Genomic DNA, 282,814 nt, shown 5'->3' on the forward strand with positions numbered 1-282,814 from the left:
CGCCATCTGGCATGGTGGAAAGGGCGTGCTGGACCCACAGGCCTGGGGTCAGTCTCAGCTCCACGACTTCGTGGGACTTTGGAATCTTCGAGCCTCAGTTTCCTCCTCTGTCCGTTGGAAGGACAGCACCTCCTTCCACGCCGAAACAAGGTGGTTAATGAGGAGTGACACCAGTGCTGACATGCAGGCGGCTGCAGGGTCTGGGCAGTGTCCTTCTGGCAGCTGCTCGTGGCAGTTAAGGGCTCCTGGGCTGCCACCGCCACCGTGGCCTGCCTTCCATTTCTCCAGGAAGTTGTTTGGGTCAGGCCTGGTAGCAGGAAGCCCTGCATCTCCCCCAAAATTATCAGATGGGGAGAACCGCTCAGCCCTCCCCCACTGTCCTGCCACTCCCAGGGTCCCCTGCAGCCACCACAGCGCCCTGCTCAGTCCCTCCCCATCCTTCAAGGCACTGCATGGGGCCACATCCAGAACAGATGCCATCGGTCCCCACGTGTGGCCCACTGAGCAGGGAGGAGTGGACCTAGGAGCAGCACCCCAGGGTCCTCCCTCAGGGTCTCAGGGCCTCTCCTGAGGGTCCCTTGCCAGCACAGCACCAGCCCTGCCCTCTCTGCGGGCCCACACCACCCCTGCCGTGCCCTGGCTGGTGGCAGTAGTGGGGCGCTGGAATCCTGGGACTGGCAGCCTCCACCCCACACACGATGGGGAGCCTGTGGTACCTTGGCTCCCGGGAGCTGCCCCAGGACACAGCCTTGCCGGTCCTTCCGTCTGGGGGATCCCAAATCCTCACACCCCTGTGGTGGGGGCCTGCGCTCCATCCATCTCCCTGGGCGCTCAAGCCCAGGGTCCTGCCGCAGCCTTGAGGACACCGGGACACCTATGGAGACCAGGCAGTGTGCAGTTGTCACCGCTGACCGCAAGTGTGAGCTGGGCCGGGGGTGGGATGGCGAGGACAGCCAGCGCGATGTGCCGACGAATGGGGAATGTCAGCTGGAGGCTTGAGGGATTGCAGAAACTGGATTCCTTTTTTTTTTTTTTTTTTTTGGAGACGGAGTTTCGCTCGTTGCCCAGGCTGGAGTGCAGTGGCGCAATCTCGGCTCACCACAACCTCTGCCTCCTGGGTTCCAGCAACTCTCCTGCCTCAGCCTCCCGAGTAGCTGGGATTACAGGCACCCGCCACCATGCCTGGCCAATTTTTTGTACTTTTAGTAGAGACGGGGTTTCTACCTGTTGGTCAAACTCCCGAACACAGGTGATCCGCGTGCCTTGGCCTCCCTTTTTTTTTTTTTTTTTGAGCTGGGGTCTCTCTCTGTCACCCAGGTTGGAGTGCAGTGGTGTGATCTCAGCTCACTGCAGCCTCAACCTCTCAGGCTCAAGTGATCCTCCCACCTCAGTCTCCTGAGTTGCTGGGACCACAGGCGCATGCCACCATGCCAGGCTAATTTTTGTATTTTTAATAGAGACGGTTTCGCCGTGTTGCCCGGGGTGGTCCGGAACTCCTGAGCTCAAGTGATCCCCCCGCCTCGGTCTCCCAAAGTGCTGGGATTACAGGCGTGAGCCACCCCCGGCCTGGATTCTTGCACCCTTCTGGGAGTCCTACAGGAGAGGAGATGGGCGGCAAACCCCAAGACCTGCTGGACTGGCCTGGGCTGAGGGTGCTGGTGGGGACATCTGCAGAGCTGGCCTCAGATCATGCAGCAAGAAACGGCGGGGGGGGAGGAAGGGGAGCTTCTGAGCTGCTCCCCCCAGGGCATTGGGCAGGGACTCCCTGCCCCCAGCCTGACGTCCAGACCTCAAGGGGGTTGGAGGGACTGAGTCCAGCCCTCAGGTGCACACCAGGCCATCACCTGGCTCCGTCCTGCTGTGGGGCAGCCCAGATCTTGCAGGGAATTGGGAACCAGGGGTGTCACAGTCTAGGCCTAGGGAAGGAGGAGGCTGTGGCCCTCGCCTGCCTCCCCTCAGCTCAGGGGGCTGCTCTGTTCTGGCCCAGATGAGTGATGCCGGAAGGGGAGCGGTGCAGAGCAGGGAGGCACACGCTCAGAGCCCTCCGTGGCCCTGACTCTGCACTGCAGCAGCCCCCACACCCAAGAGTCAACCCAGCATCCAAACCAGGGAAGAGTCTGGACTGAAAGCGCAACCGTACTTGGTGAGAGGCCGGTAATCTCGAGTTCTGGTAAGGAAAGCAAGGCCTGGGGCGGAGGCCGGGGCTCGGCTGCTGGGCTGGATCAGGCGGCACACCCGGCTCACACTGCCCTGCAGTCCTGTGGGAGACAGCGGCACTCGGACCCGCTCACAAGCCCTGCAGGACACCAGTGGAACCACATGGGTGGAAGCCTAGAAATCAGATTCTGAATTGAAGTCCAGGGGGTTTTCTGTTTTCTGAAAATGAGTAGTTGCATAATCTAACCCTAAAATCAACCATTTCTTGTTAAAAGACCAGAAGAACCAAAGTGCTGTGCAGGGGAGGTGTCCGCGCCGCCTATGCTTTTTGTGTTAGTGTTTTAATTTTCAAGGTCATCCTTAAAGCCTCTGCCTTGACCCTGCAGCCACAGGTGACTTGGAGGCTGGAGGCCAGGCCTGGGGTCTGTGTCCTTCAAATAAATGCCTCAGTGCCGCTTGGGGGACTCGGTCCTGTGCCGGAGTTACTCGATTAGAAGTTAAAGGTGGAGGGGAAAGACACCTGTGGGGCCGTCCCAACCCACTTCCTCCACTCAGACCACAGCTTTGAGTGGGCTCAGTCCCCAGGGACCCCCAGGCCCCAGGGTCAGCCTCGCAGGGCAGAGCTCAGAACCCCCTGCCCAGACCCCAGGGAGCCAAAGGGGCCCAGATCTGGGCACAGGGCAGGAAGAGGGCTGGCACCTGCTGGGAGGGGTCTAGGAGCCAGGGGCACAGCTCACATGAGTGCATACCCAGCACCTCTGCTTCATGTCAAAGGGAGATGATGTTGGCATCCACCCGAGAGGCCACATGGAAAGCACTCGACATGGACAGGACATCGCCCACAGGAAAAACCCCTGCAAGGGACCTTGGACCTTGGGGAAGGCGGCTGTGCCCTCCCGGGCTGGGCCTTGCACCCTGGCCTGCAGCCATTCAGCTCGGAGGACTCCCGGCACCCACAGGCACTTGGCTCCTGCCACTTCCCTGGCCCCTGTGGCACTTGGGGCTCCACAGCTCTCCGACTCCCTGCTGAGGTTGAGCCGTTTGCAAGCATGTGTCCCCATGTGTGCTTGAGGGCCGGGGGCACCTGTGCATATGGTCAAGGGCCTTCTGTGCACACATGGCACCTGCAGTGTGGTCCCAGCCGTTCCTCAGCACCCGTGGGCCCAGCTCCATCTCGGGCGGCCTGCTTGGCGCAGCTCTCGCTGGTCACCTCATGCCAGGTAACTGCTCTCCACCAGCCGTGCCCGGGCTCCACATACATAGCCCGGGTCACATCCACTCATGTCCTGGTCCAGCCAGCCTTGCGGGGACTCTGCCCAAGGAGGGACAGTAAGGGTTTTTGAGTACCAAGTCAGTGACCCTGACTGCCAGCAGCGGCTCCTCTTGACCCGGAGGCCGGTGAACACCTGACATCATTCCCTTCCATACAGCGCAGGGGCAGGGGCAGATTAACCCTCCGTGCGGAAGGAGGAGTGGAGGTGGGGGCGGGACAGTGGCTGGCCCCTGGTCCAGGTCTTGCAGAGCCCTCCCCATCTGGGGTGGGGTTGAAGCAAGTCACTCAGGGGCAGCTTCCCAGCTGGTGCTCCCGAGACCCTCAGCTCCCCAACACCCTGATGTCCTCCTCCTTCCTCCCATTGTCCATGGATGGAGAAGGGACCAACGGTTCCTCCGGGGCTGAGCTCTCGTCTCCTGGTGCTCCTGCTCCCCTACCCCCCCACCCCCAGGCCAGGGCTGCAGCCTGAAGGGGCACTGGGCCCCTGCGCCCTGTGAGATGGGCGCTGCCACCCTTGCTCTGCAGGTGACGAATGGAGGCGAAGTGAATTGCAGTGTCATACGGCATTTGAGTCCTGGACAGCGCCCAGGACTGGTCCGACCACCGCTAGATGCCACCAGGGGGGCTCTGCCTGTCCCCCACCCCAGCAGACAGGCAGCAGGCCCAGCCCCATCCAAGCTAGGTGGAGACCCCTGGTCCATACCCTCCTGGGCTTCCCTCTGAGTTGTATCCAACCCACCCAGCAACAGCTGCTCTCAGTAAGCCTCCTGGCCTCACCTGCACTCTCTTCCCTCCTCTCCTGCCTCTTGCCTTCCTTTTTTTGTGAGACAGATCTTGCTCTCTCGCCCAGGCTGGAGTGCTGTGGCGCAAGCTCAGCTCCCTGCAACCTCTGCCTCCTGGGTTCCAACAAATCTCCTGCCTCAGCCTCCCAAGTAGCTGGGATTACAGGCACCCATCACCACGCCCAGCTAATTTTTATATTTTTAGTAGAGATGGGGTTTCACCATATTGGCCAGGCTGATCTCGAACTCCTGACCTCAGGTGATCTGCCTGCCTTGGCCTCCCAAAGTGCTGGGATTACAGGTGTGAGCCACTGTGCCCAGCCACCTTCCTTTAAAAAACAAAAAACAAAAAAACCCCAAAAACCTGAAGTCTTGCTCTGAGGCCCAGGTTGGGGTAATCGCAGTTCACTGCAGCTTCAACCTCCTGGGCTCAAGCAATTCTTCCTCAGCCTCTGGGGCGCCGGGACCACAGGCATGAGCCACTGCACCGGGTGTTCTCGGCTCCCTTGAAGCATCCCTCATGTTCCCGTCTCAAGGCCTTGGCGGGCTCTTTCCCTGTCTTGCTGATGTCCCAGGCCCACCCCACCTTTTCCCTGGCCCTGCCATGTGCAGGAGGCAGGGCTGTCACTCTTGCTGCCTCCACACCTCAGGGGAGGCTGTGAGCCAGGGTGGCCAATCAGAGCACAGCAACCTCGGGCTACAGGAACTGGTGCAGAGTTGGAGACAGGAACCAATCAGAGACCTCACTGAGACCCTCCTGCCATGGCCTGGTCAAGGAGGTGGTGAGTCTCACTCTCCCAAGACACCTTCCCTGCCATGTGGAGAAGGCTGTGCACACACGGAAACCAACACAGGAGGGCCGCCAGCCATAGCGGAGACAGACACAGGGACCAAGAGACTGAGACAGCCTCTAGATGCTGAAGCCTGCGCTGAAGCAGTTGGGCCGTGAGAGATTCTTCTTACTGGAGGAAACTCCGGGGCTTGCATTTCTCCACCTCCCTGCTGAGGTTCTGAGCCATTTGCAAGTTTGTGCCCCCATGTGTGCCTGAGGGCCGGGGGCACCTGTGCATATGCTCAAGGGCTTTCTGTGCACACATGGCACCTGCAGTGCGGTCCCAGCCATTCCTCAGCTCACATCTTTGCATGTGAGTGGTTCTGGTACCGCTTGTCTGCCCAGCGCCCTGGTGCCTATCTGCTGCCTCATGTGAGCTCGCTGGGCCACCCTCTGACTGCTGGACCCACCTCCAGAGGCCACTCAGGGCAAGAGAGATGGATCCCAATACCCCACCCAGCCAGCCCCAGCCCCCTATGGTCTGCCACCTTCAATTCAACCTCCTCACTGTGGCTGCAGCTATGATCTCATCCTTCCTGTCTCATTTTAATGCCACCTTTTTCAGGAAGCCTCCCCTGACCAGGAAGCCAAGTGGCCTCACTACCCTCTCCACACAGCACAATCTAGGAATGGCCTGCCCAGGTGGAGCAGCAGTAGTCAAAGAGGCTCCATTGCTGCCCCAAGTCCTGGCTGTCCAGCACTCTGGACTCCCCTGAGGCCCCACCATCAGGAGAGGGAGCCCCAGCCTCTGGGCCCTTTCAGTCCTGGCTGTGGCCCTGAGCACCAGGGGTGAAGTTTGCTGAGCCTCACCTGGCTCTCTGCATTTATGGTGGAGGTGGGGATGGGGGGTAGAGCCAGACACTCAGGGGTGAAGCCCAACGCAGCCCTATCAGTCAAACTGCCTCCTTCCCACTGAGAAGCAAGACAAGGGGCAAAACAGTTGTGACCCCCAAGTATCCCGTTTGTTCCTGGTTGAGGACATGTGAGTCCAGCAAGGGGCAGCCAAACTCCAGGACCGTGAGGACCCACCCTCCCCGTCCTAGGCTGGGCCAGCACCACAGAGCCACTGAGCGCAGGGACCTCTGCTCAAGGCGATCCCTCCAAGGTAAGGGGCAATGCTGGTGGTATCAGAGATGTCGAGGCAAGGCGCCCACCTGGGACACAAAAAGAGGCAGAGCTCCCCCCAGTGGCGGCTCCTTCCTCCCCGGATGCAGCATATCACTCATGAAAGAAGCAAATACCAGGCCAAGCAAAGGGGTGCTCATGGCAGAGTCTGCAGGTGAGGGTGGGGGTGCAGGAAACAGCAGGATGGCCTGGAGGGTGGAAGGCCCCAGAAGTCTCCAAGACTGAGTAGTTTCCCTTTCACCCTCAGTCCTCTGCCTACATACCCACCTCCACCATCCTTCCTGCACCCTTCCCTAGTCACTCATCCACGATCCTGCCATTGGAACCCAGTGTAACCATCCACCATTCTCCCCCTTCCATCAGCTACAACCAGTGTCTCCCCAATCCACAAGGCACACCATCCATCTCTCCACCAGTAATCCCCTAATGACCAATTCACCACCCTCCCAGAAACTCATCTCCCCATCATCAAATCATCCAAACATCATGCACAATCCATTTGCTGTTCATCTTTCTACCTCTCTGCTTCCCAACACCCACAAATCCATCCTCCATTCACTCACCACCCAGCCATTCCAACGTGCATGATGCAGATCCAAGCATGCACTGCAGACCCATTCCCCCAACCCCCATCAATCATCCATCCATCACCTAGCGCACATTCATTCACAATTTATCCACCATGCTCTGTCCACCCACCCATTGATTTATATCCAGTAACTCCTGTACTCTTATCCATCTACCTACTGTCTCTCTACCTACTACTATCCATTCACACATCATCTAAAATTCATTCACCATTATTCATCCACCATCAATCCATCCCTCCACCATTTGGTCTTGTCCACCATCCATCTACATCCAAAATCCACAACTTTTTCTCACCCACCGTGCATTGCAACAAACTATCCATACATACACATCTGTTCAACAGCTACGATTTCTCTTTCACCCATCAACCATCCACTATGCAACCATGATTCATTTTGCCACCGTCCGCCCTTTCCCTCGTTCTCCTTTATTCAACTACCATCTACCATCCATCAACCATCCTTCCATAATCACTCTTCTATCCATCCATCCACCAATAACATTCACCATCTGTGAGCTGCCATCCATACACTTACCCATTCACCATCCACAATCAACTATCTACTTTTTTTTTTTTTTTTTTTTTTTAACAGAGTCTCACTCTGTCGCCCAGGCTGGAGTGGAGTGGCACAATCTCGGCTCACTGCAACCTCTGCCTCCCAGGTTGAAGCAATTCGGCCCCAGCCTCCCGAGTAGTTGGGATTACAAGTGTGCACCATCACATTCGGCTCATTTTTGTATTTTTAGTAGAGACAAGGTTTCACCATGTTGTCCATGCTGGTCTTGAACTCCTGACCTCAAGTGATACTCCATCCTCAGCCTCCCAAAGTGCTGGGGTTACAGGCATGAGCCACCGCGCCCAGCCAACTATCTGCTTTCATCTACCATCCGTCATCTGTCTGTTGATCAACTGTCCTTCTACAAAATACTATCCTCTATCAACCCACCACCCATCATCCACCATTCGTAACGCACCACCCATCTATCCCCATTCACCATCCACCATCACCTTCCATCTACCTACCATCCACCATCCACCATTCATAACGCACCACCCATCTATCCCCGTTCACCACCCACCATCACCTTCCATCTACCTACCATCCACCATCCACCACCCATCATCCCCATTCACCATCCATCACCTTCCATCCATCTACCATCCATCATCCACCATTCATAACGCACCACCCATCATCCCCATTCACCATCCACCATCACCTTCCATCCATCTACCATCTATCATCCACCACCCATCTATCCCCATTCACCATCCACCATCACCTTCCATCCATCTACCATCTATCATCCACCACCCATCTATCCCCATTCACCATCCACCATCACCTTCCATCCACCATCCATCATCCAACACCCATCTATCCTCATTCACCATCCACCATCACCTTCCATCCATCTACCATCCATCATCCACCATCCATCTATCCCCATTCACCATCCACCATCACCTTCCATCCATCCACCATCCATCATCCAACATCCATCTATCCCCATTCACCATCCACCATCACCTTCCATCCATCCACCATCCATCATCCACCATTCATAACGCACCACCCATCTATCCCAATTCACCATCCACCATCACCTTCCATCCACCACTCATTCATTCACCATTCATTTATCCACCGTCCATTCATGCATACATCCACCATCCATCTATCCACCATTCATCCATCCACCATCCACTCCCACTATCCATCCATCCACCATCTATCCATCCACACATTCACCATCCACCCATCCACAACCTACCATCCATTCATCCACCATTCACTCATCCACCATCCATTCTCCACCGTCCATCTACCCATCCATCCCTCTACCCATTCACATATCCACCATCCACTCATCCATCATCCACAATTCACTCATCCACTGTCCATTCATCCATCCACCCATTCACACATCCACCATCTACCATCCACCATCCCTTCATCCACCATCCACCCATCATTCACTCACCCACCATCCACCATCCATCCATCCACCCATCTATATGTCCATTCACCCATTCGCCATCCACTCATCCACCACCCACCATTCATCTATCATCCCTCATCCACTGTCTACCATCCACCATTCATCCATCCACCCATTCACCCATCCACCATCCATCCATCCACCATCCACTTATCCACAATCTGCCATCCACCATTCGCCATTCATCCATCCATTCATCCACCACCCATCACCATTCACATCCACCATCCGCCATTCACCATCCACCGTCCACCATCCACCTATTCACCATCCACCATTCACTCATTCACCACCCATCCTTCCATCCACCCACCATCCACCACCCACCATCCACCAACCACTATTCATCTTACCATCCACCATCCACCATCTATCATCCACTATCTACCATCTGCCACCCATCCATCCACTTAATATTCACCATCTACTCATCACCATTCACTTGTCCATTATCCACCACCCACCAACCATCATCCACCTACCATCCATCATCCACCATTTATCCATTATCTACTTATCTACCATCCATTACCCATCCATTTATCATCCTATCCACCATCTACTATCCACCCATTATCCACTATCCACTATCTATTCACTATCCACCGTCCATCTCCATCCACAATTCACCATTTATGCAACCATCATCCACCATCTATCCATTTACCATCTATCTATTTACTATCCACCATCCATCCATTTAGCATTCATCACTCACCAAACATCCACCATTTAACACCCACTTTTTTTTTTTTTGAGATGGGGTTTCACTCTTGTTGCCCAGGCTGGAGCACAATGGCGCGATCTCCGCTCACCACAACCTCTGCCTTCCAGGTTCAAGCGATTCTCCTGCCTTAGCCTCCCAAGTAGCTGGGATTACAGGCATGTGCCACCATGCCTATCTAATTTTGTATTTTTAGTAGAGATGGGGTTTCTCCATGTTGGTCAGGCTGGTCTCGAACTCCCGACCTCAGGTGATCTGCCCGCCTTGGCCTACCAAAGTGCTGCGGTTACAGGCGTGAGCCACCGTGCCCGGCCAACACCCACTCTTTATGATCTACCTGTCGGCCATATATCCATTTATGCCATTATCCATCCACCACTCCCTGATTACCATCCATTCCTTTTCCTTTTTTTTTTTTTGAGACAGAGTCTCGCTCTGTCGCTCAGGCTGGAGTGCAGTGCGCGATCTTGGCTCACTGCAAGCTCCACCTCCCGGGTTCACGCCGTTCTCCTGCCTCAGCCCCCCAAGTAGCTGGGACTACAGGCGTCTTCTACCATGCCCGGTTAATTTTTTTGTATATGTTTAGTATAGACGGGGTTTCACCGCGTTAGCCAGGATGGTCTTGATCTCCTGACCTCGCGATCCGCCTGCCTCACCCTCCCAAAGTGCTGGGATTACAGGCATGAGCCACCACGCCCGGCCATTCATTCATTTTTCACTCACCATCCTCATCCATCCATTCATCACCCATCCACCCTCTATCACTCACCATCCACCCCGTCAACCATTTACCATTCATCTGCCATGCGTCCATACGCCATACACCATGCACCATCAATGTTGCTGTCCATCAGCTGTCCCCTACTCACCATCCACTACTCTCCACCATCATCCACAATCCACCCTCCTATACCATCCACATACCATGTTCCATCCAGTATCTTCCTTCTATCATCCAACCACCACCCACAACCCATGGGACAGGGGCACTGCGTGGAGAAGTGGACACCCAGTTCCAATGGTGAGCAGACTAGCTCAGCCCTAGCAGCACACAGGACAGAGAAAGGGGTGAATTCAAAGGTCGTTTATTCCCCCTCCCGGCAAGACACCCATTTTACAGGGTAGGTCAGTCTCGCCAAGCCCTTCTTCTTTGCCCTTCTTCCTGAGAACCTAAGGTGTTCAGGCCCTGCAGGGGCGGGTAAGGGGAGGCTGAGAAGGTGCCTCCCAGGGGCCTGAAGAGTCGGCCCTGGGCGGGTCTGGAGGTAAATGTGTAACGGACCCTGGTGCCCCCACCCGACCTGCCTGGTCACGTGGGTCCAGTGGGGCAAAGTCTCCTGGTCAGGTGCAAGGAGCAGAGGCGAGATGGGCGTCCTGGGCCGGGTCCTGCTGTGGCTGCAGCTCTGCGGTGAGCCGGGACCACACCGGTGCGGGCCCGGACGGCAGCGGTCTGTCAGGACCCAGGGCCGAGGTCGCTCTAGACCTGGAGGGTGAAGATCTTCCGAGGAGTGGGCAGCGAGGGCTTTGGAGGGTTGGGGGCGTGAAACTCGGCCTTGCCTCCCTCGTCTGGCGAGTGCGCAGCCCGGGAGTGCGCGGCCAGTGCATCGGGCGGTGCGGGAGAGGAGAGGAGGGGGTCCGGGAACCTCGGCCAGCCCCGGCCTCCGGCGGCTCCTGCCCTCGCGGTTTTTCCGTCTGCGAAATGGGCGCGGTCCCCAGAACCTGCCGAGAGCAGCGAGTGTGCGCCTGCGGGGCTTGGCAGACTGCCTCAGTTTCCCGGTCCCCAAGGGAGCACTGAGCCCTCCTCCGCCTTCACACCAGGCCGGCGCGTGTCCCTGGCGCCCCCTTCCCTAAACCCCTCGCGGCTCCCTCAGGACAACCCCACCCACCACATTCAGGGCCGGCCTGACCTGGTCCTGCCGCCCCCAGCCCCTTCTTACTTCTCATACCGGGTTGCGCTCTGTCGCAGCTCTTCCCGGCCCAGGTAGGACTCCTCCGGGAAGCCTTCCTGATTCCAAGGCCGAGAAGAGGTCTGTGCTGCCCCATCCTCCTCCATGCCCCAGTTGTCACTGTCCTTAACAACGCTGTCCTCTGCTCCAGCGCCAGGCAAACTGGGGGCAGTGCCGGGAGGCTATCTAGGCAGGCGTCCTGTAGGGCGCGTTTGAGCGGGCTCTGCAGGTATCAGTAGAAGTCCGTTGGAGAGCGCCCGGGCAGGGCGCCCACAGTCTGGCCGGGAGGGACCAGGGCCTGGGTCTGGGCCCCCGGGGATGGGGTTCCTATGCGTCCCGGGTGATCCGCGCGGACCTTCCGCACTTCTCTGGGTGGGTGGCCTTCCCTGAGAAGGGAGCATCCCGGAGAGAACGGCGGGCACTCAGTCGCCTCCTCCCCAGCACTGACCCAGGCGGTCTCCAAACTCTGGGTCCCCAACACGGACTTCGACGTCGCAGCCAACTGGAGCCAGAACCGGACCCCGTGCGCCGGCGGCGCCGTTGAGTTCCCGGCGGACAAGGTGCCTGGGAGCGCCGGCGGGGTCGGTGATGGGCCTGGACCCCTGAGACCGTGTGGCCCCGGTGGGGGTTGCTCCCGGCTCGGCTGAGGCAGCTTCTTCCTGCAGATGGTGTCAGTCCTGGTGCAAGAAGGTCACGCCGTCTCAGACATGGTAAGGCCGGGCTGCTACTGCCACCGGGCTGGGGGTTCACAGAGTCTCTGAAGCGCCTTCAGGGACTGCTGTGCCTTGAGGGCGGACCCCACCGGCATGGAGGCACTGCAGGACTGGGACTTTGGCCTCTGGAGAATATTCTAGGAGGCAGGGAGTGGGGGGGAACCTAGGGGAGCTTGGTCCCACGGTCCCAGCCAGGCTGTGTCCTGGGAGGGATGGGAGGCGCCCCTGTCCCCACAGCCCTCGTGATGCCCAGCAGTGGGTGGTCTTCCCAGGAAGCGCCTGCTCCACGCCCTTCCCCCAAAGCCTTGCCTTGTCCTGGTGCCTAAAGCTCCACCTTTAGAACACTAGGGAAAGGGTCCCCAACACCCCCCCTCTACCCACCATCCGGGTCCCTGGCCTGTTAGGAAGCAGCCGCCCAGGAAGAGGCGAGCCCACTCCTGCCTGGCTCTGCCTCCCTTCAGATCAGATCAGATTCTCCTAGGGACCCCTATTGTCACTGCGCCAGCGAGGGGCCTGGGTGGGTGTGCACTCCTTAAGTGGCTGACATCTGAGATGGGACAGCTTAATCCTGAAACCTTCCCCACCTCCATCAGTCCATGGAAGAACTGTCTTCCACAAAACTGGTCCCTGATGCCAAAAAGGTTGGGGACTGCTGCCCTAGGGGACCTTTTTCTCAAACTGCTTCACACAACGCTCCAAGAACATGATGGGAACTGGGAGGAAAGCGGGTTCCATGAGTAGGTAAGTTTGGGAAATGCTGCAGCCTGCACTTTCCTGGAGCTTCATCACGTATTAAAGGCTCTGATAAGGCCCCAGAGAAAGAAGCGAATTTCCTTGTTTAAGGTGGAGTTCAGCAAGCTACAGGCCAAATGCAGCCCCTACGGGTGGAGCAAGGAACGGTTTTTACACTTTGTAATCGTTGGGGAAAAAAAGAACAATCTTTTGTGGCACCTGAAAAATATATGACATTCACACCTCAGCGACAGTAAATACAGCTTCACTGGCACACAGCCTGCCCGCTTGGTTGAGTATCCTCGGTGGCCACTGTCCCATTGCATCGGCAGCCCACCAGCTTCCAGGGTGACTGTGGGGCCTGCAGGCCAAGCCTCTGGGCAAAAGCTTCCTTCCAGCCCCTTCACAGCCACTCCTGGGCTGCGTCATCCTGTCACCTGCACACCTGCCAGCTCAGTCACTCCTGAGTGAGGGTCACTGGTGAGCTGGGTCGGGGTGTCGGCTCCAGATGTGGGGTCCAGGCCTGGGGCCCCCGCGTGTGCGGGTGGCGAGGATGGCTCAATGGGCTTGGCCTGGCCCCCTCCTGCCCCATGCGGGGTCAGGGACCCTGGGCCTCATTTCCATCCCAGGGCCGCTTGGTTCATTCCCTCAGGTTTTCCAAAGCTGCCTTAACCCAAAAGCTGCCACGCACTGGGGAGGGCACCCACAGCAAGATGGCGACGCTCCCACCCGGGAAACGGGAGGAGGGGGGAGAGGGAGGCGGTTGCCCCTTGTGGCCCGGCCCCCAGAACCCACGCATAACCTTGACAACCAGGCAGCCCGAGTGAGGGGGGCACTGGGAGCTGATGGGGGACCTGTGAGCAGAGGAGTCAGGCTGGGGTGGGGGTTCCAGGGCATGAATTTCCCCCTACTCCCCTCCCCTGCTGGCCTCCTTACTTTCATGATCTCCTTTGGAAGCACTTGGGCTCTGAAAGGAGGCAATACGCCATTCATTCATCTCTTCAATAATTCATTCATTGATCATCCATTGGCTGGTGGGAACAGCGCAGGGGCAGGGGACAGTGGCCCCGGGGTCCCAGCCTGCAGAGGCCGAATTCACCCAGAGCCGCCCAAGCACCCCCATCCCCTGCCCGCGTCGGCTATGTTGCCCTCCACACCCCCGGCTCCCAGCTTCATCCATCTGCCTAGATGGGGCCCGAGTAACAGGCCGTGCACATCAGTGCCTTACTTTGTAATTCTGTGGTTGGGAGCGTCCCTCCCTGCGATTTTCCTTTTCCTTGCCCTTCCTCCCATTTCTACCTTTTGCCTGCTTCCTTGTTGGGGGAGTCTCCTGTCTTTCACCCATCCCCCTGCCTTGGCTGGAGGCTTTGCAAGTCTGCTCACTGTGGACTTGCCTGCAGTGTCCTGTGCTGAACAGAAACCTTCATTTTAATCGACCTAATGCAAAACGCCTTACCTTAGAACTGTGTTTTTTCTGTTTCCTTTGAGAACCGCGTCTGCTCCTCAGTCACAATGGTAATGGACTGTGTACCTATGGGGCACGTGCACCAGCGAGGGCTCCTGCTCTGTTTCTCTCCTTAGAGTGAACCCAGCTTCCAGCATCCTCTGCCTTGCCCTTTTGTTCTAGCACTGCTGGAATCCGTCGTGTGCCTGGGTGTTGTGGGTCTCTCTGAGCCCTGTCTTCAAGTCCACAGGCCGCTTTGCCGATCCTACACTATCCACACCGTGGCTCTGCAGGATGGCTTAATATCCATCCCCTTCACTCCTGCTCCAAGGTTCTTTGTGGATCTCATTGTTGCAGATAAATTGTAGAATAGGTTTGCCAGGTAACAACTACCACCACCACCACCAAAAAAACCCTGGATTTTTTTTTTTTTTTTTTTTTTGAGATGGAGTCTTGCTCTGCCACCCAGGCTGGAGTGCAGTGGTGTGATCTCGGCTCAGTGCAACCTCTGCCTCCCGGGCTCAAGCGATTCTCCTGCCTGAGCCTCCCAAGTAGCTGAGACTACAGGAATTTTGATTGGGATAAATAACAGCCTTATGCTGTCAAGCCATCCATTCAAGAGCATGGACGGACTCTCTAAATATTTCAGGTCATCCATGGCCTCTTTAGCATCTTAAAGTTTTCCCTGTAGAGGTCTTATATTGTATTGGTTAATTCATCAATACTTTGTTAAGTTTGTTTTTTTGAGACAGGGTCTCACTCTGTTGCCCAGGCTGGAGTGCAATGGCGTGATCACGGCTCACTGCAGCCTTGACCTCCCTGGGCGCAAACAATCCTCCCACCTCAGCCTCCCGAGTAGCTGGGACTACAGGCTTGTGCCACCACGCCCAGCTAATTTTTGTAGTTTTTGTAGAGATGGGGGTCTCACTATGTTGGCCAGGCTGGTCTCGAACTCCTGGGCTCGAGTGATATGCCCGCTTCGGCCTTCCAAAGTGTTGGGATTACAGGCATGAGCCACCGCTCCTGGCCTTAAGTTTGGTTTCTATTATAAATGTTGCCCTATATTTAAAAATTATATCCTCTTTTTATTTTTAAATTTTTTGTAGAGATGGAGTCTCACTATGTTTCTCACCAGGCTGATCTCAAACTCCTGGCCTTACCTACCGTGCTCGTCTGTTCAACTATTATGTTACGTTTCTATTTTTCCCCTTCAATCTTTAAAAAACGGTGTTCTTGGTATGCTTCTTCCTGGGAACCCCTCCCTGTTCCTGAGGCGCTTTGAGCTATGACACATTCCGTCCCCACGGCTCCACCTCTGCACCTGTGGGGGGACTTGCCCTGCTGGCAGTGCCACACCCTCAGGTGTGCACGGAACTGAAGTGTGACCTCACGTCGCTGGGGGTGTTGGCCTCTTGCTCAGGTGCAGTGCCCTCCTGGAAGGGCCGAAGAGTGGGTCCTGCCTCGGGTGGGCGCGCCCTGCTGTGCTGAGCCCCTCACAACCTGGCAGCAAGGGTTGCCCTGGCCCAGCGCTCACCCTCAGCCCCTGAGGGAGAAGTGCAGAAGCAAGAAGGCAGGAGGCTGAGGTCCTGGCCCTTGGAGGAGAGGGGGAGTGAGGGGCGGCCAGTCAGACCCCCCATATTTCTGCTGACACCCGAGACCTGGGCTGTGGCCCCACTTCTGTGGTGCGGGAGCTGCAAGGCCCAGCCCAGGCCTATAGGAAACAGCAGGGGCAACTCCACCTCCCCGCTACACTCCCTGCCTCCTCCTGCACCCCTGGCCCCCAGATGCAGCCTCTCCCTCCCTCCCTCACACACCAAGAGCGCGGCCTCAGACTCCCCAGGGGCCGGGCAACTTTCGAAACTAGTTCCTGGAACCTGGGAGCCCTGGGCCTGTGCACGTTCTCAAGGGGCTATGGGGGGAGGCGACAGGCCCTGGCCAGAGTCACCTCCGCCCCAGACTCCCCACGGCTCCGTCTCGCTCCCCGGCTCGGGCTCTGCCCCTGGCCTGTGAGACCTCCAGCTCAGGGACAGGACACTGGGCTGTGCCCGCTTCGGGGCCTTGCCCACGCGGCCCCATCTTTCCCAGGCCAGATCCGCTTCCTCAGCCAGCCTCAGCCAGGCCGAGGACCCCGGGCCTGAGCTCGCCCGGGCTCCTTCCGTGCACAGGGTCTCGGCTTCTCGTCCCAGGGGACTGGGGGCGGGGTGGGCGCGGAGCAGGCCCGGACCCCCGCGTGGCGCCGCCTCAGCCCGTGCCTCTTGCAGCTCCTGCCGCTGGATGGGGAACTCGTCCTGGCTTCAGGAGCCGGATTCGGCGTCTCAGACGTGGGCTCGCACCTGGACTGTGGCGCGGGTGAGGCGGTCGGGCAGGGGCGGGGCTCTGGAAAGGCAGGTGCAGGGGCGGGGACTGGTGGGAAGGCGCGTCCGGGGGCTGGCCCGGAGGGAGGGAGGACTGGAGGGAGGGCGCCTCCGGGGGCGTGGTTTAGGGAGTGGCGGAAGTGTCCCGAAGCGGGGCGTGGGAGGTCGCGCTCAGACGCGTGGCGTGGCGTGGCGTGGCGTGGCGTGGTGTGGGGCGGCGCTTGTTCCGTGGAGCTCAGGGATGTGCTCCGGCTCAGGCGAACCTGCCGTCTTCCGCGACTCTGACCGCTTCTCCTGGCATGACCCGCACCTGTGGCGCTCTGGGGACGAGGCACCTGGCCTCTTCTTCGTGGACGCCGAGCGCGTGCCCTGCCGCCACGACGACGTCTTCTTTCCGCCTAGTGCCTCCTTCCGCGTGGGGCTCGGCCCTGGCGCTAGCCCCGTGCGTGTCCGCAGCATCTCGGCTCTGGGCCGGGTGAGCACTGAGGGGAGGGAGGCTCGGGTCCCCTCTCCCCACCTCGGCCCGACCCCGCCCCTCCTGGTCTGCGCACGTTGGGTCTGAGCACTCAGGTGAAGTCTCTTCCTCGGGCTGGCTCCGGTGGGGACCCGGCTGCCCGCAGACGTTCACGCGCGACGAGGACCTGGCTGTTTTCCTGGCGTCCCGCGCGGGCCGCCTACGCTTCCACGGGCCGGGCGCGCTGAGCGTGGGCCCCGAGGACTGCGCGGACCCGTCGGGCTGCGTGTGCGGCAACGCGGAGGTGAGCGAGGCCGCAGTGGAGTCGCGGGGGCCGCGCGAGGGTCGGGACTGTGCCCGGGACAGGGCCGCCGCGCTCCCACGGTCTCTCGCCGGCTTGCTTCTCGGACGCATCGCCCTTCTCGCTGCGGTCCGCTCTGGCCCTCCGCGCTGACCACCGCCCCTCGCACCAGGCGCAGCCGTGGATCTGCGCGGCCCTGCTCCAGCCCCTGGGCGGCCGCTGCCCCCAGGCCGCCTGCCACAGCGCCCTCCGGCCCCAGGGGCAGTGCTGTGACCTCTGTGGTAAGCGCCCCCGCCGGGCCCTGCTTGCTGGGAAGGCCTGGAGGACCAGGTTCGTCCCCCGCCTCAGTTTCCTGCCGGGCCCGGATCCACGGCGCTGACCCCTGCCCTCCCGCCGCAGGAGCCGTTGTGTTGCTGACCCACGGCCCCGCATTTGACCTGGAGCGGTACCGGGCGCGGATACTGGACACCTTCCTGGGTCTGGTAATGGGGCCGCGCGGGCAGCTGAGGGGAGTCCCGACCCCAGCCCTACCGCCTCCGCCTAGGACGCCCCTTCTGCAGGGTCCCTGCGGCTGCTCACTTGCCCACTATCTGCCTCTGCCCATAGCGTCCCCATAGGCTCGGGGAGGGCGGGGGGCTGAGTCAAACCAACCCCGTCCCCCTCCCCAGCCTCAGTACCAGGGGCTGCAGGTGGCCGTGTCCAAGGTGCCACGCTCGTCCCGGCTCCGTGAGGCCGCTACGGAGATCCAGGTGGTGCTGGTGGAGAATGGGCCCGAGACAGGCGGAGCGGGGCGGCTGGCCCGGGCCCTCCTGGCGGACGTCGCCGAGAACGGTAACCGCGCCCGTCCCATCCCGCCCCGCCGCGCCTCGCCCCGCCGCGGGGAAGACTGAGCCGGCCCCTCCGTCACAGGCGAGGCCCTCGGCGTCCTGGAGGCGACCATGCGGGAGTCGGGCGCACACGTCTGGGGCAGCTCCGCGGCTGGGCTGGCGGGCGGCGTGGCGGCTGCCGTGCTGCTGGCGCTGTTGGTCCTGCTGGTGGCGCCGCCGCTGCTGCGCCGCGCAGGGAGGCTCAGGTACGCGGGGCGGGGGCGCGGAGGTGGGGCTGGGGGTTGCTCCGAGGGGCTCACGCTGCGTCCCCGCTACGCCCTCAGGTGGAGGAGGCACGAGGCGGCGGCCCCGGCTGGAGCGCCCCTCGGCTTCCACAACCCGGTGTTCGACGTGACGGCCTCCGAGGAGCTGGTGAGGGGGCTGGAGGGGGGACCGGGGCCTCCTCGGGGCCGGGACTCGGCGCCGACCGCCGCCTGACCCTGTCACCCCGCAGCCCCTGCCGCGGCCGCTCAGCCTGGTTCCGAAGGCGGCCGCAGACAGCACCAGCCACAGTTACTTCGTCAACCCTCTGTTCGCCGGGGCCGAGGCCGAGGCCTGAGCGGCCGCCTGACCGTCGACCTTGGGGCTCTCCACCCCCTCTGGCCCCAGAACCTCCCTGACCCCAGTCGAACTGGGGGCTAGCCACCTCCTCGTCCAGCCCCCAAACCTCCCCTTCCTTTCCCCCTCCTCCGGGGGCCAAGGACAGAGTGGCCTTACTCAGTAAAGGTGTTTCCTGCACCTGCTGTCAGCCTGGATGTGCCGCCACCGGCCCCGCCCATGAGGACTAGGAGCCCAGCCTTGCGCCCCATTCGCACTGGGGGACGTGGGAGGGGTCTAGCTGGCCACTGCTGGAGGCAGCGCTGGTCGTCACCTGGGCGGCCAGAGGCTGGGATCTGCGAAGTTGAACCCAGAACTAGGAGTGGGGCTTCCCCCGCCTTCCGGTGAGGGGAGGGTGAGGAGCTGGAGGGAGGGGTGGGAGAGAGGCAAGGGGTGGACGGAGCCAAAGGCCGTGCCTGGTGGGGCGGACGGAAAAGGGGTGGGCATCCCTCCTGGTACCAAGCTGCTGGGTGCGAAGGCAGATCATATGGGGTCACCCATGTGCAAGCGTGCGCCACTGCACCGACACAGACAAGGGTCCAGCCCTGTGTGTGCAGCTGCAACTGTGGCAGTGACCACTTCTGTGAAACCAGCATCTGGGGCTGGAGATGTCACCGGCATCCCCAGTCATGGCCTGGCCCCCATTTGGAATCTCCTGCCCAGGGGCCCAGCTTAGCCGCCAGGACACGTGCTGTAACCCAGATCAGGGCCCCGTGCTTCGAGGTGCGTCTGTGTTGTGGTTGGAATGAGTCACTCTCAGTGCTGTGCAGTGTCCCGTTGAGTGACCGCCACAGTTCACGTGTGTGCTCCAACAGCTACCATAGCTCGCATTTTTAAAAGTGGCCGATACTCCCACACGCACTTTTTAGCCACGATTTTCTTTAGTGTCAGGTGCAAACTGGAGAGCAAGCCTGAGCTGACCAGACACCACCTGCCGCCCACTGCTCACCCGTCACAGATGATGGACTGTGCTGGCAGGGACCTGCCTCTGGTGTGGGCTGTGGAAGGAGAGCTGCTCTGGGCTTCCAGGGGAGCCGCCTGCTGCAGCAGCAGCCCAGGCCATGCTGCCTGGCACAGAGCTCAAGGTCCCAAGTGCCCCCGCTGGGTGCTGGGCTGCCTGCCCTGGCTTGCAGTCTTCTCCCAGGTCCGCACTCTTCTGCAGGGGCCATCACTGCCCTTGTCCTACCAAGGACAACTAGGTCTCAGTGAGTGGCAAATAGAAGCCAACTGCCTGCATAACTCAGGAAACTGACTCCGAGCATTCCCTCAACCAGGGACCACTCACCCTGGCCCAGACCTCCCCGAGAGCTCCTGCCTCTTCCTGGGGCCTCAGGCCTACCCCATCCTGTCCCTTGGGGCTGCTGGCGGGGTTGGCGTGTATGGGTGTGGACAGGCAGACCCTCCCGGGCAGCCTGCTCCTGGGGCCCTGGCACTGCCTGGCTGGGGCTCACAGGCACGCTGCCCTCCTCCCTTCACTCCTGCCCTCTGTTCAGGCTGAACACCCCAACAGCAGCCTTTTGTGTGACCTCCGAGTGAGTTACCCAGAATAGCTTCTGCTGGCGAATAGCATCTTCTGCAAGGTGGCTCCTTCACTGCCTTTTGGAGCTCAGGCACTTCTGGGGCCCAGACACACGGGTGACATGTTATCACATCCAAACGGACCACTGGGAACTTTAAAACTGCCGTCTTCTGCTTTATTGACAGGTAAATTGTTCAAAAATGTTCTCACAATTCAATAATTACAAAGACTGAGACTTACATTAAAAAAGTAAAAACCAGAACCCCCCCAGGTGCCCATCCAGCAGAAGGCCCAGGAGGGCAGTGGGGTGGCAGGGCTAGGCGGTGCTGGGCCACTCAGTGCCGACTTGGGGAAGTGCACGTCCTGAACAGCCTTGCCAAGCAGCCGACCGGTGGGAGGACAGGGGAAGCCTGGCCCAAGCTGTGGACAAGCTGTGTCTGCCGCCACAGTTAATCACAAGCCTCTGACGACACAGGGCCACAGAGCTGGTCACTCAACATCTGGTACAAAGAAGGGTGAGGTGAAATCCACACGCAGGGGATTGCCGCGCCGTGGGCCGGGGCCAGTGTGCAGGAGTGTGTTGGGTGGGTCTACGTGATCATACGGGCTACTAATCACGGGGGCTCCATGCGGGGGCAGGACTGGTGGGGGGGGGCGGGCAGGGCGGGGTGGGGTGGGGTATCCCAGTGGCTGCTTCGTGGCGCCCTGGGGCTCTGACTTCCCTCAGCCCAGCAGGCCACAGGGCCTGCCTGCACCACGACACTCGCTGGTTTTATGGCAGGAGGCAGAAGCCGTGGAAGCGAATAGAAAACAGCACAGCTGACTTCACAGTAGTAGATACTGGTGACACTTCATGGCTGCGACCCAGAATGAACTTAACGCACACAGGGACGCAGGGTGTCACTGGTCCTGGGCCTTTGTCCATGACTAGGTGGTCAGCAGGACTTCTGCAGCTGACTATGCAATGGCTAAATGAAAAAAAGGCCACAGACTAACCTCCACTTTCCTGTCTTCAAAATTCTAGTGACACTGGGAATGCTATAGGACCCCCTACTATTCTCCTAAGGTCCTAGGAAAGTTTCAGGAACTAGGGAAAAGACTGGGTACTGAGGCTGTGTCCCCAGATGTCTGCTTCCGAAGCAGCCGCGTCATGACGGGTTTCTGCTGAGGAAGTGGCGTTGGCAGGGCCCCATATGCCCTCTCGGGTTGTCAGGGGTGGGAGACAGGCTGTATGGGGGTCCTTCATGTGCAGATGGAACAGCGTCGCCTCACAGCTGTGCAGACGAACAGATGTGGTCTACTGCCACGAACAATGCGGCATAAAACTGATCAATATTATAATAAAGATTTGTCTTCTTCATCTCCATATCTACAAAGTGATTCTACATTTCCTTGGACAACACTGGAGGGCCCGCTCAGTCTTGGCACTGACGCTGGAGGCCATCCCCAGCTCCCTGGCCCCTGTGGCGAGCTGGCGGCTTCAGGTGTCACAGGCCGGCTGCTCCAGGCCTTCGAGGGGGAGCTGGCTCCTGTGGGGGGAGTTGGGGCTCGGTGGGCCGCTGGGGTTGGAGCTATTCGATGGAGTTGAGTGTTTGGTGGAGTCCGAATCAGGCTGTGAACAGGAAGAGGGCAGGGTGAGCACCTGCTGCCCTAGCCTGGGGAGGCACGCGTGCCCAGCTGGATGCAAATGTTTGCTCAGGGACAACTGTCGCAACTGCTCTTCTCCCTTCGTGTTATGAAAACACACACGCTCTACACCAGCGATTCGTGGGGCCTTTAGGCGTGCTGGTGAGAGTCACAAATTGATGTCTAATCCCACTCAAAAATAACATGGTAATTATCATTACAAAAGACAGCAACTCTGTAGTGAAGAAATCAGATGGGGCCGGAGGCAGTGGCTCCTGCCTGTAATCCCAGCACTTTGGGAGGCCAAGGTGGGTGGATCACACTTGAGGTCAGGAGTTTGAGACCAGCCTGGCCAACGTGGTAAAACCCCATCTCTACTGAAAATACAAAAATCAGGCCGGGCGTGGTGGCTTACGCCTGTAATCCCAGCACTTTGGGAGGCCAAGGCAGGTGGATCACAAAGTCAGGAGATTGAGACCATCCTGGCTAACATGGTGAAACCCCGTCTCTACTAAAAATACAAAAAATTAGCCGGGCGTGGCAGCATGCACCTGTAGTCCCAGCTGCTGGGGAGGCTGAGGCAGGAGAATGGCGTGAACCCGGGAGGCGGAGCTTGCAGTGAGCCGGGACTGCACCACTGCACTCCAGCCTGGGCGACAGAGCGAGACTCCGTCACAAAACAAAACAAAACAAAACAAAACAAAACAGAAAAAACAAAAATCAGCCAGGCACAGTGGCGCGCACCTGCAACCAAGCAGTCAAAGTCACAAACGCGACACTCTTTCCTGAGAAAAGCACTAGGAATAGAAGGGAACCTCCTCAACACAATAAAACAGCTAACCATACCCGATGGTGAGAGACAAAATTTTCCCCTACGATCAGCCACGGGCCGGGTGTGGTGGCTCACACCTGTAATCCCAGCACTTTGGGAGGCCAAGGTGGGCAGATCACGAGGTCAGGAGATCGAGACCATCCTAACACAGTGAAACCCTGTCTCTACTAAAAATACAAAAAAAAATTAGCCTGGCGTGGTGGCGGGCACCTGTAGTCCCAGCTACTCGGGAGGCTGAGGCAGGAGAATGGCGTGAACCCAGGAGGCGGAGTTTGCAGTGAGCCGAGATCGCATCACTGCATTCCAGCCTGGGCTACATGTAAAGTGAGACTCTGTCTCAAAAAAAAAAAAAAAAAAGAAAAAGAAAAAAGATCAGCAACAAGGCAAGGATGCCTGCTTTCACCACTGCTATTCAACGTGGGGCTAGAGGTTCTAGGCAGAGCGATCAGGGAAGAAAAAGAAATGAAAAGGATTCCAAGTTAGAAAGGAAGTAAAGCTATCTCTCTTTGCAGATGACATGATTATACACGTAGAAAATCCCAAAGAAAAGAATCCACAAAAAACTAATAAATTCAGCAAAGTTATAGGGTATAAGATCAACACACACAAGTCAGTTGTGTTTCTATACACCAGAAATGAACACACTGAAAAGGAAACTGAAAAAAAAAATTCAATTTACAACAGCATCCAAAAGAATAGCTAGGAATAGTTTAACCAGAGAAGGGAAAAATGTGTACACTATAAATTACAAAACATTGCTGAAAAAATAGCTTAAATAAATGGAACACATCTCATGTTCGTGGAGTAAAAATATTGTTAAGATGGCTGTACTAGGCCGGGTACAGTGCCTCACGCCTGTAATCCCAGCACTTTGGGAGGCCAAGGCGGGCAGATCACTTGAGGTCAGGAGTTTGAGACCAGCCTGGCCAACATGGTGAAACCCCGCCTCTACTAAAAATACAAAAATCAGCCAGGTATGGTGGCGGGCACCTGTAGTCCCAGCTACTTGGGAGTCTGAGGCATGAGAATCACTTGATCCCAGGAAACAAAGGTTGCAGTGAGGCAAGATCGTGCCACTGCACTCTGTCTCAAAAAAAAAAAAAGACATTAATTATGAGGAATGTAAATAACGACAACCCATAGAACAAGAGAAGACATCTGCACATCACATCTCTCACAAGAGCCTGGTACTCAGAACATGCCAGGAGCTCCTACAACCCAGCCACAAAAGGACAAACCACCCATTTCAAAAATGGGCAAAGGCCTTGAGTAGACATTTCTCTCAAGAAGGTACGGAAATGGCCAACAAGCATATGAAAAGATGCTAAACATAAGTCTTTAGAGAATGCAAATCAAAACCACAATCAGGTACTACTTCATAGCCACCAGGACGACTATTAAAAAGAAGAAAAACAAGAACAAGTATTGGTGAGGATGTGGAGAAATGAGAACCCTCACATTACTGGTGGAATATAGAATGGTACAACTGCTGCAGAAAACAATTTGGTGGTTCCTCAAAAAGTTAAACATAGAATTACCACATAAATCCAGCAATCCCACTCACAGGCATAAACCCGAATGTGAAAACAGGCACTCAAACACATATGTGCACACACGTGTTCACAGCAGCACCACTCACAACAGCTGAAGGACAGAAACAGCCCAAATGTGCCTCAGGGGAAGAATGGGAAAACAAACTGTGGTCTAGCCATACAAGAGAATATTATTTAGCAATAGAAACGCCAGCACTGATACATGCTACAACGGGGGTGAGCCACAAAACAGTATGCCAGGTGAAAGCTAGGCACAAAAGGTCAAACACATTGCCATACGAGAGGCTGGGCATTCCATTTCCACGAAATGTCCAGACAGGGAAATCACAGGAAACTACTGGCTGCCCAGGTGCTGAGGGGAGGGAGGGACGGGGAGAGAGTGCTTAAAGGGCAGGGGGTTTATTTTGAAATGATGAAAATGTCTTTTTTATTATGTTTTAGAGACAAGATCTCACTACACTGCCCAGGCTGGCCTTGAACTCCTCAGGCCATCCTTCCACCTCAGCTTCACTAGTAGCTGGTACTACACACGTGAACCGTGGTGCCCAGCTAGACTGGAAATGTTTCTGAATGAGAAAGAGGTGGTGACTGCATCTCTGTGGATGTACCAAATGTCACTGAGTAGTTTAAACTTTAAAGTAACTTTAAAGTAGTTATTTTGGGCCCGGTGTGCTGGCTCACGCCTGTAATCTGAGCACTTTGGGAGGCCAAGGTAGGAGGACAGCTTGAGCCCAGGAGTTGGGAGACCAGCCTGGGCAACAAAGTGAGACCCTGCCTCTATATTATTATGAAAATAAAAAAAACAAAAAAATTGTTGTTTTGTGAATTTCACTTAAATTTAAAAGAACAAACAAGGTCATGCAGACGAGACAGGCACTGGCTGCCTCAGGACACAGTACCCTAAGAGGGACACCATGTCCTCTGTATAATGTGACAGCCTAAGACACACTTCAAATCCCATGACCAGGAAACAGCGGACAAACTCAAACTCAGGAGCGTTCTGTAAAGTAACAGCAGTGCTTGCTACAAAAATGTGACTGTCCCACCAGACAAAGACAGGCTGGGGGCCTGCTGCAGAATAAAGGGTGGAAGAGTAGGATGGACAAAGGACGGAAAAGACAAAGGACTTCCAGAGGAAGAGACGCTGACCTTGGCAGAACCAGCAACATGTGCAAGGCATCTGCCCGTCCGTTCGGCAGCTGATGTTAAAACATCTCAGTGCTGGGGCTGAGATGTGTGGTGGAGAGATGAGCATGGCCCCTCCGCCTGCATCCCTCCCTCCTTCCCTCCAAGGATGGCGCCGGGGGCTAAGCCCTCAGCTCACTCCTCAGCCCTCAGCACTGCAGCTCCCCGCCTCCCTCGACTGCATTCTCATCCCCATTCCGCACAGGGGAAACTGAGGCCAGAGCAGTGTGGCTGAGCTGCGCACAAGAGTGGCGCTTGTCCTGGAGGTGGTCCTCACACTCTGACACCAAGCGCCATCCCAAGGGAGGGGCAGACAGACCGACCAATGTGGAAGGTCAGCCCAGACCAAAGAGACTGCTGATGTATCACATTGAAGTACATAAAACAACACAGGGAGTCCAGAGGAAGGAGGCAGGTTGGCGGGAAAGCTTCCATTCCTCCTGGGGCAGTGTGACAGCCCTGTCTCTAGTCAGCGTTCCCAAAGGAGCTTGGGGTCTGACCAAGAGACTGCTGCACGAGCCTCCTGGGGGAGGGGACAGCCACCCCGACCCCTGCCCCCGTCACCCTCACACCACAAGTGGGGTGCTCCAAAAGGGCTGTGACACCACCCAGGGCCCCAGATCTTCGGGCTGCTTTTCCTCCTGCAGTGGAGGCTCATAGCCTCAGCACTGGACCTGGGCAAGTCTCACCTCTTTGTCAAAGTCCTGGTCTGGATCAGACATACTTCTCAGAGGCACAGTCACGCCAGGCTCCGATCCACCTACAGAACAAGGACAGCTTTCCTCTTAGGGAGAAAGTCAAGAACGGAATCAAATGCCTGGGGTCTCCCCATTCCAGCACCCCCTACCCCCCACCTCCCCCAGGGCTGCAGGGGCCACGCTTCCTCTGTACCTGATGAGGGCCACGAGATGTAGGGCTTGTTCCTGGATGGAGGCTGGCGAGCCAGGTTGGTGGGAGCGGGGCCCGGCCTTTCCTCCTGGGAGGGGGGCACAGCACTCTGGGCAGAAATAGCAACACATGAGCATGCTTGGTTGACACCCGGCAGGGCCGGCTGCGAAGTTTGTGCAACCTACGGTGGCTGTGGCCTCGTGACCTTGATGAGCAAAATGGGGGCCAAGAGGGCTCTCTGGATTGGACAAGGGTTCTGGACAGTCGGGAACTAAGAACTGGCAATAGCAACTTCAGGGCAGGTCAAATCCTATAAAAAGCATACTTTTTTTGTTTGTTTGTTTGAGACTGAGTCTTGCTCTGTCCCCCAGGCTGGAGTGCAATGACGTGATCTCGGCTCACTGCAACCTCTGCCTCCTGGGTTCAAGCAATTCTCCTGCCTCAGCCTCCTGAGTAGGTGGGATTACAGATGCCCACCATCACACCCAGCTTATTTTTGTAGTTTAGTAGAGACAGGGTTTCTCCATGTTGGCCAGGCTGGTCTCAAACTCCTGACCTCAGGTGATCCACTCACTGTGGCCTCCCAAAGTGCTGGAATTAAGAGGCATGAGCCACCACACCCAGCCTAAAATACATAATTTTTTTTTTTTTTTTGAGACGGAGTCTTGCTCTGTCACCCAGGCTGGAGTGCAGTGGTGCAATCTCGGCTCACTGCAAGCTCCGCCTCCTGGGTTCATGCCATTCTCCTGCCTCAGCCTCCCCAGTAGCTGGGACTACAGGCACCTGCCGCCACACCCAGCTAATTTCTTTTTGTATTTTTAGTAGAGACAGGGTTTCACCGTGTTAGCCAGGATGGTCTTGATCTCCTGACCTCGTGATCCGCCCACCTCGGCCTCCCAAAGTGCTGGGATTACAGGCATGAGCCACCACGCCCAGCCAAAAACATACTTCTTAAGTAAAAAAGAGAAAGTATGCTGTTGGTACGAAGGTGTTACTGAGAAATCACCACCTGATGGCAAACGTCCTTAGGAAGCCCTCACAGGCCGAAACGTGGTGGACTCTCACAAGTACCTGCAGCATCACCGCCCAGGGCGGCCCGAGGCCTGTGCACAAGGCCTTGTGACAGGGTAAGTGCTCGTGAACAGAGCTTCAGCGGAGATGGGCTTGTGTGACAGGAGCGCCAGGTCAGAGCACAGCACCAGCCTCGCGGGCACTGCCTTTGGGACGGTCTCAGCCAGCATGGCTGCCCGAGCGGGGAGGAGGAGATGGGGTGCCCTGCCCGCCCTATCCCGGCCGTGCACGCACCAGAGGCAGGTCCATGAGCACCTGCATGCCGTCGCCTGGGCCCATGTGGGCCACGTGGTTGAAGTTGGTTGGGTTGGATATCATTTTGGATCTCAATTCTGGGTCTCTAAGCATCTCTCTGGGGAAAGGACACACTTTTGAGATTCATGGATATGTGAGAATCCTCTTGGCCCCCTCCCTAGAGCGAGGCCCGGCAGGCCCCGTGAGGCCCCGCTCCTACCGCCTCTGCTGCAGTCTCTCTTCCTCTGGGACTTTGAAGACGAACCGCCTTTTGCTCCTGGTGCGCAGCATCTGCTTCTTGCTGTTGTCGGAGGTGTCCGGCACGTTGAGAACCGCTCCTGCAGAAGCAGAGCGTGCGGTGACGGTGCTGCGGCACCAGGGACACACGCCCCTCCGACTTCCCTTCCCTCCACTCCCGGTGCAGAGGAAGGCTCACCCGAGAACTTGCTCTTGAAGTAGATCAAGCGTGGAGGCTCGCAGTTGAGGAGGTTGAGGGTGCCTTCAGAGTTCAGGGGCCTTATCTGGATTGGAAACCAGGGAGGGACAGTAAGCGCGGCCACGCACAGACTGCACTGGGAGAAGCCCGCCCGCACCGGGAGAAGCCCGCCCGCACAGGAGGGCGCCGAGGCCGCCTTACCCTCCGCAGGCCGATGGTCTGCACCCACTCCATGGTGCGCACATCAAAGACGTCCACGCCATACTCGCTGTACACCGTGACGTGGGTGGGGCTGCAACCTAGCGCAGACGGAGCAGGGCGGGGTGAGCCACAGTGGCTCAGGAACTCACCTGCCCTCGGGCCGGAGGCCAAGCCCTGGCACTTGAACAAGTGCAGAGGCGGCAGCACTGCCCTCAGCTGGTTCACGTCACCAAAGACTTCATGTTCCCACTCTGGAATTCATCTTCATTTCAAAGTTTAAACAAACACAATCGAATGTTTAAATGCTCCACAATCACTTCCGTAACTAATATTTTGAATACTACAGTACAGATGTTGAAGGTGACTTTTAAAAAGTCTGGTTTTTCATTTAGCTCTCATGAGATGTGATTATCCTGAAAGCTACTAATTCAGGCTCAACACTTTGGAAATTCAGGTAGGGGCTGACTGTTCAGTATGGTGAGGCTAATTCTTCCGTAGGAGATGGCAAGTCCGGTTTCCAGGTAGGTATTAAAAACCACACAGAAACCACTGCTGACCTCTGGGCAACAACCCTGCCTGTCTGCCCTCCACACTAATGACCCTAGACCCCCTAGGAACCCGTGCTATGGGGGCGTGGGAAGCCCCTCTGCAGCCTGGTCTGAGGGCATATGCAAGCGAGGCTAAGGGCATCCTGCAGGGAGCTCTGGGGTCCGCGCTGTGCTCCTCACCTGCTCATCTGTTGGCTTACAGAAGCAACTCCACCCAAGGTGCCACGGATGTGAGACCAAGGACTGCGAAGCCTTTGGCCATTTGGAGTTTAAGGGGCTTTCTCCACGTTTAGAAGAGCAGTGACACAGCTGTGCCACACGACGGGGGAGCGGGGTGCGTCTTCCGCTCAGTCCCTCTGCGTGGGTGGCACGCTCACTGCCCCCACAGCCCCTCAGCGTGGCTTGGCTCCTGGCCATCAGCTTGCAGAAACGCAGAGCTGGGAGGCGGCAAGCCCCAAATGCAAGAGAGCTCCAGCTCAGTGCTCCTTCCTGGCTCTTCTGCCTCCGGAGTTCAAGATTAATCCTGCATCAGGACACACCTCACTGTCTGAAGATGCATTTTAAAAGCCTTCTGCTCTGTTTCTATCACAGACTCCAAACAGGCTACAAGATCAGGACTTTTCTTCTGAATACAAAAAGGGAAATCAAACAGGGTTTGCAAAAAAGACAAAAGATACTGGCCTGGTCACCAAACTGTCTCAGAAGGAGCATTTCAGATGCACCTGTGAGGCCTCTGAGAACCAAGTCAAAAGCAGCCCCAGAAACTGCCCTTCAGGGAACCACTCTCCACACGGGCTTCTGGGAAGGCCCTTGCCTGCCGAGTATGTGGGGATTCGCTTGCAAGGAAGCAGGAAGAAGTCTAGTTTGCTGACTCAGTGATAAACAGATGCCCAGTGCAAAGATTCTAGTGAAACAGATTCTAGTGAAAAGAACATGGGCTCTGGAGCCTGACAGATGTGACATGTGACTGATACAGAGCACGCGGCCCCTGTGGCCTTCAGCTGCCTCCTCTCCAACAGGGCTGATAACACCTGCCCTAAGGGATGGGGAGGGGCAGGGGAGGCCACCCACACAGGGCGCTAGCAAAGGGTGCAGAATGAGCAGTTCTGCATCCTACAGGTGATGGAATTACTTTTGACCAGCTCTGAAACTCATCTGCATCTGCACTGTGCCCGCAGGAGAGAAGACCCACCAAGGCGGAGAACCCGGGAACTTCAGGTGTCTACGCCAGACACGTGTGGCCAGGATTATAAACACATTGCACTAAGTGACCTGGGCCCTCTTCAACGTTATGCTTTGCAAAAATGTAAATCCTGTGTGGTTTTAAACCCTGTGCTGGCTGCCTATGAAGAGGACAGGGTGTTGGGGGGTAAGAGTCCAGGACAAGGGGTGCTGAGGCAGCGGGACTGGCCCCTTCCTGCACCTCACTGCAGGCCCACGGCCCAGCCCCACTGCCCACACACGTCTGCTGTGGTGTGGCCATCGGGATGGAGCCGGGACACACTGCAGTAAGCCCGTGGGTGGAGCTGGCCGTGCACCTCACAGGCCTGGTGTCTAGCCACGACGCCCTGGGTATGATGCCGTCTCAGCAAGGCTGACAATGGGGCAGACAAAGGGGTTTAGCTTCAGGTAACTGAGGGAGAATGTAATTCCCCAACTCTTGGCCCGTGACCCCCATATGCGCGGCTCGTCTTCCTCCCGGCCTCCTCTTGATCTGTGGATTTGATGGTGCAGGCCACTCTGATAGATCAGAGGGATTCTGAGGTTTAAGGTTTCCTTTCTGTTTTAAGAGACAGGGTCTCACTCTGTCTCCCAGGCTAGAGTGCAGTGGTGTGATCATGGCTCACTGCAGCCTCCATCTTCTGGGCTCAAGCAATCCTCCTGTCTCAGCCTCCCAAGTAGCTGGGACTACAGGCATGTGGCACCGTGCTTGGCTAGTTTGTTTGTTTGAGATGGAGTCCTGCTCTGTTGCCCAGGCTAGAGTGCAGTGGCGCGATCTTGGCTCACTACAACCTCTGCGTCCCGGGTTCAAGCAATCCTCCTGTCTCAGCCTCCTGAGTAGCTGGGACTACAGGCATGTGGCACCGTGCCTGGCTAGTTTGTTTGTTTGTTTAAGACAGAGTCTCGCTCTGTTGTCCAGGCTAGAGTGCAGTGGTGCGATCTCAGCTCACTGCAACCTCTGTGTCCTGGGTTCAAGCGATTCTCCTGCCTCAGCCTCCTGAGTAGCTGGGATTACAGGCGCCTGCCACCACACCCAGCTAATTTTTTTTTGTATTTTTAGTAGAGATGGGGTTTCACCCTATTAGCCAGGATGGTCTCGATCTCCTAACCTCGTGATCCGCCCTGCCTTGGGCTCCCAAAGTGCTGGGATTACAGGTGTGAGCCATATTTTGTTATTTAGTAGAGATGAGGCTGGTATTGAACTTCTGAGCTCAAGTGAGCCTCCTGCCTCAGTCTCGCACAGTGCTGGGATTACAGGTGTGAGCCACCGCTCTCCACCCGGTTTAAGGTTTTAAAAGCAATCGGACAGCGGGCCAGTCGGGAAGTGTCCACTGGTCCTACTTGTTCCCCAGTGCCACCATTCATAGAGAAAGTCATGCCAACTAGGCGAATTCAGTGACCCAACTGTTTGAAAAACAGCCCCTACCACTTTCAGAAAATACTTGTCCTTAGAGGGACTGTAACTTAAGACACCAGAGGTGAATTATTTTCTGGCCACCAAAACCCCTCAAGCTTGTCTTTACTACTGTGTAAGTTTCCGTATTATCACGAGGAAGGCCTTTTAAATGAGAGATGAATGCCACGCCCCGTTCTCGGTTCGCCGAGCCCTTCTGCCCAGGGGCCTATGCCCGCCGACGGGGTCCTCTGCTGAGGCCTCTGGAAGAACCGGCCCCATGTGCTCAGGGAGAGAGGTTGCTGAGCCCGCCTACTGCTGGTCTGAGACGTGAGATCTGAACCATGCTCTCTGCTGCGGGCTGGCACGGGGCCCACCTCTCCCGATGCTCTGTGACTACTCAACTAAGGGACTGGAAGACAAACCAAAGCAAAATCGAACACATGCTGACTGTCGGTGGGAAAAGCAGCAACAGGGATATGCAACAGAAAACATATACATACTACAGGCGACAGGAGCCGCAGGCCACATGAGCTCCTGCGCGCGTGCCCTCCGGCCTTGCGGGTCCACGTACAGTCCCATGTGGCTGAAGCAAAGCAGGTACTCCTCGCTTTCGAGCTCCACAGCACAAAGGGCATCAAAAGACTGTTGTGAGAGGAACGCAAGCGAGGGGTCATTGGGATTTACCAGGTTTAGAGGCTGCCCGTCCCCCTGGATGCTCAGCAGGCAGAACCCAGAAGGGTAGCCCACACAGAGCCTGTCCCTGAGCACCGCCAGGCACTGCACGCTGCCGGGAGCCACAATCTCATTGAACTTTCTGTGGAATGGCTTCGTTCTCTGGATCTCATAGCAAAGGATCAGCCGTTTCACGGCCACAAACAGGCAGGTGCCAGAGTTCCTCTTGAGTGTGGCCGTGGCCATGAGCTGGCAGCCTTTGGTTTCCGGAAGCTTGATGTCAAAGCTGCCTTCCGCTCCATCAAGGGACGACCACGGATAGAGGTGCACATGGTGGTTCCGGCCACAGAGGAGGATTACGATCTTCTCCCTGGGAGCAAGCTCGATCTGGTGTACCTTCTTACAGTCAGCGGCACGGACGATCACTGTGGCAAGGAGGACAAGAGCGTGAGGCCGACGGGAGAGCCAGCAGCTCCCAGGGGCTGACGGCCTTGGCTAAAGACTTGCCTGGAACACTCTGGGGCCCTCCCCTGGGCTCCCTTCCTGTGTGCACAGCCTGAGCCCGGCCCTGAGCCTGTCTCTGCCCACAGAGCCAGTGGCTTGAGCGCCCCCCGGAGAAGCTGCCCCACATCCACAGCGCGCTCCTGGGGCAGCCTCGGGGGCTGGTCCGAAGGCTCCTCTGCTCTGCTGCTGTGCACACCCCTCAGTGCACCAGGGCTCCAGCTGGGCAGCGCTTCCACCTGGGTCCTCGCGCAGCAAGGCCCTGGGGTGATCTGGGCCTCCTTCCAGCTCATCCCCAAACCAGAGGGCCCCTCACGCTGCACATGAGGGACAAAGAGCTGTCCCCAACCCGCTGGGACCCTGAGACAAATCCTCTGAAGACGCTGCCCTCACACGGCCCCCAGTGAAGACACTGCCCTCACACTCACACGGCCCCCAGTGAAGACGCCGCCCTCACACGGCCCCCAGGCTAACCCAAGCCCCTCGCTTGCTCAGATCTCCCCACAGAGCTGCCAGGGTACGGCCTCGCCCAGAGGCTGCCCCGCCCTTCTGGCTCCACGGCCATCACATGCAGAGATGCTGGGTCTGTCGGGAAAGGACTACGGCTCACATGAAATGTCGCTGGATTCCTTGAGGGATGCTCCCCCGGCCCCTGCCCCCTGCCCATGGCCAGTTCCAGTCTCCTGACGTTTCTGCTCCTAGACCCAGGGCTGTGGAGCGGGTGCATGCCAGGATACCTTTGCCCTTCCTCGCTGGGAAGACTGAAGTGTCAAAATTGGAAGCAAAGAAACTAAAGCTTCTCAAGTGAAGCCTCAGCACATGTGGGAAAGCTGCAGCTGTTCCTCCTCCCAGGGGGCTTTCCTTGACCCCCCACCCCCGCTCAGTGCTCCCCTTGAAGAACTCGATGGATGTGATACGCAACTTAGCGCCGCGTCGCCATGCACTCGATGCTGGTCTTCATGGCACGCTGGCCCCTCCGGTGCCTTCATCAAGCGCATTTGTCTTAACCCTTAGGAGCTACTGACCCTGTGCTGTCTGCAGAGGCCAGGCTGGGCCTGTGACATCCCAGGCTGGAAACGCCCTGCTCACTCACCATCTCGGGTGACCTCTATTACATAGAGCCCTTCTTCTAGGCCGACTGCAATCCTGTCTGCATCTGTGGAGGGGTAAGTAACATACACAAAGTCAGTACAGCTGACCGTGAACAATATGGGCTTGAATGCGTGGGTGGGCTCATTCACAGATACTTTTCAACCATATGTGGATGAGAATACAGCATTCCAGGGATGTGACACTTCAGTATCGGGGGTGACTTTCTGTCTACACGAACTCCACAGGGCCGGCTGACTGTGGGATTGAGTCCGCAAGGATTTGGGTGTGTGTGGGGCTCCTGGAGCTGACCCTCAGGCTTAGCCGGGGCCGACTGTACTGTCCGCACAGGTCATCTGCTTTTTTTTTGAGATGGAGTCTCGGTCTGTCGCCCAGGCTGGAGTGCAGTGGTGTGATCTCGGCTCACTGTAAGCTCTGCCTCCTGGGTTCATGCTATTCTCCTGCCTCAGTCTCCCAAGTAGCTGGGACTACAGGTGCCCGCCACCACGCCCAGCTAATTTTTTGTATTTTCTTTTTTCTTTTTTTTTTTTTTTTTTTAGCAGAGACAGGGTTTCACTGTGTTAGCCAGGATGGTCTCAACCTCCTGATCTTGTGATCCGCCCGCCTCGGCCTCCCAGAGTGCTGGGATTACAGGCGTGAGCCACCATGCCCGGCCTCGTCTGCTTCTTAACATGCATGGAGAAACTGTCTACAAACCCAAATGGACCTGTGACCTTCATCTGATTTTCAGATGGGCACTGCAGCGCTGCCAGAAGTGCTGTTGCTTCAGACACCTGAAGGACACAGCCTTTGGGACGTACCCACGATGGCAGCTGTCAGGATGGCCTTGATGAGAGGCAGCGAGCTGTCGTAGGCTTCCAAGGGAACATGCACGACCTGATTCCTCAGCCGGTTTTTATGAAGGATGGACTGGAGTCCTTCTAGAATCCCAACCCACTTCCTCTTTTCATTCTCATTTTCTGTCAGAATGAGCAGCGAGCTGGTCTTAGAAGGTGCACCTAAGAGAGAGGCCGTCACCTTCATGACAGGAAACAGAAGAGAAGAGAGAAGTCATCAAACGCCAAAGCCGCACACAGCTACCACAGCCCTGCTGGAGCCACGCACCCCAGGAGCAAAGGGGGCTGATGTGCTTCCCAGGCAGGGACCCCTGACTCCACCTCGCTGGGCGCCTTGCAGAGGCTCCTGCGGCAGGACACGGAAGGGGCGGGGTTCTAAACAGCCCCGTGAGATCGCTTCCTGGTCCCATTTTCGTTAATTCTGCTTTTGTCAAAACTACGAGTAGCTGCCTACTTTAAATCTGCTTTCTTGAATAATCATTATAAAAGTAGATTCTGAAAATGTGTCCAAGAAAAGCAGATCTCAAAAACACTGGCCCAAATCATGCCTCCCTGTGAGCAGCCTCTGAGCACGCATGCTACCAAATGACCATCGTTCCAGTAACAATGATGGCAATTTCCTGTACTGTGTATGACAGGTTGTTTCTGAATAGAGCTGTGATTTAGTAAAAGCTAATTTACAGACTTAGTTTTGTTATCAAAATTTTGCTGTTTATAAGAAAATTCCCAGTGGAGGGGGCTGAAGGGTTTCTTTCCCCAATTCAGTCTTCTAGGAACGTCCTAATGCTACAATGTCTAACACTAACTCAGTGAGGGAGCACTCACTCAGTCAACAAAAACGCTGGCTCCAATTGGCTGGGGGGCACTGGAGCGGCACCTTCATGCCTAACCCGCCACAGCGCCCGCCTGGCAGTGCACACGCTGTGAGGACAGTGGCCGGGACGTGGACTGAGTGGAAGAGGAGTTTCAGATGTAGGAGAAGGGAGGGTCAGTGAAGAGGGGTGTCTGGGAAGAAGCCAGCCAGGAGGCTCCCCGAGACGGGCACAGGCTGCTACTTGGCCAGGACGGGACGCACAAGGACCTGGAGCCAGACTGGAGGCTGAGACCCGAGGGCCACACTGGAGGTGCGCTGATGGCTGCCGCAGCACAATGACATGCCTGGAACAATCAGTTTTAACCATGTGCTTTGTTAAAAAGATTAATGAAAAATTCATACCCTGAATATACATGGAATATCTCGGCGTGTAGCATGAATGACATCTGAGGCCAGGACTGAGCTCACGGAAAACTCGTCATCTCTGGTAAGAAAGAAACATTGACCCCGCTGGGAGACACGCGCACAGGACCCAAGGCCCTCCCACGCCCTGCCCTGCCCTGCCATGTCCTTCCACCACCGTGTTCTGCAGTGGAGGGCGGGTCCCCAGATGTAAGAAACACGGGCAGGGCCAACAAACAACTCAAGACTCTGGCAGGTGTTTCAGGGCTTAGGTATGCCGCAAGGGAAGCCCCGGAGCCTCATCCCCACTGTGCTGGTGCCTCCAGACTATGCCAGTTACAGACGACTCGGTTTGCACTTGGCACAGCCAGGCAGTCCCTCCACAGTCAAGTGCAGAGGACAAGTGGGGTGAGGGGTGTGGAAGTGAGGGGGGAGTGGGAGGGAGTGGGGGGTGGGCGTGGAGGTGACAGGAGAGTGGGGGGTGGGTGTGGAGGTGGAGGGGAGTCGGGGGTGGGGTGGGGGTGGAGGTGAGGGGGAAGTAGGGGGGTGGGTGTGGAGGTGAGACAGGGAGTAGGGGGTGGAGGGTGTAGGTGATGGGGGAGTAGGGGGTGGGGTGGGTTTGGAGGTGAGGGGGGGAGTGTGGGGTGGGTGGAGAGGTGACGGGGAGGGTGGGGGGTGGGTTTGGAGGGAGGTGAGGGGCAGTGGGGGGTGGGCTTGGAAGTGAGAGGGGAGTGGTGGGTGTGGAGGTGAGAGGGAGTGGGGTGGGTGTAGAGATGAGGGGGAGTGGGGGCTAGGTGTGGAGGTGAGGGGGTGGGGTGGGTGCGGAGGTGGGTGCAGAGGTAGGAGGGGTGGGTGTGGAGAGGGGGAGTGGCGGTGGGTTTGGAGGTGGGGGGGTGAGGGAGTGGGGGTGGGTGTGGAGGTGAGAGGGGGAGCAGGCGGTGGGTTTGGAGGTGGGGGGGTGGGGTGGGTGTGGAGGTGAGGGGAGGGTGGGGGGTGGGCTTGGAGGTGAGAGGGGGAGTGGGGGGTGGGTTTGGAGGTGGGGGGGTGGGGTGGGTGTGGAGGTGAGAGGGGGAGCGGGGTATGGGATCAGTGTGGAAGTGCTGTTCTGAAGAGGTTCCCTAAAGAGTGCTGAGCCCTCCGATGGGGCCCCTGACTTGGGCTCATGCCAACTTTTCGTCCACCAGTGGCCCTTCATCACCAGGCCAGGGGCACACCTGTGCACAGCCAGGGACTGGCGGGTGCCCCGGGGGGAGGGACATGGAAAGTGGAGTATGCTGCCAGGTGATGCCGACTCACCCTCGCTGTCCTCAGGGTACCCACCCAGCAGCCCTGTCCCCAAGAACCAATGCTACAGATGGAGTACCCAGCCCCGGCCTGAGCCCAGAGCAGTCCCGTGTGCACCACACAAGAGACGGTGCATGGGCACAGCACAGAGATGACACAAAGGCAGTAGCATGGCTCCGTGTGCAGGCCCCGGGCTGAGCTAGGCCTCTTAGTGATGCGTTTACCTTCACAACAACATTCCACATGCCAGTAACATGACCACTGTCCTCTTCTCACTAACAGATGAGCCACAGATGTCAACTCTAAGAGGAAGTGGGAAGGAGGCCCCGCCTGCTCCTGCAGCTGACACTGGGTGGCACTGAGACAGGGTCACATAGCAAACGCTACGGCCACGCACACCCACATGGCCCACGGCTCCAGACTTCTTCCACACGCCAGCACCTGCTGCGGTCTCTAAAACGCACAGACGGCTGTGGGCCGCGTGGCTTTTCTCTGGGATATCTTCTGCTTGTTCTTGGGCATGTGGTTTTCTTATGTTAAATTAATTCCCCTGTGGCAAACTTCTCAACGCAAACACATGCGAGGCAGGAAGCGTCTACAGCGCTCCCGTTCCTGCGCACGTAGGCCCGTATGCATGTCTGTTCATACGCATGTGAGCGCCTGAAGTCATGACTAAGCTGTACCCATTTTTGCAACCATACAATAATGAAGCAGGTGAAGTACAAATGAGGTGAAAGACTACTAAGGAACACACCATCCTTTTGGCTAAAGATAGCTGAGGAAGATTCACAGAGCAAGGACAGTGCTGCCCAAACGCAGACCTGAGATCCAAGACTTGGCTTGCAATGACACCAGGCTGGGTGGATTTTCCTTCAGGCAGATCATACAGGAAGAGCTTGCAGTCACAGACGACCGCATATGCGCGCTGCCATCCCTTCTTCACCCCCGTGGGCTTTGGGACCTATGAATAAAAACAAACAGTGGCCACGTTCCACCAGGCCAGGCAGGCCGCCAGGCCCCATTACACTCGTTCACAATCTCCTTCCAGCTGCCAGGCTGGCGGCAGAGCTGTTTGGACAGAGGGATGTTTGCCCAAGAAGGCTCAAGGCGTTGCTGGGGAGGGGTCCATGCGTGGCAGCAGACGGTGCCAGGGAAAGCTGGCAGCTCAGCCAACGCTGTGTCCACCCCATGCAGGGTGCTGTGGTATACACAGCCTGACAGTCTCATAGAGGTGGGCCTGGCACAGTGGCTTTCAGACTGAGCTTCTGCCCATTGGCTGGACACTCAGCCCAGGATGGACTCTGAGTGAGCGTCTGCGTGGAGGCCTCAGGATGCCCAGGCCATTCAGAACAGCGGCTGCGCCGACCTGATGGCCTCAGTGCCCAGGAGGGTAAGCCCCCTAGGACTGGCACCAGGGCCACCTGCCACAGCAAGGGGCTGCTTTCAAGAGTGGCTGGGCATGGCTATTGGTCACTGCACCTCACAGGCACCGAGGGCTGAGGGTGGAGATGAAGCCGCCTACCTTGACATGGCCTTTGTAGGCTGTTCCGATGCCTCGCTGCACGTCCACGCCCAGAGGCCTCTTGGACTGCTCGGGAGGTATTGGGCACACCTGGGGGGCACTGTCTTTGCAGGACACGTGGCAAGCAAAGGAACACACTGGAAGAGAGCAAGAACACTGCCTTCAAAGCTTGCTGCCTACAGAGAAGTCACTGCAGAACCTATGCCCTGAGGAGGCAATTTAATAATTACCAGGTCTCGCCTGGAATCCCAGCACTTTCGGAGGCCGAGGTGGGCAGACCACTTGAGGTCAGGAGTTTGAGACCAGCCTGGCCAACATGGTGAAATCCCGCCTTTATTAAAAATACAAAAATTAGCCAGGCGTGGTGAAGCACACCTGTAATCCCAGCTACTCGGGAGGCTGAGGCAGAAGAATCGCTTGAGCCTGGGAGGCGGAGGTTGCAGTGAGCTGAGACCACACTATTGCACTCCAGCCTGGGCCACAGAGCGAGACTCCATCTCAAAAAAACAAAATAAAACAAAACAAACAAAAAATAATGATCAAGTCTCACATCAAGTCCAGACACCCAAAAAGGTAAGAACAGTTGCAAGGCAGAATCCACACAAAAGCTCAGGGTTTCTGGCATGAATGCGTCTTCAGCATGCGCACAGGGAAAGGGCCCATGGCAGAAGCCTGCTTCCATGCTGTCCCTGCCAGCCCGGGCCGCCTCCCACACGGGGGAGTTTCTACACAGCAATTCAGGCCAGCGGTCATGGGGACGTGGGGTCTTGGCAGCCAATCAAAACGTGCATGAGTTGAAATAACAAAAAACAATGCTTCTGCTATAATGTAGAATGAAGGGCATCTCTGTTCACAGACCCATGGTCAGGAAGGCGTGAGTGCTCAGAGCCAGTGCGAGCCTGGGCTCCAGGACCCTCCCACAGCACTGGGTGGCTTGGGGTGGTTGCTCATCTGTGAAATGGGGCAATCACTGAGGGGGTAAGAGCATGTCGAATCCCAGCACAGCGCAAGAGCACAAGATACAGCCTTAAAAATATGATGGGCTGGGCGCAGTGGCTCACACCTGTAATCCCAGCACTTTGGGAGGCCGAGGCAGGTGGATCACTTGAGGTCAGGAGTTCGAGACCAGCCTGGCCAACATGGCGAAACCCCATCTCTACTAAGAACACAAAAATTAGCCAGGCATGGTGGCGTGGGCCTGTCCCCAGCTACTTGGGCGGATGAGGCAGGAGAATCACTTGAATCTGGGAGGCAGCGGTTGCAGTAAGCTGAAATTGAGCCACTGCACTCTAGCCTGGGCAACAGAGTCAAACTCTTGTCTCGAAAAAGAAATAGAAAAAAAGAAAAAAAATACGAATGATGACCAGAAGCAGAGACAAATAATTGTGGTTATCTTTAGATAATTTGACAGTGGAAGGTTTTACACAATTACTTTTCCTCTCTGATTTTCTAGAACAGCTGCAGATGATCTACTTCGTAATAATTCTCAGTAGATGAGCTGAGTCACCACAGAGGCGCACAGCACAATGGAGCCCCCAGCACAGCAGGGATCCACAGTTCCACAGACCTTTACTGAGGATTTGTAAAAATAAACCTGCCAGGCTGGGTGCAGTGGCTCATGCCTGTAATTCCAGCACTTCGGGAGGCTAAGGCGGGAGATCACTTGAGTCCCAGAGTTCGAGACCAGTCTGGGAAACAAAGTGAGATCCCCCAACTCTCTACAAAAAAAATTTAAAAATAGCCAGGCATGGCGGTGGTGTGTGTGTCTGTGGTCCCAACTACTTGAGAGGCTGAGACAAGGGAATCGCTTGAGCTGACCTGTGATTGCACCACTGCACTGAAGTCTGAGTGACAGAGTGAGACCCTATCCCCCAACTCCCCCTAAAAAAAACCCTGTCCTCAAATCATGCCAATGACATTTCACTTTAGTTTGGTTTGCTTGCATCAGGGCTGCCCTGGAGCCGGCTGGTGCCCTTAGCTGCAGGGGTGTGGGGCTGTGCACGCTGACCCCAGGAGCTGCAACGACACTCACCCTCGCAGGCGTAGCCCTGCCGGATCAGCCCAACCATCAGGGAGGTGCAGTGGCTGCACTGAGTAGGGCTGGAGAAGGACTTGATGCTGAACTGGTGAGCTTTTGGCTGGAAGGAGAAAATCAAGAACACTGAGGTGAACCATGGACTCTTGAGAAGAGTCAGATCCATCTGCCTGTGATCCAGTTTATACACAGCTTGGGCATTATCCTGAAAAGGTGGAAATGTGCAAGTTCTGGTCTTGGTCTACGTGTTCCCTAACAGGGCTCATCAAATAGTGGTGAAAACCACCTACGAGCCTGAGCCAGAGAGAGGCCAACAAATACTTCCTTCAGTGGGAGAGCACTGCTACCAAAAAGCGAGGTCAGCTGGGCCAGAGGGCCGAGGTGGCATGGCCAGTGCTCTTTCTGGCTCACGCTCCTGGCCTCCTGGAGACCAGCACCAACTGGCTCTTGGGGGCCGACCTGGGGCCACATTTGGGTTGGGCTGCACACAGGCCTTGCATGTGTCCAAGAGACACCCAAGAATCACCTACAGGAGGACAGTTCATAACAGCAAACGCCTGGAAAGGCTCACGGTCCCTCATCAGGAGTGGACACATTGTGAACCCAGCGGCAACTGCAGCCCCAAAGCTGAACAGAGGGTCGTGGTGCAGGCCATGCGGGACCGCCTGTTTACCAAGCTCAGGCGCAGCAGAGACCAATACGATCCTCAGCAGGAAACAGATGTGGGTGAGACCACTTGCAAGAAGTAGGGGAGTGACCGACACAAACTCCAGAGAGCTGCGGGGGAAGAGGCTGGCTGAGGTGGGCAGGGAGGCCCCGTGGGGCGGTGGCCGGGCCATCAGGACTAGGAGTGACACACCAGCACTCTGCAGAGTTGCTATCAAATATGGTAACCAAATAAACGACCTCGCGACTTGGTCCCTGACTCTGCAAGAGTCTTAGTCCAAAAGCCAAACCCTTAGGTAGCCTCATAGAAGTTTGGCTTCTTACGTCCAGCCGGCATAGCTGCCTGTGGCAGGAAGCACAGGCAGAGGCCGTGTCTACATTAACAACAAAAAAAACCACCTTAGGCCACAGGGCTACGTACTCGCAATGCTTGGAACTCAGGGGCCTGTCACCCTGGAGACTTTCTGATCTGCGTTGATGTTTATACAAAAGAAAAGGGGATGTTACAGAAGAAGCCGAGGCCAGGACAGGGGAGCAGGGGCCCAGTGGGGCCGCTGTGCGGGCTCTCCAGGATGCACTTGTGGAAAGGATGAGGCTCAGAACCGCACATGCACTGCAGGGCCGTTTATGCTGGGAGTCATTCTCACCCACCAGCCACATGGTTCTGTAAGGTTCTCTAAGTGCAGGGAGACAAATGAAAATCAATGTGGAGAAGCTAGCTGCCTACCTGTGGAGAGGGGAATATGGCTTGGGGAATGAGAGAAGGAGAGTGGGGAGACTGAATGCTGAACTTTTCCAATTAAAATATATTTGTGTAGCACTGGTATCATTAAGAAAACACAGGGTCCTGACAGCTTCCTGAATTACACACCATTCTCAACAACTTTCCTACAGAACATGAGGGTCGCTACTGTGTGTATGCAAAAATGACTATGTTTTATTTATACAAAACTTATTTTCTAAATAACTGAGAATAAATAAATAACTAAATAACTAAGAAGGCGCCCCGGGTGAAAGCAAGGCCCCTACCTTCGGTCCAGCCAGAGCCAGGGCCTGCGTGGTGGGCAACGGCACAGCGGATGGCCTCTGCGGGGGCCGAGCCATGTCCTGGGAGACAAGCAGGACAGGTGAGTGTCGGCCCAGCTCAGCACGGCTGAGACACCTGGCCCCACGGGGTGCACTTCTCTCAAGAATGTGTTAACAGTGAACAGTTCTGCATTTTTAATTTGCTACAATGTTGAGACATCTGCGGAAGCCTCCCTCATCTAGGGGAGGGACTGACAGTTAATTCTCAAAATGAAAGGTGGGCTTGAGCACCTGGGCAGAGGCCCTCGCTGCAAACTGTTATGCAGGGGCCAGGTGAGCAGCATCTGGTCACCTGGACACGAGAGCAGACCCCAGGTGGGAGCATCACCAGGGCAACGCTGTCTCACCTCCTGCTGCTCAGATGCAGCCACAGACATCGACGGGGACGCTTCTGGCTTTGGAGCTTGTGTTTCTTGCTCACTAGCTGAGCTGGTCTGTGAGAACCAAGAAAGAAAGAGTGGGGTGAAAGGACATATTCCACATGATCCAGACTCTACTTACAAGTTCTTTACTAATAAAAGCACATTCTGTCTGGCCCAGAAGTCCCAGCGGTTCTTACTCCTGGATCCTATCACCCCTTGGGTCTCCTCACAGACCCCTGCTCCACTCCCAGCTGGCCGGCCTGCCCTGAGGACCCCTGCACTTGGCTTCCTCAGCTGAGTGGTGATTGCGTGGGCAGGTGGAGTCTGACAAGTCACAGTCACCCCGCTGAGGTGAGAATTTGCCTGGAGACACCTCTAATGCACAGCCCTGAGCATACCCGCCCCCTCCTGCAGCCTCCTTGCCCTGGTCACTGAAAGGGCAAGACCTGGAAATGCTGATCCTTCCTGACCTTTATTCATAAGTAATGTTATCTAAGCCTAGCAGCCTTAAGATCAATTAGCCAGGCCAGGCACGGTGGCTCACGCCTGTAATCCCAGCAATTTGGGAGGCTGAGGGGGGCAGACCACCTGAAGTCAGGATTTTGAGACCAGCCTGGCCAACATGGCGAAACCCCGTCTCTACTAAAAATACAAAAATTAGCCGGGTGTGCTAGCACACACCCATAATCCCAGCTACTCTGGAGGCTGAGGCACGACAATCGCTTGAACCCAGGAGAAGGTTGCAGTGAGCCGAGATCAAGTCATTGCACTCCAGCCTGGGCAACAAATCAAGACTGTCTCAAAAGAAAAAGAGAAAGAAGAAAAGATCAAATAGCCAAATGCTTCTTAACCTCATTTCAAGGATCAAGAAGAAATTCGAACATCAACAGAGGTCGGTGGGCCCATGAGTAGATTTAAGAATTTCCTTGAAAATTTTATGACACAGGGAAGCAATGTTTTGTTTTAACAAATTAAGAGTTCTAATTTCACAGTGATTTATTTGAAGCTAAAGCTACACTCTGAAACCACTTAAAAACAACTCTATTTCAACAAGTATTCCTGAAACTAACAGTTTATCATCACAGGCCACTGCTGTTTACAGACGCACATATAGGTATGCTGAGTAGCAAGTGTTAGCACCAGCAAGCAGTGTGATGGGACACAGACATGGCTGGGAAGGCGCCTAAAGCATTGACAGCTGTATTTTGTGTTCCACATCAGAATCCCAATGAACCAAATCAGATAAACACTTTCCAACAGTTGCAATTAATTAGGCCACTGAGGAAGGAGCCAAATTCAGATGGGATGGCAGCATACACACATAAAACACACACACAACTGTGTACTGCAAATTCACAAGGGAAAGTCTAGCTCGACTGGCTAATTACCAAAGCTCAAAAATGTAAGCAAATCTGCCCCATAAACAAGGTATGTTAAGTGTTACGGTTCCATCTTTAGATAAATGAGAAAAAGAATATTAATTTTAGGCATGTAAAAGCCCCACTCGTTTCATTTAGTTGGTTAATTAATCAAAGGGATGCAGATTCAGGAACAGGAGCATTGAGGAGGCTGTGCACTAACAGGAGTGAAAGCTGCGGGAAGCCAGCGCTGGCAGCCACTTACTTCTTCCCAAAAGGCTAGCAGGGAAGATGCAGACGAGGAGGAGAGAGAGTCCTTGGAGGTAACAGACAGGAGGAACAAACATCATTTCCCACCCAGTCAACACTGGCATGAAGATATACTGACTTAATCTTGGTGACGAACTGTTTCTAGTAAAAACCAACATGTTTCATGCAGGCAGCGTGGGATAAGAAGTTTCTCAAAGACAATTTTCAAAAGAGTCTGGAAGCTCTAACAGACTCAGCCCCTGATGGAGGGTTTTTTCTGTTCAACAATAAATGCCTTCCCATTTAAATCACAGAGGGATTAGCGGCCAGGCACGGTGGCTCATGCCTATAATCCCAGCACTTTGGGAGGCCAAGGCGGGCAGATCACCTGAGGTTAGGAGTTTGAGACCGGTCTGGGCAATATAGCAAGAATCCATCTCTACAAAAATTTAAAAATTAGCTGGGCGCGGTGGCGAGCACCTGTAGTGCCAGCTACTCAGGAGGCTGAGGCAGGAGAATCGCTTGAGCCCAGGAGTTTGAGGTTGCAGTGAGCTATGATGGTGGCACTGCACTCCAGCCTGGGCAGCAGAAGGAAGCCCTGACTCTAAAAAATGGTTAAGATGGTAAGTTTTATGTTATGTGTGCTTATATCACAATTTATAAATCAATTATGGGCCAGGCATGGTGGCTCACACCTGTAATCCCAGCACTTTGGGAGGCTGAGGTGGGTGGATCACCTGAGGTCAGAAGTTCAAGACCATCCTGGGCGACATGGTGAAACCCCATCTCTACTAAAAATACAAAAAAAAAAAAAAAAAAAAAAAAAAATTAGCCGGGCATAGTGGCGCGTGCCTGTAGTCCCAGCTACTTGGGAGGCTGAGGCACAAGAATCGCTTGAACCTGGGAGGTGGAGGTTGTGGTGAGCTGAAACTGCACCACTGCACTCCAGCCTGGGTGACAGAGTAAGACTGTCTCAAAAAAAAAAAAAAAAAAAAAAAGGGAGGGATGAGGGATTAGCAAGGGCAGGCGTGCTGGCTGTAGAGAATGAGGCATGAAGATGCCGCCTCTGTCTCCATCTCTGCTGCCCACTCTCCACAGCTGTGACTCACACACTCATGGACAGTACTGGCTGTAAACTCACCTGCTACTGGGCCCTCTACTCTGTTAATGTTACAGAAAGCTACCGCTTTCCTGGCCGCCTCCATTCAGTGATCAAGCACCAGAGATCAAGAACCAGAGATCTCTGGTTCTCTGGAATCCACTTATTCCTCCCCACAGCGGTGCCTGGCTCCGCAGCAATGAGAGAGGCAATGACTTGTGCAGAAACAGGCTTATCAAAGATCTGGCGGGCACTTACCAGTTAAATAGATTTGCTTCTTCAAAACTGTGGATTTCAGGGAAAAGACAAGCATTGCCAGTTTGATAAAACAAACAAACATTTTGACAGGTGAAGGTGAACAGGTGTGCGTCCAGAGTGGCTGTGAGCAATGCAAGCCTGCTTGGGTGTTGTAATGACAGACACAGGCCAGGATGCTAAGAGCCCACCCCAAGGGAGGCTGCTACGGGCAGATGCCCACGTGGGCACCTGCTGACTGCCCCCTACTCACACAGGCAGCAACCCTAGCCAACCCCACCTCAACCCAACGATCAGACTTGGCATCACCCACCCTGGGCAGGCCGGCCTCTGTGCGTGGAAAGGGCACAGCTCCTCCTGAGGAGAGTTTGTGCCAAAGGTTCAACCCACAACTGATGAAGATGAAACATCAGACAAACCCAGAGTGGACATTCTGCAGGACAACTGGCCTGGGTAACACCAAAATATCATTGTCATAAAAGGGAACAGATGGGGAACTGTTCCAGATTAAAGGAAACAAAAGACTAAATGCGATTCATGACCTCCAGATGGATCCAGAACTAGGAGGAAAAGCCAGCAGGAAAGGGCATTCCTGGGACGACAAGGGACACATGGATATGGGCTGTCCCACGGCATCAGCACAGAATGCCTGATGACAGTGACACTGTGGTTATGTGAGAGAATGCCCCAATCGTAGGAAATAACTGCTGAAGTATGTTGGGGTCGCTGATACCTTCAAGTCGCTTTCAAATACTTCAGAGGAAGAAAGTCTCTTATGTTGAGAGAGAGAAAGCAGATGTAGCAAAACCCCAGGTGAGGGACATGTACACATGCACCCTATTCTTCCCACTCGCCTGCAGGGCTGGAGTTTTCTAAATCAAAGGCTGGAACCACCTTCCCCACCCTGCACCCCATCAGGAGTTCCATTAGTGAGCTCCACTCTCCCTGCTCCAATGTGCTTCGCGTGCTGCTATCAAGGGTGCATCCCTACAGGTTTCGAAGAGGAGGAAAGGCTGTCCTACCTCCATGGAATGCCACCAAGAACCTGCGGCCCATGGAGGGAGGCAGTGGGGTCTGCTCCTCACTCGACAGCTAATTCCCAAGTAGATGACCAGCGGCTCCGGCTGCCTGAGGGGGTTGGCCTCCTTGTGAGGGTCTCGGCAAGGCACCTGGTGCCAGACTGTTCCCATCAACCACCTTTCCCATCGATCCCCAATGCCGAACTCTACAGCTACACAGATGGAAACACAACTAAGGTATTTTTATTCGCTCTAGTGTGGGATTTTTTTTTTTTAAGAGATAGGGTCTCGCTATATTGCCCAGGCTGGTCTTGAACTCCTGGGCTCAAGTGATCCTCCCACTTCAGCCTCCCAAAGTGCTGGGATTACAGGCGTGAGCCACTGCACCCATCCCAGTGTGAGAATTTGTATTAAAGTATTTTCTTGAAATAATCGCTACAGGCTGGGCGTGGTGGCTCACGCCTGTAATCCCAGCACTCTGGGAGGCCAAGGTGGGTGGATCACCTGAGGTCAGGAGTTCGAGACCAGCCTCGCCAATATGGTGAAACCCTGTCTCTACTAAAAATACAAAAATTAGCCGGGCGTGGTGGTGGGTGCCTGTAGTCCCAGCTACTTGGGAGGCTGAGGCAGGAGAATCACTTGAACCCGGGAGGCGGAAGTTGCAGTGAGCCAAGATCATGCCACTGCACTCCAGCCTGGGTGACAGAGCAAGACTCCGTCTCAAAAAAAAAAAAAAAAAAAAAATACTCACTACACAGCTGAGGCCAGTGCAGATTTCTCCCTGAAGAGGCTGAGCACTTTCTTAATCTCATCTCTACTTAATCTGAGTTGAGAAAGCTTCTCTGGGAGCACCTCAAATACCCTAAATGTCTGTCACCTGATGCGTTTAATGTGGGTTGATTACATGTGGGTCAATTACACAGTTAGCACAACGCTGAGATAAACACTGAATGTATATTTACTGGTGTGTTTGTGGCCCCATGAGTGGTAAAATCATATATGACACTATTTCTAACTTATCATAAACTCATCTGTCACTTAAAAAAAAAACAATGACTTACTCTAAATGTCAGGTCATGTGCAAGAGGAGCAGTGTTGAAATACTCAAAAATGGAATCCTGAAAATCTGGAAGTTTGAGCCCTGCAAAAAGAAACAAAGAATAGTCAAGGCAAAAAAACTAAAGTCTACATATTATTTTCAGACAGAGTCAGTGTCTTCAAGATGTCAATTCTTCTTGAGTAACTGATACATCTGACATGATCACAATTAAAAAAAAAAAAAAAAGGTCAAGCTTTTCCCCAGAGAGTAACAAGAATCAAAAAGTTCACTTGAAAAAGTAACCAAGGGACTGGGTGCGGTGGCTCACGCCTGTAATCCCAACACTTTGGGAGGCCGAGGTGGGCGGATCACCTGAGGTCAGGAGTTAAAGACCAGCCTGGCCAACATGGTGAAATCCCATCTCTGCTAAAAATACAAAAATTAGCTGTGCATGGTGGTATGTGCCTGAAATCCCAGCTACTCGGGAGGCTGAGGCAGGAGAATCTCGAGCCCAGGAGGTAGAGGTTGTGGTAAGCCAAGATCACGCCACTGTACTCCAGCCTGGGCGACAGAGCAAGACTCTGTCTCAAAAAAAAACACAAAAACAAAAAACAAAACCCCTCAAAACCACAGGGGCAGCTGGGCTGGGCGTAGGTGGAGGAGGAGCAGATCTACCAGATATTAAAGCAGATTCACTAAGGCCTCTACAATAAGAATCATGGCCAGGCACAGTGGTTCACACCTGTCATCCCAGCACTTTGGGAGGCCAAGGTCGGAGGACTGCTTGAGGCCATGAGTTTGAGACCAGCCTGGGCAACACAGAGAGACCCCATCTCCATAAAAATTAAATAAATAAAATTAGCTGTGCATGGTGGCATGTGCCTGTGGTCCTAGCTACTTGGGAGACAGAGACAGGAGGATCACTTGAGCTGGGGAGATTGAGGCTGCACGTGCCACTGCATTCCTGCCTGGGTGACAGAGTGAGACCCTGTCACACACACAAAAAAACACATATCAAAAAACAAGAATCAAGTGGTTCTTGCCCATGAACAATGGAACAGGGGAGAAGATCCAGAAACAGACCCAAGCCCATGGTGATCCTGTACATGACAACAGTCATATATAAAACCAGCAGGAAAAATAGCTTAATAACTGGTATTGGACAACCAGCTAGCCATTAGCAAAAGATAAAACTGGATACACTCCTCGAACCATATGTCAGAGCAAATTTCAAATGGATCAGTATTCTAATTTTAAAAATGAGGCTGGGCACGGTGGCTCACGCCTGTAATCCTAGCACTTTGGGAGACACGGCAGTCAGATTGCTTGAGTCCAGAAGTTCAAGACCAGCCTGGGAAATACGGCACAACCCCATCTCTAAAAATAAATAAATAAATAAATAAATAAATAGCCAGGTGTGGTGGCACATGCCTGTAGTCCCAGCTACTCAGGGGGCTGAGGTGGGAGGATCACTTGAGCCCAGAAAGTTGAGGCTGCAGTGAGCCCTGATCGTGCTACTGCACTCCAGCCTGGGCAACAGAGCAAGACCCTGAATCAATCAATCAATCAATCAATCAATCAATCATGAAGCCACACAAGTATGAGAAGCATGGGGGAATCCCTCCAACAACTGGGAGTTAGGTGTATTTTCCTATTTATGACTCAAAAAAGGAAGAAGACTGAAAACTTGACACACAAAAAATTTTGAAAACCACCTTTTTTTTTTTTTCTTGACAGACGGAATCTGGCTCTGTCACCCAGGCTGGAGTGCAGTGGCGAGATCTCAGCTCACTGCAACCTCTGCCTCCCAGGTTCAAGCGATTCTCCTGCCTCAGCCTCCTGAGTAGCTGGGACTATAGGCATGCCCCACCACGCCCAGCTAATTTTTGTATTTTTAGTAGAGATGGCAAACCCCCCCCCCACTTTTTTTTAAGACAGCGTTTTGCTCTTGTTGCCCAAGCTGGAGTGCAATGGTGCAATCTTGGCTCACTGCAACCTCTGCCTCCCGGGTTCAGGTTCAAGTTCAAACAATTCTCCTGCCTCAGCCTCCTGAGTAGCTGGGATTACAGGCATGCACCACCACGCCCGGCTAATTTTGTATTTTTACAAGAGATAGGGTTTCTCCATGTTGGTCAGGCTGGTCTCGAACTCCAGACCTCAGGTGATCCGCCCACCTCAGCCTCCCAAAGTGTTGGGATTACAGGCGTGAGCCACCGCACCGGCTGCAAAACCACTTTTATTTGGCAAAAAAATAAATAAATGATAAGCAAAGACAAACTAGGAAAAATACTTGCAACTTACATCACAAACAAAAGGCACTAATCCCCAAAATGCAAAAGGCTTTTAGAAATCCGCAAGACTAACAACCTGAATTTTTAAAAGCGGGCAAACAATAAAAACATATAATGCACAAAATACAAAAGTCCCTCAAACATATAAAAAGATGCTCAATCTTACTTATGAGAAATATGCAAGTTAAACGTCTACGGAGATGCTATTTCTCACCTATTCAGAGCGGCAAAAATCCAAGAGTCTGAAATCCTACTTTGTGGGTAGGCTGTGGGGCAGAAACCCCTCATGCAAAGTGGGAGGAACGTCACTGCACAGCCTCTGGAGGCCTGTCCGTCAGCATGCAGCAAGAGTGTACAGGCATGTTTGCCCTTTGCCCTGGCAATCCCACTTCTAGAACTCTATCCCGAAATACACCGACAAAAACAGGAAACGTTCCATCCATACAGCCACTCCTGGCAGCACTTTCTGTGACAGCAAATGCCAGGGAATAAACCATCCCAGTGGCTGGCCAGCCCACGGCAGTGCACAGTGCAGCTGCAGAGGAGGCCGGGGTGGCCCCTCCAGCACAAAATGATGCCTTTTGTGTTATCAGGGGATACAAATGTGTGCCTAGATTTGTGTGGATTTGCCATATGCTTTCAAGATGAAAGGAAGGATAGGCTGGGCACAGTGGCTCACACCTGTAATTCCAGCACTTTGGGAGGCTGAGGTGGGTGGATTGCCTGAGGTCAGGAGTTGCAGACCAGCCTGGCCAACGTGGCAAAACCCCATCTCTACTAAAAATACAAAAATTAGCCAGGGGTGGTGGTGGTGTGCACCTGCAAGCCCAGCTACTTGGGAGGCTGAGGCGGGAGAATCCTTGAACCCAGGATGCAGAGGTTGCAGTGAGCCGAGATTGTGCCACTGCACTCCAGCCTGGGTGACACAGCGAGACTGTCTCAAAAAAAAAGGAAGGATAAACCAAAAACAATGGCTACCTTTGGGGAAAATATATTTGAAGATGTTGTTTGAAAATGCTGATTTTGGAAAATACTGAATTTGGAATTCTGTAGGTGTTTCTAAAGTAACTATTAAGTCGAAAAGAAAATAAAACCATTCATTTGAAAAATACTTATATTCAAATAATGCAGAATCGCACGACATTAATTTACCAGTATCTGCTCTGAATTTTTCTTCCATCTTTTTCTTCAAAATTTCCATTTCTTCTAATAATTCTCTGTTTTTGGCTTCGGAATCCTTTAGTTTGCTAAAATAAAAAATAAATGGCTTTAAGTGCACTGAGAAGAGGTTGTCTGTGAGCTGGTATGGGGCAGGTCAGGATGAGAGAGCCGGGGTTTCTCCCCAGCACCCAGGACTGTCCAGAACACGGTAGCTCATGCGGGCCTTTCTACTGCAAACACCATGAACAGTACGAATATTTCAAATATAAACATTCAAACAGGAATTTAAAAAGTCATGGCTTAGGAAGGCGTGTCTCATGAAGGCCTAATGGAGCTCTTGACCTTCCTAATCTCGTTCCCAGGCGAGTCCTCTGTTCTCCAGGGACACAGGGCCCAGGCCGCTCAGCCGTCAGCCCCGTCAATATCTTTCCCATAACTGGCAAGATGGTGGCTGCACCAAGAAGCACCAGCACCACCCGCACGGGTAGCCTTGCAATTCCAGCAACTTCGTGGAGGGGACAGAGAAAGTCAGGCTGCCACAGGGAACACCTGGCCGGGAGGGATGCAGTTTGTGGGGGCTGTTCCACTCATCAGTGGGGTGAGAGTGGGCAAATCACCTGCAGAGTGTGTGTAAGTGGGAGTAACAAGACTGCCTACCCTGTTGGGCTGTGGGAGGGTCACAGGATTTAACAACAGAACAGTCTTACAGCAATTCCCAGAATAAAGAAAGTCAATTTAACTGAAACCTATTACCATTAATTTTTTTAGCCCCAAACTAACAGGATTTGGGACTTGGTAATTCTGTTAGAGACACTGTCCCTTCCAGGTCCTCGCCTGCCTCATGGCACAGCAGAGCTGGCCTGGTTTTTATGAAACTGACGTTCATTATCGTATCCTGGTAAAACCAGATCTGCAAAGAGGAGACTCTCAGCAAATACTGACTGAACTCACTGCTGTGTGAAAATGGCGTTCTCGTTACTGCTTGGAGTTAGGGAAAAATTTCAAGTGAGAATGCCATCTTCAACCTCTGTTTTAAAATATTCACGTTAGCTTGAAAGGAACAATCTTGAATTAGTGAATGGAGCGGCACGGAGGTGACTAAGCAGTGAGAGGGGCTCCTGTCAGACAGCGGTGTGAGTCTCGCTACCCAACGTGGGGGCACAAGCACCCGCTGCCGTCAAAACACGGCTCGCACCGCATCACACACCCCCGCGGCAGGCAAGGCCCTACACCCTCGTGGCCACCTCCTCAGTGCCAGAACGGCCTGCTATTCGGGGCTCCTGCAGGTGAACCCGACGTGCTGCCTCCTAAGGCTCCAGCAAACGCCGTGGCCCCGATTTTCCAGGCGAGGAGCATCAGAGCCCGTGAGGCTCAGGGCTGGCTCAAGGCCACACAGCCACTGCTCCTACTTGGAGTCAGACCCTGGCACCAAGTACCTTTCCAAGGTGAGGTTGGCATCCTTGACCTTCCTGAGCTCCTCCTGGACAAGCTGCTTGGCCCGGATCTCCGCCTCCAGGGCCGACTGCAGCTCCAGCCGCGCGGACATGTCCAGCTTCTGGCTGCGGCGCACCTTCCACAGCGGGTCCTTGAGACATGGTCACGGTGTTAAAAATGCATTTTCAGTTATCCGCTTGTTAAACTAATGTTAACAAATAAGTTATCTTTGTCTAACCTTAAGCCATTACGGTCTCATTTAGATATTAATTCTAAATTATGGAGGTGCCTCAGGAGTTTTAGTTTTGATATTTTATGACTTTTTTTACTCTTCCTCAGAAATCTTCTAAAAAATAACTAAATAATTTACTTTATCTTTTAGAAGAATAAAAGTGATTCTGTAGTGCAATTTCTTTTCTTTTCTTTTTTTTTTTGTTTGAGATGTAGTTTCGCTCTTGTTGCCTAGGCTGGAGTGCAATGGCGTGATCTCGGCTTACCGCGACCTCCGCCTCCTGGGTTCAAGCGATTTTCCTGTCTCAGCCTCTCCAGTAGCCAGTAGCTGGGATTACAGGTGCCGCACCACCATGCCTGCCTAATTTTTGTATTTTTAGTAGAGACAGGGTTTCACCATGTTGGCCAGGCTAGTCTCGAACTCCTGCTCTCGTGATCCACCCACTTTGGCCTCCCAAAGTGCTGGGATTACAGGCATGAGCCGCTGCGCCTGGCCTCTGTAATGCAATTTCTATATGGGTCCACTGGACCCTGGACCCTTTTACAAACCTAAGGTACATTATAGGGTTCGGTTATCTTTTTCTCATAACTTGAAACGTTTTGCTATTTCACCATCCTGGGAATTATGTCATTACTCATTCCTACCTGTGATAAAAAAAAAAAAAAAAAAGACTAAAATAATAAGGGAAGAATGACGGAGTGACCTAGGATGAAGCAACAGTGGAATAAGCCAGTTCACTAACATCATCCTCCTGTTTTCTTACTGAGTTGCCCAATGTATGACATCAACTTTCGAGAGGTATCAAAGAAGTCCAGAGATGCCATCTTGCTGTTTTTTCTTTTTTAAAACAAACTAAAAACCTTTCATTGAACACAATTGAGAATGCTTCATTTTCCATCTATAACAGTAAAGAGAAGAAAATGGACAGAGGAAGGCCAGGTGTGGGGGCTCATGCCTGTAATCCCAGCACTTTGGGAGGCCGAAGCGGGCAGATCACCTGAGGTCGGGGGTTTGAGACCAGCCTGGCCAACATGGTGGAAACCCGTCTCTACTAAAATACAAAAATTAGCCAGGTGTAGCGGCACACGCCTGTAATCCCGGCTACTCGGGGGGCTGAGGCAGGAGAATCACTTGAAGCCGGGAGGCGGAGGTTGCAGTAAGCCGAGATCACGCCACTGCACTCTAGCCTGGGCGACAGAGTGAGACTGTCGCGAGAGGAAAAAAATAAAATACACAGATCACTAAATGAACCAATGAAATTAATAAAAGCAAGCTCTCTGAGGGCAGAATCCAGTCTTAACTTGACACCACGGAGCTCAGTGCTCAGTAATTATTTGCTAAACGAATGAATGCTGTCAAGAGAAGCCATGATGATCTGAGAGCTGGCAAATGTTGGCGTTCCTTAAATTGGGGAACTGGTTGCACAGAAGTCTCTTGCATCACTGTAATTCCCTAAATAGTACTTAAATGTCACATTTATACTTAAAACCATTAATGAATTATTCAGTAATAGAAATGCAGGCATTACACAAAACCTACCAGTGTTCTTGACCCCAGACTAGAACTCCTCAAAGCCTCGAGCTCTTCGGTCATCTTGGAAGCAAGAGCTTGAAGGTAACCCCGGGCATCTTTCTCGTCACTGACCCTGGAGGAGGGAACAGATGTTCTATCTCACGAAGCATGGCTATCAGTGAGAAGCCAAACAAGAAGGGGACGTTCCCGCCTTCCTCGGCACACAGTGACACAGTGTCACGTCAGCCAGAGTGCCCGCAGTGTACCCGTTGTATACACGGGATCTCATTGATGGATGCGTCGTTACATGGCACATGACTGCAGTTTAAAAAGACACCAAACTTCCAAGACTCAAGAATGAAAAAATTCTATTACTCCATAAATACATATACCTACTACGCACCTACAAAAATTAAAAATAAAAACTCTTTTTTTAATTACAACTTCACACCTTAGGAGCGGAGGGCCAGGTCCCAGCTCGCTCCAAGTCTCCCCCTGCTGCTTCTGCAGCCGCTTTGGGAGGGCTCTGCCTCCCCTGTCTCTGAGAACGCAAGGGGTGTGAACGGTTTGCCCCAAGTCCTTCAGTGGGTTGGTGGGGGCGTATCTCCACCTCTATTCCAACAGAACCACTGCCCCAGACATGAGAAGTTCTGGGGAACAGCAGTGAGACCTGCACCCCAGCCTGAGAGGCACGGCCTGGCGTGGAGCACAGGATCAGGCAGAAGAGGCGGGGCAGACCCCATGGACTGAGCAGGTAGCGGATTCACGGCCGCTAATGGGGCCGCGCACGTACCACTGAATGATTTCCGCAATCTGAGCTTCCCAGTGGGCCACTGACTCCTTCTTGGCTGCCAGATCCTGCAGCTCATCCTCCAGCTGTCTATTTTGAGCTGTGAGTTTATCCACAAAGGAACAGAGCTGAAATGAAACAATTTCACCACAGAACTTGTTAATCGGGCATCCTTTAAGTATGCTGGATTTAACACTGGAAGTTCTTTTGAAGACTCTGAAAGTTTTCTTTAATCGTCATGAGATTTTTCCAAACTAAGTTCATGATATGGATTTTTTTCACTGTATCTAGCTTAAGTCACATTTCAATTCAAATCTAAACCTAAACTGATGGAGCTGGAGCTAGTGACTTCAGGCAATTGGCATCTTTTCGCTGAATACAAACATCCTATTTAAAAGACCAAACACATGACTCCATTCAAAAATTAAAACAGTCACGTGCAGTGAAACAGCAAGAACACGGTCTGAGAAACGTGTCCTTGCACACACAGCGTGAATGCACTCACGCAAGCCTAGACGGTGCGGCTGCCGCACACCAGGCCCTGTGGTACAGCCTGTCAATTCCAGGCCCCAAGCCTGCATACCATGTTGCTGTGCGGGACGCTGCCGGCGGCTGTAGCACAATGCTAAGTATCTGTGTATCTCAACACAGAAGAGGTAGAGTACAGTACAGTATTATGATCGTACGGGACGCCTGTTGTACACACAGTCTATCATTGATGAAGCATCGTTATATGGCACATTACTGCACTGTAAAAAGACACCAAACGTCGGCCGGCGCAGTGGCTCATGCCTGTAATCCCAGCACTTTGGGAGGCTGAGGCGGGTGGATCATGAGGTCAGGAGATCGAGACCATCCTGGCTAACACGGCGAAAACCCGTCTCTACTAAAAATACAAAAAATTAGCCAGACGTGGTGGCAGACGCCTGTAGTCCCAGCCACTTGGGAGGCTGGGGCGGGAGAATGGCATGAACCTGGGAGGCAGAGGTTGCAGTGAGCCAAGATCGCGTCACTGCACTCCAGCCTGAGCGACAGAGCGAGACTCCATCTCAAAAAAACCCCCAAACTTCCAAGACTCAAGAATGACGACATTCTATTCCCCCATAAATATATATACCTACTACGTACCCACACAAATTAAAAATAAATTTTTTTTTAATTACAACTTCCACACAAAGTGCTAACTCAGGTACTTTGAATTAATTACCTTTTCATTTTCAGCAGTTAGCTTCTTGTTTTCATCAAACAGCATCGCTCTTTCTCGTTCGTATTTATCTTTTATTGTACCTACTGCCTCCTCCATCTCGTTATGCCTGCCAAGGTGAGCGAGAAACAGTTTTAAAAGCTCGTAACTTCGCTGATATTCGTATCTATGGCGTGGGTATCAGCTTGCATCTTCTGAACTGAGAAGCTCATGAAAACCTACCGTTCTCGCTTTGACTTTTCTAACTTATCTTTTAACATCAAGATTTCTTTCTGCAGGGCCAGCTGGTGGCTTTCCGAATCATGCACCTCCTTCTTCACATTTTTCACTTCTAGCACATGGGAGGCCTCACGTCTGACCAATTCCTCTTCATAAAATAAGACTTTCTTCTCCAGCTCGGATTTGATTTTGGAAATCTCTTGCTGGTGCTCTAAGGTGGCACCCGCTCCCCGGCCTCCTTGCTTCACCTGAAGACAAAGGTTAACATAAATTGACAAACCTCTGTGTCCTCAAGGGTCACACTGTCCTTTCAACCCCTTTCATCCCAAGCAAGTGCAGACACCTTCCCAAGGACTGTGTGTGCCTGGTCTACACCAGATGACGTAGCTGACCTGGCTAACGTGATCCAGGTTCTAGGGGGTCACAGCAGGAGACAGCCTTGCAGGGGGATGTGCCCAGGTCTGCCTGGGACCCCCGAAGCTCTGCCCCACACCCTGTTCATTCATGCTTGCAGCATTCTTCTGAGGGCTGACTCTGTGCTGGGCCCCCTCCTTGTGACTGGGGTGACACTGAGGTCTCTGCTCTCTTGGAGCTGGCGGGAACTGACAGCAAACCAGTAAAGGGGCGGAGGGGCTGTGCACCCCAGCCAGGTTGTAGGGAGTGGAGGGCGTGCCAGGATGGCTGGGGCGGCTTCTGTAAGGTGCTGGCCTATTAAGTGAGGTGTCAGGCTAGGGGCAAAGAACAAGGGCACAGGCTGGAGTGAGGTGGGACGTGTTGGCAGTGTTTGCAGCATGCAGAGAGGCCAGTGTGTCTGGTGTGGCAGGGCAAGGAGGGGCAGGAGAGGCACTGCTGGGCTGGAGCAGGCAGGAGGGTAGCTGCTGGACAGCTGCAGAGCCACGGAGGCCCTGGCCGCACAGGAATGTGATCCGGCCTTGGTCTGCCAAGCTCACTCTGCCTGCTGTGCAGAGAGGAGACTCAAGGGCTGAGAAAGGGGCAGGAGCCTCGGGCACCACATGCCGAGGTCCAGCCAAGCCCGCTGCCAGGGAGGAACAGCATCTCAGGCCCACGTCCCAGAGGAAGAGTTGCCAGATCACCGAGGCGAAGGGAGAGGGCAGACCCATCGCACGCGGCTCACACATGAGGAGACCCAGGCCACGCCATACTGCCAAGGAGATCCACCTCCGACCCCTTGCCCACTTGGCCACTGTGGCCTTCCCCACTCCCGCCCTCCGCGGCCTCCCTGCTACCCTCCAGCCCCACCAGTGGGCCCCGACTGATGGCCAGCCTGTCTCTTCCCCAGTCAGCAGCAGGCTACGGGCTTTAAGGAGCTTTTCCAAAACTCAACTGCACCGAATTTAGAATACCACGATGTGAAGAAGGCTATGAATTGATGGGGCTGGAGTAGGAAATGAGCCGATTAGATATTCATTTCCTAGGACTTACTGTGAATTGCCTGAAACTTTTATATAACAAAGGAAAAACATGAACTTGGCCTTTAAAAATGAAAGCAGTCACGAAGGCAGGGGTCACACCCCCCACCTCTCCACATGTGGGTCTTGTCTGAACAGCCTCGGGTGACACTCGGCCCGGACCACACATTACACAAGGTGACTTCCATGTGGTGGCGTCAGCAAAGATAAGCATCCCTCTCAGTTAAGGGCAGAGACCCCCGCCCAGCACTACCTTGAGGGCCTCCAGCTCGCTTTCCATTTGCTTGCAGAAGTTCTCGCTGTGCTCACGAAGCTTGCGCTCCTTGGAGGCCTCAGCAACAGCATCATCAAGCTGAGCTTCCAGCTACAAAAGGAAGATCCAGTTTCTATTAACACAAAGCGAGCCCTGCTTCACCAGTTACAGCAGCACCCACGGGACCTCCACAAGAACAAGACCTCGAAGGAGCTCTGCGCGTGTTCACCCTTCATCAAATCTTATCACAAATTAAAGTTTGAGAAATACACTTCTGGGTTCAACTGGGATGGTTGGTTAGTAATAAAACAAGGTTCAATTCTAGCTTAAATTGACACTTAAATTTCAAGAAAGGATAAATTTCTTGAAATTTAAATTTCACTGATTCGTGAAAACAAGTACTTTTGTTATCTGTAGAACTTGAATTCATTTATTAAATGGGCCATTTCAAACACGCACACGAAGAACGAGCAGAATAGCGAACACGCGTGCCGGCACCCAGCTTCAACAGTGAGCTCCCGAGCCAAGCCCGCTTCATCTCTGCCTGTGCCCAAACCACTCGAGGTCAATCCCAGGCACTGTTATCACTTCCCCCATATGTGGAATGCTAATTCCTCATTAGGGGTATCACTAACTTCAGTTTTAACTGCCTGTAACTACAAATATATTTGGGTTGCAAAATAGACTAAGAAGAAAACAAACAGGTCCTCTGTGGCTAAAGAACAAAGAGCCCTGAACTTGAAAGGAACAGGAGCATGTGCTTCCAGGCCTTCTCATTTATGGGATTTATCCAGGAAATTTTAATAGAGTTCTAAACTAAGCATCGCTTACAATATGTCAACCATTCACAGCAGAACACTCAGAACACCCAGGGCGGCACAGGGCTGAAAACCCTGGGGTCCTGAGACATCAGGGGTGTGCAGGGCCCTTCCTTTCCTAATTAGCTATCTGTGGGGGCCAGGATTTCTTCATGTACTTTATCCAGAACGGCGTAGCAAAACAGATTGAAGAAACAGCCATGAGAACTCAACTGTTTTCTATTCAGCCAGATATTAAAGAACAGCTAACAAAATGTAAAAAATGCCATTCTTCCTGCCAAATTTTTAAAGAAATAGTTACTTTTCATTAAACATGTTACTTATGTTAACATGAAATGGGTTTTCATTGTATTAACAAGATTTTGTTTTAATTTCTGCCATGGTGCATGTTGAGAGCTGTAGCCTACATAAGAAAGCTCTTTGGGGTTGTAATCATTCCAACAGTGTCGAATGGTGCTGAGCCAAGACACTTCAGAAGCACTCACCTAAGCGGCGGCCTGAAGTGTGCTGAGGGGTTTTGCCATGTTACTCAGGCTGGTCTCAAACTCCTAAACTCAACGATCCAGCTATCTTGGCGCCTCCCACAGTGTTGGGATTCCAGGCGTGAGCCCCGTGCCCGGCCCGTGATTTGCCTTTCTACTGCCACCTGCCCTGTGTGGACTGCAGGTGTCTTATTCACATAAGCCAGGCTGTATCACAGCACAGCATAAACACCCTCTATTTACTTAAAAGGGAATTAAAGAAAATCAGCACCACAAGAACCTTATTGTAATTTCACCAATATTGAGGAATGAGAACAACAAAATAAATGCTCAGCCGATCAACTTACTTGGCTCCACAGAAAATTTCTGACCCCTTTTACAGTAATGCAGCCCAAGATTTCAAACACGCTTTATAAAAGTCACACAAATGTCCAGTCGATACCATCCCTGAACCATCTCCACAGCTACCTCTTTCCTGAGCTTCTCAGCTCTCCGCATTTCCTGCCGCATGGCGTCCACCTTCTGCGTGGCCACCTCCATCTCCTCCTCCTTGTCTCGCAGCTGCCGGGACACCTTCTGCTTCTGGGCGCGGAGCTCTGCCATGCGCTCGTTCAGCTCTGAGAACTCCTGCAGGGCCAGCTTTCGCTGCTGATGGGCATCTTTGAGTTCCTTGGCCTGGGATTTCAACCGCTCTGAGGCTTCAACCAGTTGCTGAACAAAAACAATTATAGATGTTTTACGTTTGCCTAACAAAGGCTTGGAAGGCTGGAGGTTCGGTCTTCCATGATATTGAGGAGTTAAAAGCGACAGCCAATGCTGGTTACAGATTAGAGCCACAGATCTGAGCTGCTTGGAAAAAGACCTGTGCTCTGTCTCGTGCCAGCCACACAGGCAAGGGGAAGGCCGCCTGGGCTCAGGTGCTGAGACCAACTGCACACCAAGAAAGGCCCCACAGGCCGGGCACAGTGGCTCACACCTGTAACCCCAGCACTTTTGGAGGCCAAGGTGGGCGGGTCACCTGAGGTCAGGAGATCGAGACCATCCTGGCTAACACAGTGAAACCCCGTCTCTACTAAAAATACAAAAAAATTAGCTGGGCGTGGTGGTGGGTGCCTGTAGTCCCAGCTACTTGGGAGGCTGAGGCAGGAGAATGGTGTGAACCTGGGAGGCAGAGGTTGCAGTGAGCCGAGATTGTGCCACTGCACTCCAGCCTGGGCGACAGAGCAAGACTCTGCCTCAAAAAAAAAAAAAAAAAAAAAAAAGCCCCACAACCACATGGGGGCAGCGTGCTTACAGGAGGACGCTCCGTAATGTCAGCCTCTGCCCAGTGTCACCTGCACAGCCGCAAAGCTGAATGAAGCATTTGGGCACTCAATCTAGTTACTTAAACATAAGCAAAATCAAAAAGAACACATAGACACAAAGTGCTGAAGGTGAAGTCACAGTGAAGAACTGTATAAAAACAATCGCTGGACAGCCTGCCCTTCAATGCAGACTGATGTGCGGATACTGGCTGTCACTCTGCACTCACCACGCCGATGACCGATGACCCTGACCTCCCTGCAGCCAATCTGGTCAACTATCTGGCAGTTCAGTCACTGTCACACCTGCTGGTCTGAGATGGAAGTGACAAGACCCTGAGCAAGCTGGCAGGGCAGCTCCCACACGTGAAGGGGAGGCCTCCCCAGGCCTCTCTGGGCCCGCTGGGAGGTACTATGACCCTGTCAAGCAATGAGATGCCATGTGCCCCACACTGCACTTCTAGACAAATCACTCACGTGGATGACCCACAGATTATCTTAAGAAACAATCTGGGTTTGATACCTGGCACATTTTAGAGAACAGATCACAAACTACAGGTTCAAGAATAACATGTATCAATGAATGTATTTTAGAAAACACGCATATAATTGTGTTAGTAACATGCTGACACCTGAGCATAAAAGTTTCCCATATATTACTAAAAATGAAATTTATAAACGAATTATGGGGGGAAATCACCCAGATTTTAACACAGGGTCTCTGCTGCAGTTCCCTGTCATTACTAAGGGTCCCCTTCTAAGAGCAGAGGCCTGGTGGAGAGAAGGGGAGGGCCTGGCTCGGGACGCAGCATGTGTTGCCACAGCCACCATGCCCTATGCACAGCCACCATGCCCTGTGGACGGCCACCATGCCCTGTGCACGGCCACCATGCCCTGTGCACGGCCACCATGCCCTATCGACATCTTTCCTCGCTTTAGAATGCAGTGGGGTGCTGCTTTCTCTGTGGGTCTGAAGTGGAGACTGGAGAGGCTGATTGCGAGGTGGATAACCGCTGGGGGCAAGGGAGTGGAAGGCACCTGCCACTGGGAGCCAAGCTCTGCCAGCCGACGCGGGGGCTGTGCAGCAGGCAGGAGTGGCAGGGGCCCCGGGGCCAGGCTTGGCCCTGGCGTCCTGCATGCAGCAGGGACAGCCTATGGGCAGGAGTCCCAAGAGGTCTTCCATCATCTGCATGAACGTGACCTTACAGAACTCTGCAAAGTCCCGTAAGCCTTTCTCACCCCAAACTGAGCCACCTACCTTGTGCAGCTCCTCCTTCTCCTGCCGGACCACGCGGTGCTGCTTCTCCAGCCCCCGCAGCCGCTGCGTGGAGTCCTCACGCTCTTGGCGAAGCGCCACTGTGTCCTCAAGCTGTCGCTCGAGCCTGTTTGAATCTGGACAAAAGAGGAAATAAACTCTGTTCCTTTATGTGCAATGACTATATGTAAACTTTATGTTAGCTGACTTACTGATAGGAAATTATTTAATAATTCACAACACTTTTTCATTCAGAGGTTTTTTTACTTACACACACACACATGCACACACACACACACACACAGTGTCATAGGCACAGCTACCTGCACGCCTGTGCTGAACAGGCTCCCTAGACTTTACTCTGATCTGACAGCGATCTCCCCTGAGCACTGGGAGCCCTTGGGTGGTGCACACACTCGTCTGCTCAGTCCCTCTAACCTGTGTCACCCAGCACAGTGCCTGGCCCTTGTCCTTTCTCAGCGTGCAAGAAAGGTTTTAGTTAGTAAGTGACTCAATCAAAGAAGTCTGTTTTTGGATCAGGACAGTGGGGTTCCTGATAGGAAATGCAGAGAAGGTGAGATTCAAAGTGTGCTTTGGAGGTGAAGGTCAACTGCAGAGCCAACCTGTGTGAGGTTAAGGCTTAAAAGTGATTGGAGCCAGGCCAGGCGCAGCGGCTCACGCCTGTAATCCTAGCACTTCGGGAGGCCAAGGCAGGCGGATCACGAGGTCAGGAGATCGAGACCATCCTGGCTAACACAGTGAAATCCTGTCTCTATTTTGTAAAAATACAAAAAATTAGCCAGGCGTGGTGGGGGGCTACTTGGGAGGCTGAGGCAGGAGAATGGCGTGAACCCAGGAGGCGGAGCTTGCAGTGAGCCGAGATCATGCCACTGCACTCCAGCCTGGGTGACAGAGTGAGACTCCATCTCAAAAAAAAAAAAAAAAACAAAACAAAAAAAACAAAAACTGATTGGAGCTTTTAGGGAACTTTGATAACCTAGGAACCACCAAAAGAAAGTGGTGACAGCAGGTCTAGCACCTACAACGCCAAGGAGCAGGCAGAGTCACTGATTAAGCTTTAGGAGGAAAGCAGCTCTAGGAACTGTCTGAAAGCCACAAAAAGGAAAACTGTAACAGAGAAGCAGAAAATAGCCAGAGAACGTACAGATAAAATATCAGGAACTGATTCTAGCTGGTGACTATAAAATAATATCATTAGAACTAAGCCAACTGGGGCTGGGCGCAGTGGCTCATGCTTGTAATTCCAGCACTTTGGGAGGCCAAGGCAGGCAGATCACCTGAGGTCAGGAGTTCGAGACCAGCCTGGCCAACATGGTGAAACCCTGTCTCTACTAAAAATACAAAATTAGCCGGGTGTGGTGGCGCATGCCTGTAATCCCAGCTACTTGGGAGGCTGAGGCAAGAGAATCGCTTGAACCCAGGAGGTGGAGGTTTCAGTGAGCTGAGATCGCACCACTGCACTCCAGCCTGGGTGACAAAAGTGAAACTCCGTCTAAAAAAAAAGAACTGACCAAAATTTGAGAATTCTAAATAAGCTTGCTAAAGCCTAAGCTTTTTTTCTGCTTTCCCACTTTATGAAAAGGACTCTGAAATTCCCTTTTAAGACAGTAATGACCAAAAATAGAGACTAAGAAGTCACACTTTTAAACACATACCTGCTATTTTATTCTTCAAGCGTTCGATTTCTTCATTTAGCTTTTTGATTTCTTTATCTCGGTTTGAATTGCTGAGGGCCCGAGATGAGCCGTGGAGGGACTGCACAGTCTGGGTGGACTCTGAGGGACGGAGAGACAGCGTGAGGTGCAGCCTGGCCGCAGCGCCCCCGCCTGGCCCCGGAGCCGGCGCTGCCCTCACCTTGCAGCTTCCTGCTCAGCTCCAGCTTCTCCTGTTCCAGCCTCCGAATCCTCCTCTCGTAAGCTTCCATCTGCAGGCTGTGCTCCAGGTCCCGCTGCACATCCTCATCTTTGGTTAATGTGTTGGACTGCATTATGCTCTTCAGAGAGCCTCGATCAGAAAAACAGCTGGGAAACCAAGCAACAGGTTTTTTTGATCTACTGAAAATTTAGCGATTTCATTAGCATTTTCAATCTTCCTGAGGTGAAAGATAGTCTTTTTAAATCGGCAAACAAAAACACCTGAGATAAGACTTTATTGTTTATGGAACCAAAGTTAGACAAGTGACCGGATGGTCAAGGAGACACTGACAAGGGCCCTCCCCACTGCTGGTCAAGAAAGCGCCTCTGCAAAGGAGGGGAAATAGCATTTCTAAATCATCCCCCACACTTAACTATAAATGCAAAACCAGAAGGCATGGATTTTGCGTAAAGCAAGGCTTAGGGGGCAGCCCCAGCTCGTCTGCAGGTCAGCGGTATGCATGGACCACTGAAAGCTTCCTGGTTTGGCCACCAACTGGCCAAGCAATCCAGGACAGCTCTTTCAACCCTTCTTCCCCTGCAGGCTAAGCCACCAATTCTAGCACTGACCAGCACACTAAGCCCCCTACCAAGGACCAGACCACTCGATGACGCACACAGCCGAGGCACAGGCTGAAGCCCAGGATGGCTCTCATTTAATAGCTTAATTCTTGGGCTGCTTTAGGAGTTACTTAGTTCTGCTTAGCTCTTTATGTGACAATGAAGTCAGGGAAATTTTGAGCTCCTATGCTGAGTTCCATAAAGGCACCCAGCCCCCTTTAGAGAAGACCTGGTCAGAGTTTCTCCACAGGTGGTCTGAGGGTGCTGGGCTGCTCCAGCCCTGCGGGATCTGTCAAGAGGAGAGCTCTAGGCCTATCTGGCCAAACTACAGCCATGGGCTTGGGACCTGCAAGTGTGACAAGCATTTGGTGAGCTGGGATGTATTAGAAAGGTCAAGAACCTCTGCACTGGGGGCTGGTAAATCAATATGCCCACCCAGAAAGCCTCCTGTGGGCTGGAAGACAGCAGCTGCCACTTCGGCTTATGGGCTGTTTAACCCTGGCCTCACACCAAAAGAGATTTCTTCCAAGCTCGAGCAGAAGTATGGGGATATCAGCCGGGCGCGGTGGCTCATGCCTGTAATCCTGACACTTTGGGAGGCCGAGGCGGGGAGATCACGAGGTCAGGAGATCGAGACCATCTGGCCAATATGGTGAAACCCTGTCTCTACTAAAATAAAAAAAATTAGTCGGGTATGGTGGCGGGCGCCTGTAGTCCCGGCTACTCAGGAGGCTGCGGCAGGGGAATCGCTTGAACCCGGGAGGCAGAAGTTGCAGTAAGCTGAGATCGTGCCTCTGCACTCCAGCCTGGGCGACAGAGCAAGACTCCGTCTCAAAAAAAAAAAAAAAAAAAAAAAGAAGCATGGGGATATCTCCCTCCCAAGACATTTTCAACTGTGGTTCCAGCTGCCAGAGGACGCCAGGAATCAGATTCTGTGGCACAGTGGGAGCTTCCATTGTCTCATTTCACCTCCCTTTCTTCCTAACCCCTCTCCTCTTGGCCCCAGTTTCCTTTTAAAATCGAGGTGGACCATCTCAGGCGACACAACTTTGCAAAGAGGCCCATTTGGGACAGGGGCCCACAACACACAATCCTTACAGAAGCCAGCAGAGTGCTCTGATGGAAGCCAGCTCTCAGCTGAGTGCGCATGGCAACTGCTCTGCTTGCTGTGGCCACCGACTGGATCAGAGCTAACCCTGCCAATGCTGGTGGCCTATTGGTCAGGGGTTGGCAAACTACCGCCTCTGGGAGAAATCTGGGAGAAATCTCGCCCCCCTGGCCTCTGGGAGAAATCCTGCCCGAGGCCTGTTTCTGCACCATCACAAGCATGAATGGTTTCAACATTTTTAAAGGGTTGTAAAAAGAAGAACATACAACAAAGGCCATGAAACCTGAATTCTTTACGACCTGGATATCTGTAGAGAAAAAGCCTGCAACCTTGCTATGGTATCTCCTGTAGTCATCAGGTGTGCATATTTTAAGACCAAAAACCCATCTCCATCTCCCTTAAGTAATGGCCTCCCAGCGCACACACCACCCACTAGCCCGCCCCCGGGGACAGACTGTGGTGTCTGACTGTTCATCTACCACAGGGGAAGTGTCTCCCTGGGGAATGATAAATCCAGACATACCTTTCCGTTGTGAATGTAAAACCAATGAATGGCAAATGTAATCCAGAAAAGCCTGTGTGAGAACCAGGAGGTAATATTTCCTGCATAAGAACATATACAACACAAATGAAATCTACATTCAAACAAACAGGTAAAAAGAGGAAAGATGGTTACAGTCATGGTGACAGGAGGCACTGGGCAGAACATGTGGCCTTGGAGAATGCGGATTCCATGGTGTCCTCTGCAGGGGAGACGAGTATGGCAGATCTGTCTTTCTCAAGCCTGGCCCTGTACGCTGTATGTACAATAAAGCTCACAGGAGACATGCACTGATTTCGATGATGACAGTGGCACAGGCCGTTACCAGGTTAGTGATTTTCAAAGACTTCTTAAAGCCACAGAATTCACTGCTTAACACAACTGTGTGCAGAGTCCAACAGTGTGAACAGGTATGGTCCCTCTGAGGACACCGGACAGAGCCTGGGGACTCTCAGGTTCTTGACCTAAGACAAGAGGCCCCAAGGCAAAAAGGAACCCAAAGGTAGATTATTTTAGATAAGTTTATTATAACTCTATTTTTCATTCTGAGGATCTTTCTTTATTAAAAACTATAACCAGGGGCCAGGCACAGTGGCTCACGCCTGTAGTCCCAGCAATTTGGGAGGCTGAGGTGGGTGGATTGCTTGAGACCAGGAGTTCAAGATCAGCCTAGGCCAACATGGTGAAACCCCGTCTCTACTAAAAATACAAAAATTAGCTGGATGTGGCAGCACGTGCCTGTAATCCCAGCTACTCAAGAGGCCAAGGCACGAGACTTGATTGAATATGGGAGGCTGAGGTTGCAGTGAGCTGAGGTTGTATCACTGTATTCCAGCCTGGGTGACAGAAGGAGATCAGTCTCAAAAAACAAAAAATATAAGCAAAGTTCTTTATCTGGGAAATTTCAGTGTGGAAGGAGTTGGAGTCTGGAGTCAGAGTCTAGGACAACAATCCTTTCAACAATGACAATACCTTTCTCAGCATTTTCTCCATGTGGTCTGAAGTTCAGCCTTTATTTTGAATGTGAAGCCATCAAAGCAAGTATTCGGTGCAAATAGATTTAACTTTTCTTGTTTTTTTTTTTTGAGATGGACTCTCGCTCAGTCACCCAGGCCGGAGTGCAGTGGCGTATTCTCGGGCACTGCAACTTCCACCTCTTGGGTTCAAGTGATTCTCCTGCCTCAGCCTCCCAAGTAGCTGGATTACAGGCACCCGCTATCATGCCTGGCTAATTTTTGTATTTTTAGTAGAGACGGGGTTTCACCATGTTGGCTAGGCTGGTCTCGAAATCCTGATCTCAGGTGATCCGCCCACCTCAGCCTCCCAAAGTTCTGGGACTACAGGGGTGACTCGCCGCACCCGGCCCAGATTTACCTTTTCCATGACCCTACAAGGGGTACTTCATAGTTTCTAAGAACCTCTGCTCCTCCCACTAAACTACTAGGAGTTTCCCCAGGTTCATGGTCATTCATTTCCAGAGGTCCTGGGGATGAAACATACAGTGAATGATGATGCTTCGGTGTAAGAAACTCTCTAAATTAATAAGCAACAAAGAAGATTTTCCTTTTATTTGGTTAAACCTCAGCTTGTCTATCCCCAAACGAAGTCACACATGTATGGGTTTGATGAGAACAAAAGAATTTTACGAGATATGAGCAAAATTCTCCAGGACCAAAGGTACTGGCTAGTGCGTCAAAGAGGCCCTGTCAGAGCCGACTGGAACACCAAACAAGTCCCACAGCCGGAACCCAACTCGGAAAATCCTGATCTTAAACATCAGTGCGGAGACTCAAAATCTGCTATTATCATCTTTGTTCTGAACTCTTGCTGTATAAAGAAACACCAATGCAGACACAAAGCGCTGTAATGTTAGAAAGATTTAACGTGCTCTCACATGTAGGGAAAAGACCAGTAACTGAGAGGCCGCCACACTGCCTATGGGACTGTAGGCTAAGCCCATGTCTTGGTGTCTTTCAACCTAAAAAACCTAAAATGTGGTGACAGGGTCACAGTGAAGCTCTAATACAATGACGTATGTGACACTGCTTTGAAAAGTATCAAGTAGGCTGGGCGCGAGGGCTCACGCCTATAATCCCAGCACTTTGGGAGGCAGAGGTGGGCGGATCATGTGGTCAGGAGATCGAGACTATCCTGGCCAACATGGTGAAACTCCGTCTCTACTGTAAATACAAAAATTAGCTGGGCATGGTGGCGCATGCCTGTAATCTCAGCTACTCAGGAGGCTGAGGCAGGAGAATGGCTTGAAACAGGGAGTCAGAGGTTGCAGCGAGCTGAGATTGCACCACTGCACTCCAGCCTGGCGACAGAGCAAGACTGTCTCAAAAAAAAAAAAAAGTATCAAGTACTGTGAAAATAAAAGCAAAAGTATTTCTGTTGAGTTCCAAAACAAATGAGCTGTTTAACTGAATTTTACTCAAATTGAGTCATCCATCATTTTTTAAAGGAATATTGAGGACCCAGCTGAAGGCTGGAATAAAAAGCACACTGTCTTAAGTGCCAAATTTCACAGCTTTATGGTGTACTGACTTGATAAGCAACGCCCTCAACACAGCACTGCATGTCAGACCCACAGCCAGCAACCCTGAGAACGGTGCTTTCACACTCACCGTGTTTCTCAGCACGTCGTCATCCACGTCGAAGTTGGATGTGTCAGAGGGACTGCTCACATCAGGAATATAAGGTGCTTCTAGGTTTCGTATATTTTCCCAATTTAGACCTTCAAAAAACGCATGCTTTTTGAAATCCTCTATTCCATTCTGCCCCAGCCGGCGCTCTCTACTGCAGATCAGTCTCTGGATGAGGTCCTTCGCTTCTTCAGATACATCCGTGACATGAGATGGGAACTGGAATCGCTCCTGCAAGGGGTGGCAAAAACACCGGTGGACAGGTGGACGCATTCAGAGAGTTTAAGGTGTAAAGATATGATAGGAAACAAAGTAGAAATGGTAGCTTCAAAGCAGGTCACTTCATGGGAACTAAATGCAATCCAAAGCTAATAAATTTCCATTCCCAAAAGGCAAACAAGAAAACCAGTGGTCCTTCTGGTTTTACTCATTGTAGACTTGTGACTACACTGCATGTAAATGACACATTTTACCTATGGAGGTGGCAAAGAATGTGGGAAACGTGCCGTGCGCGGGAAGAGGGACAGGCACAGCCCCGTCAGAATGCACAGTGCACGCGTCACGGCAGCTCCGCTTCTGGAAACTCACACTAAAAAAGCAGTTACTAAGAGGAAACACAACATGCTCAGGACTGCACTGTATTTTGACCAAGAAAACTGCAAATTACCTACATGCCCATCAAAAAAGAGACTCGTTAAAAAAGATACCGGCTGGGCACAGTGACTCACGCCTGTAATCCCAGCACTTTGGGAGGCCGAGGTGGGCAGATCACCTGAGGTCAGGAGTTCCAGACCAGCCTGACCAACAAGGTGAAACCCTGTCTCTACTAAAAATACAAAAATTACCGGGCGTGGTGGCGGCCTGTAATCCCAGCTACCTGGGAGGCTGAGGCACGAGAATCACTTAAACTCGGGAGGTGCAAGTTGCAGTGAGCCAAGATCGCGCCACTGCACTCCAGCCTGGGTGACAAGAGCGAGATTCCAGCTCAAAACAAAAAAGATGGGGCACAAAGAAAAAGAAACATGTCTGTGTGCTGCTATAGAAAGACACCACAGATACAATGACAACAAACTGTTGACATGTAACATGATGCCACGCATCTAAACACACACATGTGCACGCACACACACGAGCTGAGGTCTGGCTATAGAAAGACACCACAGATACAATGACAACAAACTGTTGATATGTAACATGATGCCACGTATCTAAACACACACATGCGCACGCACACACACGAGCTGAGGTCTGGCTATAGAAAGACACCACAGATACAATGACAACAAACTGTTGATATGTAACATGATGCCACGTATCTAAACACACACATGCGCACGCACACACACGAGCTGAGGTAAACTGTTGATATGTAACATGATGCCACGTATCTAAACACACACATGCGCACGCACACACACGAGCTGAGGTAAACTGTTGATATGTAACATGATGCCACGTATCTAAACACACACATGTGCACGCACACACACGAGCTGAGGTCTGGCTATAGAAAGACACCACAGATACAATGACAACAAACTGTTGATATGTAACATGATGCCACGTATCTAAACACACACATGCGCACACACACGAGCTGAGGTAAACTGTTGATATGTAACATGATGCCACGTATCTAAACACACACATGTGCACGCACACACACGAGCTGAGGTCTGGCTATAGAAAGACACCACAGATACAATGACAACAAACTGTTGATATGTAACATGATGCCACGTATCTAAACACACACATGCGCACGCACACACACGAGCTGAGGTCTGGCTATAGAAAGACACCACAGATACAATGACAACAAACTGTTGATATGTAACATGATGCCACGTATCTAAACACACACATGCGCACGCACACACACGAGCTGAGGTAAACTGTTGATATGTAACATGATGCCACGTATCTAAACACACACATGCGCACGCACACACACGAGCTGAGGTCTGCCGAGGCCACACACCCTCATGGTAGAGTGGGCTGAGAGCTGAGCCACCACCTCTGTCATCTACAGAAAGGAAGAACAATGTCACCTGCTTCACGGAGTGCCTGACCCAAGAGCCCACAGGTGGTCGGCACTCAGTGACTGCTGGCAGGCTCTTAGTAATAACGAAGTCCCAGTTGTTACTTTAACAGAATTTGTCACTAAGAAGTGGATGAGACAATTTTCATTATCTACAATATGCATTTTTGCATTGTCTGAAGTTTTTATAGGGGGTATATATTAATTTACAAATAAAAATATGCTTCTACTTTGGGAAAAACGTTTTTTAAAACTGTAACTTTTGCTTTGCTTTGGAGTTAAATGGAAAACCAGTTCCCGCTTCAGTGTTAATCTGCTCCCTGTGAGAGCGAACTGTGGGAGGCCCTGGCTGGAGGACAGGCCAGCACTCAATCAGGATCATTCTGGGATCTGCGCATGTGCACAGGAGACAGCGGGGAGGGAAATGCTATGAGCACGCTGGTAGAGAGGGTGAAATCGGCATTAGGAAGACACATGACTGACCGGGCGCGATGGCTCACGCCTGTAATCCCAGCACTTTGGGAGGCCAAGGTGGGTGGATTGCCTGAAGTCAGGAGTTTGAGACCAGCTTTGCTAACATGGTGAAACCCTGTCTCTACTACTAATACAAAAAAATTAGCCAGGTGTGGTGGCAGGCACCTATAATCCCAGCTACACAGGAAACTGAGGCAGGAGAACCTGGGAGGCATAGCTGAGACTGCACCATTGCACTCCAGCCTGGGCGACAAGAGCGAAACTCCGTCTCAAAAAAAAAGATAAAAAGACAGGCAGGAGAATCGCTTGAACTCGGGAGGCAGAGGTTGCAGTGAGCCGAGACTGTGCCACTGTACTCCAGCCTGGGCGACAGAGTGAGACTCCATCTCAAAAAAGAAAGACACATGACTAAGGAAAATTTTTAAAAAGAAATAAAAAATATCAGACAGAAGAGAAAATGATAAAAAGGAAAACAAAGGAGGTGGAGAGAGGTGACATGGAAGTGAGAAAGTGAACAGTTCGGAAAGGGAAGGAGGAAAAGAGGAAACAGGATGGGGAGGATGAAGGGCTCCACCATCTGGAGACACGTGATCATTTACAGGGACTGATTTCTGGGGAACAGACTTGAGAATCAAAGTTGGCACCTAACCAGTGAATCTAGAGCCACAGGTCAAAGGGCCCACCTGGACCTCCCCACTGGCCACCCCTGGGCGCCTCACTCCATGCGCCTGTGCAGACGACGCGTCTGTCTACAGAAACCTGCCTTCCCTCCAGGAAGCCAGCTTGGAGCAGGCCAGCGTCCTTCCCCTGAGAGTGGGGGTGGGGGTCACCCTCAGAACCTCCTTCCCCTTCCTCTGGCGCCCACATCTCCTGGTGCCGACCCCGCCTCTGGATGCCCTCTCCAATGTCTACTCCAATCTGCCTGTCCCCAGTTTGGTCCAAACCCCGTCACCTCTTCCTCAACTACTCGCGTTGCTTCCTAACGGATCTTCCTGAACTAGCTGTGCTCTCTGTACTTTAGGCCTGAGCCAGGTACCAAAAAAAAAATGCAACGTCTTACTTCATGGTTCATGATCTTCCCATAGGTCTCCACGAGTGACTCCGCATAAAACGGCGTTTCTCCATAGAGCATCTCATACATGCAGACACCCAAAGACCACCAGTCACACTCAGGCCCGTATTTGCCCATGCCGTCCTCCATCGCCTGCAGGATCTCCGGCGAGATGTAGTCAGGTGTGCCCACGGCCACGGAGGACTGCACCTTAGGGGAGAAGGAGGTGCTGAAGGAAACCCTAGGGCATCTCCAATCACATATTTCCAACTACTTTCTCTAAAATATAGCGGAGGCAGAAAATGAAATAATCATAGAATAAAACTGATGAATGATCGTGTTTTTTAAACCCAGTAATTCAAGCTGAGTATAGTGCCTCGAGCCTGTAGCCTCAGCTACTTGGGAGGCTGAGGCAGGAGAACCGCTTGAGCCCAGGAGCTCAAGGCCAACACGGGCAACATGGTCCCCAACCCTGTCTCTAACGAAACAAAATGGAATTTAAAAACCTCAATAATGCAAAATTCAATGCAAATAAATATTCTTTTGAAGCACTAAACATTATGCGGCTCCCAGAATGCATGAAACTCTTGTACACATGGTCTGTCAATACCCAAATACCAGCCACAGCCCCAAACAGTGCCTCTCCAATCCCCCAGGGTTGGCATTTCCCACTCTCTGTCACTGCTCCCAGTGTGATGCGGGGGCCACATGTGCACGGGCCAGCCTTTCTGATTTTCACGTGCAGCACGCAGGGACTCTTGTGTAGGGTCTGTTTTTAGAACAGAGACTCCGGTGGGGCACAAGAGGCTGCCTTTCTAATAAGCTTCTGGGGGTACTAAGGCTGCTCACCTGCAGCCGACCCTGTGGTCTTCCTCATGGGAACATGCAGAAGTTGGTCCAGGCATTAGCTGGGTGCTCAGGCATTCCCTGGACAGGGCACCAGGAGGCTAAGACCGCTCCTACCCCCGCAAGGGAGAAAACAGCTCCCCTGCTATCTACATCAGCAGGCAGGTGCCAGAGTACAGTGACACCTCTGCAGAAAGCTGCGAGGGCACGGGCCACCTCAGAGCAAGCAGGAGGAGCCTGGTGAAGCTGAGAAATCATCCAAGCAGAGAGAACGATGGAGAGTATAGGGCCATCCTGACGGGCTGAGTCTCTAAGACTGAGGCTCAGGCAGGAACTGGAGACAACAACCACAGGCCTGTCTGGGGAAGGCCAGGCTCTCCCGAGGGTCCCCTCTGGGAAGAGAGACACAGGGTCCAAGCAGCACCCCAGAGCCAGTGGTGTGAGAACTGCTCAGGCTGAATGATCAGCAGAGAACTCCACCTCTATCACTTCCCTGCACGAGTGCGTGGCCAGCCCACAGGAGCTCCTACAGACAGCGGGACCACTGGGGTGCTGGGCGGTGACTCCACGATGAACAACTACTGTGACGGGGTGGTGTGGAGGTCAGGAGGGTAACCCATGCTCTGGTTATACCGTGACAGGGTGGTGTGGAGGTGAGGAGGGTAACCCATGCTCTGGTTATACCATGACGGGGTGGTGTGGAGGTGAGGAGGGTAACCCATGCTCTGGTTAAACCATGACGGGGTGGTGTGGAGGTGAGGAGGGTAACCCATGCTCTGGTTATACCGTGACAGGGTGGTGTGGAGGTGAGGAGGGTAACCCATGCTCTGGTTATACCATGACAAGGTGGTGTGGAGGTGAGGAGGGTAACCCATGCTCTGGTTATACCGTGACAGGGTGCAGTGGAGGTGAGGAGGGTAACCCATGCTCTGGTTATACCGTGACAGGGTGGTGTGGAGGTGAGGAGGGTAACCCATGCTCTTGTTATACCGTGACAGGGTGGTGTGGAGGTGAGGAGGGTAACCCATGCTCTGGTTATACCGTGACAGGGTGCAGTGGAGGTGAGGAGGGTAACCCATGCTCTGGTTATACCGTGACAGGGTGGTGTGGAGGTGAGGAGGGTAACCCATGCTCTGGTTATACCATGATGGGGTGGAGTGGAGGTGAGGAGGGTAACCCATGCTCTGGTTATACCGTGACAGGGTGGTGTGGAGGTCAGGAGGGTAACCCATGCTCTGGTTATACCGTGACAGGGTGGTGTGGAGGTGAGGAGGGTAACCCATGCTCTGGTTATACCGTGACAGGGTGGTGTGGAGGTCAGGAGGGTAACCCATGTTCTGGTTATACCGTGACGGGGTGCAGTGGAGGTGAGGAGGGTAACCCATGCTCTGGTTATACCGTGACAGGGTGCAGTGGAGGTGAGGAGGGTAACCCATGCTCTTGTTATACCGTGACGGGGTGGTGTGGAGGTGAGGAGGGTAACCCATGCTCTTGTTATACCGTGACGGGGTGGTGTGGAGGTGAGGAGGGTAACCCATGCTCTTGTTATACCGTGACAGGGTGGTGTGGAGGTGAGGAGGGTAACCCATGCTCTGGTTATACCATGACGGGGTGGTGTGGAGGTGAGGAGGGTAACCCATGCTCTGGTTATACCGTGACAGGGTGCAGTGGAGGTGAGGAGGGTAACCCATGCTCTTGTTATACCGTGACGGGGTGGTGTGGAGGTGAGGAGGGTAACCCATGCTCTTGTTATACCGTGACGGCGTGGTGTGGAGGTGAGGAGGGTAACCCATGCTCTGGTTATACCGTGACAGGGTGGTGTGGAGGTGAGGAGGGTAACCCATGCTCTTGTTATACCGTGACAGGGTGGTGTGGAGGTGAGGAGGGTAACCCATGCTCTTGTTATACCGTGACAGGGTGCAGTGGAGGTGAGGAGGGTAACCCATGCTCTGGTTATACCGTGACAGGGTGGTGTGGAGGTGAGGAGGGTAACCCATGCTCTGGTTATACCGTGACAGGGTGGTGTGGAGGTCAGGAGGGTAACCCATGCTCTGGTTATACCATGACGGGGTGGAGTGGAGGTGAGGAGGGTAACGCATGCTCTGGTTATACCGTGACAGGGTGGTGTGGAGGTCAGGAGGGTAACCCATGCTCTGGTTATACCGTGACAGGGTGGTGTGGAGGTGAGGAGGGTAACCCATGCTCTGGTTATACCGTGACAAGGTGGTGTGGAGGTGAGGAGGGTAACCCATGCTCTGGTTATACCGTGACAGGGTGGTGTGGAGGTGAGGAGGGTAACCCATGTTCTGGTTATACCGTGACGGGGTGCAGTGGAGGTGAGGAGGGTAACCCATGCTCTGGTTATACCGTGACGGGGTGGTGTGGAGGTGAGGAGGGTAACCCATGCTCTGGTTATACCGTGACAGGGTGGTGTGGAGGTGAGGAGGGTAACCCATGTTCTGGTTATACCGTGACAGGGTGGTGTGGAGGTCAGGAGGATAACCCATGCTCTGGTTATACCGTGACAGGGTGGTGTGGAGGTGAGGAGGGTAACCCATGCTCTGGTTATACCGTGACAGGGTGGTGTGGAGGTGAGGAGGGTAACCCATGCTCTGGTTATACCGTGACAGGGTGGTGTGGAGGTGAGGAGGGTAACCCATGCTCTGGTTATACTGTGACAGGGTGGTGTGGAGGTGAGGAGGGTAACCCATGCTCTGGTTATACCGTGACAGGGTGGTGTGGAGGTGAGGAGGGTAACCCATGCTCTGGTTATACCGTGACAGGGTGGTGTGGAGGTGAGGAGGGTAACCCATGCTCTGGTTATACCGTGACAGGGTGGTGTGGAGGTGAGGAGGGTAACCCATGTTCTGGTTATACCGTGACGGGGTGCAGTGGAGGTGAGGAGGGTAACCCATGCTCTGGTTATACCATGACGGGGTGGTGTGGAGGTGAGGAGGGTAACCCATGCTCTGGTTATACCGTGACGGGGTGGTGTGGAGGTGAGGAGGGTAACCCATGTTCTGGTTATACTGTGACAGGGTGGTGTGGAGGTCAGGAGGGTAACCCATGCTCTGGTTATACCGTGACAGGGTGGTGTGGAGGTGAGGAGGGTAACCCATGCTCTGGTTATACCGTGACAGGGTGGTGTGGAGGTGAGGAGGGTAACCCATGCTCTGGTTATACCGTGACAGGGTGGTGTGGAGGTGTGGAGGGTAACCCATGTTCTGGTTCAGACCTGTTCTAGTCACTGGAAGACTGGAGTGGAGGACAGCACCCACCTACCAATTAATCAATATGTGGTCAAGACTATTAAAAACAAGAGACTGGCTTTGTGGAATGAAAATGAGCAAACTGCTTTATTTCTTATAAAACGCTGTCAGCTGAAGCCAGTCACATGGGTGCTTCCACTACTGCTTGAAAATCCGCCAGTAGGCAAGAAAGGGATTGCTCTCTCGGAAAACTATTTGATGTTAGACCTTATGATAAGTGTAGGTTTCAAAAAAGAAAAGACTCCAAACATGTAAGAACAAAACTGCAACAGTGGCCACAGACGCAGTGAAAGCAGTTTGCTGCAAGCAGCTGCCAACAGGGTGTGAGCAGAGCTGGGACTGCCCCCATCAGGCTACTCAGCCATGACGCTGGTCTGACTGCGGGGTGGAGACCACAGGGCCTGTGGCCTGAGCCTGGGTCTCCTGGTGATAGCCGATCCGGGGGCAACCTCCTGTTCTTTCCCTGCTGGCGGGAGTGTCAGCTGGCCCCGTAACACTGAGCACCTAGGACTCTATTTCTAGGTCTACAACACCCATAGAGAGGAAACCCCTAGCAGGAAGTTACCTGCCCCAACACAAGTGAGAAAGTACAGTTACATGGTTAATGCCTGCCCCCCCGACCAGCCTGGACAGGGCCCTTTAAGGAAGAAGCAGGGAGCGCCCTCGATCTGCTACAGGGCTGGCATGCTTTTAGCCACCTTGGGATTGAGGAAACCTGACAACTCCCATTCTGGAAGGCACACATATTACTTTTGTAAACATAAAAAGCAATAAAGATGCTTTCCAACTTAATTTTTATTTGGGAAACAAAACTCCCCAAACAGAAAATTTCAACTATCTCCAAAATGGATTCATTTTCTGAATTAATATACTTGGTTTCTTAATTGTACCTCAAATTGAAAACTTCCCTTCTGACTATATGCCAAACCCAAAACCAAATGGAAAATCTCCAACAAAAATACCTACAGTGCCATCATCATTCATCTTCAAACATGATCCAAAGTCAGCCAGGCGGATATGACCATTCACGTCCAAAAGGACATTGTCAGGTTTAATGTCTCTGTTAGTAAAATAAACACACAAATTAACCATCTCCATGCAACACATTAGGTAGATCAAAGCCCTTAACTAGTGGTGATCAGATGAATAAATGCTAATATCCTCTTGTGAACAGCTGTCACCATCCAGTACAAATGCCTCTGTGTGACATTCAGCTGGCATGGTGGCAGCCGAAGTCATATCACTGCCCCTCGTTTAGTCCCCAGTTACCCTGGCGAGGCCCTGTGACGATTCCTACTCGTCTGCCCACCCAGCTAACGAGCCCCTCCTGAGCATCTCCTTGGTGCCAGGCACTGCTCTCCAGCCCACCCACCTATGCACGTGACAACGCTGCCCCTGCCTTCATGAAGCCTGCACACGAGCTGAGGTCTTGCAAACACAAACAGGCACTGCTGTCTCAGGCAGGCTCACACGGTGCAAGCTCTGTGCTGAGTACCACGGAAAACAGGAATGGGACAAAGGGACAGAGGGACACGTGTGGAGGAAGCTGGCTGGGGGCTGCCACACAGAGAGACGGCAGTGGCCAGACGAGGTCCAGGAGGCAGGTGGCGATCTGGAGGAAGACTGCTGCAAACCGCCCCATACCCCCAAAACTGCACTTTATAGATGAAGACATGGAAGCTGAGCCAACTGCCCACAGTTACAGAGCAGCACGTGCTGGAGCAGGAACATAAACACAGGTCTGTCCCACTAATGCCTGTTTCTAAACTACTCTCTGTGCGCTCTCAAACACATGTGCGGGTGCAGGGCACCTCAGAGCATGAATGCTTTTTTCTGGCACAATAAGCTTACGTGACTCAACAGTATGAATGCAAACAAACTTTAAAAACAAAGACAGACATTCAGCAAAAGACAAGTACAAGCATGTTCCCAGCGGCACCACTTCTAACAGCCAAAAGGCAGAAACAATCTAAATCTCTGCCTCCAAGAGAATGGGTGAGTAAGCTGGGCTATACTCGTGTGATAGACACCACACCCCAGTGAAAACAGACGGGTACCAACTCCCACAGCCACATGAATCAATCTCACACAAACATGGGCAGATGATAATTCCTACCTCAAAACCAGAAACAAAACACAAAACCAGAAACAAAAACACAAGGCAAAAGAAACTCTAGCATGTAACACTCCAAACTGAAATAAAATATCCTCAAATAAACATTCAGGAATACGAAAAAGAAAACAAAATCCCACAATCACACCCACACCCACACCCACCCACACACACACACACACACACACACACATGGCCAGGTGCAGTGGCTCACAAACTATAATCCCAGCACTTTGGGAGGCTGAGGCAAGAGAATTGCTTGAACCTTGGGAGGCAGAGGCTGTAGTGAGCTGTGATTGTGCCACTGCACTCCAGCCTGCGCGACAGAGCAAGACCCTGTCTCAAAACACAAAAACACACATACACACACAAACACACACGCACGCACTAGACAAAAGCATGCAGAAAAGAAGAGCTGATTTAACTCAGGGAAGAAATAGAAGAAACAGATAAAATCTTATCAGAAATGAAATTATAAGAGGACCAAACAAGAACAAATTGAAACAAAAATCTAATGAAAAATTGAAGAAAGGGAAGAAAAGATCTAGAAGAATAAAATGAGGTAAAGAAACAAGGAAAAGCAGTCAGATAGGAAGCAGCCAGAAGCTAAAGTGGGAGACAGGCAAAGAAGGCCCAACAGATGCATAACTGGAGTCTCTGAAAGAAATCAAAACAAAACATGACTAACATTTGACTACAATCCAACAGAACTTTCCAGAAATTAAAAAAAAAAAAAAAAACCTGAATCTAGAATGAGAGGGCCCATAAGATTAAAAAAAAGAAAATATCAATGTCCTCTTTTTTGAAGCCAGCCAAGTTGATATTGATGTTCATATGAAAAGAAAAGCCAGAAAAACCCTGAAGAGTGAGCTGTGATGGGGATCAGGCCCAGATGATTTCAAAACACACTACACAGCCTCCCTAATTAAAGCAGTGTGGTGCTAGTGTGTGCAGAGGCAGACAGAAAATGGAATAGAGTAGAATGTCTAGAAACAAACCAACTACATAAAGAAATCAAGTACAGGACAAAGATAATACAAATCACTGGGGCAAAGATAGACTTAAATAAATTGGTGTTGTGACAACTGGAGAGCCATTTAAAGATAAAATTAGAACTCTTCCTTGTGCCGTATATAAGAATAAACCTGAAATGGACCCAAGATCCACATGGAACAGATGAACCTATATGAATGAAAAAGTAAAAATACTAAAAAACAAAACAAAACAACCCCCCCTTCCAAAAAAAAAAACAAAAAAAACAAACCAACACGTGGGTTTTCTTTTTCTGGGAGTAAGGATTTCTCATTCGATTATGTACAAAAATGTTTAAAAATCTGTGTGGCAAAAAACCACAATGAACCACATCAAAAAACAAATGGCAAATTGGGGAAAAATATTTGTAATATATATTACAGATAAAAGGCAAATACTTCTTTAAGAATTGGGGGGAAAAAGCCAGAAATCCATAATAAAAGGGTAAAACCCATGAAAAAACTCACATACGCACACACAAAAATACAAACATGATGGTCAACATCACGAGAAAGGTGAAAAAGAAAACTACAATTGTGTACCACCTCTCACCCATCAGAGGGCAAAAATACAAAAGTCTGAAAATGCACGGTTGGCAAAGCTGCAAGGAAACAGGCACTTTCATCCACTGCTGGTGGGAATACAAATTGGTAATGTCTATGGAGGGAAACTTACAACATCAAATAAACCTACGTATGTATTTTATTTCTCTCTTGATCCAGCAACCCCACTTGTAGAGATTTACCCTGAAGGCACACCACCAAAACAAAAACCACCTTGCACAAGGGTATTTATTTCTACATTTATAATTGCAAAATATTGGAAACTATCTAAATGTCCACTCTTAGGAGACTACTTGAATAAACTATGGTAGTTACCTATGGTAGTTCGCAGTATCATGCAAACATAAAAAAGAATGAAGAGCAGGCCGGGTGCGATGGCTCACGCCTGTAATCCCAGCACTTTGGGAGGCTGAGGCGGAAGGATCGCCTGAGGTTGGGAGTTTGAGACCAGCCTCACCAACATGGAGTACCCTGTCTTTATTAAAAATACAAAATTAGCTGGGCGTGGTGGCGGGCGGCTACTCAGGAGGCTGAGGCAGGAGAATCACTTGAACCCAGGAGGCAGAGGTTGCAGTGAGCCGAGATCGCACCACTGCGCGCCAGGCTGGGCAACAAAAGCGAAACTCTGTTTCAAAAGAAAAAAGAAAAAAAAAGAATGAAGAGCTCCATGAATTGATATGGAATGATTTACAGGATACATCACTAAAGTTTTTAAAGGTATCACCTTTTGCTTAACAAAGGATAAACAAGAAAATGCGTGCATGGACGATAGCAGGAGACAGCAGACTGGCTACGGATCCTGGGTTGCCAGCGGAGGTGGGCAGGATAAAGAAGGGGCGACGCTTCTGAGTACAACTTCATGCAGTTTTGGTGTTTTGGAAGCACGCTAACGTCCTACGTACTCAAAGAATAAAACTCAATCAACAAAGGCGGAAGGGAAGTCTAAAATGGAAAACTGATTCAAACCAATGAATCCAACTCTATTTCAAATAAGTAACAACACTGAAGGGGGAGATGGGGTTAAAACAAAACAAAACAAAACAAAACAAATCCAAGTGACTTATGAACACAGAACTTGAATTACTGCAGGTGAGGGGTGCAGTCCCAATGAGATGGGGGAGAACCGCAAACAAACCCGGAACACTTTCCGGCAGGTTTGCTTCTGTGGTGTCCTGGGCAGAGCAATTCTAAAGCTTTTTTAGACACATCTCAGGACTGAGTGAGTGCACGTACTAACGGTGCTGGGAGTCACAGTTTCAGTAGGAGGAAGACAAAAGTCTGGAAAGGGAGGAAGTCAGGAAGTTAACTCATGATTCCTGAGTATGCACAGGTAGGCGTGTGTGTCCATGAGTGTGTCTATACCTCTGTTACTACCTCTGTGCACTGAGGGGCCTAGAAGCAGGCAACCCCATAGTAATGCGCACGCCCAGCACCCAGAACTTGGTCTTCAAAGCCGCTCCCCACTAAAGGGCCTTGAGCTCTTCTGAGAAACAACGGAGTGGGGACAGAGAAGGTATAGGATGAGCCAGAAACTAAGGGCATCCTCAAAAAGTGAAGAGGCACAGCGCAAACACAGGAGTCAGCTAGAATGCCAAATATGGGCCAATTTCAGCACAAAAATAACTAAGATAGTGAATTAAAAACCACTGGGAGAAAGAAGGATCCATGTAGCCACACTGATCACAAACAGACCAATACACAGGGAGAAAGGAGTTGCTTCCTTAGAGGAGAAAGCCGGATGACGACTGGTCAGCGTGGGGGGTCTGGAGTTGGTGAGTCAATCTGCAACCATGCAAAGACTGGTCCAGGCAAAATTCGTTAATGGGTACTAAATCTCTGGAGGAAATTTTAAAGAGGAAGAGGATATTTGCATGGTCTTAAAAGTATCTCCCCACAGGGAAAAAACTATATAGCAGAAAAATCTAACAAAATCTTAACTGCGTGATGGGTTTATCACCACCAAGGGGCTGATGGATATTGTATGCCTGTGGATATGACACCCTGAGAAGGACACAATATAGCTATACACACACATTCCAAGAGGAAGGAACACATCATCTCAATCTATCAGAAGGAAACATCAGACCAAACCAAAGAAGTCTTCTACTGAAAAAGCAAGGGACACTGTATTCGCCAAACACATCAATGTTCTTCCAACATGCCAATGTCACAACAAAGGAAGGATGAGAAACTATTCTAGATTAAAAGAGATTAAAGAAGACATGACAATAAATGCAACATGTGATCCTGGACTGGATTCTGTACTGGAGGGAAGAAAATACTGTAAGAGACGCTCCTGGGTCAACTGCTAAAATCTGAATAAAGAGGGTATGATTAAGCATGAGTAGTGTAAGTAAGAATTTAGGGGTAAATGCTCTTGGTACATGCAGCTTATTCTTAGATGGGTGAGGAAAAATCTGTGCGTGTGTGTACACATGTGGAGAGGGAGGGGGATGTATATAATAGGAGCCAAAATATTTACGTGAATCTGATTAAAGGTATACAGGTGCTTTTTGTACCGTTCTTGCAACCCTTGTATAAGACTGAAATTTTTTAAGTTTGAAATTATTTGAAACATTATTTAAAAAGAAAACTTTTAAAAGAATGCACATGTAATATGATTCCATATATATAGTATTTTAAAACAGGCAAAGCTGATTTACGCTTTCAGAGCCTCACTGTCTAACATGGTAGCCCCTAGCCACAGAGGGCTATTCAAACTCAAATTAATGTAAATTACATAAAATGAAGAATTCGGTTCTTTTGTTGCACCAGCCACGTTTTGAGTGCTCATGAGCCACATGTGGCTGGGGCTACCGTATTGAGGAGTGCACATCTGGAACATTCTGTCACTGTGGAAAGTTCTGCATAGCACTGTGGGGGGGATGAGGGGTGGTGACCCCTGGGGAGGGAGTGATGGGGGAGCCCCAAGGGGGTTTATCTGGGTGCTGCTGTGAGCGTGCAGTTTCGAACAATCCACTGAGTTGCACCCCTCGGTTTGGGAGCTTTACTGAATACCTGTGACATACCTCAGTAAGATTTACATAAAGAAGTCAACTGAAATGGACTTTAAAGTTACAAAAAGCCCTCCTATCCCAACTACAGATAACAGTGATTTAAAGGATGTTTTTGCTGGGACCCAGAAATAAAACAGCCGCCAGTTATAAATGGCAGACACAGTACCTGCCATGCATAAATTGTCACAATTGACCCTCAGGCCAGCCAGTGTGGTGGGGTAGAGACGGTGCTCCTCTCGTTACGGAAGAGGCAGCTGAGGAGCAGTGACTGCTGCCGCCTCCCAGCCTGCGCTGACAGCACAGTGACATCACGAATGCCAGCACCTGTGCTCAGGTCACACGCTGCAATAACCTAAGAATCCACTCACCGCCTCACCAACTGTTTCAGCACATCAGAATTCAAAAACAATTTTTGTCTCACATTACTTTAGCAGCTTTGACACAAAATCTTTAAGTCTGAAAGAAAAAAATCAAAAGGAAAACATCTGCTGAATATATATATATTCAAAAATATATATATTCAAAAATATATATTAAAAATATATATATTCAAAAATATATATTAAAAATATATATATTCAAAAAATATATTAAAAATATATATTTAATTAATTAATTAATTTATTTTTGAGACAGAGTCTCACTCTGTCACCCAGGCTGGAGTGCAGTGACACAATCTCAGCTCACTGCAACCTCTTGACTCCCTGGGTTCAAGCGATTCTCATACCTCAGCCTCCCAAGTAGCCGGGATTACAGGCGTGCACTACCACGCCCAGCTAGTTTTTTGTATTTTTAGTAGAGACAGGGTTTTGCCATGTTGGCCAGGCTGGTCTTGAACTTGTGAGCTCAAGCAATCCACACACCTCGGCCTCCCAAAGTGTTGGGATTACAGGCGTGAGCCACTGCACCTGGCCCATCTGCTGAATATATTATTTTCACTAATAAAAATCCTCTTTTCTTGGAAGTGTCTACTATACATATTTAAATACATCTCAATTAAATTTGCTTCAGAGGAACAAATTCTTCTTCATACGTTATATATACTATGTTCACTTCCCAACAGACTCCACCAGTGTTGGGAAGAAACGCAGGTATCTGCAACTCTGAAGGCTGCGTGCAGAGGGCATGCCGCAGGTGGGTTCTCAATGAGCCGCTCCACATGGGATGCGAGGCTTCTGGCCAAGAGCACGTCTATTAACAGCACTTTTGGGGACGTCTAACAGACTCTCCCACGTCCACCAGTTTTTCTGCATTCTTTTCTCATGAAAAAAGAGTGAAAAGCAGAAAGAGAGAGGGAGAGTTGGAAGGATGAGAGGATGGAAGGATGGAGGGAAAGAGGGAGGGAGGGAGGGGAAATGAAGACCAACACTCCTGGAAGCAGAAGCAGACCCAGCCCCTCCCCTCCCCTCCCCATGACCAGGGCACTCAGAGGCGCTCACTCGACCTCACAAACTTTTCACCATGGCTTCCGGCCTCCACTCCCTTCTGTGAGTCACCCATGTAAATAAAAGATGACCAGTTTTATGACAAGGAAGACTTGAAGCAATGCATACAGGACAAATGTATGAAGAGAAGCTCAAGGAGGTTGCGTAACAAGCTCTGTACCTGGCTGCCGGGAAGAAATGCATTAAAGACAAGGATAATGAGACCACTTTATTTAGACTGGAACAAACTGGTTCTTCTCCCCAAAAATCTCATCATTTAGGCTGAACTTTTTTGGTTTGGGAATGGAAGGCAGGGCAATTCAGAGAAATGGAGAAATGATTATATAGGAAAATGTTTAAGGCAAATAACCATAATTTCACATACACAAGAAAAATGTCCCAAGTGGCCTGAGACAGGCTAGGAAGACACAGAAGAGAGTAAGGAGGCGCCGAGACACGCCACAACAGGTGTTCTATGGACCGAGTTAGCAGGAATGCAACGACCAGAGTCCAGGCTAAACAGGACCTGGTTGCCAGGAATTCCCTACAAAACAGGGATGTTTTTCCAGGGGCCACCCCAGGACCACCAACACCAGTACACTCTGAGAAGACAGGCCGAGGAGGGGTCTCCGGAAGGCCATCTTCCTTGTATACCTTCCAGGGGCCATTTGCACGCACTGAGGGTCATCTGCGCAGTATAATTCTGTATTTAAAACATGTGGTGGTGGTTGATTTTTTTTTTTTTTTTAAGTGAACTTGCTGTTTGTGTGAGGAAAGCTCTCCTGACAGAAGAGCACTGGAGGTTCAGGGCAAGGGCTGACTTATGGCTCCCAACTGCCGAGGCCTTTAGATGGGCAGATGCCCAGGCCAACTGAGAGAGCTGACGGTCCCCATGGGCCACTGTGCTGGGACTGCCTATGTCCATTCTCCTCTAATGGCACAGCGGGGAGCAGCGGCATCTTCAGGGGAGAGTCAGGCACAGCGCTGAGAAGCAGCTCTAGGCTCCCCCAAGTGCCTTTTCTCCCAGCTGCTGAGATTCTGGCTAAAATCAGTGGCATCCAGCAGGTGGGGGTGAAAGAGCCATGGTGAATTGCAGGCTTTATGTCTCCCTTCCAGCTCTTCCTCTGACACTGAAAAGGGAGGCTGCTTCTGTCCCTCACCGTACCATTTCTGAGTGATGTCAACTCCCACTTCCATCCGTTCCCCTTGTGGAGCTTCCTGCTGCAAAACCAGCAGAGGTCTGATTCCCACAGCAGGTGTGCCTCAGCCTCCAGAGCACAGTCCACCACCTGGGGTGTGGCTCCAGAGCCACTCTGACCGCCAGATCTTCTCTCCGAGGTTTTCTTTTCTTTTTTTTCTTTTTGTCAGATTTCCTCTACTTCATCTTCTGCCTCTTCTACTCAACTTTCTACTTTAGCTTTTATTTTCCAAGACTTTTTGTTTTCTACATATTCTTTTTCTTAAAATTTGTACTCTGTTCTTATTTTGTTCATACACTATACTCTCTGCTCTCTCTTTAGGGATGTGATGTTCTCTCTCTCTTTTTTTTTTTGAGACAGAGTTTCGCTCTTGTTCTCCAGGCTGGAGTGCAATGGCGCGATCTCGGCTCACTGCAACCTCCACTTCACGGGTTCAAGCGGTCCTCCTGCCCCAGCCTCCCGAGCAGCTGGGAGTACAGGTGCTCATCACTAAGCCTGGCTAATTTTTTGTATTTTTAGTAGAGACGGGGTTTTACCATGTTGGCCAGGCAGGTCTCAAACTCCTGACCTCAGGTGATCCACCTGCCTCGGCCTCCCAAAGTGCTGGGATTACAGGCGTGAGCCACTGTGGCCGATGTTCTCTCTCTGAAACCCTTTGTGTCATTCATGATCTCTGCCTTTCCGGATATCATCAGGGGCTGACCTCTCAGGAAGGAGCTGTACCCACCTGTGAGGGGCACCCACAGGGTCCTGGTCTCCCACTGATTTCCTCATCCAGAAGGCTTTTGGGGTCCAGCTGCGGAAGCCAGGCAGCAGCTGTGAAACCTGCATACACCCGCCTGCGGGGTGGGATCCCCACAGCACCCGACTAACCCCAGGAAGGGGCCCAAGCGGCAGCACAGTGGCACGGGCTCCAAACCATGCTGTAACGTCGGCCACGCCGTAAAGTCGGCCACACCGTAACATCGGCCAGCGGCACCACTCTGGCGCCAATGACATTTCTTTCTGACCCTACCAAATGTTCACAATGCCCCCACCTGAGACTGGGGTAAGACAGGCCTCCTAGAAAAATCTCTGTTCTATTTTTAGATTGCATCTGGGCACTCAGTCTGAATAATGAGTTAATTTGGGGGGAAAAATAAAGTTTTAAAATTACATATTTTGATGTCTACTATGCCCGGACATCAAACGACTGAGCAAAGCTTCTACACAGCCAATTAAGAGAATGAGGATGGCTCACGCCTGTAATCCCAGCACTTTGGGAGGCCGAGGCGGGCGGATCACGAGGTCAGGAGATCAAGACCATTCTGGCTAACACGGTGAAACCCCGTCTCTACTAAAAATACAAAAAAATTATCTGGGCGTGGTGGTGGGCACCTGTAGTCCCAGCTACTCGGGAGGCTGAGGCAGGAGAATGGCGTGAACCCGGGAGGCGGAGCTTGCAGTGAGCTGAGATGATGCCACTGCACTCCAGCCTGGGCGACAGAGCAAGACTCCGTCTCAAAAAAGAAAAGAGAGAGAATGAGGAGAACGCTTTCTATTTAGGGGGAGAAAAACAATTAAAAAGGTGGTCAAACTAATTTCCCTGGAGATCTGTGATAAATACAAAGACATTTATTTCTCTATTGTGAATTAAGTTCTACCAAGAAGACAGTATAAAATCTAAATGTTAAAATCTATACTAACTTATGGGCCGGGGGAGGTGGCTCATGCCTGTAATTCCAGAACTTTGGGAGGCTGAGGTGGGTGGATCACCTGAGGTCAGGAGTTCTAGACCAGCCTGACCAACATGGAGAAACCCCATCTCTACTAAAAACACAAAATTAGTTGGGTGTGATGGTGCATGCCTGTAATCCTAGCTACTCGGGAGGCTGAGAAGAGAATTGCTTGAACCTGGAAGGTGGAGATTATAGTGAGCTGAGATCGCGCCATTGTACTCCAGCCTAGGCAACAAGAGTGAGACTCCATCTCAAAAAAAAAAAAACAACCTATACTAACTTATAAAAGCAAGCATAACTATGTTAAGAAATGTATTTTTTAAAAAGAAAGAAAGAGAAAGCAATGTCCACAACCTCATCGCACTAAATGAGTGTCTGTTCTTTCGGGACAGCTCCCTGTGTGCTGGGAGGTGCGAGCCATCAGCAATGAGGCTAAGGAAAGGCGCCCACCTCTCTAGCCTCAACTTCCTCCTCTAGCAACGAAGCAGCACTCCAGCAAGACGGAAGAGCTATAACTCAGCGGCGCCCTCGCTCCCCACACAGGAGGGGCTGTGTCTGCTTGGGAAAGCCTCCTGATCACCACGGAGGGGGCCCGAGCACAGGCCTACAGCTCAGAACACAAAGCCATGGAGACCACAATGGCCTCACACCTCTCGAGAGCAGCCTCAAGGTGGAAGACACAGACACATGTGATGCCTGCAAAGTCCCAAGGGGAAAGTGGTTTCCAACTAAAATCTCCACACTGGATAAAGCACCAGTCACAGACACACATGGAATAAAGGCACTGATCTCAAAAAACTCTCTCATATACCCCCCGTTCCAGCCACCACTGGAGGACACGCGCTACCAAGCCAAACTAAAAAGCCAAGAAAAAGAAAAATGAACGGCTCGGAAAAGCAGGGAGCCAGTCCCAGAAAGGGAGAGGGGATCTCTGCACTTGAAAAGCCATCTCAGAATGAGTGCAGCACAGGACAAATGAGGAACCAACGTGGAAGAGAGGAGGGGAACGATGGAAGGGACAGCGCCAAGGAAAACCAGATCGAGACTACCCGATGCGTGTCCGGTACGAGCTTCATAACGTGGCCACAATATCTGGGGACAAATTACTGACAGCTACAAAGAAAAGCTAATAAAAAGCAAGGCAATTATCAACTCCAGAGAAAGCAGAAGTTTATATAAGTGTAGTTCTCAACTACAAGGCTGCTGTCACAGTTACGCAGTCATAGTATTATCAACACCAAATGCTGACTGCACCATAGCTGAAAGGATGGATTTTAACCATTCTAATCAGGATGACGTGGAGCCGGGCGCGGTGGCTCACGCCTGTAATCCCAGCACTTTGGGAGGCCGAGACGGGCGGATCACTTGAGGTCAAGAGTTCAAGACCAGCCTGGCCAACATGGCGAAATCCCATCTCTACTAAAAATACAAAAAAATTAGCTGGGCGTAATGGCTACTCAGGAGCCTGAGGCAGGAGAATCTCTTGAACCCAGGAGGCAGAGGCTATAGTGAGTGAAATCACGCCACTGCACTCCAGCCTGGGTGGCAGAGCGAGACTCCATCCTAAAAAATATATCAAAATAAAAATAAAAAGGATGATGTGGGAGAAAGGAAGAGAGTTTGGAAGTATATGTGAGAGAGATGGGTGACAGAGAGAAAGAGGTAATTATGTAAAAGAGTTAAAATTTCAATTTCATAGATGTGATCTAAAGCCAAAAAAGAAAAGAAAGAAATTAGCAATATAAACCTGTGACTTAAGACACATGAAGGCAGATGCTGGAAAAATAATTTTACAAGTTTACAATAGTTACCTGACCAAGTGTAATCAGCGGGGCCAGGGCTGGGCTTGGTTTTGGTTGGAGGCCCTATAGAACTGTTTGACTTTTTAAACCTATTACCATAAAATTATCTTGTAATAAAAATACAAGTAAAACTAGTTTTTAAAAACAACGAAAACCAAAACAAACCACAGGACTGAATCTTTGAGTCTCAGGACAAGAGGGATGTGAAGATGTGGACTCAGTGGCTGAGTCACTGGGGAGCTGCCCTCCCAGCCGAGAAGGCAGAGGGGGCCCCTGAGAGCAGGAGAGGGAGCTGCTTCAGGCCTCTGCCCCACACGCTCTCTCAGCTCAACTCCTGCAAGTCGTAGTGATGGAAGCCTCTTCCTCAAGCCCTATTTCCTTTGTGAGTGTCCTGGGGCCCTTCAGGGGTCAGCACGGCACAGAGAAGACCAGAGTTGAGAAAGAATGTGGGGACAGAGGGCCCCAGGCCCCACACGAGACATTTCAGGGTGGTAAGGACAGAGGACCCTGAGCCCCACGTGAGCCCCAGGGAGAACAGGCATTTTAGGGAGGGGGTCTTGGGCGGTAGAGACAGAGGACCCCGGGGCCCACGTGAGCCCCAGGGAGCACAGGCATTTTAGCGAGGGGGTCTCAGACGGGGAGAAGTTGAGTCAATGTCAAATAAATATCAAAAGACACAGTGGCTTCGGCTGACAGCAGACCATGACAACTGCAACAATGAGAGCTGGGATCCACCGGCTGCTGGGGCTGGAAGACGGTGATGTGGGCAAATCAGTCTGTGCTGCGGCAGCTCAAAGTGGGGACTCGCTACCTACATGGCTTCTTGGGACGGCCTGGACTTGGGAGCTCTGAAAGGAGTCTTTTAACAATTAAACGTGGTTTCCATAAAATATATCAGAAGCCGGTTACCTGTGCACGTAATGAAGCTGATGGATGGAGTCAATGGCCAGCACCATTTCACCAATGTAGAACCTCGCCATATCTTCCGGAAGCTTGTCTTCAAATTTGCTGAGCAGGGTCAGTAAATCACCACCCACATAGTAATCCATGACTAAGTACTACAAATTGGAAAGAGAAGGGGAGAGAATACCACATTTAGTCACCACTAAACCTGACAGTTACAGGCCAGCCTTCCATGGCGAGGTTCTCAGGCTCCAGGTCTGGCTCGTGGCATCTCAGCTGCTCTTCTGTCACCCAAGACCCTCCTTCTGGAACGTGCGCCCCGATGCGTCCACGACGCCGCCATCTTCAGGGGTGCATATGGCAGAGAGTGGACTTCAGTAAGTGATGTATTTAATCAATGGGAGGAATGATGAAAGGGCTTGAGGTTGGAGAGGGCGCTCTAAAAGCTAGTGACCCAAAGCAGAAGCACAGTTAATAGCCCATCAATCCTATGGGTTTAAAAATAATTCTCCAGGCCCTCATGTTATGTGAGGACGACACCAGACCAGAGAAGGGAGGCGAAGTATCTAACATCACACATGGTATCAGCAGTTCTTATTGGAAAGATTATATCATAAAAGAGCCGAAAGATAATTACTTATAGGTTCACTCCAACAGAAACCTCAGAAAAGCTCCTACTTAAGTAGAAATTGGAGTAATGGGAGAAAAAACATCTGCTAACAGGGCTGAGCCCGTCACTTCCCCGCGAGTTCCCTCGCCACCGGGCCAGCCGTGTGCTGGGAGTGGGCGACCCCGAGGTGAGCCTGCGTAGAGCTCTGCCTGAGGACAGCCTGTCTCTTGCAGCACTCAGAAAGCTCAGGCCACAAAGCCCACAGTCTGTGGAGGCCCCAGTGGGGAGATCTCACAGGTCAGAGAGGCCCAGGACAGGCAAGACCATCAAGCCAGAGTCAGGGTGGCAGCCAACACCTCCATCTCTGGGGCCGCTGTGCCTCAGCGACTGCTGGGGAAGCACATGGCCTGAACCTCACAGGAGCCGCCTTCCTTGGTGCAAATTTCCTGTGAAGAGATGGATGCTGTGGTCTGGACAGCTAGCTTTTAACCAACCCACACAGGGAGTAAACGCCCTGTTTATCAGCCGGGGCAGGGACCCTGTAATATTTATGGAGAACCTAATCATATCAGCTGCTGTCACCATGAAGGCCCACGCTCGGGCCCAGGCTGTGAGACACAGGCCAGTGCTGTCCTGTTCACGCTCCCACCTGCCCCTGCCTCTGGCACCAAGACCCCATCGACACGGGAGGCTTGGGGATGGGCCCAGGGTCTCCCAGCAAGCAAGGACAGAGCAAAGACCTGGGCCCAACAGTCAGACTCCACACCCATCACATTCAACCAGACTGCGGTGTCTCCAAAGGAAGGGAAGCACCACACCGGTGGGCTTGTCTGAGGAAGGGAGCGGCCCAGCTAATCAGAGGAAATGACAGAAGCCTTCATTTTAGGTCCCTGCTCTCAACAGAATCTTTACCAGCAAACTCTCATCCCTTCCAAGCCTCTCCACAGCTGTCCCACCCTGTGGAGTCTTCCTCAAGCCTCCCTGCCACCGCCAAGGGCAGCCTCAGCCTCCCCGCCCTGGCTCAGGCACTGCCTGTCCTTCCCTGCCGAGTTTTTCAATTTGTTCATTTGCTCGTGCACCCTCACCGTGGCCCTGTCAGCCCCTCTGGCAACAGGGGTGCTGGCATGCACAAGACAGCAAGGTCCCTGGCTCAGCAGAGCTCACACTGGGGGCGGGAGAGACCGTGGCCAGCATGGAGAGCAGGCAGTGGTGAGCGCCAGCTGACCACAGGCCGCCTGGTGAGGTGCCCAGGCCAGAGGTTGCCAAGCAGAGGCCTGAGGGGAGCCGCGGTCGTGCTCCAGATGAAGGGGTGCGTGCAAAGCGGCTAGGAGGAAAGTGGCAGCGGCACCCTGGAGCCTGCCAAAAGGGGAGGGCCGGCCACAGTGGGGGCTGCAGCCCCACACTCAGAGCAGTGAGTGGGTGATGTTCCCCAGCTACGTTCAGAAGCCCAGGCACCGAGGTGCCACTGCGTGTGGAGGGCAATGGAGAGGGGGCGGTGGATGCACACTGCAGACATTCCAGAGGGAGAGGCCCCGGCAGCTGACGGACACACACGGGGCCAGGGGAGATGCGGTGAACGAACGGCCAGGCCCTCAGGCCCCTAAAGAAGGCCGTGGGGTTGAGTCAAGCCCTTACTAGCTGAGCCCCAGCCGCGTCCACGACTGCCGAGAACTCTAAGAGGAGCAGCTTCCTACAGCAGCACTGGGTCTGATCAACGGTCTCCTGGAACATGGTCTCTGAGGAAAGCGAACGCGGGAGCTCGTGAGGCAGACGGCGGAGGCCCACTCCAGAATGAGAACCAGACCTAGTCTGTCCTGTCACAGAACGCGGGGTGCTGAGTTAAGCCAGTAAGTTTTAGTTAGCAGTCAAACAGGTTTAATTTTGATAAAACTCTGTGAGATAGCTCCAATAGAAACTGTAGCAGAACCCGCTCTGTGGGTGGTCAGAGGAACCCACGTTTCCATATCGCTATGAGAGGCACCTGACACCAGCCTGCACTCGGGCCAGCCTCACAACCATAGGAAGAGGAACTGGCCTAACCCTCAACGCCCCCGCTCAAGGCGGCAGGTGTGCACCGCAGAAGCCGGCCCCGCAGTCACGGGCCAGAAAGCTTCCAAGGCCTCGCCTTTGTTTTCTCATCCTTAATTTTCATGGTACGTCTACCTGGGCAACTCCAAAACCTCAAGAACATGGAATCTTCACAGGGGCTCCTAACTGACATGTGTTAACTTAGAATAAACCTGGCAACACCTAACATTTCAGATGGCAGCACGCTATGCTAATTTAAAAAAATATTAGAAACAAAACAAGCATCATCATCTTCCTTTGTACAGATCCCAGTTGCCTGTACTCCCTGGAAACTTCACTCAGTTCTTATCGAAAGTGGAAATGAACTGGAGACAGTCCACCGGGGTCCTGGGAGCAGGGACACTGAGCAGGAAGCGGGGGGGGGGGGGGTTTATGTGGAGGTGGCCCCAGAGCAGGGGATCCGGAACCTGCTCGCCAGGCTGGGGCTGGGTCTTGGTCACAGGTGCTGTCATCCATGTGGTCATTTTGGGCAAGTGACTTCGCCTCTCTCTGCCCCAGACACCCCCTTATGAAACAGTGGAATCACTGGGTCGTTGGGAAGACGGACGGGGACCCCTGTGGGCCTGAAATGTCCTAAGTGCTCAACAAACACCAGCTGCCCCCTCTGCTGGGCAAACACATATATATAAAGTCTACATAAGTACACCTTTTTCCCTAATCCTGGGTGTTCAAATCTCAGGGCTTTCTCTGATGCTTCAAGGGCTCCTTTAGGGTGAATGAAAGGATCCCACACTACTCCATCTGCTGTGAACCAATGGAGCGCACAACCCAGGAGCTTCAGGTGGACACACACGTTGGCTGCCAAGGAAAAGGAAGCCTCGGGTCCCTGCTCTGAGGCTTGGTGACCACAGCGACCACGCCCCTCTCGCCACCACTGCAGAAACAGTGCCATTGGGAATGAGTTGGGCTCAGACCTGCTTCTCTGAGGTCTGCCCGTGTCACGTCCACCCAGAGCTCCAGCAGTGGACACTTTTAGGTTCAGGCAAACCTAGAGAGTCACTCTAGGAATAAAAAGTCCTGAACAAGGCGGTCTGTGGGTCACTCAGCGGCCGAGACCAAGGGCTGGTTTCCCCTTCACTGCTAAGTCAGCTGCCTTAGAGTGCCGTGGAGGCGAACACGCTTGACAATGCACATGCATGTGCGTCAAGAGGCTGGTCCATGGGTCACTCAGCGGCCGAGACCAAGGGCTGGTTTCCCCTTCACTGCTAAGTCAGCTGCCTTAGAGTGCCGTGGAGGCGAACACGCTTGACAATGCACATGCATGTGCGTCACGAGGCTGGTCCATCTGTCCTGAAAGCAAGCCCTGTTTAAATCGGAAAAATACACAGGCAGCGTGGAGACTAAGAGTCACCTAAAACCTGTCAAAAGGGCCTGGGGCACCCCCTCCACCGCGGGAAGACAGGAGGACTGCAGGCCCGCGAGAGGCACTCCCGGACTCAGCCCTAGATGAGATGGAGGCAAAAACATCCACGTGGCTTAATCCCCACTGCGGTTCCTTATTCTCAATAATCCAAGATTGAAAGTGTTTCAAACTCCCAGCTGATTTAAATGTAATAAACCCAGCAAACAAACGAATCAGCTTCTCTAGTGATTAGAAAAAAACAAAGTCCTTACTTTCACATGTTTATTTTAAAGAAGTTCTACCTGACAATTACTGCATGAAAACAAGCCCCTCCGTTTTATCGAGTCCAATACACATTTTTTAAATGTCAGTTCCACATTGTCTGACTGAATCTTTAGTGACAGCATAAAGGAATAAAGCCGGAGCGAATGCCCTGACCGAGTCTCTGGCTGTGCGACCTACCAGGTGGTTCTCGTCCTGAAAGGCGTAGTGCAGCGCGGTGATCCACTGGCAGTCGCCGTTCACCAGCACATCGCGCTCCTCTCGGAAGCACGCGGTCTGCAAAGCAATGAGGGGTGTCAGTCTGTGTTCACTGGGAAGTAGGCCAGAGAGCGTACTGCCGGTCTCGGGGTCCCTCCTGGGACAGTGGCTCCAGCCACGGTGTCCCTGCCTTCCGGGCTCCTCCTCGTGCACCACCCCGAGGCTGCTGAGGCTGAGCCATCCCTCATCCCTTCCTCTCCCAAGCCCCGTGCAAGTGCCAAGGGCTGCTGAGGAGGCACTTGCACCCTGCTGTCCCACGGGCACCATTTCTGTGGCTGACACTTAGATTCACCCCACCCTTATGTGGATTCCTGACTGGGCTCCTCCCACCTGGCACCTCCTGACTTCTCTACCAGATCAACCTCTGCCAAGTATCGATGGCATGGGCAGCCCCACGTGTCTGCCCTCTCCGTCCTATACCCACTGTTGAGCTGCTGTGCAGCTGGCAGGAGAAGGCGCACACGTTTGCTGAAATCACAGTATAGTGATGACACAATTGTCACAGATTCCACTAGGGAGGCCTACAGCCAGCAGCACAGGGCAAGAGGCTGCCCTCTACCCTGCTACGTCTTCTAAAAGAGTTTTAATGCCCAGGTGGCATCTCCGTTTAAAAGTCACCAGGCCTGACCGAGCACGGTGGCTCACACCTGAGGTCAGGAGTTCAAGACCAGCCTGGCCAACATGATGAAACCCCGTCTCTACTAAAAACTAGAAAAACTAGCCAGGTGTGGTGGCAGGTGCCTGTAATCCCAGCTACATGGGAGGCTGAGGGGGGAGAACTGCTTGAGCCCAGGAAGCGGAGGTTGCGGTGAGCCAAAATTGCATCACCGTACTCCAGCCTGGACGACAGAGCCAGACTCCATCTCAAAAAGAAAAAAAAAATGGCTGGTCACGGTGGCCCACACCTGTAGTCCCAGCAGTTTGGGAGGCCGAGGTGGGTGGATCACGAGGTCAGGAGATCAAGACCATCCTGGCTAACACCATGAAACCCCGTCTCTATTAAAAATACAAAAAATTTAGCTGGGTGTGGTGGTGGGCACCTGTAGTCCCAGCTACTCGGGAGGCTGAGGCAGGAGAATGGCGTGAACCCAGGAGGCGGAGCTTGCAGTGAGCCGAGATCATGCCACTGCACTCCAGCCTGGGTGACAAAGCGAGACTCTGTCTCAAAAAAAAAAAAAAAAGTCAACAGGCCTTTGGCATAATTTTAACATGATTTCCTCTTTATTGAGCACAGAACAAGATTCAAACTGTCTTACATTTGAACTTGTCAAGCTTAACAAAAATATAAGTACATTATGGAGAGCTTGCTATGTGAGGCACGAGGGCACAGTTCTGACTGGCTCTCAGCTGAGTCTCACAGTGACCTCTGAAACTTATTTCTTCTACAAGGTTTTCTTTTCTAAACTTTAAAAAGTTTTCCTTTCAGGCTGGCCATGGTGGCTCACGCTGTAATCCCAGCACCTTGGGAGGCCAAGGCAGGAGGATCACTTGAGCCTAGGAGTTTGAGACCAGCCTGGGCAACATAGTGAGACTCCGTCTCTACAAAAGAATCTTAAAAATTAGCCGGGTGTGGTGTCACCCGTCTGCAGTCCCAGCTACTCAAGAGGCTGAGGTGGGAGGATCGATGAGCCCAGCTGAGATCATGCCACTGTACTCCAGCCTGTACAACAGAGTAACAGAGTGAGACCCTGTCTCTAAAACAAGAAAAAAAAAGTTTTTCTTTCAAAATGAAATGGTTGGCTGCACACAGTGGCTCACGCGTGTAATCCCAGCACTTTGGGAGGCTGAGGCAGACGGATCGCGAGGTCAGGAGTTCGAGACCAGCTTGGCCAACATGGTGAAACCCCGTCTCTACTAAAAGTACAAAAATTAGCTAGGCGTGGTGGCGGGTGCCTGTAATCCCAGCTACTCGGGAGGCTGAGGCAGAGAATCGTTTGAACGCAGGAGACCAAGGTCGCAGTGAGCCAAGATCGCGCCATTGCACTCCAGCCTGGGCGACAGGGAGAGACTCCGTCTCAAAAAAAAAAAAAAAAAAAAGATGGCTGTTGCAGCTGTGTCCCAGTTCTACTAATGACAACATGACAAGCGGTCAACATTCAGCTTGCTAATGTCCAGACATGCAGAGACCAGCAATTCTGGAATCATCACGACCCCTCTGCCAACGGCCACCTCAGCCACAAGGGCCTGGTGAAGGGACAACTAAAGAAAACCTGAGCCTCAGTGTGCCTGACCTCCTGTCTTCCAGAATGCGCCCCCAAAAAGAAATGGTGATGGAGTGCTGAGTCCCAGGTGAGGTGAGACCGTGGGCTCAGGAGGCCGGGGCTGCCCTGAGGATCTGCGGCACCTGTGCCAACGCCTCCAGGAGACGCTCCCTGAAGCTCTGCCTGGCAGCTAGCTGCCCAGAGCATTTAGGAAAAACCCATTCTTAAACTGGGGACTGCCTGCAAGGTGACCTGCTGACAGGAAACTTATGTATTATCCTGCAGTTTTGTCTAAGGAGCAGAGAGAGAAACTTTTAGTATTTTTTAACCAAGTAAGATGAAATAAAGACCTTGCCTGGTGGAAAAATTATAAACTACACTGCTTAGCAACTCTTCTACTGACCAACCTCTTAATTCATGCTTTTAAGAAAATTTTTTATAAATCAGTATTATAAAATTTAATGCTTAAAATAAGTCTATGATATAAAAAAAGATAAATTATTTGCAACTAGCACCATATTTATTTTTATATCTCTTACACACATATACTCTAGTATAATCACCGCGACTGGCAAACATTCTTGAGCTTTTCTGAGCATGCCAATTAAACTGGATCTGTGTCACCAGATTCAAATTAAATCAGCAATATTTACTCTTTTTAAATGTGCTCATCCACCATTTAGGTAAATACCAAACACCTGATACCTCTCTACACTTTCATGTAACAGTAGCTACTTTTTCCCCTAAAAATTTGCTCCAATAACATTCCCGTGTTTGCCACTGTTTGGGGCGGGGAAAGGGCTGCTGGGGCTGAGGGCAGGCCCAGCGGAAGCACACAGTGAGATGACTGAGTGAAGATGGAGGGAAAGAGAGCAAAGGCTTCTCCCAAAGAAGGAAGGGAGACCGTGTACATCCCAGAAGCTGGGAGACCCAGGGGGCCGAAGCAATCACAGGCCACCGACATTTTGAGACCAGGGTGACTACAAAATGGTGCTCTGTCAACCAACACGCGTTCAGTGAGCAACAAATGGTTGTGAGACCTTGTGCTGGGTGCCATAGCAGGGAAAGGGGAAATGGGTGCAGAGCGGGGGAGGGAAAAGCCAGAATGACTGAGTCACGAGGAACCGATAACACCCACCAAGTTAATAAAACCCAGGGCCCCGGAGAGATCTGGCCCGAATCGATGGTTGTACTGTTGTCGGCCCAAGGTGGCAACCATCATGAGCAGCACAGGCACAAATTCCAGGACCAAAGAGGAAAGCGTCACCTCAAATTACTAGAAGGGTGAGAGGAGTATGAGGAGAGGGTCTAGAAACCCAAGAAGGACTTCCCAAAATGAGGAGGTGGCCACGTCGAGAGGTTCAACTCCAGAAGCAAGCGCTGACCGCAGGGCTGAGCAGCCTAGAGCCACCGCAGCGCTGCCAGGCACAGGCCTCGCTCAGGGCGGGTCAGAGACACACGGGGCCACAGCAAACCATTGTGATGAATGGCAGCCTGCAAGGAGGGGACTGCCGAGTGCCTTCTGGCAGAGGCGGGAGTCACGGGAGAGGATGGAGCATGATGGACGGAGCAGATCTGAAGCAGGAAGCAGCAGGTCAACTGGCCAGGAAGGGCCTGGGCTCTGAGTGCAGGGGAGGGGGAGACAACAGGGCGGGTGAGGACAGGAACTCAAGATGGCCAGAGAGGAAAAGCGTGGGCTCCCCAGCAGGCCTGGCCTGCCTTAGGCAGGCAGGAGGGAGACCAGGGGCAGAGCACGCGGCTGTAGAGGTGGGGTCAGGGGCATGGAATGGCCACCAAGAAGACTGACACCGAACTAAGAAAAAGGAGCTGATCAAAGCCTGCTGGGCAGTGGTCCACTTTCATTTCTAATCGTGAGGCTCTCCTAGGTGGGAATCTAAAGACCTATTCTGTATGTGAGCAGGGTCCAAACGTGTTCATTCCTTTTGCGTATGGAGCAGAACTGCAATCAATGCTGAAACTCTCCCGATGCTTTTTATTTGCCTTTACAGTAAACAAGACCCACCAACATTCTCGAGGGTGCACTCTCAGGAACAGTGTCCAGCAAGCGAGTGGTCACTGAGGCGGGGAGCAGCAGGCGCCAGGGAGGAGACTGAGACCTCCTCAAAAGAGAGTGCTCGCTCTGTCCGGGGGGCAGGGAGGCCCAGGGCTGTGGGGTGACTGCAGCTTTTCCCCAGCTGGCTTCACAGTCACTTTCTGCTCACCCCAAGCCCCATTTGTATGGCTTTTCAAGCTCCATACTTACCTCTGCTCTTTTCAGCATCTCCCACTTGTTGAGGATTTTCATTGCATAAATTCGTTCAGTATTCTTCATTTTGACAACAGCAACCTGCAATGCAAATGTGAGTTGAACAAAGATGCGGTTCTGGAACAAAAGGCTAGCACGCTGGAGCTAAACTGTAGTGAAATCTTAACAGCCCAGGAGCCTGTGAAACCAGCAGTGACTGAAAGCCAAGTTTCCCACCTAGCATGTGCCAGTTGCTGCATCAAGAACCTTTTCTTCACAGAGGCAGGGACTGGCCACGTGGGCTCCGGAGTTTCACTCTTGCAAATTCACCCCTTTGTGGCTCAGGTTCCACCACTACAGGAGGTTAATGGCAGGACCGGACTCCTGAGACACCTATGAGGACCCATGAGCCCTGACAGTTAATGTGCCCAGCACACTGTGGGGCACAGTCAGCACTCAGCGCGCGGCCACCAGCCACATTCTTTAAAGAACAATTCAAGTGCCACCTCCTTCAGGAAGTCCTCTTGGACTTTCCAGTTTCTACCAAATCTTGAATAAGCTCTGCCATCACTACCAACACCCGTCAAGATGTCTGCACCATTGTCTGGCGCATTCCACCCTACGTAAGTCACTCACACACGGGCCCAAGTCTCCAACTCAGCACTTCCTGTAAGCTACTCACTGGCAGTGACAGCGGCTTCCATACCTTCTGGCTGCCAATGGCAAGCAGCCAGCATGTCCCTGTGCCTGCAGCAGCCATGGCCTGAAGAGGTCTTAAATGGCAGCATCATCTACCTGCCTGTTTCTAACATCAAATACCACACAGTCACATCGTAGAGTCACTGTGAGAGCTGCCATTCACCAGGCACGTTCTGCGTGCCAGAGACGGTGTTGAGCCGCGCATCCGCACCCCCACTTCACCCTCACAGCGACCCCAGCTGCGGGGGATTTCTAAAATCCATCTTGCACAGATATGGACTCTGAGGCTCCAAGGGAACAAGACCAAGGAGGGAATCCAAGAAGCAAAGGCCGCATGGAAAGGACAGGCTCCCTTCAATCAGGAGGAGCTCAAAAAGCGATCAATGTTATCTTCTTTGAAACTCACACAAAACTGAGTTTTGCATTAAGTTTTTGGCAAAAAAGAGTACTAAAAATAACTGTAAACCATTCTGTTAAAACAATTTTCTCTCTCATTCCTTCATTTCCCTTGGTCGTCTCTCTGCCCTGGTGTGCCTCTCCCTCCCTCCTAAATGCATTCTGGAAAGTCCAGCCATGGCTGAAGGGCTCTGTGTGGCCTGGGCCCTGCTCACCTCCAAAGCCCCCATGCCTGGCACAGCTCAATGCTTGGTAGCAGACGGACAGGCAATCACTTAATGCAATCTGTTTTTACTTTTAAAAGGCTTTCTCAACCAGGTACAGTGGCTCATGCCTATAATCCCAGCACTCTTGAAGGTGGAGGCAGGACAATCACTTGTGCCCAGGAGTTTGAGACTAGCCTGGGCAACATAGCAAGATCCCTGTCTCTACTAAAAAGAAAAAAGAAAACAACTAGCCAGGTATGGTGGTGCATGCCTGTGGTCCCAGCTACTTGGGAGGCTGGGGCGGGAGGGTTGCTTGAGCCGAGGAGTTCAAGATCAGTCTGGGCAACATAGTGACACCCCATTTCTACAAATAATAAAAAAATTAGCCGGGCGTGGTGGCACATGCCTGTAGTCACAACTACTCAGGAGGCTGAGGAAGAAGGGTCACCTGAGCCTGGGTGGTGGAGGCTGCAGTGAGCTGTGATCATGCCAGCACACTCCAGCCTGGGCGACAGAGCAAGACCCTGTCTCAAACAAAATAAACAAACTCTCTGTCCCATCCTGGCCTGTGGTAAATTGACTTTGGCTGGTGAGGCCTGGATCCAGGGTCTGTACTGAGATAAACTGGGAGCTCCGGTCACGATGGGACGAGCCTTGCAGGGGCTGCTCTCCTCCCCTATCCCTCTGGTGAGACTCACTCATGGGGATGGTGCTGCGAGAGGGGGGCTATTTCCCTAAAGTACTGATTTGCCTTCTTTCACGTCTGCACACTGGAAAATGCACGCCCTGCACAGCAAAGGCCATCTCGCTTTGTAGTCGTGTCCAGTAGGTTTGCTGTGGGCAGAGCACACCTGCTGCTGGGATGTGACACAGGGCGTTTTCTTGTTTGATTTTTCCTCAGTGAACCAAAAGGCACAGTTCCCCCGCCAAGGAGAGCTTAGATCAAACCTCAGCATAGGTGCTAAGGCACTGCACAGTTTAAGAAGCAAAACTTGGCCAGGCGCGGTGGCTCACGCCTGTAATCCCAGCACTTTGGGAGGCTGAGATGGGCGGATCACGAGGTCAGGAGATCAAGACCGTCCTGGCTAACACGGTGAAACCCCATTTCTACTAAAAATACAAAAAATTAGCTGGCCTGGTGGCGGGCACCTGTGGTCCCAGCTACTCGGGAGGCTGAGGCAGGAGAATGGCATGAAGCCAGGAGGCAGAGCTTGCAGTGAGCGGAGATCGCACCACTGCACTCCAGCCTGGGTGACACAACGAGACTCCATCTCAAAAAAACAAAAAAAGCAGCAGCAAAGCTCTTCCGGTGACTCACTGTCAAACCACCCGAGGCGGTACCGCGGCCGCTGAGGGAGCCTGACCTCTCCCTTGGTCTTGGCAGAACTGTTCTGTAAGGCCGAGGCAGGTCTGTAGAGATGGCCTGGAAGGCGAGGCCACACCGTGCCACGGGCCTCCTGGGGCAGGGCTCCCAGCCCCATACAAGGGACCTGGTGAGCCTCTCCAGCTGCACCTGCATGACTGGCCCTCCTCCCCTAGGCAAAGCCAACCGGACCCAGAGCCACACCGGGTGTGTCAACAGCAAGCAAGTACAGAGCATGAAAACAGCTGCTATTCGACTCTCTCTGTGTTTTTTAGAAAATGCCAAGAAGTCAAAATTCAATTAACAAATGGAGTTTTAGAAACTACGTCAGAAGGCCGGGCGTGGTGACTCACACCTGTAATCCCAGCACTTTGGGAGGCTGGGCGGGGCATCTGGGCAGGTGGATCACTTGAGGCCAGGAGTTGGAGACCAGCCTGGCCAACATGGCAAAACCTCATCTCTACAAAAAATACAAAAATTAGCTAGGCATGGTGTCAGCACCTGTAGTCCCAGCTACTCGGAAGGCTGAGGCATGAGGATAGCTTGAACCCAGAAGGCAAAGGTTGCCATTAGCCAAGATCGCGCCACTGCACTCCAGCCTGGGTGACAGTGCAAGACGTCCATCTCAAAAACAAAAACAAAAAAAACTACATCTGAAGAAACTATTTTTGGTCCCAACAATCTCCCAGGTCAGTCAGAAGCTTTCAAGTCTCCTTTCTCTTCATTCTATATCTTTCAGATTTTCTCCCCAGCTCCTCGGGAGGCCGAGGCGGGGAGATCACTTGAGCCCAGGAGTTCAAGGCCAGCCTGGGCAACATGGTGAGACCTCATCTTAGAAAGAGAGAGAGGAAAAAACAAACTCTCCAAATAATACTAATTACCTCATCCCCAAACCAATGTATAGGTGCACAAAAAGGTGGAATGGAAGCTGCTGATGTTTTGGCAATTTAGGCAAAGTTAACAAAGTGAAGTTTATCTTACCTCACCAAAAGCACCTCTTCCAATTACTTTAATTATTTCAAAGTCTTCTCGATGAAGCTGCATTTCTTTCACCAGCTGTGTAAATGGTTTAGCTACAAGTAAAACAGTAAAACCAACAATTTAGTCTAATCAGTTCATACTATATAAAAATTTAATTGAGTGGGGTGTTGCACTAAGTTATACTTTTAAAAAAGTTTGTTTGAAAATATTTAATATCTGACACGTTTTGGAAAGTGAGCACTTATACCAATGGACACAGATGTGGATCCTGAGCAACTGCAGCCACGCACTGGGTAACACTGTTGCAGCCACGCACTGGGTAACACTGTTTCAGCCACGCACTGGGTAACACTGTTGCAGCCAACGACGGACCACATACAGAACAGTGATCCCACAAGATTATACTACTGTATTTTTACCAAATCTTTCCTATGTTTAGATACATAAATATGGCCAGGCGCGGTGGCTCATGCCTGTAATCCCAGCACCTTAGGAGGCTGAGGCAGGAGGATCACCTGAGGTCAAGAGTTCGAAACCAGTCAGACCAACATGGTGAAATCTCGTCTCTACTAAAAATACAAAAATTAGCCAGATGTTGTGGCGGGTGACTGTAATCTCAGCTACTCAGGAGGCTGACACAAAAGAATCGTTTGAACCTAGGAGCCGGAGGTTACAATGAGCCAAGATCATGCCACTGCACTCCAGTCTGGGCAACAAAGCAAGACTCCATCTCAGAAAAATAAATAAATAAAAATAGACACACAAAAACCACTGTGCTACAGCTGCCTACAGTGTTCGGAACTGTCGCACGCTGCACAGGTGTGTAACCCAGGAGCAGTAGGTTGTGCCACATGGCCTAGGTGTGGAGTAGGTTTTGCCATCTGAGTCTGTGACGTGCTGTTGTCATGTTCGCACAATGACAAAAACCACCTAACCATGCATTTCTCAGGAGGTATCCCCATCGTTATGCAACACACAACAGTATACTTCAGTATCTATCATAGCAAACATCATCACCACAAAAGTCTCCTAGTCAAAGCCAATAGGTGAACACCTATCGAGAGAGCAACTGATGGGTGCCCAAAGCCCACGTACAGGACACAAGTGCGTGAGGTGAGTGAGAGCTGAGCTCCACCTGCCTGCACGCAGGAGCCACGGGGCAGCTCAGGGAACACAAGACATTCTCCAAGGCAACACAAGTGCTGGAGTCTCCCTGGACACCCATGGCGGTCCCGAATAGGTCCTGTGGCGTCTGTAACAGTAATGTCCACCAGTCAGGCACCTTACACTGCTCTTCCCGGCCTCCTCATGCGGACTCTCTGAGACTAATTCTGTTATTATCCACACTTCACAGATGAGAAAACTCAGCCAGGTTTCTGTGGGCACTGTACTGGGCTGGATAGTGTCCCCAGCAAAACTCATGTCTGCTCAGAACCTGTGACTGTAACCTCATTTGGAAACGGTCCTTACAGACGTAACCAAGTGAAAATAACGGCACCTGCTGGAATAGGGTAGGCCCTAAGTCCAACAAGACTGGTGTCCTTCTAAAAGGAGAGAAGTCAGACTCAGACAGAGGTAAAAAGAGCCAAGTGGGGATGGAGGCAGAGGCGGGAGTGATGCGGCCGCACACAAGGAGCGCCAAGCATTGCCAGCACCCCCAGAAGCTGAGGGTTCCCCGGAGCCTGCGAGGGACATGGCCTGGCTGACGCCCTGCCTCTGGACTTCTGGCCTCCAGAGCTGTGAGAGAAATATCTGTTGTTTAAGCCCCCCACTTTGTGGCAACTGGTTACATCCCCCACAAGAAGCTCCTAGAGGCCAGGCGCAGTGGCTCACACCTGTAATCCCAGCACTTTGGGAGGCCGAGGCGGGCGGATCACGAGGTCAGGAGATCAAGACCATCCTGGCTAACATGGTGAAACCCCGTCTCTACTAAAAATACAAAAAATTTAGCTGGGCGTGGTGGCGGGCGCCTGCGGTCCCAGTTACTCGCGAGGCTGAGGCAGGAGAATGGCGTGAACCTGGGAGGTGGAGCTTGCAGTGAGCCGAGATCGCGCCACTGCACTCTAGCCTGGGCGACACAGCGAGACTCTGTCTCAAAAAAAAAAAAAAAAAAAAAAGCTCCTAGAGAGAGGTCAGGTCAACTCTTCCCAGGAACACAGAGCACAAGGCAAGGCCAGGACTGGAGCCCACACTGTCTGACTCCAGACCAGCTCGTGCCCGCCATGTATCCTGCCAGTCTGGCATCCGTGCAGTCAATTGTCTCTCTTGCACCTGTCTCTATTTTCACCTTCAAGCCCAAATCTGCATGTTTTATGCTAGGTTTTTTTTTGTTCTATCTGGCTCTTTTTCAAATTCTCTATCACTACAGTTTTATGAAAGGTGCCTCTGGGGGAACTGAGTGAAGTGCACAGGGCCCTCTCTGTCCTATTTCTTACCACTGCAGGAGTGGCTACAATTAGCTCCAAAACACATGCGATCTGACACTTCCTGGGCTTCTGACTGAGTTCCATATTATTAATCTGACTAATCCTGTGGGTTTTTTCTCCTTTAATAGTTGCTCAACACCACTGAGGTTCGCTCACCACAACTGCAAGAGCCACAGAAGGTTCCAGGGGCCTGGGAGACAGTGAGTTATGAACAATGGCCCCCATCACAGCAAATACACATCATCAGAGATCAGGAAACAGAACAAATGAGTCCTGAGTTATTAAAAAAGAAAGAAAGGCCAGGCTGAAGAAAACCCTTGAGCTGCACTCCAGCCTGGGCGACAGAGTGACACTCTATCTGAAAAACAAAACAAAACAAAAAACAGTGAAGACAAAGGCAGATGAGACGCAGGAAGCAGCTCGCACCAAGGCTGTGCCCGGACGTCCTCTCTTTTCTTTCCACATTAATTACTCTCAAGTCACCTGGGCTTCCTTGTCAAGTTTCCCCCTACTCTTTTGATAAAACACATTTTGTTAATTACGTAGTTTAATAGTTGTGTACACATTTCCCTAAAGCAGGCAGACACAGATGATGGTGGCCAGGCTGGAAGTGGGAGGAACTTCGAGGCAAGCCTGGGGTGAAGGCTTGGAGAGGCAAAACCACAAAAGCAAAGCAGCAGGGGACCTGTGTGCAGGCAGGAGCAAGTTCCCAAATCAGAGGGCAAAGGAGAAAAGGGCCCAGAAGGAAAAGCCTAAGAAAAACATTATTTCTCAGAAATACCAAATATTTTCAAACTGCTCCGAGAACACTAACAATTTTGTACTGGTGTATAAAAATAATTAGGCTGGGCATGGTGACATGCGGCTGTAATCCCAGCTACTCAGGAGGCTGAGGCAGGAGAATCGCTTGAACCCTGGAGGCAGAGGCTGCAGTGAGCCAAGATCTCGCCACTGCACTCCAGCCTGGGCAACAAGAGCAAAACTCCGTTTCAAAAACAGAAACAATAAACATAATTAAGACCGCATTAGCTACAACTAGAAAGGAAAGCCGCATCACAGTGGCAGAGCACCCTGCTAACCACACAGGTACTGAGAGCAGGGGACAGAACATTTAACATGAATAACCGCCAACTGGGTTACTAAGATGGAAATACCACATGGAGATGGCAAATGCAGGAAGCACCTTCTGCCATTAGGATCAGGAAATTAAAGAAGAGGCTGGAATTTTTATTTGAGACGGAGTCTAGCTTTGTTGCCAGGCTGGAGTGCAGTAACAATCTCAGCTCACTGCAACCTCCGCCTCCTGGGTTCAAGCGATTCTCCTGCTTCAGCCTCCCGAGTAGCCGGTATTACAGGCACGTGCCACCACACACAGCTAATTTTTGTATTTTTTTTTTTTAGTAGAGACAGGGTTTCACTATGTTACCCAGGATGGTCTCGATCTCCTGACCTCGTGATCCGCCCACCTCGACCTCCCAAAGTGCTGGGATTACAGGCGTGAGTCACTGCGCCCGGCCGAGGCTGGAATTTTTAAAACTTAGAAACCTGGACAAAGGGCCCTGTAAAGCTGAAACTCAGACCCCTGAGGATGGGGTGCTGCTGGCCGGCACTGGGTCTCTGAGCTCAAAGGCAGCCCCACAGGCTGGGTCCCCAGTGACTGGAAGGAGTGCAGCCAGCTGACGCTGGGCTCTCTGAGGTGACTGTGGCAGGGCTGTTCTGCTGGTGTGGGGAAAACTCCAAACTGGCACCAGTGGCCGACTGCCAGAAGGAACTTTGCTGCCAGGATGATGCTGCTAGGGTGTCACTCTAGGAGGGAGCGGGCAGGAAGCTGCAAGTCGTCCTCCTGCCTCCCAGCCTTGTAGTCTCCCTCCAGCACCTGCTTCAGGCAGAGCTCAACAGGGAGTGGGGGGGTCAGAGCTCCCCAGGCTTGGCTGGGGTGTGGGGTGGAGTGAGGAGGACATCAGTGCCGGTGAAGCAGGTGAGGGGAGGGAACCAGGTGAGGGGAGGGAACTAGGTGAGGGGAGGGAACCAGGTGAGGGGAGGGTGGCCCTCTTGTTACCTACAGGAGGACTGATCAGATAAGCAACATTCAGGATGATGGGGCTGGGTTCCTCACTGTCAAAGTGAGGAGTTATAGATAAGGAAGACAACGAGAATAAACCGTACAGCACTGGGATAGAATTGGGTTATTGGTATGAACTCGCAGCTTCAATATAGACAGACAGATACAGGGATAAACGCAGCCATATATGGGTGTGAACATACAGAGTCCTAGCTCTGTCTACCGAGAGTATCCGGGAGCAGCAGCAGTTCAGCTACAAGCACACCCAGTGTGGACCATGGTCTCTAAAGACCATTCTCCAACATAGGACAGGGCTCCTCAGGCAGCTCCAGAGCTGGGTCAGGAAACCGCAAGGTGAGCCTGCAGCAGCTGGTGCCCAGAAGTGAGAGTGTGCTCAAAATGAACACAAGCAGTCACAGATCATAATCTATTCAATAAAACAGGGCTGGGTCGGTGGCTCATGCCTGGAATCCCAGCACTTTGGGAGGCTGAGGCAAGAGGACTGCTTGAGCCCAGGAGTTCAAGACCAGCCTGGGCAACATGACAAGACTCTATCTCTACAAAAAATAAAATCATGAACCAGGGTGTAGCGGCACACACCTGTGGTTCTAGCTCCTCTCAAGGCGGAGGCGAGAGATCGCTGGAGCCCGGGAGGTGGAGGCTGCAGTGAGCTGTGTTTGCACCACTGCACTCCAGGCTGGACAACAGTGAGACCTTGTCTCAAAACAAAAACAAAAAACACCAGGAAATCAGGAGTCCACACTGATATTAACATATAAAATTTAAAAATCTGATGAAAAATGGGATATTTATATAGTTTCAAAGTACATCCAAACAAAATACCTATCAATTACTCAGGGAAAATGGTGACTTTACAGTGAAGTCAGGCAGACACCACCTGAAATCAAGCAATCAGAGCGGCCAGCATCAGTTACGTGACGAGGCGAAACCGCACATCCCACAGGACACGAGGGGGAAACCATAGCCTCACTTCTGTGATTTTCCTGCAAAGATCCACAACCCAAATCCAACCACCGGGAAACACCAGGCAAACCTAAACTGAAGAACAGTCTCCAAACTGTCAGCCTGAAACCTTCAGCAGTGTCCAGGTCATGAAAGTCAAGGAAAGACAGAGAACTGATCACACAGAAAGGAACAAGGTCATGGTGTGTGTGGCTCTGCAGCAGACCCTTCTGCTACAGAGCAGAGTACCAGAAAATCCGCAATGCTTCAGTGGAATCTGAAGGTTAGATACAGCAATGTATCAATGCTACATTCCTGATTGTGTTGGTTACACCGTGGTTATGTAGAATATCCCTGTCTGCAGGAAATACATGCTAAAGCAGTGGTCCCAACCTTTTTGGCACCAGGGGCCACTTTCATGGAAGACAATTTTTCCACAGACCGGTAGGGGGGTGGAGGAGGTGAGGTGATGGTTTTGGGATGAAACTGTCCCACCCTGGATCATCAGGCACTGGACTCTCATAAGCAGCATGCAACACAGATCCCTCAAATACACAGTTCACAATAGGGTTCGTGCTCCTATGAGAATCTAATGCCACGCTGATCTGACTGGAGGTAGAGCTCAGGTGGGAATGCTCACTCATCTCCTGCCGTGGAGTCTGGTTCCTAACAGACCATGGAGCTGTCCGTGGCCTGGGGGTTGGGGATCCCTGTGGTAAAGTATTCAATGGCAAACAGTTGGGGGAGGAGAGTTCTTTCTTCTGTTATTTGCAACTTCTCTAAAGTTTCAAACTATTTCAAAAATGTTTTAAAAATACTTTTAGAAGTTCATTTGTTGCTATTTGGAAAACTTAGAGGGGCAAGGAGGGAGGGCCCACTGGATACAGCCGCCACCACCCCATTAAGATAACAATGGTGGCTTAGAAACGAATGGGACAGTGGCCCTGGAACAGAGGAGGAAGTCGCATCGATAGTGTTGGAACTAGAGTGGATTGTGGCATGGGATGAGCAAAGAAGATTCCAGGATGTGCACTAGGTTTCTAGCCACAGCAGCTTGATGAATGGGGTGCTACACACCAAAGCAGGAGAGGCCAGGAGAGCAGCAGGTTGGGGTGAGGAGGGGAGTAGGGCCTGGGGCAACGGAATCCAATTACATCACGTAGTTAGTGCTACAGTCTGAAATCGTGAAGAGACCATCTCAAAAAATTGATTTTTCTTACAGGACCCTACTGCTGTTTTTATATTTTCAAAAAGTGATCACTTCGAAACCACCAGCTTCCATGGGGATGGGGAGAGGTGAGGGGTGAGAAGTGGGAGAACCAGCCTGTTGTGAGGCAACTAGAGACAGACACAGCTTCCAGGGAGGATGCAGGCCATTTGGTTTTTTGGTTTGTTTGTTTTTGAGACAGGGTTTTGCTCTGTCGACCAGGCTGGAGTGCAGTGGAGTGATCACAGCTCACTGCAGCCTCCACTTCCCAGGCTCAGGGGATCTTCCCACCTTGGCCTCCCCAGTAGCTGGGACCACAGGCATGCTCCCATGCCAGCTAATTCTTTTTTAGAGACGGGGTCTTGCTGTATTGTCCAGGCTGGTCTAGAACTCCTGGGCTCAAGTGATCCTCCCGCCTTGGCCTCCCAAAGTGATGGAATTACAGGGGTGGGCTACCACACCTGGCCATCCTGAAATATGCTAAGGCCCTAGAGACACGGCCGCCCTGCAGCTCAGAAGCTGGGCCAGGCTAACCAGCCAGCACTCACGAGGCTCCAAGTTGCAGCAACTGGGAGGCTACTGTCCACCACGCCTTGCATCGCCCACACCATCACCCACAGCGTCAGCCATGGCACCTGGGCATCATCTCAGACTTCTCCTGAAGAGCCCGTAGCCCTCACCCAGCACAAAGCCACCTCTTCCTGCCCGTCTTCCTCACCAGGCTCTAAGGCAGGGTTGATCGCTGCTCCCCTGGACCTGCCATGCTGACAGGACTCCTTCAGCACAGCTGCCTGTGTCTATGGCATGTGGCAACTGACATTCACGAGGAGTCATCACCAAAGGGCGGCCTTCTCTATACAGAGGGTTCACATCCCTCCTAAGATAAGGACATTCAACATCTTGGGAGATTTTCCATCCAAAAGGCTGAATAAAGCTTTAGCCTTTAGACAGCTTAACTTTTACTGGAGAAATTTTCTCATCAATCTCTTCATTCCTCCTACCCCGAACTGTCCCCTAAAGAACTTCTCTTGATGCTCTAGAAAACAATGGATTAATCAATCAAGTGTAACCACTGACAAATATGACATCTAAACTGTAAGGCAAAATGGAGCCCAGTGCTCCCTTTAAATAGGAAAAGCTTTGCCAAGAAGAACTGCAGGCAGAGGGAGGATCTTTGTCTAAAACTGACAGAAAACTATTGTGAAATCAAACAAGATGAGACCAGCTGGAAGGAGTGCCCAGGGTGGGAGGGTCTGAGGAAAGAGGACGGTGTCAAGAGCTGAAGCCTGAGGCAGGCGGGCAGGAAGTCCTGCTTTCCCCTGTCCGGCAGAAGCTCTCCGCCTCCCCCTGGATGGTTCTGTTCATCCGTGCCACCCTGACCGTTTGGGCCTCAGCTGCTTTGTGGCCACAATCAATACATTTGGAATTGGAAACAGTCTGACAGGTTATCCATTACGAATAATACCTTTTACCTATGAAGGTGAACAGGGCCCCAATGGCCAAGCGACATGCAGAGGACACAAGGCACAGACGTCTCGCCCCCGAGTCGTCAACTCCACCCACAGTGTGGTTCTCTCCTGAGGTCCTCTCCTTGTAACCGCCAGCTACCACTCCGTGCCTTCAAGAGATGGCAGGACCCACACCTGCCTGGAGCAGCACCTCCACAGCTGCTGGAGTGCGGGGGCAGCTGCAGGGGAGGCACCTACCGACGGCCCAGCAAGACCTACGCGGAGGCCAAGGGCCAGAGGCCAGGCTAGAGAGGGTATGGATGTGTGCGAGGGCCCAGGCACACTGACGCGCTATGCATCCGGTCCTCCTGCAGAGAGAGAAGGGGCCAGAGCAGCACCCCAGGGACCAAGGAGTGCAGCCACAGTGGACGGGGCACATGCTGAACCCCCGTGAGATAGAGCGCACAGGGCGTGTGCCAGGAGTCGGCGCCTTGGCCCGCACGTGGCAGGGAATGCAGGCGCTTTCACAGGACCACCCTGGAGAGAGTTCACAGCTCCAAAGGCTTGGAATTTATTCTTACGGTTCAGACGGCTGACGCAGCTACGGAAGATTAGTACCTATCACAAAGTTTTAGAAAGATGTGTTCAAATTACACAAAATGTGTTTTCTTTGTTTCACAATAACTAAGCTCTTTTGTAAGATGTCAGAATACTGCCTTTGCAAGGAGCCAGCCACAGACCCCTCTCATCAGGAATCACGAGTCTGAGAAAAGTGACTCTTCCCACAAGCCCTCTTAACCCCAAATACAGTTCTCTAAATAGGAGCTCTAGCTGATATAGGAGCACAGGCTGATAACCAGGAAGTATAACGCTGTAAAAAGAACAACCATTAAATTTTAACTTAATGCAACTTGAGACTTTAGAGGATTAAAAAGGGAGCCCTTTAAGAACACGTGGATGTGGCCGAGTGCAGTGGCTCACACCTGTAATCCCAGCACTTTGGGAGGCCAAGGCGGGCGGATCACGAGGTTAAGAGATCGAGCCAGGCATGGTGGCTCATCCCTGTAATCCCAGCACTTTGGGAGGCTGAGGCGGGTGGATCACGAGGTCAGGAGATCGAGACCACCCTGGCTAACACAGTGAAACCCCGTCTCTACTAAAAATATTTTTTAAAAAAATTAGCCAGGCGTGGTGGCGGGCACCTGTAGTCCCAGCTACTTGGGAGGCTGAGGCAGGAGAATGGCGTGAACCTGGGAGGCGGAGCTTGCAGTGAGCTGAGATCGCACCACTGCACTCCAGCCTGGGTGACAGAGTGAGACTGTCTCAAAAAAAAAAAAAAAAAAAAGACATCAAGACCATCCTGGCCAACATAGTGAAACCCCATCTCTGCTAAAAATACAAAAATTAGCTGGGCATGGTGGCGCATGCCTGCAGTCCCAGCTACTTGGGAGGCTGAGGCAGAATCGCTTGAATCCAGGAGGCAGAGGTTGCAGTGACCCGAGATCGTGCCACTGCACTCCAGCCTGGGCAACAAAGCAAGACCTAGTCTCAAAAAAAAAAAAAAAAAAAAAAGAACATTCAGATGCAAAAGACAGGAAGACAAGTGAGACCACAGATTGAGTCTGAGAGAACCTGAGGAGCGGGGTGGGCCAGAGCAGGGTTCGTGTGGTACAGGCGGGGGTCATGTGGTGCAGGCGATAGCAGTCTGGTCAGAAGCAGCGGTGAGATCCTGGCTGTTCCTGAAAGTGAGACGAGCGGATTTCCTGCTGGATGGGGCGTGCAGGTTGACACTCGCACAGAGCACTGGCCAAGCACTAGGACGCTGGAGTTGCCTGCATGGGAAGGCTGACAGAGGCTGGTGGGCTGAGTGGCAGAGAAGCAGCTGGACAGGTGATGCAGTTCCAGAGAGAAGCCCAAGGTGCCCAGTGTACAGCTGGTATCGGATGAGATCACCAGGAAGTCAGCAGAGAGAGGGGAGGGGCCAAGGATAGAACCCTGGGGGGCTTCGACATGAGGTGGCTGCGGAGAAGAGAAGCCAGCAGGGTGCAGAGAAAGCCAGGACTTCCATCCTGGAAGGTGGATGACAACCAGGAATTACCTATTGGCTTTTGCCACGTGGAGACCACAGGTGGCCTTGACAAAAGCAGCAGTTTTGAGGGAGGCAGGGGACAGAAGTCTGATTGGCCTTTTGAGAATGAGAGAGGTGGGGTGGAGACAGAAGAGAGAACCCTGAAGAGTTCTTGTTGCTGTTGTTTTTGAGACAGGGTTTCACTCTGTCGGCAGCCTGGAGCACAGTGATGCCATCACGGCTCACTGCAGCCTCCACCTCCTGGGCTCAACGGATCCTCCCAGTCTCCCAAGCAGCTGGGACTACAGGCACATGCCACCATGCCTGGGAGATGTTTGAAATCATTTTCACCAAAGTGTTTTGTTTAAAAAACAAAACAAACAAAAACACCACTCATCTTGGCATAGACGGAAAGCTGGCCCATTCCCCACGGGTGCTCACATCACACTCGTCAACTGATCCAGCTGTTAGGGGGCAGGGTATCACCCAGAGATCACAGAGGCTGGCGACAAGTTCATTCTCACTGGCTTAAGTGTTAACAATAAACCATAAATTAAATTCTAGGGTGACAAAATAAATGCCCCAAGCTTCAATAAGCAATTGCAAGAACACAGCCAATTCCTTGAAACGAACATTATTGGTGCTTGCTGCATCTGTGCCTCCACCCAGTCAGTAGGGGGTGTTTCTTTGGAATGGGCTCACCCACCCCCCTCAGGCTCCCACCGCACCAGTCCACACCCGTTCTCTTAAGAACTGTTCATTTACACACCATGAAAAAAGCAGCAACCCACAGATATAGCTATTTTTTTTCTTTTCTTTTCCTTTTCTTTTTTTTTTGAGGCAGGGTCCCCCAGGCTGGAGAGCAGCAGTGGCGTGATCACGGCTCACTCAACTGCAGCCTTGATCTCCTGGGCTCAAGTGATTCTCCCCTCAGTCTCCCGAGTAGCAGACTACAGGTGCGCATTATCATGTGGCTAATTTTTTTTTTTTTTTTGAGATGGAGTCTCACTCCATCACCCAGGCTGGAGTGCACTGGCGCGATCTCGGCTCACTGCAACCTCTGCCTCTCGGGTTCAAGCATTTCTCCTGTCTCAGCCTCCCGAGTAGCTGGGATTACAGGTGCCTGCCACCATGCCTGGCTACTTTTTCTATTTTTAGTAGAGATGGGTTTCACCTTCTTGGTCAGGCTGGTCTCGAACTCCTCACCTCAGGTGATCCACCTGCCTTGGCCTCCCAAAGTGCTGGGATTACAGGGATGAGCCACCATGCCTGGCAGTGGCTAATTTTTTATTTTTTGTAGACACGGGGTCTTGCTATGTTGCCCAGACTGGTTTCAAACTCCTGGGCTACAGTAATCTTCCCACCTTGGCCTTCCAAAGTGTTGGAATTACAGGCACGAACCACTATACCTGATCCTAATTGTTTTTTCTTTGGTAGAAATTAATAATTTTACTCACTGGTTTTTCTTAATTTTGTCCTTTTTTTAACTGATTTTCGAGTAAAAACTTTAGTTTTGACAAAGAAAATATATTCATAAACATATACACTTTTATTAAGTCAACTACTGGTATTATATTAAATATATATCTTCTAATATGCAGAATATGTATATTCTAATATGCAGATTTTGCAGCTCGCCAAACAGAGGTATTTAAGATCACGCACAGATCAATTTTCAAAGACAAAAGGCAGCACACAGTGCAGGGAAATCTAGTCCCAGAAGGAGCCCCCATGTCAGCTGGGCAGGACCCTTCACACCAGCAGCACTGATGGGGGGGTGCCCACCCCGGCCCCAGGAACAGGATCACAGGAAATGAGCTCAGCTGCTGCACTGGAGCAGGATGAGAAATCGAGAATGAATCCTCACTCCTTCCTAGTACAATGCCAGAGTAGTCCTAAATATATACAGAGACGCTCTCCCACACACTCCAAACTGGGCTGGGACCGCCAGGACAGGAAGGACGACGTGACAGCCAGGAAGAGAACTGTCTACGCATCTTCCTCCTGGAAGGCCTCGGACTTGTCTCTGTTTAACTGAGGCGGAAGGACAGAAAGGAGCCCCATTGCTCTGGCCTCTAGAGCTCTGTAACAGAGTCCGTCCTAACTTACTCTTCCTGGCTCTCTAACCCTTGAGACTGAGACTTGCTAATACACTTCTAGAAGACAGTGGGCACAGCACTCATAACAAAGTACAGTGATTAAACGGTATCTACAGTGATTAAATGCTTCCTACCCCACATTAAGAAGCAGGGAGGAAGAGTTTTGAATGTAAGAAAGTAAAAAGTTTGCAAAGCATCAGTAAATAAGGTTCAAAGGAGAGCAACTTAACTTCAGTAATTAGTAATTTGGGGAATTTTTAGCAACTATTCGTAATATCCACCAAACTCTTAGGATTAATTCAAGCTTATAACATGGTCCTTCCTATTTGACAGACTTGAGAAGGCAGGATCTTTTAATACTTTCAATTTGCTTTTTATTCTCTTATACCCTAAATATTTGATGAAATATTCAACCCACCCATTGCTAATGGCAGCTTCCACTTTCTGAACATCTACATATGGGTCAGGGATGTTATATAATAATATCTCTACAGGCATATGGTCTCAAAACTCCTGGGCTCAAGTGATCTGCCCACCTCGGCCTTCCAAGGTGCTGGGATTACAGGCGTGAGCCACTGGGTCCAGTCTAAATGTTTGGTATTTTTAATCCCTTGTTATTTGTCTTTACTCCCCACATAAGACTTTTTACATGTCGGTTTTAAAATTCAGAGGCAAAAATTAACTCCACTCATTTTTCTTGTTGCTCTTAACTTAATCTAGTAGACAGTGTATTTTGAAATTTCTTTGTGCCACTGCTGTGAATTCAGAAAAGTCTGGTTTTCTTTCTGCACAGTAAAATACCAGCTGCTCCCAATGTCATGATTAGTACCATCTTCTGAAGAATTGACAGTCCATGCAGCAAGTATCATTTTAGTTTAAGGTGAACTGTGTCTTTCAAATTACTTGAGAACTGGTAATTCAAGTAAGCAATTCTTTCACTCTCCTGTAAGCAAGCACACTGTCCGATGTGCCACCCCTCTCCCCCACCAATTGCACTTGTATCGCTTAGGCTAACATATGTGTACCCTACGGCACAGAAATTCCCTCCCAGGTAAACACCCAAGAGAAGTGAGCAGGTATGTCTACCAAAAAGACACACACAAGAATGTTCAAAGCAGCTTTACTCATAATTATCAAAAACTGTAAACTACCCAAATGTCCACTCACAGAAGAGTGGATAACCTGTAGTATTCATGTAATGAACTAGTACACATTAAAAAAAAAAAAAAAAGAAAAAAAAAAGGAGGAGCCAGGCGTGGTGGCTCATGCCTGTAATCCCAGCACTTTGGGAAGCCAAGGCGGGTGGATCACCTGAGGTCAGACGTTCAAGACTAGCCTGGCCAACATGGTGTAACCCTGTCTCTACTAAAAATACAAAAATTAGCCAGGCGTGGTGGCACATGCCTATAGTCCCAGCTACTAGGGAGGCTGAGGCAGGAGAATCGCTTGAACCCAGGAGGCAGAGGTTGTAGCGAGCCACTGCACTCCAGCCTGGGTGACAGAGCGAGACTCTGTCTCAAAAAAAAAAAAAAAAGGATGAACTCCTGTCATACACAACACTGATGAATCACATGGATGTATGTGAAGCTAAAAAAAACCAGACACAAAATACTGCAGGATTCCATTACATGAGACTCAGAAACAGACACAACCCCAAGATCATGCAATGGGGGAAAACAGCATCTTCAAATGGTACTGGGGTGGCTGGACAACCACATGCTGAAGAATAAATGTGCGCCCCTACCTCACACCATATACAAAAAAATTAACTCAAAATGAATTGAAGGCCTACATGTAAGAACTCAAACTACGAAACACTTAAAACACAGCTGGGCGTGGTGGCTCACACCTATAATCCCAGCACTTCGGGAGGCCGAGGCGAGCGGATCATGAGGTCAAAAGATCAAGACCATCCTGGCCAACGTGGTGAAACCCCGTCTCTACTAACAAAAATTAGCTCGGCATGGTGGCACATGCCTGTAGTCCCAGCTACTCAGGAGACTGAGGCAGGAGAATCGCGTGAACCTGGGAGGCAGAGGTTGCAGTGAGCCGAGATCACGCCATTGCATTCCAGCCTGGTGACAGAGTGAGGTTCCGTCTCAAAAACAAAACAAAACAAAACAAAAAACCACATGTAAATCTTTGTGGCCTTGGATTAGGCAATGGATTCTTACAGGTAAAACAGACCATCCTGGCTAACACAGTGAAACCCCGTCTCTACTAAAAATATTTTTAAAAAAATTAGCCAGGCGTGGTGGCGGATGCCTGTAGTCCCAGCTACTCAGGAGGCTGAGGCAGAATGGTGTGAACCCGGGAGGCGGAGCTTGCAGTGAGCTGAGATCGCGCCACTGCACTCCAGCCTGGGCGACAGAGTGAGACTCCGTCTCGTTAAAAAAAAAAAAAAAGTGAGAAGACAAACAACAGAAGCATAGGAAATATCTGAAATCACATATCTGATAAGGGACTTACATCCAGAATACACAAAAAGCTCTCCCAACTCACTCATAAAGACAAATATCCCAATTTAAAAATGGGCAAAGGATCTGAATCATCATTTCTCCAAAGAAGATATATTAATACAAATGCCCAATATGCACAGGAAAAGATGCTCAAAGTCATTCGCAATCAGGGTAATGCAAATCAAAACTGTAACCAGACCTCACTTCACACCCACTAGGGTAGCTACAATAAAAAAGACAAATCCTAACAAGTGTTGGCCATGAGGTGGAGAGATGAATTCTTACACACTGCTAGTGAGATTGTAAAATGATGTAGCCTGGCAGTTCCTCAAAGTGCTAAACACGGTTACTACGTGACCCGTCATTCCACCCCTAGGTATATAAACAGGAGAAATCAAAGCATGTCTGCACCAAAACTTGCACACTGCATGTTTACTAAGAACCAGGTTTTAAAAATTTTAATATAAAAAAAATTTGTACATGAATATTCACAGCAGCATCATTCGTAATAGTCAAAAAGTGAAAACCGAAATGTCCATCAACTGATAGCTAAATAAACAGAATGTGGTCTACCTAGACAATGGAATACTACTATTCAGCCAGAGAAAGTAATTAAATAACAATACAACATGGATGAACCTTGAAAACATTATGCTAAATGAAAGAAGCCAGCTACAAAAGACCATGTATAGTATGATTCCATTTATATAAAATGTCCAGAATAGGCAAATCCATGGAGACAAAAAGTATATTAGTGGTTGCCAGGGGCTGGGGAGAGGGAATGCTAAGTACTGCTAATGGGTACAAGGCTCAGGGGCAATGAAAATGCTCTAGAATTAGACAGCGGTGAGAGTTGCACAAATGTGTGAATAGAGTAAGAACCAATAAATCATACACTTAAATCAACAGGCCAGGCGTGGTGGATCACGCCTGTAATCCCAGCACTTTGGGAGGCCAAAGCAGGTGGATCACTTGAGGTCAGGAGTTCCAGGCCAGCCTGGCCAACATAGTGAAACCCCATCTCTACTAAAAATACAAAAATTAGCCAGGCATGGTGGTGCGCACCTGTAGTCCCAGCTGCTTGGGAGGCTGAGGCAGGAGAATTGCTTGAACCTGGGAGGCAGAGGTTGTGATATGCCGAGATTGTGCCACTGCACTCCAGCCTGGGTGACAGAGCAAGACTCCTTCTCAAAAATAAGTAAATAAAACAATAATAAAAAACCAAGCACAACGAATCTGTGATATGGGTCACAACAGCGTGTACCACACACAAGGGGGTCACAACAGAGACTACTTGGGTGCACGATTCATTAATTTATTCAAAAAGTATTAAAGATACTTAAAAATATTCCTGAAATGAAGCAAGACATTGTGGCTACGAGTAAGCACCTGAGTCTTTCAGACTTCACCGCTTACTGTGTTGCAAAATACTGAGCATGAACTCCAGTTTCCTTGTGGGTAAATTAAGGATAATCCCAGAACTGTGGGTGAATGTGACAGTGGATGTCAACAATGAGCAGTGCCAGGCTCTGAGACAGCCCCAGCACGCAGAGCCAGCCTAATCGTTTTGTGATCACATACGCATCACAGAAGATGTGCTGGGCTTCCCCTTTCCCACAGAAACAGCACGGAAGCCCCTCCCAGGAACACGCCCGTCTGCAGTGCAGCTCACAGTGCCTGGTGCACGGCTGGCGCTCAACAGGTGCATGTGAGTGAAAAGAAACCCACAGCTTCCAGAAGGTTCTTCCTATGTCACCTGCTTCTGTATTCTGTGCCCATGAACTTGGACATCCAGAACGTACTCTCCTATCTAAATACAAGTACATGCAATTCTCCCTTAATAGGGCTGTTATTTATTTGTATTTTATCTTTTATTATTTTTAAACTCATTCAACTGGAAAATACTAGTGACAAGAAAAACAAATTCATGCCAGGGACTTTTTTCATCCTAGCATAGATCCTGAGATCAGCAGAGTTGATCTGAGTTGCTGAAACCTTCTGCATATAAACCATTTTCAGCAGGGTTCTTGACAACTGTCCAGAGCCAAATACTGAATTATCTGAGTCCAACTGCCAATCTTTCTAAATTGAATAGTCAATATGTCAGGAATACTATGGTGTTAAAAAAGAAAAAAAGGATAAAAGTAAACATTTTTATGGGAAATTTTCTCTTATCCAAAATTCCTTCAATCTTTTACCTTATTTAGACATTGACTCTGCATTTCTGCATGAGGAATAAGTATGTCTCTGGAAGAAAAAATACTGTTGCTAATTATATGAAACTTCTAGGACCTAATCCAGCACCAGAGAAGTGAGGCTAAAGAAATGCTAAATTACGCTTGTAATCCCAGCATTTTGGGAGGCCGAGGTGGGCGGATCACGAGGTCAGGAGATCGAGACCATCCTGGCTAACACGGTGAAACCCTGTCTCTACTAAAAAATACAAAAAAATTAGCTGGGCATGGTGGAAGGCACCTGTAATCCCAGCTACTGAGGAGGCTGAGGCAGGAGAATGGCATGAACCTGGGAGACGGAGCTTGCAGTGAGCTGAGATTGTGCCACTGCACTTCAGCCTGGGCAACAGAGCAAGACTCCGTCTCAAAGAAAAAAAAAAAAAAAGAAATGCTAGATTGGCCAGGCTTGGTGGCTCACGCCTGTAATCCCAGCACTTTGAGAGGCTGACGCAGGCGGATCACGAGGTCAAGAGATCGAGAGCATCCTGGCCAACATGGTGAAACCCCGTCTCTACTAAAAATACAAAAAAAAATTAGCTGTGTGTGGTGGTGGGCACCTGTAGTCCCAGCTACTTCGGAGGCTGACGCAGGAGAATTGCTTGAACCCAGGAGGCGGAGGTTGCAGTGAGCCGAGATCGCGCCACTGCACTCCAGCCTGGTGACAGAGGGAGACTCCATCTCCAAAAAAAAAAAAAAAGAAATGCTAGATTGGAGCCCTCAGTGGCCAGACACGCATGTGAGCGGGAAGCAATATTCAAAACAGCAATAGCAATCCATCCAGCAACTCCAGCCCTCCCAGCACCTGAGGGGCTCTCCAGCCAGCAACTCCAACCCTCCCAGTGCCTAAGTGGCTCTCACAGGGTGGCTGCTCCTGAACCAGAGGAAGGGCCACCAAGCAAACCGCCCTCAGAGTGAGGCGCTCACTTTCCTTCCTGAACAGAGGAGAAGCGTGGAGCGGCCAGCCCGGCCTCACCTTGCCCGACAGGAGTGACCAGTAGTCGCCCATCTCCATGGGGCGTGCCCAGCACGGTATCAAAGCCCTCTCATGGCCAATGAAGTTGAAGGTGGAAATGGTACCTCTTTTTAAAACATTTAAGAATGTTTAGAAGAATCTGGTTCTTTTAAAAAAGAGGCAAAGAAAGTTTGAGGAGCATAGTTTGGATAACAATGGCTTCACTCATTTTAAATGTTATTTATTTCAGCCTCAACAATTAAATGTGTTCAGGTGGCCAGGCACAGTGGCTTATGCCTGTAATCTCAGCACTTTGGGAGACCAAGGTGTGTGGATCACCCGAGGTCAGGAGATCAAGACCAGCCTGGCCAACATGGTGAAACCCCATCTCTGCTAAAAATATAAAAATTAGCTGAGTGTGGTGGTGCACGCCTGTAGTCCCAGCTACTTGGGCGGCTGAGGCGGGAGGATCACTTCGACCTGGGAGGTGGAGGTTGCAGTGAGCCCAGATCCCATCACTGCACTCCAGCCTGGGTGACAGAGGAAGACTCCATCTCAAAAAAAAAAGTGTTCAGGGCTGGCTCACACCTATAATCCCAGCACTCTGGGAGCTGAGACAGGTAGATCACTTACGCCTAGATGTTCCAGACCAGCCTAGGCAACATGGCGGAAGCCCGTCTCTACAAAAAAATTCACAAAAATTAGGTCAGTGTGGTGGCATGCACCTACAGTCCCAGCTACTCGAGAGGCTGAGACGGGAGGATGGCTTGAGCCCAGGAGGTGGGAATTGCAGTGAGGCAAGACTGAGCCATTGCACTCCAGCCTGGGTGACACAGTGGCACCCTGTCTCTACACACACACAAAAGTGTTCAGATTGGCTGCCAGACTACCCACCTCCAATATGTCACATATCCAACTGAACCTAAGCATTTCTGAGTTACTTTTTTTAATTAAAAAAAATATTTTATGCTGATATTTTTCAGTATTATAAAAACGCCGGCATGAAGGAAATGAAATAAAAAAAGTACATGACCCAGACACCAAGCAGAGAAAGATGGCCAGTGTGCTCCTGTATCGTCATCTTTTGGCTCACCATCCCCACGTAAACGCAGTAATAAACAGGAAGGAAGGATGTTTTCACAGAAGACTTGAAAATGTTCCTCTGATTTCATGAAAGTAATTGGTAAGCCAGGAAAACTACCCTTTTCACCAGATGCCTAGAGATGAGACACTAAAATCAACAAATGAAAGAGCTTTCCAAATAATCAATAAAACTTTACGGCAAGGTCAGCAAATGTTTAACATTTTGCAAAAGGACATCTAGCTTTGTGCAGTCTGCATTTCCTTTCACAAGCTACAAGAGCTGTCAAAAATGCTTCTCCTTAAACAAACGCTGCAGTAAAAATACAAGATTTATACTACCAGGGTTTATTTGATTATGAAAATTGTACTTTTCCAGAACGTCTGGCGATTTCCAATTTCGGATGAGCCTGGTATTTCTCTACAGGCACCCACACGCAGGCCTTTCCCCAGTGCTCTCAGCAGGAAGGGCCTGGGGCTCCTAACAGCACCAAGGCCCAGCCTCTGTGCAGCCTGATTTGCAGGTAGAATGTCCAACCCGTCTGGCTTCTAAGGGCTGGATTCCAGAAACCAATTAAAAAGCTGATGTACCAGAGACTACAGCATCACTCACATGGGTGGACAAGTATCAACTAATTTTTCTGAACTTCAATTAAAAAATCAAAAAGCTTAAGATCACATTTTAAAAAGTTGAGTCCTCACTAATCGTCAACTCCAAAGTGTCTCCAGTGAACAACTACTATAAGACCTCCCTTCTATTATTATTATTATTATTTTTTTTTTTTAAGAAAAATGCCACAAGCCCAGGGCATCCTCACCCAGCAAGCAGCAGAGGGAGCCAAGAGCACCAGCCGGCGGCCAGCCTTGTGTCCTCAGGGCAGCGGCAGGTGTTTCTGATATGAAGGCCTGGAGAAGCAACACGTATTTCATTCACTTCTCCTTGTCTCCCTCTGCTGTCTCAGAGTGACAGATCCAACCTCTCATGCCCACCCACGAGGACCAAGGAGAAGGGAGGTAATAACGCACTTCTCGGCCTCTCTGCAACCCCGCGTGGGTGCACACTTGGGCCTCAGGCCTCACCAGCTCCTGACTGGAATATACTTTACCACTGCAACATCTGAAATGAAACCAGAAATGCCTATTTTTTTTACATCGATTGAACCCCCGAATAGTTTATTTCCCACAAAATATACTGGGCCAATAGTATAGGAATGATCTGTCAAATCCCAAATTTGTCCAGCTAGGAAAACACTAGAAACCAGTTAAAACTTTTGAACAGGACAGGACAAATGCCAATTCTTCCACAAATAAACTGCAAACAAAAAAAAAAAAAAAAAGGAGAGAGAAAGAGCTTACAGATTAAAAGAGATTAAGGAGGTGTACAATCCAAATGCCTATAAAACAAATCCACTTTTTTTTTTTTTTTTTTGAGACAGAGTCTCGCTCTGTTGCTCAGTCTGGAGTGCAGTGGTGTGATCTAGGCTCATTGCGACCTCTGCCTCCCGGGTTCAAGCAATTCTCCTGCCCTAGCCTCCTGAGTAGCTGGGATTACAGGCATGCAGCACCACGCCTGGCTAATTTTTATATTTTAGTAGTTTCATCATGTTACCCAGGCTGGTCTCGAACTCCTGATGATCCACCTGCCTCAGCCTCCCAAAGTGCGAGGATTACAGGCATAATCCACCGTGCCCGGCCACAAATCCACTTTTTTTTTTTAAAAAAAAAAAGGAAATTTAAACAATGACTATTTTATGATATTGAGAAATTACTGTTATTTTTTAATGTCATATTATTATGGCTATGTTTTTAAAGAAAACCCTCATCTTCTTGAGACACACACTGAAATATTTACAAATGAGATGACAGATTTCTGGGATTTTCCTAAAATAATCCTTTTTGGGGAAAGGGAATAAAAGTGAAATACAACTGACTGTGAGTTGATAACTGTTGAAACTGGTGGTTCATTATTCTATATGCTCTACCTCTTTTTGTTTTTTGTTTTTTTGTTTGTTTTGAGACAGAGTCTCGCTCTGTCACCCAGGCTGGAGTGCAGTGGCGCCATCTCTGCTCACTGCAAGCCCCGCCTTCTGGGTTCACGCCATTCTCCTGCCTCAGCCTCCCAAGTAGCTGGGACTACAGGCGCCCGCCACCACGCCCAGCTAATTTTTTTGTATTTTTAGTAGAGACGGGGTTTCACTGTGTTAGCCAGGATGGTCTCTATCTCCTGACCTCATGATCCACCCACCTCGGCCTCCCAAAGTGCTGGGATTACAGGTGTAAGCCACCACACCCAGCTGCTCTACTTCTAAAGGTATTTGAAATTTCCTATTTGAAATTTTAAACTTTGAAATTTGAATAGGAAATATTACCAATTACTATCACTTTTATTAATACTCATTACACAAATATCACCATATAAAAAACTCAAGAGACTCCAAAAAAGGAAGAATGACATTTTCATACATGAGCTCATCACTATTTTCAATAATATTTAAATAGAGGATGGCTGAGTGACATGGGATACCAGCTAGAAGTTTTTGAAAAATTAGTTTCCTTTTACAAATACTCAAAACAGGAAGATTGAATCCAAATCACTACAAGCTCCTGCCCCAAACCACACAGCAGTTTCCTCACTGGAAGTGCACTGCGGCAGGAAAATCAGCCCCACGCCTGGTGTATTTGCCATGAGTACGTTTGTTTTATTGCTGGCATTCCTTCTGGGTCATAAAGCAGTTTTATGAGCTGATAAAACTTCTGTACGGATTCTACAAAGCTGCCATGGCAAACAGCTTCAGTATTCAGCGTAACATATCTGTCTCCATCTCCTGCATCTGATTGATACAGGCCCTTTGGACTGACTGGACTTTCAAAAAGTCTAAGATGGCGACTCTCTTACTGTTAAAATGTTTATCTAAGTCTTCCTTTCCAATGTGGTACTGGAGAACGCTTTAGGACAAACAAGAAACATTTAAAATTCTCCATACCAAACTTTATTTTTAAAAACATTTAAGGCCAGGCGTGATGGCTCATGCCTATTCCCAGCGTTTTGAGAGGCCAAGGTGAGAGGATCACTTGAGGCCAGGAGTTTGAGACAAACCTGGGCTCAACTAGTGAGACCTTATCTCATTTTAAAAATACACATTTAAAAAACAGTAAAAATGAAAACATTTAAAGTTCATTTTACTGAGAATATTTCTCTCAAATTATAAATGCAGTATTTTAAGCATCATTAAACTTGCAATACAATCAACAGGAATTACCATAGCCGGGAAAAAAATAAACTGTTAAGAAAAGGGAGGTAGAGGCTGGGTGTGGTGGCTCATGCCTGCAATCCCAACACTTTGGGAGGCCGAGGCAGGTGGCTCACATCACCTGAGGTTGGGAGTTCGAGACCAACCTGGCCAACATGGGGAAACCCCATCTCTACTGAAAATACAAAATTAGCCAGGCGTGATGATACACATCTATAATCCCAGCTACTTGGGAGGCTGAGGCAAAAGAATCCCCTGAACCCGGGAGGCGGAGGTTGCAGTGAGCTAAGATCGTGCCACCGCATTCCAGCCTGGGCGACAGAGTGAGACTCCATCTCCAAAAAAAAAAAAAAAAGAAAAGGGATGTAGAGGGGACTATGAAATGGATACTAATTCAGAATAGCCTGGATTTTTAAAGTTTCTTTCCTTAATATTAAACAAAGTTTTATTTATATTACAAACCAATTATTATTAAAATGCTATTGGAGAAAAACTATAAAATCTGATCAACTGAGGATCTAGCAGTATTCAAAAATACCACCATTCAATAGGGGCAACTAGCAATTAATTCTATACTTTTTTTTTTTTTTTTTGAGACGGAGTTTCGCTTTTGTTGCCCAGGCTGGAGTGCAAGTGGCACAACCCCAGCTCACCACAACTTCCGCCACCCAGGTTCCAGCAATTCTCCTGCCTTAGCCTCCCAAGTAGCAGGGATTACAGGCATGCGCCACCATGCCCGGCTAATTTTGTATTTTTAGTAGAGACGGGGTTTCTCCTTGTCGGTCAGGCTGGTCTCGAACTCCTAATCTCAGGTGATCCGCCTGCCTCGGCCTCCCAAAATGCTGGGATTACAGGTGTGAGCCACCGCACCCAGCTCAAGTGGTTTTATAAATGCATACTTTAAAATTTCACTCTCTAAAATATTTTTCAGGGGTCAGGTGTGGTGGTTTACACTTATAATTCCAGCACTTTGGGAGGCCTGCCAGGCAGGAGGATCACTTGAGCCCAGGAATTGGAGACCAGCCTGGGCAACATAGTAAGACTTCAACTCTACAAAATACTAAAAACAAGGCCAGGCAGCCAGGCGCGGTGGCTCATGCCAGTAATCCCAGCACTTTGGGAGGCCAAGGTGGGCGGATCACGAGGTCAGGAGATCGAGACCATCCTGGCTAACATGGTGAAACCCCATCTCTTCTAAAAATACAAAAAATTAGCTGGATGTGGTGGCGGGCGCCTGTAGTCCCAGCTGCTCAGGAGGCTGAGGCAGGAGAATGGCATGAACCCGGGAGGCGGAGCTTGCAGTGAGCGGAGATCACGCCACTGCATTCCAGCCTGGGTGACAGAGCAAGACTCTGTCTCAAAAAAATAAAAAATAAAAAAAAATAAGGCCGGGCACAGCGGCTCACACCTGTAATACACCAGCACTTTGGAAGGCCAAGGCAGGAGGATCGCTTTAGCTCAGGAGTTCGAAACCAACCTGGGCAACATGGCGAAACCTCATCTGTACAAAAATACAAAAATTAGCCAAGTGTGGTGGCACGCACCTGTAGTACCAGCTACTGGGGATGCTGAGGTGGAAGGATCACCTGAGCCCAGGAGGTCAAGGCTGCAGTGAGCCATGATCATGCCACTGTACTTCTGTCTCAAAAAATAAAAATAAAATAAAATATTCTTTTTTTTTTTTTTTTTTGAGTGGGAGTCTCGCTCTGTCGCCCAGGCTGGACTGCAGTGGCGCGATCTCAGCTCACTGCAAGCTCCGCCTCCTGGGTTCACGCCATTCTCCTGTCTCAGCCTCCCGAGTAGCTGGGACTACAGGCACCTGCCACCACGCCCGGCTAATTTTTTTTTGTATTTTTAGTAGAGACGGGGTTTCACCATGTTAGCCAGGATGGTCTCGATGATCTGACCTCGTGATCCACCTGCCTCGGCCTCCCAAAGTGCTGGGATTATAGGCGTGAGCCACCGCGCCCGGCCTAAAATATTCTTAAACACAAGACTGAAAGCTTCTTAATTTTTCCTAAAACTACAGTAATTCTGACGCCAAAATATTCCAAAGATAACATACAAAAGTTAAAACCACAGACTATCTACAGACTACTCCTCATTTGGAAATACAGATTTAAAAAAATAATAAAAAAAATGAATACAATAGGCTCAACTGTGCAGTTAAGAGAATAAAATGCCACAGCTAAGCATGTTTTATTCTGGGAATGCACATATGATTCTATAGCATGTATATCAATACAGACAATAAAAAATAGCCAAACTAAAATCACAGTTCTGATACATGCAATAACCATATTTCAACATTAATTTCTCATTAAAAGTCGTGACTTTTTATTTTATTTATTTACTGAGATAATGTCTGGCTCTGTCGCCCAGGCTGCAGTACAGTGGCACAATCATGGTTCACTGCAGCCTCGACCTCCCAGGCTCAAGCAATTCTCCTGCCTCAGCCTCCTGAGTAGCTAGGACACAGGCCCACACCACCACGTCCAGCTAATTTTTGTGTTTTTTTTTGTAGAGACAGGGTTTCGCTATGCTGCCCAGGCTGGACTCAGGTATATCTGCTCACCTCTTATAGGCGTGAGCCACCACGTCTGGCCATCTCAGACTTTTAGACTAATCAAAATCAGCTTTTAATGTACAAAACAATCTTTCAAATTAACATTCAATTTTAATGGAAAAAGACTAGAACATGCTTTAAAATAAAAAAGCAAGAAAGACAATTATAATAAACTTGGGGGAAGGAGACTTTCACTTTTCGTGGCATACCTACTTCTTGTACTGCTTGAATTTATTTTATCATGAGCACGCTTTTCTTTTTCTTTTTGACAGCGTCTCACTGTGTCACCCAGGCTGGAGTACAGTGGCACAATCATAGCTGACTGCAGCTTCGACCTCCCCAGGCTCAAGCAATCCTCCCATCTCAGCCTCCCGAGCAGCCGGGATTACAGGTGTGCACCACCATGCCCAGCTAATTTTTGTATAATTTGTAGAATCGGGGTCTTGCTATGTCGCTTAGGCTTATTTTCATAATTAAAAAAAAATTAAAATAAAAATAGTACTTGCCAAATGTACCTTTTGTGATTGGTATTCTGATACTTTCAATACATGGTATGAGGGGCAATCCCAAATCACAGAAAACCGCAGCTCAGCTGACCTACAACTGCCCTCCAAGGACGGGCCCAAAGCTAAGGGCTTTGTAAAGCCCAAAGCTAAGGGAGGTGGCTCAAGAGATATCTGGAGAGGAGTTTTTAAAGAATTTTAGGCTGGGCGTGGTGGCTCACACCTGTAATCCCAGCACTTTGGGAGGCCGAGGCAGGTGGATCACGAGGTCAGGAGATCGAGACCATCCTGGCTAACACAGTGAAACGCGTCTCTACTAAAAATGCAAAAAATTAGCCGGGCGTGGTGGCGGGCGCCTGTAGTCCCAGCTACCTGGGAGGCTGAGGCAGGAGAATGGTGTGAACCCGGGAGACGGAGCTTGCAGTGAGCCGAGATCACGCCACTGCCCTCCAGCCTGGGTGACAGAGCAAGACTCCGTCTCAAAAAAAAAAAAGAATTTTAAAAACTGGCTGGGTGCGGTGGCTCATGCCTGTAATCCCAGCACTTTGGGAGGCCAAGGTGGGTGGATCACGAGGTCGAGAGATCAAGACCATCCTGGTCAACATGGCGAAACCCCGTCTCTACTAAAAATACAAAAATTAGCTGGGCATGGTGGCACGTGCCTGTAGTCCCAGCGACTCGGGAGGCTGAGGCAGGAGAATAGCATGAACCTGGGAGGAGGCGGAGCTTGCAGTGAGCCGAGATCACACCACTGCACTCCAGCCTGGACAACAGAGCGAGCGAGACTCTGTCTCAAAAAAAAAAAAAAAACACACCAAAACAACTTCTGGTCACAGCACTCCTTAATAGCCCCAAAGCGGGCAACCCAGATGTCCATCAGGAGTGGACAAAGAGAGGGTTGTGAATACGGTGGACACTACACAATAACCACAAGGAACTAAGCTGCAGCTATACCCAATCACGTGGATGGATCTCACTCTTACTTACAATTACTTTTTATTTTTTGAGACACAGTATCACTCTGTTCCCAGGCTGGAGTGCAGCAGCATGAGCTCGGCTTACTGCAAACTCCACCTCCTGGGTTCAAGCAATCCTCCCACCTCAGCCTCCCGAGTAGCTGAGACTACAGGTGAGCACCACCATGCCCAGCTAATTTTTCTATTTTTTGTAGAGACGGGGGGGTCTCATTATGTTGCCCAAGCTGGTCTCGAACTCCTGGACTCAAGTGATTCGCCCACCTCAGCCTCCCAAAGTACTGGGATTACAGGCTACAATTACCTTTTATTATGGTAAAATATACGTAACATAAAATGTACAATTTTAACCGTTTTTTGAGATTGACCAAGAAAAAAAACAGCAGCAACTCAAATTGCTAGGATGGAAATAAAAGAAGGGACACTACTGACATTAACAGAAGTAAAGAAGATTATTAAGAAAAACTATGAACAACTGTATGCCAATAAATTAGATAATCTAGGTGAAATGGACGAATTTATAAAAAGACACAAACTACCAAAATTGACTCTTGAAGAAAGAGAAAATGTTAATAGATCTACAACAGGCACAAAGATTGAACTAGTAATCAAAAAAATACCAAGAAAGCTATCCAGGCCTGGACAGCTTCACAGGTGCATCTACCAAACATTTAAATAAGAGTTATTACCAATTCTTCACACTCTTCCAGAAAAAGGAGAACACTTCCTAAATCATTCTATAAGGCCAGTATTACCTTGATACCAAACCAAAAAAAAAAAAAAAAAAAAAAGACATACAAGGAAAGAAAACTAGAATCAATTTCCTTTATGAATAGATGCCAAAATCTTTAACAAAATGCAATACTAGCAAACTAAATTCACAAACACAGAGAAAGAATTATATACCATGATCAAGTGGGATTCATCCCAGGAATGTGAGGTTGGTTCAACAAACAAAAACCAATTAATGCAATACACCATATCAACAGAAGAAAACGAGCCACACAACTATCTCAATGGATGCAGAAAAATCACGACAAAATCCAACACCCTTTCACATCAAAAACTTAACAAACTAGAAATAGAAGGAAACTTCCTCAACCTGAAAAGGGGCATTTATGAAAACCCGCAGCTAATGCCACACTTAATGGTGAAGGCTACATGCTTTCTCCCTAAGATCAGAAGAAAGACAAGAATGTCCCTAGCGCTGTTTCTACCCTACACTGTACTGAAGGTTCTAGGCAGGGCAAGTAGACAACAAAAAGAAATTAAAGGTATCCAAGTTAAAAAGGAAGAAGCAAAACTATCTGTACTCACAGAGATAATTTTATATATAAAATTTATATGATTTTTTATGTAAAAATTCTAATGAATTCACTAAAAAAACTATTAAAACTAATTAAAAAGTTCAGCAATTTTGCAGGATAAAAGATCAATATATAAAAATCAATTTACCTCAGGAATAAATTTAAGAAAGTAAGTGCAACTCTTACCCCTGCACTGTGAATGTAATTAATGCCACTGAATTGAACACTTAAAAATAGATAAAGTGGCCAGGCGCAGTGGCTCACGCCTGTAATCCCAACACCTTGGGAGGCCAAGGTGGGTGGATCGCCTGAGGTCAAGCGTTCGAGACCAGCCTGGCCAACATGGCGAAACCCTGTCTGTACTAAAAATACAAACATTAGCCAGGCGTCGTGGCGGGTGCCTGCAATCCCAGCTACTCGGGAGGCTGAGGCAGGAGTATCGCTTGGACCCGGGAGGCAGAGGTTGCAGTGAGCCAAGATTGTGCCACTGCACTCTAGCCTGGACGACAGACCAAGACTCCGTCTCAAAAAAAAAAAAAAAAAAAAAAAAAAAAGTTAAAGCAGCAAACTTTATGTATTTTTACCCCAATTAAAAAGAAAACTAAACAACTCTCACTCTGAAAACTGAAACTTTTTTTAAATTAAATTTAAATTTATTTATTTATTTGAGATGGAGTCTCACTCTGAAGCCCAGGCTGGGGTGCAGTGGCGTGATCTCGACTCACTGCAACCTCTGCCTCCCGGGTTCAGGCGATTCTTTCACCTCAGCCTCCCGAGTAGGTGGGATTACAGGCGGCTGCCAACACACCCAGCTAATTTTTGTATTTTTGTAGAGACAGGGTTTCACCATGTTGGCCAGGCTGGTCTTGAACTCCTAACCTCAGGTGATCCGCCCACCTCAGCCTCCCAAAGTGTTGGGATTACAGGCGTGAGCCACCATAGCCATCCTTTATTTGAATTTTAAAAGTTCTAAATAAGTGGAAAGGCATCTTATGATCGTGGGACAAGAGACTTTAATACTGTTAAGATGGCAATACTCCCCAAATTGACCTACAGATTCAATGAAATCCTTGTAAGAATCCCAGCTGGCTTACTATTAGAAACTGACAAGCTGTTCCTAAAATGCATATGGAAACTCAAAGAACTTAGAAAGAATTGTCAAAACAATCTTGAAAAACAACAAAGTTGGAGGACTCATACTTCCTAATTTGAAAACTTACTACAAAGCAACAGTAACCAAGACAGTGTGGTACTGGCATAAGAAGAGACACATATATTAATGGAATATAACCGAGAGGCCAGAAAGAAACTCATACATTTATGGTCAACTGATTCTGATAAGGATTCTAAGACCATTCAACGGGAGAAAGAATATAGTCTGTTCGACAAACATTGTTGGAACAAACTGGTTATCTGCATGCAAAAGAATGAATGTAACCCCTCTACCTCGTATCATAGCAAAAATTAATTCAAAATTGACCAAAGAACTAAACGTAAATGCTAAAACTAAAAAACTCTTAGAAGAAAACACATGTATAAAAGAAAACACAGGTATGAAACTTTGTGACCTTGCGCTGCCAATGGATTGTTAGATATGACAGCAAAAACAACAACAACAAAAAATACTTAAATTTGTTTTCCTGCACAGAAGGGGCTCTAGGCAGCCATGGCGCCCAGCCAGAATGGCATGGAAGCCCCACTTCCACAAGGACTGGCAGCTGGCTCGTGGCCACATGGTTCAACCAGCCGGCCCGGAAGATCCGCAGATGCAAGGCCGGGCAAGCTAAAGTGCCCCACATTGCCCTGCACACCGCGTTGGGACCCATCCGGCCCATCGTGTGGTGCCGCACAGTGCGAAATCACACCAAGGTGCGCACCGGCCGCGGCTGCAGCTTGGAGGAGCTCAGGGTGGCCGGCATTCACAAGAAGGTGGCCCAGACCATTAGCATCTCTGTGGATCCAAGGAGGCGGTACGAGTCCACCGAGTCCCTGCAGGCCAAGGTGTGGCGGCTGAAGGAGCACCACTCCAACCTCACCCTCTACCCCAGGAAGCCCTCGGCCACCAGGAAGGGAGACAGTTCTGCTGAAGAACTGAAACTGGCCACCCAGCTGACAGGACCGGTCATGCCCATCCCAAACGTCTGTAAGAAGGAGAAAGCCCAAGTCATCACCGAGGAGAAGAATTTCAAAGCCTTCGCTAGTCTCCACATGGTCCATGCCGACGCCCGGCTCTTTGGCATACCGGCAAAGAGACAAGGAAGCTGAAGAACAGGATGTTGAAGACAAAAAATAAAGCCCTCTTGGGACTTGTAATAAATCAGCAGTTTAAAAAAAATAAGTTAAATTAGACTTCAAAATTAAGAACATCTGTGCTTCAAAGGATAACATCAAGATAGTGAAATGACAACCCACAAAATGGGAGAAAATATGTGCAAATCGTATGTCCAATATGGGGCTTGTATCTAGAATATACAGAGAACTCTTAAAATTCAACAAAAACACAACCCAATTTTTTTTTTTTTTTTTTTTGAGACGGAGTCTCACTCTGTCACCCAGGCTGGAGTTCAGTGGCGTGATCTCAGCTCACTGCAAGGCTCCGCCTCCCGGGTTCACGCCATTCTCCTGCCTCAGCCTCCCGAGTAGCTGGGACTACAGGCGCCCGCCACCATGCCTGGATAATTTTTTGTATTTTTAGTAGAGATGGGGTTTCACCGTGTTAGCCAGGATGGTCTCCATCTCCTGACCTCGTGATCTGCCCGCCTCGGCCTCCCAAAGTGCTAGGATTACAGGCGTGAGCCACTATGCCCGGCCAAGACAACCCGATTTTTTAAATGAGTAAAGAACTTGAATAGACATTTATCCGAAGAAGATATACAAATGTCTAACACATGAAAAGATGTTCAACAACATTCACTATTAGGGAAAAGCAAATCAAAACCACAATGAGAAACGACTTCACACCCACTAGGACAGAAGACAACAAGTGCTGGCAAGGATGCGGAGAAACTGGAACCCTTGTGGGCTGCTGGTGGGAATGTAGACCACTGTAGAAAACAACCTGGCAGTTCCTCAGGATGCTCAACACAGAGCCTTCACATGACCCAGCAATTCCACTCTGAGGTATACACTCGAGGGACATGAAAACATATCCCACAAAAACTTGTACATTAATGTTCAGAGAATAGGTATTAAAAATAAACAAAAGGTACTTTGGGAGGCCCAGGCAGGTGGATCACCTGAGGTCAGGGGTTTGAGACCAGCCTGGCCAACCAGGCGGCCAAAAGCCACCTCTACTAAAAATACAAGAATTAGTCAGGCGTAATCCCAGCTATTTGGGAGGCTGAGGCAGGAGAATCGCTTGAACCCAAGAGATGGAGGTTGCAATGAGCCAAGATCATGGCACTGCACTCCAGCTTGAGAGAGAGAGCAAGACTCCATCTGAAAACAAACAAAAACACCAAATAAATAAACAAAAGGTAAACAGATGTCCATCAACTGATGAATGGATAAACAAAATGAGAGCTGTCCACACAACGGAGTACTATTTGGCCATAAAAAGGGATAATGCACTATATACGCTACAACATGGGATGAACCTTGACAACATGATGTCAGTCATGAAAGACCCATATTATATGACGCCACTTACAGAAAATACCCAGAACAGGCAGATATATAATGAAAGTAGATTTGTGGTTGCTCAGGGCTGGGGTGGGGGTAGAGTTGGGGATAATAGCTAAAGGTTACAGGGTTCCTTTGGCGGTGATGGCGAAGATGGTTGCACGACTCGACGAATATACTAAAACACACCAACACTGAACTGTATGCTTTAAACAGGTAAATCATGCATGACTTGAATCTCGATAAAGCTGTTACAAAAAAAAAAAAGGAAAAAAATTATCTGGTAATTGTAAATGGCAGAGAAGCCTTTCTTCTTCACTGAAATAAACTATTAGCAGTATAATTCAACTTAAATTTCTCTATATTGCTGACAGCTGGTTTCTATTTAAAACTCCTCCTAACATATTATGTCACAAAGATTATCAAAACTTCATAAACACAAATCTTGCTTTTTAAAAAAATAATTAAATATTTGTAGAAGGAAATATATCCAGGCTTATCATTTTGGTTACATAAAACCATGTCAATGTCTGATGTTTTGAGAAATATTTCTTGTTATGACACAGTATAATATCAATGCCATCCCTGACACCTTAATTAACTGGTAAAACTGGAAATAGAGCATTTCCAGTAACTTCTCAATTCGCTGCTAGTCAGACAGTATTTCCCACATATTTGAATCCAGTTTCATTTTAAAGGTACATCAGAAAGCTGCTCTATTAATAAACAAAGACTTTTCAACAATTTGGTTTCAAATACTTCGGGTTAGAAAACAAACATCCATTTAAGACAGAGCTGCAAAATTATTATTATTACTTTTTGGAGACAGAGTCTCACTCTGTCGCCCATGCTGGAGTGCAGTGGTGCAATCATAGCTCACTGCAGATTCAACCTCCTGGGTTCAACCAATCCTCCCAAGTAGCTGAACTACAGGTGCACACCAACACAGCCGGCACTTTTTTTTTTTTTTTTTTTTTGAGACAGAGTCTCGCTCTGTCACCCAGGCTCGAGTGCACTGGTGCAATCTCGGCTCACTGCAACCTCCACCTCCCGGGTTCAGGCAATTCTCCCGCCTCAGCCTCTTGAGTAGCTGGGACTACAGGCGCCCGCCACCATGCCCGGCTAACTTTTTGTGTTTTTAGTAGAGATGGGGTTTCACCATGTTGGCCAGGATGGTCTCGATCTCCTGACCTCATGATCCACCAGCCTCAGCCTCCCAAAGTGCTGGGATTACAGGCGTGAGCCACCACGCCTGGCCCTAATTTTTTAAATTTAATTTTGCAGAGACGGGGGTCTCACTATGTTGCTGAAGCTGGTCTTGAACTCCTGGGCTCCAGCAATCTTCCCACCTCGGCCTCCCAAAGTGCTGGGATTGCAGGCGTGAGCCACCGTGCCCGGCCTCCAAAATTAACCTTTAAGGATTGCTGCATAACCACTGATAAAATCAACATCTTTCTCAATAGTAAAGCATCAGTAGAAATGGTATTTCAAATTAAAGTATAAGATGGGTCAGGTGTGGTGGCTCACACCTGTAATCCCAGCACTTTGGGAGGCCGAGGCAAGAGGATCCCTTGAGCTCTGGAGTTCAAGACCAGCCTGGCCAACATAGGGAGACTCTGTCTCTAAAATAAATAAATAAATAAATAAATAAATAAATAAATAAATAAATATTGAAAAATAAATTCGGCTCACCAGTTTTTTAAACAAAGTGATAGATTGAATTATTTTAATTCAATGATTTCGCACTAACAAGGGTGAAGTACAACACAGCAAGGACCCTGAAGTGCTGTTTTGGGTGCTGTGGCAAGGGAGTTCTAGTCACCTTTGCACCTCGCTACGTTATTTATGTTTTTAGAGAATGAAGAGGGGCAAGAATATTTCTTATTCTGCTCTGGTTTATTTTCAATGGGTGATTTCCTACATACCAAAAGCTCTGGAGGTTAAACACAGCTCTATGACATTTCCAGAAAGATGAAGTTTCTATAGGCAACTCCTGCGTCACAAAAGCCCAGCTGTGAACAGCCCCACATCACATGGTCTCCACAGGGACCCCTGCACCCTCCCAGCCCCGAGCAGCAGGCGCTGTCCAGCCACCGTATTTCCACTTTCAACACTTCCTTCAGGTACTCCCTGCTTCTTCACATTCTCATAACCCCCTTCTCCTCTCCTCCAATGCTTGTACAGCCACGAGAGAAAAAAGAAAAACCTGCTCTCCTGTCGTCCCATTTCCTCCTTCTACTCATGGGGGACTCTTTCAAGTAAGTAAGTGTAAGAATAGAAACAGCAACATATCCAAATCAAAACAAAGAGGAACTACACTCTGACTTCGTGCAGAGATGAGAGCTGGGGCGTCTCGCACACCTGGAAACCACAGCGGCGCATAATCACACTGCCACGAGCCTCAAGGACAACGTGAGCTCCAGAACAGGAATTTTGTTTTCTTCACTGCTGCAGTGCCTAGCACATCTTAAGTCCTTAAAAAATATTTGCTAAGTGTACGACAAGGGATGACAGCAGACTAGAAATGTCAACACGATTTTGCAGAGTGGGAAAAAGCAAATGGACGAGTGGTATCTAACCCAGCAAAGCCAGAAAACCAGAACTTAACTGCGCAGCAGGGGCAACGAGGCTGGGGAATGAGAAGAGGCGCTCAGATCTCTGAAGGCCTGAGGGTAATGGGCACAAAAGAGCATCCGCTTCAAGTCTGTGGGAGAAACAGTCAGATCCTCCCCCACCAGCCCTCCTCCACCTCAGCCACCTTCCCAGAAACTGACAGCTATGCCCCCCAACCCCTAAACCCCAAGCAGGAGACTGGAAACTCCTCTCTAGGGAGACTTACAGCCCCAAAATAAAGAATTCTATCACTAACTTCTGGCAGTGGCCCTCAAATTGGCAGGGTCCATGCTCTATTTCCTCATGGTGAGACTCAACACTTAAAAGTCGGCCCCATGCATACAGGGAGTTTCCAATCGTCCCATTCATAACCATGGAAAGACAGCCAGTAATCACCAGAGTTTCGGCGAGAAGCCTCTAACAAAGAGAATGACCAAAGTAGAAAACAGGTGAAAACGCACAGGAAACAGACAAGGTAGGAGGCAAAGGGAAAGAAACATCTACGTAACAAACGTGTGCAGGAATCAACAAAACATTAAACAAAGAAATGTGTCTAAAACGCACTGCCTTCATGAAACAGAAAGAGGATGTTATAAAAAGGACTACTGAGAACAACAACACTTTTTTTTGGAGACAGTCTCTCTCTGTCGCCCAGGCTGGAGTGCAGTGGCGTGATCTCAGCTCACTGCAACCTCTGCCTCCTGGGTTCAAGCGATTCTCCTGCCTCAGCCACCAGAGTAGCTGGGATTACAGGCACCTGCCACCATGCCCGGCTAGTTTTTGTATTTTTAGTACAGACGGGGTTTTGCCATGTTGGCCAGGCTGGTCTCCAACTCCTGAGAGTTGATCCACCTGCCTTGGCCTCCCAAAGTGCTGGGATTACAGGCATGAGCCACCGCGCCCAGCCTTACATTGAATTTTTGTTTCCGACACTGTATCTTTGATTTTTAAGTGTTCTTGGCTGGGCGCAGCAGCTCATGCCTATAATCCCAAGCACTCTGGGAGGCCAAGGCGGGTGGATCACGAGGTAAGGAGTTCGAGAACAGCTTGGCCAACATGGTGAAATCCCATCTCTACTGAAAATACAAAAACTAGCTGGGCTTGGTGGCGGACGCCTGTAATCCCAGCTACTTGGGAGGCTGAGGCAGGAGAATCACTTGAACCTGGGAGGCGGAGGTTCCTGTGAGCTCAGATCACGCCACTGCACTCCAGCCAGGGCAACAGAGTAATACTCTGTCTCAAAAAAAAAAAAAAAAAAAAATTAGAACAAACATTAAAACTACAGTATTATCAACAAAAGTTCCCCAGAGCTGAAGGACCCAAGCGTCCCAATCAAAAAGACCCATCAAAGAACATTAGAGATAAACAAGAGTTCCCTGAAAGCTTCCAGAGATTTTACAAAAGAAAAGTCCCACACAGAGACTTGGAAACCATCGTGGTCTCAGACTTCTCATTACCAACACTCTCAGTGTAGACAGCAATGCCTCCATGCTTTCAAACTTCTGAGGAACAATGACTTCCAACCTAGAATTCTGTACGCAGGCAAAGTGCCATTCAAATGTGAGGGAAGAAAGGGCATTTTCAGCCAGGCATGGTGACTCATGCCTGTAATCCTGACACTTGGGGAGGCCGAAGCGGGCAGATTCCCTGAGCTCAGGAGTTCGAGACCAGCCTGGGCAACATGGTGAAACCCTGTCTCTACTAAAATACAAAAAATTAGCTGGGTGTGGTGGTGTGCACCTGTAGTCCCAGCTACTCGGGAGGCTGAGGCAGGAGAACTGCTTGAACCGGGAGGCGGAGGTTGCAGTGAGCCAAGATTGCACCACTGCACTCCAGCCTGGGCAATAGAGCAAGACTCTGTCTCCAAAAAAAAAAAAAAAAAAAAAAAACCATTTTCAGACAGACCTGGTTCAAAAAATTTACCTCCGATGAATTCTTTCTCAGGAAGCTACTAGAAGATTCACTCCACCAAAAGATGAAAGACACAGAATCCAGAAAGGGGAATTCAACAGAGGAAAGAGACACAAAGAATCCCCGCAAGGAATGAAAAGCACTCCAAGGAGGACTGCTCAGTAGCAGGCCTGCAGGACACCCGGCCCAGGCTGAAACAGAAAAGTGGCAGGCCTGGAAGGGATGAAGGTGATAAGATTATTTGAGGTGTTTAATGGAGGAGTTCTAGTTAAAAGCCTGGCACTAAATTCATGACTGTACATTGAAAACCAAGCTAAAGAAAATTCGGCCGGGAGCGGTGGCTCACTCCTGTAATCCTAGCACTTTAGGAGGCCAATGCGGGCGGACTGCTTGAGGTCAGGAGTTCAAGATCAGCCTGGCCAACATGGTGAAACCCCATCTGTACTAAAAACACAAAAATTAGCCAGGCATGGCTGGGCGCGGTAGCTCACGCCTATAATCCCAGCACTCTGGGAGGATGAGGCAGGTGGATCACGAGGTCAGGAGATCGAGACCATCCTGGCTAACACGGTGAAACCCTGTCTCTACTAAAAATACAAAAAAAAAAAAAAATTAGCCGGGCGTGGTGGCGGGTGCCTGTAGTCCCAGCTACTCGAGAGGCTCAGACAGAATGGTGTGAACCCAGGAGGCGGAGCCTGCAGTGAGCCAAGATCGCGCCACTGCACTCCAGCCTGGGCGACAGAGCAAGACTCCGTCTCAAAAAAAAAAAAAAAAAATTAGCCAGGTGTGATGGTGGGTGCCTGTAATCCCAGCTACTCGGGAGACTGAGGCAGGAGAATCACTTGAACCCGGGAGGCGGAGGCTGCAGTGAGCCAAGATCATGTCACTGCACTCCAGCCTGGGCAACAGAATGAGCCTCCATCTCCAAAAAAAAAAAATTTACTCCATGGGATTATTATAAGAAAAGAAAATAAAGAAAATTCACTCCAATAACACAAAACTATTTCCCCTAGTAAATTGTATCTTACATGGCTTAGCTGTGAAGACAGTTACCTAACAATAAGAATGCAGACACTGAATTACCAATTTAAACAAAATTATATAAACATATTTGGAACACAGAAAAAGAGAGCAAGGGGTGAATGTGTTTCAGGCAGTGGAGGGACAATGTAGAACAGTTCTAAGGCCTCTTCTACAGCAGAAGTCAGCAATGTCTAAAACGGTAAAATCAGAAATTAGCAGTACCAGCATGCTACACAGAAATATGAAATTTAAGGCAGGCATTGCTAAGCACCCACCAATACCCAAGGATCTTCTATAGTAACATCCCACCCCCGGCCTGCTTGGCTGAAGGAGGGTGGGATGGCCACCGTCTCAGATGGTGGCCTGAGGGTGGGAAAAGGCCGCAGCCCCGGAGGCCTCTTGGAGCAAGGCTGTCCAACTAGCACTGACTGCTGACACGTCAACTTCACGTGAGAGAAATCAACCTGATTTTATTTAAGTCATTGTCACTTTGTTCTCCATTACTGGCAGCTAAATGTGATCCTAACTAAAATGATAAGTAGAAACAGAGGAGTTAAAAGTGGTAGTCTGTGGGAAGTTGGAGCGCGGAGCAAGCGACTGGTAGAGGGACTGCTGTCTTGCATTACAACCCAGTAGTACCGCTTAGTTTCCAAAACTAAGTAAATGCATTACATTGATAAAAGTTAAATGATGTTAAAAGAAAATCACCCCATGGGGCATGGTGGGAAGTGCTGTTAACCTTAACTTTTTTTTATTTATTTGAGACAAAATTTTGCTCTTGTTGCCCAGGCTGGAGAGCAATGGCACAATCTTGGCTCACTGCAACCTCCGCCTCCCAGGTTTAAGTGATTCTCCTGCCTCAGCCTCCTGAGTAGCTGGGATTACAGGCGTGCGCCACCAGCCCGGCTAATTTTTGTATTTTTAGTAGAGACGGGGTTTCACCATGTTGGCCAGGCTGGTCTTGAACTACTGACCTTGTGATCCACCCGTCTCGGCCACCCAAAGTGCTGGGATTACAGGCATGAGCCAATGCACCCGGCCATAACCTTAACTTCTAAAACTAAGATTAGATGCGTCTTTTGGGGTCAATTTCAAATTCTAATACTGAATTGTGGATATCAGACTTTTTATTTTAAAGGCAACAGAATATGAAGGCATTGTAGTTTTAGAAAGGCAGAGTGATGAAGAGAGTTTGAGACTGATCTGGCAGAGGTATTTAAAACTTCAAGTGGGAAAGGCATTCATTTAGGCCTGAGGACCTGGGAGCTTTACCTAGGTCACTGACAATGAGAATAGAAAGAAAAGGCTAAAATAAAATAAAGATATTTCAAAGCAGGCACCTGCAAGGAGGCCTGAGGCTGACCGCAGTCCTGTGAAGGACAGAAATGCTGGTTAGAGGGCTGTTTGCCCAGAAACGGTTAGGGAAAATGCTCAGAACCTGGTTTACCCAACGTGAGTGGGGAGTGGGCTGGAGGGCAGGTTAACATGACCTCCCCAAACTCCTAACATAGCGGAGCGCAGCGGCTCACACTTATAATCCCAACATTTGGGAGGCCAAGGTAGGAGGATTACTTGAGCTTGAGTTCAATTCCACCCTGGGCAATACAGCAAGACCTCGTTTCCACAAAAAATAAATAATTAGCCAGGTGTAGCGGTGTATGCCTATTGTCCCAGCTATTCAGGAGGCTGAGGCTGGAGGACTGCCTGAGCCTGGGAAGTCAAGGCTGCAGTGAGACATGACAGAGCCACTACACTCCAGCCTGGGTAACAGAGCAAGACCCTGTCTTGGGGGGAAAAAAAAAATTCTTAACAGTTTTCCAACCTATGACTCTGCAATTTTGAAGGTCAGGGAAATCATCATCTAAATTAACACTGGGAATCACCTTACGATAGGTCCCAAATGTTCTCCAAAGACTCTCCAATCCAAGGACCGAATTTGAATGAAATTATATCATTCCATTCAAATTTATGTTTGAATTTCTAATTCCTAAGAAAAACAAAAATCCAAAGAAGTTCTCTATTACATATCGATTTTTTGCAGTTTTAATCAAAAAACAATTTTGTTGCCACTGTTACCTACCAATCAATAAAACTAACCAAAAACCTAACCCCCAACACAGATTGTTTAAAATCAAACTGAAACTTGACCTTTATCTCCCAGTTAGTGGCTAGTGTATTTGGGGCGGGGCGGGGGAGAAAGATTACTACACGCAGTTCACATTGCCAAAACACTTCTGATTTTAGATTTAAGGAGAGGGTGTTTCCTCTCATCCATTCTCATTAGCAAGAGAGGCTTTCTGTGAGCTTCTCACACAAATTTAAGGTAACCATAACATACTGTCATCCCATAACACTAAGAATCTAAAAAAAAAAAAACGTGGTCAAGGACTAATAGGTATTATGTTATGGGTTTCGGGATGAGATTACATGGTAACATTGTTTTTAGCCTCTTCCAGCTAAAAAAAAAAAAAAACAGCTTTGTCTCTTTTCAGAGAAAAGCATTTGACAGTTTCACTGTATTAAATATAGTTTGGAATTAACAGTCCTGTGTGCCTGCCTGTTTATCCAGCATCATTCATGTCAGCGCAACCAGGAGACATCTAAGGGCACCTGGCTTGCGACAAGAGGCAGGGCGGAGGCAAGCAGAGGAGCTCTCTGTCAACCCTGCAGTGTTGTGAGTTCTGTAATTTACATGCATTTGAGTATTTTGCCTGAAGGGCAATTCACTGCACATTTTAAACTTTTTCAGGTAGCTCACACAGTGGTATCCTGAAGTGAGAACTATTTCTTCAAATCCAATTTTATTTCTTTGAAGTCTAGATTTAAGAGAGACACTGCTGCTCACTGTGAAGCCCAACTGTCATGGAAGGAAGAGGTTTTTTGTTTTTTTTTTGGAGACAGGGTCTTGCTCTGTTGCCCAGGCTGGTGTGCAGTGGCGCAATCTCAGCTCACCGCAACCTCCGCCTCCTGGGTTCATGAGATCCTCCTGCCTCAGCCTCCCAAGTAGGTGGGACTATGCGTGGCACCACACCCGGCTAATTTTTGTATTTTTAGTACAGACGGGTTTTCACCTTGTTGGCCAGGCTGGTCTCAAACTCCTGATCCACTCACCTTGGCCTCCCAAAGTGCTGGGATTACAGGTGTGAGCCACCACACCCAGCCTGAAGTTTTAAGACAGAAAAGGTAGGGCTGGGTTGTTAATGTTTAATGGTTTCAGCTGTCCTATCTCATGCTATTATAGTCAGTATCAAACAGCTACCATAGAATCTACATGATCTAAATTAGGTTAAACTAATTTTTATCATGCAATCCTAACATTTCCCTATAATTCAGATCTTACTCAAAAGATCTATTTCTTAAGTCTGTTATTTTTAAAAAGTGTTCCCATGTTATGCAAATATTCTATCCAGAGAAATCATTAAGATAAAAATGTATTTGAGCCGGGCACAGTGGCTCACGCCTGTAATCCCAGCACTTTTTATTATGAGATGTTTAGCACCGTGTCAGTTAAGCCTTACTTATTAAATTCGGTGACATCATCCCACTCACACCTTGGGCTGGCCATTCCCACACTAACAGCTATGGGCATTCACATCCATGGAGGAGGACCGTGAGAAGATACTGTCACACTCATGGTGAGAAAAGCCACAAATGAGGAACCACCCAGAAGACTAGGAGGATTAATTCTATTCATGAAGAGGAAGCACATCTCGAGAGATGCCCGGACTGGGAACTGGAAACCCACGGTCCGCCTCTGTGACACCAGCATCAAGCCTGAGGCCTCCCTCCTGGTCTGAAGGCCACACAGCAGCCAGGGCAGAGGACCACTGTGGCCTGCCCAATGCCCATAGGCTAGGATTTCAAACATCAGCTCCATCCAAACGCAACATTAGCTGTTACAAATAAGCTGTGGGAAAAATATTTAACACATAAGACAGTATTTGTATATGACAAAGATGAAAGACAACAAATTCATCTCACTGGGTTGTCCGTATTTGTTGCTATTTACTTTTGGAAACTGTAAAGTGTTTCATATGTTCTGCTTCAAATGGTATCAAGATATTTTCAAAATAGCTTAAAGAAATATACATGCAAGGCCGGGCGTGGTGGCTCACGCCTGTAATCCCAGCACTTTGAGAGGCCGAGGAGGGTGGATCACGAGGTCAGGACTTTAAGACCAGCCTGGCCAAGATGGTGAAACCCTGTCTTTACTAAAAATACAAAAATTAGCCAGGCGTGGTGGCAGGCACCTATAATCCCAGCTACTCGGGAGACTGAGGCAGAGAATTGCTCGAACCCGGGAGGCGGAGGTTGCAGTGAGCCAAGATCGCACCACTGCACTTCAGCCTGGGCAACAGAGTGAGACTCCGTCTCAAAAAAAAAAAAAAGAAAAGAAAAGAAAAGAAAAGAATATACACGCAAAGCAGGGCATTAAGGTTCAAGATTTCATAGAGGAAACCAATCAAGCTATAGGAAAATTAAAGACAAAAACCTACAATGAAAGTTGAAATGACTCGGCCAGGCACGGTGGCTCACACCTGTAATCCAAGAACTTTGGGAGGCCGAGGGGGGCAGATCACGAGGTCAGGAGATCGAGACCATCCTTGCTAACACGGTGAAACCCCGTCTCTACTAAAAATACAAAAAAATTAGCCAGGTGTGATGGCGGGCGCCTGTAGTCCCAGCTACTCAGGAGGCTGAGGCAGGAGAACAACGTGAACCCGGGAGGCAGAGCTTGCAGTGAGCCGAGATCTCGCCACTGCACTCCAGCCTGGGCGACAGAGTGAGACGCCGTCTCAAAAAAAAAAAAAAAAGTTGAAATGACTCTTGTCCCATGCGACCACTGTGGCAATAAGAAAATATGAGCCAAAAATAATCATATTTTATTTATTTTTGAGACAGGGTCTCACTCTGTTGCCCAGGCTGGAGTGTAGTGGCATGATCATTGCTCATTGCAGCCTTGACCTCCCAGGCTCAAGTGATCCACCCACCTCAGCCTCCAGAGTAACTGGGACTACAGGTGTGCGCCACCATGCCCAGCTAATTTTTATATTTTTATAAAATTTTATTTTGACATTTATTATAGATACTGGGTTTTGTCAGGTTGCTCAGGCTGGTCTTGTCTTCCTGAGCTCAACCAATCCTCCACCTTGGCCTCCCAAAGTGCTGGGATTACAGGCATGAGCCACTGCACCAGGCCATAATCTTCCTTTAAAACTTAAAAAGTTTACTACCTATACTTTCCAAATTTCCTCACATATTCCCCATTAAGCCTCCAAATCTGGGCTGAATCAGCTACTTTTCTTCCTTAAGTTTCAAGAATTCTCCATAATTGTCATTAGATACCTGACAAGATTTGGGAAGTGGGGAAAGGTTGGCTTTTCCACGTGACAGGAATCGACATATCAGAGGTTTCAAATGTCATGGAGTGGTGAATCCAAAAACTGAACAGTCCACTGATTGACAGCCTATATGTGTTTCCTGAGCAGAAGTAATTCCACTTGGAAGTTAGAGTACCTAATATTGCTCTATAAATAGTTTTATTCAAAAACATTATTCTGTGCTTTCCAATCGAAACAACCAGGCAATTCCAAGCAACATTAAATACTAACTGCACACATGTTAACTAGAAATACACCACTTTAGAGTTACAATGACGTATATGTTAACATAAATGACTTTAAATACTTGTAAAACATATTGATATTTCATTAAAACACCACCTTCTAAGTCCATTCTTCTCTATAATTGAAAGTTTATACTTTTGTGCAAACTGAGTTCCTGAGAATAATGTAGTTTGTAATCACAATTTCCAAAGAGTCAGAATACAACTTTGAAAATATGTCTATGTTACAGCACAGTTCCCGTTTAGATTTGGAAAGGCCAGATCTCATAAAATATGACCTCCACACATGCTGACAAGAGCTTCCTCCAGGGAAGCCCACCAGTAATGCCTGGTGGAGAGAGGTGGCTGCACAATGGCCCCCAGGGCCCCCGCCCTCAGACTAATCTCCTTCTAGGTCCCAGGCCAGAGGCCAGTGGGACCACACCTTCCCAGCAAAACCAACTTTCCCTCTGCTTCCTCTTCCCAGTCACACTCACAGGTGGTGCACCAAGTTGAACCTGACAGTGGAACTGTGTGGGTTTCAAGATCGAGTGATCAGAAAGGAACGGTAAACAAACTGGGTGCAGTGGCTCACGCCTGTAATCCCAGCACTTTGGGAGGCCGAGGCAGGTGGACCACCCGAGGTCAGGAGTACAAGACCAGCCTGGCCAACACTGTGAAACCCCTTCTCCACTAAAAATACAAAAATGAGCCGGGCATGCTGGTACGTGCCTGTAGTCCCAGCTACTCGGGAGGCTGAGGCAGGAGAATTACTTGAACCCAGGAGATGGAGGTTGTAGTGAGCCAAGATCATGCCACTGCACTCCAGCCTAGGCAACAGAGTGAGACTCTTGTCTCCAAAAAAAAGAAAGAAAAGGTAAACAAAATATTCAGATTTTAACATGCACCAAAGACCTCACTTTCAAAGCAACGGTGAAGTCAATTAATTATTCAGTTGGAAATCGTGTCACTGACAAAGGACGCTAGAAAGCAAATACTCTTAATTTACTGATACTATAAGTAACCAAGAATGGTGGTTCCCACGGAAATAAAGCATCACAGGCTGTCCTTGATCTCAGGACCTCTTTCTACTGCTGCTCTCACAAGATACCGTGTAACATTTCACTACAGAGTAATCCAACAGAAGCCCTCTAAAGAATATTGCAACTTAAGTTTTATTTGTAAACAAAATTCCAAATTCCAGTCACCAATCTGGCAGAGTAGAGTAGGAGGCCTCACTGTGGAACACTTTCATTTGTTTCTTCGTATAAATATCAGCTTTATCAGCCCTAAAGATTAGAAATTACTGGTTCGAACTGAACAGTCCTAGCCCAGTGACGCAAATGACCCAAGGATAAGGTTTTCATAGGTTTGGCCTGAACATACGCATTTCCTCCTCTTACTCAGTGGCTTTAGGTGAGACAGTCTGAGGGTCTTGACAGCACACCCCTGTTAGGGAGAGATGAAGTGAGTTTCACGCTGCACTTTTACCTGTCTTTAGGATCCTAATTATCGTTAAATGGTTTAATCAAATTTTTGTCCTAAAAAAGCATAATAGGTTAGCTGACCAATGATTAAAACATTATAGATCCGGAACGAACTAGAGAAGGCATGCAAAATTCAGATGAGAAAGTTTTTAAGTGATAGCTCCAGCTACCCCTCCAAATATCACAAAGGTCTAGCAGAATTGGAATTAAAAAAAAAAGTCCTCTTGCACGGTTTATTTAAAATAAAGCCTTAACCTTAAAATTCCCCTGAAGAAGGTGTTAAAGCAAAGTAGGTATTCAGGCTCTGACCAACAAGGGGATGTAGACAGGCTGTCACCCAGGAGGGGCCGTTAGAGCTGGGCTCCCTGGGGATGCAAGGGGGTCCCACGGGGCAGTGGGCGAGGCAGATGCAGAAAGCACACCCAGCTGCCCCCACAACGCAGAGGAGCGTGGGGTGGGGAAAGGGAACTAATTCCACGCTGCCTCCGGACCCCAAAGGCGAGGTGCGGGGGCGGGGGCGGGGGCGGATATCCCAGTGAGTGCTGCAGGAAATGATATCCAGACTCGGAGGGTGGATCTAGGAAGCCGCCAGGGCGAGGGCCCGGCGAGGGGGAGGGGGTGGGAGTGGGAACGTAGGATGTGGCTCCAAGGGGCAGGATGAGGGGGCGGGACGATCGAACGCGGATGTCGAGCCTAGGGAGGGCAAGGAGGGATGAAGAACTAGCGGAGGGACGAGGGTGCAAGGAGCGGCTGGAGAGAGATGGGCTGCGGGCCTGGGGGCGCTGCCAGAGCGAGAGGAGGCGAAGCCCACGAGCTGGGTGGGCAGGAGGGCGGCAGGGTCTGTCCGGGCGGGGATGGGCGGGCGTGGGGGTGCGCGGGCTGGGGCGCGGGGGTCGCAGGGCCGCAGGTCCGGCCCTGCCGGCGCGCACTTACCCCACTCGAGGAACTCGGCCACGTACTTGTCGCGGCGCAGGGCCGAGTGGCTGCACTCGGTGTACAGGCAGACGAGCACGTCGAGCAGCGTTTCCACGCTCAGGGCGCTCTCGTTGCGCCAGGGCCCGTCCAGGAGCAGCTGCTCCAGCTTCTTGAGCCGCACCTTGGCCGACATGGTGCCGCGCGGCCCGCTCCCGACGCGCCGGCCTCTCACCGCCGGCTCGGCCAGTCCGTCAGGGCGCGCCCTCGGGGGCTCGGCGGCCGCGAGCCCCGGCAGCAGCGGCGCCTCCTCGCCGCCCCGTCCGCGTCGTCGCGCCCCGGCCTAGGCCGACATCTTGGGCTCCGTCCCGACGGCGCAGAGTCTGGGGCGCCGGGCCCCGCGGGTCCATGGGCCGCTCTCCTCCCCTCGGCGCCGCCGCCCTCCCAGCTCGGGAGGCCCGCCTCCGCCTCGCCGCGCCCCCGCCGCCCTCAGCCCCGCCCGCGGCCGCGCCCTCCCCGCCGCCGCCGCCGCCGCCGCCGCAGACTAGGAGCGGCGAGGAGCCTAGCGCTGCGCAAGCCCGGCCGGCGCCCGAGCCCCGACCCCAGCCCCGACCCGGCGGCCCAGCCCCGCGGCCCGCAGCCAACCAGGGCGCGGCCAGCACCGGCGCAGCCAACCACTACGGGGCCGGCCGCCGCCGCGCTGACCTCAGCGCGCCGCCCCGCCCCGCGCCCGGCTCCCTGCTCCCTGCTCCCGGCGGGCTCGGGCCTCGCCGCTTGCCGTAGGGAGCCGGGATGCTGGGAAGGCAGGGCCGGGCCCGGGGAGCGGCGCGGGGCGGGAGGTGCGGGGCGGGGCGAGTGGGCCGCTGAGATTGCGGAGCCCGCGCATGCGCAGAGCGCGCCTGGTGGGCGTGTGCGCCTTCGCCCTGCGGACTCGGTGCCTTCAGTATTCGGGGTCCGACCGCGCGCGTCGCGGATCCCGGGACCGAAGACGACCCCAAGTATCGGAGAGGCAGAGTCGCGATCTCAGGCCGTCGAGCCGCGTCCCGCAGTCTCCGCGGGCCCATGTTGCCTGCGGGGCCTCGGACCTGCCCGGCCGAGGTGGGCGTCGAGGGCGGCCCGGCAGGCGCAGCTCTGATGGCCTCGGCGGGTTGTGGGCTATTTAAAACGGCTTGTCCCAGCTCGAAGCGGTCCTGGAAGACTCGGGCCCTACCCCTGACTTTACCGATGAGAGACTGAGGCCCAGACGGTGTGGGGTCAGGGCCCAGGCTTCTGGGGGCTGCGGCCAAGGTGAGAGCCAGCGTCCCCAGTGCCCGGTGGATTCGTGATGGCTTGCAGAGGGTTTCAGTTTCCACTGTCCAGCCCTCCCTGCAGACCAATGCCTAGGTGTGACAGTTTGGTAGGAAAGGGGCCGGATATTTGTCTCCAGGCTGGGTTTGCCTAGCGAGTCGCTGCATTTACTAAGATTGTTGGTTAATTTGGGTGGCTGGGGGAGGGAGGCTGATGGAGATACCCCCCAACCCCAACAAACCCTTGGCGTCAGGAGAGGAGGGGCTTTTCCTGGAGCTTGCGGAAGGTCACCGAAATCGTGGGGGTATCTGAGAGCTTCTGGGGCGCGCGGGTGCAGGGGAAGGGGTCATGCTTCCGTGGAAGCGGTGGCCTCCAGGTGGAGCCGATGAAGGGGCAGATAGGGGTTTGAAGCAGGAGGTTAAGGGAGCCTGAAGCAACACTAATCTCTGGAGCTAAAAATAGGAGTGGGCCTGGCGCGGTGACTCACACCTGTAATCCCAGCACTTTAGGAGGCCGAGGTGGGCGGATTGCCTGAGCTCAGGACTTCGAGACCAGCCTGGGCAACACGGTGAAACCCCGTCTCTACTAAAATACAAAAAACTAGCCGGGCGTGGTGGCGCGCGCCTGTAGTCCCAGCTACTCGAGAGGCTAAGGCAGGAGAATTACTTGAACCCGGGAGGCGAAAGTTGCAGTGAGCCAAGATCGCTCCACTGCACTCCAGCATGGGCAACAGAGCGCGACTCCGTCTTAATAATAGTAATAATAATAATAATAATAATAAGAGGAGTGGCTGCCTATGCCGGAGTTGTTGACTGGAACAAGACGAGGAACCTTCTGGGCTGCTGGTAATGTTCTATGCCTGGATTTGGGTAGTAGTTACATGGGAGCACGCATAAGTAAACATTCTTCAAACTGTCTTCTTAAGATGAGTGCATGTCACTGTGTGTATGTATATATAATACCTTCATTTCTTAAAGGCAGGTGAAAACAATCCGGCGTTAGAGGTGAGAGTACTGGTTGCCTTTGGGGTATCAACTGGAAGGAGGCACAAGGAGAGGCCTCCAGGGGGCTGGGAACATTCTGTATCTTCATCACAGCCGTTTTGTAACGTTGGGTCTGTAAATGTGTATAAATTCATCAAACTGTATTCTAAATATTTGCATGTTACTATTTGTGTATGACACCTTAAAAGTTTTTTTTAAAAAGTCTGAGCAGATCACCTGGCTCAAAATCAAAGTTAAATCTTCCCCCTTGGACCCCTTAGGGCCTGAGATGAGCAAGGGGAAAGGGGGCTGTGCCTGGTGCCATCTCCTTCCCCAAACCTCCCTCGGCTCGCTCAGCCCACTTCCACCCATCTAGAACCACCACCGGGAAGGGAGAAAGGGAGAAGTGGGGAAGGGCTCCAATCCCATCTGGATTGGCAGAGGGTAAAGCTGACCCTGTCTCTCCTGGGAACATTCATGGGCTCCTCGGTGTTTCCCTGCTGCTTTGTCTCCTGAAGTCCCCTTAACTCAAGCAGATGTGCCACTGGGTGGATGCTTACCTGGTGGCTGTGGAGGGGAGGGGCCCTCTGCCCTTCCTGAGGGACTTTTGGACAGGACCTAAATGGATCCATGGGTCTTGTGCTTGCTCATCCACCCAGCTCACATCTGTCCTCAGGAAACACTGGCACACTCCTCGCCCCAACATTAGTGAACAGGTGGGTCCCAGCACAGCAGCATAGCTCTGCCTCTGAAAGAGCACGTGAGCCCTTCCTGCCACTGTGCCCTCCAAATGGAGCGCCAAATATTGAGCTCTCTGAGAAATCCCTTGGAAGCCACCCTCACAGGCTTAAAGTGAAGGAAGGAGTGCCTGTCCTCTGTGTCCCCTGGCAGGATCACCTGACCAAACTTTCTCTTCCACTCTCATCTTTTATTCCTGAGTGTGGGACAGATTCCCAAACATTTCTCTTGACAATCTGCCCATGGCGATCTGACATAGCATTTGAGAATTCCACATCTGCTCTCTCTTCTTGCCTCCTGGAAATTTCCATTTACTGTTCTTATACATTTACAAATGTACAACAAAGGTCATCGTGCCTTTGGTGGACAGTCCTTGTATTGGTCTGCCCTCGCTTTCTCTCTCTCCTGAGCCCCATGCCCTGTGAGTCTGTGCTCCAGCTCCACTCTGATCATAGGATTCTAGAGGGGCTGGCACCAGGGTGGACATGTGACCCAAGACCCTAGCAGCACTTCATCCCCCTTCAGTCATGTGACTGAAGCCAGGCCAATCAGAGAACTTATTTGTTTATGTATTCATTTATCTATTTATTTTTTAGAGACATGGTCTTGCTCCGTCATCCAGGCTGAAGTGCCTTGGCATAATCATAGCTCACTGCAGCCTTGAACTGCCAGGCTCGAGTAATCCTCCCATCTCAGCCTCCACAGTAGTGGGGACTACAGGTGTATGCCACCACATCTGGCTAATTTAAAAAAATTTTTTTAGAGAAGGAGTCTTGCTATGTCGCCCCGGTTGGTCTTGAACTCCTGGTCTCAAACAATCTTGCTCCCTCAGCAGATAACTTATTTAGAATGTTTTATACTGGCTGGGTGTGGTGGCTCACACATGTAATCCCAGCATTTTGGGAGGCCAAGGCGGGCAGATCATTTGAGGTCAGGAGTTCGAGACCAGCCTGACCAAAATGGTGAAACCTTGTCTCTACTAAAAATACCAAAAAAAAAATAAAAAATTAGCTGGGTGTGGTTGTGCACACCTGTAATCTCAGCTACTTTAGAGAATGAGGCAGGAAAACTACTTGAACCCAGGAGGCAGAGGTTGCAGTGAGTCGAGATGGCGCCACTGCACTCCAGCCTGGGTGACAGAGCGAGACTCCATCTCAAAAAGAAAAAGAAAAAGAAGGCCGGGCGCAGTGGCTCACGCCTGTAATCCCAGCATTTTGGGAGACCGAGCTGGGTGGATCACTTGAGGTCAGGAGTTTAAGACCAGCCTGGCCAACATGGTGAAACCCCGTCTCTACTAAAAATATAACAATTAGCTGGGCATGGTGGTGCATGCCTGTAATCCCAGCTACTTGGGAGGCTGAGGCAAGAGGATCACTTGAACCCGGAAAGCGGAGGGTGCAGTGAGCAGAGATTGCACCAGTGCACTCCAGCCTGGACAACAGAACAAGACTCCATCTCAAAGATAGTAATAATGATAAATAAAATAAAAAATAAAAAGAATGTTTCATACTAAAACTGGGAGAGAGAATTTCTTGTCCTTTCCTTTAGACCCGGGGTGGGTAAACTTTTTCTGTAAAAGGCCAGAGAGTAAATGTTTCAGGTTTTATGAACCCTACAGTCTCTGCATCTACCATTATAGCAAGAAAGCAGCCATAGACAATGTAGAAACAAATGAGCATGACTGTGTGCCGGTAAAACTTTATTTACAAAACAAGCAGCAGGCTAAATTTGGCCTGCAGACCCGTAGCTTGCTGCTCCTTGCTTTACAACACAAGCTATGATGGTGAGACTTCAGCTCAACAGCCAAAACACCTGTTAGAGAAAGAAAGAGAAAAATGAGAGAGAGATCTGGTTACATGAAACAATAAATTTTCCTTTTTTCTTGGCCAGGTGTAGTGGCTCATGCCTGTTAATCTCAGCATTTTGGGAGGCCAAGGCGGGCAGATTGCTTGAGCTCAGGAGTTCAAGACCAGCCCAGGCAACGTGGCAAAACCCCATCTCTACAAAAAATGCAAAAATTGGCCAGGTGTGGTGGCGTGTGCCTATGGTCCCAGCTACTTGGGAGGCTGAGGTGGAAGCATCACTTGAGCCCAGGAGGCAGAGGTTGTAGTGAGCCAAGATCACACCACTGCATTCCAGCCTGGGTGACAGAGCAAGCAAGACTCTGCCTCAAAAAGAAAAAGCAAATTAATTTCTGCTTCTAGCCTAGATGGTGTGATCGGGACCAGATTTACTCTCTTACCCGAAACAATGAAAAAAAAAAGAGAAAGAAAATGGACAAAACACTTAAAACAAGGATTTTCATGACACTAGAAATCAGGCATCAAAGGACAGTAATCAGCCAGGTGTGGTGGTATGCACCTGTAGCTCCAGCTACTCTGGAAGCTGAGATGGGAGGATGGCTTCAGTCCAGGGGTTCAAGGCTGCAGTGAGTCATGCTTGCACTACTGCACTCCAGCCTGGGCGACAGAGCAAGACTCTGTCTCAAAAAATGCATATTTTTGAAAAAGGACAGTGATCCCTATCCCCGAGACACAGGAAAGAGGTGGCTCTATGACTGCCCTGCCAGGGAGGGTAAAGAGGTGGCTCTATGACTGCCCTGCCAGGGAGGGTAAAGAGGTGGCTCTATGACTGCCCTGCCAGGGAGGGTAAAGAGGTGGCTCTATGACTGCCCTGCCAGGGAGGGGCAACTGAGGTGGAGCTCAGTGGACTCCCTGAGGCGAGGAGACAGAGCAGAAACTGAAGAGACCAAGGCAGCTAGACCTCTCAGGACAGAGTACCATAAATGAGTGAGCTGCACAGAGAAAGCCCTGGAGATGGGTAGAGAGTCTCCTCAGGCATCCAGCAGCACACTGGCCAGTGCTCATGCGGATGGAAGCTACCGCAGGCTGGATTAGGGGAAATAGTGCCAAAAAAGATTGGAGGAAATGGTGCTTGATGCTCACACAGACTGAGAGTAGTGTTGTTTTCCACTGGCCAGACTGGAAAAACTAATAATTCACAGGCATTGGGTAGAATTCTCAAGAAAGTTGTACCTTGGTAATAGGATTCTACCACTAGGAAGTCATGCACTTGCCTTTCCCCCAGCATCCCAGAAAAAGCTCTAGACTGAGCACTGCTCCGGCTCTGCCTAACGAATTACAAATATAAGACACAAAAGTACTAGTTTCCAAGTAATTTCATCCCAGAACAAAGCTCAAGAAAATGTATAGGAATACAAAATATTTAGCACCAAAAAGGTAAAATCACAATGTCTGGTATCCAGTCAGAGATTACCAGACATTCAAAGCACAACCTATGATGAGGATGCCGTCAATTAATCAAAACCAACCCAGAACCTACACAGATGTTAGAATTATCAGAAAAAGATATTAAATGTTATTATAACTGTATTTCATGTGTTTGAAAAAGCTAATAGAATCATGAAAATCATTTTTTAAAACTGTAATAGAATTTCTAAAGATAAGAAAACTATTTCTGGGATTTAAAATATACTGTATGGGGTTCATGGCAGGTTAGACATTACTGAACAAAAGGTTAGTGAATTTGAAGAAATAGCAATAGAACTTATCCAGAATAAGACAGTGAGAGAAAACAAAAACAAAAACATGAACAGAGCATCAGTGAACTGTGGGACTATTTCAAGTGGCCTGATACATGGATAATTGGGATCCTGAAGGAGAAGAGCAAGAAAGAGGAGGAACAGAAAAAATATTTGAAGAAATGACTGAAAAATTTCCAAACACAATGAAAATTACAATCTCACAAATTCAAGAAGTTCAGTTAATCCTGAGAACAGGAAATATGAAAAACAACAACAACAACAACAAAACACCGAAGCACATCATCATCAAATTGCTCAAAACCAGTGATAAAGAAACAAAATAGGCCAGGCATGGTGGCTCATGCCTGTAATCCCAGCACTTTGGGAGGCCAAGGCAGGTGGATCACCTGAGGTCGGGAGTTCAAAACCAGCTTGACCATCATGGAGAAACCCTGTCTCTATTAAAAATACAAAATTAGCCAGGCTTGGTGGCACATACCTGCAATCCCAGCTACTCTGGAGGCTGACACAGGAGAATCACTTGAACCCGGGATGTGGAGGTTGCGGTGAGCCGAGATTGCACCATTACACTCCAGCCTGGGCAACAAGAGCAAAACTCCATCTCAAAAAAAAAGAAACAAAACAAAACAAAAAACCAAACACACCCAGAGAAATAAGACACATTACATACAGGGAAACAGAGATAAGAGTGACACCAAATTTCTTATTGGGAACCACTAAGTGAGAAGACATTGAACCACATCTTTATTTATTTATTTATTATTTTATTTATTTATTTTTTTGAGATGGAGTCTCACTCTGTTGCAAAACACACACGTACACACACACACACACACACACACACACACCCAGCAGCATTCCATTGTAAGATGAGAGTAGGCCCAAACATTTCTGGGAGGAACAAGTAAACTTCCTGAGTAGGTGCCTTAGACTCTAATAGTATTTGCTCCTACTGTTTTGCAACATTTCTTTTCTTTTTTTTTTTTTTTTTGAGACAGTGTCTCACTCTGTCATCCAGGCTGTAGTGCAAAGACACAATCTCGGCTCACTGAGACCTCCGCCTCCTAGGTTCAAGGATTCTCCTGCCTCAGCCTCCCAAGTACTGGGATTACAGGCGTGTGCCACCACACCTGGCTAATTTTTGTATTTTTAGTAGAGATGGGGTTTCACCATGTTGGCCAGGGTGGTCTCGAGTCAACCTCAGGTGATGCGCCCACCTCGGCCTCCCAAGCATGAACCACTGTGCCCAGACATTTTGCAACATTTCTTTTTCTTTTTCTTTTCTTTTCTTTTTTTTCTTTTGAGATAGAGTCTTGCTCTATCGCCCAGGCTGGAGTGCAGTGGCGTGCTCTTGGCTCATTACAACCTCTGCCTCCCAGTTTCAAGCAATTCTCACTTCTCAGCCTCTCGAGCAGCTGGAATTACAGGCATGCACCGCCATGCCCAGCTAACTTTTGTATTTTTAGTAGAGACAGGGTTTCACCATGTTGGTCAGGTTGGTCTCGAACTCCTGGCATCAAGTGATCCGCCCACCTTAGCCTCCCAAAATGCTGGGATTACAGGTGTGAATCATTGCGCCCGGTCCTGTGACATTTCTTAACCTGCAACTACACCCTAATGGAAAATACTTTGTTGTGATCAGTCAACAGAAAATGAAAAAGTGGGTCTGGCCCACAAATTTTTCTGCCTGGAGTGCTAGCTCCCGTCAGAGGTAGACAACTAGTGCTTTACAGACAAAGGAGAGGCCCAGAAAGCCAGCATTGAAGAAAAATCCTTGCAGAAGGCAAAACTTGTACATTGATTCACAGGCTATAGCTAATGGGTTGGCTGGACAATTAGACACTTGAATAAAATTTTCCAGGTGGCCTAGGGGACAGGCAAGGGGATGGATTTCTCAGAATGGGCACAGAGTACCCATGGGAATGAATGCTTATTCATTCATGGGCACTTACTGGGGAGGAGGCTCTCAGTACCCAGGTGGACAAGACAGCCTCTTCTGAGGACATCCATTGGCCTCCTCCCTCCCCTTCCCCAGTGCTGCTCAAACAGCCCGTGGGCAGCTGACTGAGGCAGCAGAGATGAAGGCTATATAGGGACTCAGAAGCATGACCTTTCCTCACGAGGCTGATTTGGTATCCATTTGGCTGAGTGATTTGGTATCCATATGGCTGAGTGCCCAACCCTCACAGCAGGGACCCACCCTAAGCTCCTAATGTGGTGCCATTCCCACAAGGTGCAGTTGCCCGGTGGCCAGCTTGATGACATTGGACCCCTTCCGTCATGGAAAGGGCAGTGATTTATCCTCACGTGTTTTATGTAAGGACTTGTTTTTCCAGCCACATCACTTCTCTCAGCACTACCATTTGTGGACTCGGACAACGCTTTATTTATCCCTCATCATGGCAACACAAACACCATCACTTTGGACTGAGGGACTCATTTCGTGTTGAAGGAAGTGTGGCGGAGAGCTCATGGCCATGAAATTCCCTGAATTTACCATGCTCCCCATTACCCAGAAGCAGCTGGTTTGAGAGAATGGAGGAATCATCTGCAGAAGACTCCGTTAAGGTGCCGGATGAGAGCCAATAGCCTATGAGGTTAAGCTGCCATCCTACAGGGTGTGGTGCGTGCCTCAAGCCAGCAAATGGTATGCGGTGCCATCCCCCGACACCTCAAATGCATGGGTCCAGGAACTGAGCAGTGGAGGCAGGAGGGGCCCTTCCCATTATTACACCAAATAACATACTGGAGGAATTTTGCCTTCCTTCCTGTGTGTGACCTTGGGCCAGTGTCCAGGAAAATGTTTCCATCAGGAAACACAGTCACGGTTTCGATGGATTACGGTGGAACTGCCCCTCCCCCCACTGGCAATTTCCAGTTCCTCGTGCGGCTGAACCAACAGGCAGAGAAGGGATCACTGTGCTGGCTGGGATGACAATCCCCATCCTCAGAGGGAGTTTGCATTGAATTGATTCTCACACCGAGGCAAGGCACGACTTACCACAGTCATGCACCACGTAATGATGTTTTGGTCAGAGACTACCGCATCCATGACAGTAGTCCCATAAGATTATAATATTTTACATATATATTTTTTTCTTTTTTTTTTGAGACAGAGTCTCACTCTGTTGCCCAGGCTGGAGTGCAGAGGCGCGATCTCGGCTCACTGCAAGCTCCGCCTCCTGGGTTCACACCATTCTCCTGCCTCAGCCTCTCGATTAGCTGGAATTACAGGCATGCACCACCACGCCCAGCCAACTTTTGTATTTTTAGTAGACACAGGGTTTCACCATGTTGGTCAGGTTGGTCTGGAACTCTTGGCCTCAAGTGATCCGCCCACCTCAGCCTCCCAAAGTGCTGGGATTACAGGTGTAAGCCACCGCACCCAGCCAATATTATATTTTTACTGGACCTCTTCTATGTTTAGAGACATAAATTCTTGCCATTGGGATATAGTTGCCTACAGTGTTCAGTACAGAAACGGGCTGCACAGGTTTGTAGCCTAAGAGCAAGAGCCTGTACCATGTAGCCTGGGTGTGTCCATCTAAGTTTGTGTAAGTTCACTCTCTGATGTTCACACAACACTGCCTAATGACACATTTCTCAGAAGGCATACCTGCCACTAAGTGACGCATGACTGTAATTTTTTTTTTTTTTTTTTGAGACAGGTCTTGCTCTGTCGCCCAGGCTGGAGTACAGTGGCACAATCTTGGCTAACTGCATCCCTGACCTTCCGCACTCAAGTGATCCTCCCGCCTTAGCACCAACACCCCACCCCCTGCCCCTTCTCAAGTAGCTGGGACTGCTGGTACACCCACCATACTTGGCTTTTTTTTTTTTTTTTGCATTTTTTTGCAGAGTTAGAGTTTCATCATTTTGCCCAGGCTGGTCCCAAACTCCTAGGCTCAAGTGATCTGCCTGCCTTGGTCTCCCAAAGTGCTGGGATTACAGGCATGAGCCACCACACCCAGCTGTGACTGTACTTCTTGCTCAATGTTTTTTATTATCAGGAAAAGGGAAGGGAGCTCATTAAAGACAAGTCATAAAGGAATCAGATTCTGAAGGAACAAAAGTTTGGGTTATCTCACTAAGGCTGTAAAAAAACAAAAAGGGCTGGCCAGGCGCGGTGGCCAGCACTTTGGGAGGCCGAGGCAGGCAGATCACTTGAGCCCAGGAGTTAGAGACCAGCCTGAACAACCTAGTGAGACCCCCATCTCAAAAAAATACAAAAGCTAGCCAGGTGCACTGGCTCATGCCTGTAATCCGAGCACTTTGGGAGGCCGAGGCAGGCAGATCATGAGGTCAGGAGTTCAAGAACAGCCTGGCCAACATAGTGAAACCCCATCTCTACTAAAAATACAAAAATTAGCCAGGCGTGGTGATGAGTGTCTGTAGTCCCAGCTACTCGGGAGGCTGAGGCAGGAGAATCGCTTGAACCCGGGAAGGCTGAGGTGGGAGGATCACCTGAGCCTGGGAGGTGGAGGCTGCAGTGAGCCGTGATTACACCACTGCACTGCAGCCTGGGCGACAGAGTAAGACCCTGTCTCAAAAGAGAGAGAAAAAAAGTGTTGCTGAGGAGCCAGCCGAGGGGAGGGGCCATGGGATGGCGGCTGAGGAACGCTGCCTAGGCAGCATGGCTGGGGGGCATCCGTCAGCGGGCTGCTTCCCTCCTGCCCATTCCCACCCCCTCCCACCTTAGTGAAGAGGCTGGCAGTGCCGGGCTCTCAGCCTTTAGGTTGGTGCACACACAGTCGAGGGTGATGGGACGTCATGTGCCCTGGGTGCTGAAGACACAGGGCAAGGGTGGAGACCAAAGGTCAGCAGGGTGGATAGCTGCTGGATAGCTGCCTTTGCCCCTCCAGACCCACTCTCCATCCTTCTCTGTACCCCAGGTGGGCTGCGCCCACAGGCCACCTGGCCCCCTGACTGCTGGGTTTGGCCAATGGGGCCTCTGGCATGTGGCTGGGAGCTGGGGGAGAGGGAGGGAGTACTCGTTCCCCACGTTCCCCAGGAGCTGCGCCTTGGCCACATCTTTCTGCTGAAGTCTGGGGTCCCTCTCCTCGGAGCTCCTCTCTCCAGGATCCGGCCACTTCTCCCTCTTGCCGTCCTCAGAGGACCCAAAGGTGGAAACAGCTCCCACCCCTGCCTGACTTGCTGGCACCCTGCCCACACCTCGGTAAGGTGGCCTCTCTCATCCTCTCCTCCATCCCCTGCGTCAGTGTGACCCCTTCTGGGACTGCCTAAGACGCGACATGCACAGTGACACTCATAGCGGTGCTCCTGGTTTTAAAAACGAAAGCTTAGGCCAGGCACTGTGGCTCACGCCTGTAATCCCAGCAATTCAGGAGGCTGAGGCAGGCAGATCACGAGGTCAGGAGTTCGAGACCAGCCTGGCCAATATAGTGAAACCCCATCTCTACTAAAAAATATGCAAAAATTAGCCAAGCATGGTGGCATGCTCCTGCAGTCCTAGCTATGCGGGAGGCTGAGACAGAAGAATCGCTTGAACTCGGGAGGCGGAGGTTGCAGTGAGCTGAGATGGAGCCACACTCCAGCCTGGGCGACAGAGCGAGACTCCTTCTCAAAAAAAAATAAAGGCCGGGCAAGGTGGCTCACGCTTGTAATCCCAGCACTTTGGGAGGCTGAGGCGGGCGGATCACGAGGTCAGGAGATCAAGACCATCCTGGCTAACACGGTGAAACCCCGTCTCTACTAAAAATACAAAAAAATTAGCCGGGTGTGGTGGCGGGCACCTGTAGTCCCAGCTACTTGGGAGGCTGAGGCAGGAGAATGGCGTGAACCCAGGAAGGTGGAGGATGCAGTGAGCCGAGATTGCGCCACTGCACTCCAGCCTGGGCGACAGAGCAAGACTCCATCTCAAAAAAATAAAAATAAAAATAAAAATAAATAAATTAAAATTAAAATATATTAAAATAAAATAAAAATAAAAACAAAAGGCTAAGTGTCCATTGATAGATAAATAGGTAAAGAAATTACGGTGCATCTATCACATGGAACCCATGTAGCACTAGAGACGTGAGGCAGGGCCACTTGTTCCAGCAACCCAGAGTGGCTGCCACCCACGGCGTGCACGGTTCTGGGTGCTGAGGACTCCAGGGTGTCCCTTCTGGTCTAGGGGCGACAGGCTGTACACCAGGACACAGGGGAGTAAAAGAGAGAATCTGGGAGAGGGATGAGGGTTGCGAGGACAGCGGATGGGGCAACTGGTGTGTGAGGGGTGCCTGCCTTACAGATGGGGGACGCCAGGAAGCCTCTATCCAGCGGCGACCTTTTAGGGAGATGCAAACAGCCAGGAGTCAGCCCTGTGTGGCCTTCCAGGCACAGCAAAGCTCAGGACACAGATGGGAGCAGAAGGTGGCTGCCCTGGGATGCTGGGGAGGTGCGCAGGGCCAGTCCCACAGGCCTGGACGAGCACGGCTGGGCCTCGCAGGTGGGAGTCTCTGCAGCTCCCCCTTCCCTGCCCAGCATGGAGGAGTCCCCAGGCCTGCGGCCATGTGACCCTGCCATTGGTTCCTAGGGTTTCCTGCTGCCTGACTCTGCAGCTCTTCTGAAGGGTGTCTCTCCTCCTCGTTCTCAACATCCATGCTGACCACATTGAAGGTCAAGGGCATGGGCCAATACCCTGCCAGGGCCAGGTACAAAGAGAGTGCCCACAGAAATGTCTGTGAGATGGAAGGAGGCAGAGAGCCAGTGATGAGGGAGGCAGGAGGGGATGCGAGGGGCCATAAGTGCTGCGGGAGGTGGGGGGCCATCTGGAAGGTGTCTGGGTGCATCAGGTGGTGGGGTAGGGGGGGCGACAGCCTCTCTCCTCCTCTTTGTTCCGCTCTGCAGTGGTGGTGGTGGGCCAGGGAGTCAGGGGAGCCATTATCTTGGAGGCCCAAGTAGCCAGGGACAAATGCATAGTCTCAGAGAGCCAGGAGTCCGGTCCTGGAGACCCCACCAGGGCCCAGGAGAGGGGAGCCAGGCTGGAGACAGCCTCGGAGCAAAGCTGGACTGTGGGCCAGTGGCCCTGCATGCAGGCTTAAAACTTTCCTGTCAACCAGGGTCCCAGTAGGAAAGAGCTGGCACCCTCAAATTAGGGTAAGTCTAGGTGGGTCTATTTGGAAAGAGCCCAATGAGGGGGACCACCAGGGCTGGTGCAGGAAGGAGCTGGCAGCAGCACGGCTGTCACCACCCGTGTACCACGTCTTCCAATGTCCCCAGGGCCACTGCCACCTCTCTCCTGGCTGTGTGTCTGGGAGGCCACCTGTGTGGGCGCCATCGGCCTGGGTCGTCTGGTTTGCACTTGGTGTCAGCTCCTGGAAGTCCTGATGGAGGCCGGGAGGGAGGGAGGAGACAGTAGAGGGTGTTGGTCTCCTGGCTCCTTCCCTGCTGCATGGCGCCGGGCAGTGACCCCGGCCAGAAGTCACTGTCCTGTCCAGACAGCCAAGAGTCAGCGCGCTGTCTGCTCTGCGTTCCAGTCTCTGCGGCCTTCGCTTCTTCCTTCCAGCCGAGGGTGGGGCCAGCCTGTTCTCTCCCAGCCCCAGGGCTGGCGGCGCTGCCCGGCCTACGCTGTCCTTTCTGAGCCTGCTGCCTGTTGCTTCTAGGCACCCTGGTCTAGCCCTGGCCACAAGCCCTGCCCTCATGATCCCCTCGCAAATGTCCTTCAGGGCAACGCCCCACTGCAGCCAGGAATGTTCCCTGCATTGAAGAGCAGTGAAGCCAGCAGGGCCCACCTGAGACGCCCTGTGGGTCGGGGAGAGGGCTCACCCACTGACTCTGTGACCTCCGTGACCTCCAGTGCCTCCCCTGAAAGGGGAGGAGGAGCTGGAGGTCACAGAATCTCCCGAAAGGGGAAGAGGAGCCTCTGTGGTCGTCCTCGTGAGGCTTCACGGAGGTTGCGGGTGCAGCCCGCAGTCACACTGGGGACAGAACGTACAGACAGCCTTCTGTGGTGCTAACAGGCAGCAGCCGATGACATGATGCAAGGTGAGAGGCTGGAGGCGCTGACCAGCGCGGCCTGCGCAACCCGTCTGAGCGCCACTGTGCTCCCCTCCCCAGCGGCCTCGCCCAGCTTCCCTGGGCCGCCGGAGGCATCTTCCCCGAGGCTGGCGAAGCAGGCTTCTCTCCTGCCCAGAAGCCTGCCGGGGTCCTCACTGCCTTGGGGATAAAGGGGGCTCCTGGGCCTCCATCCAGGCCCTTTGGAGCCTCTGATCTAGGATTTCCCTTCCCAGAGCCCACAGCACGACCTGAGGGAATTACTCACGCCTGGGTGGGGCGGGTGTGGAGGCTGGGCCAGGAAGTCAAGGAGGGGCAGATGGAGAGGGCCATTAGGAGGTACTAAGGATTCAGTCATGGCTGCAAACACTGCACATCAAGCCTGTCCAACCTGCCGCGGCCGAACGGGGCTCAGGATGACTTTGGATACGGCCCAACAAAAATTCGTAAACTTCCTTTAAAAAAGGCCAGGCACAGTGGCTCACGCCTGTAATCCCAGCACTTTGGGAGGCTGAGGTGGGCAGATCACCTGAGGTCAGGAGTTTGAGACCATCCTGGCCACCATGGTGAAACCCCGTCTCTACTAAAAATTCAAAAATTAGCTGGGCGTGGTGGCACACACCTGTAGTCCCAGCTACTCGGGAGGCTGAGGCAGGAGAATTGCTGGAACTTGAGAGGCGGAGGTTGCAGTGAGCCGAGGTCACACCTTTGCACTCCAGCCTGGCAACAGAGCGAGACTCTGTCTCAAAAACAAACAAACAAGCAAGCAAACAAACAAACAAACAAGAGCACTCATCTCAACAGCCTCTGTGTGCCCAGCGCTTCCCTCTCACCTGCTCAAATAGCTGCACATGGCCTTGCTCCCCTCCTCACTGTGCAGATAAGGAAACTGAGGCTCAGAGTGGGCGAGAGACTCGCTCAGGGGCACACGGTGAACTGAGGGAGGTGCCTGGACTTCATCTAAGCTGGCGTGGTTGGCAGAGGCCGGGCATCGCCCCTGAGCATGGAGATGTCCACAGAGGCTGCAAGGCTGGCATATCCTGTCTGGGGTGCGGACCGAGGAGGCCCACTCTCTGGGAGAGGCAGTCTGAGGACACTCCTGTCCCTCTGGCCACCTTGTGCTTCTCAGAGAGTCGTCTCCAGATAGGACTGGCAGCAGCAGCGCCTGGAAACTTGTTTGAAATGCACCCCAGACCCACTCACCCAGAGTCACTGGGGCTGGGCCAGAGGGCTGCAGGCGATTCTGCTGCACACTCCAGGTTGAGAGCTCCCGCTGTGGGCTCTAGAGTGACACCTGCGGTGCAGTTTCCCTCGAGGGCCTCTGCTGTTGGCCAGGACAGGCACTCACCTACCTCCTATTCCCAGCACCACCCTCCATCTCTGGCCAGGGCGAAGCAAGAGTGGAGGGAGGGAGGTTTGGGGACGTTCAGGGTGATATCAAGTCTGGACAGCTGCCATGGCCAGTCCACCACCTCCCTTGTCTGAGCCAGGGGCGGATCATACACTCATCAGCAGATTATTACTCATCTGTTAATGGGTAACACCTCGGCCCCGCCGCGCAAGGCTGAGAGGCCAGCGTGAGATTCTGCACTGAGCGGGGGTAGGGGTACTCCACACCCCAGGTCTCCATCAGTCACCACTATCGTGGGTCTGGCTCCTATCCCTCCCCAGCATTCAGAGGATAATCTCCCTACATGGCCTTGGACACCCAGCTCACTGGGTCGGGTAGCCTGAGGCCGGGATGCCAGGCCTTTGCACAGAGACTGTCTCAGAGGCCACCCCTCCCACCAGCGCTTCGGACCTTTCTCCACCTTTACACCCCACTCAGCCAGCCCAGGCTGCACACCCCTCGGGCGCAGTGTTGGCACTGAGTCTGGTGACCGCTCGCTGGGAGGAAATGTTGGCCTGCATGACTGAGTGACCTGACTGCTGGGAGGCCGGGGCTGGGGGAGACGGGATGCCGGGGAAATGGGTGCCCAGGCCAGGACAGAGTGCGCACAAGCAGCCTAGCCTCAGGCGTCCGTTCTCCCTGACTGCTCTGGGGCACAAAGGCAGGGCAGGGCCCAGGATGTCAGGCCCCACCCTGCAGCCATGATGTGGGACTGAGGCTAGCCGGGCCTTGAATCCTACCCCAAACCCCCGCAGGTGGGGCCAGGGCCATGAAGGGCTGGACCCCTATCTCCCTGGCGGCCGCAGTCACATCTTTGTCCCTAGGGCTCAGGGGATTCCCTTGGAGGCTTTTAGAGCTCAGCAAGAATCAGTTCAACCTGTGGCTGCTGGGGTGTGGGCGGGTTCTGCATGATTTGCGGGCCCAGCACCCATCATGCCTGTCCGCAGGGCTCAGCGCCCCTGGTGCAGGAGGAGAGGGAGGGCAACAGGGCTCCCCTGTGGGCCGCTGGCCTTGGGGGTTCCTCCCTTGGCTCTGGGCTTCTCCAGCTGTGGTTCCAGGGCAAGCCTCTTTCCCTCCCAGTCTCAGTATGTGTTCCTGTACCGCCCCAGTGCTGTCCTGGGACTGGAGGCCTCCAGGCCCCAGCTGGGGTGTAGCCAGTGTCAATGTGGCTGCAGTGACAGGGTGTCTCCCCACCCCGGCACCTTCCTGCCCCCGGGGCCCCGCAGCCCAGTGCACAGTGTCATGGTGCACTCCAGGACGGAGCTCTCCCCTCACAAGCTCTGTGACCCCAGGCAGGCTCTTCAGCCTCTCCGTCCCTGGTTTCCTCCCTGTAAATGGGATACTACGCCATCTTTATAGGGCTTCCATGATTCAGTGAAGCCATCTGGTTTCAGGCCAATTGCCTGGAGAGTGCCTGCTCACAGGACATGCGGTGTGAGCTGAGCTAGGATTATGGCGTAGCTCTCCAGCACACTTGTGCACTATACACACACATACCATTTTCGTCTTACCCACCACCGTACTAAGGAGGACTTTTTAAAAAGGGGCACACACTTTAGAGTTAATGTTTGTTACACAAAGGTGGCCCACGACAATTAGTGCTCATTTAGCATGTGCCCGGCAGCAGGACCTGCCCACCTCTGTGAACAGGAGCTGCCCCTTAGTGAGGTGAGACTGTGCTGGCCACACGGCAGGACCTGGCCATCCCCAGAGCTTCCCAGCTGGAGGCTGCCAGCTGCTGCCCTCAGCAGTGAGGAGTCCTCAGAGGCTCTGGAAGTTACAACCCTGACCCTCCGCCTGAGAACTGAGCCCTGCCAGGCCTGTCTGTGTGCACAGCACCAGGGTTAAAGTGGGGCCAAGTAGGGCAGGCGACAAGCAAGGTCCCCTGCGGTGGGCGGGCTGAGGGTGGGGCAGGCTGAACTCTGCCAGCCCAGGGCGGGCCGAATGACCTCAGCCCCGGGTGACACCGGTGGGCGTCGGGTGTGGCCTCAGACAGCTCCCTTCCTCCCCGGCTGGTTGCCAGGTCAACACTGGGTGGGACTAGCCTCTGGTGTCGGCAGTAGCCCCATGCTCCCGGCCTTTGGGTTCTTGCATGCGCCGTCCCCATCACCTGGCTGCCCCTCTCACTTCCGTCTCCACCTGTCCCGGGTCACCTGTCCTTCAAGCCAGAAATTAAGGACAGCACCCCCTCCCAGACCGCCTGGCTGCAGTCCCGGGATGGGCGCTCCTAGTCGCCTAGATCGGGCCCCCGCTGAGCCCGATCCCCCTCCCCGCTCCGCGCCGGAGCCGAGCTCCCTGCGCCGGACCAGCAAGCGCCCGGGCCTCGACTTCCCCTTCCGTGCAATGGGAAGCAAGCCTCGCTTTCCTATGAGCAGGGTGTCGGCTCCGCGCGGGCCCCGGCCCTGGATCCTGCTTGGCTTTGCCTGGAGCCTCATTCTCTCCGGCTGTGCCGGGGGAGGCTGGAGGCGGCGGCGAGGGGGACAGGAGTGTCGCCCGGCTCCTCCGCCCGCGGCCGCCGAGGGACGTGGTCGGGCGTTCGTCTCTCGAGCCGGGAGGGGGCGCTGGAGCACCGGGAACCCGGGGCCGTTAGCACCGCCCCTCCTGCCGACGCCCCGCCTCCGGCCGCGTTTCCCCGGGCCTGGTCCCGCTCCACTCCGCGGCGCCTCCTCTCCGCAACTCCCACTAGGAGGGCAGACCCTCAGCCGGAGCCGGAGGCCGCGCCCTGTGCCTGGCAGACCCTTACCCGGAGCCGAGGCCGCGCCCCGCAGCCGCGCCCCGGGGCTGCCCCTGTGGGTGGAGCCTCTTAGGACGACATCCAAACACCCCGGGCGGGCGCGGGACTCACGCCGGGAATCCCAGCGCTTTGGGAGGCCGAGGCGGGCGGATCACCTGAGGTCAGCAGATCGAGACCAGCCTGAGCAAGATGGTGAAACCCCGTCTCTGCTAAAAATACAAAATTAGCCTGGCGTGGTGGTGGGTGCCTGTAATCCCAGCTACTCAGGAGGCTGAGGCAGGAGAATCGCTTGAACCTGGGAGGCGGAGGTTGCAGTGAGCTGAGATCACGCCACTCTGCACTCCAACCTGGGCGACTGAGCGAGACTTCGTCCCAAAACAAACAAACAAAAAAACCCACCAAAAAATAAAAAACTGAAACCGTATTTTTTTTTCCGACAGGGTCTTGCTCTGTAACCCAAGCTGGAGTGCAGTGATGCGATCACGGCTCAATGCAACCTCAACCTCTCCGGGCTCAAGTGATCCGCCCACCTCAGCCTCCCAAGTAGCTGGGACTACAGGCGCCGCCACTCCTGGCTCCTTTTTTTTTTTTTTTTTTTTTTGAGACGGAGTCTGCCTCTATCGCCCAGGCTGGAGTGCAGTGGCTTGATCTCGGCTCACTGCAACCTCCACCTCCCAGGTCCAAGCAATTCTTCTGCCTCAGCCTCCCGAGTAGCTGGGACTACAGGCGTGTACCACCGAGCCCGGCGAATTTTTGTATTTTCAGTAGAGAGGGGTTTCACCGTGTTGCTCAGGCTGGTCTCTCTCTCGTGACTTCCAGATGATCCGCCCGCATGGTCCTCCCAAAATGCTGGGATTACAGGCGAGAGCCACCGTGCTTGGCTAATTTTTTTTTTTTTTTAGACGGAGTCTCTGTCTGTCGCCTGGGCTGGAGTGCAGTGGCGTGATCTTGGCTCACATCAAGCTCTGCCTCCTCGGTTCACGCCATTCTCAGGAGAATGCCTCAGCCTCCTGAGTAGCTGGGACTATAGGCGCACACCACCACGCCCGGCTAATTTTTGTATTTTTAGTAGAGACGGGGTTTCACTGTGTTAGCCAGGATGGTCTCAATCTCCTGACCTCGTGATCCGCCCGTCTCGGCCTCCCAAAGTGCTGGGATTACAGGCGTGAGCCACCGCGCCCGGCCAATTTTTGTATTTTTAGTAGAGACGGGGTTTCACCATCTTGGCCAGGCTGGTCTTCAACTCCTGACCTCGTGATCCACCCGCCTCCGCATCCCAAAGTGCTGGGATTACAGGTGTGAGCCACCGTGCCCAGCCTACTTTTTAAAAAAATAATAATTTTTTAGAGATGGGGGGGATCTCACTATGTTGCCCAGGCTGGTCTCGAGCTCCTGGGCTCAAGCGATCTGCCCGCCTTGGCCTTCCAAATTACAGTCGCGAGACACTGCTCCTGGCCATAAAAAAGCCCTCTGAAACTGGGTGATTTGTAACACATCTAGAGGGAAACGTCTGGAAACTGCTGTCAACCAATACTTAGGGGCTGGGGATTTAGTGTGGGAGAAGACAGCTGGAAGTCCTTGCACCAGGGCTTCCTAGCAGGGTGAGACAGTCCCAGGAGAGGCTGGAGGCCTCTTCCAGTCACCTTCTTTTTTCACTCTCCATCCACCCCCCTGGCCCCTCCAACCTCCACCAGGGTTATTTATTTATTTATTTATTATTTATTTATTATTTATTTTTTGTTTTTGAGACAGAGTCTCCCTCTGTTGTCCAGGCTGGAGTACAGTGGCGCGATCTCCGCTCGCTGCAAGCTCCGCCTCCCGGGTTCACGCCATTCTCCTGCCTCAGCCTCCGGAGTAGCTGGGACTACAGGCGTCCGCCATCACGCCCGGAGAATTTTTTGTATTTTTAGTGGAGACGGGGTTTCACCGTGTTAGCCAGGATGGTCTCGATCTCCTGACTTCGTGATCCACCCGCCTTGGCCTCCCAAAGTGCTGGGATTACAGGCGTGAGCCACCGCGCCCGGCCCCAGGGTCATTTATTTAGGACCCCCTGCCTGCCAGTCTGCCAAGGGGCACAGGAGTTGGTCCTGGACCTGCCCTGTCAGAGGATCAGCACGATCCTGTGGCATAGGGCCACAGTGCTCACATGGCCCAGCCTGGTGGCATGAGCCTGTGCAGTCCCAGCTACTCCAGAGGCCAGGGTGGAGGATCTCTTCAGCCTAGGAGTTCGAGGCCAGATTGGGAAACAGCAAGGCTGCATCTGTTAAAAAAAAAAAAAGAAAGAAGAGAAGAAAGAAAAAAAGGAAGGAAGGGAGTAGCAGAGAGGAAGGAAGGAGGGAAGCAGAGGAAGGGGAGGAAGGGAGGAAGGAAGGAAGGATTATATGTAGCAGAGACATGCATATAAAACACCCAAAGGAAGGAAGGAAGGAGGGAGGGAGGGAGGGAGAGAAAGAAGGAAGGAAGGAAGGAGGGAGGGAGGGAGGGAGAGAAAGAAGGAAGGAAGGAAGGAAGGAAGGAAGGAAGGAAGGAAGGAAGGAAGGAAGGAAGGAAGGAAGGAAGGATTATATGTAGCAGAGACATGCAGGTAAAACACCGAAGTGGTGTATTGTCACTGCGCAGTCCTCGATGTTGCCCAGGCAGTCTGCGGTGTCTTACTCCAAGACGGCCACAAGAGGGTACCGAGAGCAAAGCCTTTCTGGCCCAGGGCCAGGCTTTCCGCTTCCAGCGGAGCACCCCAGTAGATGCAGATGCCGCCCTCACCTCCGTTCTTTTTTTTTTTTTTTTTTTCTGAGATGGTCTCACTTCATCGCCCAGGCTGGAAAATGCAGTGGGGCAATCACGGCTCACGGTAGCCTCAACCTCCTGGGCTCAAGTGATCCTCCCAACTCAGCCTCCTGAGTAGCTGGGATTACCAGCATGCACCACCACACTCAGATAATTTTTTTCGTATTTTTTGTGGTCCACTATATTGCCTAGGCTGGTCTTGAACTCCTGGGCTTAAGCGATCCTCCTACTTCAGCTACCCAAAGTGCTGGGATTACAGGCATGAGCCACCGTGCCCAGCCTGTTCAAGCTTTGGAAGGTGTGGGGGCTGGGGAGCAGGGCTGGGAGAGGGTAACGATAGCCTCAGTGCAGCCAGAGGACGTGAGGGACGCTGCTTCTTCACTTAGTCCACCCCATGCCTTTACTGCATTGGCAGGGATGGGGAGGCCCAGAGAGGACCAGGGGCTCCATAGACACACAGCAGACGCTGGGCATGGCCAGGCACAGCTCCTGCCTCTGGATCTGCCAGTCTCCTGTAGAGAAAGGCCCATGGCAGTGGCAGGAGAGAGGGGGAGAAGCAGCATATCCGAGGCTCGAGGCAAAAACGGGCCCTGAGGCCAACTGTGCAGCTCAGCTATGAGCTCCAGGCCTGTCTTTACAGATGCTCCCTGCCCCAGCCTCAATGGCTTGGTGCCTCAAGGGACTTGAGCACTTCCTGAGCACCCTATGCCCCATTGGGAGCAAGCCCTAGAAGCTGGGAGGCCCCTGCCTACCAACACCTTGGATGACAACTAACACCTTAGGTGATAGTTACCACTTGCACTAACAAGTTGGGAGAGCAATTTCTGCCCAAGTGGCAAGGGGGCGGGGTGGCCTTTTGGGGGATAGGGCGATGGAAGGGGAGCATGCCAGCTGACTTTCTGACATGAGGGTGTCTGGGTCTTCAGAGGGTGCGGTTGCAGACACAGTGATAAGGGTGTGAGGTGTCTGACCTACTCTGGCATTGGTGTGTGACACTAGGCCAGGCCCCTGTCCTTCTGGTCTGTGCTCTTGCCTGGAGCAGTGTACAGATGTGGGGAGCCCCTTCTCAGAATGTAGATGATTGGGGTTCTTGTCTGCCTCAAACCCTCCCAGAGCTCCTTGCTGCCCCCACATCAGGGATTGACCCCTCTGCTGGGCATTCTCAGCTTTGCACAATCTCTGCTACCTTCTTTTTCCAGTCTCACCTCCCGCTATGCCCACATCATCAGATCTCCTGAGCTGCAGCCACAGTGCCCAGGTCAGGCCTCCACCTACCCTGCTGTGATGCCCCCTTGCCCATCTTCCTCCTGGAGAACTTGTGCAAAGAGCTCTATCCATCCCACATCCAGGAGAACCCAATTCGCATTTTCACAAAGACACTTCTCTGCCTGACCTGGTTCTCCGTTTTGGACCATTGGATCGTGAATTTGGATTGGGTCTTATTTCTCTCAATGATCCCAGAATCCAGCATTGACATGGAGTCAATAATGCTTAATATTAATATTTATTAATACATGAATGTTTTGTTTATGAATGAATGGGCAAAAGAATGGTGAGAAGATGGATGGATGAATGATGGGGATGGGTGGCGGTGAGATGAAGTGAGAACAGTGGACTGATGTTTATGTATGTGGATAATATAAGAATATAACTTAAGGGTAATAGATGAACACATGGATGAGTTAATTACTAGGTGGCTGGCTGATTGGTGGGGGATGAATAACTGTCTGTGTGAGTGATAGTGGATGAACGATGGACATAATGATGGAATGAGTATGTGGTGGGTAGAAGAATGTATGGCTAATGATTGGATGGGCACTGGAAGCATGGTAGAGGGTGATCCTAGATGGTGGATGGATATAATATGATGGATGGTAGATGCATCTATGTAGTTGGTGATTGATTAAGTGATGAAGAATAGATAAATACACAGTAGATTGATAGATGGAAAATGGATGGACGTGGATGCTGAATTGTTGGATCAATGGATACCACATGAATCCATACATAGTGGATATAAACTGCAGGCAATAAGTATTAATAGTAGATGGTGGATGCTTAGTGGGTAGATACATCGTGGAAGTGTGGATGGATGGTGGATAAATAGTAGTGGATGATTGTGATGGATCTATCCACAGAGAATGGATGGGCAGATGGGACAGAAATACCAATGAGTATATGACTGATGGATGGATCATGAGTGGTGGACAAGTAAATGGTGGCTGCCTGGTGCATGAATGGGGACTGGATGGCAAATAAATGAATGATTGCTAGCTGGATGAATAATGGGTTGTGTGCTGTGGAGGTACAAATGGAAGGTGGATGTGGATAGATAACAACTGGATGGAATCTGGATGACTAATGATGAACAGGTGTTGAGCGGATGGATGAAGGTTTAAACAGTAGGTGGCTACAACTTGGAAAAGTGATGCATGAAAGATGAATGGTGGGTGTGTAGATGGAGAGGTGGTAAATGGATGCTTTAATGTACAGATGGGGGAAGATGGATCCATAGCAAGTGGGTAGATGGATGATGAATGAAGATGGACACCGAATGGAGAAAGAATAATGAATGTGGGATGGGCATGAATAGTGACTGGATGGATGGTGAGTGGATTGTAATGGTCGATGGATAATGGCAAATAAATGCTCACTGCTGTCTCTCTATTCTGTCCTCAGCACCTAAAACAATGTTTGGCACATAGAAGGCAGTCAGTATTTTTTTCTAGAATGGATGAATATGAATGGATGCTAGATGGTACTTGGATGGATTTTGGATGAATAGTGAATTTTAGCTGGATGATGGGTGGATAGATAGAGGATGTTGTGAGATGGATAGTGAATGAATAGATATGTGGTGGATATGGATAAGAGATGGTGATGGTAGGCTGGGTGTGGTGGCTCACGCCTGTAATCCCAGCACTTTGGGAAGCCATGGCAGGTGGATCACCTGAGGTCAGGAGATCGAGACCAGCCTGGCCAACATAGTGAAACCCCGTCTCTACTAAAAATACAAAAATTAGCTGGGCGTGGTGGGCACCTATAATCTCAGCTACTTGGGAGGCTGAGGTAGGAGAATTGCTTGAATCCAGAGGCAGAGGTTGCAGTGAGCCGAGACTGCGCCATTGCCCTCCAGCCTGGGTGACAGAGAGAGACTCTGCCTCAAACGAACGAACAAGCAAACAAACAAACAAATAAACACCAAAAAAGAGATGGTGATGGTAGATGGTTGGTGGATGGATGGAGGAATACAGTTAATAGAAATATGAATGAATGGCAAATGGTGAATGACTGGTGGGTGAATTGTAGATGGGTGACTTGTTGCTGATTGGATGGAGGTTAAGGGATAAATCGGGACAAATGAATAGTAGAGTGATGATTCACAATTAGATATGTGGATGGAGATGTGAATGGTAGATGGATGTGTTAAATATCTGATGGAAAGCTGTTACATAGTGAGTGATGGATGGATAGGTGGTGGATGGATCGATGGTGAATGAATGTTGGATCGATGGGTATTTAGTGATGTATTGATGCTTGGTAAATGGTGGGTGCTGGTGGTGAATGGATGGGTGCATGATGGATGGGTGGTGGTTGCATATGGGATGGTGACTGGAGATGGATGGTTAATGGACATTGGATACTGGACGGTGGTTGAATGGTGGATTGTGAATGGATGGCTGGTGGTTGCATGGGGGAAGGTAGATGGTGGATTGTGGATGAGATGGATGTTGGGTTATTGAAGGTAGACGGTGGACTGTGGACGGGATGGATGTTGGGTTATTGAACGTAGATGGTGGGCCGGGCGCGGTGGCTCACACCTGTAACCCCAGCACTTTGGGAGGCCGAGGCAGGTGGATCACGAGGTCAGGAGTTCAAGACCAGCCTAGCCAAGATGGTGAAACCCCATCTCTACTAAAAATACAAAAATTAGCCAGGCGTGATGGTGGGTGCTTGTAATCCCAGCTACTCAGGAGGCTGTGGCAGATAATTGCTTGAACCCGTGAGGCGGAGGTTGCAGTGAGCCGAGATCTTCCCACTGCACTCCAGCCTGGGGAACAGAGCGAGACTCCATCTCAAAACAAACAAACAAACAAACAAACGGACGTAGATGGTGGACTGTGGACAGGATGGATGTTGGGTTATTGAAGGCAGATGGCGGACTGTGGATGGGATGGATGTTGGGTTATTGAAGGCAGATGGTGGACTGTGGACGGGATGGATGTTGGATTATTGAAGGTAGGTAGTGGACTGTGGACAGGATGGATGTTGGGTTATTGAAGGTAGATGGTGGATTGTGGATGGGATGGATGTTGGGTTATTGAAGGTAGATGGTGGATTGTGGACAGGATGGATGTTGGGTTATTGAAGGTAGATGGTGGATTGTGGACGGGATGGATGTTGGGTTATTGAAGGTAGATGGTGGATTGTGGACGGGATGGATGTTGGGTTATTGAAGGTAGATGGTGGATTGTGGACGGGATGGATGTTGGGTTATTGAAGGTAGATGGTGAATTGTGGACGGGATGGATGTTGAGTTATTGATGGTAGTGGTGGATTGTGGATGAGGTGGATGTTGGGTTATTGATGGTGGATGATGGATGGCAGATGGTGGGTCTCAGATGGTGGCGGGATGGCAAAAGATAGATGAATAGCTGTGAATGGTAGACGGACCGTGGATGGACTGTGGATATTGAATGGAAGTGGGATGTTAGATAACTGACGGTGGAGGCTTCCTGGTTGCAGGGTAGGAATTACATGGACCAGAGATTATGCACCTTGGCTCAGGTGTCAGGTCTGTGCACTGGGCTGAATGAGACAGCTTGTCCCAGGGCTGTTTTGCTCCTTTTTGGGAATGGAACTGGAAAGATGAGAGGGGGGCTGAGGGGTGACCCCCTCCCCCCCCCCCCCCCCCCCCCCGCTTCCTGCAGCCCATCCCAGTTTGGGTTTTTAGGTTTTTTCTTTTTGAGACAGAATCTCAGTCTGTCACCCAGGATGGAGTGCAGTGGCACGATCCCGGCTAAGTGCAACCTCTGCCTCCTGGGTTCAAGAGATTCTCCTGCCTCAGCCTCCCAAGTAGCTGGGACTACAGGCACCTGCCACCGCGCCTGGCTAATTTTTTTTTTTTTTTTTTTTGTATTTTTAGTAGAGACGGGGTTTCACCATATTGGCCAGGCTAATCTCGAACTCCTGACCTCAGGTGATCTGCCCGCCTCGGCCTCCCAAAGTGCTGGGATTACAGGCCTAAGCTACCGCGCCCGGCAGTTTGGGGGGGTTTTTTTTTTTTTTTTGGTCCTTTTTACTCCTGTCTTTATTCCCCAATAGGAAGGAGTCCTCTTTCCATGTATCTGGCCCCACCGAATTCTGCACCTCAAATTTCTGGACGCCAATCTTGAGGCTCAGTCTCAAGTGGCCAGGGGCAGGCCCTGGGGGAGGGGTCGGCTCAAGGGAAGATGAGGCCGGGCCCTTGCTGGGGGCTGGAGCTGGGAGGGCGCGGGCGCTGAGGACCGGCGGCCAGCCCCGCGGAGGGCGTGAGTGCGAGGGAGGCCGGGAGAGCGCGTGCGGGCGGGGAGCGCGAGGAGGAGAGCGAGCCGGGAGAGCGCGGAGGCCCCAGCGCCAGCACCCGCGCGGGCGGTGAGTGTGAGTGTGGCGCAGGGTCGCCCCTTCCCCAGCCTGGCCCCGGCAGTGCGGGCCCCGGGAGCGCCCTGACGGCTAGGTGCGGGGTGGTTGGGAGAGGGAGGAACATGGGGGGGATTTGGGAGTTTTGAGTCGAGCTCTTTGGGGAAGGGGACGGCATGGGTTCGCAGGGTCAGCCCGGCTGTGGAACGCCATGCCTCCGCGCGCTTGTGTCCCCGGGGCTGTGCCCAGTAAGACCTGGGATCCCGCGGCGCTGGGGGTGGTGGGTGCCCTCGATGTGTGGTGCCCCGGCTGGCACTGGACCCTGGCGCTGGGCAGGGCAAGGCAGCCCTTGGGCACTTGTTCCCTGATTGCCTGCCCCCGCCTGGCTCAAGCTGACAGCTCTATCATCTGCCTCTGTCATCCCTCTCTCTCTGGGCCAAGTGTCATCTGTGGGTCTGTTTCTGTCTCTCTCTCTCTCTCTCTTCTCCTCTGTCTCCAGCTCAGTCACCTCTCGCCTGGTCTCTGTGGCAGTATTTTTCTTGCCTCTCCCTCTGCCTCCTTCCCAAGGCTGGCTGGGTCTCTGTCCTGGCTGCCCTGGACTCTAACCTGAGTTCTGGGGTCCTGGGATGGGATCCAGAAGAGGCTTGATGGAGGGCCGGACCTGGGAGCAGTGGGGCACTGAGACATCCCTGGGCTTTGGGGTTGGGCAGAGGAGCCAGAGGGTGTGGCTTCACTGCCCGCTGCCCCGAGAGGCCTCCTGCAGTGTGTGCCCCTCCTAGCCCTCCCTGGGCCTCAGTGGGACCCCAGCTGACCTGAGTGGGGTGTTTGGTGAAAGAAACCTCATTTCTCAGAATAGCAGCCCTCTGCTTTGCTGGCGGCCACAGGACCACCCTCACCCACCCCAGCAGGACGTCACAGGCATTCCATCCTGCTGGTCTCTGCTCTCCCACTGCCTTGTCCCCTTCCTGCAGGGCTGCCCCCGCCCGTGGCCCCCTACTGCCTGCATGCCAGCCACTGCCACACCCCACCCCCACTTCTACCTCTGACCAGGGCGTAGCCCCAGAGCCCACACGGCCCGAGCGCAGGTGAAGGGTCTGGCTGGTGCCAGCTCCTGCCAGGGGCTCTCTTCCCAGAGCCCTTGCTGCCAGGGCTCCAGTGGGGCTCCCCCTGCTGTGGCCAGCCTGAGTGGGTGCGGCCAAGTGCAGGCAGGACTTCATTTCCCCCTGGGCTGTGGGTGCTGAGGGCCTGGCCCGGGGTGTGCAGGGTGCACGCTCTCGAGGAGGAAATGGGCACCTTGGCCTCTGGCTGACTTGAACCCAGTCCCTACTACTCCCAGCCTCCCGTCTCAGGAACGTTTAGGTCCCTAGGACACTCCGTGTCCTTCCTGCACTATTCCTGTCTCAGAATGTGCTTCTGTCCTCCCAGCTGGCCTAGCTACCTCCTGCTCATCTCTCAGGCCTCAGATCAGCAGACTTCTTCCAGGAAGCCTTCCCAGGTCTCCCCTCCTGCCTGTGCCCTCTTGCAGGCACACTGTGCGGCCAGGGTCCAGTGCCCCCTCTGGCGGCGGGCTCAGGCAGGGAGCAGTGCAATATAGGTCCAGCTGGAGCCATGGGCACTGGGCCTGGGCTGGGGTGGAGTGGGGTGGGCTTAGCACCTGAAGCCTTCGGGGGAGTGTGGATCCAGCATCAGGCCAACAACAGACACCCCATTTCTGCTCCCAGTCCTCGTGCAGCTTAGTGGCGCAGTGGCAGCAGCAGCATGAGCACCCCGCGGCCTGCTCCACCACAGCCAGGCGCTGCTGAGGGGGCTGGAGGCCCAGAAGGGAAGGTATGCGCTCGGGACCCTGGGGGGGTCGGGAGGGAGCAAGCCTCAAACTCTGTCCCATGACTTGGGGCATGCCTTGCCTTGCTGCTGGCCTCAGTTTACCCATCTGGGTGGGGGAGATCATTGCTTATTTATTTATTTATTTATTTATTTATTTTTGACACAGAGTCTTGCTCTGTTGCCCAGGCTGGAGTGTAATGGCGTGATCTTGGCTCACTGCAGCCTCCGCCTCCGGGGTTCAAGCAATTCTCCTGCCTCAGCCTCTGGAGTAGCTGGGATTACAGGTGTCCACAACTATGCCCAGTTAATTTTTGTATTTTTAGTAGAGTTGGGTTTCACCATGTTGGCCAGGCTGGTTTCCAACTCCTGACCTCAGGTGATCCACCTGCCTTGGCCTCCCAAAGTGCTGGGATTACAGGCGTGAGCCACTGTGCCCGGCTTGTTGCTCTTTTATAAAGGTATAATGGATAAAAAAAATTGAAGGCCAGCATTCCTGGCTTACTTAGCACTCCTTCCTGACCTGAGGACCCCAGGGATTGTCCCCAAGGCACGCTTTGCTCTCTGCTGAGTAAGGAAATGCCAGGGTTCCCTGCCACTAGTGTCACCTTTTGGCAGGGGATGGGGGGGGTGCTGATGAAACTAAAAAAAAAAAAAAACAAGCTCCCTACACAGGGTCGCAGCCTTAGTATTCTGAGTGCTAGAGCCCAGCCAGAGCCCAGCCATTCTCCTTGTTGGGAAGCAGTGGGGCTAGAGAGGGGGACCAGCCTGGAGTCATACAGGGACCAGTCTGGAACTTGGGGTTGCAGACACAGCCTCCCAGGCAGGGTGGACAGAGGTGAGCACCAGGACTCAGAGCTGCAAATGCTGCTGGCCTGGACCTCGTTCACCCCAGTGGGCAGACTTGGAGAGGAGCACCCTTGGTTGGGGGCAGGAAGGAGAATGGCACATGGGGAGGGAGAGCAGGCTGGGGAATGAGCCCCCCCTGGCTGGCAATGCCAGCATGAGGGTGGCCCCTGGGAGGATCCAGCCTTTGGGGTAGGGATGGGGTCCCTGCTCTGCTGTCCTCTGACAGCTCCTTCATTCCACAGACATCCCAGTCCAGTGACACCTGTTCTCACACTTGAGGGTCACCTATGGTCCGTGGTTAAAAGAGAGTCTGGGCTGGAGCTCAGGAATGTGCACTGTTCAGGGATCTTGCTGCAGTGGCCGAGGGCCATTCAGCTAAGTCCCCCCTGCTGCGTGGCTGTCCTTCCTCGAGGCCCTTGTGCTCTTTTGGGAAGGTGGACCCAGCAGCTTCCCTTCTAGGTTGAGAAATGGGAGACAGGGAGCTCCAGGCAGGGCCATCTGCCCGAGCACAGGCGTGGGGGTGGGACAGGGCAGGCAAGTCAGGGCCACCAGGGCGCTGAGGGATGGGGTGGGATAGGGCAGGCAAGTCAGGGCCACTGGGGTGCTGAGAGACAGAGTTCTGCACGTAGCACTGCAGCCTCAAAGGCCTTGAATGGGAGGTGGAGATGCTGAGGGCACCGGGAAGGCCTGGGGACGCAGCCCCCGCAGGCTCCTGTGGGCACTGAACAATGAGCCAAGAGCAAGCCCAGAGCCAGCCGTTTGGGTTGCCATGGCAACTGCTTCCCAGCTCCTCTGAGCCTGGAGGAGGCCAAGGGCCCAGCAGGGAAGACCCCAGGAAGGGACTGGCAGGAGTCTGGGTGCAGGAGGCAGCTGGGGGTGCGCAGAAGCCTGGGCTCATTCCTGGTGACCTTGGCCTCTCCGGCCTCAGGCTCTGGCTGTGCAATGGGCTTCTGGAGCTGAGCACAGCTGCGTCCTATGGTGCCTCCTGAGAGCTGTGACCCCAGGGGCTGAGCACCCTACCCCCAGGGTTGGGACTGGGTAGGGCCTGGGACGTGTCTCAGGGATGTTCCTGTGTGAACACACATGTGCCCATCCCTGCCCTGGGGACTGGGTGGGAAGGGTCTCTGATCTCCCTAGTGGGGCAGTGTGCAGGACAGGGGTGGGGGGAATAGGAGTGCCAGGCCTGGCATGGCCATGATCCTGCCCATCCTCCCTGGAGGCTGTGGCAGGTGCCTGGGAGAAGGGCCCTCGGCTGGGCCAGCGGCTGCCCTCAATCGTGGTGGAGCCGAGCAAGGCGGACCCTGTGGAAAGTGGGGAGCTGCGCTGGCCCCTGGAGAGTGCCCAGAGGGGCCCCTCTCAGAGCCGGGCTGCTGCTGGTAAGTGAGGGTGCCTGTGGGGGTGCTGAGAGGAGGAAGTGGCCACTGCCAGGGTCAGAAGCGGGGCGTGCTTCCTGCGGCTCCAGCAAGCAAGGCCTTCCCGCCTCCTGCCTGTTCACACTCCATCCTCCACCCGCCTTGGAGTCTCTGCCTGAGACTCTAGGTGCTGCCTGGCCTTAACCCCCCCTCCCTAGCACCGTCCTCCCTCCCACCTGCAAATGAGGTCCCTTATCCACTCTCAGCCGCAGGCCTGGGCACGGGAGGTGCACGGTGCATAATTGTTGAATGAGTGATGCCACATTCTCGCCCCTCCTCATCCGGTGCACCCTCGTCATCACCTTTGGAGCAAGTGTGCCTTGCTCACTAGGGCCTGGGAGGCTGTGAGCCTACCGGTGCTTGTGGTAGGGGGATGGGCTGGCCTGTTGGCAGGCTCCATCCCGCTGCAGGTGCCCTGTTTAAAGGCTGAAAGCAGGCCAGGTGCGGTGGCTCATGCCTGTAATCCCAGCACTTTGGGAGGCTGAGGCAGGTGGATCAGTTGAGGTCAGGAGTTCGAGACTAGCCTGGCCAACATGGTGAAACCCCATCTCTACTAAAAATACAAAAATTAGCCAGGCATGGTGGCAGGCGCCTGTAATCCCAGCTACTCGGAAGGCTGAGGCAGGAGAATCGCTTGAACCCTGGAGGCAGAGGTTGCAGTGAGCTGAGATCGTGCCACTGCACTCCAGCCTGGGCGATAGAGTGAGACTCCGTCTCAAAAATAAATAAAAGCTGAAACTTCTGGGAGGATTGTGTGAGCAGGAGGGGGCAGCCGGTGCCAGCCCCAAGGAACAGGAGAGGCAGCAGGCTGGGCTGTGGGGGCCTTGTGAATGGCTCTGAGGGCCACTGCGGGCTGGGCAAGGGGCATGAGCTGTGCCCTGTGCCCTGGGAGATGTTGTCCCCTGGAGATGCCTGGGAGTCTATTCCCTGAGGAGGAAGTGAATTCAGCCGCAGCTGGGGCCGCTCAGCACCTTGCCTGCCCTCTTCCCATCCCCAGGCCTCAGCCTGTACTGGCCAGAAAACCCCCTTTTCAGTGTGGCCAGAGGGGTTATCTGTCTGGACCCATAACCCCCACCTCTGCCCAAAGCCCCCTCAACCTCTTGTCAGTTTCTGCCCAGGGCCCAGGACAGCATCAGGGACCACCCCTTGGGTAACTCCTGGGACTTGGGCTCTGGGGATATCCTTGAGTCTGCCCTGGACTTCCCTTCCCTCTGCCACCCCATCATCTGGTGGATGTGGGAGCTGCCCCTGCTCGCAGAGCCCAGCCTCATTCTGCCTCCCTGGCCGAGCACCCCTCCCGCTTCTCATCACCTGAGGGGACCTCCTGGCCTGCCCCAGCCCAGTTGCCTGCCAAAGGCTCATTTCGGGCCCCTGGGATCCTCTCAGGCTGCACTCCCCCCGCCGACCAACACGGCCGCCTTTATGTTTCTGCAGCCCCCTCGCCGAGTCTGCCCAGAGAACCAGGGAAAGCTGCAGATAATGCTGGCAGCGAGTGTGGCTGCCCCGAGGACCCAGCAGCCCCGGCCCAGGGATAGGACAAGGACGTGGCTGGGCTCTGCTGTCTGACTGCTGAGGGCCTCTGCCCCAGGGTGGCCGGGCTGATGCACAGGAGGGCCCGGCCTGCCCAGCCTGGAAAGCCCAGAGGCTGCTTCCTGTCTCACAGGGTCTGGACCGCAGCCCTGCCCTCTTCTGCCCATGGCCCAGGTCTGGATCACACCCCACTTTGTTCTGTGGTTTGAAGCAGAAATAAAGGCACTTCCTGGTGGCCAGTAGGCACACTTGATGGGGATGCAAGGGACTGAGGACAGTTTGGGCTCTGCCTGTGGCCTTCCAGGTGAGGGCCTCAGCTCCCAGCCCAGGCTGGCCAGTCCAGAGCGCCTCTTGGGTGACCACTTGGGCGTGGCACTGGGGCAGGCTGGGCAGGGCTGAGCTGGCTCTGTGGCTGGTGCCTCTGCCCAGGGTCCCTCTCTCTGCTTTGGCCAAGGCTGTCCAAGGCAGAACCAGCCTCCTCCAGGTGGCCTCCCAACCCTCCGTGGGGCCTCCTTGGGGCCAGGGCCAGACCCTGAGGGCCTGCTACCCACTTGCCCTGGGTGTAGGAAAGCACAGCGATGGTGCCTGGGGTGGGCCGCCCCATTCCAGGTTGGATCTCATTAAATCTTCGTGAAGGTCCCATTTTACACGTGTGGGAACTGAGGTGCAAAGCGAGGTGCTCAAGGCAAGGGGCTACGAAGGGAATTCCTGAGGTCAGGAAGCCACTAGGCTGCCACAGAACCTGCATCAGAGGCTGGTTGAGCAGGCATCTCTTCCTGCCCCATGTGGGGGTCCTGTCCCTCCACTGGGTCCATCGACATTGCCTCTGGACTCTGTTCTACTACAGGAGGGGAGCCCTGCTGCCTGGTTGCAGCTGGCATGGGGGCAGAGCCCTGAGTGTAACCCAGGGCCCCCTCCCCAGGTGTGTCCCCCCAACCTGGCCCTCTGCCCTTAGCCAGCCTGAGCCAGGATGAGGAAGCTTAGGGCCGGGCAGTGGTACACTCCATAAATGTCAGCTCTGCCAAGTCCATGGCCTTTCTGTGGCCCGGGCAGGTGTGCCAGGGGCCCATGAGAGGAGGGAGGCAGGAGACACTGCCCCTCTGTGCTTTCCCGCTGCCTCACCAGCCTCCAGGACGAAGATGCACTTTTCAGATGCACTTTCTCCCACTGCCTTCCTTCTAAAAATAGCCAACCCCCCAATGCGGGAAAGGTGGGAGGTGAGGGGCGGAAGTTGGCCTGGCAGCCTGCTGCAGTTTTAAACCGCAGGACCCCATGGGCCCTCCCCTGGACTATAGCTCAGGTGAGGGGTGGGGCGGGCCTTCAGTCCTCTCCGTCCTCCTCCAGTCCTTCCCATCGGTCCTGAAGCCAGGGAGGGAGAGGCTTGACCAGGATGGGGGACATGGGGGTAGTTTTGTGAAAGGGGACAGACATTTCGCAGGATGCCTTGCAGACACGTGGGATGTGGGGTGCAGGGAGGCCGGCACGTGGGTGGGCGATGACGCCATTTACTGAGATTTGATCCCCACCACACGGCTCCGGGGTGAGAATTATGACATCTGGCTCAACACGGCTGCCCGGGACCCACACAGCCGAGCGGCCGAGCTCGGGCGGAGTCCCAGGGCGCCCACAGCACCCCGCCAGCGCGCCCCGTCCAGCAGGGCAGCTTTTGGGCGGAGGCGACCCCCACCGCAGGTCCCAGGACCCTGCGTGCTCTTGAGCCAGGGGTGGAGAGGCCCGACCGCGGGGGGCTGCCCCACCCCGCCGCCCTTCACCGCGAGCCGGGGCCCAGACCGCCCGGTCACGCCCAGAGCCCGCGGGCGGAGACGGCAGGGGCGGTGCCAACGAGGTCCCGTCCCCGGCACCCCGTCCCGCCCCCCCACACGCGGTGACCTGGGGACGCCCCACGGGAGTCGTTCTGCGGCTCCCCCTGGCGTCGGCTGGGGCCACCGCCCGGGCTCCCACCTCAACCCTGCAATATGGGGTTGGGGCAGAGTGGTCTGCTGCCCGCTGCCCGCAGCCGCTTCCGGTTAGGGAGGGAGCCTGGGCCTCTGGGTGCTCACGCTGCGCTTAACGCTGGTCCCGGCAGCAGTGAGGGTGGAAGCGGCCGCCTCTGGCTTCTACACCCCGGGTGTGACAGCCTGGCCTCTCAGTGAGCCCCAGATCAGGCAAGCATCTGGTGGTGGGGGTCCTGCTCCCTGGCCTTCCCTACCTGGGAGCCATGTCCTCAGCCAAGGTGAACCCATTTGATCCCAACGACAATCCCATTTTCTGGAGGAGTAAACTGAGGCTCAGAGATTGAAGTGCCTCTCCAAGGTCGTGGGGAGCTGGGCTTGCCCTCTGGTGGGTGTCCCTGGCCAGGCCTCTCCCTCCTAATGGCCCCCCACCCTGCCTTCTCCTGACCCCAGACCAACCTTGTGCCCCAGGCTTCTTTGAGATAAGGCTGGGGTTTTTCCAAAGGGATTTTACTGAGAAACTTCGGGAAAACATGGACATAGCATGAAAGAAACATTGCAGCCTCATGCTGAAAAGCGGGCACAGGCTCAGGTGCCTGTGGAGAGCAGATGGGAGTTGAGGGGACTTCCAGGAGCAGTCCCCAGGCCCTGGGCACCACCAGCTTTTCAGGCACCTGTGTATTGAATGGAGCGACCCATAATTGGAGGTCCCAGGACCCCAACATGCCCTGGGAGCTGAGGGGCGGGTGGGAGAATTAGACTGGGAAGTCTCCGGTCCACCAAGGCCTGGCTGTATGGGAAGACCCAGTCCACAGAGCCAGAGACCTAGGTCGCAGTCCTGGCCTCTCTGGGCACCTGCGTGGCCGAGAGCAGGTCACTGAGCCCTGGGAAGCCAGCCACCTTGGACCCCGGCTGTCTCTGCTCAGTTTTGCTTATTCCCTGTTACCCCTCATCTCTGCCTTTTGGAGACAGGTGGGGTGGAACTCGGGCCAGCAGGTGGGACTGGGCTGGGAGGAAGGGCCTATGGGCTGCTGGGCACCTCTCGGGCTTGAAGTGGGACTCTTAGCACCCCACTTCACAGAGGGAACCCAGGGCTCAGGGTAGTGACTCAAGTGGTTAATTGGAGGGCTTCCTGGAGGAGGTGCTGGCATCTTTGAGTCTAATTTGGCCCCTCTGCAGATGGTGCTGCAGCATCTCAGGCACCTTCCAGTCTGTTATGGGCTGCTTTTCCCCCATAAAATTCGTATGTTGGGCTGGGCGCGGTGGCTCACGCCTGTAATCCCAGCACTTTGGGAGGCCTAGGCAGTCCCATCACCTGAGGTCAGGAGTTCAAGACCAGCCTGGCCAACATGGTGAAACCCCGACTCTACTTAAAATACAAAAATTAGCCGGGTGTGGTGGTGCGTGCCTGTAATCACAGCTACTCAGGAGGCTGAGGCAGGAGAATCACTTGAATCCAGGAGGCAGAGGTTGCAGTGAGCTGAGATCGCGCCACTGTACTTCAGCCTGGGTGACAGAGAGAGACTCCGTCTCCAAAAAAAAAAAAAAAAAAATTCGTATGTTGAAGTCCCAATCTTAGAATGTGACCTTATTTGGAAAATTCCTTACAAAAACATGTGACCTTTAAAGAGGTAATAAGTTAAAATTAAGTCATTCGGGTGGACCCCAACCCATATGAGAGGAAATATGGACACAGACATGAAGTGGGAAGGTCCTGTGTTGACCCAGGAAGAAGGGGGGGCGCTACCCACAGACCCAGAAAACAGCCCCAGGAGAAACCAGCCCCACACATGCCTTGATTGTGGGCCTCTGGCTTCCAGAACTGGGAGAGAATAAACGTCTGTTGTTGAGGCTCAGTCCCTGGTCCTGTTGTGGCAGCCCTAGGACGCTGGGTGCATGGGGCCGTCCCTGCCCTCAGCCCTAGGATGCTGGTGCACTGGCCTGTCTCTGCCCTCAGCCCTAGGACACTGGGTGCATGGGGCCGTCCCTGCCCTCAGTCCTAGGATGCTGGCGCACCGGCCTGTCTCTGCCCTCAGCCCTAGGACACTGGGTGCATGGGGCCTTCCCTGCCCTCAGTCCTAGGATGCTGCTGCATGGGGCCACCTCTGCCCTCAGCCAGAGGATGCTGGTGCAGGAGGCTATTTCTGCCCACCTCAGCACCCTGCAGCAGCCCCATCGCACACCCTGGTGGCCCCAGCCCAGGTTGGGACAGGCCTGGATCTGTTCTCCTTGGATTTTCCCTGAGTTGTTTCCTAAGACGCTCGCTGCGGAATCCCCCTATGCAGGGGTGAGGCTGCCTCTTCTGGGAAGCGTCAGCGGCCCTCCCCGCGGCACGTTGCCTGCCTGACCCCCTGTGTGGGGAGTGGGGCCCCGCCTCCACATCTTTGCCCCTGCCCAGGATGCCGTCCCTCCTCACTTCTGAGTGTGTCCTGTCTGTCCCTAGGGCCCCATCCCTTTCTCTAGCTCCTGAAGCCCCCAGGAATGGCATGCGGCTCTCAACTGCTGCCTTTGCTGTCACCGTGAGCTTCTCTGACAGGCAGGGTGCAGGGGTCTCGGGATGAACTCGATGGACTGGCCCCGTGCTAGAGCCTCTGTCCTGGAGGGAGGGGTCCTTCTGGGCTCCCGCACTGTGGGCTGAGTGTCCCCCGAGGCCGGCGCCTGCTTCCGCTGGCCTCTGAGCAAAGGAGAGGTTGGTGGTGTTTTGGGTGGCAGGCAGCGTCCACCCCCTGCTGCCTCGAGACCCTGAGTGCCGAGCTCCGCAGCCTTCCCCTCCCTTGTTCTCTGACCCTTGGACTGAGCCCTGAGCTGTCTGGAATGGAAAGCTGGAGTGACTGCCTCCGGAATGAAAAGGAAGTGGGAACTTCTCTGAAAGTGAAAGTATGGGGTCCTGGTGGAGGGTAGGGCTGTGGGTGGGGCCGGGTGGGCCTGGCAGGCGCTGACCATGGCTGGGAAGTCCCAGCTGTTGGTCACTCGCTCAGGCTGCTCTAGAGGCCCCATAGCCAGGGCCCGGCTCTGAGGGCCCCACGGGCCAGCTTCTCAGGGGGCTGTGTTCTTCCTGAGCCAAGGCTGCGTGCTCAGCAGGTATGTTCTGGGCAGGTGGAGCAGGAGGCATGGGGTGCTGTGGGCGGGCTTGAGGACCATTCCGGCTCTGCGTGTGGCCTTCCAGGCCAAGGGCCTCACTCAGAGCCCAGGCTGACCAGGCCAGAGGGCCAGCGCAAATCACAGTGGACACACACACACCTGATACACAGGCAGACACACCCAGGCAGAAAGCACAGATAGACAGACACAGAAGACACCAAGATGGGCATGCAGGCACAGACACAGACTCAGAAGCACTGGCAGACCCTCTGGGGACACTCCAGGGCAGAGTCACACACATACAGGGAGACACTCTCAGGCCAACACACAGATGTGCAAAACCGATGCCCAGAAAAGTGTGTATATGCCCGTGCGCTCAAGCTCAGGCGTCAGATTCACTTTCCTGGTTTCCCCGGGAAAGTGCCGAGTACTAGCCATGGCTGGGGGCTGAGTCAGGCTCACTCCCTGCCTTGGGGGTCTCCTGGTCTCCAGGCTCTGTAACTGTCCCTCCGTCATGGCAGGTGTGCCCAGGGCTGGGATCAGGCCCACGGCAGGAGGTGCCGAACATGGTATGGGCTCAGCTGGTCCGGGAAGGCTTCTTGGGGGAGGAGCCATTTCTGCTGAGCCTTCAATGAGTTGACAACTGAAGAAGGAAGGGCTGAGGTCATTGTAGGCAGAGAGGATGGCCTGTGCAAAGGTGTGGAGGAGAGGTGGGTACTTCTGAGTGATCAGAGTGAGGGAATGAGTTGGGACTGAAGCCAGAGGGGTCATTAGGAGAGGCCTTGAACGCCAAGCTAAGGATGGAGCTGTGCTTCTTCCGAGGGCAGCGGCGGCTCAGGGGGCTTATGCTTTGTTGCTACTGTGAAGGGAAGTCTTTTAAGTGTCTCTTTCTAATAGGCTTTGCTAGGGTATAGGAAAGGTGTTGCTTGTATTTACATAATCAATGCACAAAACTTACTAAACCCTTTTATTAGCTCCAATAATTTTCAGCCTCAGATTTTCTAAGCCAACAATCATATCACCTATGAATAATGACAGTTTAATCTGCTCCTTCCCAGTGTTTACATCTCTTATTTATTTTTCTTTCTTTATTGCCTTAACTAGTTCTTCCAGCCAAATGTTGAGGAGTAAGAATGGTGAGAACAAACATCCTTGTCGTTTTCCTTATTTGCAGGGGCTGGAAGGAAAAGGAAAGCTTGCAAGGAAAGCTTTCAAAGGAGGTTTATAGGGCCGGGCATGGTGGCTCACTCCTGTAATCCCAGCACTTCGGGAGGCTGAGGCAGGAGGATTATTTGAGGCCAGAAGTTTGAGACCAGCCTGGGCACACATAATGAGACCCCTGTCTCTACAAAAAATACAAAAATTAGCCAGGCACGCTGTTGCGCACCTGTAGTCCCAGCTACTTGGGACGCTGAGGTGGGAGGACTGCTTGAGTCCAGGAGTTTGAGGCTGTGGTGAGCTATGATCGCATCCCTGCACTCTAGCAGTGGGTGAAGTGACACAGCGAGACCTCGTCTCTAAAAACAATAAACAAAGGAGGTTGACGTTTTGGCAAGATTCTTTTTTTTTTTTTTTTTTGCAATTGTAAGATTTAGTAGAGTGAAAACAGAGCTCCTATACAAAGGGAGGGGACCCAAAGAAGGTAGCTGTTGCCAGCTCAAATGCCTGGGTTTATATCCCGATCATTGTCCCTCCCACTGTGCTCTCAGGCGATAGATGATTGGCTATTTGTTTACCTCCTGTTTTTGCCTAATTAGCATTTTTGTGAGCTCTCTTTACTACCTGATTGGTCGGGTGTGAGCTAAGTTGCAAGCCCCATGTTTAAAGATGGATGCAGTCACCTTCCCAGCTAGGTTTAGGCATTCTCAGTTGGACTAGGAAATCCAGCTAGTTCTGTCTCAGTCCCCCCTCTCAACAGGAAAACCCAAGTGCTGTTGGGGAGGTTGGCCAACGACCGTCTAAGTGCTAGGCAAGATTCTTATGACTGATCCGAGGAGGCAGCATTGAGGGGGCCTGGGAAGGAGAGCAGCTCAGAGGCTGTGATCAGGTGAAGGTGGATGGCAGGTGGGGAAGTGAGAGGGGACAAGCCCCGCACAGGGCTTCGGCCCAGGGCACAGTACAGGCAGTCACCTGCAGAGGCTCCTTTGGAGCGTTGAGGAGTGGAGCGATGGCCCAGTCCCAGCGTAGTTGGGGAGGCTGGGGAGTGGGTGAGCACTGCAGAGTGATTGGGAGGATGAGGAGCAGCTGCGGGAGGGAAGGTCTAGGGGAAAGCGGGGAGTAGAAGCTGAGGCTGGGTGTAGGGAGGGTGGGGAAGTTCGGACTTGACTTCTCGGACACGGCTAGGGTGGCCCAGGGTGGGAGCTCTCAGTGACTGCGTCTCTGGGTGGTTTCTTGCCCCTGCTGCTGGCCCCACAAAGGGTGTATTAGCCTGACCTGGGGAGAGTGGGACCTGGGGCTCAGGCCAGGCGTCAGTCTCCGGGGCCTTGCAATCAGGGAGCGGCAGCATAGGAGCCGGGGCCCCCTGGACTCTCCGGGCACTGGGGACAGAGAGACGCAGAGAGAAAAGAGAGCCAGAGAGAGTCCATGGGGGTGTGGGGAGGCAGGCACAGGGACAGGCCAGGCGAGAGCCTTGGGAGGTGGAGGGGGGAGTTGAGAGGGGCCTTCAGGTCTCAGCCCCGCAGGCGCCAGCATGGCAGCAGGCAGGCCAGCCGGGGGTGGCAGGGCGACCCTGATACCGATGTTCCCCCTGCTTCCAGGCTGTGCTCAGGGGTGACGGGGGTAGATGGACAGAGGCTGCCAGCCCAGTGCAGGAGGGCCACATCATCACAGGGACAGTGCCGAGTACCCACTGAGCAGATAGATGGTGACCGCCGGTGGTGCAAGGCATCTGAACCCCGAGGTCCTGAAACCCAAGTCAGGTTTGGAGAACAAACAGGGGCCAGGAAAGGGAATGGCCGGAGGGGAAGCTGGAGGCTGGGCGTGCAGCTGGGAGGACAGAGAAGAAGCTGGGTGGGGTGCAGGTTGTCCGTGAACCCCAGGGGAAGCTGGTGAGGTGTCATCAGCGGGAGGTGGGGGTGGAGGAAGGAGGTTCCAGGATGGATGCCTGGCTGTGGGGCTCGGGCAGGAGGGAACCACGGAAGGGCTTAAAGCAGGGGAGTGACCTGGCTGGACTTTTGCTTTGGGAAGGTCGAGAATAGCTTGGGAAGCTGTTGGGAGCTGCAGGGTCGAAGGTGGCATGGCTGGAGGCTGAGAGGCCATCTGGGGACCTCACTGGCCCTTCAGCGAAGTTCTGGTTTGGGACAAAAGCAGGCTGAGTGACCCCCAAGCCTCTGCCTATGTAACCTCCTAAGAGATTCACCGCGCAGTTGCCCCTCCTTACCCGGCCTTCGTCTGGGCTTCCTGGGAGAGGACCTCCACATCTGACCCCACTCTGGGACCTGCTGACACCTTGGGTCTCTCCGCCGGGAGGGGGGCTTCTGGGCGGCAGTTCTGACTCCCTGGGGGTGGAGACATGGCAGGTCCCGCCTCTGCTCCCAGCTCCAAGCAGGCTCCCCAGCCTGAGGTGCGCGGCCAGGGGCAGACTCTGTCCCTCTGTGAGCCTCAGGTTCCTCATCTGTGAAATGGGCAAATGACACCCCCTAACTTTGTTGTCACAGTAGCTGATCTGTGTCAGGCATCGAGCTGGGCACACAGTAGGTGCTTACTAAGTGTGAGTTCTCCCAAACAAGAAGGCGGGGCCTGGCTTGTCCTTCCCCACATCCCGGCCTCCGTCCTCTTGACGGGTGGATGCAGCATGTGCCGAACTGTTCTCTTCACGACACCCCTGCCCTGCTGGGCGCCAGCCCCCATGCCAAGCATGAAGGGGCACCAGGGAGAGAGAGGCGAGTGGAGGCTGGGACAGATGGCGCCCTGAAGTGTGGGTCGAGTCCGAATCAGGCAGGGTCCCTGAACCCTGGTGCTGGGGGAAGTCGCCGACCTGTGGCCAGGGCGGGGCTGATAAGTTCCATCAATCACTTGACTGTCTCTCCTTCCTCGGGCCTCCATCCGGCTGCTTAGCCGCCTCTGGGAACCTCAAGGAAGGTAGGTAGGCTGCAGCTGGGCCCAGCAGGCACCTTGCTGGAGGGCGAGGGTGGGTGGGGGTCTGGGCCCTGCCCACCTTGGTGTCATTCCACCCCAGCAAACTGGGGCCTGGGGAGTCACACTTCCTGCCCGATGTCACCCAAGGGTTGGGTGGTGGGTCAGGCGGGTGCTTTGGTCCTGGCACCTGGGTGGGGGGCCCTGGGGCTGGGCTAGGGGCAGGTCCAGCCCTTCTTTGGCCCCAGTTTCTCCCAGAGGCAAGTGAGGCTTTGCCGGCCTAATGCCCTCCCCCACCCATGGCCCAGCTTGTGCAATGGGGTGGGTGGGAGGCCCCTCCTCTCTCCCAACCTAAAGCCAGGAAAGCAAACACAGCTCCTAATGCTGGAAGGGGTTGTGGGTGGAGCCTGGCAGGCCAGGGTGCCGAGGGCCCTGGGGGAGCAGGAGCAGCCGCAGCTCAGCCACCCGCATGTCCCTGGGACACCCCCTCCGTTTCCTGTGTTGGGGAGGGGCCAGAGCACGCTATGGTGGAGAGGGAGAGGAGTGGGGGGAGGAGGAGAGGCAATGGGTGGGAAACAGCATTGAGAACCCCCCCAGTCTCTGGTTAAATATAGACCCGAGGCTCCTCCTTCTGCCGCCCCTGTGGCTGCATGGCCATGATAAGCCGCAGGGTGGCCTTGGCCACTGCCCTCAGGCCCCACACCTCCTCAGCGGGCTCTGTGACACCCAGGGAAGGGGGTGGGCTCCCATGGGGGTCCCTGCCCTCCCCATTGAGCCAAAGTAGTCAGGCCTTTTGGGCTGAAGGCGGGTGAGCTGAGGGACCTGGAGGGCAGTGAAGGAGCTGGTGGGGGCTGGGGGGAGGGTTTTAGGCCTCAGGACCTAACATCTGGGAAGGCCTAGATGTGGCTGCTGGTCCTGCCCTCGGGTGCTGTGAGCTGTGGTCTGGACTGGGCCCCAGAATCTGCATGTCAGTGCCCTCCTCCAATTCTAATGGGAGGGTCTGGCCTGGCAGAGGCCAAGTGACGGTGGGCACCTGCGGAGACCCTTTTTGGGGGATGGTCTCAGGAAAGGCTCCTGATGGAAGCAGCTGTCTATATCTCCGTGCCCAGCTGCGGCCTGGCACACTGAGGGCTCTCGCCAAGAGAGTGGCCTGGTGATGCTTCCTTTTGACAGCCTGAGGGCTGCCTCCTCTGGAGAGCCTTCCTTGACCAAGCCCCTGGGTGTGGCCAGGCCCCACAGGGCCACAACAGGTTTCTGCATCTGCTCCTATGGCCACTCCTTCTTGCCCCCAGCTCTCCTGCTGCCAAGATGCCATCACCACAGACAGACACTCCTGGGCTGGAGCTGCAGAGTCCCAAGGAGGCTGAGGAGCCACAGACTCCAGCTCACGGCTCCCGGCGAACAAGCAGCAGGAAAGAGCCCAATGCCCACCGCAAGGATGGCACAAGGCTGGGCCTGGGCTCCCTGAGGCAGGCCTTCTCCCGGGCCAGCCAGCGGGCTTTGACCCAGGTCTCCAAGGAGGATACGGGCCTGTTCCGGCGAAGCTCCTGCTCCCTGTTCCGGTCCTTCCGGCAAGCCCTGGATGAGGGCCCAGCTACCGGCCATTCCCAGGCCACTCCTGAGGTGCCCTCGGGGGTCATGAATGGTGTCAGCCAGCAGGCATCCACTGGGGCAGCGTCTGAGGAACTGAAACCCGAGGCAGGTAAGGGCCTCAGAAACAACACTAAGCATGAAAGGAAATGGGCCAGAGGTCAGGGCAGCTCAGCTGAGGCTTCCGGAAAGGCTGTCCTCCCTAGCTCCCCAAACCCTGCCCCCAAACATGTGCAATTATTTATTTATTTGAGACAGGGTCTCCACTCTGTCACCCAGGCTGGCATGCAGTGGTGCAATCACAGCTCACTGCGACCTTGGCCTCCTGGGCTCAAGCGATCCTCCACCTCAACTTTCTGAGTAGCTGGGACTACAGGTGTAAGCCACTGCACCCGGCTAATTTTTTTTTTTTTTTTTTTTTTTGAGACTGACTCTCACTCTATCACCCAGGCTGGAGTGCAGTGACGCAATCTTGGCTCACTGCAACCTCCACCTCCCAGGTTCAAGTGATTCTTCTGCCTCAGGCCCCCAAGTCACTAGGACTACAGGTGCGTGCCAACACACCTGGTTAATTTTTTTTTTGCATTTTTAGTAAGACGGGGTTTCACCATATTGGCCAGCCTGGTCTTGAGCTCCTGACCTCGTGATCCGCCCCCTCAGCCTCCCAAAGTGCTGGGATTACAGGCGTGAGCCACTGTGCCTGGCCTAATTTTTTAAATTTGTTTTTATTTTTTTGTAGAGATATGGTCTTGCTATGTTGCCCAGGCTGGTCTCAAACTCCTGAGCTCACCCAATCCTCCTGCCTTGGCTTCCTGAAGTGCTGGGATTACAGGCGTGAGCCACCATGCCCAGCTGGACAATTGCACTTTAAATTCTTGCAGCATCTCTGCAATGGGAGCCCCCCCATTGGGCAGATAAGAAAAGTGAGGCTCAGAGAGGTGGAGTGACTTGCCTCAAGTCTCACAGCGTGGAGAATGGGACCTGAACCCAGATATGCATGGCCCTAGATCCCCACCTCTCCATGGCCTTTCACAGCCTGGCTCCTGGTCAAACTAGGGCCATGCACACAGCTGATCACAGGGTTGCAGAGGGTGCAAGGCTCGCAGAGGTACCAGGAGGGGAGGTCAGGGGGATTGCCCAGAGGAGGATACACTGGGGTGGGAAGAGGGGGACATGGAGGTGGAGAGCTCTTGTCGGATGGAGGTTGGCGGAGAGTGGGGAGCAGCAGGAATGTAAAGCTGGACATGGGCAGGACACGCCCTGCCTGAGCTCCGTCCGACCCTATTAGACCTGCAATCAGGGCTGAGCATGAGGCTATCAGGTCCGGCTCAGCCAGGAGTGGAAGGTGGGTGTGGGATCCAGGCGGAAGGTAGGGGTTGACCCAAATTGCTCTGTTCAGCCAGGCTTGGGGCCCCAGGTTCTGCCTCTTCAAAGGTGACTCTAAGGGAGGGCTCCTGGCAGCTGGGGCCTGTTGTTCCTGGAGCAGGCCTTCAGCTGTGCTGGGGCATCTGCCAGAGGCCAGACAATCCAGCCCCGATGGATTGAGCCGTGGCCTGCAGGTCTTCGTCCAGGTTGGGGTCTTGGGGCGGTCCCTCTCACCGCCCTTCTCGCCTGCCTGTGCAGAAGGCAAATCCGTGGCCGACCTCATTACTGAACGGCAACTGCTGGCGGCCTTCGAACAGCTTCTGCGCCTGGAGACGCTGCTGGTGGCCGAGAAGGCCTCGCGCACCTTTGAGCAGGACCCTACGGCCTTCGCGCGGCGCGCTATGGACGTGTGCCTGCATTACGACGGGCTGGCATCCGAGATCGGCGCCATCGTGCGCGAGACGCTGGACAGCGACGGTGTGGACGCGGCCGCGCTGGCCGAGCTGGCCCGCGTGGTGAGCGCGGAGGAGGCGGCCCACCCTTCTCCCCCCGACGACGGCGACTTCCTGCGCACGCCGCGCCGCTGGCGCCAGCACTGGGAGGAGGCGGTGCGGCGAAGCGCTCAGGAGCGCGTGCGGCGGCCGGGCGCCGGGTGGGCCTTCGGGGAGGCGGAGGGCGCGTCGGGTTTGGCCCAGCTTCTGGCCGAGCTGGGCGGCTTGGTTCGCCGCGACCTGCAGAAGGTGCGGCAGGAGGTGCAGCCCGCGTATGCGGCGGCCGGCTTCCCAGCGTGGGAGGTCTATCTGCGTGCCTTCCACAGCGCCGTGGCCCAGCGCCTCCAGGAGCTCGCGCGCGACGCCCGCGGCTGCGAGCAGCTCTATATCCTGCTGGACTGGGCCGCCAACGTCTACGGCAGGTGAGTCTCGGCCAGGGCGCCAAGTGGCGAGGACAGCTGCCGCTTCCCCCCGCAGGCCTTGGGGAGCCGGCTTTGAGGAGCACCGGACCTTTCTTCTCTGTTCCCTCCCTGGGAGAGGGCTGAGAGCTGACGGCTTCGACATGCTTTCCTCGGCGGGTTAGGCCGTGGGGCGCTCCCGCCCCAGGTTTTCTAGGGGTCACCCATACACAGTTCCAGAATTTGAAAAGTTTCCGTGGGGAGGTTCCCATGGGAGTAGGGCCTGTGCTGGTTCCACCAGGTGCCTTTGGGCGCATCAGAAAAGGGCACATCTTGGCCAGGCGCCATGGCTCACGCCTGTAATCCCAGCATTTTGGGAGGCTGAGGCGGCCGATCACCTGAGGTCAGGAGTTCGAAATCAGCCTGGCCAACACGGTGAAACCCCGTCTCTACAAAAATACAAAAATTAGCCCGGCATGGTGGCACGCACCTGTAATCTCAGCTATTCCGGAGGCTGAGGTAGGAGAATCGCTTGAACCCGGGAGGCGGAGGTTGCAGTGAGCCGAGGTCGCGCTATTGCACTCCAGCATGGGCGACAGAGCAAGACTCTGTCTCAAAAAAAAAAAAAAAAAAAAAAAAAAAAAAAGAAAGAAAAGAAAAAAGAAAAGGGCACCCCGCTAGGCCAGACGGGCATCTGGGTTCAGGGTACAGCCTGCGGGGAGCGGCCACCTCCCGCTCTGTGCCTGGGATGAGGATGGATTGCCTTCCCCGCGGAGCGGTTCCCAGCCCCACCGGCAGGAGCGCCCACGGAGGTGGGGGAGGTTGCCTGAAGTCCCGCACTCCTTAAATTGCTCCTTAAATTGTGTGGGGTCAGACCTGTGTCCGCCCTGCTGTGGGCCTCCCTGCTGTGGGTTGGAGGGTGGCCGATTCCTGAGCTGTGTTTGAGGAGAGGGCGGAGTGCCATCTGGGTAGCCGTCCTTCAGCGTTCTGCAGGAAGGCAGGAACCCAGCTGTCAGAGGCTTCCGGGGAGGGGGTGTGGCATGGCAGCCTAGAGGCGTGTGTGTGTGTGTGTGTGTGTGTGTGTGTGTGTGTGTGTGTGTACAGATGCCCAGGTTCGGGATTGGCGTTAGACTTTGAGCCTGGCCAGAAGAGGGGCAGCGGCTGCCGCATCAGAGCCGCGCCCGCCCCCAGCCCCCTGCCCTGTCTTCCAGTCCTGATTTCCTGGGCGCCCCGGGGCTGGCGCTGCCCGCCGAGCCGCTGCCTCCGCTCCTGGCGCCGGACGTGTGGGCCCGACTGGAGAGCGACTACACCAGCTTCCTGGAGGTCAGGCCGGGCGGGTCAGGCTGGGCGGGCCAGGCTGGGCGGGCCAGGCTGGAGGGGGCGGGCCCTGGGGGGATGTGCGGCGCCCAGGCTATCGGCGGCCAGAGCTGGCTCTGGTTCACCCTGTGGCCCCCGGCGCGGGCTTGTGACCCGACAGGGCGGCCCTCATCCCGGACGGCGCGGGACGGGGTCTGGGAGGGTCTCACCACGGCCCATCCCTTCTCCCCCCAGGCCAAGATCGCAAGCTGCTTCGACAGCATCTTGCAGCTGGAGCAGAGTCACTGGGCGGCCGCCGAGGTCCCCGAGGTGCTGCAGGGCCTCTACCAGGCGCCGCTGTCCATGGACGTCCATATGGTGCGGCCCGGGAGCAGGGGCTGAGAAGGGGCGTCTGTTCAAGCCTCACGCACACGGTGGCGATATCCAGAACGAATTCCTATCCTGTCCCAACCAACCCTTCCGTTAGATGGGAGCCTGAGGCCCCACGTGGGGGGAAATCGGGGACCCCCGGCGCGCCGACAGGCAGGGAGGCTGCTGGATGGGAGTTTGCGGGAGTTGACTCTCCGGTTGGGCGGCTGAAAGCTGGAGGGGCCAAGACTGACAGGCACAGCGGGGCGAGCTGGAGGCGCAGCGGGGGCTACCAGGGGACCCGCGGCCTCAGGTCGGGGGCTGGGAGGCACGCTCAGTGCGGGGCTTCGCTCGCAGCTCGTGGCCGAGCACGTGAAGGCGGCCGGCGCCATCTCCGCGGAGCTGGAGGCCACCACCCTGCGAATCTGCACGCGGGCGCTCGGCCTCTTCGTGCCCAGGTGCGGACGCATCCTCAGTAGGGGAGCGACCTGGCCGGGTGTGCTCTGCAGGTGGGAGGGAGGAGTCTGCGTAGGGACCTGATTGGGAGGATGGACCCAGGGTCATCGCGCAGCTAGGGAGGGTCCCCAAAGGCTCTGTGTATCCCGCCCCAGGTTTGAAAAGGCTTTTCTGGCGTCGGAGGCGGTGAGCGAGCCGCACCTGGGCGCCTACATCAACGCCTGCGAGGAGCTCAGGTAGGGCTCGCCCGCTCCTGTGCAGGCGCGGCGTGGCCAGCAGGGGGCGCGCGAGCGCCGGGAACCTGGATGGAGGGGAGTGCGCGCGCGTGGAGGGGGCAGAGGTGAGGAGTGTGTGTGTGTGTTTGTGTCTGTGTGTTGGTGGATCTGAGGGGTGTGTGTGCGTGTGTGTGTAGCAGAGTTGGGGTGTGTGTGTGCGTGTGTGATGGAGCTGAGGGTGTGTGCCTGTGTGTGCATGCGTGGAGAGCTGAGGCTGTGTGTGTGCGTGTTTGGCAGAGCTGAGGGCTGTGTGTGTGTGTGTGTGTGTGTGTGTGTGTTGGAGCTAAGAGGTGTTTATGCATGTGCGTGTAGGGGTGGAGCTGAGTGGTGTGTGTGTCAGAGCCTAGATGCGTGTGTCTTGTGTGTGTGTGTGTGTGTGTGTCCATCTGAGCAGGGGCCCTGTGGGAGTGTGGATGGCTCTTCAAGGCTGAGCAGAGGCCGAGGGGTTCCAGCTCCCTGCCTGCTGCCCTGGGCTCCATTTTCCCCTCCCTTCATCCCAGGCAGCATTTCTTCCATCTTGGGACACCTCCTTCTCTGGGAAGCCTCCCTCAGCCTGCACCCTGGGCTTTGCTGGGGTGAGGTCTGGGTCTCTGTGTCCCCAGAAGGCAGACGCCCTCCCTGTGGGCTGGCAGTGGCTGTTGGCCTTCCGTGCCCTCAGCTCCAGGCCAGGCCTCAGCAGATGCGGCAGCGCCAGAGGCACAGACTGAGCCTCCCCATCTGGGTTCATCCTTTTTTAAAAGTGTGTAAATTTTAGTGTCCCGAAGTACTTCTCATTTGTCTGACTTCAAAGAACAGCTGTGCCACCTGCTGGCTGTGTGCTCTGGGACAAGCCACCTCCCCTCTGTGGCTCTTTTGCCACCTGTCAAATAGGATCAGAGCACCTGCTCCCTGGGGTGGTGTGGGAACTCTATGCCTCAGGGGACTCAGTTCCCATTGGCTCTTTGTGAGCACTTGTCAGTGCCAGGCACTTTGTGGGTGCCTTCCCTGCCTGACACGTCTCATCCCAAGCGCAGTATACCCACGCACACGTGCAGAGCACAGGCCTGGAAAGGAGGTGCCACTTGCCCGTGGCCACGCAGCCAGGAAGTGGTGGAGCTGGGACTTGAACTAGGCCTGCCTAAATCCAAAGCATGACCATCAGGCACTGCTTCTCCAACACTCTCGTCCTTAATCTGTGCCAGGCTTGTCCTTGGTGCTGGGACCCTGGGGTTTCAGCTCCAGGGAGCATTCTCTGCCCCTTGGTAGGCAGCCTCTGGCCAAACCCTTGATGGAACTCCAGCCTGCTCTACTGTGTCCCTGGCTGCGGGGACTGCGTATAGCCTGGCCCTCAGTTTCCTCAACAGTGAAATAGGGACATTGTCACCTTCAGGGGGCAGTTATGAGGCTCAGGGTAGGGTATGTTCCAGGCATGGCTATGCCGCACTGTTTATCACCAAGAGGGATGGAAGGTCTGTCCCAGAGCTGCCAGAGGGGAACGGGTCAGCCACCCCTGACCCACCCCTCTGTGACTGGCTCCCTGGGCTTCTGTGCTGTCCCCCACTTGACTCTGCTTGCAGACAGCTACAATGGGGAGCCCCATGGGCTGCCCTTCACATTGTAGTCTAAGTGAGTGGAGCTGTGTGCCCGGCTCTATTCCCCAGCCTGGTCTCCCTTGCCCACCTCATCGCTGGTCCTGGCCCCTCCCCAGGACCAGTCTTCTCTCCAGGTTCCCAGGAACCCAAGAGGAGCTGGAGAAGCCCCTGGTGACGGCCACCTGCAGCTTCCAGAAGCACCTGCTTCAGGGCTTGCAGCGTGAGTTGCAGGTGACTGTGATAGGCCCTCTCTCCCTACTTCCCATGCCCAGCAGGTACCCCCTATTTCCTAGAGCCTGGGGGCCCAGGTCACAGCATTCATTTATTCCAGGGTGAGCTCATGGGTGTGTGTGTAGGGTAGTGGGCAGGGGACCCAGGTGAGGTCCCAGCTGAGCAGGGGCGGCTGGGAGACGCCTGCCTTCTCACTTCAGTCTCCAGCTCTTAGTGGTCACCCCGGAAGCCTGGGATGGTGGGTCCACGGATCCAGGCCCAGGGTCCTCACCCAGTCCCTCAAGGCTTCTCCAGGGCATGCCCTGAGCAGATCTGACTGCACAGACTCAAACCCTGCCCCTAGAGCTTGGGGCCTGGGAGAGGCATTCTGGGAAAGGGCTCGTGACATAACCTGTGGCTAGGAGAGGGAATGGCACCCCAAACCCAGGAGGGAAGGGGTCAGGAGTGGCACACTGGGCTTCGAGGGAGGGGTTACGTTGCGGGCGTAGTGCACATTTGCAGACTCCCAGCCCCTCTGTCCCCAGCCGCTCTTCAGGGTTGTGTGCACCAGGGACTGGCTGACGCAGGACTGGCTGCATCCCCTCATGGACAAGGTGGTGACCTTTGCCGGTCATCTCCAGCGTGTGGCCCGGCCGCGGGCACAGGTACCACAAGGGGGAGGGCCCCGGCAGGGCTGTGCCCAGGATTGGGGCTGTTGACCCTGACCCTGACCCTGACCCTGGGCCGCCCAGGAGACTCTGCAGGAGGTGCACCGGTTCGTGGTCCGCGAGTACCTGGCGCGGGCGCTGAGGCCACGGGAGCGGTTCCGGGGCATGGAGCGCATGCATGGCTCCCAGAAGATGAGCCTGGATGCCCAGGCCATCAGCGACACCTTCCAGGGCCTGGTAGGGGCGGCATGACTGCCCTTTGGTGCTCATCTCTGTGTGGGGAGTGGTGACAGTGACTAGGGCCTTAGCGCCGGGAGGGCTTTTGGCGGGAGTGGTTCTCCCCACTCTGGATCAGGTGGAACAGGGACTGGGGCGCCTGTGGGGCTGGGGGGTGGAGGGAACCAGGTGGGAAGGCGGCACTTTGCATACATTTGCATACAGTTTGCAGGGGCGCGGGGAAGGGGCGAGGGTCACAGCCCCATCTCACGGTCAGGGCCTTTGGGAGGTGTCCCCCACCTCAGGCCAGAGCCCTCAGAGTGGAGGCACCAGCGCCCCTGCACACCCCTCGTCTGCCCCCTAGCAGCGCTTTCAGGCTGGCCTCAGTTTTCCTGTCCAAGCAGGATGGGATCGGAGGGGAGATGAAGGCTGTGTAGCCCATGAGCCCTCAGTGCCCAGGCACGCTCCCGTTCTGTTTTGGGGGAGGCAGTCCCGGCACCGAGCCAGAGTGACTACAGGAGGGCTGACGCTGCGGGAGGGCTGACCTTGCACTGACCTCGCGCTCTTGCAGGAGTTGGAGCAGGGGTGGGGAGAGGGCTCTTGGGGCAGGTGGTGGCTCTGTCTCGCAGGGTTCCGAGGCCACATGGTTGGACCAAGCCATCCAGTGCGTGGCTGAGATCCTGGGCGAGACCTACAAAGACGACATCCAGCGGCACCTGGAGACTCTCATCCGGAGCTACCCCGACATCAGGTGTGTACCCCACCTGCTTCCACTAGCTTCCTACCAGAGATTCAGGGCCAAGGGGGCTGGTATTGGAGCAACCCCAGCCCAGACCTGACTGCCCAGGGGCCTGAAGACCAGAGGCAGGAGGTAGGCCTTGGACCCTCAGACCCTCAAGGCTGGAGGGGGAATGGAGAGAGCCCCTTCTCCTAATCTGCTCTTGGCCATCCTCCATCAGCCCCACCGGGGGTGGACACACCTCCAGTCCTGGAATCTGAGGGGGAGGCGGACCCCCCACCCCTGGGGAGAAAGCCCTCTCTGAAAGCCAGGGGATTCTGAGACCTGGTCAGGAGGAAGGAGGTTTTGATCCCGGGTTGTGCTGGGGGGTCGGTGAGTCATCCAAGCCTTTGGAAATCCCAGCTGGAATCTCTCCAAGTCCATTCTTTTGGAGATTCTGGGATGTGGAGCTCACAGAAAGCCCCTGGTTCATCCCCTTCCCCAGGCCACCCTGCCATGGGGTGGGGAAGGATTCCCCATCCCCAGCAGGCCTGTCTTCCAGGCTGTGGCTCAGAGAGAGTGGCCCTTACATCACCCTGGGAGTTCCCCTCCAACTACTCCCCAACCCTGTCCACCCACAGCTGCATCACCCCCTCCCTCCCTCTCCACCACCTGTCCCCGGGTCTCCCTCTCTCCCTCTCCACCCTGTCCCCTTGTCTCCCTCCCTCCCTCCCTCTCCACCCTGCCCCCATGTCTCCCTCCCTCCCTTCCTCTCCACCCTGCCCCCATGTCTCCCTCCCTCCCTCCCTCTCCACCCTGTCCCTGTGTCTCCCTCTCTCTCCAGCCTGTCCCTGGGTCTCCCTCCCTCTCCACCCTGTCCCTGGGTCTCCCTCTCTCTCCAGCCTGGGTCTCCCTCCCTCCCTCTCCACCCGGTCCCCAGGTCTCCCTCCACGCCTTTGCGTGGGCTCTTTCCCACTCTGCACACCCCTCTCCTGTGCCCCTTCAAGCCCAGCTATGGTGTCCCCCAGGCCCACGCTCTGCCCCCTCCCCCAGCACAGCTCTTCCTGGCCTCAGTCAATGTGACCTCCTTGACCATCCTGGAATGCAGAGTGACTCATACTAACTCCCAAGCCCATGGGTTCGCCTCATCCTGGGGCTGGGGGTGTTGCGGAGGTGTAGATCTGCAGTGAGTGCCCGCATGTCTCTGCAGGCGGGACCACATACTGGCCATTCTGGCACTGCGCCGACTGGGCCGCCGGCGGAACCAGCATCTCTTGCAGCACACCCAAGACCTGCTGAGAGCTGCGGCTGGGGTGGCGGGTGCGGAGGCCCCTCGGGGCCGCGTGCTCTTCGAGGAGATCAAGGTGCCCAGTGCCATGGCTGTGCTGATCACCTGCGTCTAGTTCTCTCTGGCTCGAGGGGGGGCCGGCTGCTGGCAGGGAGCTGTGGTCAGTGGGGGTCAGCCAGGAGCCCAGGGAGTCACTCTGGGCCCTGCCCCCAACTCTGACACTGCAGTTAGGGAATTTTTGTCGTCAGCAGCCAAGCGCAGCTGTCAGGCCAGAAGGAGCAGCCGTGCAGGAGGCATTTCAGGCATCGTCGAGGGGAGTGTTTTGGGGCCGCAGAGCTCTCAATGCTGCCTGTCAGGGGGGGCCTCCCGCCCGACTGTCCAGCTTCACCCTCCAGTCTGACAGTGAAGAGCAGAGTATTTATTTAAAAAATAAATGTGAATTAAAATGGTGCCTCCCTAAGGAGTGAGCAGGGGATGGGAGGCCTGGGTCCCGGTGTGCTGAAGGGCCAGGCCGGAGGCTGTCTGGTGACACTATTTGGTGGGTGGCCCTCTCATGCCTGTGGAAGCCACGGGAAGACTGAGGCAGGTCCAGAGCAGGGAAGGCCCATGCCTGTGGCTGCCCCCACCACGGCCCGGATCCACTGGCCTTGTGCCTGGTCAGCCTTGTCCCAGCCAAAGCAGACTCGGGGCTTCCTGGGGACAAAAAGAGGATAAGGCTGGTTCTGCAGCTTGAAGAATTTGGGTTAGATGTAGGAGGGACTTCTCAGCAGTGGAAGTTGTCAAGTTACTGCAGGGGGTGTGTCACCCATGGAGCGTGTGTCCGGGGGCGACCCTGAGGTGTCAGCAATGGAGGCAAGCGTAAGGAGACTGCTCCAGCGTGCACCTGCATCCCCGCTTCTCTCTGCAAAGCTGCCGCTGAAACTTGGTGGCAGCCTGCGGGCTGGGGTGCTGGGAAACCTATTTGCATTGGCAGCCGGGCTGGCTGGGGAGGCTGAAAGTTGAGATGGGGAGATTTCCAGAGAGCAGCTGAGGCAGGTGGTGACAGGTGCCCCTCCCAGCCCTCCACAGTGGGCCCCCATAGTGTCTCTGGGCCTGACCCTGACCCTGGCGGGAGTGGGGGGCAGGTGACTGCAGGTGGGCCAAGGTTCCAAGAGCTCCACAAACTTGGGTCGCCTGAGGACAGGGTAAGGAGTCTGAAAGGCTGTGGTGCCAGGCAAGCAGGGGGCGTGTCTCTCCCCACTCCCTCCAGGCCCCCTCCCTGCACTGTGGACAGTCAGGGGGCAGTTCCCCGGGCAGACCTGCCCGGGTTCCTATGCCAGGGCTGGGGCCTGGAGCCTGAGTCTTGCTGGGGCCTAGAGCCTGGGGGTTGAGTGCCTGGGGCTTGTCTGTCTCTTCTGGGAGCAAGTGCTGGGGCAGTGCCCTCCTCCATGGGGGCACCAGGGCTGGAGGTCAGGAGCAGGGCAGGCCGGGGCAAGGGAATATCCAGACCTCCCCTGGCAGGGTGGGGCAGGTGGGGCAGGAATGAGGAAGTGGGAGGGTTGGGGTTCCCCATCTCCAGGGCTGGGGTGGGGGCAGGTATGTGATGCTGGTGCCAATAAGCGGTCCCGTCCCTGATGGGAAAACAGGCTGGCAGAGAAGAGGTCGGCACTGCGTCATGCTCAGGATCCTCCCAGCCAGGGGCCAGAGGGGCATGTCTTTTCCTAGGGGAGGGGTCCAAGAGGGGGCAGGTGATTGACAGGTCAGCCTGTCCCCTGCTTGACCCCACCCTTGACCTGGTGGCCATGAGTGTCCCAGGCAGGGTGCATGGGAGGGGAGAAGGGAGGGCTTGGCCTGGTCTGGTCCTGGTCAGGTTCTCCCCAAGGAGCCCCTGCCACCCCCTTCCCCACCCTTCTGTCTCAGGCTCCTCACTGAGCCACTTGGCTGGAGCCGGAGGGTCCTGGGGCAGGGCTGTGGGGTTAAGGAGGGGATTCCGTCCTGGCTCTGCCACTTCTCACCTGTGAGAATGCAGGCAGGTTCCTTTATCTCACTGCTTCATTTTTTTTCCAGCTGTGAAATGGGGGTGCTGTTAGTGCCTCCTCGGCTGGGGAGGGTGAAGTCAGAGCCAGCCATAAGGCCGGGGGCCTGGCCTCCCTGCGACCCCATGTTCCCAGAGGCCCACCTACGGGAAGGCCCTGGGCACCCTGGGGTTGGGGTGGTGGGGTGCTGAGGCTGGAGCAAAACCTGAGTTGAGTGGAGGTCACTGGGAGCGGGAGGCCCTAAGAGAGGCTGGGAAGAGGTGCTGAAGGCTGAGTGGCTGGTGGCAGAGGGAGGGGGCCCGGCTTAGACCCTGAGGGTTCCTAGGCCCGGAGACAGGAAGTCAGGGTTTTCCTGGCAGGAACTGTGTGCACATGTGTACCTGTATCTCCATGCCAGGAGGGTGTGTATGCCATGTGTGCAGATCCTCCTGAACCCAGCGGTGGCTGGGGCTGGGACTTCCCAGGCCAAGCCAGCCCGAGCTGGGGGTGGGATGGCAGCTCCTAGAGGATGCAGTCAGGGAGGCTGGGGGCAGAGGCGGGGCCGAGACCGGGGCACCCTGGGTGCCTCAGTCCTGGGGTCTGGCCACTGGCCTTTCTGCTCTAAGGGGTGGAGGCTGAGCCCATGAGACCTTGCAATGAGCCTGCAGTGCTTCCTTGGCCATCTGTTGTCCAGGCCAAGCCTGCAGGGTGCCGGCAGAGGTGGGGCTGGCTCTCAGAGAGGTACTTGGGTTCTCATTGGCCAGGTCACCTGGCTGATAAGGAAGTGTGTGTGTGTGTGTGTGTGTGTGTGTGTGTGTCTTTGTGTCTGTGCATGTGTACCTATGTGCACCAGCCCCTGTCAGCACCCCCAGGATGGAGGCCCTTGCCTAGTCTCCTCACTCCTCTCAGAAAGCAGGACAGCCTGGAACCATCCTACTTGCCCCCAAGCTCAGCCCCCAGGCCCTGCTTGCCGGCCCCTGGCCCCCAGCCTTGGCCAGTGCCTGTTCCCTGCTGCATGGCCCAGGTCTCTTCCCTCTTCAGGGCCAGCTGGGCTTCCCCCAGTGCCACCGTGGCCTGGGGCTCCTGCATGTCCTGGGGTTCCCTCTGGTCTCTGTCCCTGAGCTTCAGGTCCTTGAGACTGGGTCTGCTCTGTGAATCTTCTGGGGCCCCACCCCAGGCCCAAATGGGAGGGCAGAGAGAAGACACAGAGAACCCACATGCACCAGACCCTCACACTCTGGTCTGCAGAGATGATCCACTGTGTGTGTGTGTATGTATGTATGTATGTATGTATGTGTGTATATGTGTGTGTGTATGTATGTGTGTGTGTGTATATGTGTGTGTGTATGTGTGTGTGTGCGCACACACACACACCTGCTAGCCCAGCGACAGCGTGTGTGGGGTGAGAGGAGACTGGGGAGCCGCGTCCCCCAGCTCTGGCTGGGGCCCAGCAGCCCTCCGAGGCCATCTCTCCCTCCTGGTGTCTGGGCCTGGCCCCTGCTTGAGTGTGTCATGTGGGAGACACACGAGGCTGAGCCATGCAGGCATGTGTTCCAGTCTCAGCTCTGCCCCTTCTAGCGGGGGACCCAGTTTTCTTGTTGGTAACGTGGGAGGGAGTGCCCAGTAGGGAGCCAGTGAGCCTGTTCACAGCGTTCCTGACAAGAGGGTGTGCTGTGAGTGACGGTCCGTGTGTCCCCTCCAGGCCTGCACAGCGTGCCCTCTTCCTTCCTCGCCTGGTGACCCCAGCCCCTCCCTTCCTGGCTTCAGTACCCAGTGGGCCCCTGTGCGTGGGGGCAGCATCCCCAGCGGCTGGAAGGTTACTGCAGGACCCCTCACTGCTGCCCACATTGGGAGAGGAGGCTGCAGGGTCCCCAACGCTACCCCCGTCCCCAATCAAACTTCCTTCCTTTGCCACCGCAAAGAAGCCCCAGGGCCGCCGTCGGCGCATGCAACTCACAGGCCATCATGAGGCCCAGGGGGGTGGCCAGGAGTGGGCTGCCCCACAACACTGCCCGTCCCCCACCTTCCCTGTGGAAGGCTGGTCAGTGGGCACCTGCCGGCCACTGTGCTGCAACAAGACTGCCGCTGCAGAGGGCGGGGTCCACAGTGCCCCAGGTCACAGGATCAGATCCTGCTGGGAGCCACCCAAATCTCAGCCTGGCCTCCTGGGACCCTGGTCTTGGGAAACACTTGGAGGGAAGTGAAACTTGGACAAGTCACACCCACCCCTCGGTCCATCCTCTCCTGGGTCCCGGGGGCCTGGGCCTCTCCAGGGACACCCTCACTTCTGTCTGCACATATGCCCACCCATCTGTTAGCAGCCTTAAAAATGTGTTAAATGCTTAATAATGTGTTGGGTAGCAATACGTTCACATAGGTCAAAATTTAAAAGATACGCAAAGGGTATAAGGTAAAAAGTCCCCTTCTTATCTCTAGTCTTCCTGCTCCCATTCCCAGAAGTGACCGAGGTTCCTTGCGGGACACTTGAGTTGTTAAAAAGGGATTCTTGCCCAAGGGATTTATATGAATGGTGACATTCTGGGCATTGGTGAGGAACCTGTTTTTGCTGGAGGTGGTTGAGAGGATAGGGCAGTCGTTTCTTTTTTTCTTTTCTTTTTTTTTTTTTTTTTTGAGATGAAGTCTTACTGTGTCACCCAGGCTGCAGTGCAGTGGAGTGATCTCAGCTCATTACAACCTCCACCTCCCAGGTTCAAGCGATTCTGCTGCCTCAGCCTCCCAAGTAGCTGGGATTATAGGCACCCACCACCTTGCCCAGCTAATTTTTTGTATTTTTAGTAGAGACAGGGTTTCACCATGTTGGTCAGGCTGGTCTCAAACTCCTGACTTCAAATGATCCTCCTGCCTCAACCTCCCAAAGTGCTGGGGTTACAGGTGTGAGCCACTGTGCCTGGCCTGGGCAGTCGTTCTTGATCCCTATAAACATCAAATGAGGAACTCAAGGCTCTTAGACGGATAGAATCCTCAAATAATGGGCTCTTAGAATCTTGGGGAAAACAAAAGTCACCAGTAGAGGGTCGTGACTGCAAGTTGTCCATGTTCTTGGCGTTTTGAACAAAGAATTGGACAAAATGCCCAGCAAAGCAAAGAAAGAATGAAGCAACGAAAGAATGAAAGCAGGGATTTACTGAAAATGAAAGTACACTCCACAGTGTGGGAGTGGCCCGAGCAGCGCCTCAACAGCCCAGATACAGAATCTTCTTGGGTCCAAATATCCCCTAGAAGTTTCCCGTTGGCCACTTCATGCTCACCTCATGTAAATGAAGTGGTGGCCTGCAATCAACCTGATTGGTTGTGGAAAGCAGCCAACCAGAGGCTGAAGTGAAGTTACAAAGGTCACACTCCTGTGCAAACATCTGATTGGTTGCAAAAAGCAACCAGTCAGAGGCTAGGGTGAGGCCGGGCGCGGTGGCTCACACCTGTGATCCCAGCAGTTTGGGAGGCCGAGGCAGGCAGATCACTTGAGGTCAGGAGTTCAAGACCAGCCTGGCCAACATGGTGAAACCGTCTCTACTAAAAATACAAAAAAATTAACTGGGCATGGTGGTGGACACCTGTAATCTCAGCTATTCAGGAAACTGAGGCAGGAGAATTGCTTGAACCCGGGAGGCGGAGGTTGCAGTGAACCGAGACAGCACCATTGCACTCCAGCCTCCCTAGCAGCTGGGATTACAGGTGCCCGCCACCACGCCCAGTTAATTTTTTGTGTGGGTTTTCCTTTCAATATAGTTCTAGGAAGTCGGAATGAAACAGCCTTAGGTTCCCTGCCTCCTATTCTCCTGCCTCATCATGAGAAGCTCTGCTGTTTGTGGGGTGCCCACCGTGTGCTTTACTCTGGTGGTGTATGATGTTCCTGCTTTCCCTGGACTCAGGGCTGGCATTTCAAATCAGCTTCTGGACTCAGACACCTCTGGGCTGGAATCCTAGCTCTGCGCCTTCCTAGCTGTGTGACCTTGTGTGAGTCACTCCACCTCTCTGGGTTCCATCTCCCTGTGTAAACTGGGGAGGATTACACAAGAAAATGCAAGAGTTGGCTGGAGGAGGGCCTGGCTCTCCAAGAGCATCCTCCTACCTGTGGCATTCGTTGTTATTTATCTGCACTACCTCCTTTAAGCCATCCCTGCCAACCCTCTGAGTGTGCCAGTGCCATCTCCAGGAGGTCCCAAGGAAATGTCACTGTCCCAAGCAATGTGTGGAAAGACACAGCTCTAAGCAGTGGAGTGCCAGGGCCCAGGTGGTCTCCACGCCTCAGCCCACAGTGGGATGCCCCCCTTCTCCAAAGTCTGGAAGTCAGAGCTCCTGGCTGTCCGGCAAGGAGGGGGCTCCCAGAACCTGGGCTGGAGGCAGTCACGGGGCCCGCGTGGTTTTTGAGCAGCCTCTGTTACAGTAGACAGACGTGAGCAGGGCAGGAGAGCACCTAGGAATGTCACGCAACCATCAGGTGATAGGCAGTTGTTACACTGTCTCTCTCAAATAATAATTGGTCGCAGCCAGCACCAGGGAAAGGCAGTTTCCCAACATAGGTGTTTCTCTTACATAGAAGCACCTAAAACTAGTGATCAGCAACTTCCCGATAAGATCTCAGGAGTCGGGTGAGTGGGCTCAAGCATAAGCACTAAGAGGCAAAATGGCAGAGCTTAACTCGTATATGACCTTCCTCGGGAAACCCTCGACGGGTAAGGGAAGAGCACCTCACATGAGCATGTGCACCACTTCAGTAAACACACCGCGCATGCGGCCCCTCCCAGGTGCTGGCATGGCAGGCCATGGCGGCGCGTGCGGACAGCCCAGCCCAAGGGAAAAATCCGCAGAAAGAATGCAATGGCCCCCCGCTGGAAGTGGAAGCATGTCAACGTATAAAACCCCTAGTCAAAGGTCAAACCACACACTAGAATCCCTCAAGTCACCCGCTTGGCCTTCCAGGTGTACTTTCCTTCCTTTCATTCCTGCCCTAAAACTTTTTTTTTTTTTTTTTTTTTTTGAGACAGAGTCTTACTCTGTCACCCAGGCTGGAGTGCAGTGGTGCCATCTTGGCTTACTGCAACCTCCGCCTCCCGGGTTCAAGCGATTCTCCTGCCTCAGCCTCACAAGTAGCTGGGACCACACCTGGCTAATTTTGTATTTTTAGTAGAGACAGGGTTTCACCATGTTGGCCAGGCTGATTTCGAACTCCTGACCTCAGGTGATCCGCCTGCCTTGGCCTCCCAAAATGCTGGGATTACAGGCGTGAGCCGCCACGCCCGGCCACTTTTTTCTTTTTTTTTTTTTTTGAGACAGTCTCACTCTGTCGCCCAGGCTGGAGTGCAGTGGTGCCATCTTGGCTTACTGCAACCTCTGCCTCCCGGGTTCAAGACATTCTCCTGCCTCAGCCTCCCAAGTAGCTGGGACCATACCCGGCTAATTTTTTATTTTTAGTAGAGACAGGGTTTCACCATGTTGGCCAGGCTGATTTCGAACTCCTGACCTCAGGTGATCCGCCTGCCTTGGCCTCCAAAAGTGCTGGGATTACAGGTGTGAGCCAGCGATCCCACGATCCCAGCCTTTTTTTTTTTTTTTTTTTTTTTGAGATAGGGTCTTGCTCTGTTGCCCAGGCTGGAGTGCAGCCACATGATCTGGGCTCACTGCAACCTCCACTTCCCGGGTTCAAGTGATCCTCTCACCTCAGCCTCCCGAGTAGTTGGGACCACAGGTGCCCACCACCACGCTGGCTAATTTTTGTGTTATTATTTTTATTATTTGGTAGAGACAGGGTTTTGCCATGTTGCCCAGGCTCTTTCTCTAAAGCTTTTAAATAAACTTTCACTCCTGCTTTCAAACTTGCTGCAGTCTCTCACTTTGCCTTAGACTTCTCAGTTGAATTCTCTTTTCTGAGGAGGTAAGAACTGAGGTTGCTGCAGACCTGGATGGATTTGCTGCTGCTAACATACTTCAGTGCTTCATGACTTGGATATAGTCTCTCCCGGTAACACCTCCCCTCCCCTCCTCTTCCCTCCCCTCCCCTCCCCTCCTCTTCCCTCCCCTCCCCTCCCCTCCTCTTCCCTCCCCTCCCCTCCCCTCCTCTTCCCTCCCCTCCCCTCCCCTCCTCTTCCTTCCCCTTCCCTCCCCTCTCCTCCCCAACTCCCTTCCCCAAACAGCCCCATGAAGCAGCACTGGGCTTCCCAAGAGAGCTCCTGCCACGTGACTGGCCTCTGTCATTGGCAGAACCCTGCATAGGCCGTAGCTCTGTAGCTGTTTTCCTGGAAATTATGCCGGCTCCGAGAAGGGCCCATGTTCTACAGGAACCCCAGGCAGAAGGGACCGGAGCTGCACTTGGGCATTTTGCATCAGTACCAGAGAGCTGTGGTGAAAGACTAGAGTTTTAGGAGAGCTGAACTTGGGAAGGAGAGTGGCCGCTTGCAGCTGGCATAGAGAACTTCCTATGCCCATGAGTTCCACCAGGACCCACTCCTCCAGGAAGCCCTCCTATACCACACTATTTGGAAGGCCACTGGGGTTGGGGTCCTGCTGCCCCATAGGCCCTGCTTTCTCTCCCATGGCCCTTCTCCAGCAAGGACACTGGGTCAGGCTCATGGAATAGCTGCAGAAGCCATACCTCATCAGGCCTCGGTTTCTCCATCTGCCAAATACGAAAAGGAATCCTTGGCCTGGCTTCCTCCTAGGAGGAAAGGGGCAGGGGGGCTATCAACAAATCGATAGTGTCCCGTGGGGCTGGGGTGGGGCACCGCCTGATGGTACATGTCTGGGCTGCTGAGGGTCCTCATGCTCCCTCCTTTGCAGGAGGGGATGTGCCGTGAAAGTGGCTCCTCGTCAGCTGTGCTGGCCATCCCACAGTCCCGGAGGAGGTCAGCACACTTCAGCCAGGGTCTCATGGAGCTGTCGGTGATGCTGAGCAAGTCACTGCTCCTCTTGGGGAAGGCTGGGTGGCAGCAGGGACCTCAGGCTTAAGGCCTCAACCTCTGTGCCTGCTTCTCTGAGACTCAGTTTCCTCATCTGTCAACAGGGAACACAATGGCCCCACCCCATGGAGAGAGTAGGGCATCCCCAGGAAGAGTCTCAGGGCTGGTGACAGCCTGAGAAGTGAAAGGGAGAAGCAGGGTGAGTGTTGGGGTCCTGGGAACCAGGGTTAGGGCAGTGGGAACTGCAAGTCATCATGCAGAGGGAAGTGGGCCCGGGCTGCTGGGGGAGGGGCTAGGTGACCCACCCTGAGGTCAGCACCACTCTTGTGACCAAGGCTAGCAGCTGCAGCCACGCCTCTGGCCAGGCCCAGCCACCTATAGGCCCTCTTCCCCTCGTGATCACCCACCACCCTGGGCCCTGCTCCAGGTTGCTCTCCCTTCTGCCTTCGACTGCCCTCTTCTTCCTTTTTTTTTTTTTTTTTTTTTTTTGAGATGGAGTTTCACTCTTGTTGCCCAGGCTGGAGTGCAATGGTGTGATCTCAGCTTACCGCAACCTCTGCCTCCCAGGTTCAAGTGATTCTCCTGCCTCAGGCTCCCGAGTAGCTGAGATTACAGGCATGCACCACCACACCTGGCTAATTTTGTATTTTTAGTATTTTGTGTTTTGTATTTTTAGTAGAGACGGGATTTCTCCATGTTGGTCAGGCTGGCCTTGAACTCCCAACCTCAAGTGATCCGCCCGCCTTGGCCTCCCAAAATGCTGGGATTACAGGGGTGAGCCACCATGCCCAGCCCCAACTGCCCCTCTTCTAGAGAGCTTTCCTCTAGGTGCCTTCAAGAATGCAGAGAGAGAGAGGGCCAGTAATGCGCCTCCCTGTGTTATTCTCTGGTCCGTGCTGAATCGGCCTTTTCTGCTGCCCTACAGGGCGCAGGTGGAGGTTTAATTAATGGACTAAATGAGGTAATAAAAAGATTGGGAAAAATTTTTTTCAAGGTGAAAAAGGAGTGAAGGATAGTACCTCCCATTTCTGCATCGAAACTCCTTGGTCTGGAAGTCCTTTCTTGTGTCTGACTTAAATACATCAAGCTGAATTTCAGACGCTGAGCAACATTGGAGGAGAAGCAAGATAACACTGTGCTTAGTGAAGGGGCTCCTAGCTTCACCACTGGCTGGCACATGACTGGACCGCTCTGTGCCTCAGTTTCCTCATCTGTGAAAAGAAGAGAGTTAGTGCCCACTTCATTAGGCTGTCCGATGAAATCGGCTAATGTATACAAAACACTTAGAACAACGCCTGGCACCGGTGGAGATCAACAAACATCAGCAGTCTACCCAAAAGAATTGAAAGCAGGAACGTGAACAGATATTTGCATACCCGTGTTCTTTTGTTTGTTTGTTTTTGTTGTGAGACAGGGTCTTACTCTGTTGCCCAGGCTGGAGTGCAGTGGTGCAATCATGGCTCACTGCAGCCTTAACCTGCCAGGCTCAGGTGGTTCTCCCACCTCAGCCTCCCAAGTAGCTGGGGCTACAGGTGCACCCCATCACACCTGGCTAATTGTTTGTATTTTTGGTGGAGACAGGGTCTCACTATGTTGCCCAGGTTGATCTTGAGTTCCAGAGCTCAAGCGATCCACCCGCCTGGGCCTCCCAAAGTGCTGGGATTACAGGCATGAGCCACCACACCTGGTATACACACCCATGTTTTATAGCAGCACTGTACACAGCAGCCAAGAGGTAGCAGCAATCCCAGTGTGCACAGAGAGATGAATGAATGCACAGTGTAGCCCATCCATACAATGGAATATGATTCAGCCTCAAAAAGGAAGGGAATTCTGATACCTGCTACCACATGAATGAATCTTGAAGGCATTATGCTGAGTGAAATAAACCTGACAACGCCCTCCTGGCAGATACAGACACAAAAGGATAAACACTGTGTGACTCTGTTTATTTGCAGTACATAGAATAGTCAAGACCACAGAGACGAAAGGTAGAATGGCGGTTGCCAGGGCCTGGAGGAGAGGGAAAGAGGAGTTAGTGCATAGTGGGTAGAGTTTCTGTTTTGCCAGGTGACAATTTCTGCAGGTGGAGGGTGCTGTTGGTTGCACGACCCTGTGAATATACTTAATGCCACTGAACTGTGCACTTAAAAGATTATAAATTGCATTATGTATATTGTACCATAATAATTTTTAAAAAGTCAGCTGTCATTGCTCTGGCAGAGAGAAGGGAGGGAACATCCCATGTGTTGTAGCCTCTGAGACCCTGGGTTGCGTGTGAGGAGCTGACCATGGCTCCTGGCCAGGTGCTGGCACACTCGCCTTCTAGGCTAAATGGAGAGGTCATTGCCAGTCTGCTCCTGTCTGCTGCCCTCCCCGCCAGGCAGAGCCCCCTGCTCACTGCCCCTGGCCTGTGCCCTGGGGAGCTGGGGAATGGGACAACCGCTGGCCACTGGTCACAAACATCCCCACCCAGCATGTGATGCTGGCTTCCTGCTGGGGAGGAGCCGTAGGCTGGCCTTTGGCTCCTCTGGAAGTGCCTGGCCTCTTGGGAACTGCTTTCTGCATCTGCGAGAAGAGGGTAAGGACTGCTCCTGCCCTATGGGCCCCGTTGGCTGTCATCCCTTGGGCCTCCATGCTGCCCCATTTTCAGAAGACTTTCCTTGTCTTGAGGACTTCACGTATGTTACCATTGACCCTCATGCCTGAGCTTAGAGAGGGGAAGTGACTGGTGCAGACACAAGTCCAAGGCAGCAGCCTCGTTTCCCAATCTCCAGCCGGTGCTCTAGGCGGGCCACTGCCGTCAGTGGGGAACAAGGGTGGCAGCCCCGCCTCAGCCCTGCAAAGCCCGTGGAGACCAGGGGCTGCCTTCGAGGGGACAGTGGGGCCTAAGGCCTGACAACGCCCTCCTGGCAGATGCAGACTTCCCGAGCAATTTCCCGATCTGCTTGGGAATGGGAGGGGGGGTGAGGGGGTGGGGTGGGGGAACAGAGTCTGGCAGGAGAGTCTAGTGGGGATTGCACAATGAGGCCACAGCAGCCAGCCGTGAAGGCAGCCACCGGCCAGGGCCCCTCAGCCCGTATCCTCATCGCCCCTGTGTGGATGAACTCCATCTGCGCAGTGCCGATGGAAGGACCCTCCCAGCCCTGGGACACCGTGGCTCTGTGGACTCATCTGAAAAATGTCATCCCTGGAGTCCTAGGAGAGAAGGGGTGGGGTTGGCAGCCTTAACGCCCCATCCTGCATCCTGGCGGCCTCCTGCATCCGCTCCCCCACAGGTTCCCCAGAGACAGGATGGATGGCAATCCGAGTGCAAACCTGGCGCTTGGCCAGCACTCTGGAAGAGGAAGTTCTCAGTTCCCAGGGCACCTGAACCCACAGCCGCCCCCACTCCGCTGGCCCCCCTGGTCCTGGAAGACCTGTTACTAGGCTGCAGAAGGGGTGGCGGAGTGATCAGGGGGCGGGGAAAGAGGCCAAACAAAAGAGGGGAGGAGCAGAGGCCCCAATGAGGCAGGAGGGAAGCCCCTGCCCAGCGGGAAATTCCTAAATGTCTGGGTCCTTTCCAGAGGGCAGGAATTCCTAGCCTAGAGTGTGAAATAAGGAAGGAAGTGAATCTCCAGTGGGTTCCCTTCACAGCCCCTTTCCATCCTCCCCACATGCCCCACCCCCACATCTCCCAAAACAGACCCTGAGAGACAGTGTGGATGGGGAAACAGGCCTGGAAACGGAGGCCTGCGCTGAATGGGCAAAGCCGGGTTGATGATCCAGACGAGGCCCTGGAGTCTGGGCCTTGGGCCCCTCCCCTTCTGCCTGCTCCAGCAGCCTGTGGGTCCAGCCCTAGCCCCAGAGGGGGAAAGGCTCCAGTGGGAGTCCCATAGGCCTGGCTAGGAACCCCACTCCGCTACTTAAAGTGGTGTGACCCGGGTCAGCCACTTCACCTTTCCGCATTTACGCATTTCAAGCAAGGCTTGATGACCGGAGGGGCTCAAGGCCCTGTGCACAGCCGCGCGGCCAGCACTCTGGCCAGCCTTGTAGCCCCCTTCCCCTTAGGGGGCCTCCTTCAGGAAGCCCCCGTCCCCTGCCTCCTTGTGGCCACGGTGATACCGGAACACTTCAGACGGGCGGCTGGGGAGTTGGGGTAGGACGGGCTCTCCCGCAGCTGGAGCCGGTCTGTGACGCGGGAACGCGGCCAAGCGCGCCCCATCCAGGCGGCCTATCAGGAGCCGTCGTCGGACAATGGCTCCGCGCCCCACAACCCCGTCCTCCCCGTGCCGTCCCCCGAACTCCACATACCATGCGACGCGCGGCCAGCCCCCCGCCCCTGCCCGGCTGCTGGGAGGAAGTGACAGCGCCCCGCATCCCCCGCTGGGCAGGCCGGGCGCGCCCAGCCCCTGGGACGCAGGGACACAGCCGGGCCGCCCTGGGCCTTGGCCTCCGCCCGCGGGTTTTCCGCGGTTGCGGCGGGGCGGGGAAGGAGGGGCGGGCGGGGCGGGGCTGACTCTGCGACTATTTCAGGCCTTGCGGGACCCGGGCCAGGACAGTGGCGGCCAGGCCGGGACACGGTAAGTGACCTCCGCTTCCACGCGTCCATTCCCCGCCGCTCCGCGCGGCTTCTCGCCCGCCCCTACCCCGAGGCCAGGCCGGATTCCCCGAGGGAAGAGCCTGTCGCCGCGGCGGGGACAGGAGGGGGCTGGACGCTTCCAGGGACCCTGACCCCACTGCCAGGGAAACTGAGGCCCTGGCGCGCCCAGCGTCCGCGCGTCCGGGCGCAGAGGGGCCAAGGCTGGCTCTCGCGGCGGAGGGCCCGGACCTGCCAGAGGCAGGGAGGGCGGGGCTGGGGCAGGCACAGGGGTCTCCCCTCCATTACAGCAGAAAGGCCCCAGGTCCGGCGTGACTCCCCGGCCGGGCGACACAGGCCGAGTCACTTCCTCGCCCGTGCCCGGGTGTCCTCATCGGGGGATGGGTGCGCCTTCCACATCCTGCCCAGCACTGAAGGAGCCGGGCCCAGCGAGCTCCCGGGAGGTGTGTGGACATCAGCCCTGACGGGGAAGGCGAGCCAGGTCAGTGGACCTGAGGAGAGGCCGGGCAGCAGGAGGCTGGGGGGCGCTGTTGAGCCACTGGCTGTGACCACTCTACGAGCCTCCCAGCAGGCCCCTTCCTGCCTCAGTGGGCCCAACCAGCGGCAAGGCTCAAAGGAACGCCCCTCCTCCCCTTCTTCCTTTCTGGCTGCACCGGCTCGCTGCTGCCTGCAGGACAGACTCAGGACACAGGAGACTCACCCCCACTGAGGCCCAGCTAGGCGCCCAGCACTTGGCTGCGCGGTTTGGCCACATCCCCTCAGCAGCACTGTGGGGTGGGGGTCCTCATCCCCTTTTCAAAGACGGGGAAACGGCGGCTTGTGAAGGAAGGAGGTGTGCAGTCCACACACTAGTGAGAGGTGTGCTGAGCCCACACCGAAAGCGTTTCTCTTTCCATGGCACCAGCTGCCTCGGAGAGCGGAGACCTGGGGCGAGGCCCAGGGGGCTGCAGCAGGACCTTCAGGCGCTCTGGGTTTCGTGTCACAGAGGGGAGAAGGCGGTGATGCTGTGGGGGTCCTGCGGGAGCTGTGCCTGGAGGTGGGACAGAGCCTAGTACATGTGGGGTGGGACAGGGAAGGCTGAGGTGAGGCTGGCAGGGAGCATTGCTGGTAAGGGCCACCCTCCCCCACCCCAGGAGAATGGCAGAGGTGGGGCCTGGGCACCCAGGGTGGGGCTGAGTGGCCCTGCCAGACAGACCAGCTCCCGTGGGTGCTAGGCATGCACCTGAGAGGGGCTGGGAAGCGAAGTTGGGGCACCGGGTGGGGAGCAGAGGTGCCCCATGGCCTTGCCCCTGAGGCTCCCCGGAGCATGCCCCTCTTGGTCCTGGAGTGGAATGCTCAACCCAAATGGCACTAGGGAGGCCAGTGCCATCCAGGAGTGTGGGACTCTGCCCAGGGCACTGGGTGAGCATGGCAGGGGCTGGGGGTGGGAGGAGCCCAGGCTTCCTGTCCCTCAGGTGGCTCTGGCCAAGCCCCTCCAGGATGGGGACAGGGTAGTGGGGCTGGTGGAGGCAGCGGGGCCATGGGAAGAGTCAGATGGGCCCAGTCTGAGCCCCCATGGCTGCTGTGCTTGGGGCAAACACCTCCTACTCAGCCTCAGTTTCTCCTTCTGGATGGTGGATCATCCTGCCTGCCTTGCAGGGCTGTTTCAGGGGTCACTTGAAGTTACCATGATACATGAGACAAGGCTGCATGCATTTAGTCTTGGGGTGGGGCAGACAGGTGGCATCAAGGTTACAGGTCACCCCAGTTCTTGGGGAGGCCCAGCCCCTGCCTGCTTCCCCCTTTCAGATCAGCCATGCTCTTCTCCAGTGGACCTGGCCTTGCTCTGACAATGGTCAGGTGCTGGGCAGGGACTCTGGGGAAGCTCGGGTCTTGCCTCTCTGGATGTAGCTTGCAGGATAGCCGGGGATGTGGAGGCAGGGGAAAGCTGGGCTCTGGGACCGGGTGGCCTGAGTTCCAAGCCCAAGCTATTGACTATAGGGACAGTTTAAGCCGAAATAACACCCTTCCAGATGAGAGAAAGGAAGAGATGGGATGGGCACCCAGGAAGGCTGCAGAAACTGGAAGCATTTGTGATGATGCTACGATCCCATTTGGGAGGGGGTGGGAGCCAGGAAGCCTGGGTTCTGGACCCGAGTTGCTGTGTGACTTCAGGCCGCCCTGTGACTCGCTGAGCCCCTTGCCCCAGTGATGTGTGAAAGGCTGTCTGAGGTCCCACCCACTGTGGCTTCTGTAGATCCTGGTCAGGCTCTGCCCCTTTCATGGCCCAGCTGGAGCAGCTGTGTTTCTGTGACCCCACCGCTGGATCAGAACTGGACAAGATGGCAGAGGGGCTGGGTCTGGGCAGGAGGAGGCTGGGTTCCAGTCTCAGGCCGGTTCTGGTGTTCTAGACCCCGGCATGTCCCAGACCTTTCTGGACCTCTGTTCCTGCTCTGTCCAAAGGGACAGAGCCCATGCCCCGCCCCTTCCCTAGGGTCCCGTGGGATCCAGGGAGGTGTCCATTGCCTGCTTCCTGCCCAGAGGGTGGGCTGGCAGGGAAGGATTTGCCCAAGTAAAGTGAAAGTCCCCCTCTGTGTGGCGGGCTTGGCGTCCCCAGCCTCTTCCTTGCTTCTGGGGCTGTGAAGTATTGGAAGGGGAGCTGTAGATGGTGAGATGCTCGTGGCCAGGGAGGAAGCACAGTTGTTGGTGCTCAGCTGGACCAGGAGATGGGCAGAGCCCCGGTGGTTGAATGGGTGAAACAGACTGAGTGTACTCAATGCAGCCAGCATAGCTGTGTGTCCAGCCTGGGAGACAGGGCCGGTCCGTGGTGACCACTGATGCCTTCACCCCCACCCCGCAGGAGCCTGCAGGCCTGAACCAGGGTGATGCTGAAGATGATGACCTTCTTCCAAGGCCTCTAGAGCCATCAGCCTGTGCCAGGCACCCTCGACTTGCCTAGAAGCCCCCAAAAGTTGCAGTCCACATCAGAGGCAGAGTCAGAGGCCTCCATGTCGGAGGCCTCCTCTGAGGACCTGGTGCCACCCCTGGAGGCTGGGGCAGCCCCATATAGGGAGGAGGAAGAGGCGGCGAAGAAGGAGAAGAAGAAGTCCAAAGGCCTGGCCAATGTGTTCTGCGTCTTCACCAAAGGGAAGAAGAAGAAGGGTCAGCCCAGCTCAGCGGAGCCCGAGGACGCAGCCGGGTCCAGGCAGGGGCTGGATGGCCCGCCCCCCACAGGTGCTCTAGGACCCTGGGTTAGAGCTAGTCTGGGGCCTGGACGGGGTTGGCGCTCATCCGCGTGGGTGAGCCACTTGCACAGTGGGCCGGCAAGTGGGGCTGGAAGGCGCGTCTGTCTCCCTGCTTTCACCTGTGCCGCAATCTGGGGGGCTGGGAGGCCTTCAGCCTAGTCAGGGACACCGACATCACCCTTTAGGGTGTTGGCCGCCGGCCCTGTGCGCGTCTAGGGGAGGACGGTCCCGCTTGGCGCTGGCCGCCCCGCCCGGTGGGCGGTGGGCTGGGGCCGGGGCTGACGCGGCTTTCCCGGCGCAGTGGAGGAGCTGAAGGCGGCGCTGGAGCGCGGGCAGCTGGAGGCGGCGCGGCCGCTGCTGGCGCTGGAGCGGGAGCTGGCGGCGGCGGCGGCGGCGGGCGGTGTGAGCGAGGAGGAGCTGGTGCGGCGCCAGAGCAAGGTGGAGGCGCTGTACGAGCTGCTGCGCGACCAGGTGCTGGGCGTGCTGCGGCGGCCGCTGGAGGCGGCGCCCGAGCGGCTGCGCCAGGCGCTGGCCGTGGTGGCGGAGCAGGAGCGCGAGGACCGCCAGGCGGCGGCGGCGGGGCCGGGGACCTCGGGGCTGGCGGCCACGCGCCCGCGGCGCTGGCTGCAGCTGTGGCGGCGCGGCGTGGCGGAGGCGGCCGAGGAGCGCATGGGCCAGCGGCCGGCCGCGGGCGCCGAGGTCCCCGAGAGCGTCTTTCTGCACCTGGGCCGCACCATGAAGGAGGACCTGGAGGCCGTGGTGGAGCGGCTGAAGCCGCTGTTCCCCGCCGAGTTCGGCGTCGTGGCGGCCTACGCCGAGAGCTACCACCAGCACTTCGCGGCCCACCTGGCCGCCGTGGCGCAGTTCGAGCTGTGCGAGCGCGACACCTACATGCTGCTGCTCTGGGTGCAGAACCTCTACCCCAAGTGAGCAGACGAGGGGCTGGGCCCGGGCCGGCAGGGAGGGTGTCCTCTGTAGGAGGGGTGTCGAGGGGTGTCGAGGTGTGCCGCCGGCAGCTTTTAGTGAGGTCGGTGTTTGCAGAGTTTTGGGTCCGAGAATGCAGGGGTGGGACTTGGACTCCCTGGGGCAGAGCCTGGACAGGCAGAGACTGGGCCTGGACACAGGGATAAGGCTGGGGCTGGGTCTGCGTTGCTCTTGGAATCCTTAATTTCCTGGGCCTCAGTCACATTCTGCTGTTGGGGAAACTGAGGCACAGAAAATGGTAGGGATTTCATTCATTCACGAGCGCCCAGTCTGAGGAGGGGGCAAAGCAATCAATAACCATCCAGAGCTGGAAGGGCTGTGGCAGCAGAGGCCAGGCCCCGTGCAGAGCATGGGCCCAAAGCAGGCCTGGAGAAGTCAGGGAAGCCAGCCTGGAGGAGGTGAAAGCCAGCGGTCCTTCTCTGAGCCAGGGAATCAGGCCAGGAGGCAGGAGGAGGGGTGATAGGGCAGGTAGGGGAGAAGGTGAGAGGAAGGTCGGTGCTCCTGAGCATGTCCTCTTCCAGGGCACTCTGGAGCTGAGCAGAGCTATGCGGGCACCCCCAGGCAGGAGAGTTCGAAGTGATGGGCTAGGGCCACATGTCTTGTTAGACCCCCATTGTGTAGGGTTACCCTGTGAGCCCGCCGCAGAGCTGGAGCCCCTCAGGTGGGAGGCTGGCTGTGCAGCTGGTACCCCTGCTGAGTACAGCCTCAGGCGTCCCTTGACTCCATAGATCCCTGGGCGTGCCGGTCATGCGCACAGTCTGCATGGAGAGAGGCTTACTGCAGTGTGGAAAGGCCCAGGGCGGGGGAGTCCAGGGGCTGTTATTGTGGGGCTTGGCCACTGCTGGCCCCAGATCCTAGTGTGAAACTTTAGGAAGGAAGCCTGGAGGTATAGACAGTGTGGGCAGTGTCTGCCGTCTCGGGGGCCTTGGGTGGCCTGTGGGCTCAGTTCGTGTTGAAGGGTCAGCCTCTGGCAGAAGGATAGAGAAAGGGTCCAGTGGGGAGGGTGGGAGAGGAGTCAGCAGGGCATAGGGGAACTGGCACAGGGCAGGGGCCACGGGAGAGATAACCCAGCCCAGAGCCAGTTCCCGCTTGCTCGTCCTGACTCACCAGGAAATGCCGGGCACCTGCACCCCTGCCTGCCAGTCTTTCTGTCCCAGTGACCTCGGGGTCTGCTGGCCTGGGGTTAGCAACAGGCAACTAAAGCCAAGCTGGGCATGGAGCCCTGGTGAGAGGGTGCCCAGGGGGGCATCGTTGAAGCCTGTGTGCCAGAAATGTGGGGAACGGAGGGACACAGCTGCATCTGGATTGGGTGAGGGGCAGAGAGAAGGTCATTTGTAAACCTCTAGGCAGACAAAGGGCCCTTAGGAAGTGCCAGGGCTGGGCAGTCCCCTGGGAGCTCTGGGGTGCTGCAGAGGCGCCAGGACAGTGAGCCAAGATGCCTCTGTGGAGCAGTTTGGGGCAGCCCTTCCTGCCCATTCTGGCCTACCCCTGGGATTGGGAGGTGGCCGGGGCCGGTGAGATGCCCAAGACCTGCAGGGCTGGAGCGCAGTGGGCTGGGAGCTGGCTGGATTCCAGGGCTGCTGTGAGTAGGAGCAGGGTTTTATCTGGGTGACAGGTAGCCTTGGAGCAGAAAGAAGATCAGATCTTAAAGGTGGCTCTGGCTGCTGGGTGGAGAAGGAATTGTTGGAGGTGAGGGAAGGAGCAGAGAGGCCGGGAGGAGGCTTTTGCAGTGAGCCAGCGGGGAGCTGATGGGAGCTGGCCAGGGCGCCAGAGTGGCATGAGGCTGCTGATTTTGGGGGCTATTTTGGAGCAGGACCTAATAGGGGGGTGGTGAGAGAGTCAGAGGAGGCATGATGACTTCAGAGTTTCTGTTCCAAACCAAACTAAGTAGATGGAGGACCCATCATCTGAAATGGGGACCGGGTGGGGGTGCGGGAGGGTGTGCTGGGCAGTCTGGGCCTGCCAGAGACCAAGGCTGAGGGCCTGGGCTCTAGCTTGAGTGGTGGTGCTGATTTGGTATAGTTGTCCTCATGCCAGCCTCCCCTGCCTGCAGTGACATCATCAACAGCCCCAAGCTGGTGGGTGAGCTGCAGGGTATGGGGCTCGGGAGCCTCCTGCCCCCCAGGCAGATCCGGCTGCTGGAGGCCACATTCCTGTCCAGTGAGGCGGTGAGTCTCCACCTGGGCCAGGGAGGCGCAGGGAGGCAGCAGAGGAGAGGCTCGGAGACAGACAGGACATGGGCAGGGAGCTTGACGGGTCTTCCAGGTGAGCGAGGTGAGGGATAGTGCCCCAGTGACCTGCCCCTCCTCCTCCAGGCCAATGTGAGGGAGTTGATGGACCGAGCTCTGGAGCTAGAGGCACGGCGCTGGGCTGAGGATGTGCCTCCCCAGAGGCTGGACGGCTACTGCCACAGCGAGCTGGCCATCGACATCATCCAGGTACTGCAATCTGCCCCAGGGCACACGTACCGCCCGTGCACGTGCATGGGGAGCCCCACGCACATTCCGTCCTGTGTGCATACCCATGCCCACCTCGGGGCACCCCCTCTGTTCCCGCCTGTTTCCTCCCCATCCCCGCCCCCTTGTCCAGGCGAGCCCCTGCTCAGCTCACCCACCACCACCCTGCAGATCACCTCCCAGGCCCAGGCCAAGGCCGAGAGCATCACGCTGGACTTGGGCTCACAGATAAAGCGGGTGCTGCTGGTGGAGCTGCCTGCGTTCCTGAGGAGGTGGGTGTGTGCCCAGGATGGGGTCCCTGTAGCCACCTCTCTCAGAGCCACGGCCCCTCCCTAGTGCCTCAGGTGGGGAGCTGAGCTGGATCCCCGCCCTCCACCCCTGTCCCTGTCATTCTGAGCCAGGAGTTGTTTCCCACTCAGCCAGGACACTGAGAGCCTCAGGTGGTCTGACCTCCACCAGGATTCAACGTGGGAGCCTCTTGCGCCCACCCCATCAGCAAAGCTCTCAGCAGAGCAGCCTCTAGCTTCCAAGAGGATACCCCAGGAGGGACTGAGACCCCGCCACCCCTTCATACAACACTCTTAGTCTCCACCGCCTGAATTCTCTCTGCTCTCTCCCTCTCGACCTCTGAGGGCTTCTCCAGCCAACCACACGCTCACTCCTACCTGGTCTCCCAACTCTAGAGAGGGCCTGGGAGCAGCAGAGATGGGCTGGTACCCTCTTCAGGAGCCCTGGCCTTAGCTTGTGAAGCCAGTTCCATGATGCCCAGGGGCTAGCGGCCCCTCCCTTGGCTATGGGCAGCCAAACAGAAAAGTGAACCCCAGGAGCTGGCAGGGAGGGCGGGGAGGCTGCTGCTGTGGTCCCAGTGTTTGGGCTGGTCCTGAATGTGCCCCTTCTGGTTTCGCCAGCTACCAGCGCGCCTTTAATGAATTTCTGGAGAGAGGCAAGCAGCTGACGAATTACAGGGCCAATGTTATTGCCAACATCAACAACTGCCTGTCCTTCCGGTGAGAGTGTTGGGAGGGGCTAGCGGGAGTGGGAGTCACTCGGCAGGCAGGAGAGGGGAGCTGGAAGGTGGAGGGAGGAGGAGCTGCTTAGGCCAAGAAGTGGAATTCAAACCAGCAACATGTGTGAGGACGCCACGGCCTGCAGCAGCAGCAGCAAACATTTCCCAAGTGCTGGCTGGGGCAAGCACACAGGCAGATGTTTCACCCATTATCTTATCCTTAAAGCAACCCTGTGAAGTAGGTATAGTGATCTGTCTATTAGGCAGATGGGCAAACCACTGGAGGAGGCTCACTTGCCCTCAGTTACAAGGAGATGTGGTGGAGGAGTGTCCTGAGGGCATGGAGAACATGGATAGGAGGACTTGATCCCATAGAGAATGGGGAGCCATTGAGGGTTCTAGAGTGAAGAGAGGGGGCTGTCTGGCTCCCTGGGTATGGGGCTATAGGCTGAGCAGGGCTGGGGTGACCTCTCTGCCTCCACCTTCCAGGATGTCCATGGAGCAGAATTGGCAGGTACCCCAGGACACCCTGAGCCTCCTGCTGGGCCCCCTGGGTGAGCTCAAGAGCCACGGCTTTGACACCCTGCTCCAGAACCTGCATGAGGACCTGAAGGTAGCGGGAGCCTCTTGCCCTCAGGAGCCCAGTGTTGGGGGGTTCCCAGGGAGGGACTGGGAGGTGCCCCCAGGGAGGAGTGGCAGAAGCAAAGATGTGGGGAAGACACGCTCCAGGCCTGTGGACGGCACCGCGGGCCAGCTCTGGTACAGCGGTGATGCCCGGTTGGGGACCCTAGCAGGCTCTGAACTCCGCTGATCATGTCCTGGGGTTTCACCTGAGAGGGGCCGCCTGGGGCTGGGAGGGCCTGGAAAAGTTTCACTGCCCCTCCCCGATTCAGACACAGCCCAGTCCCAAGCCTGCAGACACCTTTCCTTCAATCCCCTCAGCCCCTCCTATCCACCCCCATCCCCGCGCCTGACTCCCAGCAACTGAGGCTCAGGGTCATTGGCAGCTGGGGTTATATCTGTTATGGGCCAAGAAATCCACAGAAAATGCTGTGAAAACAAGTAATTCCTTTAGCAGGGTGTAAAGTGGGGGGTCTCTCAAAAGGAAGGGGAGAGGTTCCCTTCCCGGTGTCAGGGACTAGCGGCCATGGGTGGCCTGAGTGTGGTGGAAGCCCGAGCGGTGACCCCAGATCCCCTGGTACTGATCTCCCTGGCCCAGCCAAGCACAAGGTCTTGTTTATGAAGGAATTTATTTATTTAAGTGGCAGTGGACTTGGCCTCCGGGCCGGCAGACAGGCTCTCCTGGCTCCTGAGCCGCACTGGGTGACCTTGGATAAGGGTGCACAGAGCCAGCTCCCACTTCCTGTCTGTGAGCAGGGACCTGAGGTTGGCCCGGGTTCCCTGGGAGTCCTTGAGTGCCCCCCGCCCCTCCACCAGGCACATGTGTCGGTGTGTGTCTGTGTCTGCGTGTCTGCGGCTGGCAGCCCTTCCTCTCCAGGGCGTGACTAGACATCCTGCCTCTCCTGTCTCAGCCACTGTTCAAGAGGTTCACGCACACCCGCTGGGCGGCCCCTGTGGAGACCCTGGAAAACATCATTGCCACTGTAGACACGAGGCTGCCTGAGTTCTCAGAGCTGCAGGGCTGTTTCCGGGAGGTGAGGAGGCTCTGGGCTGGTGGCTGGGTCTTGGGGAGTTGGGGGCAGCCCGGACACGCACACTAGCACGTCTGTGTACACTCACGCACATGTGCTCACACGCACATGTGAACACACGTGAATGCACGAGCATGTGAACACGTGCACATGTGAACACACGTGAAGGCACGAACATGTGAACGCACGAGCATGTGAACACACACATGTGAATGCACGAGCATGTGAACACATGCGCACATGAACACACATGAAGGCACGAGCATGTAAACACACGCATGTGAACACGTGAACACATGCACATGTGAACACACACACATGTGAACGCATGAGCATGTGAACGCACACATGTGGATGCACGAGCATGTGTGCAGTCTTTTGCTCTGGCATCTGCCTCTCTCTGGAGGCCTGGCTACAAGGCTTCAGGGGAGGTGGCGAGCTCCCCATCAGCAGACAGCTCACACGCCCCTGGCTGCTTGCCCTCCCAGGAGCTCATGGAGGCCTTGCACCTGCACCTGGTGAAGGAGTACATCATCCAACTCAGCAAGGGGCGCCTGGTCCTCAAGACGGCCGAGCAGCAGCAGCAGCTGGCTGGGTACATCCTGGCCAATGCTGACACCATCCAGCACTTCTGCACCCAGCACGTAAGCCCCTGCCCACCTCTCCCAAGCCCCTCTGAAATGGCTGCCTCTTCTCCCCTAGCCCTTTCAGGGTCGGAGATAGGCCGTTGGTGCCTCTCTAAGCCCAACGAGTCGCTGACCCGAGCCTCTGGACCCCTGGGTCCCTCCAACCACATCCACTCCTGCAGGGCTCCCCGGCGACCTGGCTGCAGCCTGCTCTCCCTACGCTGGCCGAGATCATTCGCCTGCAGGACCCCAGTGCCATCAAGATTGAGGTGGCCACTTATGCCACCTGCTACCCTGACTTCAGGTGAGAACCTGGGGCACCTCAGGACCACTGTCACATCACTGTGGCCAAGGCCTCACAGGGCTGGCATTGGGAACCCAGATCCTGGCAGCTGCCCACGTGCCAGTCACTGTGTGAACCTCACCAGGGGCTCATTCTTGTGGCCTTCACCACAGCACTACGAGGACAATACTTCCCATTCCCGTTTCACAGAGGAGGCCTGGAGAGCTCACAGGATGTGTCCAAGGTGACACGGCTAGTTAGTGTCTGGCTGCATGGCCCACACTCTTAGCTTTACCTGACACTGCCTCTCACAGGGGAGACTGAGACCAGAGAGGCCAGCTTCACCCAGCCTGGGGGGCCTCTGCGGCCTAGGCCTATGCTCTGGGACCAGGGCTCATATTCGGGAGTGGAGGCTTAGCCCTTGGCTGCCTGAGGCTCTGGTGGGCCAGGGACATTGTTTCTTCCTGGGCTGGGTCCTCTGACATGTTGGGGTAAGTTTGAATGGGTCTTGACAGGGTTGACCCCAGCTTCGCCAAGTCCAGTCCCTGTCTGATCCATTCCACCCATTCATTCATTCACCCACCATACAAGCACCCATCTGCTCATCCACCCATTCCTTCACCCATCTGGCTATCCGTCTATCTTCTCACCCACTCATCACCTGTCTACCCATCCACCCACCCACCCACCCACCCGTCTATCCATCCATCTATTCATCCACCTACCCATATAAGCACCCATCCACCCATCTACTCATCCGTCCACCCCTCCACCCATTTAGCTATCCATCCACTCAACCACTCACCCACCCACCCATCCACCCATGCATCTACTCACTCATCCATGCTCCCATCCCTCCACCCGTCTAGCTCTCATCCATCTGCTCACCCACCCACCATCCATCTACCTATGCCACCAACAATTATAGAGAAGTCTGCTAGGTGTCAGCCTCTGTTCTAGTTACCAGGATGCAATGAAGTACAAGGGAAGCCAGGTCTCAGTCCTCCCTTAGGTAGCTCATTCTGTTGAGGGCCAGCAATAATAATGACATAATCAGGCAAAGAAACAGACAATTACAAGTTGTAAATAGGGTTTAACCAAGGTTGTGGATAATAGGAGGTGCCGACTTTAGAGACAAGAAAGCCTTTTGGGGGTGGACATCTTAGCGGAGACCTAAGGGGTGGGAAGAGGCGGTCATCTCAGGGCCTGGGAAGAACATTGCAGGGGAACAGCCAGTGCAGAGGCCTGAAGCAGGCTGGGGCATGGCTGCTCTTGGGACCATCAGGTGGAGTGCATGGGTGAGGGAGAGTGAAGTGCAGCCCCCTCGTGGGCCGGGCGTTGGCTGTCGGGCCCTGTGGCACTGGCCGGGAGTGCAGGGAGCTGGTGAGTAGGGGTGGGGGTGACAGGCTGGGCTGACAGGATGCTCTCTTTGCCAGCAAAGGCCACCTGAGCGCTATCCTGGCCATCAAGGGGAACCTATCCAACAGTGAGGTCAAGCGCATCCGGAGCATCTTGGACGTCAGCATGGGGGCGCAGGAGCCCTCCCGGCCCCTATTTTCCCTTATAAAGGTTGGTTAGCTTTTCCTGTGGCCTGACCTGCCTGTGAGTGCCCACCAAGCCTTGGGCACACCCTGCTGGGAGCTGTTAAGAGCAGCGCTGGTTCTCGGTTCCTCCCGGGTCTCCTGTGCTCTGATGCTACTTCTGCCTAGCCCTGGCGGAGGTGCAGGCCCTGTCAGCTGGAACTGGACAGACCTTGGTTTGTTTACATGTCCGATGGGGGCAGGAGCTCCCATTCTGGGCAGCCAACCAGGCAACACCAAGGACTCTTTGTAAACGATAGCTGATCGTGTGCACGCAAGGAAAGAACCAGGAGGGAGAGTGCAGCCAGGCTCAGGGATCCCCGGACACCTCTGTCCAGAGCCCCTCCACAGTCGGCCTCATGACTGTCCTCCTTGTGGGTGGGGCCGAGGGCCCTCTTCAGCTCTCTGGAGACAGGGGCCGAGCCTCACCCATCTGCCCTCTGCAGCCCAGGGCCACCGTGAGCTGGATTCAACAATGGTGGAATGGAAGACAGAACTGGAAGAGAAAGAAGGAAAAGATGAGCTCTCGTCTGGCAGGGGCTTTTAGGGCCTGTGGCGAGCTGTGAGCACCGCCAGCATTAGACGTCACATCCAGGTGGCCCCACGGCCCCTACAGGCTGGCCCTGCAATGGGGCCCTGAGCCCTCCCTCTTCATCCCCCAAGGCCTCAACTAGAGGGTGGTCCCCCAAGGGCTTGGTGTCCACTACAGAAGGGCCCAAGACCTCCTGGGTCCTCTCAGGCTCCCCCTTCCCCAAGGCAGGGACAGGCCCTGGGAGTGCCACCGTGGGCCCTGCCACCCAGAAGTCTGGCTGAGGTCTGGGCAGGGGCAGGGCAAGCTTGACCTCTCACTGTTGACCCTTTGGCCTCTGTATTTGTTTCCTATTGCCGTGACAGGTTTCCACAAACTTCGTGGATCAAAACGAGGTCTTCCAGTTCTGCGGGTCAGAAGGCTGACCCGGGGCTCAAATCTGGGTGTCGGCAGGCCTGCGCTCCTTCTGGAGGCTCTAGGGGAGAATTCATTTCTGGCCTTTTCATTTTTAGAGGCTGACTGTAATTCTTGACTTCAGGCTCCTCCATCTTCAGAGCCAGCTGTGGGTAGTTGAATCTTTTTCCCGTCACCTCATTGAGGCCTCCCCTCTCCTGCCTCCCTCCACCACTTTTTTTTTTTTTTTTGAGACAGGGTCTTGCTGTGTTGCCCAGGCTGGAGTGCAGTGGCCTGGTCATGGCATCAAGGCTCACTGCAGCCTGGACCTCCTGGTTCAAGTGATCCTCTTGTCTCAGTCCCCTGAGACAATCCCCCATGCCCAGCTACATATTTTTTGTGGATACAGGGTCTCATTCTGTTGCCTAGGCTTGTCTGGAACTCCTGGGCTCAAGGGATCTTGTAGCCTTAGCCTCCTAAAGTGCTGGGATTATAGGCATGAGTCACTGCACCTGGCCTGCTCTGCCGCTTTTAAGGACGCTTGTGATCACATTGCGCCTACCCAGAGAACCCAGGTCGTCTTTCTATTTTCAGGTCAGCTGATTAGCCACCTTAGTTCCATCTGCAACTTTAGTTCCCACTGGCTGTGTAACCTAACATAGTCACAGGCTCTGGGGACTGTCACGTGGACATCTTTGGGAGGCCATTATTCTGCCCACCGCACCCTCCGTTCATCCCCTGCCCTGCCGGGCACCTCGCTCTACCCCAGGAAAACGTGAGCTCGTTTTCCTGCTCAGCATGTGCTACCCCTAAGGCTCTGCTCCTCCCTGGGCCTGAAAGTTCCTTCTCAGCCTGAGAGGGGGCCCTTCGGACTCAGGCATGACTCAGCCCGGCTGATGCCTCTGCAGTGCTGAGTCAGGATTTGGGGCCGGCTCTCTTGGGTCCGTCCCCTTTTCCCAGGTACTGCCTTACAAAGCTGTGGCCAGGAAGTGGCCGGTATAAAGGATGCCCAAGGTCTTTGTACATGTGTAGGACTTAGCGTGTTTGATATTGTTAATATAATAATAATTATTTTTTAGAGTACTGCTTTTGTATGTATGTTGAACAGGATCCAGGTTTTTATAGCTTGATATAAAACAGAATTCAAAAGTGGCTGTGGAGTGATTTATTTTGGGAGCTGCACAATGATGGGGGGCCCAGCCAAGCAGCCTTAGCAGCTTTCTGAGCCTCTAGGGGTCCGGGCAAACCTACCTAGGTTCTGTGTCAATCCCCAGCCTGTCCCAGCCCCCAGAGCACCTCATGTGGTCCAGGCAGATGGCCCACCATCCCCTCACTGTGAGCAGGAGCTTTGGAAGTGTCTGCCTGTAGGGCATGGACAGTCACTTCACCCTTCCGTGCCTCAGTTTCCTCATCTGTAAAAAGGGGACTGTGACCCTTTGGGGCTTCCTCCACCGTCCTTTACTGAGGAAGAGGGTGGGGTGGACACGGGGCAGCCATTTCAACCGCATGCATGGGACACAGAGTGGGAACTGACTCTTACCATGCTGGCATTGACCTGAAAGCTACAGCTGTGGACACAGGAGGTCTGGTTTGTGTTCACAGACGGGCTCAGCTGCCACGGAAGGGTGGGCCTCTCCGCAGCCAATCTGGCCTGGAATTTGGGAAGGAGCAGAGTCCCTGGAAGGGAAGAAGGGTACCTTGATGAACGTTGCACAGAGGCCGGGGAGGGCCCCAAGGGGAGCCGTGTGCACCTGAAGAGGGGTGTGGGCTTCAGCAGGGCCTGGGACAGCCGGGAGCTGGGGGTGGGGGAGGGCAGGCCCTTTCTCCTGAGTGCCATTCTTGGGGCCAAAGCGGATGGCATGAGGCCACCGTGCAGTGAGAGAAAGGAGGGAGACGAGGGCCAGGGGCAGTGTGGCTTGGCACGGAGACCCTCTGCCCGGCTCCTGGACCCGCCGGTCCATGTGGCTGCGAGGTCCTGGCCTGGTTGAGCCACGTGGGGAGCGTGGGCCTTGGGCGGGCGAGTTCCCGTTCCTCTCCTCGGAGCACAGGGTCAGGGGGAAGTGGGGGCAGCGCGACTCTCCCCTGCATGGCCCCCTGACCCTGGGCAAACGTGGGGAGAGATGGCGCCTGAGCCCCGATGGAAGCTGTCAGTGGGCCCTGGCACACATTCTCCCACGGGGGCGGACTTAGGTCCCAAAGTGACCCCCAGCCTCGCGGCGGCCAGGGCGGGCCGAGTCGTCGGAGCGCGGCGGGACCTGGGGCCAGGTGGACCGCCCCCCGCGGGCTGCGCCCACCCCTGGCAGAGGGGCGGGCTCCGGGCGCGAGGCCCCAGGCGAGGAGGAAGAGGGTGCGGGCGGCGCCTTGGAGGTTCCTGCTGTTCCTGCTTTTGGGGCGGGGGCCTTCCGGGTCACTGTCCCGCCAGCTGTTGGATCTGCACCAGTAACTTCTCCAGGAAAATCCCCCGGAGAGGAGGATCTGCCCGGCGGGGAGGAGCGAGTCCCCCAGCGCGGGGACAGGGCGGGCGGAGCGGGGCCTGGGCCAGGCCTGGTGCCTTTGTGCAAGGACGGGCCCCGGGCTGCCCAGGCTCCTGTGAGCAGGGGTGGAGCGGGGAGGCCGCAGCCCCCGCGGAACACCGGGCGCCCCCGGCCTCCAGCAGTGGGAAGCAGCCCGGGGGCTGACGCTCCCTGCAGGAGCCAGGAGCAAGCAAACAAGCAGCATGAGTGCAGGCGCGGGGACGGGCCGGGGGTGCCTGCGGGTGAAAGGGCGGCTCAAAGGGACAGTCGCTGGAGGCCCGGTCTTGAGGAGGTGCCTGGAGCAGACCCGGGCTGGGCGCTGCGGGGGAGGGAGGAGCTTGCGGAGGCCGGCGGGCGGGAACGGGGGGGGAATTCCAGGTTTTAGGCAAAGAAAGACGGCAGGACTGGGGAAAAGGGATCCTGGACAGGAGACTCCGCAGGAGGAAGGAGGGGGCTGGTAAGTGGGCTCCTTCCAGCTGGGGAGCGGGGCTGGAAGGGGCTGGAGACGCGAGTTTCAACTCATGGGATTTATGGCTTGGAAAGACCCCTCTGCCCTTCGGGGGCGCTGGGGTCCCCAGGGGAGAGATGAGGGCGGCAGCGAGGGCCCCCTCGTGCAGTGAGATGGAGCGAGCTCTCGGTGGGCTGAGGGAAAGAGCAGCCCAGGGGCTTCTAAGAGACCGGGAGGGAACCAGGCTGCTTCCAGGGACAGGGAGGGCCTGGGAGGGGAGAAAGGGCTGAGGAAGCGCTTGGTCAAGTTCAGGGGGAGAGGTCCCTCCGCACTCGCCGTTGTGCCCTGTGTCACCAAGATGTTGTTCCCAAAGTATTCTTTTGGTGTTTTTTTTATTTTTATGTTTTCCTTCTTTTCACAGGTGTTGACCCAAAGTATTTTCTCTCATGCCTGGCCACTCTGCCCTGGACCCTCCACCCAGCCGAATATGACACATCTCCAGAAACCCAGCAGGCGCAAGCCGCAGGGTTGGCCTTAAAATCCTGCTTAAACAGGAGACCCTGGAGGCCTGCTTCAGTGCCACCAGCCTAACCGCCAGGGCTCATCAAAGACGCTGCCCAGATGCATTGAACGTAAGCAAGATCAGCAAAGGTTTATCTCAACTTCAGACTCACTCCCAGAAACTCACTCTTGGGAGCTCTCTGTGGAATTGGGCCCCCCTTCTTCTGGTATTATGTTTTCAAAACTGACAGGGATATGAAAGAAAAACTTATCCAGGAAAGAAAATTGGGTTGAACATTTAACATCTAAGTCTTGCAATAATGGCTATATGTATTTTTGCTAAATAAATCTTCTATTAATCTTTTTTTTTTTTAAGTTTGAGATGTCTGCAGAATGGGCATGTGGTTCATTAGAGTGACCAATACCCCGGTGAGTGACAACACTTTGTGTGCGAGGCTGCCGGCCGCCAGGCCCTCTCTCTCGCTCACTGCTTTGGGGGCATCATTTTGCACAGCCCCTGTGGAGGGTGATTTGGGCTTCCGGGTCAGGCTGACAAATGCAGGAACCTGTGAGGCAGCCATTCTCCTTCCAGGAATGTACCTTATCCATGCTCTACCAGCTATGCAAAGCAACTTGAGTGCCAGACTAGTCACTTCAGTTACAGTAGCAACATACTGGAAACTCCCTAAATGCCCATCGGCAGACACCAGGGAAATCACTGCAGTGCACCCAAACAATGGAGTACTATGTGGCAGTGAAAAAGAATGAGGAAGTTCTCTCTGTTCTCATGTTGACATTCAGGACACATAACGTTAAGTGGAAAAAAGCACAGTGCAGAGCAGAGTTTGTGGTGTGTGTGTGTGTGTGTGTGTGTGTGTGTCTGAGAGAGAGAGAGAGAGGTGAACAGGGTTGGATGGGAACAGAAGTTAGGAAGGAGCTATTTGGCCGTATATCTTGTAAATTTTCATTATGAGGCATGTGAATGTGTTATATTATTAGCATTTTATAACTGAACATTTAACTGAGAAAATGAAAGTGGTGTTGCTGGAGATGGGAGGAGAGAGGAGGAAAATACTTTAGTGTCTCAGGGGTAGGCTCAACCAGCCATGTCCAGCGCCTCTTTGAAGTGGGTTCATCAGCAACCTGTGACTTGGCGTGAAGCCAAGTTCAGCACTGAGGTGCAGACTGTAATCACAGGGCTGAGTTTAACCAAGACTCTGGTTTTGTCAGGCGATCACTATGGAGGATGATAGCTGAGCCGTGGGAGGGGCTTGCCAGGGAGAAGTCATACTGATGGGCAATACCCATACTGACTGCTGCTATACCCAGCAGTCCCTGGTCGCCCCCAGAACTCCCATCCTCTGACCCTGTGCTGCCTTGCAGCCCCTCAGCCCCCCATGCATGCCCCCACCATCCCTGCAGTGAGACCCCACAGCCTCCTGAGATGCCAGGTAAGCCATGCACAGCCAGGTGCTGTGCCTCAGAACTTGCTGCAAAGCTACTTATGCAAGGCGGGGGAAGCCGTCCTGGGAGGCTGTGCAGGTGAGCAGCCAATAAACAAGTGAAAAGAAACCCCCCTCCCTCCTTGTTTGTCTCTCCAGCGCCCTCTACTGACAGTGCACAGCACCGTGCCAGCTGGAGAGAGGGAAAAGTTCCAGAATCCCCAAGCAGGGCAGTGAAAGATGGGCTTGGGTCAGAGGCAGTAGATGGATAGCAGGCAGTTGCTTTCCACATGCACCCTTTTACACACGTTTAACCTTTTCTAAAAATTCCAGTAAATGCAATACATGTATCCTTCCCACAAGTGAAGATGCACTCACGCTGTCTCCAAAATGAGGAGACAGTGAGGACAAGGTGCCAATGGTTACTGTAGCCACTGTTGGCTCTGTTAATTACACCACAAATTCAACCGCAGTCCACTGAATATCTTGTTACCTGAAGACTGAATGGTAACACTAACCTCCAAAAAATTGTGTGTACAATACAGATGCCAGCGAGAGAAAACAGGAAAATGGTTGGCATGTGGAAACAAACACGTGAAAACAAGCAAAGGAAACTAAGCAAAACTACTACACTCCTTGCTTCCGTGACAGTTGGGAGCCGAGGCTTGAAGTCCATGGTTCCTTCTCCCATCACTCATCCTGGATTTTCCCCTCCCTCAGCTAGTTGGTGATCTTTACTTGATGAAACAACCAAAACTTTCATTTCAGAAGGATCTGAGTCCTCAATTTTCCTGCCTTTCTATGGCTGGGGTAGTTTTCCATGAACCTTTTCTATTGGCCATGGAAATAGTCAGAAGTGCCGCAGAGAATGAATGCCCTGATTTCCAGACATAGTAGCAGCTGCCTGGTCTCCCAGGAGAATCAGAACCTATCACTGCAGTCAAGAGAGCAATCATTTTTTAGGTCTTTTGGTGTCATGACAGAATGAGCCCCAGATGGCCAGGTGGCGGCATCATCTTTCAATTTAATGAAACCATTGCTGTGTCTCCTGGTTGAAGGATGTTCCTCTCTGGGACTAAGACCTTCACATTAGCAGAGCTCAAAGTTGCTGCGACAGGAAGCAAAAATCCTGCCAGCTGGTTGTTATTGGGGTAATAGTAAGTGGATCCCCCTCATATCAACTGGTTGCATGGAGTTCTAATTGGGGAAAAGGAGTCAGGCTGGGGGGAGCAGGGAAAGCAAAACAAACAAACAGAAAACAGATAAGCTATAAGCCTGCCTTTCTACATGGCCCAGGACACACAGAGCCCTCCTAAGCAAATAACTCACAATCTTCCTGTGCCCAACTTATCACCAGACCCTCAGCCGATAGACAAATGTAAGTTAGCTCACTGCAACCTTGGCACTATCAGTACTGCGCATGGCCCTCTCCAGCACAAGCACCATCCTATAAAATCCCCCACAAGTCTTTGTCTCCTTGTAGTCAGCTCCCCTTTTGCTGATCTGCCCATTGCTTTCTTGCAATGTATTTTCCTGTGTTCTCTAATAAGCCTGCCTGTCTTTACCTACAACTCTCTTGGTAAATTCCTTTATTGCATGCGCCACTGGTCCTAGTTAGTCACTACCTGTGACAGCTTGGTTTCTGGAGCCATGCATTTTGGCTATAAGGGAAATAGAACCATGTGGTGGCCCCTGATTCAAAGCGTATATGGAATCCTGTAAAATAGAGTCCATCTTTCCTGGGTATTGCCACTCAGTCTTTTGCTGAGGCTAGCTCCTTCTGGGTGATAGAATAAGCAGTAAGATCAGTGAATTCCATGGCCACGAGCCACTGTGGCATTTCCTTGGTGGTGACATGGGTTCCTTGGTCAGAAGCAGCCCTGCATGGACGCCATGATGGTGAAAGGCCTCACGTGAGGCTACAAGCAGCAGTGCTGCAGAAACACTCTGGGTAAGGGAGGCAAAGTGTGTCCCTTCCAGGAAGGTGAGTCCGTGTCCCCTCCACGATGGAAGAGACCAGGACCCACCTGCTACCAGATGCTGGCTGCTGTCTGTGGGGGAAGGTGCCATCAGGCACTCAGTGCTGCTCTCTGGGGTTGTGAGAGGGGGCTGCCAGCAGTGAGATTAGTCAGACCAGCCTGGAGAGATGAGCCCGTGTTGCTGGGCCCATGCGTAGCCTCCATCTTGGTCACCATAAATACATTGTTTGTGGGTTCATTGAAAAAGCACTGGTGTGGCTAGGTAATTGTGTCCCCCCAAATTCATCTTAAAATCATAACTCCCAGTACTGTGGAATGTGGCCCTATTTGGAGCTAGAGTGTTCACAGAGGTAATCAAGTTAGAATGAGGTCATTGGGTGACTCTAATCCAATACGACTGGTGTCCTAAAAAGGGGAAATTTGGAGACAGACACAGGGAGAATGCAGTGTGAGGATGGAGACAGAGATCAGGGTGCTGCTCCTGTCAGAGGCATTCGAACCAGAGTGACTCCATCTTGAATAGGGGCTGGGAAAAATGAGGCTGGGGCCTGCTGGGCTACATTCCCAGGAACTTAGGCATTGTTAGTCGCAAGAGTTTACGGTTGAGGGAGCAGATTAATAATGTTTACTAACAGACCTGGAATGTCCTGATGTCCCAATATCTTGAGAACGCAAGCATTCCTAGTTTAAGACGTTTTGTTTTAAAGATAATAATATCGATTCTTGTGAAAGATGGTAATTACAAAGATTAATCCTCTATCACAAACCCTTGTAGTAAAGCACATCTCCTATGATTTTCGTATCTTAAACAGGCATCGTACTTAGGCTGGGCTTGGTCCTCCTTTTACTTTAAGGAATGCCCTTCTCTGTCTATAGATTAGTCATTCTTTTTTTTTTTTTCTTAAAAAATATATGTATATATTTTGGGGGCTCTATTTTACAGGATAATATATATATATGTATGTATCTTTTGTATATATATTTGTGTTACAGGCCGAAAGAATGAGGGTGGTGATCAGCTCAGTATACCACTGGAGGCTCTATGAGTAAACAGCAAACTGTTTCTCATAAATGCGGAATGTCGGCAAACTGACAAACTGTGTCTGCCACCCAGAAGGGATGCTGAGGGCAGTCACTCCCCAAACGCAGTGTTTCTTGGGATTAGGTACATCTGAAGCCTGTTAGGAATAACATGAACCTGTTATCAACTAGCAGCCGGCCAGTCACTACCTCCTCCTCCCTGCTCTTGCTACCCAGTAAATATGAAGGGCTGTGGAAGCTCAGGGGCTGCCTTTGCTCACTAGAAGCAGGGAGCTCTCTTCATCCTTCCCTGGACAGTTCCTTTAAAACAGTTTCTTTTGTCTTCACTTTTCATTTCTACGTTTGTCTCTTCGTTCAGTCTTGTAATGACGGTCTCAAGTAGTAAAAGTAGTAATTGTTGTGGGGATGATCTCAAGTAGTAACCGTGGCAGTCAGCCACATATTTGTATATATATATTTACAGGATACAAATGATATATATATATATATTTGAAGACAGAGTCTCACTCTGTTGCTCAGGCTTGAGTGCGGTGGCACAATCCTGACTCACTGCAACCTTTGCCTCCCAGGTTCAAGCAATTCTTGTGCCTCCGCCTCCCGAGTAGCTGGGATTACAGGCACACACCACCACACCCTGCTAATTTTTGTATTTTTAGTAGAGATGGGGTTTCACCATGTTGGCCAGGCTGGTCTTGAACTCCTGACCTCAGGTGATCTGTCTGCCTTGGTTTCCCAAAGTGCTGGGATTACAGGCGTGAGCCACCGGTCCTTGCCAAAAAAAAAATATATATATATATATAATATATATTTTATGTTTTATATATATAAATATAAAATATATATTTAAATATAAAATATATATTTTATATTTTATGTTATATATATATATATAAATATAAAACAGGCATGAGCCACTGGGCCTGGCCAAACATATATATATATAACAGGCATGAATGGGCCTGGCCAAAATATATATATATATATTTTATAGAGACAGGGTCTTACTATGTTGTCCAGGGTAGTCTCAAACTCCTGGGCTCAAGCAGTCCTCCTGCCTTAGCCTCCCAACATGCTGGGATTACAGGCATGAGCCACCATGCCCATCCAGGAGTAGCTATTCTTTCATTCCTTTACTCTCTTAATAAACCTGCAGCTAGGTGTGGTGGCTCACACCTGTAGTCCCAGCACTTTGGAAGGTCGAGGCGGGCAGATCGCGTGAGTCCAGGAGTTTGAGACCAGCCTGGGCAACATGGTGAAACCCTGTCTCTGTGAAAAATTTAAAAAATTAGCCAAGCATGGTGGTGTGCACCTGTAGTTTCAGCGGAGGTGGGATGATCACCTGAGCCTGGGAGGTGGAGGTTGCAGTGAGCCAAGATCATGCCACTGCACTCCAGCCTGGGTGACAGAGTGAGACCCTATTTCAAAAGATAAAATACATAGAATAAAACAAACTTGCTTTCACTTTGCACTGTGGAATTGCCTCTAATTCTGTCTTGTGTGAGATCTGAGAACACTCTCTTGGGGTCTGCATTGGGACCCCTTTCCGGTAACACTTCTACAAGCCAAGAAAGGCCAGAGATTGCCAGAAAACCCCCACAGCTGGGAGACGGCCTGGGATGGAGTCTCCCTTACTTCCTCGGAAGGAGGCAATTAGCTGACACCTTGACCCCAGACTTCTAACTTCCAGAACTGGGAGATAGCACCTTTTTAGGGCCTAAGCACCCCCAGCTTGTGGCACTTTGTTGCAGCATTCCTAGGAAACACACAGCGTCTGGCTGATGACTTCACAGAACTTCCTTCTTTTACCTGATTCAGCCTCTTCTGAAGAGGACACCCTTTGGTGAGCATTTATATGATGTGCAAATGTTTCTATATTCTGTGTCCATTTTGAGAGGCTGACTACGTACTTCTTCCCCAGACATCCTTGTTACCAAACTTCCAATCCTTTTCTTCCAGGTCCCTGAACATCCAACCAAACTGTTAGCAGCTGTTTCTAAGTGGGCACAGATTTGTACCTCTGGGCATCTCTCTGTCTGCATGTAGTGGACAGCCGAGTGAATGGCTCAAACTGTACGCCTAGGGAGGGTTCCTTCGCTACCGGGGCTCAGCCAGTGGAGCTGTGGTACTCATGTCTACTTTTGGGGGAACTGGCATAGCATGCCGAGCCCTCTGTCACCAGGCTCGAGTTTCTTCCTCAGCCAACTGGGTGTGAGGAGTACCCGGGGAGGCTGGAGGCATGGATGGGGAAGGGAGACAGGGCAGCAGGGGTAGGTGCTGAGGGAGTCTGGGCCACCTGCCTTCCCTGTGAAGTTCCCATGCCTTCTGGACCCACCCCAGCTTGCCTCTACCGCGTACATGGACTGAGAGGCTATCGCTGCAGATCCCACGCCTTGTGGCTGGGTGGGTCCAACAATGCCCGGCCCCTAATGGGAACTAGGCTGAATGATCACCTAATGACACAGGGGTGGGCGTTCAGACTCGAATCCCAGTAGAAAGCCAGAAGCAGTTTCTCAGAAGGAAACTAGTTATCTACAGAAGAGAGCACAGAATTGCTCCACAATTCTAGAGGTCCGGACTGCAATTTTCCCATTGGCGCTTGTCATGGATATGTTGAGCAGCAGCGGCTCACAGGGCTGGGCGGCACAGCGGCTTGTACGCATAGAGCAGCCCAGGCCTGCAGAACCTCCTCTTGCTCAGCCTCTTATGGAAACTGGCTGCCTTATGGGGCACTCAGGAGATGGGTCATGGTAACACACTAAAACGTGTTGGGCCAGCTTGGTGGCTCACACCTATAATCCCAACACTTTGGGAGGCTTAGGCACAAGGATTGGTTGAGGCCAGAAGTTTGAGATCAACCTGGGCAACACAGTGAGACCCCCAAAAGCCCTTCCAAGCATTTGCCTCTTTTTTCATAGTAGGTAGTGGGAGGTGTAGCAACTTGCCTTCACCTTAGAGTGAATATTTCAAAATTCTCCAGCCCAAATACCCCCTAAGAAGCTTAGAAATCATAGGTCCCAAATTTGGGGGGATTTATCCCCCATCTTCTAGCTGACATATGTTTTATTAAAGCTTCTAGAGGATGTGCTATTTCTTATCAGATCCAATCAGCTTTATATCACCAATGCAGGGGGCCAGTGTAGTGGTGTGTGGAATGTTAAATAATAAAGATCAATTTGGCCAGGCGCAGTGGCTCACGCCTGTAATCCCAGCACTTTGGGAGGCCAAGGCGGGCAGATCACTTGAGATCAGGAGTTCGAGAACAGCCTGGTCAACATGGTGAAACCCTGTCTCTACTAAAATACAAAAATTAGCCAGGTATGGTGGCCCACGCCTGTAATCCCAGCTACTTGGGAGGCTGAGACAGGAGAATCGCTTGAACCCAGGAGGCGGAGGCTGCAGTGAGCCAAGATCCCGCCACTGCACTCCAGCCTGGGTGATAGAATGAGACTCCGTCTCTAAATAAATAAATAAAGATCAATTCATAGAGATGGAAAGTAGAATGGGGGTTGCCAAGGGTTGGGGACAATGGGGATTTATTGTATGATGGGTGCAGAGCTCCAGTTTTGCAAGGTGAAAGGAATTCTGAAGATGGGTGGTGATGATGGTTGCACGACAATGTGAGTGTGCTGAATGCCACTGAAGTGTAGACCTAAAAATGGTGAAAATCATGAGTTTTATGTTATGTATGTTTCACCACAATTTAATAAATAAATACAAAGTATAAAGGAAAAAAGGAACTGAAGCATGGATTAAAATAAAGGATTTTCATGTTGTTTGACTACATTTTAGAAAGCAGTGTGTTAGGATCTTGATACTGTAAGAATGGTTAAGATACTAGCAGCATGGGCACTGCCGGGAAAGGTTTTAGAAAGTCAGAATGCCTGCCTCAGCTGGGTGCAGTGGCTCACACCTGTAATCTCAGCACCTTGTTAGAGCAAGGCGGGCAGGTTGGTTAAGTCCAGGAGTTCGAGACCAGCCTGGGAAACACAATGAGATCTCATCTCTACAAAAAATTAGCCAGCATGGTGGTGTGCACCTGTAGTCCCAGCTACTTGGGAGGCTGAAATGGGAGGATCACTTGAGCCTGGGAAGTGGAGGCTGCAGTGAGCTGAGATGGTGCCACTGCACTCCAGCCTGGGTGGCAGAGTGAGACCCTGTCTCAATCAATCAATCAATCAATCAATCAGTAAAAAGAATGCCTTCCTCAGACCTACTAGATCAGAGTCTGCAATTGTACAATCCCCAGGTGACTCATACAAATTAAATATTTATCTGAGCTTTTTTTGAAGTATAAGATACAAACAATAAAGCTTACTTAAATACAAAAATAAAAGATAACAAAGCCCTTTCAGCCGGAACCGCCGTTTTCCAGTAATTCGCCAAAATGACGAACACAAAGGGAAAGAGGAGAGGCACCCGATGTATGTTCTCCAGGCCTTGTGGAAAACATGGAATTTTTCCTTTGGCCACGTACATGCGAATGTGTAAGAAAGGTGATACTGTAGACATCAAGGGAATGGGAACTGTTCAAAAAGGAAGCCCCACAAGTGTCACCATGGCAAAGCTGGAAGAGTCTACAGTGTTCCCCAGCATGCTGTTGGCATTGCTGTAAACAAACAAGTTAAAGGCAAGATTCCTGCCAAGAGAATTAATGAGCGTATTGAGCACATGAAGCACTCTAAGAGCCGAGACAGCTTCCTGAGACGCGTGAAGGAAAATGATCAGAAAAAGAAAGAGGCCACAGAGAAAGGTACCTGGGCCGGGCACTGTGGCTCACGCCTGTAATCCCAGCACTTTGGGAGGCTGAGGCGGGTGGATCATCTGAGGTCAGGAGTTCGAGACCAGCCCGGCCAACATGGTGAAACCTCGTCTCTACTAAAAATACAAAAAATTAGCCGGGCGTGATGGCACGCACCTGTAATCCCATCTACTCAGGAGGCTGAGGCAGGAGAATCACTTGAACCCGGGAGGCGGAGGTTGCAGTGAGCCAAGATCACGCCATTGCACTCCAGCCTGGGCAACAAGAGTGAAACTCCATCTCAAAAACAAAAAAACAAAAAAACAAAAAAAGAGAAAGGTACCTGGGTTCAACTAAGCTCCAGGCTGCTCCACCCAAAGATGCACACTTTGTGAGAACCAACAGGAAGGAGCCCGAGCTGCTGGAACCTATTCCCTGTGAATTCATGGCATAATAGGTGTTAATAAAATAAAAGACCTCTGGACTGTAAAAAAAAAAAAAGATAACAAAGATACCTGTGGACTATATTATAGCAGAAGCCAGGATTCATGTAGTTAAGACATGAAGGTGTACTGTTGGCCCTGCCAGGTAAAAGCAACTTGTTTTTGCAAATTAGTATGGAAAATAAGACATTAGCTAGGCCAATAGCTGCATACCAAGTGCCAGGGACCAGGTGGATTTGCACCAGTAAAAGTGCTACGTCTGGGACAGCAGCCGCGAGTGCAGTCAACCACCTGATCACGTTTATTACAGGTCACAGTCATTCTCCAGGGTTTGTCCAGCATCTGCATGGGTTGAACTGGTGGGTTCTACGGCATGGGAATGTAATAGATAGCCACATCTCTGCTTCTTTCAAGCCTTTAGTGGTGGCATTAATCTCTGCAATTGCCCAGAGATGCAGTCAAGGCCAGGATGAGAGGGAAGCTAGTGAGGTACCAGGGCACAAAATGGAAGGATATCAGGATGATGCCAGAGCTGAGCCTGCACTACATTCTGTGCCCAAGATGCATTACTATTTTTTTTTCTTTTTTCTTTTTTTTGAGACAGTCTCACTCTGTTTCCCAGGCTGGAGTGCAGTGATGCAATCATAGTTCACTGTAACTGCGGACTCCTGGGCTCAACAATCCTCCCTCCTCAAAGCTCCCTCCCGCCTGTAGCTAGGACTACAGGCCTGTGCCTCATTGTCCAGCTAATTAAAAAAATTATTGTAGAAATGGGGTCTTGCCATATGGCCCTGGCTGGTCTCAAACCCCTGGCCTCAAACAATCCTCCTGCTTCAGCCTCCCAAAGCACTGGGATTACAGGTATGAGCCACCATGCCAGGCCTATATGTTACTGCTAAGGAGACCCTCACTCCAAGGCTGTGCAAGTGCAGTGCTGAAATTTAACACATGAATTCACCGTTGGTGGGACTGTAACCTAGAACAAACTTTGCAGAAGGCATTTGATAGTTTATTTTAAAAAAATTAATTCCGGCTGGGCACGCCTGTAATCCCAGCACTTGGCGAGGCTGAGGCAGGTGGATCACGAGGTCAGGAGTTTGAGACCAGCCTGGCCAACATGGTGAAACCCATCTCTACTAAAAATACAAAAATTAGCTGGGTGTGGTGGCGAGTGCCTGTAATCCCAGCCATTCGGGAGGCTGAGGCAGGAGAATCGTTTGAACCCGGGAGGCAGAGGTTGCAGTGAGCCGAGATTGCGCCATTGCACTCTAGCCTGGGTGACGGGTAAGACTCCATCTCAAAAAAAAAAAAAAAATTAATTCCAAGGTTTCAAATTGTCACTTCTCACAAATTTGTTTTTTTCTGTGAATTTTAAATTTTTGATTTACATTTTTGCCAGAGTAGTACATCAACATAGTTTCAAAAATCAAATAACAGCTCTAGAACTTATATTACCATGTCCATCCTGCGCCCCCTGCCACCACCCCAGGCAGCCCCTTTCACCTCTACCCGTGTCTCTGGTCCTTCTTGAGTTTTAGTTTTGAATGTTCTGTATTGAGTTGTTACTATGGAGGTCTTGAACAATTCTTTTAAAACATATTACCAGATTTTTCATAGCTTTAGGCAATATTGTGAATCAGACCCTTTCCCCCTAAAAATTATCTAACTAGGTCCTCAGTGTAAAATGTAAACCTACTGAGTTTTTCATATTTGTATTATAATCAGTGACCTTTCCAGATGGTGATATTTGTTCTAAGAGGCTTTTGGTTTAGTCTCTGATTTTCTGGGTGAACAATCCTGTCATTTGGGGGATTATACATTCATATATGCACTGTGTCACGTCTGCATAAGACACGTGTACCCTGTCTAATGGCACGTATAAGATGCGTATAAACTGCTGGTATACAATCAATTGTTTGTTAGGGGTGCCAACAAATGACCTACCGAGGCACAAGCTGAGAGAGGCAGGCAGGCGAAGATCAAATATAATCATCATTCCTGAAAAAGCCACTGTGAAGAATTTGGCTGTCATCTGCAGCCCACGGCTATGTGAGCACCACCAGCGACAGACAGATGCTTTAACGCAGATGTGGGCAGCAGTGCTTCCCCCCTTGGAGACATAAGAAGGAGAAACACTGAATAAATGTAACAAGTTAAAGCACAGAGAAATGGGCTTAATACCTTCACCCATCTGCCAGTCAGGTGAGTTCTCCTTCGCCTGGGATAGGGGTTGGAAAGGGAGAGACAGACGAGGCCAGGTCATAGCTCTGGCAGATCCTACACAGGGACAAAGCATGCTGGCACCCCGCTCTGCCCATGGGCTTCGTCTCCACATGGCATCTTGGAGCAATTCCTGTTTTTCTTTCTCTCTCTCTTTTTTTGTTTTTGAAAGCAGCTGACAGTACTCTATTGTTTGGGTGCACTGCAATGGTTTCCCTGGTGTCTGCTCCTGGGCATTTAGGGAGTTTCCAGTATTTTGCTACTATAATTGAAATGATTTAGCCCGGGACTGAAGTCAGTTTATGGGTTTTTTCTGTGTGTGTGTTTTGTGTTTTTGTTTGTTTGTTTTGTTTTTTGTTTGTTTTGAGTTGGAGTCTCGCTCTGTAGCCCAGGCTGGAGTGCAATGGTGCAATCTCAGCTCACTGCAACCTCCGCCCTCTGGGTTCAAGTGATTCTCCTGCCTCAGCCTCTTGAGTAGCTCGGACTACAGGCACCTGCCACCACGCCCGGCTAATTTTTGTATTTTTAGTAGAGACCGGGTTTCACCATGTTGGCCAGGCTGGTCTCGAACTCCTGGCCTTAAGTGATCCGCCTGCCTCGGCCTCCCAAAGTGCTGGGATTACAGGAGTGAGCCACTGCACCCGGCCACTTTGCATAGCTGTTAGAGAATGAATAAGATACATTCTTGGAAGGGGAATGGCTGGCTGACAGTTTCCTGCATTTGTCAGCCTGACCCATGAGCCCAAATCACCCTCCACAGGGGCTGTGCAAAATGATGCCCCCAAAGCAGTGAGTGAGATGGCCTGGCGGCCGCCATTATAAATATTAACTATTCAACTAAGATCAAATGGTACCTGGAGATGGGGGAGCAGGGAAGAATGAGAGGGATGGGTCACCCAGGGGCATGGTGAATCCTTTGGTGGTGGTGGATATGCTCATTATGCTGATTGTTGTGATACTTTCACAAGTATATACACATGTGCAAATTAATTAAACACATACTTTACATATGTGCAGCTTATTGCATGTCAGTTATATCTCAATAAAGTTGTTTAAAAATCATAAAAAATTAGTTTTTTGGTCCCATCAGATTGTCAAAAAAATAAACAAACAAGGTGGCCGGGCATGGTGGCTCACGCCTGTAATCCCAGCACTTTGGGAGGCCAAGGTGGGCGGATCACGAGGTCAGGAGATTGAGACCATCCTGGCTAACACGGTGAAACCCCGTCTCTACTAAAAGTACAAAAAATTAGCCGGGCTTGGTGGCGGGCGCCTGTAGTCCCAGCTACTCGGGAGGCTGAGTCAGGGGAATGGCGTGAACCCAGGAGGCGGAGCTTGCAGTGAGCGGAGTTCGCGCCACTGCACTCCAGCTTGGGCGACAGAGCGAAACTCCATCTCAAAAAAAAACAAAAAAACAAAAAACAAAAAACAAGCAAGGTAATTGCCTCTAGTCCTGGCAACTTGTAAGGAAGCCAGCTCCCTATCTGTGAAAGAATGAATTGGCATATGGAATTAATTTTTGAACTATTTATTTGAAAAGTATTTCTGTTCTTTGTGGAAGAAAAATTATATTGCTCCTCCTTCAGCTGTTATAACTAAGATCCTATTAATGCATTTCATTTTTGACTGGGTAAAACCGAATTCCATGGGTTTGCTTTTTGCTTCTCAGGTAACTAATGAATTTTCAGATCCTCTCCTTAAAAATGAAAATGTGCATTAACAAAAAAAAATCTAAGAGAGGGTTAAAGATTTCTCCTTTCCCCTGAAACCGTGGAGGAGAGATATTCCAAATGATAAAGGTTGATCACAGAATTTGATTGGATAAGGTGTGGAATTAAGACCATTTACAAGAGTATAAATCTTGTTTTCCTATGGGAAATTAGAACTTGTGTGAAACTTTGTAACTGTTATCAGCTTTCCAATCTCTTGATTACCATGAACTGTTATTGAAACAGAAGAGCCTTGCAGTGTTTCTAAGGCTTTAGAGTCTGAGGCCATGGTTTTTGAAAATAACTTCAAATAAAAACCTGGAATTCTGGCTGGGCGCGGTGGCTCTCACCTGTAATCCCAGCACTTTGGGAGGCCAAGGCGGGTGGATCGCCTGAGGTCAGGAGTTTGAGAAACCCCGAACTCCTTTAGTAGAGAGACCCCGTCTCTACTAAAAATACAAAATTAGCCGGGTGTGGTGGCAGACGCCTGTAATCCCAGCTACTCGGGAGGCTGAGACAGGAGAATCACTTGAACCCGGAAGGCAGAGGCTGCAGTGAGCCAAGATCACACCATGGCACTCTAGCCTGGGCAAGACAGAACGAGATTCTGTCTCAAAACAAACAAACAAACAAACAAACCCTGGGATTCTGCTTGATTGTCTTGATAACCTGCTGCCTTAGTAGCCCTGTTATAATCACATTTCTGGATTCTTAAGCCATACAGGTCCCTGGGAGAGTCCTCAGAAAAACGAGATGGTTTGCATCCCTGCTGAAATGTTTTTACCTTAGTAAAGAGATTTCTTATCCTAGGCTGGGTGCGGTGGCTCACACCTGTAATCCCAGCACTTTGGGAGGCCGAGGTGGGTGGATCACCTGACGCCGGGAGTTCGAGACCAGCCTGATCAACATGGAGAAACCCTGTCTCTACTAAAAATACAAAATTAGCCAGGCGTGGTGGTGCATGCCTGTAATCCCAGCTACTTGGGAGGCTGAGGCAGGTGAATCGCTTGAACCCAGGAGGTTGTGGTGACCCAAGATCATGCCCTTGCACTCCAGTCTAGGCAATAAGAGCAAAACACCGTCTCAAAAAAAAAAAAAAAAAAAAAAAGAGAGAGATTTTGTATCTTAATAAAGAGATATTGAACAGTATCTTTGAGGTAATAATTCTACTTGTAGGGAATGTAAGTTATCAGAAATAATAGGACAAACCTTTGTCATTATTCATACAAGGATTCTCGTTGTAGGGAAAACTAGAAACTCCCAAACTATCCAGCAAGAAGGAAAGAGGAAAACAGTTATACTACACAATGCAGTGTGGCCATTCACACAAGGAGGCAGATCTGTTTCCACTGATCTGGAAAAGCATCCGTGACATGACATTAGTGAAAAATGCAAATTTGTAGAACATTATCTGTGCAGAATGGCTGTGCTAATATAGATGCGTTGGCACCAAAATGTTCAAGGGGAAGGGGAAGGTGGCAGGATCCAATCTGTACTTCACGTAATCCTTTAAAATGTGTGGGATGGTGGGTGAGTCTTCTCTGTATAGATTTTTGCAAACAAGATGGTATTTTGCATAAATATAGTGGGGAAAGGCATTTAAGACATATTCATGCCTGTAGTGCTTGAGTAATTTAAAATTTCTTATTTTGATATTTAATTTGAACATTTTCTATAAGAAGTGCTTTTAAAACTAGAAAAAAATTTTTTTAAGTCTGTGTAATAAATTCCTACGGCTTTACTTAAATAAGGGTGACTAGGATTTTTCTTGAATATGAACCTGTCACATGGCTGGTTGTATGTTGAGGCCAGAGGGTGGGACCATCCCTGAGGGCCAGGCTGGGACATCTCCCCACGAGGTTGGTCAGTCCCTCTGCCAGCTCATCCATGAAGAGTTCAACCCAGGTCAGGGCCTGGGCCCTGGCAGGCTGGAGGCTTAGCCTGGCAGGCCCTTCCCTTTTCAAAGGCCGGCACTGTCAGGCACTTTGGTCCAGACTCCAGGCCTGCAGAGGCACAGAGCGCACCAAGGGGGGCAGTGGGAGGGGCCAGGGTGCGACCCCAGGACAGGCTGGGACCCCAGGACAGGCCCAGACCCCAGGACAGGCCCGGACCCCAGGACAGGCCGGGACCCCAGGACAGGCCCGGACCCCAGGACAGGCCGGGACCCCAGGACAGGCCCGGACCCCAGGACAGGCCGGGACCCCAGGACAGGCTCGGACCCCAGGACAGGCCGGGACCCCAGGACAGGCTCGGACCCCATGACAGGCCGGGACCCCTGGACAGGCTCGGACCCCAGGACAGGCCCGGACCCCAGGACAGGCCGGGACCCCAGGACAGGCTCGGACCCCAGAACAGGCCGGGACCCCAGGACGGGCCGGGACCCCAGGACAGGCTCGGACCCCAGGACAGGCCGGGACCCCAGGACAGGCCGGGACCCCAGGACAGGCTCGGACCCCAGGACAGGCCGGGACCCCAGGACAGGCCCGGACCCCAGGACAGGCTGGGCTCAGGCTTCACTTGTCCTGTGTCCTCTGGGTTGCTCTGTTGTTCCACCGTCCCTGATCCCACAGTAAAATCCTGTCACTCTCACTGCCTGGTCTCTGCCCCTGTTGCGGGTGAATGAGCAGCTTGTCCTGGGTTTGGGGCAGAGAGGCCTGAAGAAGGAGCCTGGGCTGGGGGCAGCCATGCTCATTTGGGGACAGGGCAGGCTTGGTCAGCAGAGGGGTTCCCCACCCGGAGGGCAGCTGATTCTCAGGGTTGGGCAGAATCTGGAACTTCAAGGGCAGGACCCATGTCCTAGGACCAGCTCTGTCCACCCTCCCACATCCTCCATTGCCATGACCTTGGCCCCATCTCCATCAAATAGCCTGGCCCTCATATGTGCAGGAGCCCGGGGGTCCTTCCCGAGCCCAAACACTTTTGCAGTGAAGGGCCCTGCCTAGCTTCACCCCATGCAGGCCTGGGCAGGGGCAACTCTGTCAGGTGCCCTCTGCCCCCAGGTCTTTCCCCTGAAAGCAGCGAGCATCTCAGTCACTCCCACTGCATGGGTGGGTGGAGTTCAGAAGAGTGGGAGAGGAAGGGGAATGCTTACTTTTTCCAAAGCGATCCAAGGATTGTTCTGGAATTGTTTGGCAAGGGCTGTGTGGCCATGTGTTTTTCTAGATTCACTTAAAGAAAAAACAGTGTTGGGGTCCCCAAGGAAATAGGGCATCCAGGCTGCAAGGACAAAAGCCAGGTGGGCTGAGGGGCCGTCGGGGCCAAATCTGTCACGAGGAAGGGAAAACTGAGGCCTGGCCTTGCCGGCCCAGGACCTACCCTGCCCCTTTGCACTGAAGGGAGGGAAGGTCTGAGTCCCCCGGAAGCAGAACTGGGGCCAGCTGGGCAGGGGACAGAAGCTGGGTCACCCCTGGGACACCCAAGCAGAGTGACGCAGCCCCTGGGACGGGCTTGGCTGGGTCTCTCGTTGGCTCTTTTCTCTCCTGTAAGACGAGAACATGGAAAATCCTTCCCCAGGAGCGGGACGGCCCAGCACACTCCCCCATAGCTGGTGGCAACGCCCTGGAATTCCCGGCTGTCACGGCTCTGCCTGCCCCTTTCAGATGCTGTCTCGATGACGTGTGTCCAGGTCGAGCCTGTTCACCAAGCTTCAGCCCTCCCATCCCTCACCCTGGGGACCAAGAGACAGCTCCAGACTAGCCCCGTCTTTCCCGAGGGCTCAGGTGCTTCCCAGCTTCCTCCAAAGGCCAGCAGTCCCAGCGAAGTCCTGGGAAAGGCAGGACAGCCTCAGGCAGCTCCAGCAAAGGCTGTGACCACTACAGGGAGCACCTCTGCCAGGTGGTGGCCCCAAGGACTGCCCAGGACTGTGGGACACTCAGCTTCCCAGGGGGAGAGGCCCCAGCCCACTGTGGGCAGCACAAACTGGCTGTAGAGGAAGCTCTGGAGGCTATGGGAGCCCCTACCCCAGGGCACGCGGGGACTCGGCCAGGTCCAGGCCTTGCGGGAGGCTCTCTGGGGAATTGCAGAGGCGCAGTTTCCCTTCCGCGGAGCTGCTTTCTCACCCTAGTGGTGGGACAAGCCCTCTCCCGGGTCCATCCCTTTCCTGCCCCTTCACCCAGGTCCTGAGTACTTCTTCTGAGCCACGGGTGGGTGATTTATGACCCACTTCTCACTACAGAGGAGCCGGGGCAGCTCGCTAACACCAAGCAATGCAAAAAGTCAGTGCAAGGGAAACACAGACTCCAACGTTTTTCACCAAAGTGCTGGTTGAAACTCTTTTGAAATCCAGGAAGTCTTGTAATCATGTCAACATATAACCTTCTTTTTAAAAAGCACAAGTTTAGTGGCATGGGCCTGTGGTCCCAGCTACTCAGGAGGCCGAGGTGGGAGGATCACTTGAGCCTTGGGGCTTGAGGCTGCAGTGAGCCACAGTCGCAGCACTGCTCTCCAGCCTGGGTGACAGAGCGAGACCCTGTCTCTGAAAAAAATTTAAAAACTTGGAGCTTCCGTCGGACGATCCCCTCAGATCAAGGCACGGAGTTACTTTTTCCAAGTTACTTGGAAAGATTGGCCCTTTGGGTCTTGCATGAGAACTCCATTAGATGAGACCCAAGCAGCATCAAGCCTAGGGTTAACTTTCCCTACTCCTGAGCTGAGACCCTTCTGAGGACCCTTACCAATGCCAGGTGAAGTACGAGTTCTTCCACTCTGGCTGATGGGAACAGGCAACTATTCCCAGCCTTGGGTGAGCACCAGACACTGCGACTTCTAATCCTTTGTGGTGGTTCTTTCCCCAGGCTCAGGCAGGTTCCCCTTGTGCACGTGCTGATCAGTTCTCGGCTGAACACTCGCGGGAAGCTTCTGCAGACCTCCGGCTCCCTCTGTGCAGCGCTTTGCCCTCCTGCTCCGCCCTGTGGACCCTGCCACCTAGGCTTGCCTGGACTCCCAGCTCACTGTGCTCCGCTCAGGAGGAGGCTGGTCCCGTCTCCCTACGCCATGGCCTGGAGACTCTCCACGTGGCTAGCCGGGCACCTCAGGGCTCACCCCACTTGATTCCCGTTTTCCTTCATTGCCTGACGCTCAGTGTCACGAAAGCTCGTCTTGTAGATTTTTCTCTTTCTCAGGGTTGTTTTTTTTTTTAGAGAGAGAGTCTCGTGCTGTCACCCAGGCTCTTGACAGAGTCTTGACAGAGTCTTGTTCTTTTACCCAACGAAGTGCAGTGGTGCAATCTCGGTTCACTGCAACCTCCACCTGCTGGGTTCAAGCAATTCTTGTGCCTCAGCCTCCCGTGTAGCTGGGACTACTGGAGCACAGCACCATGCTCTGCTAATGTAGAGATGGGGTTTTGCCGTGTTGGCCAGGCTGGTCTTGAACTCCTGGCCTCAAGTGATGTGCCAACTTGGCCCCTCAAAGTGCTAGGATTAGAGATGTGAGCCATGCCCAGCCTCAGGTTTTTCAGTTGTTTCAGAGCAGAGGGTAAACCTGGTCCTTGTCCCATTTTGACCAGAATCAGAAGTCCTCTTTGTAGACCAAAAATACAATTCTGAGGCTCCCCATCCATCTGAATGGACTCCACCTCTCAGCCAGGGCACTCCAAAGTTAACCTGAAAAACTGGTTCAGACCATGCCAGGAAGCAGGGTGGGACATGCCTCACGATGCCCTCCTCCCTTTGTGAGTTCTGGAAAAGCCAACCAGTGTTTAATATCAACACAGACCTTAAGTCTGATAAGAAGTATTTATGAGCTATTCTCTCTGAAGCCTGCTACCTGGAGGCTTCATCTGCAGGATAAAAGCTTTGTCTCCACAACCCCTTATCATAACCCAGACATTCCTTTCTATTGATAATAACTCGTGTTTTTTTTTTGAGATGGAGTCTCACTGTCACCCAGGCTGGAGTAAAGTGGCTCAATCTCAGCTCACTGCAGCCTCCGCCTCTCGGATTCAAGTGATTCTCCCGCCTCAGCCTCCCAGGTAGCTGGGATTACAGGCGCCCACCACCACACCCAGCTAATTTTTGTATTTTTAGTAGAGACAGGGTTTTGCCATGTTGGCCAGCCTGGTCTTCAATTCCTGACCTCACGTGATCTGCCTGCCTCAGCCTCCCAAAGTGCTAGGATTACAAGCATGGGCCACCACATCTGGCCGATAATAACTCTTTCAACCAATTACCATCAGAAAAATTTTAAATTAAGTCTACCTATAACTTGGAAGTCCCCCACTTGAAGTCATCCCACCTTTCTAGACTGAACCAACGTATTTCTTATATGAATCTGATTGATGTCTCAGGTCTCCTGAAATGTATAAAACAGAGGCTACACCCTGGTCCCCTTGGGCACAAGGGCTGGGTCATGGGCCATGGTCACTTATATTTGGTTCAGAATAAATCTCTTCGAATCTTTCACCGAGTTTGACTCTTTTCGTTGACATCTTACGTGGTTTAAAACTGTGAGAGACTGTCTTAAAATCTGAATTGAGTCTGTTTAACTGAACTGTCAGAAATTACCAGTGACTTCTGTTGCAACAGGAAGATAAGACAGTGAACGGTTTTGTTTTTAACTATTTCTTTCTTTCTTTCTTTCTTTTTTTTTTTTAGACAGAGTCTTGCTCTGTCACCCAGGCTAGAGTGCAGTGGCGCGATCTCAGCTCACTGCAACCTCCACCTCCTGGGTTTAAGAGATTCTCCTGCATCAGCCTCCCGAGTAGCTGGGATTACAGGCAGCCACCATCAAGCTTGGCTAATTTTGGAATTTTTAGTAGAGACAGGGTTTTGTCATGTTGGCCGGGCTGGTCTTGAAATCAAGACCTCAAGTGATCTACCCGCCTTGGCCTCCCAAAGGGCTGGGATTACAGGTGTGAGCCATTGCGCCCGGCCTGTTTTTAACTATTTCTAAGTTTTCACAGGTCTGCGAAGAACAGGCATTTAAGGAGAGAAATGCAAGAGTTCTCTGCCGCTGAATTCCCCCACCTGGCACACGATATGAGGTGCGTGCATGTCGGGACAGTTACAAAGCCTCACTCAACACGAAGTCAGGATCTCTTCCTTCTCCTTGGCCGCCAGGAGTCTGGGAGAGCCGAAATGACAATTTACAGCAAGAGTCCATCCACTTTTGCGTTCCCTCCTGGCCACTGAAAATCCGCCGTGTTCTCCCCACAGGAGCAGGGGATCCCAGTGCTGGGTTGTGCTGCAGAAACCCCCAAGGGGTCTCCTCCAGGGCCCAGATGCTGGCCCAGCCCCAGCCCCAGCCCCAGCAAATCAGAATAACGGGGATGTTGAATAAAGACCCGAGTTTTCAACACCCCGTCCCTGTCTGCAGTGATTCCGATGATCAATCAGGCGCGAAGCCCAGAGACCCAGGAGGACAAGTCACTGACTGGGCCATGAGACAGGACCCCACAGCCTGCACCCCCCACAGCCTGCACCCCGACAGCCTGCACCTCAACAGCCTCCTGCCTGCACCCCAACAGCCTCCTGCCTGCACCCCTACAACCTTCTGCCTGCACTCCCGACAGCCTCCTGCCTGCACCCCCCACAGCCTCCTGCCTGCACCCCCAACAACCTGCCCCCCGACAGCCTCCTGCCTGCACCCCCCCACAGCTTCCTGCCTGCACCCCCCTACAGCCTCCTGCTTGCACCGCCCCCACAGCCTCCTGCCTGCACCCCTACAGCCTTCTGCCTGCACTCCCGACAGCCTCCTGCCTGCACCCCCACAGCCTGCACCCCGACAGCCTCCTGCCTGCACCCCCCCCACAGCCTCCTGCCTGCACCCCCCACAGCCTGCACCTCAATAGCCTCCTGCCTGCACCCTGACACCTGACAGCCTCCTGCCTGCACTCTCGCTCACTTCTCCAGTTCCAGTGGAGGCAAAGACCCTGACCCGTGAGTTCTCCAGCACTGAAACCTGTGCTCCCAGCTCCCTGGGGAGGAGGCTGTCCCTGCAATGACCCCATCCTAGCTGGGCTGTGTCATTCTTACAGAGGGTAATGGCTCTACCTGCATTCCTGAGGTTTCTCAGGCTCAGGACTTGTGGAAAGTGAGCCATAGAATCTGCTGGCATTGCAGAGAGGAAGGCCAAACAGCCAGGGTCACAGCCACTGTGACGTCCACACTCGGAGTCCTCTGTCTGCCACTCCGAACACAGGGTAGAAGCAGTTATTGCAAAACAAATGCCACTGTCCTGTCCAAAAGTTAGATGGGTTTGGTTCCCTACAAAACCTCCCGCAGTGCATGCTAGGAAATTTTGGAGGAAATACCAAACGTCCTTTAATTCATAGCTGAGATCCTAATCAAGGGAAAACTCTACTGGCCAAAAATGAAAAGGAGCTGCAAAGCAGGCACTAAGCTGACACAGATGCTACAGTGGCCCTGGGGAGATTTGCTAGGCCAGGTAACCAAGACACTTCCATTTCAACGGCCATATTAGGATGGGGAACCAGGCCTTGTTCTGTGAAAGGTTAGCACTGACACCCCTGAATGAAGCCCGTAATTGTGAAGGGCTCTACTCACAGTGGAACTGGTGGATTAAGAGGGAAAAATTCCTTTTTCTTTCAAAAAGTGTCAAGGATGAAGCTTGTCTTGGTTTGATCCCTGGAAAGAGAAAAGTCTCTGTAACTTGGAAGCCAAGGCCAGTCTTCATGTCAGCATGCAGCTCAAACTCACCCCATGTGCAGTTTTAGGAACTGCAAGCTAAGACTCTGACAGGGAGGTGTGGGTAGCCGAGATGACCCTGTTTCTAGCTTCTGCACATGATGCTTTACATCTGGGGTCATGATTAGCCCGTTCCTAGAGAGTAAAGGACCAGCCTACATGCACGCCACCATACGGCAGCCACCAAACCAGAGCTCCTACCCAGCCACCTCCTCTACTGGCTCTAACACTCTGGGCCCATCTCCACCTGTCCTGAGCACCCTAGAACCAGGTACCAGACATCTAGGGGCAGTCCCTATGCGCCAGAGCCCGTGAAATTATTTTATTCATGCTTGGCAGTCTTAAACCATTCATCCTGCCTCACCTGTTCCTTCCTGCAGAAACCCTGATAAAGGCTCTTGCCCATGTTTTTCTGCCCTCTCTGCCTCCTGACAGATCCTGGTACTTCCCTGTGTGGCCCCTCTGTGACATGGCCCCTGCTCTTGGTACCTGTGAGTATAACAAACTATCTTTTCAATAGTATTGTTGTAGGATATTTTGCTCCTTAGTTCAGCTAAATCTGGGTTCTTGTCTCACGACCAGGAAAAATTAGGCACATGGACATATTGAAGGGTGAAGAGAGTGGAATTTATTAAGCAAAAGGGGAGCTTTCAGCAGAGAGAGGGGTCCCACCAGCCAGCTCCTACCTCACAGATTGAATACCAGGCCACCATGCACAAGCTGAAGAGGCCAGTCTCCTTCCCAGCATAGGGCATGGATTCCTGAAGGCTCCATCCCTTTCTTCCAGTGCGCATGTGAGCCATTAGTCTGAGCCACTCCACATTGATTTATTTCCCTTACTGCGCATGTGTGAAGGGATGGAGTTTTTCACTGAGGGCATGTTTAGGTGAGCCCCCTGTGCACAGTGACCTGGAAGGGTTGGAGGGTCTCTGAGGACCTTTCCTTATCGGCCTAGGCATTTGGCTGTCTACAGCTTCTATCAGTATAACAAGCTATCTTTTCAATTTGTTTGTTTTCTAAAACAAATAACCAAAAATCTCCTACATTTTAAAGCAGTGAGAAGTTCCCCAGGAGCTTCACAGAAAGGGTGAAGTCTATGGAGCAATGTACCTTCAGTGTAGACAGGCTGTCAGGATGCCCTTGGGCACAGCTCCAGTGAAGGGGAACCCATGAGCCATGTTATAGATCAGAGAGGGCACAGACACCTGAGTGACAGCCTTGAGCAATGCACCTTCAGTGTAGACAGGCTGCCAGGACACCCTTGGGCACGGCCCCAGTGAAGGAGAACCCATGAGCCATGTTATAGATGGGAGAGGGCACAGACACCTGAGTGACTGCCTTTAGACAAAAAAATGGACTGGGGACATCTGAAATTTCCAACTACAGGATGACTTGATAGATACACAAAGTTAATATTTAAAGGACAAAATACTATGTTTCATTTGTCATGTTTAAATTCTATTAAAATACTAGAAAGATGGGAAATAACTAAATAAGACTTTTAAAAACCAAAAAGTATCATCACTGAAATCAAATACTTCTGGACACGTAGAACATAATTTTGGACACAGTGAATTTTGGACACATGAACTGCAAGAAAGATCTGAAGTGAGACCCGGGATACAGAATAGAAATACCGGGGCACAGAGTCCAGTCCAGCAGAATGGAGACTAATTCTGCTGCCCGGTGGGCGTGTTTCTGTTGTCTGTGGCCCCTCTTTGTCCTGGCTTCCGTCCTTAGTGTTTGGACAGAAGCCCCACCTTGTACTTGAACATAATCATGATAGGGACAGGAGGCGGGGAAATTCTGGGCAGAAGAGGGTAAGGCCCCAGTGAGGGCCTCACCCTCAAGCCTGGAATTATAGCCCAAAGTAAGAACAAGCATTCCTGTTTTCCCACTCAAATGTTGCTTTTTCCAAAACCACCCATGGCCCGCCCCCACCCCCATCCTGCACCCATAAAAACCCCAGGCTTCACTGGCTCCACCAGCAAAGAGCAGAGAAGAGGAGAAGCAGCTGGACATTGGAGACTATGGTTGGACATCAGAGGGAGGCAGCTTGACTTCGGGGGGACAGCTTGACGGTGTTGCTTCAGAGAGGAGTCCGGCTGGAGATGGCTGGACTTGGGGGAAATCACCTTCCCGCTCCATCCCCTTGCCAGCTCTCCCTGCTGAGACCCACTTTCATTGGCAATAAAATCCTCCGCATTCACCACCCTTCCATTTGTTTGTGTGACCTGATTTTTCCTAGATTCTGAACAAGAGCTCAGATACCACGAGTGCAGATGCAAAAGGCAGTCACACTGACCCTGTGCCCTCACTGGCGGAAAGCAGCTGCCTCATGCAAAAAGGCAGAGGGTCCACTGATCTGTTAACACTTACACTATCTGCGGATGGCAGAGCTGAAAGAGCATTGACTATTACACTCCTTCAGGGGCTTTGGGGGTCATGGGTTCCCCCCCATAGATGCTGCCACGGGGCTCCCATGGGGTTTTGCTCCTGCTGGCACCCAAAAGCACTCACCCCGGCTCCTGCACCTGCTCACCTGTGTGCTCCCTGCCACAAGGGGTTGAGCACAATGGGTTCGAATGAGTGGAGTTTGTCCCTGCCAGCGCCAAAGTGGCCAGCTAGCTCCAGTGCCCACACTCCAGTTCCCGCCTGTGAAGGGGTCAGGGGAAATTTCCTGCTCATTTATGGGGGCTCATTTGGGATACGTCAGCAGGGTGAGTAAATGCGAATCTGCCAGATCTGTCTCTTCTTGTCCTCAGACTTTGCTCTGAGCTATGCCACTTGCAGGGAAGAGGATGCAACCCTGCCATCTCTCTCTTTCTTTTACGTAAAAGGAATGTTGGCTCTGTTCCCTTCATGGAGGTCTAGCCATTGCCTGGGACTGGAATAAAGTCCTGGGGCCACTGAAGGCATCTGGTCGAGGCCATACCTTGGTGTTGCCAGAAGGCCCCAAGACTGTACCCAGTTCCTGACTGCCCATCAGGGGGCTGGCCAAGACCCCCAGAATTTTCCATGGTATCTTTCCTTTCTTCTTTCATGGTTTGAAATAGCTCCTATCTCTTCTGTCATAATGTTAAGGGTTTTGCTGCAAACTGCAGAAATATTGCTAGAGCATTTGGCCCAGCAGTCAGACATGCAATTCAGGACAGTGTGATTTCCACTTGTCCTTAGAGGTGCCGTCCCCACCCCCAGCCCAACAGCCACAGGCACGTGTGGCACATGGTGGCCCCCTCCTCACCCCCCTCCCTTCCTGGCTGGGGTGCTTGGGCATGTCTGCGGCATGCACGTGCCATGCCACCAGCCATGGGCAGTGAGAGAGAACCATGGCTGCCGTCAGGGCCCCAGGGCAGTCTTGAGGGCAGGGACCCCGTGCAGCCTGCTGGCCAGTGTTTGCCACTCGCCGCCCCCCCTGCCATGTGCCCATAGAGTCTTTCCTCCCCTGGCCAGGGAGTTCATCTCGGTCCAAACCGTGGGAGGGATACAATGATTAAAGGAACCCGTTTGCAGAGAGCAAGAAGTTCCTCCCACAGCTGTTTTTTTCTTTCCTTTTCTATGCAAGAGGGTTATTTTCCTGCCTCAGCACTCCGCTTATGATAGGGAAACAACCGAGGAGCGACCCCCACCGGCTAATAACTGCAAGTTTGGCAGGGCCCATCGGGGAGTCCTTCTAAAGGGACCCATGCACCCCCTCAGACACCTTTTTGTTCCAAACTCGATTCCAAGTTTTGGGTTGAAGCCCTAGAAAGAAAAACCAGATCTGAGGGATCCAAAGCGAGGCAACAGGAACAGTGTAAATGGTCAGGACAGATTCCTGCTGGCTCAGCCCATGCTTCATGGAAGGAGGCCATGCTCCATGGCATAGATAAGGCCCAGGGAACCTGAGGGCTGCCGACAGTAGTTGGGGGTGGAGATGAGGGTGAGTGCAGACAATTCCTGTTGTGTGGGCACCCCCTGCTTCACAGGTGCGGGCCATAGTGGCACCTGCGGGTGGTATCTGTCTAAAGATCGATGGGTCTCAGGGATCAAAAAACAGAAGAGAAAAGGGGGATGCTTGCTTTCTCTCTCCCTCACACCCCAAGTTTTTGCCGAAAGAAGGAAGGGCAATGAGGAATGCCTATTTCCCTGTCTTTCCCTGTCTTTCAGAACCAGCTATCTTCACCACCCCCAGTCTATACTCCTCTGGAGTGTATACTGAATCACTGGGACTGCTTTGACCCTCAGATTCTGGAGGAAAAACACCTCATAGTCCTCTGTACAAAGGCTTGGCCAAATCATGATCTGCAGGAAGGACTGGCTTGGCCTCAGGAAGGAACCATTCATTTTGATACCATCCTGAAGTTGGAACTTTTTCCGTAAACATGAGGGCAAATGGTCTGATGCCCCATATGTGCAGGCTTTCTTTACCTTGCAGGGTAATCCAGACCTTTGCCGACAGTGTAGGATTGATCCATCCCTCCTGTTTGCCATCTCAGGAGAGGCTGCAAGGGGCAATCCCAGGGGACTATAGAAATGAGCCCCGGAGGCACCTCTAGCAGGGGAGCCAGCTCCCACCAGCCCTGCTCCTCCGGATCCACCCGGCCCTCCCTCTCCAGCTTCTCTCTCTCACTTGCCCCTCCTAGAAATCCTCACCCTGGACAAGCCCCAGTGTCACACTTGCCCCTCCAACAGATGCTTGGTGAATTTGGCCCCCACGAGGTCCAGGTCCCCTTCTCTCTACAGGACTTAAAGCAAATCAAGGGAGATCTTGGCAAGTTTTCAGATGACCCTGACAGATATATATAAAGGCTTTCCAGAATTTCACCCAAGTATTTGAACTCTCCTGGAAAGATGTTATGTTAGTTTTGAATCAAACCCTGAGTAACAACTGAGAAGCAGGAGGCTCTGCAAGTGGCAGAGGGGAGGGATTTGGGGATGAACTTTGTATCACATATAGTGTCAGGGAAGGGGTCAAACTTTATCCAACTGGAAGAGAAGCAGTAGCATTGGATGACCCTAAATGGGATCCCCATGATGACATGGGAGAATGGAAGAGGAGACACTTTCAGCAGTGCATAATGGAGGGCTTACATAGGACTAGCACTAGGCCTCTCAATTACACCAAGCTATCCATGATCGAACAGGGATTTGATGAGAATCCCACTGCCTTCCTGGAAAGGCTAAGAGAGGCCTTGGTAAAGCACACCTCTCTATCTCCTGATTCAGTCAAAGGAAACTAATCCTAAAGAATAAATTTATTACTCAGGCAGTCCCTGCAGAAACAGGCCCTGGGATCAGATAGTACTTTAGAGAACCTCCTAAAAGTGGCCACCTCAGTCATTTATAATAGAGACAGGGAGGCTCAGGAGAGAGAGAGGACACACAGAAAAGAGGCAGAGGCTTTAATGGCCACCATGCAGGTCCACAAACCCCAGAATTCCTGAGGTTCAGCCGTTAACTGCTACAGACGTGGCAAGCCAGGGGATTTTAGAACGAATTGCCCTGGCAGCATGAGGAAGCCACTTCGTCCCTGTCCAATCTGCAATGGGGACCCCCGGAAAGTGGATTGTCCCTGAGAATGCTGGTCTCTGAGTCCAGAGCCAATCTCCCAAATGGTGCAGCCAGACTGACAGATCCTGGGGCTCCTCTCCCTGGCTCTGGTGGTCTACACCAGCATTAGCATTCAGGAGCCCTTGGTAATCCCGGAAATCGAAGGAAGGAAAGTGGACCGCATTCTGGACACCAGGGCTGGTCTCTCGGTTCTCCTCTCCAATCTGGGTCCCTTTCCTCTGTTAGCACAACCGTGAGAGGCATCTCAGGAAGACCTTTAACCCAATAGTTCTCCCAACCCCTTAGTTGTAGTTGAGGAGACCTCTTTTTCACACATGCTTTTCTAATTATGCCTGAAAACCCAACTCCTCTGTTGGGCAGGGATATTCTGGCCCATATGGGGACCACCATCCTGATGACCCCAGGACAAACTCTTTATCTTCTCCTTGTGGAGACCAATATTAACCCAGAAGTTTGAGAAATTCAAGGGAAAATGGGCCAAGTTGGCCGGGCGCCGTGGCTGACACTTGTAACCCCAGCACTTTAGAAGCCGAGGCAGATGGATCACCTGAGGTCAGGAGTTTGAGGCCAGCCTGGCCAATATGGCGAAACCCTGTCTCTACTAAAAATACAAAAATTAGCTGGGTATGGTGGTGCATACCTGTAATCCCAGCTACTCGGGAGGCTGAGGCAGGAGAATCGCTTGAACTCAGGAGGCGGAGGTTGCAGTGAGCCAAGATCATGCCACTGCACTCCAGCCTGGGTGACAGAGTGAGACTTTGTCAAAAAAAAAAAAAAAAAAAGAAAAGAAAGAAAGAAAGAAACTTGGCCAAGCCACAATGCCATACTGGTCTGGGTCCACCTTAAGTTCTCCTTTTTTAACCAGAAACAATATTCCCTGAAACCAGAAGTTAGAAAAGGACTAGAAGCCATCATTGATAACTTAAGGTTGCAGGGCCTCCTCAAACTCTGCAACAGCCCTTGTCATACCCTAACATTGGGGGTACAAAAACCCAACGAGGAATGGAGACTAATTCAAGACCTCCACCTCGTTAATAAGCCTGTGGTTCCAATTCACCTGGTGGTTCCCAATCCATATACCCTGCTAGGTCAAATACCTGAAGGAACTAAATGGTTTACAGTCCTGGACCTAAAGAATGCCTTCTTCTGCATATTGTACACCCTTTCAGTATTTGTTTGCATTTGAGGAGCCCTCTAACTAAACCACTCAGTTGACTTGGACAGTGTTACCTCAGCAGTTCTGCCCACTTGTTTGGGCAGGCATTGTCAAGAGACCTCTCCAAGTTCCTTTATCCTCAGGTTAAAATTTTACAATACATAGGTGACAATCTCCTCTGTGCTCCAACTGAGGCAGTCTCTCAGGAGGGCAGAAAGGCTCTTCTTAATTTTCTGGCTAACAGAAGATATAAGGTTTCAAAATCTAAACTTCAGCTCTGTCAGACTTCAATGAAGTACCTAGGCCTGGTCTTATCAGAGGGGACCAGAGCATTGGGTGAAGAGAGGATTAAATCCATCTCCTTCTTTCCCCTCCCCCAAACCCTCAAGGAACTAAGGGAATTCTTAGGCATTACAGGATTCGTAACTGGGTGCAATGAAATAGCTGGGTATAGTGCATAACTGGGTACAGTGAAATAGCTCGTCCCTTATATCACCTAATAAAGGAGACTCAGGCAGAAAAAACTCACTGTCTAATTTGGGAACCAGAGGCTAGAAAGGCCTTTGACCAACTAAAACAAGCCCTGCTTAAGGCACTGGCTTTTAGTTTCCCCATAGGGAAGATGTTTAATCTTTATGTGTCAGAGAGAAAGGGAATGGCCCTGGGAGTTCTAACAGAGGCCCACAGTCCAGCCCAGCAGCCTATAGACTACCTAAGTAAGGAACTTGATTTGATAGCCAAAGGATGGCTAGCCTGCCTCTGGGCAGTTGCGGCAGTAGCCTTGCTGGTACTAGAAGCTACTAAGTTAACCATTGGGAATAACGTAACTGTTTATACCCCACATAATGTGGAAGGACTGCTGTCTTCTAAGGGGAGTCTCTGGCTAACAGACTACTGCTTCCTCAGGTATCAAGGTCTGTTATTAGAAGGATCTTCAGTCAAATTAAGAAACTGTCTCTTCCTAAATCCAGCCACCTTCCTCCCAGAGGAAGCTGGGGAGCTTGAACATGACTGTGAACAGATAGTAGTACAAATCTATGCAGCCAGGGAGTACCTCAAGGAAACCCCCTTAGAGAACCCTCACTCTTTATGGATGGAAGTTCTTTTGTAGAGCAAGGGATCCGTAAAGCAGAGTATGCAACAGTTACTCTGAATGATATTGTTGAGAATGCATCTCTTTCCTTGGGCACAAGTGCTCAACTAGCTGAGCTAATCACCCTGATGAGGGCACTAGATTTAAGCAAAGGGAAAGCAGTTAACATTTATACTGATCCTAAGTACACTTTCCTAGTCCCCCATGCCCATGCCGCTACCTGGAAAGAGAGGAACTTCCTCACAGCTAATGGGTCTCCCATTAAATACCATCAGGGAATTAATAGACTATTATCCTCAGTTTTCCTTCCACAGGAAGTGGCAGTAATACAGTGTAAAGGCCACCAAAAAGGGATGGATGAAGTAGGCGAGGGAAATAGGTTGGTGGACCAAGCAGCTAAATCAGCACTGAGAGGGCCTCTGATTTCTGATACACTTGAAGCCCTACTGATCTGGGAGGGCCCCATAAGAGAAATAAAACCTCAATATTCTCCTAGAGAAATAAATCGGGTCACCTCTCGAGGATATATCCTTCAGCCCTCAGGATGGCCACAGTGTTGGTAGAAGAGCTGAGGCAGGACTGGCTTGTCCGTCATAATATAAAAGAGTTTTGGAAGATGTCCAGGGTCCAGGGTCTAAAACCCCTCGTGGCCTTTGGAACACCGAGCTCTGTGCCAAAGTGTGGAAGGCTGCCTTGCCGCACCACAAATCTAAGCCCATGGCTTGGATGGAATCCAGGGCTCAGGGCATAAAACCCCTTGTAGCCTCCGGAATGTGCACAGACTTGTTGCTTGCTCTCCCAGGCGTGAAAACATGTTCTCCATTATCTCAAGCAGCAAAGCATACTCTATATGCGTCAAAGAAAATGCTAAACCATCAGAGCTGTATTTGATGCACCCCTACCTTTCTACCCCGACGTCCTCACCTGTTTACCCCCACATCTGCACATCCTCACCACCAGCTTTTTTGTTTGATCACCGGTAAATAGTGTGGGCTCCGAGAGCTCAGGGCATTCGCAGCCTCCATACCAGCGTTGGCCCCCTGGACCCACCTTATGCACTCTTAACTTGTCTTTTCTCATTCCTTTGACTCCACTGGACTTTGTAGCCCCCATGGCCTGGTGTTTGGTCTGATCACCCCAACATTTCTGGCACCCAACGTGGGGCTATGAAGACCCCAGTGAAGGAACACTAGAGCGTGCTGAAGTGGAGGACGCATTGTCAGAGGACACCCGAGGATGACTGAAAGAAGCTCGGTGGGAAAGCTGAGCACTCGGAAGAAACAGGGTAACAACAGGACAGAATGAAAGTAAATATTCTGTTTATTTAAATTTCTTAAGGCATTTATTACGGAGAGGGGGAGTGAAAGTTAGTACTCAGAATTTATTAACAGTCTTTAATACAGTAGAGCAGTTTTATCCATAGTTCCCAGAACAAGGGACAATGGAATTAGATGAACGGGAAAGAATTGGCAGAGATTTTTAAAAGGCGCATAAAGAAGGAGCCAAAATTCCAGTTTCTGTTTGGTCAGTGTGGGCGTTGATAAAGGCAGCTCTTGAACAATTTCAAACAGATGACGAGGCAGATTCAGATGAGAAAGAGGTAGATGAGTGTAAAAAATTAACTTCAGACTCTGAATATGAGGAACAGCAACCGGAGAAAATTAAAGAAAGGAAAGGGACGCTGAAAAAGGTATATTTTACCAGCCTGTCGGTTCCACCTGCTGAATTAAGTGAATGGCCACCTCCTCCCTCTCCCCTTAATGGGCGAGAAGATGAATTAGCTGTAAAACGTACTGCTTCTGTAGTGGCAACATTAAATATGGGGAACAATTGCTGGTGCTATACAAAATTCTATTCAGAAGGCTGGAGCTGAAGGAGAGCTAGAAGCATGGCAATTTCCAGTTACTATAATTCAGCAAGGAGGACAAAACATAGCTAATTGGGCCACTTTTCCTTTTAAGATGTTAAAGGAATTTAAGCAAGCCATTAGTCAATATGAGCCAAATTCTCCTTTTGTAAAAACTTTACTAAAAAATGTGGCTCTTGATAATAGATTAATACCATATGACTGGGATACTTTAACAAAATCTGTTCTCACTCCATCTCAGTACTTGCAGTTTAAAACTTGGTGGGCTGATGAAGCTCAAACTCAGGCAAGAGAAAACACACAAGCACAGCCGCCTGTGCCTGTTTCCTTTGAACAGTTAATGGGGTTGGGCCCTAATTGGGGCCAATTAGACAATCAAGCAGTAATGAAAAATGTTGCCATTGTTCAGTTATGCACTGTGTGCTTACGGGCATGGAAAAAAATAAATGTTACAGGGAAAAAATATCCTTCTTTCATTAGACCTATGAGAGGGAAGGCTCATTTGGCTGAATATATTAAGGCTTGCGATGGCATTGGAGGTAACTTACATAAGGCTACTCTTTTAGCTCAAGCTATGGCTGAATTAAAGGTGGGGAAAAATATGCCTTGTTTCTCAGGCTCTTGTTTTAATTGTGGGCAATTTGGACACACAAAAAAGGAATGTAAAAAAGGAAATCAACAGGCAAGGGCTACTACCAGTAAGCAACAAAAAAGTCCTGGTATCTGTCCTCGATGTAAGAAGGGCAATCACTGGGCAAATCGGTGTCATTCTAAAGTTAGCAAAGATGGGCAACCTCTTTCAGGAAATGGGAAGAGGGGCCCACCTCGGGCCCCTCAACAAACTGAGGCATATCCAGCACAGTCAGTGTCCTTACAAAGGTATAGAAATTGTCCCCTGCCACAGCAGGCAGTGCTGCCATAGATCTCTGCAGCACAATTCCCGTTTCCTTACTTCCTGGGGAGCTACCAAAGAAGGTCCCCATGGGAGTTAGGGGCCCTTTACCCTCAGGAACAGTTGGTCTGTTGCTTGGAAGGTCTAGCTTAAATTTAAGAGGCATCACTGTACATACAGGAATAATTGATTCTGATTACACTAGAGAGATTTAATTAGTTATTAGTTCCTCAATTCCATGGTCTGCTTCCCCAGGAGAAAGAATTGCTCAGTTGTTACTGATACCTTATGCAAAACTGGGAAGCAGCACAGTAAAAAGAATAGGAGGCTTTGGTAGTACAAATCCAGCAGGAAAAGCTGTATATTGGGTTAATCAAGTGTCTGACAAAAGACCTATTTGTACAGTAACTATTCAAGGTAAAGATTTTGAGGGGCTAGTAGATATTGGAGCTGATGTTTCTATTATGGGTTTAAATCAATGGCCCTGGCATTGGCCAAAACAAAAGCCATCCATTGGTATTGTTTATAGAGTAAAGGCTGCCTCAGAAATTTTTCAGAGTTCTTTAATTTTGCCATGCTAAGGGCCAGATGGCCAAGAAGGGACAATTCAACCTATTATTACACCTATTCCTGTCGATCTATGGGGTAGAGACTTATTACAACAATGGGGTGCTGAAATATCTATTTCTATGGATCAGTATAGTAATAACAGTAAACAAATGATGAGAAAAATGGGATATCTCCCAGGAAAGGGACTGGAAAAAATGAAAGTGGCCAAACAGAACCTTCAGAACTAAAAGGGCAAACAGATCGAACTGGATTAGGCTATCATTTTTAGGAGCAGTCATTGCTGAGCCTCCGGCTCCCATTCCTCTTATTTGATTAACTGCCAAACCGGTTTGGGTGGAGCAATGGCTGCTGAAACAGGAAAAACTGGAGGCTTTAAAAAAATTGGTACAGGAGCAATTGCAAAAGGGACACATAGAGCCTACTTTCTCTCCTTGGAATTCTCCTGTGTTTGTTATTAAGAAAAAATCAGGGAAACGGAGAATGTTAACAGACTTGAGGGCTGTTAATGCTGTGATTCAACCCATGGGCGCACTGCAACCAGGGCTGCCCTCTCCAACAATGATCCCAAAATACTGGCCTCTCATAGTAATAGATTTAAAAGATTGCTTTTTTACCATTCCTTTAGCAACTCAAGATTATGAAAAATTTGCTTTTACTGTTCCCCCTAAAAATAACAAAGAACCAGCAGACAGATACCATTGGAAAATACTGCCACAATGCATGTTAAATAGCCCGACTATTTGTCAAACTTATGTCAGAAAAGCTATTAAGCCAGTTAGAGAACAATTCAAAAAATGCTATATTATCCATTACATGGATGATATTTTATGTGCAGCTGAAACTAGAGAAGAATTAATACTATGCTGCAAACAATTGGAAAAGGCTGTAACTGCAGCGGGATTAATCATAGCCCCCGATAAAATCCAAACTTCTACTCCCTTTCAGTATTTAGGAATGAAAGTAGAACAAAGTACTATTAAGCCTCAAAAAGTTCAAATTAGAAGAGATACTTTAAAAACTCTAAATGATTTTCAAAAATTATTAGGAGACATAAATTGGATTCGTCTCACTTTAGGCATTCCTACTTATGCTATGTCTCACCTCTTTTCTACCTTATGAGGTGATTTTAACCTTAATAGCAAATGCTTTCTATCCAAAGAAGCATTAGAGAAACTTCAATTAATTGAAAAAAATTTAAACAAGCCCAAGTGACTCGAATTAACCCTATGCAGCCATTACAGTTTTTAGTTTTTCCTACTAAACATTCACCTACAGGAGTTATTGTTCAACAGAATGATCTGGTTGAGTGGCTTTTTCTACCTCACAATACAGCTAAAATGCTCACTCTGTACTTAGATCAAATTGCTGTACTAGTAGAACAAGCAAGGCTGTGCACAACAAAGTTAATGGGATATAATCTAAATCAAATTATGGTTCCATTAAACAAACAACAAATTCAGCAGGCTTATATTAATTCCCAGGAATGGCAAGTTAATTTGGCAGGTTTTACTGGTGTTCTTGGATAATCATTATCCTAAATCCAAAATATTCCAATTTCTTAAATTAATATCATGGATATTGTCCTCCATTACTCAAAAAGCCCCTATTGAAGGGGCCATTACTGTTTTCACTGATGGAGCTAGTAATGGAAAAACCTCATTTGCAGGACCTCAACAGCAAGTTTTTCAAACTGACTTTGCTTCTGCTCAAAGGGCTGAACTTATGACTGTGATAACAGCGTTAAAAACTTTTAAACAGCCAGTAAACATTGTTTCTGATTCAGCCTATGTAGTGCAAGCCACGCAAAATATTGAATGTGCCTTAATTCAAAATGTGACTAATGACCAACTTAATCTTTTATTTCATTCTTTACAGCAAGCAGTACAACAAGGCATTCCCCTTTCTATATCACTCATATGAGAGCACATACTAACCTCCCTGGACCTTTAACTAAACTTAATCAAAGGGTGGATAATTACATGGGGAAGAGGATTTGTTTGTGTTTATCCAGGTGACAATCAGGTGCCTGTGTGGGTGCCCACCAAACATCTGAAGATCTATTATGAGCTACAGCAGGAAGAGAGGACTCTGGGAAGAGCCAGATATAAGCAATGTCACAAATAAACATCTCAGAGATGAAGGAGAAAACCAATCTCCCCAAAACAATGCCCCCTGTCAGCAAGAAGTAGCTATGATCAGTCATCATTCATATTCCAACAGCAGTTAGATGTGCCTCTTCTGAGGCAGGGAGTGATAGGGACAGGAGGCAAGGAAATTCTGGGCAGAAGAGGGCAGGTGCCCAGTGAAGGCCCGAACCTGAAGCCTGGAACCACAGCCCAAAGTGAGAACATGCATTCCTGTTTTCCCGCTCAAATGTTGCCTTTTCCAAAACCACCCATGGCCCGCCCCCACACCTCATCCTGTGCCCATAAAAACCCCAGGTTCCACTGGCAGACAGCAGAGAAGAGGAGAAGCATCTGGACATCAGAGAGTACAGTTGGATGTTGGAGAGAAGCAGCTTGACTTCACAGAGACGGCTTGATGGCATTGCTCCAGGGGAAGATCACCTTCCTGCTCCATCCCCTTTCCAGCTCCCCTTCCCACTGAGTGCCACTTTCATCAACAATAAAATCCCCTGCATTCACCACCCTTCAATTTGTGTTACCCGGACGCCAAACAAGAGCTGAGGTACCATGGGCGCAGATGCAAAAGGCTGTCACACTGACCCTCTGCCCTCACTGGTGGAAAGCAGCCACCTCATGAGAAAAGGCAGAGGGCCCACTGAGCTGTTAACACTTAAGTCATCTGTGGATGGCAGCACTGAAAGAGCACTGACTATAACATTCCTTCTGGGGCTTTGGGGGTCATGGGTACTTCTCCCAGATGCTGCCGCAGGGCGCATGCAGTTTTGCCCCTGCTGACACCCAAAAGCACTCGCCCTGGCTCCTACAACTGCTCACCTGCGTGTTCCCTCCCACAAGGGTTGAACACAAGGGGTTCGGGTGAGTGGAGTTTTCCCCTGCTGGTGCCAAAGCTGTGGGTAGCTCCAGTGCCTGTACTTCAGTTCCTGCCCACGAAGGGGTCAGGGGAAATTTCCTGCTTCAATGGTAGCAATATTTTGAGGCCTGCAAGGTGGGCACCTTCCCCAGAGGCTGAGCATGTGCTTCTGCCAGGCCCTGGCTGGAGTCAGTTTATTACACTTAGCAGTGAAGGAAATAATGTACACAGTGGTCCATTTCCAAGACAATGTGCCTTGAATCAGCTTAGGTCAGCAAACTACAGAAGAAACAAGATATACTAGGCCCCTGCCTGCTTTTCAGCCTCCCCCTGCCCCCTCTCCCGCTCCCCTCTTAGTTGCCCTCACCCAAACCAAAAAAGTTTAGTCTAAAATGAAAGTTTACTACCCTGCAAAATAGTTTGCTTTGTCTGTTCGTATCAGCCTGCCCAGCTACTTAGGTCATAAGTCAAATACTTGAAGAGCCCCTGAGCTAACTAGGATTGCAATGCACTGTGGGCTGCAACAGAATGCAACAAGACAACCCTAAAGAAAACGTCTAAAGCCCCTGCCCAACAACCAATAGGTGACGTCCAGGAAGGTTGTGACCCCATAGTACTCAGCCTATGAGGAACCAGGGGAGGGACCTGCACACTAGGGGATAAATTGCTTGTTGAAACTGTGCTGGGTGTGCCTGCTCATCAGACACCCAATCTTGCAAGACCGTCATTAAAATCTCACTTTCGGGCCAGGCACAGTGGTTCACACCTGTAATCCTAGCACTTTGGGAGGCTGAGGTTGGTGGATCACAAGGTCAGGAGTTCGAGAACAGCCTGGCCAAGATGGTGAAACCCCATTTCTACTAAAAATACAAAAATTAGCCAGGCGTGGTGGCGGGCACTTGTAGTCCCAGCTACTTGGGAGACTGAGGCGGGGGAATCACTTGAACCTGGGTGGCAGAGGTTGCCGTGAGCCCAGATGGTGCCACTGCACTCCAGCCTGGGCGATAGAGTGAGACTCCATCTCAAAAAACAAAACAAAACAAAACAAAAACAAACTGTCACTTTTGTTGTTCTCTGGGTCTCTGAGTCCATTCTTTGGGTTTGGACAGATGAGTTTATTTCTCACATTTCTCACACTAGGAAATGTGAGTTCCGGGGGAGCATTTGCGAAGCGTGGGTTCACTCTGGGTGACCCAGCTGTGACTGTGAGACTCTTTGTGCGCCCAGTACAATGTGGAGGGGACTTCCTTGGGGACACCCCACTCGGGCACACAGGGGTTTGTGTTCTGTTTCCCCCAGAGCCCATGGCAATCAGTGTTCTCATCCACCCACTAACTTTCCTGGGCTGACCCCACAGAGTCCTGCCTCCCTTCCCCCGGGCCTGGTGATTATCTTGCCAGCTCTCCAGTCTTTTAAAAAGACACATTTTAAAACACTGAGTCCACTGTATGATCTGGTTTCAGTGGGAATATTGGTCTGACCATACGGACCCTCCCATCCACTCTTCTCCCACTCCTGTATCTGTGGCCCAAGCCCACTTCCTGGCTTATTCTCCTAAGAGGCTGAAATCTGAAGCAGAAAGGAGCTGGGCCCAAGAAATTAACTTGGGGCATTTTTTTAATGCTGCGCCCAAATGCTCCCGTGTGACCGGTTATTAGAACCTGCACAGATGTGTCCAGGGGAGGGCCCTTCCCGCTGCCCGGGGGATGCCGCCACATGTAAGCAAGGGCAAGGGTTCCACCCCTCCCTGCACCCAGGAGGCCTTCCAGAATCAACCCAGGGCTGCAGTGGGGGGTACAGTAGAGACCAGGAGATGCAAACACGGGCGGGGCTGGGTGTGGAACCCCAGGATTCTGGCCCTGAGCTGCAGTAGGCAGGGTGGGGAAAGGGCGCGGTGTGAGGACCCCACCCACCCCAGGGGGGTCCCTGGAGGGAGCCAGTGCCAGGAGTCCTGGGATGCAGGAGGCTCCACCCCAGGGAAGGAGGCCCCAAGGCTCCCTCAGCACCCAGGGCCTCAGGCGTGTGTGCTGGAAAATGGGGCCAGGGTCGCTTTTAAATATTTTCAATGATTTCCCCAATTATTCAACTGGAGTTACTAAATATTCAAATTGTGATTACCTAATGATTTTTAAAGCTTTATATTAATATTTTGAAAAAGTATAGACTCACAGGAAGTTACCAAAATAGTAGAATCCTGTACTCTCCCCAGACCCCTCAATGGTGACATCTTACTAAGGATCAAAACCAGGAATCTGTGCTCTTTTTATTTTTTTGACACGGAGTCTCACTGCATCACCCAGCCTGGAGTGCAATGGTGCAATCTCGGCTCACTGCAATGTCTGCCTCCCAGGTTCAAGCAATTCTCCTGCCTCAGCCTCCACAGTAGCTGGGATTATAGGCGCCCGTCACCACGCCTGGCTAATTTTTGTATTTTTAGTAGAGACGGGGTTTCACCATGTTGGCCAGGCTGGTCCTGAACTCCTGACCTCAGGTGATCCACCTGCCTCAGCCTCCCAAAGTGTTGGATTACGGGCGTGAGCCACTGCGCCCGGCCTTGTGCTCTTTTTAAATAGCACCTTATTCAAATATAATTCATGCAGAGTGCACAATTTCCTGGTTTTTTTATATATCCATAGAGCCGGGTGTCATTTTTAAAGAAAGTCACAATGGAGAATGGGCTGAGCCTCTCTCTGGCCAGGGGTTCCATGAGTGCATGGTGGGGTTTCATGGTTTCCTGGAGTGGTATCTGGAGGCCTCTCCCCTCTGCTGCCCCATGGCAGGGCTGCCTGAGCACCGCAGATCGTGCTGAAGTGGGTGGGCAGAACAGGCCCCTCCCGCAGGGGCGCTGAGTGCTGTGATTTGTGCGGACTGTGTTCTGAGAATTACTTTTGCTATTTGAAAGACTATTTAGCCAATTTGGCACAGAATTCCACCAGATTTGCATGTTTTAAGTCATTTATAGCATTGTATGTAACAGTAACATTTAATTTCCATGTAGTTCTAAATATATTTATGACCTACTTATCAAAGTTTTTAAAAAAAGAGATAGTGTTTCCTGGGTAACTTAATTTGATATAGAAACAGAGGGAGCCCAACTCAGTCAGTCTCATAATTGACATAATTAACATACGCACTTGAAAATTGAGTGCAAATAGTTCAAAAACTTTCTGGGGCCTCTTATTGGATTCTCCTTCTTGGGCAGGTCCTGGCTGTCAAATTCTGTCCCCAGCACCCCCAGATCTACAAAGTAGAAGCTCAAGATCTGCAGAGATGGGTGGAAGGCCTCAGTAAGACAGCTAGGTTGACCAACTTGTTCCAGCTCACCTGGGATCTTGCCGGCTTTGAAGTGGAAATCCTGAGGTCTGAGAGCACCCTCAGTTCTAGGCACCCTCAGACTGTTGGTTTTCCTTCCGGCAGCATGCCTGCTTGACTTTGATGTAAACATTTCTTAACACACACACATGCTTCTTACTGTCAACACACTCCAGCTAAAGGCCACTGGACCCACTTGTAGCTGAGCAGTTTGAGCTCATTATGCATTGCAGAGAGGAAGAGCAGGCACCACGGGAAGTGCCAGACACACGCTCAGAGGGGTTAGAAAGAACTTGTGCCCACACTGAGCCAGAGCTGGGGGCTTGGGGGAGGGTGCAAAGAAGCAGGGGTTCTCTGTAATGTGGATGCTGTCAGAACTCAGGGTGGTTCTGTGATCAGGCATCTCGACAAAGCTCCTCTGCAGTGGGCAGAGAAGAATGGAGAACCCATAAAGCAGCTGCTGCCACTCATTTTTGCCAACAGAGGGGCTGGCTGGGAATTTGAGGGGGGCACACTGACCTTGCTTTTGTCTGTGTTCGGACAAAGTTAAGAGTGGCCTTGTCTTGTCTCATTCTGTCACCGTCTCAGAGACACCTTGTCTGATATTGGTGGTCTCTGAGGTGGCTCCTGTCCTACAGGAGAGTAACTCAGCCCAGCTGGGTTGCCACCAGCTTCTGGGGACAGGGCTGCACCTTTTTTCTCCCCCACGAAGCAGGGAAAGGTAAGTAGAATACTGTTAAAATGGGCCAGGCACGGTGGCTCATGCCTGTAACACTTTCAGAGGCTGAGGTGGGCGGATCACTTGAGCCCACGAGTTCAAGACCAGCCTGGGCAATATGGTGAAACTCTGTCTCTACAAAAAATACAAAAATTAGCCAGGCATGGTGGTGTGCACTTGCAGTCCCAGCTACTTGGGAGGCTGAGGTTGGTGGATCGTTTGAGCCCAAGAGGTTGAGGCTGCAGTGAGTGGAGATTGTGCCATTGAACTCAGCATGGGTGGCAGAGTGAGCCCTGTCTTAAAAAAAAAAAAAAAAGAAAGAAAGAATACAGTTAAAATGAAAACCTGTGTTCCTCAAAGTCACTAATGTCAAATGACAAAATACAACAAATTCAGTTAAGATTGAATAGGTTTTTATTTGCAATTCCAGACTTAGGCAACCCCTCATTCTTAGGAAATAGAAGGAGCATTTGGATGAGCTGAGCAGGAGAGGTTGGCTTTGTAGGCAGGAAAGGGTGGAAGAAAGCAGAAACAGAGACCAAAAAGCAGATTGGTCATCTCAAACTTACTTTCCTTGTCATGGTTAAAGCACAGCGGACTTCCCTTATCACACCGGCTAAAACTGGCCTATTTGGGGATTTGGGGGCTCTCTCTCTCTCTATCTCCTGAAAGAGGGTCAGATAAACAACTTAGTTTCTGCTTGGTGGTATGAAACTCCCCGCATGAGTAGCTGCATTTCAGCTTGGTCTGTTGGTCCTAGTGCAGAAGCTCACTCCAAACCAATGGCATCCTCTCCATTTATTTAACACCAGCAATAAAGTAAAAAGAGAGGTTGCACAATTCCAGGAGATACCGTAATACGTGTATCTGAAAAATACTAGTGTCCAGAAAACACAAAGCACTCCTACAAATCAATCATACCAAGGCAGAGACCCAGTAGAAAAACTGGCTTCTTAAAAATTTAAATGGGAATGTCAAAAAAGTAGACTTCTGAATGGCTCATAAGAGTATGAAAAAGTGTTTGACTGGCCGGGCGCGGTGGCTCACGCCTGTAATTCCAGCACTTTGAGAGGCCGAGGCGGAAGGATCACAAGGTCAGGAGATTGAGACCATCCTGGCTAACACAGTGAGACCCTGTCTCTACTAAAAATACAAAAAATTAGCCGGGCGTGGTGGCACACACCTGTAGTCCCAGCTACTCAGGAGGCTGTGGCAGGAGAATGGCGTGAACCCGGAAGGCAGAGCTTGCAGTGAGCCGAGATCGTGCCACTGCACTCCAGCCTGGGCAACAGGGCGAGACTGTCTCAAAAAAAAAAAAAGAAAAAAAAAAGGAAAAATTTCTCAGATGTATATCTCAATGGTTCAACTTTTACTGTATCTTGCTTCATACGATTTATTTTCATTGACTTCAGCTGTTTCTTCCCTGGAAAGGCCTGGAATGCTAACTCTTCCCTTCAGTTTTTTTAGGTCAACTCCTGTAACTTTTTTTTCAAGAGACAGGTCTTGTTATGTTGCCCAAGCTGATCTCAAACTCCTGGTCTCAAATGATCCTCCCACCTTGGCCTCCCAAAGTGCTGGGATTACAGGTGTGATTCACTGTGACCAGCCTCCTGTAACTTTTTTCTCTGGTTCTAACTCTGCTTTTATAGACTGTCACTAAAATGTTTATCTGAAAGGCCTAAAAAAGCAACGTTTTCTTCTAGTATAATTTAATTTTGTACTGTTGGCTTTTCTTAAGGTATCTAAATTGTTACGCTGATAACCTTGGACACATTCTTTCTGTGTTTGACTAAATCCAAGTCCCTTTTTCATCAGGTTTGACTTCCAAGTTATCTAAATTAGCTCCTATAAAGAAAAACAATCATACTACAAAAGGTTTTTCTTTACCTTTTGGTAGCTGGTCTAAAACCACAAAAATTTTATGTTTTATCAAGATAATTTTCTATGTTGTCTTTATTAGGCTTGTAATTACTTACAAAAACCTAAGCTTTAAAAGGGTTAAGGTTTTTATATCTATATAACTTTCTGCATTGCTTTCAAAGTCTTTTAATTATCACTCTGGTTAAATAAATATGCTTTTACAATGCAACTCTGTTTTCATCAAGTGTTTTGAGCCTTTTAACGTCTTTGACAAACTTCCCGAAAATCAATCCTAAATTCAAGTCTCTTTTGCCTAAAATTAACTTTGATATTTTTTAGATGGGGCCCTGAAAAGCCTCAAAAAATCTCTCTCTCATCTTATAGAGATACTAAATGATTAGGCTGGTTTGACAAATTACATTTTTTAAATGTCAAATAATAATTCATATTATATCTTCTTTTAGCTACATATATGAGTATGTTAATATAAATATTTCAAAATATATATAACTTTATAAAAATCTAATATGCTGTCAGTCGTAATTCATAATTCCGGTTGTTATCGGTTGTTATCTTAAAATGCTATCTATATGTAGTAGAAATAATTAAGTATCCTTTTCAATTGGAAACTTTCATCAGATTTTTAACCATGGTGATGTGGTTTGAATATATGTTCTGGCCATATCTCATGTTGAATTGTAATCCCCGGTGTTGGAGGGAGGACCCGTGGAGGTGTTTGGGTCATGGGGGCAGGTCTGTCACGGCTTGGTGCTGCCTCACAATAGTGAGTGAGTTCTTCTGAGATCTGGTCGTTCAGTGTGGCAGCCCCCCACCCTCTCGCTCCTGCTCTGGCCACGTGAGATGCCTGCGTCTCCTTCACCTTCCACAATGGTTGTCAGCTTCCTGAGGCCCTCACTAGAAGCTGAGCTGATGTCAGTACCATGCTTCCTGTATCGCCTGCAGAACTGTGAAGCAATCGAACCTCTTTTCTTATAAATTACCCAGTCTCTGCTATATATTTCTATACAGCAATGCAAGAACGACCTAACACACATGGCTATGCTAAGTTTTTGTCATTCACTGCTATTATTTTAAACTCTTCTCTAAAAACGTTCACAGTCAGATTCATAGAAAAGACTGCAACAAGTACTCTTAAATACGGATCTCTAATAACTTTAAGATCGATGGACTAAACAAAAATTTCTAAAACTCATAAAAATTAATAGATTCATAAAACTAATAAAAATCAAGCAGAACAAAAGTTAATGACATAAAATTAAAGAATAAATGATAAAAATGATAAATAATAAATGATAAAAATATTTTTATAATTTTTATTTAAAATGTTATTGGCTCTTTACTCAAATGTTTTGTCTTCCAGATTTAAGAAAATCTTCTCTTTTAAGCTATCTATAATTTACTACAATTTGATAAAATACTTTTTTTAAACAAAGATAAAAAATTTGTTTTTTCTCCTTACTTGATTCCTCCAAAATGTGAAAACTATATGTGAGTGTACTTATGACAATATGGTTATTTATATAAGTCCAATAAAATGTGCTCTGTTTATAACAAAATACAATGAAAAACACCGGTTATATTACCAAGACTGACTAAAATGGCATATTTTAAAACATACATAAAATATCTGACTTCGAGGGTCCTCAGACTTACAGTAAGTTAATAAAAACTGTCATTTTCTGGCAGGCCTAAGAACCTTAGGACTATGAGTAAAATCTAAAGTCTTATTTAGTTTGACTTTCTAGCCTCAAGAGATTTTTCATCTGAAATTCCTATATGATCAAAGTAAAAAGAAGAGTTATAGTCCTTAAAAAAAAGCTATAATACACCTGTTATTAGATTTTAACTCTATGCACTATTTTTTAGTTCTTATCTACTTTAGACTAAATCCTAAATTATTCTAGGTTCCTCCAATCCAACTTTCTTCCATAAAATTACCAAAATGAAAACTGATCTGTTCCTGAAGCCCACTAAGCTAAAACTAAACTGATATTACAAAACAAAGTCCAAGGTGGGAGGATCACTTGAAACCAGGAGTTTGAGACCAGCCTGGGCAACAAAGTGAGACCCCTTCTCTGCAAATAATAAAATAAAATGAATTAGCCAGGTGCTATGGCATATATTAATACCTGTAGTCTCAGCTGCTTGGGAGGCTGAGGTGGGAGAATCACTTGAGCCCAGGAGTTAGGCTGCAGTGAGCTATGATCATGTCACTGCACTCCAGCCTGGGCAACATAGCGAGACCCCTGTCTCTACAAAAAATAAGTTAGCTGGGTGTGGCGGCACACGCCTATAGTCCCAGCTACTTTAAGCCTGCAGTAAATTAGGATTGCACCACTGCACCTCCATCCTGGGCAACAGAGCAAGACCCTGTCCCTAGAAAAACAAAAACAAAAACAAACAGTGACCAAAGCGCAGCGTGGAGACCCTCTGCACCCCTCCCTACGAACATGGCACTGAGTGGCGCAGTGTGGGTGGGCTGTGGGCTGCAGCTTGAGCGGGGCCTTGGCACCTGCCATGCCTCACCGGCTGAGGCCTTGGTGGCTGGGGATGGGCACGGTTTGTGCGTGGAACCCGCCCTGCTCTCGGTGCATGAATTCTCGGGGAAACGTGGTTGGAGAACAACAGGAAATGGTATGGGAACCGTGGGAATCGGGCATTTTGCACAGGAAGTATTGGGAGATGTTTTTACTGTAGTCTGCCTGAAGCTGGGACAAAATTGAACAAACAAGATGAATCTGGTGCTTTGGAAAGTGTGAAAGCTGTTGGTGAACTCCACATTCTCCTTTATCAGGAGAAGTAACTGAAATTAATGAAGCTCTTGCAGAAAATACAGAACTTATTGACAAATCTTGTTATAAAAATGTTTGGCCGATCAAGATGACACTGAGTAACTCTTCAGAACTAGATGAACTTGGCCGGGCGCAGTGGCTCACACCTGTAATCCCAGCACTTTGAGAGGCCGAGGCAGGTGGATAATCTGAGGTTAGGAGTTTGAGACCAGCCTGGCCAACGTGGCGAAACCCCATCTCCACTAAAATACAAAATTTAGCTGGGCGTGGTGGCAGTTGCCTGTAATCCCAGCTACTCAGGAGGCTGAGGCAAGAGAATCACTTGAACCCAGGAGGCAGAGGTTGCAGTGAGCCAAGATCGTGCCACTGCACTCCAGCCTGGGCAACAAGAGCAAAACTGTCTCAAAAAAAAAAAAAAAAAAAGAACTAGATGAACTTATGAGTGAAGAAGCTTATAAAAAATACGGAAAAATCTATTGAGGAGTGAAAATGACCCCTAAATAAACTAGTATGAAATAATTTAAAATATAAAAATAAAAAACAAAATTAATAAAGTAAAAAACAAGTCTTATGCCTGATATATGAACCACACCAAAAGTTCACCAAATTGCACGATGCCGTAATCAGAGACAATCAAACCACAAACCAAGAGGAGCAGTTGACGTTTTCCCTGCTAAAAACAGCTTTTCCAGCAGGCATGGTGCCTGTAGTCCCAGCTACTTGGAAGGCTGAGGCGGGAGGAGTTAAACTTCAGCCTGGGCAACACGATGAGACCTCACTATTTAAAAACAAAAATTGAAAAAGAAACCTAAAAAAGCAGGTTTTCCGAAGACGTTGTTATAAGGCTCCATATAATAATGAGACTCTCACCCTCTCAATGCCACTCTTTTCATTTGGCAGGATAATGCTATAATTAAAATTTCACAATAAGTAACTGCTATAGGTAACTTGAGAAAACCTGACCTAAAAAAAAAAAAAAAAAAAGAAATCCTTTTAGTCCACCTAGTGGGCAAATTTGGCATTTTCCCTAACACAGTTTTTTGTTCAAATTGTACTGGTGGTCCCTTTTATAAAGCTGGCGTTCACAAAGTAGTGATTAATTCGATCCTGTATGAAATACTTCTCAGTGGCTATCACAGGCCTCGCCCAGTCTCCTCCATGGCCTTTTGTTTAATTTGTTGCCCTTAGGCCGGGGCTGTTAGTTCAAAACCACTTCTACGAACTAAGTTTATTAGATTGTTGCCAATTTTTTCATTATAATTTTTAAATGTTGTTCTTAGTGCCTGTCTAATCTCAACGAAGCCAACTCTCCTAACAGGATAATACTTGCTCAACACCTCCAGATAATGACTAATGCCTGCAAAGCAGATGAAATAAAACGTAATACTCGACTCCAGATGAAACTGCTTTGAGGCCAGGTGCAGTGGTTCACGCCTGCAACCCCAGCACTTTGGGAGGCTGAGGCGGGCAGATCACCTGAGGTCAGGAGTACAAGACCAGCCTGGCCGACATGGTGAAACCCTGTCTCTACAAAAAAAAAAAAAAAAGAGAGAGAGAGAGAGAGGAAAAAATCAGCTGGGGGTGGTGGCGCATGCCTGTAATCCCAGCTATTCAGGAGGCTGAGGCAGAAGAATCACATGAAACCAGGAGGCAGAGGTTGCAGTGAGCCAAGATAGTGCCACTGCACTCCAGCCTGGACTACAAGAGCAAAACTACATCTCAAAAAGGAAAGAAAGAAAGAAAGGAAAAAAAGAAACTGCACTGAGACATTTTTTCCTTCTGGCCTCGTTATTACACAAATGTGGCCCAGGTCGCTGACTTAGACCCCGCCATGTTCCCTCCAATGTGGGACAGAGACAGCTGGCACAAGCCCATTACAGCCCCAGGGACAGATAAGCCTGGCTGCAGAACGGCTGGTTAGCGATGCTTTCAGAGAAATATCTTGATCAAAAGAGAAAAATGTAAAGCTAATCACACAAATTGGGTCATTCTTGTCCCACCCAACCAAGGGTCAAGAGGCCAGCGGGAAGGAGCACTCAGGGCACATAGAATTTCTCCAAGAATGTCATTCTCTGTAAGACCGGCTGCTGAAACTGCTGCCACCTGAAACCAGTTTACCTAATGCCTACTAAACAACCTGCTGACATGACTCGTTTTACCCTCTGCCCTCACTCACCAGTCGGAGCTTGCCAGCTCCCCAAACTCACCAGTGCCAATGAGCTTTCTCAAAGAGCAGTAGTCATATTTCTCCTCTTGATAAAACCTCCAGCCTTTCTTCATTCTTTGGACATCCTAAAGACCACTCAGGCTACAGATATCCACAAATTACACTTCTTTCCCCAAATAAAACATTTTAATTTTAAGGATTCATCTCTGTATTTAACTTCGACACTGATAACAGGGAAATACGCAGCAAAGAGACCTCAACCCCCAGGGGTCCCCTTCTAAGCACCCCTCCCCCAGTCAGCCCAGACTTCCTAGGGGCGGGGAATGACTGGGCAGCTCCACCTGTGACAATGGACTCTGCCCCATCCCTGATCGAAATGACTGACAGCAAGCTCTCCTTCAGGCCTGGCCTCCCTGGAGTTCTCACTTAGCAAATGGCTTTCTAATGAGAGCACAGTAATTTGTCCCTATGTGTGGACTGACGATGAATAAAAGCAGCAGAAATCCATGGTGAACTTTATTTCAGCGAATAGAGGACAAAGATCAATGACAGCTCCTGTAGGATTCGGGAGATTTGTCAGCCACGTAGGCATAGAAGATGGGAAAATGGGATCCACCTTTTTCCCCTTCGGGGCCAACCTGGCAATTTGTGTGCAAAGCACAGGAATTCCACACAAGGAATTTGGCGTAATAGAAGTAATTAGGGCTGGGCGTGCTGCCTCATGCCTGTAATTCCAGCACTTTGGGAGGCCAATGCAGGAGGACTGCTTGAGCCCAGGAGTTGAAGACCAGCCTGGGTACCATAGCAAGATCCTATCTCTACCAAAACAAAACAAAACAAAACAAATTAGCTGGGTGTAGTAGTGTACACCTGTCAAAAAAAAATGTAATTAGTAACAGGAATGCTCCAAACTCAGGGAAAAAAAACAAAACAATATTTTTAAACTGCTAAGAAGACCAAAAATTATTTCAAAACCATGAGGTAAAATGACAGAGGTCCTGGTGAGGAGAGGACTTTATCAAGGGTGTAATGGAAGACGCTGGGCATGATTCACATGTTGTGGAGACCCCTGGAGAAGGGGGGCTAGAGTCAGGCAGGGGTGTGAGTGACCCAGGCACAGAAGTGGGGCAGGAGGGACTTGGGACCCTCCTTCTGAAGCTCCCCAAGAGGCTCCTCCTTTTACCTGCCCTTGATCCTGGAGTCCTCTCTGCCAGAGACAGAGGGCCACATGGTTCTCACCACCAGGCTAGTGGACAAATCCCTTTGTTTCCAGGGTGGGCCTGGAAGGGATTAGGTTACTTTCTGGTCCACACCAGAGGCTCCCCTAGAAGGCAGACAGCCCCAGGGACTGACTCAGGGACCCAGAGGCTGGGATGGGGGAGGCCAGGGAGTGAGGCCAGGGCAGGCAGCTGTGGGGGCTGGGCTGGGGAGAGGAAACAGTACTGGGGCAGAGGGGACGCCTGTAATCCCAGCACTTTGGGAGGCCGAGGTGGGAGGCTCATTTCAGCTGAGGAGTTCAAGACCAGCCTGGGCAACATAGCGAGAACGGTTCCTGGGGGGAAAAAAAAAAAGAAAAAAAGCATGAAATACAATGTGTCTATATTGAAATCTGTACTGTAAGTGAGATGAAATACTGTGGAAAAACTCAAGGAATTTACCTAAATGCTCCGCAATGTAATTCCAAATACCAATGGTAATTCTCAATACCTAATTAGGAAAACATCACAACCTGCATTTGAAGAAAAGAGTAACGTTCAACTTCTAACGAGGCGTGTGATCATTTCGGCACTTGGAACATGAAACAAAGTCAAAACATTTTCAGGCAAGGTGAATTGCTGATCAAGTATCAGATGTCCAGGTCTGCTCCCCTTACCGTTGCGATTTATTCACCACTACATCTCTTCTGAAAGTACCACACGGTGTGGAATCCTCAACTTAAGTACAAAACACGACGAAACTGATTAGGAAAATCCATTTGTCAACTGTGGGAGGCTCTGGATGTGTAGAGTACCTAGACTGTGGTAACCCCTCCACCCTGCGTGCCTCCATCACATCATCCAGCTGTTCCCTTAAATAAATACAATTTCTATCCATCAATTACACCGCAATAGAGCTGGGGGCCATTTTTTAAAAACTTCCTCTGGCATGCAGCAATTGATAAGAGTTTGCAAAGCTGAGAAGGCACCGATTTAAAACTCGCGCCAACGCGGCTGCGCGCCTTGTCCTCCGCCCAGGAACCCTGGAGGCCACGGCCTCGCCCGGCTCCTGCGCTGGCACTGGACGTCCCGCAGGCTGTACCTGGCGCCCCGTGGCCTCGCTCCCGACCGCCGCCCCGCAGAGGCCTCCCCACCGCCGAGGCCCTCGCCACGCCCGGGTGCCCCCAGGGGGCGCCGGCTTCCACCCACAGAGCTCCCCAGGCCTGGGCGGGCGCAGGGAGGGCGCGACCGGGGCGCACCCGCGCGGGAACTTGGCAGAGACTCGCGGGACGTGGCGGGGGCGCCTCAGGAAACGCGCCGCGGGGCTGCGGGGTCGAGGGGAGGGGACTAGTGTGCAGGGGCCACCCTCTCCCCAGCCCCGCCCCCCGAGTCCAGCTCCGCCCCTGATGCGTGCCTGGCGGGACTGGGTCCCAGGGGCTCTCCGCGCTCCTTCTGGGGGCGCCACGTCCGGACCTTGTCCCCTGCTGAGGACTACCTCGCGGGCCGGGCGGGGTGAAGGGCGCTGTTAAGAAGGACGGTCCCGGGGAATGGGGGGCGAGGGGGAGAACGGGGTCGCCGGGTCTGGAGAAGATGACAGACGGGGCAAAGCAGAGGCTGCAGAGGGTCGCCCGGAGAGCGCGGGGGTCCCCCCACCAGCTCCCCGTCCCTGCTTCCCGTCGGACCCCAGGGCAGATGGGAACGAAGAAGGGAGTTGGGTCCCCACTGTGGGCCCTCGCCCTCTCAAGCCGGGCCGTCTCCAGGGCTTCAGGTTGCGGAACGGGCTCCTGTGGCCTCCAGCAGGCTCTTCCACTCGGGGCCTGGGTTTCAACTCAGTCCTCTCCCACCACCTTTTCCATGTGTCTTCAACGCCCTTCTTCAGCCTGGGTGACCCGAACTGCCCAGAGGGCTTGCAGCCTTCAGGGACGCAGTTTCCAGTTTCTGGGCGCCCATATGGACTCTCCCCTGAAGCCCGCCTCCCCTTCCTCTGGGAGCAGGGGGCTTGCAGGTTCTCCCACCGCTCACCTTGCACTTGCTTCCTCCGCCTGTACAGGGAAAGGCCCACCCAGCTCAACCCAAAGGCCCAGGGCCCCTTGGTGAAAAACCCCAAGGGGGACAAACAAAAGACCTCTGCAATCTGGTTTAGAGTAGACAAAGCTTCCCTTAAGCAAGTGATCTGGTTAGGTTTTGTGTCCCCACCCAAATCTCGTCTGGAATTGTAATCCCCATAATCCCCACGTGTCAAGGGGGAGACCAGATGGAGGTCATTGAATCATGCGGGCGGTTTTCCCCATGCTGTTCTCGTGATAGTGAGTTCTCACGAGATCTGATGGCTTTATAAGGGGCTCTTCCCATTGCTCAGCACCTCTCCTTGCTGCCTTGTGGAGAAGGTCCCTTGCTTTCCCTTCGCCTTCCGCCATGATTGTAAGTTTCCTGAGGCCTCCCCAGCCATGCTGAACTGTGAGTCAATTAAACCTCTTTCCCTTATAAATTACCCAGTCTCAGGCAGTTCTTTATAGCACATGAAAACGGACTAATACAGCAGTTCACCACAAACCCAAGGCAGGCTTCAGTCTTTTTCTGTCCTGTACCTAGTTCATTTAAGAACACACTTAGAGTTAGAAACTGGATACTTTGGCCCTCGTTGAGGATACGGACATATATATACACACATATGTACACTCACACATCTATGGTGTAAAGTGGCAGCCATGACAGTCCCTTCACCTGACTTGTCTAGAAATGCTCAGCTCCTGAGGCAGTGACCCTAGAGGGACAGAGAGCGTGTCTGGGAGAAATGTGGAAGGGTCAGCTGCGTCCAGTGGGCTTCGTGAGGCACCGCACCTGCCTTTTCCAGGTCGAATATTCCAAGTGGAACTCAAGCAAGATGGATCTAATGGGGAACTTGTGGGGAGTCTCCGGGTCTGATGATGGAGTCGTGTCCACAGGGTAGGCCACGAGGAAGGGAACTTCAGGAGCACCTGCCGCCCCGAGAAGACAGACTGAAACCCATATCTGTTCCTGTTCCTTCTGACCTTGGGTGCTAGGGTATTCTACAAAAGTTAGTTTTGTTTTGTTTTTGAGATGGGGCCTCAATCCATCACCCAGACTAAAGTTCAGTGACAGGATCATAGCTCACTGCAGCCTTGAACTGCTGGGTTCAGGTGATCCTCCTGCCTCAGCCTCCCAAGAAAGTGAGATTACATGTGCCAATGCACCCTGTCAGTTTTTGTTTATTTTTGTTCAACGCCTTTAATGTAATCAGCCTGGTAATTTTTAAAACCCTTTTTTTTTTTTTTTTTTTTTTTTGCAGAGAGGGGGTCTTGCTATGTTGCTCAGGCTGGTCTTCAACTCCTGGGCTCAAGTGATCCTCCTCCCTGGGCATGCATAAGCCACCATGCTGAGCCCAAGCCAGTATTTTTATTTAGTAACTCATTGTTTTTAAATAATATTTATGTTATATCTTCTATCTGCTAATCTTACAGCCTGAAAATGAGGTTGTTCTGGCTTGCTCTTGGCCTCGAGGGAAGGCGGACCTCTCCAGAGCAGCTGGCTTCCATTGCTGTGTGGCCCTATAAGCATCTTTCAGCCTGGGCACTTAATATTGATTTCTTAGCTTGTTGGTTCCAGGGCCTCAAAAAAAAAATGATGTTCAATTTAAATCCAAACACACAGGAGGATGGGGAACCTGTCACAAATCTTAGGGGAGACACTTTTATTGTTTGTCTTAGTGAGAGCCCTGGGTAGAAAAATTTCTTTCTCACCTCTGCTTGCTGATGGTCGCAAAATGAATTCACCTTTTCACTGAGTATATATATATATATATATATATATATATATATATATATATGGCCCTTCTAGGATGCACACCTGTGTGGAAGTCCTAGTCTCCTTTACAGCCAGAGCTCAGGGCTCCTGAGACGAGGAATTCCTCTGGGGCAGCAGCTGCATCAGTGTCAGTGGCCACGTACGTTTCCAGCAGCTTTGTTGTTTGGAAGATTTCCTTTTTTTCCCCAGTTGCAT

The 282,814-nt window shown here is 52.2% G+C and overlaps 7 protein-coding genes and 2 pseudogenes across 16 annotated transcripts; 8 read left to right on the forward strand and 1 right to left on the reverse strand.

The window, feature by feature from the left end:
- Nucleotides 1–12,096: 12,096 nt before the first annotated feature.
- On the forward strand, nt 12,097–19,038 carry AMN (amnion associated transmembrane protein). Of its 2 annotated transcripts, XM_034938207.2 has the most exons (10): nt 12,097–12,141; nt 16,582–16,669; nt 16,932–17,149; nt 17,295–17,432; nt 17,602–17,710; nt 17,829–17,911; nt 18,098–18,260; nt 18,339–18,501; nt 18,580–18,667; nt 18,750–19,038. In XM_034938207.2, exons 1-10 carry the CDS (start codon nt 12,097–12,099, stop codon nt 18,852–18,854), a joined length of 1,200 nt encoding a protein of 399 aa, XP_034794098.2. In that variant the 3' UTR covers nt 18,855–19,038. The 2 variants fall into 2 exon arrangements, with proteins under 2 accessions (XP_034794098.2, XP_054954021.1); XM_055098046.1 differs by lacking the exon at nt 12,097–12,141 and having other exon boundaries at nt 16,471–17,149.
- A 1,523-nt stretch (nt 19,039–20,561) lies between these two features.
- On the reverse strand, nt 20,562–148,574 carry CDC42BPB (CDC42 binding protein kinase beta). 5 transcript variants are annotated; one of them, XM_034938203.3, is made up of 38 exons: nt 147,998–148,468; nt 103,206–103,297; nt 99,579–99,662; nt 95,037–95,132; nt 90,541–90,689; nt 77,730–77,823; nt 72,658–72,858; nt 69,065–69,313; nt 66,420–66,499; nt 64,169–64,335; nt 63,970–64,089; nt 62,297–62,430; nt 60,206–60,448; nt 58,438–58,548; nt 56,758–57,002; nt 56,539–56,644; nt 55,335–55,459; nt 54,569–54,674; nt 52,800–52,948; nt 51,355–51,449; nt 47,934–48,013; nt 44,516–44,566; nt 42,878–42,964; nt 42,474–42,551; nt 40,776–40,881; nt 38,744–38,880; nt 38,043–38,182; nt 35,938–36,019; nt 34,686–34,902; nt 33,869–33,931; nt 32,103–32,699; nt 28,438–28,535; nt 28,237–28,321; nt 28,021–28,138; nt 27,801–27,918; nt 26,499–26,604; nt 26,297–26,367; nt 20,562–22,023 (listed from the first exon to the last, which is right to left on the reverse strand). In XM_034938203.3, exons 1-38 carry the CDS (start codon nt 148,170–148,172, stop codon nt 21,892–21,894), a joined length of 5,187 nt encoding a protein of 1,728 aa, XP_034794094.1. In that variant the 5' UTR covers nt 148,173–148,468; the 3' UTR covers nt 20,562–21,891. The 5 variants fall into 5 exon arrangements, 4 of the variants coding, with proteins under 4 accessions (XP_034794094.1, XP_034794095.1, XP_034794096.1 ...); XM_034938204.3 differs by lacking the exon at nt 44,516–44,566 and having other exon boundaries at nt 147,998–148,574; XM_034938205.3 differs by lacking the exon at nt 42,474–42,551.
- On the forward strand, nt 74,556–78,476 carry LOC134729006 (loricrin-like). Its single transcript, XM_063596400.1, has 2 exons — nt 74,556–76,431; nt 76,533–78,476. Exons 1-2 carry the CDS (start codon nt 74,639–74,641, stop codon nt 76,555–76,557), a joined length of 1,818 nt encoding a protein of 605 aa, XP_063452470.1. The 5' UTR covers nt 74,556–74,638; the 3' UTR covers nt 76,558–78,476.
- Nucleotides 132,471–137,204, forward strand: LOC100980462 (large ribosomal subunit protein eL13-like; annotated as a pseudogene).
- Nucleotides 148,575–173,385: 24,811 nt separating the features above from the next.
- On the forward strand, nt 173,386–180,891 carry LBHD2 (LBH domain containing 2). 2 transcript variants are annotated; one of them, XM_034937221.3, is made up of 4 exons: nt 173,386–175,089; nt 176,796–176,901; nt 178,964–179,120; nt 180,591–180,891. In XM_034937221.3, exons 2-4 carry the CDS (start codon nt 176,833–176,835, stop codon nt 180,689–180,691), a joined length of 327 nt encoding a protein of 108 aa, XP_034793112.1. In that variant the 5' UTR covers nt 173,386–175,089; nt 176,796–176,832; the 3' UTR covers nt 180,692–180,891. The 2 variants fall into 2 exon arrangements, 1 of the variants encoding a protein (XP_034793112.1); XR_004666077.2 differs by lacking the exon at nt 178,964–179,120 and having other exon boundaries at nt 180,591–180,708.
- Nucleotides 180,892–190,933: 10,042 nt separating this feature from the next.
- On the forward strand, nt 190,934–201,150 carry EXOC3L4 (exocyst complex component 3 like 4). The gene is made up of 11 exons (XM_034938212.3): nt 190,934–191,495; nt 193,007–193,661; nt 194,849–194,960; nt 195,189–195,311; nt 195,660–195,760; nt 195,914–195,994; nt 197,721–197,835; nt 198,360–198,479; nt 198,567–198,719; nt 199,328–199,449; nt 200,627–201,150. Exons 1-11 carry the CDS (start codon nt 191,102–191,104, stop codon nt 200,817–200,819), a joined length of 2,169 nt encoding a protein of 722 aa, XP_034794103.2. The 5' UTR covers nt 190,934–191,101; the 3' UTR covers nt 200,820–201,150.
- An 11,125-nt stretch (nt 201,151–212,275) lies between these two features.
- On the forward strand, nt 212,276–228,076 carry TNFAIP2 (TNF alpha induced protein 2). Of its 4 annotated transcripts, none has more exons than XM_034938213.3 (14): nt 212,276–212,293; nt 214,128–214,672; nt 217,031–217,404; nt 217,717–218,341; nt 220,453–220,567; nt 220,715–220,837; nt 221,027–221,127; nt 221,764–221,862; nt 222,351–222,474; nt 223,394–223,516; nt 224,002–224,157; nt 224,322–224,443; nt 225,859–225,991; nt 226,449–228,076. In XM_034938213.3, exons 3-14 carry the CDS (start codon nt 217,179–217,181, stop codon nt 226,566–226,568), a joined length of 2,067 nt encoding a protein of 688 aa, XP_034794104.2. In that variant the 5' UTR covers nt 212,276–212,293; nt 214,128–214,672; nt 217,031–217,178; the 3' UTR covers nt 226,569–228,076. The 4 variants fall into 4 exon arrangements, with proteins under 4 accessions (XP_034794104.2, XP_054954024.1, XP_034794108.2 ...); XM_055098049.2 differs by lacking the exon at nt 212,276–212,293 and adding an exon at nt 215,096–215,227 and having other exon boundaries at nt 214,077–214,672; XM_034938216.3 differs by lacking the exon at nt 212,276–212,293 and adding an exon at nt 215,096–215,227 and having other exon boundaries at nt 214,157–214,174.
- Nucleotides 228,077–228,883: 807 nt separating this feature from the next.
- LOC117975903 (collagen alpha-1(I) chain-like) lies at nt 228,884–230,750 on the forward strand. Its single transcript, XM_055097425.1, has 3 exons — nt 228,884–229,034; nt 229,134–229,729; nt 230,307–230,750. The coding sequence occupies exons 1-3, from the start codon at nt 228,884–228,886 to the stop codon at nt 230,421–230,423; spliced, it is 864 nt and encodes a 287-aa protein (XP_054953400.1). The 3' UTR covers nt 230,424–230,750.
- An 8,482-nt stretch (nt 230,751–239,232) lies between these two features.
- LOC134728928 (large ribosomal subunit protein eL21-like) lies at nt 239,233–241,534 on the forward strand (annotated as a pseudogene).
- The last annotated feature ends 41,280 nt before the right edge of the window (nt 241,535–282,814 follow it).

This window comes from Pan paniscus, chromosome 15 (assembly GCF_029289425.2).
Source record: "Pan paniscus chromosome 15, NHGRI_mPanPan1-v2.0_pri, whole genome shotgun sequence".
Classification (NCBI taxonomy): domain Eukaryota; kingdom Metazoa; phylum Chordata; class Mammalia; order Primates; family Hominidae; genus Pan; species Pan paniscus.

Coding starts and splice junctions, on each gene's coding strand:
- AMN (XM_055098046.1), top strand. CDS start 16,595: ATGGGGAACTCGTCCTGGCTTCAGGAGCCGGATTCGGCGTCTCAGACG. Junction 17,433..17,601: donor GCGTGTGCGGCAACGCGGAG/GTGAGCGAGGCC, acceptor CCCTCGCACCAG/GCGCAGCCGTGGATCTGCGC. Junction 17,711..17,828: donor GCAGTGCTGTGACCTCTGTG/GTAAGCGCCCCC, acceptor CTCCCGCCGCAG/GAGCCGTTGTGTTGCTGACC.
- LOC134729006 (XM_063596400.1), top strand. CDS start 74,639: ATGATGGGGTGGAGTGGAGGTGAGGAGGGTAACCCATGCTCTGGTTAT. Junction 76,432..76,532: donor TCTGGTTATACCATGACGGG/GTGGTGTGGAGG, acceptor ATACTGTGACAG/GGTGGTGTGGAGGTCAGGAG.
- CDC42BPB (XM_034938203.3), bottom strand. CDS start 148,172: ATGTCGGCCAAGGTGCGGCTCAAGAAGCTGGAGCAGCTGCTCCTGGAC. Junction 66,500..69,064: donor ACGACGTGCTGAGAAACACG/GTGAGTGTGAAA, acceptor GTTCTTATGCAG/GAAATATTACCTCCTGGTTC. Junction 64,090..64,168: donor GCTGAGCAGGAAGCTGCAAG/GTGAGGGCAGCG, acceptor TCCGTCCCTCAG/AGTCCACCCAGACTGTGCAG.
- LBHD2 (XM_034937221.3), top strand. CDS start 176,833: ATGAGCACCCCGCGGCCTGCTCCACCACAGCCAGGCGCTGCTGAGGGG. Junction 176,902..178,963: donor CTGGAGGCCCAGAAGGGAAG/GTATGCGCTCGG, acceptor TCCTCCCTGGAG/GCTGTGGCAGGTGCCTGGGA. Junction 179,121..180,590: donor TCAGAGCCGGGCTGCTGCTG/GTAAGTGAGGGT, acceptor ATGTTTCTGCAG/CCCCCTCGCCGAGTCTGCCC.
- EXOC3L4 (XM_034938212.3), top strand. CDS start 191,102: ATGCCATCACCACAGACAGACACTCCTGGGCTGGAGCTGCAGAGTCCC. Junction 194,961..195,188: donor ACTACACCAGCTTCCTGGAG/GTCAGGCCGGGC, acceptor TTCTCCCCCCAG/GCCAAGATCGCAAGCTGCTT. Junction 199,450..200,626: donor CGGAGCTACCCCGACATCAG/GTGTGTACCCCA, acceptor ATGTCTCTGCAG/GCGGGACCACATACTGGCCA.
- TNFAIP2 (XM_034938213.3), top strand. CDS start 217,179: ATGTCGGAGGCCTCCTCTGAGGACCTGGTGCCACCCCTGGAGGCTGGG. Junction 222,475..223,393: donor ACCTGCATGAGGACCTGAAG/GTAGCGGGAGCC, acceptor CTCCTGTCTCAG/CCACTGTTCAAGAGGTTCAC. Junction 225,992..226,448: donor CCCTATTTTCCCTTATAAAG/GTTGGTTAGCTT, acceptor TGCCCTCTGCAG/CCCAGGGCCACCGTGAGCTG.
- LOC117975903 (XM_055097425.1), top strand. CDS start 228,884: ATGTGGCTGCGAGGTCCTGGCCTGGTTGAGCCACGTGGGGAGCGTGGG. Junction 229,035..229,133: donor CCCCCTGACCCTGGGCAAAC/GTGGGGAGAGAT, acceptor AGTGACCCCCAG/CCTCGCGGCGGCCAGGGCGG. Junction 229,730..230,306: donor GGAGGCCCGGTCTTGAGGAG/GTGCCTGGAGCA, acceptor TTCTTTTCACAG/GTGTTGACCCAAAGTATTTT.